This window comes from Seriola aureovittata, chromosome 3, assembly GCF_021018895.1.
Source record: "Seriola aureovittata isolate HTS-2021-v1 ecotype China chromosome 3, ASM2101889v1, whole genome shotgun sequence".
In the NCBI taxonomy this organism is placed as follows: Eukaryota; Metazoa; Chordata; class Actinopteri; order Carangiformes; family Carangidae; genus Seriola; species Seriola aureovittata.
The window spans coordinates 8,856,027-9,132,792 of NC_079366.1; the positions used below are offsets into that span (position 1 = coordinate 8,856,027).

Genomic DNA, 276,766 nt, shown 5'->3' on the forward strand with positions numbered 1-276,766 from the left:
CACAGGGAAATCTTAAAGTATGTAAATCCCACTGAACGGTACCTGCTAAGCACCAAACTTATTGGACATTTGTGTTAAATTGTGTCATAAATAGCGTGTGACCTCTTGAGTTATGGCCAAAAACATGTTTTGAGAGGTCACAGTGACCATGATCTTTGACCTTTGACCACCAAATTCGAATCAATTCATCTCTGAGTCCAAAAGATTGTTTGTGCCAAATTTGAAGAAATTCTCTGAAGGCATTACTGACATATCGCCCAAACAGCCGGACATTTGACAGACAGTCCATAAACATAATGCTTCCGGCCACAACTTAATGTTAATGTTGCTCCTCTTTGTGTAAGAAGAGGAGTGTATAAATGGGAGACTGTATTCTAATTTTAATATATCAACTCATAAGGTGATAATATGTCAGTGTTGTCTTCACAGCCCTCACACAAAAAACACAAAAACAAATCAGTTATTGTAGCTTTAAGTACAATTTTGAATGCAGAAGTTACTATTTTGTATTTTCACATTTTGGTACTGATGCTGGTATTGTGGCATCCATCCATCCATCACGTATTTCTAGGTTCGAGAAGTGCTGGAAACATTTGGGATAATGAAAGTACACAACTCAAAATATATATGACATAGTCTAGTCATTATTAGATATTTTAATGTGGAAAAGTTACATATCATAACTTTAAGTTTCCACTTATTCATGTTCATCACCCCAGAATCTCCTCCAGACTGCCCAACCCCTCTCCCTCCCTGTCTGGCCTCTCTCTCCCCCCTCTTTTCGCAGCAGCAACTACACAGGACAAATTAGGTTTTAGAGGGCACCCTGTTAGAGCCATTGCACTTCTAATTGTATGTCTCCAGATATTCTGCTCCACTTCCTTAATCCTTAAAGCTGTGTCAGGGTTTTTCTCCCTTGCGAACAACATTTAGCGCAGAGCCCTACCGGTGCACATCAGTGCTTCTGCAGGTGTTCACCTAAGTGGGAACGGTTTGGCTGGATTGTTCCCACTTAGTTTTATTAAGTACAGGTTCCCTATAGGCTTCGTTACCCCACTCACACTGCTTGAGTTTATTACATCTAAATAAAATATTCAAATCACTGCAGCTTTTTTTTTTTTACCCCTGCGATGTCAGTCCGGACCTCCTTGACATAAAAACAATGTGTTTCTTTTCTCATGTAGACATATTAAAAATGAACATGAATATAAAATATTTGCCAAGTGATGCACAGCATGTGTTTAATGTGCTACTCAGTGTAATTTGAGCTGCCACTGATGATTTAGCACCTATGCAGTCTCAGAGTGAACATGATGTACAACACTACACCCTGAGTGTGTGCAGGATATTGGGGGCATTTACATACAGTATTCTGCATCTCCTCATCGATGGACCATCATTGCCCGAGGGCATTGGGGAGGAAAGCAATAGGAAAAGGCAACAAAAATGCTCTGTCAGCAAACTGGATATTCACATCCACTGTAGGGTGGTACACAACCAGAATGTTTAGCGAGGTACAGTATAGCCGTCTGTACAGTAAATATGGTGCCAGCAGACAGTTAGCTTAGCATAAAAAAATCTTCTTTGTTTAAAGTGTAAAAATAACACACTGCATCTTACGCAGGGATTTGTCCAGGACAAGTTATTGGTGACTGTGAGGTTGCCAGGCAACCAATGAGGACTTGAGATGCTGGTAGGCAAGCTATCTGTTTCTCACTGTTTCCAGCCTTTATGACTAAACTAACTGGCTGCTGGCTTTAGCGTGTGCTTTGAGAATGCAGACCATTTTGAACCTTCAACGCAAATCCGTCAAAATTAAAACATGTCATACAGCTCCTTTTGCAGTACGGCATGCTTTATTCCACAAAAGTTCGATGTCTGAAACTGTTTCTGGTCTCCTTTTATAAAATACATGATTTGTCATGTACGAATGGATTTATCACCATAGATGCATGGTGGTATTTTCCCAAAATGTTGAATTGTTACTTCAAAAAAACCCCAAACTGTCACACTCTAATTTGAAAATGCTACACACGGACTGACTTAATGAATCTGAAGGACTACTAAGACTAGCTCTTCTGGTATTGACACAGTGGCCTCAGGGGGATCTGTTTTGAATTACATCAGTGTAAAGTCAATTTTAGTTACATCAGCACCTTTTTGTGTTCATAACAAAAATTGCGCAGGCTATAACAATCTCCAGTCACCTTGTTTGTGTGTGTGTGTGTGTGTGTGTGTGTGTGTGTGTGTGTGTGTGTGTGTCTGTGTTTGTGTGTGTGTGTGGTCCTTTCACAGCAGGCATATGGTGGCTTTCTCGACCTGTGCAAAAGGTTTGTTAAGGTGAAGCTACAGTAACTCAGGACATTCTGCCTCTACATATTAGTATTCTGTAAGTGGGGTCCAAATGGAAGAAATTAGATTTCAGAAAGTTGTCAGTGTGTGTGTGTGTGTGTGTGTGTGTGTGTGTGTGTGTGTGTCTTCATGTCTGAAAGTCTCCTCACACTTTGCTCAATCAGATTACGCTCCTTTGGTGTCGGCTTTTCTTGGGCTTGTCCAGTGTAGCAGCTCCTGTTGTACCTCCGCCCCGTCCAGAAGCCTACAGAAGCCCATTTCCTGCCCCTCCCATCCCGCCTGGGCGACTGTACTATATACACACACACACACACGCAAAGACACACACACACACACACACACCCTCCCCAACAAGTGTGCAGGAGTGTACTGTGGCCACAAACACTCAGGGTGCGTACTGTGGCTCGGACGGCACAGAGACCGACAGAGGCTGATTCAGCTGCTGAATGATAGATAGAAAAGAAAAGAGGGAAGACGCAAGTGACAGCATCTCTGTGTGTGCACTTGGCTCTAAGTCTGCGTGTGCGTGTGTGTGCATCAGTCTGTGTCTGTGCCCCAGCAGACAGCGGCGCACAGGTCATCAATGCAACTGTCAGATGATCCAAGGTCGAGGGGGCAAGACGGGGCTCCCCCAGCACTCCTGCCCTCTGTGTCCCACATGAAAAGCAGCAGCTTCAGCGCTGTCCAACAGCAGGGCTACTCTGCATCCATCTTCCTCCGACGCAAAGACAAGCTGGAACAGGTAAGTGTCTTTCAAACATCATGACATGATTTATTCGACTGTACGTCTGCCTTCTGGGAAGTGAGGAGGTGAAGTAAAAACTTGGAAAGGGTCAGCGACCACTTAATGATTGATCTGACATTATGTAATGTTCTAAGGTAGGGCTCAACAGTTAATTGAAATATTATCAAGCTCACAATATGGCCAAGAAGCCGCAGGAGCTGCAATATTTTTTGATAAAGGTCGAATGTGTCACAACATGCCGTTAAATGAAATATTTCCCACCATTTTGAGTCTGGGTTTTTAAAATTCTTCTTCCATGTTTAATTCGATCATCACTAATTCAGTACATAACATTAATGAATGAGCCCGAAAAAAGTTTTTTAATTGATTTTTTAAATGCCGCCCCATACACTTTTGTCAGGGTTATCGAGTTTGTCTATGTGAGGCCTGTTTGATAGGAACCGCCATAACTCTTAAATGCACTGGGCGATTACAGCTGAACCGAGATGGCACATCATGCATATATCTGTTCCCGCAAGATTTAATGCTATTTTAGTTTGCTATACTGAACTTTTATAGATGTGATTCATTTTACACAATTCATCCTTGTACAAAGTCCTGCCTAACAGACAGGACTCAGGTCTTCTCCAGCAGTCACAGCTGCCATCAGCAAATGAGATTACAAATTTGATTTTCTTTTTTTATTTTATTCAGTTAATACAATTAGAAGACCGTGCAGGACTGGTGAACGTATACATTCACTGAGTGCTTTTTATTTTTCTTTTTGTTTTAATCTTTCAAACAAACATACCACCATCAGATATGTGTGGGTTTGAACCACATATGAACAGCAGAGTGTGGTATCTGTGGTAATCTTCTGTTACTACAGTTAAAAAGAAAGGAGGTAGACTGTGGATTTCCACCACTGAGTACTTTCTGGGTTTTTTTCTTGTTTTTTGGTTTTTTTTACATCCAGTGCCTTTTCATTAAAACAATCTCCATCATCAAATGATAAACAGTTTATTTCTCCTCTCTTTAAACTATGTGACCTGTTAGTTATAGAGATTGAACCAGTGGCTACAGTGTTCTGCTCACTGACGGAGCTTTCTGAACAAAACAACTTAACAGGATCATTTTTCACTGCTGGATCCCCATCTGCACCCCAGCCACAGCCCCATTGGCGTGAGGCCCAGCTGTGTCCCGTGGCGTTGCGCCCAGTCAGCCTTCACTCAGCACATATCACCCTGACTATGGCTTTATGGCAACAGAAGAAAAAAAAAACACCCCATCCTGTTCACAAATGGAAACCTGTTTTTGAGCTTTTGGTGTGAAGGTGAAACACCTACTGTACATTGAGGCATCCTTCATAGGCGCTCACAGAGGTGTGTGTGGATGGGAGGAGATGGATGGTAATTCATGCGCATCTAAACAGCAACAAAACGTCATCCTGAATGATGATAAACGTGTGCCAGTAAGGAAAGTCTGCTAAGCAGGTTAATATTGAGCTAAACTGGGTTGAAGTTTTTGGGGTGCCTTGGTGATATATAGCAGCTGTTTCAGCAGCTTTTCACTGAGTATCTCTCCATTCTGAAATACCGTCAATGAAATACATCTGAAACAATCAAATCCCTGCTCCTCAAGTCTGCATAATTAGAGAAAACTAAAACAAGTAAAATAAGTCACTTGAAGAAATGGACTGATGAGCATTTCATTCATTAATATTCACTGTTGCGTCATTGCAGTGATTGTGCAGTCGGCAAATGGTTTATGTCAACAGTTTCCTGGCATGACCACCAGTCACCATCAGCTTAGGACCTTGTTCATGTTGTTGCTGAGCTAACAATTGTCCTGTGGTGTTGTCTAAGCTGAAAGTCTGTGCTCGTGATGGCCAAGGAAACAGTGAAAACCCACTCCTGTTTGTGACTTTGTCTCTCCCCCCTGTTTGAAAGTGTGTTTGTTTGACCCCATATTTGCAGCTTTGGGAATATTCACCTCTCCTGGGAAGTGACTCAAACATTTCTGTCCCCTCTGTCTCTCTTTTTTTTCTCTCACAGAGAAGGTGACCTGGGGCACCTGCCCCAGACAGACACAGCAGGTTTCACTGCTATGACTTTGTTTTGTCGCTAACAATATCTCTCTGACATCTCACACAGTGCCCCGCAAGTTTTATAATTAAAAATCACACTCTCTGTACTCTTATACTCTTTGGGAATTACCATATCCAATAAAAATAAAATTCTTAGTATATTCATTATTCAAACGTATAAAAATTTAAATTAAGACACATTAAGACATTGCATCGGACTGGGATCTTTTTACTGTGTAATTTAAATACTGAATATCGTCTACAGCCATGTTGGTGCGATGTTCTACTACAGCAACGCTTAAAGCTTAAAGTGCTACTGATAGCATGGTTACAATGGCAATGATGGCAATGCCAAAGTCCTGAGCATGTACACCAAATTAGTTGCCAATTTGGTTCTATGCTGATGTTAAGCAGGAATAGTGTTTGTTATGTTCTCCATCACAGTTTAGCTTGTTAGCATGCCGCATTGCTAAATAGCACTTAGCAGAAAGTACATCTGAGGGTGATGGTAATGTCATTTGTTTTGGTCATAATCTAAAGTATTGGACAAATTAACATTTGCTCCTGATGATGGTGCTTTATGAAATGTTAAAGGATTAAAAAAAACTAGCAATTGATGAGTTTTTATTAGTTTAGTTATAACAATTCTTCTTGAAGGGAGCATAAATATTTGTCCTAAATTTAATATCAATCCTTCCAATAAAGAAATTTCACTTAAACCTGCAGATGCCAACACCACTAGTGTGGCTAAAAATGACATCTTTATGCTTTTTTTTTTTTTTAAACACAATCTGGCAGACTGCTCCCTGTTGTGTTTGTTCCAACTACCGACTCCTACTCTAATGGTGTCAGACACAACAACCAAGTAAACTTTTTAGAAAGAAAACTCTTCCACCTTCCTTCTATCCTTCTCTCATTTCTCTCTCGTCCCCATATACAGCGCTGTACTCAGACAGCAGCAGCTTGCCTGCAGTTAGCAGCAGCATATGTTGTTTTCTGCTGCTAGGCGTCACGATATTCATTTGTGAGAAAAGGGTCGGGGCGAATGAAAGGGTGGAAGTACGAGAGTATGAAAGTATTTGCATATTTCATTTTTCCTCACCGAGGCCTTTTAATTCCGTGCAATGAGTGCAGAGCTTTGGATTTGAAGCTGTACACAGTGGGAGGGAAACATAAATGAGTGTATGTGCATGTAAATCTGGTGCTGCACTGAAAAGCACATTTATTACAATGATTTAAACACAGTGGGAATTAAAGCAGATGACACTGCTGACTTACAGTCATCAGTTGAAATTATGAATGGTAGCTATAGGGCTCTTTTAAATTATTTAGTTGTTTCTGGGGAGAATGATGTGCATATGTGTGTGTGTGTGTGTGTGTGTGTGTGTGTGTGTGTGTGTGTGTGTGTGTGTGTACATATCTGACCTAATGAGTTCAGAATAATTTGAGAGTTTTGCTGCAGCTGTCATACACAGTGGATAACCAATGGCATGTTTCAGCATCCCTCCCCTCTCAGCCAAGCCCTACCGCTTTCTGCTGGACGAGTTTTGTTCATCAAGCAGATAAAAGAGGAAGATGCAGAGGGAAGAGGATGAGGAGGGAGGAAGAGTGGGGGGGGGGGGGGGGGGTTGCCGGGGCTCTGAGCTACAGCTCTGTATTGGCCATTTCAACAAGAGGGGCTGGTCTTTCTCCATCTCTCCCAGCAGAGAGTGAGCAGCACACATACAGCTCACACAAACACAGACAGGACCACGTCAGATGGACCAGGAGCTGGGTGTGCACACACACATACCTCCCAGGACAGTGAGGAACCAGCAAGATGAAGACAGTAGCGGAGAGTGAAGACATCAGACAGTACTGCTGGGTAGTGAGGGGTGGCTGAGAAAGACAGAGAGAGAGACAGAGAGAGAGAGAGACAGAGAGAGACACAGAGAGAGAGATTATAAAGATGTGTGACTGAGCTGCTGTTTCCCAGCTGTCAGAGAAGTTTGAAGGAGCGCTGCTCTCATGGCGGGACCGACCACACAGGAGCCCGTGAAGGTGACGTTTACAACTACACTTGCTTCACTCTGCATAAATTTAATATGATGATGTTCTCACTTTGTCTGTCAGTTGAATTCTAGTGCATGTTAGTGCCTGAGGTTTTTCTTACTGGCTTCTGTAACATCACTGATCGATTTGGATGAAGCCTTAAATTAATTCAATGAATGCATTCTTCAGTATGTATAATAAACTCAGTTAGGATGTCAATTAACAATTATCATCATATCACTATATCATTATACATTCATTTATGATTTTTATTTCAATGAACTATCTATAAAATATCAAAAATAACTAGAACAAGACCAGATTCCAATGGGACATAAGCTCATGTTGTCAGTTATACCCCAGTGAGATTTAGTTTGATATATGACAGGCAAAAGAAGAAAGTGTTCACATTTTAGAAGCAGGAACCAGCTAATATTTTTTTTGCTTGATAACTGGCTTAGACAATTTTATTTTGTTGCCAATTACTTTTCAATTAATCTTTTGTCTATAAAATGTCAGAAAATAGTGAAAAACTGTCGAAATTTCCTAAAGCACAAGTTGTCGTCTTCAAATTAATTGTTTTGTCCAGACAACGGTACAAAACCATCAGAAATTGAATCCACTTTTATATAAAAGATTTGAGGAGCTTAAAACCAGCTAGTGTTTGTAATTTTTGCTTGATAAACAACTTTAATTTGGCTCGCCTTCAAATTGTATCTTTAGTCCAATCTTCAGTTCAAAACCCAAAGATATAAAACAGACAAACGAAGAAACCAGCTGATGTTTGTGAGTTTTGCTTGATAAATGACAATTATGATGATTATCAGCATTGTTGCAGATTGCTTGTCTTTCCACCAACTAATCAACTCACTGTTTCAGCCGCAGTTTCCGTTCTAACTGTGTCAGGTCACTTTCATTATTGTATCTCACTGCATCAGTAGCTCGTGCGCTCTAAAATCGACAGACCGGTCTCACTCTGTCAGTCTCGTTGAGGCTTCATTTCCTCGCGGCCATGTACACATCCACTAGTCGGGCCTGGTCCTTGACTCTGCTAAATGAAATGAAGAGCTCACTGGTGTAAGAGGGGTGTAAGGTGCATCCGGCTGGCACTAGTCTTTCAGCCTCATTGCCTGAGATGAACAACATAGAGAATACCCCCACACACACACACACACACACAATTTTTCTTTTGATTAATGGCGAAAAATTTCATCAAAAAGTTGTAGCTGGGAGTCATCTGTCTGAGAAAAGCTACTGCTTGCACAACCAAACTTCACAGCAGGATGCAAGTCATTTGATTGATCGAACACAAAAATATACGTAATGCGATGTTGACGGCTCACAAAACCGACAAAGCCAAACAGGGCAGGGAATGAGCGGAGAAAATCTGTAGTCGTAAGCAAAACAGAAGTGCCTAACTGCACTTTTAAAACAGTGGAAATCAAAACTCCTCCGGCTGGATCAAGGCTGCTGCATTATAACCTCTGACCACTCTGTCACTCCACCCTTATTACAACCAGTACAGACAATATACAGCACACGCATTGATGCACACAAATATAGCCTTTAATATTGCTTGTCATATATGCGCCGCTGGGTCTACCCGTCCTGGCACAGAGGTCATAAAATCCCTTTCAGCTGGGATTCGCCTGAACAACGAAGCAGGCGTTATACAGAAAAGCAGAAAAACAGAGCTTTCCAATATTTCTTATAGCTGGGTATCAATTTGCCTTCTGCTGGAGATCGTTCCACTTCACTTGTCCTCTGCTCCGTGGTGTAAAGTGGGATTTGTGAATGTGGGAGATTTTGGTTCCAGGGCTTTGAATTCTTCAGCAGCCTGACTGTCAAATTAAAGGTTTCCAATGTCTAAAGAAGACAGAGCTGTTGTATTGATCATGAATCCTAACCTCTAATCAATGGTATCAACTGAGGACATTAACATTTTAAGGACTGATAATTTCCTTTTGGACACCCAATACTATCTGCCATGTCAATGTCTTCACTGCAAGTTGTAAACCTGCAGTGCAACAACAGGAGAGGAGTCGAGCTCTGCAGTGCTGCTGATTAGCCATCTCACAAATACCATTATATATATATATGTGTGTGTGTGTGTGTGTGTGTGTGTGTGTGTGTGTGTGTGTGTGTCCACCTCACTCGTCTTCCAGACCCAGCAGAAGTGCATTGCCATCTTTGCCCTCCTCTGCTGCTTTGCCGTGCTGGTGGCGCTGATCTTCTCATCTGTGGACATTTGGGGGGACGATGAGGATGGTATCACAGAGGATAACTGCAGCAGAGACTGTGGGTAAGATGTTCTGCAAGAGCAAAATAAGAGCACAACAAGGCAAGAAAAAAATAGGGCTTGCATTCATGTATAGTGCAACAACCTATGAACAAATTGTAATTTTTTCGTAATCATTTAATCGTAATTTAGTGTCTCAAAGTCTGTTTTTGAGTAACTTATCATTAATTTCTATATAGTCTTCAAGTCAGAGTGAGCGACTTATAAATGATCAGATGACTGCTCAGGATTTTGCATACCTTATTGCACACCGTGTAGTATCATATTTCCACATGCTCTTACAGGAGTATGACTCATGCACTCATATGACAATGTTAGACTTATAATGAACAGTTTAAAAAAAAACAAAAAAACAAAAGGCTCCATGCACTAACACAAACATGTGTTGCTCTCAGCATCGTGCTTGTGGAGAATATTCCAGACGACCTCTTCCTCCCTGTGACTGGCAGAACCCACCTCCCTCTCTCTGCTGGCTTTCACACACTGTTGGACCAGGCAAAGCACTCGGTTGAGGTGGTGTCACCTGTCTGGGACTTAAACTCTTGGGACCTGGAAACAATGCCAAGCACTGCCAAACAGGTACAAAGCCACGGCAGACATTCTGAATATATCCCCCCCTACATTCCTACTGAACATGTACCGACTGCATTTCCCAGGTGTCCTGTGAGAGGAAATGCAATTATTTTCAAGTAAATCTGTATATAGCGTCTTAATGAGGTTAGTCTTGCTGAGATATAAGTATTGCCCTTTTAAGACACATCCGGAAGCACTGCTCAAATGCTCAACTACAGTAATACAGAACATCGCGCTCTTCCTCAGGGTCAGCTTTTGTTCCAGAGACTGCTCAACCTGAAATCTCGTGGGGTTAAACTGAAGATTGCCAGCAGTCTGACTAACTCTGCTGAACTGAAGACCTTGGCAGCACACAGTGAGTGGTTGTCACATTTTTATTTTATAAAGGCAATTTGTAAAACCACTGTAGCAAACCAGAATGAAGATTCATATCTCCTAACACCATCACACTGACAACATCTCTCGTGCACAAACCTTATTTTAAAGATTGTCCTGTATTTTACGACAAGATTAGTGAATCTTTTAGTAGCCTGTTATATGAGAGTAGTACCATATTGCATATATTGCATACAGCGAGGAAAACAGATACAGACCTCATTTACACCATGCAGCCTCATGCAGCAGCTCCACAGCACACGTCACACAACCTTCATGTCAGCCAAACTACACAACCAAGGTCAAAAAATCATAGATGTGCAAATGCACCTGACTGGTTTTCTGTCAAAGCCTATGCGCCTCAGGCTCCCTGCCCATTATACCCACTTGTCTGTCAGACAGTCCAAGGCCAGCTTCCACGATTCTCCCCGTTGTATTTTGTCTAACTTTTCATACTTTCACCACTCTCTGTTTCTCACGCTGTCTAGATGCAGAGGTTCATTTTGTTAATATGACAGCTCTTACCAGAGGAGGACTTCATTCCTCATTCATAATAGTGGATCGGAAGCACATTTACATCGGGAGCGCTGATATGGACTGGAGGTCACTCTCCAAGGTAACAACAAGCATTAACAACATGAGTCTGCAGAGTAATATCAGACGCAAGGATAAATGAGCCTCTGTAGTCAGCTGTGGTCAGCTCTGCAATTCATTTCCAACCTGCAGTATCTTCTGGTCTCTCAGAAATAAAAGCTAGACATACACACATTTAATTAAATGATAACCTTTACGCCCCACAGGGACTCAAAACATAACACAGAGTCTAGATTAGTTTCGCTGTACACCTGTACCTTTTCATGCAGCAACTCCTAATGGGCATCAGGGATGATTTAAGATTGCTGTCTGAGGCGAGTCAGGAAGACACGTAGCATTTCACTTTGCATTTAGCATGTAATTCACAATGGAGGAGGAACCAGGGGGCATTAGCATACTGTAACTTGAAGTGATTACCTGGCACTTTTCATGCTTCAGTGCTGGCTCGAGGTAGAACTACTGTTGAGTGTAATTAACTAAAGAGCCAGAGGAAAGGAAGGCATGGACACATATATGAATGTGTGTGTGGTGGGCACACACACACACAAACACACACACACACACACACACACACACACACACACAGACAAGTAGAGAGCATATGACAGGCAGGCAGGAAAGAAGAGACAAAACGGAGGCAAGGTAGAAATTGTCAGAAATTCATCTTCAATTCATCTGAGTTATTAGAGTAGACTGTTACTCCTTCCTTCTGTTACTCACTAAAATAGAATAAACACAAAACAATTTTTTTGCTGTGTGTAGTTAATGACCAGGCGAGAATATATTTAGAATGACTTTCTCCTGTTTACTTTTCATCTTGTTGTTTTTCAGCCATGCTGGTACTAGTTGCTGGGTCAGCCATGCTTGATCCCCTCACCTTTCATTCTGCTTCATCAAGCCAAACTTTCAATTTGTCCAATACTTTGATTTAGTTTATTACATTTATTTGTCAGGTGCTATTAAGTGTATTAACCTACAAATAGAAAAGATGTCGCTACCAGATTTAACCAGTAGCTAATTCCATCGGCAGCCCCTGCCTGCAAAACTAACATTTCCATCAGTCTCTGCTGTTGTGTTTGGTGCTAATTAGCAAATGCTAACATGCTAAAACACTAAAAACAACTAGAATATTTACCATGCTCACCAGCTTGTTAGCATTATCACAGTGAGCATTGTTATCACGCTGATGTCAGGATTTAGCTCAAAGCACCTCTGTGCCTCACAGAGCAACTAGCCTCACTGGAGACTCTTAGTTGCTTCACACTCCCCTCAGAAAAAAAATGATTCTATTATAGTCTTAAAATCACTACAACATCATCAAATTCTCTCACAGTGTGTTACTATTCTCACACTACAGTCAGCATAATTTAGACTTCCATTAAACTGTATCTTCTCTGTGTATAAAGCATGTCTATCCAGTGAACAAAGCTGCACTCACAACAAACTGCAACTTTTTTTGCTGCATCACCTTTTCCTGTGTGCTCCTTTCTGACACCCCACAGAGGAAAGAACTGGGGGTGGTGGTGTATAACTGCAGCTGTCTGGCTCTGGACTTCCACCGAGTCTTTTCATTTTACTGGCAGCTTCATGAGAGGGACTACATCCCCTCCATCTGGTCAAAGAGAGTTACAGCCCTCTACGGGAAGAATGACGCACTGGAGCTGCAACTCAACGCTAGCCATGCCACAGCTTATGTGTCTGTGAGGAACGACTTTTTACAGTTTTTACAGCATGTTAACACATAAATCCACTCTACACAAAAAATGTACAGACAAGAGGTTACATGTCTGCTACAACTGGTTCATATTCCTCTTAAGGCACCAGTTTCCTGCCTCTGGACTGATGGGTTAACATTTTTATAAAAGTTTCATTACAAACTAATAACAGACACACACAATGGGTGATTAATCATCTTAATATCACGCTGAGGAGCATCTTGAGTCTGACTATCTCAGTACCTCAGCCTAATTTGACAGTAATGAATCTTGCTACCCTCTAAGCGACATGATGCTTACCACTTGCATTTAAGGCATTTATCATCCTATAGGAATTAATGGGGCCATGCTGTCATTGGCTGCTGGCAACTCCAACCTGCTCTTCTGTCTCATTTCTTCTAGAAATGATACATGGCTGTGGAAATGCACCGTGTTGTTTTTCTCACCCTCTCTCAAAATGTAAACTGAGACTTTCAGACATTTTGGAAAATCATACACTGCTCCGAGTATATTGTCACTTTCAGTGTAAGATTTTTCATTGGGGAGTAAATGAACAGATACTGCTGTAAACTCTTGTCTGCTGAAGTGAAGCAAACTGAATATTAAAACTGTCTCGGCCTTTCAGTTTTTCGATTTCTGTGATTTTAATATAATTTTGGGTGTAAACGTGTGACGTATCCTTCCTGCAGACCTCCCCTGAAGTCCTCTGCCCAAAAGATCGCACCAGAGATGTAGAAGCCATTTATCAAGTCGTCCAGAGTGCAAAGACATTCATCTTCATATCTGTGACTGACTACCTCCCTCTGGTGAACAGGAGATTCAGAGGAACCTCAGTCACAAGGTACAGAGTTAAACACACAGACATTAAAACACTGTATGTGTAGGAGCTTTGACCCTCTGTGGCAATATTTAACAGATCACTACATGTTCATGTGTGTGTGCCTGGGCCAGAGGGCAACAAAATCTAGTATAAACTGTATTTCTGTTGGTCTGTGGAAGAAAAATATAATGTTTCATATTCCACTAACTTGAATTTAAGGGAGATATTGTATGTGTTTATCAGTGCCTTTAGATAAGCACTGCGTATACTAATAATGGTTACGTCACAAGGTACTGGTCACCTATCGATGAAGTGATCAGAGAGGCTGTGGTCCTGAGAGGAGTCCGAGTTCGCCTGCTGATAAGCTTCTGGAAGAAGACCCACCCCCTCACCTTTAACTTTGCCACCTCCCTCAAGTCACTCTGCATGCAGCTGCACAACTGCTCACTAGAGGTGGTACGGGAATTTTAACGGAGGTTGCAGTTTAGTATTTGCAGTGAACATCTTGAAATTCTTCTTCATTCATCATGCAAATATTAAATATTCAGTGGGTGTAGTATGTTTAGATAATTATATTTCTTCAATTTTTTGCAGAGGTTTTTCAGTCACAGAGAGCAAAACGATGACATTCAACATGGACTCAACCACAACAAGTACATGGTGACTGACAATGCTCTCTACATCGGTATGTGTTTGCAACAAATCAGTTTGCATTGAAACTATTTTTTTTGGGGGGGGGGGTGTCGTTTGCATTACACATTTTCAAGGTATTTCATTAGGTCTTGATTTTATTGTGAATTCTAATTTTAAAACATTCGACAGTTCTCTTAAATGAATAGTTTGACATTTTTCAAAATACACTGCTTAGATTTCTTGTGGATCGTTAGTTGCAAATATTAATACCACTCTGTCCATTAAATATGAAGCTACAGCCAGGAGACTGTTAGCTTAGCAGAAAAACAGGGCGAAGCAGCTATAGCCTCTGTCCAAAGTGAAAAACATATGCTTAACAACATCTTTAAAGCTCACTAATCAACATATTATAATATGTTTATTTTATCTGAACTTCTGGTTTTTGCTATTTATATCTAAAAAAAAAAAATGTAGAGAAGCAACAGGTTGCAGTTACAGGGGGCAGCGAATGTCCGTGAGACTCCAAGAAGTCCCAAGAAATAGTCAATCACATAACCCTTTGCAAAGTCACAACTTGCTGTTTTCATATATATATATATATATATATATGTTTGCTTTTTTAAGGATTAAATAAATAATAAGAGGTTCTGATAGGTGGATGGTTTTTACCTTTGGACAGAGCCAGTCTAGCTAACTTAAACTAACTTCTTCCTGGCTGTGGTGTCATTTTAAGTGACATTTATGAAGGTGCATTCATTTTCTCATCTAACTCTTTGTGAGAAAGCAAAGAAACATAATTTTCCAAATTTCAAGCTGTCAATGTAAAATGTTTGCTCACATGCACACACACAGACAGAGTTACACAAGCACCAAACTGCATCTATTGAACATGCACGTCAAGAAGAAAATCACAGAACTGAGAACTCATATCTAAGCTTTGCTCTATGTCCACAGGGAACCATGACTGGGTTGGTAGCGACTTTGCTGTTAATGCAGGAGTTGGGCTGGTGGTCCAAATGAATAATAGTCTCAAAGACAGGGGAGCGACAATCCTGGAGCACGTCAAGGCTGCTTTTGAAAGAGACTGGAGGTCGCGTTACGCTAAGAGCCTACAAGGAAGCAAAGATCATCAGGGCAAATACAGAAACCTGCAACAAGTGAAAATTCACACGGAGACTAAGGAGAACGAATGGAACAGCCCTTTGTCTTTATGAGCACAGAATGTCTTTTAAATCCTCAGAGATCATTGGCATACATACCAGAAATAGATTTTACCAACATGTATACAATATAAGAATGTAGAGCTGCACTATTAGACTTAGCTTTGATTTTGTGACATTATTTTTAATAGATTCAGTTAGAATCAACAAAGGTGACATTGAAGTAATGCTTTGACTACAGTAATAATATCTAACTGCTTAAATCACTGTCGACTGTTATATGAGCATGTACTGTTGCATGAATATTGAGAGCAATATTCAAATACAAACTATATACTTGGACAAGCAATATAATGATTATAAAATCAATATGGTCTGTATGTGTAATCTATAGAAATATCCCAACAAACTCACCAAAACAAATCATTTAATACTTCATGATGACACTCCGATTTTGTTTACAGTTTTAATTTGTATTTTATAAACTTTTTAATGCATAGCATTTAAGGGTTTTAATGTGACATGACATCGCCTGCACTTTCTTGAATGATGCGCACACAGGGTTAAGCTGTAGCTTCACAGATGCAAAGGCTGTTTATCATCGCATTGAACATTTTCATCCGTCTTTATAAAATTTACATTTTTGCCTAATTGTTGTTGTGTTTTTTTTTACTCTCACTAAGCTGGGAAGCAGCAAACTAACATTTATGGCCAACATTTATATGCAAAATCCAGTCCTAGAGTCCTAGAAAGAGCTGCTACACAGATAGACCAGAAATTGAACTCAGTTTGATTTGAAGTTTGTATGACACTATGATACTATGATACTTTGTATGAACTATTTTCTCTAATGAACTCACAGAGGCTGCATTAGTGAAATGTGTCCACTGGGGGGCAAAAAAACCTCTAAAACAAGCTGACAGACAAAAAAACTGTTAAGGTGTGTCAAAGTCCAGTATTTTAATCAACACATTAAAGGTGCCATATTATATAAAGTGAGATTTCCTTGTCTTCTTTAATTATAAAGCAGGTCTAGAACCTACATTAATAGATAAGAGGCTCAGAGCCTCTCTTCTGATTGGCTCAGCAACCCGTTGTTGCCAGAGCTCCAGAGAGAAACCGAGAGAGGAGATGTAAAACTACAATGAGATTGTATTTGGTACTTAAAACCACAAATATATCTTCTTATGGATATCAAACGTTCTAATAAAACATGACAAGTGTAAAATATTGGACCTTTAAAATGGAAAACTTCCATTTTATTTCCACATATAACAGTACCACAGTGGAGGAAATATTCAGGAGCTCCTGATGCTCAGGAGACAGAGTTAATTGACTTAGTTGCTTTCCACCACTGACAAGTTCAGAAAATGTACATCCTGTATATTTGGCTGTTGACTGAAGAGAAACATTTCACATTTAGCATTTAGATTTATCAAAACTGTTATCATTTATTATAGTTTTATCATTTTCCCAAAGACAACGTTTAAATCTGCTGTACTGTCACCGGCGTTTCACAGTATTTGTAACAAACAGCTGTGAGAGATTTAGTTCCAGTCTTCAACACAGGGTGGTGTTGTTACACCGTCACAGGCACCAAGTTTCTCATCATGAGTCTGGAGGTTTTGTATTCAGAGGGGGAGACCCTCATCACATTCATGGACATCTGAGGACAGGAGACATCCTTTAAAATTCATTTCAAATTTCTTTTTCTTGCTGTGACGTTTTTTGTTTTCTCGTTTCTTTCTATTTTTTAAGATGAACAAAATCTGTGTAAATTCATTAGGCTACATCATAAAATTGAGGAAATTGCTTTTGAAAGTAATTAAGAGAAATTGCATTGCCTGAATGTTTGTGGTTCTAACTTTAAAGAAGTTAGCTAGAGAATATAAAAAAGGCATTCAGAACGATACTAACAGTTGTCGTTACACATGGTCGTTTATCCTGTTTTTCAATACTTACAAATACAACAAAATGCACATCTACATCTAAGTAGCTGACGGTGCGTGTGTGTGTGTGTGTGTGTGTGTGTGTCAGCAGCAGTGCTGCTTTTGTTGCTGCTGCTGTTGCTGGGGAGGGGTGGGGGCGCCGTTGTCATGGTAACAGATTACAGGCAAAGATATTTTCAGATCACTCTATTAGCACTTTCTGCTGCAGTGGCTTCAAACTACGAATTCAAAGGGACGCAACATTTCATTTCATTATTTCTAGACTAGGTTTTATTAAGGAAGTAAAATATATATTTGGCTAAACCGTCACTTTTGGTTGTTTTATATTTTTTTTTAAATCACTTATACGCCTACATCAGAGCTAACTCTTTCTGTGACAAGCAGGGAAGCTGTGAGGAGGGGGAAGAGGAGGAGGAGGAGGGGTGACGGCTGATGCCTTTGCAGCAGAGGACCAAGGAGGATGTGAGTCAGTGTGTGTGTGGTTTTGTGGGACAAAATGCGGATTGGATTTTGTCTGGACGCTGACATGTCGCCGTTTAAACTGCCAGATCTCATGGATGCAGTTGTGAGCGGAGTCTGCGAGTGAAAACACGGACAGTCGAAGCCGCAGTGCCGGAAGAAAATTCTCAACTAGTTAAAATGAGATGGATGGGACGGCCTGAACGGTACGCTTCTGCAAGGCTGGCCCACTTCTGAGAAAACAGTAGTTCCCAGGTTGCTGTCAGTCTTTTCCTGATTGAGGCAGCTCGGATGTTCCTTTGAGATTTATCACCCATCAACCTTGGTAAGGATGGAAAGTGTAGTTTTCCTGCCCAGCCTGGATCAGTTCATGCTGAGCCCACTTGTCACTTGGGTAAGTGATGCAGAAAGCTTTGATTTCCTGCCAAACACCATGATATCATCTAATCATTCTGTATTCTCTGTGTAACGTAGGTGAAGACATTTGTCCCAAATGATGGAGGCATGCATTTGGACTTTTCTGAATTGCTGGATGGAGTCTTTTTGAATGACATAATGACCCAAATGTAAGTCCTTGCTTTGATGTTAATGAGTCGCTTCATGCCAGCTTTGTTCTTGCAGCTTATATTTCACTTGTCACATTTCCAATGGAGGTTATTGTGAGCAGTGTCCAGATGGATATTCAGATTAGTAGCCAGTGTTTTGGAGCTGCTGGCTGCTACAGACTTGACAGAGCATCTGTCATGAAGTTATGATTAACAGTGAGCTTTACAGGTACAAATGTGTTGTCAGTGGTTCAAACAGAAATCAGCATCATCAAACTGCGTCTTTCATTGATAATAAGGTAGCGTCCCTTCAAGATACAGTATCAAGTGTCTGCTAACATTCTTATCCAGGCACCAACAGTACTGGCTTTGTCACTCTGCAGTAATAAAGAGGATCTTTGTAGTCTGCATGCAGCAGTCTTTAAATGCAACTTCCTCATGAATTACAGGTTAGGATCTCTCAAGAAATGTTAGAATTAGCATATGAGTTATAGAAACACAGTCTGCACTGAGGAATGTCAGCTTGAGACAAACACAAACTCTGCCAAGACATGGGAGACATCATATATACCGTCAAGATGCTACTTAAGAGATTATGATTTGGTTGCCTTATGTTCTTGAGCTTCCCTCACCCTGAACAAAAACTAACGCATGGTCATCTGGCTGTTTCCAATTGTGTCAAAGACGTGAGCAGAAAGGTTGAGAGCCCCTGGCTTTAGCCCTCGTGTTAGGATGGAGTGACACTCGCCAGTAGAATCCAAACTAAAACTGAACAGTTGCAAAGAAGAGGTAAAAACAAGAACTGATGACCCAATGTACTTGTGGATAACACTGTCTAGCCACCCCAAGTCCACAGTATCCATTCATCCCACTTATCCCCCCCAGGGTCACAATAACCAGCTCTAAATGCAAAACAATGCTGCGCAGAGGGGAGGGGAAGAGGCGGGATAATCTCATGGATTGGGAGACCCTTTGGGATTAGGGCCTTGGTGCTGCTGTTTAGTGGCACTGGGACACAGATGGGAGGGAGGGAGGAGGAAGGACAGAAACAGGACAAACAGCGCAGAGATGGAGACAGGAAGGGCAGCTATGTAGCATATCTGTGTCTCCAGTCGTTTATTTCACATACTGTGAGTCTCCTTTCCTGAGCAACAAGGTGAAGTGTGACCTATATAACTGCACTGGGGCCCGTGAATGATAACATTTGAACTTCAGTATGTGACAGTTCGGTGCCAGACTACAGTAGGCTGGAGCCAACAGCCCAAAAATCCAGCTAAAAGATTTCTTTTGGGTGGAAAGTCTAAAGCCACCCAGTTTGGCTCAAAAACACCCCTGTTTGGTGTCTGAAAGGAATGACGTCGCTCAGCCTAAAGTTAGGAATGAATAGAGACCTCATACATGTTTTCATGGTGATCTTTGAGCCAAGGCTTCCACCAGCTTGCAGCTTCCTCTCACCCCATCCCACTGACAACCATTTGTGTGCTTGCGAATAGCAGAAATGTCAAGTAAAATGCCTTTGTGTTGTTTCCCATCCTCAGAAATCCCTCAGCTACACCTAAGGGTGCAAACAAAGTGAGCAGGGATCCAAGTCAGAGGATGCAGAACCTCAACGTTCTTGTCCAGCAAATCAAGACATATTATCTGGTGAGTTTTGGATGTTCCCTCTTCTGGTTTCTCCGACATATAATGTGTTGTATAATGATTCCAAGCTACAGGCTGCTAAGCTTTACATCTCGCTACATCGGATTATGAACGTTTCATTTAGATGTTTCAATTCTACCGCGACTGTGCATCACGCACACACTGCATCACACATGCGCACACACCAGATACTGTAGTTGTACGGTACTTGTGTCCCGGCAGATCAACTAGTTCTTCTTAAGATGTGTGGCCTAAATATCAGCCATGTAAACATCTGTGTAATCAGCACAGGAGCGAGGTTAGAGCACAGCCGAGAGACACAAGTTAAACCACACACACAGCTTTAGAGTGACACATTAAGTCACGGGATTCGTGGTTAGCCACCACAGCTGCTAAGCTTTCAGATCTGTGAAGATCACAAGAAAAGTAATTTCACTGAGGATGAGACAATCAAGTTCTATAGATTAGCACAGTCAAGGAATGATGGCTTTTCACTATTTTTGTTACCCCAGGTTAACTGATGCTATCAACAGCAGATCTAGTCAGTGTTCCTTCTGTAATTATTCTTGGCAATCACAAATGTCATGAATTTTCTCTGATCTCACTGAACACAACTCTGTGACCTGATTGCGTCTTGAAAAAAGAAAAAAGGCTCATCTTTGAGATGAACTGCAGCTCTTCATGCTTCTGCCCATATCAGAATGAATCTTATTCAAGTCTGTTGCAAGAAAAAGTACTGTAAAAATACTGTAGATGCTGGGCAGCTCGTTAACTGCTGTTGTATGTGAAAACCGCATCCATACCAATCCAGTTTTGCAGAATATGTTTAGTAGGTATAATGTTTACCATGTTCACCGTCTTAGTTTAGCACGCTATCATGCTAGCATTTGCTAATTAGCACTAAAAACATAGAATGACTGAGGATGATGAGATCAAATGACCTTCATATCATGTATGAAATAAATCAAAATTTATTAATAATAAATCAAACTAATGGAGCTCTTCAGATTTTGACCTGATGACGGTTCCAGATGAAAATTTAATCACCAAAATTATTCAATCTTAACTCGACTGCAAGACCATGTATCCTTGACATATTTAAATGTGTGTAGTGATTTCGCCGCCTAATCTGTATTTTCTTATACCTACAAAGACCAGAGACCGGCCCTCAGTTCCACACATAAGCCTGGGAAAGGAGAAGATGTTTGAAGCTCTGTGGACAGTTAAAATTTTCCTTATGGTCAGAGTGGCAAAAAAATGTGACTGTTGGTTTAGGATAACTGTACTGCATCAGAGGCATCCCCACTGAATGCACACGCTTTAACACCATGAGCCACCTAAAGCTTAAAACAGGGCTGCACCAAACAGTTTTGGTGGATTTCACCACGGCACCAAGGAAACTGGCCCCAATCAGAGCGCTTGTCCACTTGTTGGCTGTGTTTCTATACATGTGTTGAAGCAGCTGCTATGTGCTATACATACATACGCTCCTGTTCTTTCAGGCAGTTTGGCTCAACCCCAAGAAATGTTTTACTGAGTTCAGTTTGTGCTAAAATGTGCTAATCTTCCTTTTTCTCAACCCGTCTCCCTCGTCCCTTTCTGCCTCTCTTTTTTTTTTTTTTTTTGCAGGATAATCTGAGACAATTGATCATGATTCCGTTGCCAAATGTGTTGCTGCTTGGCAGAACTCCTTACTGTGGTATGCTCTTTTAAAGAAAACTCCTCTCTATTGGAGCTGCTAATTCAGTATATGTTTGGAAGCCTGATCCGTCTGTTTGCTGATACTCAATGCACCATGCATTGATTTCCCATAATTTGCCTATAATTAGGAGCTAAAGTGAAAATGATATATCCATAATTGGAAAAAATATGAAAACAACTTTGGTAGTGAAACAAAAGTCAGCCATTAGTATTCATGTAATTGTGTAGGAAACAGCAACAATGTATAACAATGTATTTTTGTTTCTAAATACAGAGCAATTGGTTTCCCAGCTATTTAAACTGAAAATGGTTTGACAAACTGCTTTAGCTCTTGCTGATACAGTTTTAATTCAATTGCACGCTATCAGTCTGATAACCACACTGGCTTGTGTTGAGGCTTTGGCAAGTGGTGACCCAAATTCACTAGACAGGGCTCCAGTCAATTTAAATCCATGCCAGCAGCTCTCGGTACTTCAATCTGATAAATTTGATTTCAGATAATGAACTTTTTTTTTTTTACTCCCCATAGAACAAAGTCTGGAAGAAATTAAGAAGCTTTTGCTGTTACTGCTGGGATGTGCAGTCCAGGTAAACACTAACTGACTTTCTGACGTATAAGATCAGTATATGAACATCTGCTTCTTATGCAAAGGACATGGTAGTTTGTTGTAGGATATTGTGCCGGATTTGTTTGCATGTTAACCTCTTTAGCCTGGATCAGGCTGCATGAGTTGATTTTCTGGAGATCGAAACATTTCCATAATTTTCCATGTTCATTTTCAGTGTGAGAAGAAAGAGGAGTACATCGAGAGGATCCAGACGCTTGACTTTGACACAAAAGCTGCAATAGCTGCACATATTCAGGAGGTATCAGACTGAATATGACATGAGCTTTGAACACCGCAGCACTGTGTGACAGTAAATCAGTTTGTGTGTAGTTGTGCTGGTGACAAATGAAGAACACTGTAGACCAGATGCTGGATGTACATTCATGTTGGATCGTTCTTTCCCCCATTGTGTTTACCAGTTGACCCACAGTCAGGAGAACGTTCTGGATCTGCAGTGGTTGGAGTCCAGTGAGATGAACCCAGATGAGGTGGAGGCCTCAGCGAGGAACATGGCCACGCACCTCCGACACCTGTTGGACCAGAGGGACACCCATCTGGAGGTAACTATATTTGCAAACAGATGTTTAGAGGAAACTGGGTATTGACTTAAATGTAATCTGTAACATGCTGTATTCCTCTTTCCCTTCCTTTCTGCAGACTATAGCAGAGCTAATGCAGGAAAAGGAGGGCGTAGTTAGCTTGCTCAATAGCCCTTCCAGCCCACAGTCCGGAAGCTACTCTCCCAGCATCCAGCAGCAGCAGCAGACCGGGTCCCAGCAACACCTGGCGGTGGAGTTGGCTGACTCCAAGGCCAAGATCAGACGCCTCAGGCAAGAACTGTGAGTACAAGTGGACAAAAAATAACAATAATTTAGTTTATTCACAAAAATGAAAACATACAATACAGTTAAAGAAGAAAGTGCAAGGGGGCAAAAAAACCTCTTAGGAGAACTAAAATACAATTTCAATGTTTTCAGTGTCATAAAAACATCTTACAGCAAACATGCCAGTGCATAGGAAAGCAATACTGACATCTAAGTACAATGCAAATGGCATGAGGTCAAAAATGCTGACAGTTATTTTAAGCCTAATAATTGCATGTAAAAATATGATGAATAAAAATGTAAACGTCCTTTTTAAGGATTTAGACTCATGTGGATGATTCACTTGAAAAAATATACCTGCACCTGAGGATCAAGGTAGCTCAAACTACTGTGCATCAAATCAATATACATGCAAACTATCAACCACTATAAAAGAATGGCAACGTTTATGTGGGTCAATTGATCAGCCTTTTCTAAAATGTGCTTGTGCCAATTTTTGTGTCAAATTGTGACATTTGGGATCGTCTAAAGTAAATTCACAGAAATTATGATAAATTCAAACTTTTTCAAAGACTGTGAATGAGGCAACAATGTTATGCTTCAAGTTTCATGTAAAAACCTGAATGATCCACCTCTCTGCAATTCACCTGCAATTTATTTTTTCCTCTGAAATGCATAATTTTGCCAACATAGAGTAAAACAAGCTCACTGATAAAAGTTGTCAAATCACACAATTAACTACTGTTGGGTGAAATGTTTTCTCTTAGTATGGCATGGGTTTCTCCTCCGGATGGTTAATGGTAGAGAGGTGGCCTGGCTCTACTGTGGAGCTGCCAGTAGGGAGTGAATGAGAGACAGAGAGTGAGAGAGTGAGTGAGAGAGAGAGCGAGAGAGAGAGAGCGAGCTAGAGATACTACAGGATAAGAGAAGCCCTGGGGAGTTTGGCCCACATTACTGCCAGCTTGGCAGGTTCCATGGCTATGCACTGCCATTGACCCACATTGGCTTTGCATTGCTGCAGATACCGCATGTACACACACACACACACACACACACACACACACACACACACACACAAACCCTGATCCGATCAAGATCTCAGTTCCATTTTTGCCCTCCATCCCCATCTTCTGTGCTGTATTGTCCTCTCTTGCTGGGATGCTCAGATTCACACTGTTGCCTCTGAGCAAACACAATATCACTAAAAGCATCAAGTATGACTTGACTTTGCCCTTTTGCATGACCCTGGACTTCAATAGCTCTATAAAATAATGTATTTTGTCATTAACATAATCTAGTATGTGTAGGTATGTGCAATACGAGTTTGTAGCAACAGCAGTAATGAGGGCCTACTTGTTTTGATTTAACCATTAAGCAATTGGAATATATATTTTGTTGTCTTGCAGGAGTCAAAGGAAATGTGAAATAGTTGTGTGCTTACCCCTGCAGTATTTAAATATATATAAAACAGTTATATATATTTAAATAGTTTCATTAAAGCTATTGCAGGAATGTAGTGCACACTAACCTACTTGCTTGCTTGTCTCTCTGCATCGCATACCTGACGCCACCAGAGAGGAAAAGAGTGAGCAGATGCTAGACTGCAGACATGAGCTGGAGAACATGGAGGCAGAGCTGAAGAGGATCCAGCAAGAGGTTTGAAGTCAGAGAAGACAAAGAATAAATTGCAGTTCATTCTGATGGTGACACACAGTAACCCCCTGACCGCTCTGCAGATTATACAGATTAATGCATACCATGCTTTGCTGCAGAGCAGTGCTTAAGGACAGCATATTTAAACCTCTGAACTCTGACTCAGAGATGCAACTAAAGCTTGTATGGATTTGTCTGAACAGGAGATCTCAGTATGTATTCTCTGTTTCAGCGTTTGTCTCAGGTTTTCTGCACTAGTTAGCACAGTTCATACCAAATATTTACTGGAATTTAAAGCAGCATTAATTGATCATTTGTGCCACCTGGGGAGCAGTGGAAGATTGATATAATATGAACTTTAAAGTTGACATCTCAAACATGTTAGCAAACAGCTGCCTAATTATACATCCAGCAGACACAGTAACATTAGCATTCATTTAGAGTCTTGTGTCTGGCCACCTGTCATTTGAGTGTTAATATAAAAATATTGACAAATGCAGCTTTAAATATAACAAAGTGACGTGACAAATGATGAAAGACACTTAATGAACGCCAGTTAGGTTGAATAAGCTTCCCACAGTAAAGACTACTTGAGATTAACATTGAAACATTTACTTTAGATTGAGGTGCTTGCTATGAATCATGCCTCTGTCCGAACCTTCACCAGAACTCCCAGCTGCTTGTGGACGCCCGCGCAGCCCGCACCTACCGAGACGAGCTGGACGCCCTGAGAGAGAGAGCCATCAAGGCAGACAAGCTGGAGAGTGAAGTGGGACGTTACAGAGAGCAACTGCACAAGATGGAGTTCTACAAGACCAAAGTGGAGGTAGGTGGATGTGGTATTATTAATGTTTTACCAGTAAACTTTGAGACATGAATGTGTGTGAAATCACTAAATACTCTGATGCAACAGTAACATTATTTATTGGATGATAAGACTAAGAAATAAGACATGTATTCATTGATCATTAGATATGGACATGAACAGTGAAGGATGGAAACTGAGACATTTTGAGTTTGTGGAAGGTAAAAAAAAACATATAAATCTGATTGGTGCTTTTGTGTGTATTTCAGGAGCTAAAGGAGGATAACAGAGTGCTACAGGAGACCAAAGAGGTGTTGGAAGATCAGTTGGAAGGCTGGAGGGCGCGATCAGATAAAGTCCACCAGCTGGAGAAGCACGGTCTGATGCTGAAGGCACAGATCCATGACATGGAACAGGTCAGACATCTGCAAGGAGATGTCTTCTTTGTTACCTTTTTTGTAGCCTCGTTTTAAGCCTCTTCCACAAACGGCATCAGAGATCGTTGGTAATATAATTCACAAAAAAACCTAGAGCTCAACTCTCAATCCCCAAGCCCTCACTCTTATCAGACTGGACAGAATCTGTGTTGATAACTTTGTGTCTTCACTTTAGGAGCGGGAGGCTGATCGGAGGCGTATTGAGGAGTTGCAGGAGGAGAACCTGAGGCTGTGTTTGGCTCAAAGGAGGAGCATGGAGGAGTCTCAACTCCTTGGCTGGGAGTTAGAGCAGCTCTCCAAGACCACGGAGAACACCCAGGGTAAGAACTGGTGTTAAGGTGAAGTGACGACACTCTATGTTAATGAATGGGACAGGTTGAGTAGATCAGAAGATGGGTATGTAAATTATGTAAGTTTGTACATGCATGATTGCTTCCATCAATTAGATATTTTTATCTACTTAATTAAAAGACCCAAGAACCTGGGTAAAAAAGTTACATTTGAATGTATTTGAATGCAGTTTGTACGTAAGGTGAGGCAGCCCAGCTTAGCTCCCACACAGAGCTGGTCTAATTTACAGAAAGTTAATTGTGTTTTTGTGTTTAAGGTTCACAGACTCTGAGTGAGGAGGTGAGTGAGCGGACATGCAGTCGGATGCTGAAGCTGGAGAAGGAGAACCAAAGTCTCCTGAGTACCATAGAGGAACTCAGAGCAGTGTCTATTAGCAACAGCACACAGCCCAAACACAGCCACCACCATGAGCGTGAAAGTGTCTGCCAGGTGGTCAGCAGCATCAACAACTGGACCTCATCAACAGGCGAGCCCTCAGGGTTACAAACCTCCTGCTCAAATATAGAAAACCACAGTAATGCATTCCCACTCAGTACAGTACCACAGCAGATGCTGAATGGAGATTTAAACTCCCATCGGCGACTGCACACAGAGCAGCCAAAGGGAGTCCAGAGTGAGATCCTCCTCACAGACAATCCAGACCTTCATATTCAAGAGAAAGGACAGCTAGAGGACGGAGACAAAAGCGAACATCTCAAAGAACTAATGTCGGATCTGGAAGTTTTAGAAAACGCTCACAATAGGCTCCATTGTTTTGTTGGATCATGTGATCACTCCCCTGGCTCGAACAGCATCTTCACAGGTCTGCCAGCACGTTCCTCCTATGCCAGCAAGCACACACATCGGCTGGAGGCCAAGTGCAAGGCCCTAGACACGGTTAATCAGCATCTACAGGCTTCTCTTGACAACTCCGGTAAGAACTGTTGATCAAAATAAAAGTTAAAGATTCGGACTTTGATTAAACAGTTACTAATGAATTTATTTTCTTCTACCACCCTCCATCTCGGTAGACCGGAAAATTCAGCGTCTGGAGGCGGAGGTTCAGGAGCTGGAGGCAGAGAACCAGAGTCTGCAGGCCAGTTTAGAGGAACTTCGGATCGCCGCGAGACGCCTGGAGCAGCTGGAAACAGAGAAGCAGAGCCTGGAGCAAGAGACTACAGCTCTGGAGAGAGACAAGAGGCAGCTCGAGAAGGAGAATCGACGACTCCGCCAGCAGGTTGTTTTCTAGGAACAAGGTGTCAGTTGCTAATCTAAGTTAGGATAATGTTTGTCAGACTCACATTGCCTTCGAATAAACTCACTACTTCCTCTGTCTCAGGCTGAAATCCAGGATGCCAACTTAGACAGCAGTAATGTCTGCATGGCCAGCCTGGAGAGGGAGATGCGTTTTCTAGTAAAGGAGGTGGAGGGGTTAAGAGAGACTGCTGAGAGAGTCAAAGGCTTGGAGAGAGACAACAGGGAACTGAGCAAGCAAGCTGCTATCGACCAGAGGACTCTGGCCACCCTCAGAGAGGTGAGGGGAGGACATCCGCTGCCATGCTCTGTTTGCCCTAGGAGTTTTACAGCCATAGCGTGCATGTGTTGCGCACACATACAAACACATTCACCTGTGTACTCCAACACAAGTATCTGACCATAAGCCGACTACAAACATTTATTTAAAGCAGGGTAAAACATAAATAATGGTTGTTTTTGCTCCTCCTAATCATTGACAGTAACCGTTGGAAAGCATTCTCCTGGTTTGAGTGACAGCTTTCATTCAGTTTATGTCGTAATATGAACATGAGCAAAAAAATCCTTCTCTTAAACAATCAAATGAAACTGGCTCTGTATGATTAAAATCCAAAAATGACAATAATGAAAATAAAATCCCATGAATAGTAAAAAATTATTGATAGCAAAGTACACTGTCCATCTTTAGGAGCTGGTGAGCGAGAAGCTGAAGATGCAGCAGAGAGACAACGAACTGGAGAGGCTGACACATGAGCTGGAGATGAAGGTCCTGAGTCAGGAAAGTGCAGAGCAGGCTGAACAAGAGACACCGGACGACAGGTGCTTACATTCTGCTCTGTATTTTATCCTTCCATCCTGTCGCCTTTGAAGCGAACATGATAACCAATGAGCAGTGTTATAATATTAGAATATTTCCTCCATGCAGCAGGTTCAAGATGCTGGAGTCAGAGTTGGAGTCGTCTCTCAAAAAGTCTCTGCAAATTAAAGAGGACAAGATGGCCGCTCTGGAGGCTCGTCTACAGGAGTCCTCCACCCTGAACCAGCAGCTACGCCAGAACCTCAAGACTGTGAGTCTTGAGGCCTGTTTAAAAAAAAAAAAATTTAAAAATATATATATATACTTTGTTACAGATCCAAGTGTTTTGACCCCTTTCCCACACACAGGTGAAGCTGAGCTACGAGGCTCTGCAGCAGAGGCAGGAGGAGGAGAGGACAGCATCAAGCCCCACCCCTCCGACTGAGACTGGCAAAGCAATGAGTGAATGGCTGCGTGAAAGCCAGGAGGCCACCAAGGAACTGCTGAAGCTCAAAGACCGTCTCATTGAAGTGGAGAGGAATGTAAGTTGAGGCCCTTCATTAAAGTAGATAACCAAAAGAGTGGCCTCTGTAAAACCAATAAAGGGTTGGTTAAAGGTCAAAGGTCTCCTCTCCTCTCCTCTCCTCTCCTTTCCTCTTCTTTCCTCTCCTCTCCTCTCCAGAATGCTACACTGGAGGCAGAGCGCCAGGCTATGCAGGCCCAGCTGAAGCAGTTGGAGAGTCAGTCTGACAGCCAGCAGGCTCAGATCCTCGCCCTGCAAAGGCAGGCTGCCTCACTGCAGGAGAACAACACAGCCCTGCAGACACACAACGCTAACCTGCAGGTACCATTACAATACATAGTATTCTCCATAGTATGCTTAACATAACAGCTCACAAATATTTCCAATATAGTCTTATAAATGACCTGCGAATCAACTTCTCCTCCTTCTCCAGGTGGAGAAATCTACGCTGAACTCACAGAGCGCCTCGCTCATGGCCCAGAATGCTCAGCTACAGCAGCAGCAGACAGGGACAGAAAGTGAGCGGGACAGCGCCTTACGGGAACGTGAAGACCTGCGCAGTGTCCACGAGCAGCTATTACGAGATCACGAGCGGCTGGCAGCTCTGCATGAGCGGCAAGCCATGGAGTATGAGGCCCTGATGGGCAAACATGGCTGTCTGAAAAACGCTCACCGCACACTGGAGCTGGAGCATCGCACCCTGCAGGACAGGTGGGGGAGAGGAGGCACTGTCGATGAATTGTCAACCCATGGGACACGAGAGTCCTGTATTTCATGTGTGTGTCTGTGTCTGTATTGGGGGCATATTCAGATACAATAGCCTGCTGCAGCAGAGGGCCAAGCTAGACGACCTGGAGAAAGCCCTGAGGGAGGAGCAGATGAGGATGGCTCTGGAGAAAGAACAGCACAAGACAACGGCGGCTGAATGTTGCAGGCTCCGTGATGAGAAGGACTGGTGAGGAGGCAAATCTAACACACCCATAATACATGGGCACTCATCAACACCTTACCTTATTGACTTTACAAGACGATATGCTCACTGTCTGTCACATCGCTCCCCTTCCCCTTCACAATAACAAAAGCACATGCATGCACTTTCTCACACTGACATCACCGTACTTTTTTTTTTTTTTTTTGAGGCTGAACCAGACTTACCATCAGCTTCTTAACGACAACGAGACGCTGACGGCAGATCACAAGCAACTCAAGAGCCAGCTGAATGAGGCCAAGCTGGAACACACCTGGCTGGAAGCCGACTTCTCCAAACTCAAGAAGGAGTTTCAGCAGCTGGACATCACCTCCACAAAACTCAACAACCAGTGTGAGGTATGGACGCGCAGCAGGTGACGCCGCGCTGGTGAACTGCCTCAATTCCTCAACCTATATTTGTGTGTGTTTTGTGTATATATTACATTTATGCGCGTTTGTCTATGTGATGTTTAGTTGCTGAGCCAGTTGAAGGGAAACCTGGAGGAAGAGAATCGCCACCTGCTCAGCCAGATCGAGACCCTGATGCTACAGAACCGAACGCTGTTGGAGCAGACTATGGAGAGCAAGGATCTGTTTCATCTTGAAGAGCGGCAGTATATGTAAGGAACATTGGGCCAACACCATGACAAGATAATGTAGCATTAAATAGGGTTTGATCTGTTGTTGTTACTTTCAGTGTTAGGCTACTTTGTTAATGAGCTAACACATTAAGGCCCAGTTTTTGATACGTGCAGACAGAAGAACTTACACTATTTATGACACCTAAAATACCACAGTACTCAACAGCAAGGCCAACTTTATAATTGATGATCTCATTTTTCTCTCTGCACGTCTCTGTTCAGTGACAAGCTTAATGATTTGAGGAGGCAGAAGGAGAAGCTGGAGGAAAAGATAATGGACCAGTACAAGTTTTATGAGCCCTTGCCTCTTCATAAGTAAGTCTGTTAAAGGGTTAACCACATTTTTTTACCAGGAGTAATGACTAACTACTTGCTAATGACTAACTATGACTGTGAATAACTGTGGCGGGTGAAATTTCTTTTTACACATTTAGCAGTTTCTACATTTTGATCTCTATGTCATACTTGGTTGATTGACAGCGTTGAGTCTCAAGTTATATAATTTCAGTTCACACATGATACACTTCATATACACCATTATTGAACAGTTAATACATTTTCTCCATCTTTGTATAGCAGGATGTGCTAACTGGCTAGCAGACTGCATTTTGAAACCACATTGTTAGCGAGCAGTTGTTTATTTACACATCGAGCAGAGGGAATCAGAACAGTAAAGTTACAGGGTGTAAAACCAATACAATGAGCTGTGAGATGCTAAAACCCCTCTAACATACAAATGATTATTTGCTATGTGTAGCAGTCCATTGCAGACCAGCCTGGCTCCTACTGTACCTGTTGTTCGTGTCTCACTCAGTATGGTTTGTCATTCCTCCACAGACGTGGAAACTGGATAACTCTGAAACTGAAGAAGTTGATGAAATCCAGCAGCCGTGAGCATGGACCGGAGCGACCCTCCACACCCAAGCACTCAGGTGTTACTGAGCCACACCTGTCCTCTCACGACAACGGCTCCTTTCTCAGCTCAGATGGTTCTGGAGGCTCAGCCTCCACCTCAGCAGGTGATGCCATCTCACCCCAGCGTAACAACAGTGAGTATAACCTTCATGAATTCACCAGATCATCTCCCATTGACTTGGCAGAACCGACCTCATCAGAGTACCAAAGTCCCCCCTTCACTGCTTCAGCAATAGACCACGAAGTAAGATCATCTGAGGCAGGGCACAAAGATCATTCAGGAGTGTGTTCATGTGAGGTCCAGCCTGCAGACAGAGGACAGAGAGACATGGGTGAACTGATAGACACGGCACTTTCATCCACATCTGTAGCTTCATTTGAAGGACAAACATCTTCCCAAAATTTGACAAAACTACCCCCTCCACCGCATTTTTCAAGGAGACGTGAAAGCTCAAATAAATGTATTTAAAGTAAACAAGTTTCAGCACTGTTGTCATAGTGGTAAGATCTTCACACAGTAAGTGTGTTAAGTTAACAAAAGCTGGAAATGAATAGCAAAAACTGTTAATTAAACCTTCTATAAACACTTAAATCTTAATAATAAACTTAGATCTTGATAATTCAACAGTTCCTAGTGAGGGTCAAGTCAGTCTGCAAATCATTATGTGAAATAATGGAAGTGTTGCATTGTAGTCAGTGTGTTTAAAATCAAACACATGTTGTGTGTGTCATGTCCAAACTGTCATTCTTCCTGATGCATGACGTGTGTAAACTTTCCTCAACAGTCCTTAATGTCTTCCCTGTGTCTTTCACTTGTCTGTGTGTATTTCTTCACGCCCTCCATACCTCCTGATTCCTCCCTTCCCTTGTCTTTTCCTTCCCTTCCTATCCTCATCCTCCCTCACTTTCCTCTCTTTCTGCTTGCATCCATCACCTCCCTCCCATCCTCTCCGTCGACCTCTCATGTGGCCGTACTTGCCGTGAAAAAGCCACACTGAAAATGTTTCCCCGTATGAGGAACAGGCTGAAGGACAGAGACAAAGTCAAGTCCATCTTTCGTCGATCCATGTGTAAGAAGGCCTGTGGTCCAGTGTCTGTAGCCTTTTATTTAACTCCTAACTTTATTATACTGGAGTGTCTATGCTTTTTTTTATCATCTATCACATGCCATGATACTAATGTAACACTGGCTTGAGTAGGAGTCATCATCAGCGTACATACAGTATGTTAGTAATGTGTCCATCCATGACAACCTCATTTCACCACATTAACTTATTATACAATATTTTTTATGATTTCACAGATTTAAATATCATCACATTACCTTTCTATGAGAGTGGTTTATTTTATTAGAACAATGGAGGTCAAAGAAATACTGCATTGCAGGAAGACAGTGATGCTGCATGAGCTCTGCCCCACCAGGAGCAAGCTGTACTATATATATATATATATATATATATATATATATATACAGTATAGATCAAGAATTTTAGAGTATTATATGGTCTGTGGAGAAAGCAAGACATCTACATCTCCATGTTGTCACCACCATAAAAGTAATACCTCATAACTTCCATTACCGGTTCACCTGTCTACCACCTCCCTCATCCAACCCCCATTTCTTCCATTCCTCGCTCCAACAATGCAGCCCTGGGCAGCTTGGCCTCTCCCTTGGCCCGGTGGGCAGACAGCTCAGAGCAGCTGGAAGGGTCAGAGGCTGATGTGGAGGAGGACAGGAAGGACGCACTGACATCATCCCTCACCACCTCCATCTTATCCATTCTCCACCTTCATCATCCCCCTACTCCACCATCAGGCCGTCTCCACATCGCTGCCACTGACACCACAGACAATGTTCCGGATGTTTCTGAGCTGTGGGTGACAGGTAGAGGCATCAACGCACCACTGTTTTTTTTTTGACGGCATCTTCATTAGTTAGGTGTTAGAGCAAAGTGTAGAGGAGAGGAGAGGAGAGCAAATGTGAAACTCGTGTGCTTTTCTCGTTTTAAGTGTTCGAACTGTTCAGTTATTTCACATTTTATGCTCCACAGACAAGGATTCAAATGACAACACTGTGCCATTTGGATATGAGGACAACAACGAGCTGCAAAATCACGGTAAAGCTCTGTTGATACTCATTTAGAGGATTCAGCAAGCATACAGATGTATTACCAGCTCAGGAATTAGGGTAAATCCATCAAATCGCAATCATGACCTTGTTTTATATTAATCTCTATGCTGAGTACAGAGGCCAACAACTGTTGCAAAAATTGACTCTGCTGCCCCCTGCTGGGGGTGAACAATATTATGCTGATGCAGCTGACTGATGTTTTCATGACAGAGGTGAAAATGTATGTGTGTGTGTGTGTGTGTGTGTATGTATATTGTACTGTAGCTCTTTCAAAAAACGTCATAATCTCCTTCCAGCTCTGAATGGCATCCAGAGTCGAGCCCACAGTGAGAGCAGCGGTGAGTTCAGCCTGAGTCTGGAGAATGAGCCGTGGTCAAATGGCAGCAGCCCCATCCAGCAGCCCCCATCACGCCGTTCCTCCTCCTCCTATCAGCCACCCAGCGATACTTCCACCCCCCAACACAAGGGGAAAGCTTCTACCATGCCCAATACCAACAGGCAGAATTCAGATCTCCAGTCTTTACCAAAACAGAAAGATCTAGGGCTCTCTCAGGATTTCTGGCTCACAAGGGGGACAAAGAGCATCCGAAGGGGGTCCCAAGGGAAAGTGGCACGTCGCTCATCAGATTCAGGGGGCACAGTCAAAATAAAGCCAGGGCTCACTGGGATGAATTCTAAATTGAGCTCAAGCAAAGCTGACACCACCCGAGCCTCAACTTGTTCACCGATTACAGTGTTGTATGTTCAGGGGAAGTCGTCCTCGATGTCTGGCTGCCTCAACTGCTTCTCCACCCCTCTGGGGAAAGAGGGGCGACTGAGAGAGCCTAGGTCCCCTAAAAGTCTCCCCCGTGCCAGCAGTGTCATTTCTACAGCGGAGGGCTCATCGCGGCGCTCCAGTGTCAACAGCGACTGCAGGGTAAATCTCAAGACTGACTCTCTCCAAGCCCAGGTTTCAGAAGATAGCAACAATCAGGAGGAAACAGTGAGTAAGAATCAACAACCAGACGCAGACACTAAAAACAGTGAGTCTGAGCCAGTTCCTCCAGTTAAACCTCCCAGAGACCCAGCAGTTGTTGTTCCTGCAGATCGCCCCAAGTCCCTCGTTCAGGAGTCACTTTGCGGCTCCTCGTTCACTTTCAGCTCGGTCTTCTCAAACACGATCTTCAGTGATTCTGTGGTCACGACCAAGACAAGTCTAGATGCGCTTGACAACAACCAGAGCTTCCTCTGTCTGAATCCATCTCTGGTGCAAAACTGTCCAGCTGAGAGCCAGGAGTCCTCTCATAACACAACACAGACACTGCTCAACATGGATGAGCAGAGTCAAAATGCAGAACATGCAGCTGGGCTGGAAGAGAAGGACAAGCCGCTCACAATTGCATGAAGGAAGCTGTCACATCATTGAACACAGCAAGTGGCAGCAAGGCCCCGTTTTATCACGTGAACCGAAGCACACAATTGAAGTCACTGTAATTGAATTGTATTCCACTGATTATCTGATTATACACTTATCCTAAAAGTTGTGTTGAATAAAAAGATGTTTAGGTGCTTTTGGTTCAGTTTTCTGTCACACTGCTTTAGTAACATTACCAGCTTTTACTTTATATACAGTATTCCTGAGTGAAAGACGTTTCAGAAATACACAGTATTGTGTTTCTGTTCAGATTTTACACAGGTTCTGTATAATATACTAAAATATGAAATATTCTGTTTTGCCCATCAATAAGTAGATTGGTGTTGTGACTCAAGCGTGTTTACCTTTATTTACCACACTGCCAATCCTGTGTTATGTGTAGCTGTGTTTGCCAAAACATTTTATTTATACCCTTTAACTTATTTTAAGTTGTTTTCTGTGTCCCTTAGATTTTGGATTGAAGTCTGCGGGGAAATGTTGATATGTGATAAAATGTGTAAATCTTGTAAAAAAAAAATAGGATGTGCTCCTGAATGCTATTTTTCCCTTAAATAAAGAAACCCTCTGTAAAATATGTATTTGCATTGTCATTCTTTTATAACCGTGCGTGTGCTTGTGCCCGCCCACTGATCCTATTGGACGTGAGATCAGTCACGTGAGCAAACGAGGAAGTTGACCATTTTCAGTGGAAAAACAAAACATTCGTGGGTGTCGTTGAGTTAGTCAATCTGGAGCAACGTTATTTAGGTCTGCTGCAGTGGTTGCATAAGCTGTACCGTACAAGTCGACAGTTATACCCGGGGTTTGGCAAGATGCTGAGCGCCGCCGCCGCGGAGAGGAACAAGGAGCCCATCCTGGTGGTGCTCCGGGAGACCGTGAACACCGGGAGACCCCTGCAGGCTCTGGAGATCTCCTCCGGTACCGGGCAGCACGTCACACACTTCGCTCAGGCCCTGCGGAATATAACCTGGCAGCCTTCAGAGTATGACCACCAGTCTCTAGACAGGTAAACGCAGGTTGTTTGAGTCAGTTAGCAACTGTTTATATTCCTAGTGTACCTGCTTACAAACTCGAGTATTTAAGATATTAATTCATTTCTGCGTAATAAACTTGACATTAGCCATTGGACTCGGGTATTACCGTATGAAATATTAAAGGAGGAAACTAAATGCCAAATATTACTTATAGCACTGATGCAGAACATCTGCAGGCAGACTGTGCTGGTAAATGTTTTGTTGGAGGGAGCGTGCATTAACAATAATGTCTTTTGTTTCCATTCTCAGTATAGAAGCGTACAGAGCTCGCTACCAGCTGAGCAATGTGAAGCCCGCCATCCACCTGGATGCTTCTCTGCCCCATCAATACTGGGGGGGGGTCCAGGCAGAGAGCCTCGACCTGGTAGTCAACATCAACATGATCCACATTTCTCCAATGGCTTGTACAGAGGTAGGAGGCCTGTGTGCACAAACTGCTGTGATTGGTCTTATCTAGGCCAAGACCTAACCTACCTGTTCGTTTGTGGTATTTTGATAAATTGCACATCTGTTTGGTTATAATGAATGCACCTAAAGCACAACATAAACTGAGGTGTTGAAAGCCTTTTCAACACCTGCATCATTATCTAATCTCAAACCCTACGTGGCCCTGAGGTTCCCTGACATCAGCTCTAGTTTAAGGATTTAAGTATCTTAGTGTATACTGCACCAAGATGGTGCATATTTCTAAACAAACTAAACAAGTTAAATCAACTTATTGCAAACCAATTATAAACAAGGGGCCCTCAGCTCATTTCTCCCCAAGAGCCCACACAGTGGGTTAACCCAGACTTCGCTTCTTAACTTAATGCACCTCTTTGTAACTTCTGCTGAACAGCGCCAACTGTGGCCACAAGTGGCAGGTACAAGTGAAAGGTTAATGTAGAAGACTCAAGAATCTCAGTTACGCAGCAATATCTAACTTAAATTAGCAAACGTCAGCCATTGTCAACTATTGCTCATACCAGGCCAAGTAAAGCTGTAGCAGCAAATCCTGAGTGTATTGATTTGAGCAGGAGTGTATTTAATTGCTTGTGAAATCAAATTTTCATTTGTAAGAGAAGAATTGTTATTTCTTTTTCAAAAATGTACATAGTGTAGCGTTAAGTTTTTCTATTGACTGGTCCTGGTGTTCAGGTTCCATAAAGTATAAATACTGTTGATTATGTGCCCCAGTGTTTATACTCTACAACCATTTCAACTCTTAACTCCTCAGACAAATTACTGTAAGCAATATCCCGTTTACAATATCTGCCTCAGGTCTTTCAATCTGTAGAAGAGACCAAGAACAAAAAGGCTTCAGTTGTTGCCCTTCCTGATGCGATGCTTGTGCCTGAAGCCGTTGCTATTTTCTTCTAGGGTTTATTCAAAGGGGCCGGGGCAGTGTTGAAGCCGCAAGGTCTTCTGTTCACATACGGGGTGAGTGAAAAGACATTTTGTGTCACAAAGATGCACTTACCACATTCATCACACGCTACTATGAGAAGTAAACATGCAAGTGTAACAATAAATGCTACATCACATATTTTGTTGTTGCTGTACCCTCAGCCCTATGCAGTGAATGGTCAGATCACCCCACAGAGCAATGTTGACTTTGACTACAGCCTACGGCAGAGGTAACCTACTCCATGTTTAATGAATCTTTAAAGGCTTTATGGAAATTAAAGATGATAAAGAAAATTGAAAGGAATCTTGAATACTTGGAACTATGAATTTTGTTCAGATGTTAATTCCTCATCAGATCAAACATGAAGTAGTATCTGTTTGCTTTGTATAAGAGACAGATACACTATATACCTACTGTGGGTATATTTAACAGCCGTATTATTATTTTTTTTAACCATGCAGGAATCCAAAGTGGGGACTCAGAGATATCTCCCTCCTGAGCACTTTAGCACAAAGAAACGGTTTATTCTTGGAGAAGATAGTAAGTAAACAGCTGATTGAAGCATCCAACACAGTTATTTTCTTTGATACGTAAAAGCTGAGAACATAAACAATGCAGTTATGGGATTGCTGGTTTACTAACATGATTTATATATTTTCTCTCCAAGGTGGACATGCCAGCAAACAACAAGTGTCTTCTGTTCAGGAAGGAGAGTTTGGTGTGAAGTATCCTGTTGTTCCGTTTTCTGAAAGGAGACCATGTTTGGAGCAGGATGGTCAAAGCGCCTTAACCTAGACTTGAAGTTCAGACACATTGACAGATTTTCCAGAGCTGTAAATGAATCATGTTTCTCCATGTTCTCATAAACACTGACTTTAGATAAAAATCATTTGATCTGAACTGTTACGATGATACACTATGATACACTATATTGCACACTTGAGTAAAATGAATAAGGCTCACAGATACATTGGTTGTGTACTACATTTAACTTAAGACAGCCACCTGACTACTTTTTCATTTCTTCATTCACTCTGCAGAGACTGTCAGTAAAACTAAGTTAGCAGAAGTGCTTTGCAGAGAGATGTAACAGAGAATGTGCTGCACATTAGATCTTGAAAGTATACATGACAACATGAGGGGATCTATATAAAACATCTATGTAAATAACTAATAGAAAGAGCCTGATACAAACAAATATAATACAATAAAACAGAAAAACACAATATAGATGTAATATACTGTAGGTGTCTATTTCTTTCATGTCACAAGCTAGCTGTTTCTGATCGATTTGTGTGGCTGCTATTCTGGCTACAGTCTTATTTTTCACAATACAAACATACAGAATACATGTCAAAAGAAAGAATATCTATATTTCAACTTATTTAAAAAAAAAAAGAGCATTTCAGCATTGGTGTAAATGGGCTCACAACACATCTGGAATGTAGTACAACCTGTGTTGTAATGAATATATATTGTACATACAAAAGGATCTCTCACAACTTCATTAACATACAGTATTTAACATATTTTTGTCTTTTGATTTAAAGGGTTGTTATTAAATATCAGCTTTTTCTTGTTGCATTTCTGATGCTTATCTTCAGTGCTAAAAGTAAAGGTGACCACAGCTACTCTGTGGGCAAACAAGTTTAAGTCTTGGGAGTTTTAGATGCCTCGCAGGTCTTCTTGTCCAGAACCTCACGGAGCTTCTTGAGTCTGCGTTCAGTTATGGCTCTGACATAGCTGTCTGATTGGATGATGGCCATGCCATCCTGCACCACACCCATCACCAGCAGAGGGTTTTCCTCCATGGTGATGTTGGGGCAGGGGCAGCTCCAGTCGATCTTGGCGATGGTCACTTCCAGATGTTTGGTGTTGAAGAAAGTCAGTCCCATCTTTTCATCTCTCAGGACCTCTTCCAAGCTAAAGCGGGCTAACCCAGAGTCCAGATCCTCCACCAGCTCCGTCAGCCTCCCCACAATGGCAAAATCACTGCGGCATAAACTGGGTACCATTTTCCCCTTCACCCGACAGGTCTTACAAGGTTTCCTTTTGGGTTGTGGGCAGTTTGCTTCACACTCCTTTTTGGTGTGGAAGCTGTTGGCGTTCCCATGGCAGCCACCATAGGCGAAGGCTTGGCACTGTTTCATGAGGGAGTTCCAGGCCCAACGCGCCTCCCAAGATTTGCAGGGGCCCTGAACAGCAGGCAGGGAGCAGATGCCCATCCCCTCTCTCTGACAGGAGGCCTTGCACTCCTCGTAAGTCTCAAACCGGTTGCGACTGTCGTCACACCCACCGTTGCTGAAGGCCATGCAGGTGCCCAGCTTGCTATCATAATACCAGTCCACGTGGCGCTCTCCGCTGCACACTCTGCTGTCCACCTCAGCCAGGCAGTCAGCTGGGGAGAACGGTCTCCCCATGGGCATCTCAGGATCTTCAGAGAAATCATCATCAGCTCGGCGGATGACAGACAGAGGGTATTCTGCATGAAGAACTCCTGCAGAATTGCGTGCGATGCAGGTGTAGATACCTGTGTCCCACACCTGGGCGTTGTAGATGACCAGCTGTCCGATGTTGGTGATGACAACGTTGCCATACATCTGGTCAGGCCTCATGACCAGCCGTTCTCGCCGCTCGCTCTGTTTCTCCCATGTTACATCAGGTCTCGGGACTCCAATGACGTCACAGTGGAAGCTGACTGTGCCTCCGACATAGATGGACTGATGGTGAGGGTTGGAGTACAGTGCGGGAGGCATGGGGTCCTCCTGGGAGGATGTCGGGGTGGGATTAGCGGTAGTGTCCTGAGGCAGTGGACTGGTGTGGGGCCCGGCGAGGTAGAAACGACAGGTGACCACAGTTAAACTCACCCCACGGATGCAGGCCTCTGCATCCATGTAGCAGCGGTTGAAATAGGTGAGGCCATCTGAAGCACAGGTGAAGTTGGGCTCTTTCTCACATCGGTCCTGGCACTTGCAGATGGGCTGTCCATCCCAAATGTCACAGGTTGCTCCTTGCTGGCTGCAGATAAAGCCCTCACAGGTAGCGGTGGAGATGGGGCCGTCGTCTCCTTCTCCACCCAGCCCACCTGGCTGTGCAAACGTGCCGTCAGAGAAACGTGCTGCCACACAGCTGTTGAGGCCACACACGTTGGTGCAGCATTTCTCAAAGTCTGCACAGTCCTGCACACACACAACGTAAAACAACAGCAGTTATGAAAGCAAATTAAAATAGACAAAACACACAATTACCTGAATAACACACACTTTTGATTATTCTGATCATTTTCTAACATAAATGACATCACCTCATCGACGTTGCATTCCCTCTCGCAGGTGCTTTGCGCATCAACCCAGAGGTTGGAATTCAGCTTGTTTGGACAAAGTCCTTCGTGTGCAACTTTGGATCCTGCCACACTTGCACACAAAGAAAGTCCGGGTAGTTTGCAAACCAGGAGCATCAACAAATACGCCCATATCCACCTTAATCCAACTTTATGTGAGTAGGGTGCATTGTGCCAATGTGTATCCTTTATACGTCTGTCCTCCAAGAACTGGGGAGGGATTTTATACATGGTTGCCCGTTTGCATGAGTCGAACACCGAGTAATTCCATTCCTCCTTTAGGTTTTTTTTAAAAAAGCAAGAAGACTATTGTTGATTTTCAAAGGTAGTCATCCGTTTTGTGCGTAAATATAAGAGTCAGTTCGCTGTGCGCAGAGAAAAAAGTTGCAGTATTCCCACTGGTCAGCGCGAGTTCCCATTAAGTGACCAAAATATATCTCGGGAATAAGTTTTTTAAAGCAACTGGGCAGCATAAAACATCCGCCTTGATCATCAAAACAAAACTTGTAACAATGGACAAAATCTCATTCAGGTCGATTCCCCAGAACAGCGAAATAAGCGAGTGAGGAACTGCACAATGAGAGAAAGACGCAACATCAGCCTTTCAGAGTGTGAATGGAGGTGGAAAGGGCAGCCCCTCTGACCGCCCCCATGGTCGCTCAGTGTCTGAAACTTTTATGAAGCAGCACCATGCGCTAAGCAACTGGACAAACATTGTAAAAAAAAAAAAAAAAAAAACATCAAAGAAATGTGGGGCAGTGGTGGCAAGCTGTCCCAACAACCGTGCGCACGGAGCCAAACATTCCGGTGAGAAATCCAACGTTAAATGTGTCCAGACAGAATTTATAGGGGTGACGTTCATAAATAAGGTAATGAGCAGTTTTCTTGCAGAGGGCTGTTGTTGTTGTTGTTGTTGTTGGTTATAATTCCATCTTCGGTTACAGTTAGATTCCTCCAGATGTTTTTTACGCAGTTAAGACTCATGTAAACACAGGTTTTCTTGCACAAAGCAAAGAGTAAATTGTAAAGTCGTCTGCAGCCCAAGCCGGGGAGAGTGAAAACCAAACACGAGGCGTGTCGCATCACGTCTTGCAAAACACGGTGTTTACGTCCTCCTTGTCTAGACATCGGTCAATTTACCACCGTCCCTCATTCACACGGAGCTCAGAGATGCCACGGTCAGGTGGGAAGACGTAAAGCGCCACATTTTCAATAGTGTGCAACTCATCTTTGTCCCAGCGCAGCTCCGAGGCGATGAGAAGCAGCTCCCCTCATCTTTTCATTGAGGGTGACCCTGCAACCTTTGGGTGACTTTTGACCGCGCTGCATTCATGTGCCGCAGCGATGTGCCGGTTATCCACAACTGGCCAATACCGAGGGAGCAGCTAATCAATTCAGCAGCCCCCCACGGCTTTATTGCACTTGAGCACCCGCGGCCCCGGACTGGACAAAGGGAACAAAAATATTCCCACAATTCGCACAATGACCTTGATAAATGTTTGAATGAAAAATCATTGCGACACAGCTCACAAGCTGATGAAAACACAAAGCAAACCTTGTAGTTGTACCCTTTATTGTGATGGGTGACTGTTTTCAATGAAGACAAAATGAATTCAGCCCGTATCCAAAACTTTGGACACACAGCTCTGATAGCAACGGTCGGTATCAAACGTTTCATATAGTGCTTTAAATGTTCACCCAAGAGTTTCTGTTTGCCTATTGTACTGGTCTCACACCATACACCACATAAAACAGGCGCCAGTAGGAAACATGCACCGATTTTTTTTATGCACTCATTGATCTTAATACATACATACAGCCATGACACTGGGAATGTTGAAGTGGAAATACAGCATGTGTTAATCAGAGGTGGAAAGAAGACTGAGAATTTATATTAGAACACATATATTTGTGTAGATTATTCAATTATTAAAACAAAAGTATCATTAGTTCGCTCTGATTTAAAAACGTGTCTTTAAGTTCCTTTGACATTACATGGCTCTTGCATTGTGTCCAGAAAAAGAAGTACTGTAAACAATCATTATAACCCCATTTATTATTATTTTACACACATTTGAAGAAGGTTGGGAAATAAGACTTAAGTAAGACTGTAAGTAGCAAAAGTACAAATACTCAGACAAGCAGCAATGTTCAATAAAAATATGACAGTAGCAGATACACTACTCAGTGACTTTCCACCTCTGATTCTTACAGTCCCACATATTACCACAGGGCCACTGAAAGGTAGCAGATGAATATTGTTTTACATTCATAAATACATAGCATATACATAAAATATCCAAAAATCAATCCAATTAAAATGTTCCTCACACCAGTGTCCTGTGAGTTTACACAGTCCTGTTAAGAACCAAGACATCACTGCAGAAGGTTCTGAAGGCAAAACGCCGTAATTGAGCAAACAAGCTGTACATCTGAGTTTGTACAAGGTTTCCTCATCAGCACCGAGCAATCTTTTAATTGCCCCAGGCGTTAACAGATTCATATTGATCATGCTGTTGATGGTTTAAACCATTTAAGGCAATAATACAACTAGGACCATTAGATGACTGATGGAGATGGAGGGTGAATTCATTTGGGCTAAAAATTCAGGGGCACCACAAAAAGTCTTGCAAACAAGACAACTTGGCTTGTCTTTGCTGGACAGTTTCACAGAATAAGTAGTGCTAGACTAAAGAGTGTTTTTCAGTGTTGTCAGAAGTACTCATCTGAATTTTTCTTAAGTCTAGAACTACTGTACCTGGGAAAGTATCCCTGCAAGCTCATGACATTCAATTTAAGCTGGTCTTATGTAAAACTGAACTAATCTGAGTTTTAAATAAGTAGCTCAGTATTCTTGAGGCTGTAAAGGGAATTTTCTACTGTAGGCAAAGGGCATAAGACACACAAATAAGTTGTACATCAAAGCATCAAAGCTCCCAAAACATTCAAGACAAAACAAGCGCAAGAAGCTCCTCCCCAAGAACAATCACTACACACAGACCAAAACGACAGCACATACAGGATATTTACAACTTCAAGTCAACTTTAAATACCAATAAACAATCCTGATCCACATAAAAGCTAGCTAATGTCTCTCCACTCATTTGTAGTGTTAACAGGTGAGTGATAATCCTTAAATTCACATCTGTTGGTCCCAGGGAAATCTTGTTCTACTTGATCACAGTGAGCTTCTGTAGTAAAGAGTACAAGTAAATGGACATCCACAAGATGGCACTGGCAAGCGCAAAGAAAACAGAAAACAACCCAGCCATCCATGTCAGTTCCCATAGGTCAATGTGAGTTTGCAGCTATATCCGTTTCTGATGAAGATAGCTGGCAGCTCTCCATGCTCCTCTCTGGCCTCGTGACCTCTCGGAGCAACAACACCTTTAATATTGGTCCTATGGAGGCAACCATTAGTCCACTTCTTCACTATGAAATCTTACAGTTCCCCTTTGAGGAAGACGACGAGTTCTTTGGAGGACTCTGTGGAGGCCTGAAGGACTTTGAGCGTTTGAGACTGTTGGCTTTGCTTCCACCGCCGCTGCCACCCGAGGCTGCACTGTTGGCCACCGAGTAGGAGCGTCCATGCATCATGACTGCATTCATACCATTGGCCATAGAGAAAGACTTGAGGTGGGACTTGATGGCGACAGGGAGGGGCAGTTTGTCAATGAGGTGCACCGGTGTGCAGGACACTATCGAACGGCAGCACAGATCTTGGAGGCTGAAGACTGTAGAACAAGACAAAATAAGAAAAAGGAAGATGGATGTTATGACTCAAAATCGCATAAAATACACTGTGACGTATGAACTGCAAATGAGAGATGCCTGCAATACTTTTCAGTATGTTCTTACACAGTACTATTACAGTACTGAAATTACAGCTAAGGGGAGACCAAGCAGACGCCCTGTGCCAGATAAGTACCTTGAAGCTGTAACCAAATAACAGATGTACACATTTCATTACTGAAAAGAGCAGTACGTCTTTCCAGAAACAATGTCCTGGTATTCAGTGCCAGTGAAAGGCGTTAACTTGCCGTTACATTCTACCAAAGAAATAGCACCAGCGAAGACTACTGAGAGTGTCCATAGTGACTTTTACACAGTTTCTAGGGATTCACAACGTTTTTGAGTTTTTCAAATTTAATTCTGAAATGTTCTGATGGGCACAAATAGAATTCCATTCATATCCGATGCACCGGATTGGCAGGAGAAATTTCAGTGTTGGATATCTCAATGTCACAACCTGGGATCCACACCTGGATTGAGTTAGGTGAAGTATATTTGTGGACCTTCTTCATCACATGCTGAACATTACCTGATGAAGATGTACAGTTGAATCCCATCTGTAATCAGTGAATCGCCTCTTTGGGAACATTTATTCAGTGTGTTTTCTGCTTTAGAGGTAAATATCTCAAAATATAAATATATAAATAATATAATCTATAAATAAATAAAACTTAAACTTTCCTCAGTTTTCTTTCTATCATTGGTGAGAACTGACGCCCCCCCACCCCTTTAAACAGTAGGAAAAAAACACATATTCCTTATCTGACAGAACTGGTAGGCAAAAAATTATTAACCAGCTCACCTCTGTTGGGTCGCCAAAATTTCTCCATCCCGTGTCTCATCAGCACGATGCGTGAAAGCTCTGTGAAGGATTCAATGACGTTGAAGTTGCAGAGCGGACTGACCTCGAAGAAAGTCATGCTGTTCTTCTCTGCATAAGCCCTTGCCTGCTCGGTTGGTACCTGCCGCTTGAAAGCCAGGTGAAGTCGGTTTCCCACCAGTATTCTGGGTACACCTGGGGCATGCTGATGGAAAAAAACAAATCTGTTGTAATAGTTGCAGAACTTTAATGTATTTCTTTATCACGTTTACAAAAAACCTATTCTACATATCCAACTCTTTGGTGCACAGACTGTGGCAGAGCTAGAAACAGACAATGAGCATTCTCAGCTGAAATAACAGTGGCACAGGATATGCCCTCATCTACAGGTGTTTCCTATAATTCTTTGTCCACCAGAAATGGGTTGGAGGAGATTACCTCGTCAATTTCCCGAATCCAACGGTCAATGCCATCAAATGACCAGCCGTTAGTGATGTCATACACGAGCAGGATGCCCTGTGGGGTGAAAGTGGAATATGTTCACAAGTGCACAGAATTAGATAATGAAGGAAAAACACCAAAATTGCTCTCCAAGTCCTCACCTGTGCTCCACGAGAGTAAGACCTGAAGATGGTGCAGAATCTGCCTTGCCCTGATGTGTCCCTGTTGAACAAACACATTAAAGCAAGTAGGTAGATCAATATGCTGTGGGTGTGTTTATTACTGCAGCCAGACACTACTTATATGATAATAAAAACACTTACCATAACTCTAATTTCACTCTTCTCCCATCCAGCAGAATCGTGGTGGTTTTATAATCAATCCCTGTGATTACACACAATCCACACACAGTTGGTTAATGTTGGTCGTTCTAGCCCCTATAAGTAATTTCTAAACAACTGAACAAAAGCAGAGATATTAACTCACCACTGCTGTAGGCGTAAGGAGACTCTACTGAGCCATCTTGCAAACTTTCCAATATTTCTCCCTTGCCGACATCGCTGTCTCCCACCAAAAGAAATTTTAGGAGATAATCGTAACTCTTTACAGGACTACTCTGGGTCCCCATCATCCCACGCATTGGATCCGATTCACAGAGAGCTTTTTCAGCTCGCCAGAAGTCCACTGTTCGGGGTAAGGGACGAACCAGAGGGTCCCCAGCAGAGATAGCGAAAGCTTGGTGACTGCCGTTTGACGTTAACGTTAGGTTACCAGCTAGCTGGTGTAAATCTCACGATTTACATCAACTGTATCCTTTACTTCGGAGACAAAAAATAATTTCGTCATTCCACTGGATTATACGGAAAAGATCTTTCGGCGGTTTGTATTAGCTCTGGACAACCGAGTCCAGACACCGTAGATGCAACGTTGGTGTTCACATTAATAATCAAAACAACCTTAGCTGTTAGCTGGCTTATTAGCTAGTCAGCTAACACAAACGACAATAACGTATTCTAGCACAAACAGAGGATATAAAGTAAAAACGAGGCTGTTTGGCTACATGAAACGATATTCCACTGAACACAATCAAACCATTTTGCTTTGTTTATGATGAAAAAAGCCAACAGGGATATTCCGCTTCCGAGCACAACGTCTAGCCAAGTGCGCTGAGTTACTGTGGTACTTCCTAGTACTGACATCATTAGCTGCGCAACATCCGGTTTTGATTTTAAAAAAATATAAAAGAAAAAATGTAATTATAGAACATAAAAATACTGTGAAAATAACAAGAACCAAAAAATACAGTTTATTGTTGATTCACTTATTTTATTTGTCAGATTTAATATTTATAGATTAACACTTTTATATCTTATCAGTAATAGGAAATGTGTTAATATAATTAATCCGCTTTGGGAAATATTACAATTATTTTCGTAACATAATTATGCCTTTTGCACTTTTTTATTTAAGCTTTATTATAAATTGATGTCTCACTTTATTTGATATTTATATTTAGAAAATAATGATAATTGATGTCTTGATTTGATTAGTGTAATCAAACTGCCTGAAAGTTCATGGACCTTGATTCTCTCACCCTTATTCTTTGTATGGTTGTTGGACTGAAATTTGGGAGGAAATGCCCTGTTGCTGCCTGACCAGGGAGAGAAAAAATAAATGTAAACTCTACCTATTGGTTAAATTGAAATGATTGATTTCATTTAAACATTATTTTCTATGTTACACTGAATTGGAGTAGATAAGGAAATGTCACATTATGATATACACCTACCTAAAACCAAAAAACTGAACATTTTAATCTTCAGGATTAAGGATTTTTTGCAAGATAGACTGCATTAGTTTTAGCTAGGTGTACCTAATAAACTGACAACTGAGTGTACTTTACAAAGCCAAAGTGGTGTACCTCAAATAAAGGGACAGATATAGCCTGTTTAGGTGATTATTCTTGGTCTCCTCTCATTGGTTGTCCTCAATTGGCATTTGCAGCAGCTGTGGGAAGTCTCTCTAGATTGCAGATCACAAAAGCCAAGTGAAACACCAGTATCATACTCAACCTGCTCAGGTGAAGGGTCGGCCTCAGTGAGAGACAGCTGCCAGAGTGAAAATGGGGTTTATGCACACTGGGCTTCTGTTACTGCTGTTTAGTTCTGCCTATAGTTATCAGTTTAGAAGTGGAGCTGGATCTGGCCTGTCTGTGCAAGATCCTGAATTAGAGTGGGCAAGAATGGAGACAGTTATAGATGAAGATATGAAGCCAGGACCTGCACTTAAAACCAAACTCTGGAGGAGTGGATCAGGTAGTGGCTCTTCAACTCCTGAAGCGAAGAAGCTTCCTGAGTATGTGAATGTCTTATCCTCTAAGTACCCGAAAGAGGCTTTCAAGCCAGAAAAAGGTGCCAGACCTCTCCCTGACTGGGTCAAGGAAATGTTACTTCGTCCTTCCACTGCTGCAAAACCAGCAGCAGGAGGAGCTGCAGCAGGCAGAGGAAAGTTGGTCGAAATCCTGTGTCATGTTGACAGAATGTATGTAAGAATTAGAAGACAGGTCTTTAAGACTAGGGATGCTTATAAAAACTTGAAACTAGGTACCTGTCCTGTTAACCAAGGTACCAAAGACCATTATTACCTTCTGTACCTCCTTAAAACTGACTGTGGATTCAAAAGAGAGGTTGGTAAAGGTGTCTTCTTTATCATTTTTTTTTTTTTTTTCTATTTTCAATACAATTTTCTGCTTCACTGTGAGAAACTAAAACCAGCAGAAATGTCTATGTTCCAGAGTAAAACAGATTATCTGTCCATCGGCAATGTGCTCCACTACAAGCCAGCTGGTGTCATTTTAAGGGAAATGCCATTCGATGTTTCTCTGCAGTGTAACTTTCCCAGGTAAGACTTTTTATTTATTTTCTTTCTATCTCTTTACTGTTGGTCAGCTTGAGTTTTAAGTCTAGGTCATAACTGTTTTTTAAATCACATTACCTACAAGTATTTATGTAATTTCAAAATTAAGGGTTTATATTTTAGCATACTCAAAGAAGTAATCATAGTTTTCACATGGCTGTTGCAGGTGGTTTCACTCCTATAAAGTTGGATTCCATCCCAAACTACAAGGAGGAACAGTTTTCAAAGCACTCCAACCAAAAAGTAACTTAATCCTCACTGCTCAAGATGGTATGTTACTTTTTTTTTTTTTTTTTTTTTTTTTCTTTAAAAATGTGACTTGATTACTCTTCATGCTTGTGGTCTTAGCATGCAAAGCTGTTGGCCAGTGTTTTCAGCACAAGGCCTTTGCTGCAAGGTGTTTGGATGCAAAGGAAAGATGTATGCTTAGATGAATGGTAAAAAGAGCAAGCCATTAAGTTGTACCTGCTTAAACTAAGACATGTACCTTGAGGATACAATTAGGAAAACACTAAATATTGGCCAATATCCTAAAAATATGTAACATGGTGGTCAAAATGACAGGAAAAACTAAGCTAGTACAAACTGGTTCACTTTAATAACATTAAAAAAAAAAAAAAAAAAAAAAAAAAGTTAGTGTTAAGTTAACACTAGCTTTTTTTTTTTTTTTTTTTTTTTTTTTTTTATTAAAGGAATTCTCAAATGTTTTCTCTTTCAAACCACAAATTATTTGCTGCATGAGGTGAAGACAAAACTATTATTTCATTTGAGCTAAACCTGGAACTAATGCCAAAAGAGAATTGCAGAGTTTATACAAGGCTGGAGACAAACTCTTTAGTTAATATCAATTTTTATTGAGTTTTTCATGTCACTATAGTAGGATTTGTTATCTATCTTAAGCATTTGAAGGTGTACTATATACAATAACACTAAAGCACATAAACATTTTCAGGGTTTCATCACAAAAAAGAGCTCTGATAGGGATCAAATATTTTCACTTTGGATTTTTGTAACCATCACCCCCCCTTTTTTTTTTTTTTTTTTTTTTTTTATATAAATTAAATGGTGAATATGTGGCAGCCCTCTTAATTTATCTAAAACAGCCCAGTGACTAACTTCTCTCTTTGCTTCAGCATCAGGGAATGAAATCACGGGTCCCAAAACATACACCTTGGGCCAGCCAATGTACTTTGAGGCCAAGCAACCTGACAACACTGCACATTCTGGAGATCAGAGGTTGTACATCAACAAGTGCTTCATGACTGCAAACCAAGACCCCAACTCCAGTCCTAAATATACCGCCATTGACAACCAAGGGTCAGATTTGAATTGGTTCAGAATTAAAATTGCCTCTTCACTTGGTTCAAAGTTAACATGCATATGCTCTTCAATTGCAGCTGCATGATTGATGGTAAGGTGACAGTACAGTCGAAGTTCCTCAGTGGTGCCTCAAAGATGGCCCAGAAGTTCAGTGTGGGTGCCCTCATTTTCAAGGACATGGTTTCCCCTTCTTCCTCATCACAGGTACTGAGAGTAAACTGAGAGCTGTGTACTGTCAAAGTGTCGAATCTGTTACACTGAAATCAAGTGTCTTTCAGCAACTCTACATGCACTGTGAGATCTCAAAGGGGAAACTTACTCCAACTCCGTCTTCAAAGGCTTGTAATTATGATCCAGCGACCAAAAAGTAAGTTGTCTCTAAAGGTGAACACCCACAGGTTGCAGTAGCTTGCTTTTTGAAGGTCTTGCAGGATGAAAGGTTTCATGTGGATTTGACAAAACAACTAAGCTTTTATCAACAGCTGGTGGTATTTTGAGTACTGTTGCCCGCGGTGTGTGTTTATTGCCATGCTTGCCAGCTGACATTTGAAGACCTAATAAAACTGTTAATGGTTTAGGTGGAAGGAGCTTTACGGTGACGACTCAGTGTGCACCTGCTGTGAATCGACTTGCCCCTCAGCACAGCCCAGGGGTAAGGATCCACCTTTTTTGTTTACACATTACAGAAAGTCACTACAAAAGCCATTGGTATGAAATGCAGTGGTTTTACACATGATTTTCTTGTTGCACATCAGTTAACTTGTGAAGCATTTTGCTGTCATGTACAGGCAGTATTACAAGTCCAAACTGCTTATCCATTATTTGACACTCCTGCAGTTTCTTCAGACAAAATGGCTCAAAGCTACTCTTCCTCAAATAAGATTTGTGATTTATCAACAGCTTCCAGTAATATCGTCTCTAGTCACTCTTGGAAGGTTGATGTGAGCGGCAGGGATGGATATGTGGATGTTCACCCTCAGATGAAATCGCTTGATGCTGACACATTCAGTTTGGAGGACTCCGACATGGCAGAGCACAGCGACTTTGTAAACTACTGGGAGCATGACTACTAAAATAAATCATGTGGAAATGCTTAGATTTTTTTTTTTTTTTTAAATAAATGGCTTTCTGATACTTGATGTTTCTATTGCTCAATGTCATAAAACACTCATTGCTGTAAGGGTAAAGAGATTAAAACCATAAGTTAAACTGTACACTTAAGACTTCAAAACTACATTTTCTCAAATGGCTGACACTTATCAACATAATCATGTATCAGCATGTGTGTGTTTCTGAGCATTTCCTGGAAATGCATCAGAGCATTTCTGCAGATACAGTCATGTACCACAAGGGGATGGAAGAGATTAACTGGCTTTGCTTGAGTAAACTCAGCAGGGAGTTGAATAATATTCTTGGTTAAAGGGTTCCCAATCAAAACATGGTGCAGGAGCTTTTTCTCCAGGCTTCTCTCCATGAAGTCCAGTAAGTCTCGTAGCCTCCAAGCCACATCATTTGGTTTCCACTGTGATGGGTCTTTGGTCAGAAGCAGATGCATTAGTGCAGTTTTGAAATGAAAATCCTTGAGCGCACTAATTCCAGACAGTGCTGTCTGTCTCTTGTGAAGGAAACGTGCAATTTCAAGAGTTTGAGTGTGGCAGGAGTTTAAAGGCAGCCGTTTAGAGAGGCCTTCTAAGAGCTGATCTTCGTAGATGGTCAGGGAGAGTGTCCAGAAAGTGTCCAAGTTGTTTGGGGAACAAGGTGTGATGTAGAAATGAGCAGCAGTGTTTAATTTAACTACAGGATTCATGCTGAAGCTAACCTTCTTCCCTGATCTGAATCGAACAACCAGAGCACCCGGAGCATCAACGTTACAAATGCTGAGGTCAAATTCATACTTGTATGAAATCAGTGCCCATGCTTGTTTGATAGTGCTCTGAAACCACCTGGTAACCTGAGATTTTGACAGGAAAGGCGTGTTCTTCAAGCAAAGCATACCATCGCAAACATCAGCAGCTTTTGTCTTTACTTTGTCATTCTCACAATGCAGCAGGCAAACCATATCATCATCTGCATCATAGGACTGGCAGGGGCAGCCATTTTGGATTTTCTTATTTTCCACCACTTTTATTTGACCACAGATTGGGATATCCGGCTGCAGGTCACTCGCATGGTTATTCCTGAGAAGGTACTGGAAACTATAAGGCTCAGGCGGGTTGATAGGAACAATTATATCACATGCATCCAACATCTGACAGTCCCCAATCACCATACCTCCATTTCTATCACAGATGGTCCTCATGGTCTCCACCATCTGAGTAGCAAACCCTTCCAAAAATTCATCCTCCCTCCACTTCTTATTGGATGAGGCTTGAACACATTTAGAATGAAAACTCTGCAGAGTGTCACTGTCGGGTAGTGGCACTTCACCAGCGATGCAGGTCCCTGAGAAAGAGGTCTTGGCTTCACCTTGTTTCATCTGGGAATTTTTTCTCAAGTATTTGTTGAAGAAGCGGATCATGGAAATAATGGAGAATGTATTCCATATGTACCAGAGGTAATCCTCCCCCGAGTCACTGATAACCTTCTCTGATGTTTCATTTTCTGACAACTTGATGTGGCCTTCTGACAGAGACGATGCTTCTTCTTTGGAGCTGAAGTCTTCCATCTCCTCTGGCTTTTGTTGTTGCCCCTGTGGTCTGATTGGTTCAGTCTGAATGTCTTCCCTCTGTTTACTCCTCGCGTCCAACCGTAAGCTTCCCTCTAGCTCATGGCCAGATTCGTTTCTGGACTCTGGACTTGCTATAAAATGTCCCCCTTCTGGTAATTTGTGACCATCATAGTCGTCATTATGTGTTATTTTCTGACGGACAGGTGCCATTTCCTGGTCTAGTTTCTTTTCCTCCCTCAGCAGCTTCTCGTCGTGCTTTTGCATTCCCACTGTGTTGATATCACCCAATTCTTCCTCCACCCCGGGGTCATCCCTCGGACACATAAGGAGACCCAGACCCACCCAGAACACTCGCAGCAGAGTATCTTGCATCGTCAATACTGTGTGTGAACAGATCAAACAGAATAAAGAATTGTTACAAATCATTTTTGGGGATTTTGAAAATGCATTTGTCATCCATTAAATATGTAAAAATAAAAGATGAAAATCCTGAAATCCTTATAATTATATTTAAAAATACTAATGAAAAATGTTCTTGACAGTAAATTTCACAATGATGCAAAGCTAGAAACTAATGAGCTACTTCCTCGACAGCCTGAAAACATCCACTTTACCCTAAGACTACATTTTACATGAAACACAATTAATCGCTGCAAGTAACATTAAAGGAGAATGAGAATCCACACCAGAGCAAACGATTACTTACCTCAATATTGCAGTGTTGCAGTACTGTGTGAATAGGTACAAAGCAGGAAGTAAAAGTAACCTTGCACAGCCACAGGCTCAGTGATCTCTTCCTATTTTAGATGTAGGTTGTCTTTCGTGACTTATTTCCTGCACACCCAGCCCAACTGCTCAGCTGTGACATTTTCCTGTGCAATAAACTGAAGAAAAACAGATAGCACTAACTTCCTGTAAGTTTCACTGCACGTTCAGAAAAGTCTGAAACGAACCATTGACTCTGAGTCAATGAATGAATCATAGACTGTTATATTATATATATATATATATATATATTATACTATGATATGAAGGACCAAGCATTAGGCTACATACTATGGTTCAAAATAAGACTAATGACGTGTAGAAAGTGCCTATGAATAGGAAAGTAAGCCCCTGCCTTTTATTCTCCTGTGGTCTTACAACTGGTTTGTCAAGCTTTGCCTCATTCAGTGGGAGCAGTTGAGTTCAAATGGCTATGTGAAATAAACTAACAAAAAGGTGTAATGGTTATTATATTTTGCATGCAACAGCCATTGTCCCTTGATTTATTTGGTTCTGATCAAGTGGAAACAGATTCACCCTTCACCTCTTAGTCAACAACCAAATTTTCCAGCCAAAGCCACAGATATTTGAATGTTTCGAGGCCGTTTTTGCATGTCTGGATCGTCACAGATGAGCAGCACTCTTTAGGTAACTTGAGGAAACACTACTACATACTATGTCCATCTAAGTCAATAACTAACAATATTAATATGAATATATTATATTATATATATAATATAAAAGAACTGACTGGAAAGTATGTCAGTGTTTTCTGAGCACTGTAGCAGCTTTACTTTAGAGAAAGTGTGGGTTGAATGTGAATCTTTGTTACATCACATGAAACACAGGTGCGTGTGAAGGGAGGGGCAAAATGACAGATGATGCGGTCAGCTTTGAAAATCACCACAGAGAGTTCGAGAGACACCTTTCAGTCAGTCAGAGCTTCAACACCTGATAAGGACTGCATGTTTTTTACTATGGACATTGTCATTATATGAAATTTTCCTTTCCTCTTATTTATCCACAAGAAAACAGGTAAGAGTGTTTGTGTTGCTACTTTCTGATCAATATCTGCACTTTGTTTTATTATCTCTAAATACACTCATAAAACCTGTGAGACTCTGGTACCCTCTAATAACAAACGTTATTAAATAGTTCATAAATTATAATTAATAAATAATTGCTTTTTTAATGGTTAATAGATTGTTTCTGAAGGTTTTATTGCTCAGTGACATGCCATTAATAAGATTTTTGGATTGCTGGATTGTGAAAAATCTGTGTGGCCTGTGAGCCGTCCATCTTCTGGAAAAGTGATGCGGCGTACAAAACAAATCTTTTAACAACTTATTTACATTCACAACTTGTAAGTATCGTTTATGAATGACTAACATTTATCATTACGCATGACTTACTAAGATGTGTTGTAGGCTAATTAGAAAATGAGAACACTTAATGACTCATTAACATTTCTAACCACAAGTTTATTAGCCTTTATTTTTGATTTATTAACATATATTACTATTGACCTAATGGTTTATTACTCCTTATCAATCAAAGTTAATAACTTGATCCAACCATGATGATAGATCTTTTATAATCTAGCAGTCAAACATTATTCTTATCAATGGCTTATAAAATATCTATAAAACATTATTATTATCATAATCCCTTTATAAAGAGGTTCTTATCAGACAGTGGTAAAGTGATTCCTACTAAATCTCAATGAATTTAACATTGATTTTCAAGTGATTTACAATAATGACACAAGAATCAGCATGCTGTGGTGCTGTTTCTACCACTTTTTACTGACTGATTTGAAACTTTCTACCACACTTCTTTTCACAGATTTAATTTCATCAGAAGCAAAGGTCCACCACATCTCCCAAGATGGATAAGTTTCGTATGATGTTCCAGTTCCTTCAGTCCAACCAGGAATCTTTTATGAATGGGATCTGTGGTATCATGGCACTAGCTAGTGCACAGATGTACTCTGCTTTTGAATTCAGCTGCCCCTGCATGCCAGAGTACAACTACACCTATGGGATCGGACTGCTTTTCATCCCACCTATATGGTTCTTTATGTTAGGTTTTGTTCTGAACAATAATGTGTCAGTGCTCGCCGAGGAGTGGAAAAGACCCACAGGCAGACGCAGGAAGGATCCTACAATCCTCCGCTACATGTTTTGTTCAATCACACAGAGATCCTTGATAGCACCTGCAGTTTGGGTGTCTGTCACTCTCATGGATGGGAAAAGTTTCCTGTGTGCTTTCAGCATCAACTTGGATATTGACAGGTTTGGGAATTACAGTCTTGTCAAGGGGATGTCAGAGACGGAGAAGATAAAACTGCTGGCAAGGATTCCATGCAAAGATCTGTTTGAGCATCAGGAAATAAGAGTGGCGGCATCACGATACATCAAGTGTATATCACAGGTAGCCTGGTGATTTCTTGTCTCTCAGTTTTTCTGTAAATGGTTTGAAACTAACAGGTCATGACGACTTGTTGACCAAGGCAGATCTGGAAACAAGTGAGACAAATGATTTCTCCGACCTAAACGTGTCAAACGGCATAGTTGAGTCAAACTGAGAATACATACATCTGAGTACAATTGGCTATTGCTTTTAGCTTATAGCCTAACATAAGCTATTGTTGTTGTGTGGGAATTTGGGGTCAGCAAAGCTAGCCAGCTAATACTGACAACATGACTAGATTGTATTTTCAGACAGTAAGGCACTTAATGTAGTTAAATATGTTCTCATACGCATCATAGCTATCACAGGCTTTGTTCACGGCAGACATTTTGGTATGTCACAGTGTGAAAAGCTCTGGTGTAAGCAATAAAATTGTTGATGGCTGAATCCAAATTGAGGGTTTTGACAAACAAGGGGTAGTTTAGCTGATTCCAGAATTTCACTCTCACCACAATACAACAAAATTAATTAATTAATGAAGAAACAACTGTATAGCTAAATTGATCAAATCTGAATTGGAATTGGAGGGGATACAGTTAGTGGACTCATGACCTCAGTATCTTTATTTCTATATACACATATTGTATAGGCTATGTGTACAGTAAGGGTTTGGCAAAAAGTTGGGGGCACATTCAGAAGAAGGTTTTCAACTTTTATCACTGAAAAGTGTGACTCAGCAAAATCTAATTGTTCTTGCTTTATTCTTAAAAAAAACTGTGTTTAACATAAATCCCCCCGCCAGACTCGAACTCACTTTGCACTTTGAGTCCGCTAGAGCTTTCCGGTTCGCTTAGTAGAGGGATAGATAAGCCTCTAAATTTATCATTCAAGGCACTGGGACCTATTTCATCCGTCCAAAAACACCCACACTGTTATTTAGGTCTTTGATCAGCTGAAGGGCAATTATACAGGCTTAAAAGTAACCTCTCTAAAAAGTCTATTGATATACAGATTCTGTTAATGAGCTATGAAACTGATGGGAAACTGCTAGATAGGCCTTTTCCATCACATATTCGACTATTTGCCTATATCCTAATATTTACAAGAACAACACTAAACACTGTTGCATGTCCTGTTCAGCCAGACTGAAGGAGTCAAGATTAACCAGATAGTACGTTCACTCTCAAGACACATTTCCCGATTGTCTATATTCTGACCACAGAGTATTATTATGAGGGCTCAAAATAATGCCCAGCTTGCTATACCAATAATACATGTCTATATTTCACAGGCATGTGGATGGATGTTTTTGCTGATGATGACCTTCACGGCCTTCCTGATCCGGGCTATTCGACCATGCTTTACCCAGGCCGCTTTCCTCAAGACCAAGTACTGGTCTCATTACATTGACATCGAGCGCAAGATGTTCGACGAGACCTGTAAGGAGCACGCCAAGAGCTTTGCCAAGGTTTGCATCCATCAGTACTTTGAGAACATCAGTGGGGAGATGCGCAGCTTCCACCGCCATCGCTCCTGCAACGACGACAGTGACGATGATGACGAAGACAACAAGAAAAGTGATGAAGACAAGCTTCTGGGTATCAGAGCCCAGGATGATATGAATAAAGTTTTGTGGAACTGGCACACCTGTAAGCCAGCACTGGCTCTGAGAAAGGACCAAATAGATGGCGAAAACAATGGCAGACTGAATGGAGAAGCCAATGGAGCACTTAATGGGTTTGTAAAGGGACACACCCATGATGTGGGAAAAAAGGAATGGGCAGTGTATTACAGTAAGGTCTGATCCAGCTGGATCTTATTTAGCTTTCAGTCAGTCACATTGTTTCAGAGTTTCAGGAATAACAACTTTATTTTTAGAATTTGTAAAATTTTGTTAGAAATATACATATACACGTTTGTATGTATTTGTAACATTTTATGAATGGATATAAAGAGGAATGTATAGTTTGACTGATGGAGCATGATAAGCACAAAGTGTAAAAACTGTCATCATATTTCTGGTTCACACACAGTTAATTTCTCTCAAAAGATGTCTAGTACTGGGTGTAGTCCAAAACTTGTTTGTACTGTTGTCACCACTGTTTTATCTATAGGGCATGATATACTAATGAAAACACAATCTGGCACTTCTCTCTGAGGAACTGAGCTTGGCAAAAAACCTTGTCTTTAAATTGTAGGCTGCAGAAGTAAAGCTGCTGCATCGGGCCGATAGTAAAGCATTATTACAGCACACTGGAGAATTCTCATTGATAACAACACTAATGAATGTTTGTGTTGCTCACAAGTGTGGGGCCACCATAAATATTCCCAGGGCACAAAACTGAAAGTGTCGACGTGGGTCTTATGAGCTGCATGCACTTCAACTCCCTGTTGCTCCTTGCTTTAAGGCAAAACTACGCAACGTCTCAAAGAAGAAATAAGAAAATCTTTCTCTTGCAAATGAAAAGCTGAATGCATAAGAAATAAAAAAAACATTCATTCTCAATTCAATACACTCAGATATGAATGTAATTCAGACAAATACTTGATCTGTATTGGCCCATGTAACAAGGGTTTCACAGAATCCTTAAAAAATATCAACCTAGCCATTCAAGAATGGAAATGTCTCCATTAACACAGTATAATCTTGGTTTATTATGTTTTGCAAACATTATCTCTGGTTTGAACCGTGTGAGAGCAGATAACCCTACAGTGCTACTGTATTTCCAGTCAGGCAATCCTATGATTTATGCAAAAAAACAAAAGGTTGTGTCAGCCAAAACAATTTACATGCCATTAAGAAAACAAGGTCAGCATTCGTATCTCTCTCTCTCTCGCTCTCTCCCGCTCACTTTTGCACTCAGTTTTGTCAGTCACCTCTTGTTAAAACCTTTTTTCATCGAAGTGTTGACTGTTCTATCTTGTAAAAAGCCTTGTGAATGTATTTTTGCAGGGATTTCATTACAGCTGAACATTTTAATTTTTACTGCACATCTTCAGGAAACTGTTGATACAATGGTGTTTTCACCACATTTCACAAGAGGGCGTGCTTTTGCCAAAACCACCAGCCTTCACATGCCAACAACACAACCCTGTAGCTACAACACACACAATCTTTGAAACCTGTAAACACCCCACAATGCGCGCAGTGTATTAAGCACTGTATTTATGCCCATGCATCTGTGCAGTCCATCCAGCTGTTCCTCGGTACTCAACAGTAACATCATTACTAGAGCAGGAGGGTAGGAGGAGGAGGAGGAGGGTAGGGTGAATGAAAATGGCATGGATCCCATTGAAGCCCCCCCCCGGGGATTAGTGGAGCAGCACTCCCCTTGACCGTCTCACAGCTCGTCCAGTAGCCCAGCAGCTGTTCTCTCTCTCAGCGAATTGGCAGCCAGGGTCGCTGGTGTGGGGGTGGACGTGTATGAAACGTCTTTGTCCAGGCTGTAATTTTTCTATGTGTCTCCCTCTTTTCCTCTTGGTATTACTTTCCTTCATATCTCCCCATATGCAGAGATGCCTCCTCCTCTCATCCCTGCTCTTTCTATTTGTTCCTTCGCTCTAAAGGAGTGACATGATGTTTATATATAGATCAAACAAAGCGAACATGAAAAATAAAGTGCTGTAGCTCAAAATACAATCTGCGTATGTGTGAAGGAAGGAAGTGGAAGGAGACAAGGTTGCATCTTCTCTTCTTTTGCTGACTTCCACTTCACACAAATGGCTTTGTTTTGGTTGTCAGGACATCAGCCATGCGCATGTTACTGACCGGGGCCTCCCTTGACTTTGCTGCAAGTGTCTCTCTTGTCTCCCTCTCACATATACATGCACAGGGGTGTGCGCATACAGACACATACACATCAGCATGCTTGCAGGCGTCCTATTCGTCAGTGTCTGGCTCATTCTGCCTTGCTTCTGCCTACAGATTGGAGGACAGAGGTAGCGAGGGAGGGCTGAGGGAGAGGAGAGTTGCGAGGCAAAACGGCTGGTCACATGAGCAGAGATCTGTTTACAAACCCAAGGCAGAGCAGAGCAAGAGCAAGGGGAGGAAGGGAAAGGCGAGTTGCAGGCTCTCTCTGAGCACCATTATGGATTGAATGAGGAAGAGGGGAAGCCTGCCATGACAAAGCCAGCTGGAGGTGGGAGAGACTGAACACGACACACGCAGACACACTTGTGCACACACATCGCCTTTGTCTCAGATTTTTTTTTTTCTCAATTGAAGGAGCAGATGGTTAGAGGGAGAGTAGGATCCCCCCCTACGCACACACACACACACACACACACATGCACTGACTGACACACAAACACACACTCACCAGCAAAACACCAAACCCAGCTAGAGGACTGTTGTTGACTGCATGGAGCTGTCCTCACTTTGTTTGGGCTTTGAGAGAAGTACATTTCTGCCTTCTGTACTGAGGAGGAATACCCACTGCAAGATCAGAGGACTGGAGGAGGAGACAACAGACAAGAAGAGAGGGGGATGAGACTTGTGAAAATCCTCTGTTAAAAAAGCAGCTTTGGGAGGAAGACAAAGCACAGATTAATGCCAGATAATTACCTTCATTGGACGAGGACTGTCATTTTGAACGGTGGATATCACTGAAATTGGTGAAGGCACGATACTGCAGAGATAAAGTGAAGTCAAAGAGGCTCTTTTCTACTGGAAACGTGAGTATTTCCTGTAACCAAGAAGCCTGTGTTGTTTATGACATTGTGATTGAGTGAGATGCAGCTTTTCACAATAACAACTCCTGAATAACACATGTTATGAGGCATCTGAACAACAATCGTTTCTTGTCAACAAGATTTCTTTGTCTCTTCTTCTCTCTCCCGTGATGACATCATTCTCGCTGGGATCCAGAAGCACATGAGGTCTCAAGTCCTGGTCCAAACTCCAGTCCCAAATCTCCCAATCTTTACACGGAGTGGTTAATCCAGATTTGGGAATGCTGGGCAGCACAGACTGCTGAGCCAACATAACCACACCTCCTGAGGATTTGTGGAATCTGAGCAAATCTGAAAATCTTGATGGTTGTTTTTTGAGGAGGTAAAACAACCCAACAAAAGAGCGATCCAGCTCAGAGTGACTGAATCCAGGCTCCAAACAGATTCAGTGTCCGGAGCTCCAGCCCACGAGCTTGGCTCTCATCCAACCTACTCCTGACAAGGCCTGAATTTACTGCTGCTGCCCTGGGAGTCAAATTTCATGCAACCATTCCAATGGTGTAACGGTAAGTGAGTGGATTTTTCTGCCGTCTGCCAAATACATGAGAGGTGGTAGCACATGTACTTACTTGTATCTCATAAACTCAGTTACTTAGTTGCTGACTGCAAACTAATGGGATCCACATAATGGATGTGGCAAATCACAGAGAGAGCGGAGGCCTCAGTTTGTGTTTTGGGGAGGGTGAGGCACTGGAAATAAGCCGCATTCAAGGTCATGTTTATTTGACAGCTATGACAATTGAACCTGAAGATATTTTATCCTCTGACCTTATGCCATTTTATTGTTTTGTTTCTGCTGAGTGCATCCATGCCAGGTTCATATAATTGTATCTCTCATTATGCTGCCCTAGGTCTTCCCTAGACTACAAGCCCCCCACCCCATAAATCCCCCAACCCCCAGCCATGTCAAATTATCGAACCCATGCCCCCCACAGTGTGCAAGCTGTACCCATTCATTCACTCTAAAGAGAGACACATGGACACTTAGAGGCTGGCAAAGAGCATCCTCGCCGCAAATTAATAGGAACACATGTGGCCTGTGGAAGTGGGGCTTCCTCTGCTATTGTTTTACCAAATGGTCCTTTAGTCCCCAGAGTTCATCCTGTTTAATATTCCCCACCCCCCACCCCCTGCCACCTGCAACCCACACACACACTTGTGTCTTACAAATACATGCAGACAGACGCAGCACACCCCTACCCTTCCATCCCCCAGTGCTGTCACTCACACAAACACACACACACACGCACGCACGCACGCACACACGCACACACACACACACCACCAGTCACCTCTATGGAGTCTGTGGAACAGATGGTGGTGTGGCGGAAGTGGTGTCTGTCCTCCATGTTTGTCTTGTTCGCAGACAATTAACGTGCAGTTCAGTTTCAGCTTCAGTTGCCACCGCAGTGCCAGTCACAGCTCCATGCACACACCTGTACCCAAACAAACACAAACTATTACCTTGAACTCCTCACTAAATATTTTAGCCAGAGTGCCACATACCCTAAGACTACTGTCGAGCAAATATATGTTCGAGTTTCATATCTGTACTCACCCCGAGGCTCAAGGCCTGATGGCAATATAGCTCCATGTTCTAGTTAATTATCAACAAACACAGATCTCATGAGCTTAAGTGCTTTCTAGATTCACAACAGTACAATAGCCTGTACAAATAACAGTTAACGTCTAATGTTTATGCTACCATTTTAGACTGAAACGGTGGATCTAAAGGGGAGATTACAACAGGTGATTATAATGGGAGACCAAACTATGAAGTTGCAAGAAAAGGCTTTAGCAGCTCTCTATGAAAATTAAGTTTAAAAACCAAAGTTTTCTGTCATGGGCATCCAAACAAAGAATGAAAGTTACTCCTCTAAAAAAATAACCACATAAGAAATGAGACAGGCTTAAGATTTCTTAAATGTATTTAAGCTAACTTGTAGCTTTGGACTCTTAACCCTAACAGTTAAAGGCAAGAGTTAAATGTGTGTCAAGTATGTAATTTGTATTCTTCTTGACAGGATGCCTGTGTGGTTTGGGTTCTCAGCGCTCTGAACACTACTGCAGCATGACGTCTGACATCTACCACCTCCCACTCAATGTGTATGTCATTGTGCTGGGCATCGGCCTCTTCGTCTTCATGCTCAGCCTCATCTTCTGCTGCTACCTTTTCAGGTAGGTACATGGGTGACTGTGAAAATCTGGGTAATAAGTGAGAGAGTTACAGAAGTACAAAAGAAGACATGACATTTCATCCAGTTAACTATCCAGAGAAAGATTTTTTTTGAACAAGCATTGCAACACAGTGTACCACAGCAGGTTAAAATTCAGATCTACCTTGGTAATAAGATTTTAATATGTGATAATAGAAGCAATCATGATGCAAATTTATGGAGGGTTGACTTGCAGAGCTGCCAAAGTTGCCACAATATAGTCTATGATTGTTAGAATAGGAAACAAAACACATAAGTCTATGCTAGTGTTTATGTAGCTATGTATATATAAATAATGTAATTTCTTAGTTTTAAAACGGGAGACAAATGACTATGTCTAATGTCAAAATGGTTGCTCGTATTAATGAACCCAAGAATTATAACCAACTCTGCTGTTCCCCTCACTGTTTCAACCTTACTCTTTTGGTTCACTCTCGCGGCACTCATCAGTGTCGGTTTGAATTGCAGCAGGCAGCTGTTGTCAGTGAAAGGCTCTAAAACCCACTGTTCGCTACCTGCCCAGCACCAAACTGCAGACAGACAAAGTTAGCAACTAATAAGCTCACTAGCTAAGTAGATAAACAGTCTGGAGCATCTAACAGCTAAATAGCCAAATATTTCCCTCAGGAGTTGGTGGAGAACAAAGCAGAGCTAAAAAGACAGTGAATATTGGACTTGGATTAATCAGGTGTACACAAACACGACTCAAAATTATTGATAGTGTTGCTCTGTGTCTGCTGGATGTTTAAATGACACCTGTTCGCTAATTCATTCATCATACAGTGATGATTGATTTTTGTAATCTCAATTAGCAACTGTTAGCTAACATGGTTGCCATATCAGCTTCATATGGTGATATTATGTCATCATTTAATGCAGGTTTAACAATATATAAATATATGTGTGTGTGTGTGTGTGTGTGTGTGTGTGTGTGTGTGTGTGTGTGTGTATACATATATGTGTGTGTGTGTGTGTGTATACATATATGTGTGTGTATGTATATATGCATCACCTGTGTTTTTCACAGTTTCTTAATATGTTGGTAGAAAATTTATTGTAAAACAATATATATCACTACTCGGCTATAAAATGAACTATATCTGGATGAAGGATTTTATCCATAACTCCTATTGCAGTAGTAGGAAATGGGAGTATTGATTAATAGCATGCCTGACTGTAGTTACAGTACAGTCATTTCTACTGTACAGATGTTTTTCTCTCTCTGTCCCTGTTAGGCTGAAACAACAAGGAACAAGGGAGCAGTTCAGCTACAATGAGGTATGTCTCTGAAATTTCTGTCGCTGTTAGTTAACATGTAACACCAGCTTTCGAAGCAGGTTCTAAATACTACTATAGCATTTCACACTGTCTTTGTCAATTGTGAAATCTAACACCACTGTTTATAGATGATCTCCACTCCATCCATGTGTCTCTACCTACGCTCTGATTTTAAAGCATTAATCCAGCTGCAGTGTGAAAAGGCCTGATGGTGATAGGCAGGTAGCAGGGAGTGACAGTGTGCTGTGGTAGGTGTGGTGACAGTTAGTGTTGTTTTGTTTTAAGCTTCGGGGAAGGCTGAGCTACAGCTGTGTGTTTTATCTGTATTCAGGATGTTTTTTTTAAACTATGCAACTAAAGCAACAACAACAAAAACTGTTGCAAATATTTTTAGGCTGTCACATCAGGACATTGAACACATCTGAAGTTTGTTTTACACCATGGCTTTTCTGCCAACATAATAGTGCTGACACATCATTCACATGACCCAATGCTTCGGTCTTACCTCCCCCTTTTCCCACTGTAGGTGGTGCTGAAGGGAGCAAGCAAGAAACTGAGCCTTCTCGGAGTAAGTCACACTCTTTGACATGCATGTAAATGTCACTTGGGTCTTTTAACATGTATGTTAAACCCTAACAGCTGTACACATTTCGTGTTACCCACACTGTTTCCGTGCCAGCTCAGATGATCCATTATGAGCTGGGAGGGTTCGGTTGGTTAACTCAATCAATTTCTCCTCTCCGATGTGATTAACATGCTGAACTCACTCACAGTGGAGATGTCCTGAAAATATCTTGTATCTCGAATGCAGCTATTTAAAAATGTCAGAGTGCCTGCTTGACTCTCTGCTTGTAGCAGAATTTAGGACTCCAGGAATAACTGCACTCATTCAAAATGTATCATAAAAAAAGATTTCTTCCTGTCTCTTGTGATTCCTAAGCGACTGCTTTCTTTCTTTCTTTTCTTTTTGTCAAGGCAGCTGTGGTGGTTAGGGGTAATTTTGGTTTTCAGTTCAATGTGCAATCTGTTTTTGGGAAAAGGGAAGGGTGAGATAGTCCTGTTACTGAAACATAAGTTAAAAATACTATTTAAAAACAAGGAGTTATATTTGTGTCATGCTCTGAATCTAGGTCACATGAAAGTAATTTACCTCTCAAATTTACTTAATTTAGCTACAAATGGTAATGTTATTGGCTGTGGTGAGATACAACCCCTTTACTGAATTAAGATGGAGGCAACACATAACACACATACACTGACCTTGTTTTGTTGTTTTTTTGTTGTTGTTGTTGTTGTTGTTGTTGTTGTTGTTGTAGCAAACCTGCGCGGTGTGTCTGGAAGAGTTCAGGACCAGAGATGAACTGGGAGTGTGCCCATGCTCACATGCATTTCACAAGAAGTGAGTGTTAATAAACTGGAAATTATAAAGCTTTAATACCACTCTCATACCTGTATGGTAAATATATAGCTAGCTATAGTCGAGTTAGCTTAACTTAGTTTATCTTGGTATAAAGAAAGGAAACAGGGCCAGGTTTCCTGAAGTCTCCGCTGGTTGCTAGGTAACCTAAAGACACGTAGACGCCATTGTATTATTATAATGCCAACTGCCCGGCAAATAACCCTGCATAAAACTACATGTTATATTATACAAAACAAACAAGATATAAAGTGTTCATTAGTGAGTTTTAGAGGCGAAGTTAGGTTGATTTACTTACCTTAAGACAGAACCAGGCTAACACTAGCTGTTTGCAGTCTTTTTGCTAAGATAAGCTCATTGGCTGGTGCTAAATCTCATCTAACTTAATGAACAGTTTCTGAAAGTGTTGACTGAACTCCTTTTATATTAACTGCTGCAAATCAGTATCCACCCAATGGCTAATTTGCATTGTTTTATCTCATTTTACCAGTCCAAGGCCCAAAGTGTATTGGAAAGGAGAAGCTAAATGACTAAACAAATTGAATAGCTAGTAGGAAAAGAAAAAGCAGCAAAGAAATGGACATGCAAATGGGACAGGAAATTGCCCTTTTTAATTCCTGATTAAAATCTGTAGGCCTATTCTTAATTCAATTTCTTTGATCGAGTTATTTTTCTTTTGAAACAGCATTTTCAAATCGATTTGATTTCATTATTTTCTATGGATTCATCGATATATTTTTAAATTATGTACTTATTGACTGTTTTATGTTATTTTGCAAACCCGTTTTTAATTATTTTTTTTAAGTATTTTAAGTATTTATTGACGATTCATAATTCAGTTGTAAATGATTTTATTAAATTACTTTTTATTCCAATCAAAATATTAAATAATAGCTTTGTAATTTATACAATGTATTTATAGATTAATAAATTAATTTGCAAACAAATTTATTAAAGCCTATTTTTATTGTGAAATTGGTTATTAATTAAATGCTACTATTTCAGTGACATGTGGTCCTCCATTCTTCCTGACCACTAAGTAAATGTAATAGATTTGTTTTTTTTAAATTTGATTTTTAGAGGTAGTGTTGAAATGCCTTTTCAAGCTCATTTTTATTTAAGGTTAATACATTACACTTGTGAGGATATTACTTCCAAATGTCATGTTTATCCAAAAACACAAGAGCAAAACTGTAATTAACCAGCCACGAGACTCATATTCTGAACCGAACCAGCATAAAATTAGTAATAGCTTCTTTATTATTAGTACTTACTAATGATTCCAGGTGTTAAACATAGTGTGGAGTTTATTGTTATATACCAGTATTATCCAAGATGCTTCTGGAAAACCAAATTGTTGTCATGCAATGTTTAAGCTGACTGTTACTGTCTGTGTTCCGTCAGGTGCCTGCTTAAGTGGCTGGAGATCCGCAGTGTGTGCCCCATGTGTAACAAACCCATCCTCCGGCTCCACACAGACGCTCCCCAGGGTGCTGAGGGTCCCATGGACCCAGAGGAGGTGTGAGGGATTTGGGGAAGAGGAAACTGAACTCCCCTTACAGAAAACACACATATTAAATACACCAGGGATGATGGACAGCGTGCATCTTTAAGACATCTCACAGGAAATGTTGATAATGAACCCAAGTGGCCACCTTGCTGCTGACCTTTGAGCAATATGCCTTGGTGGAATTGGATATTGACAGCACCAAATTCATTTGGTCAGATCAGTCAGGGAGAGGGTGGATGAATAGGATCTTTTCATAAAAATGCTCCTAGATCTACTTCCATATTGCACTGTTCACCAAAAACATGACAGGAAAAGGAGCCACTTTAGAGAGCAGGATATCATTGCGGCTGTCACTGGATGACTAGTGCAGCACTGCCAGAGACAAACAACACAACAGGCATTCAGCGGGACATCAGAGTACAGGATTAGAATGGATACCTCTAATATCTCAGGGGTGTTACCAATACAGCCAGCACAAACCATGTCAGTCACCCTATAACCCTGTGCCACACATGCATCTTCAATACTGCCAGTGTAGGTGAAATGCTCCAGGTAGCCACAACCTCCGGCTGAAACCACGACCAGCGGGATTACAACCATGACGATTTACGTAGACAATATTGTTACCGATTGTGTCCCAGGCCCTTTCCTTTTAAAAAGAGACTGATAGAAAACTAGTCTTGCTTGTATGTATTGTATGTAAACGTGTCCCTATATATATTGTTATTTTGTATTTGTTGCTTTTAAATAAAACGTCACGTAATGTATTGCAATGGTGCTGGATTTATTGAAAGGTCAGTCACACAATTTCCAATGAGTCTGATAAGGAACTTAAAGTCCATTTAAAAACAGTAAACTAATAGTCATGAAATCCACTATTCTCTCCTTAGCTCACACTCATTTACATACAAAATGGATTAAAATGTAAGTTGATGACATATTGAATAACAGTTTGTTTGTTTTGTTTTAACATTTATAGATGATTTACAAAGGTTTGTTGTGTTTTGCAACATTAGAGCATCAAACCCTAACTTCAGGTTCAACAGTCCATGACACTTAAAAAAAAAAAAAAAAAAAAGCTTAATTACAAGCTACCAAGGTGATTATTTTGATTCAGAAACTATGCAGCCACAAACTTTTTTCCAAATAGGTATGGAGAGCTGGCTGAGTCCACATGTGTGTATTTGGTCTTTAATTTGAAGCCTCGGTGCCTTTAGCTTCCACAAATTCCATGGCTTTCTCCTTGACTGCCTGGATGCTCTGCGGGGTGCCGTGCTTCTTTTCGTACTCCAGGTAGCGCTTGAAAAAGAACTTGATCTTTTTCACTGAAACACTCAGGTGGATCACACGATCAAAGAGCGCCCTGCAGGACACAGGAAGTTGGAAAACACCATGAAAGACTTTGTATGTTTGATTATACACGTAACCAGCTCACAGATCTCAGTGTTATACACCAATAAGGCTTGGAAAATGATCATTTGCTCACCTGACTTCCTTCTGTGATCCATGTTTGACCATGAGGTCGATAAAAACAGACCAGAGATCGGTGCGTTTCGGATAGCTTGTCAGGACTTTGTCAAACATGGTGCGACCTTTCTCTACATCACCATAACGGAACTCCAGCTGAGCGAACTTGGCAATCACATCCACACCTGAGAGGAAGGATGACAACACATAAAGGTTAAAACCTGTGGAGAGACGCAGCTGGGGCAGGGAAACAGAATCTAACTAGTTACATACACTGAACTCTGACATAGACTGCACAGTCGAACGGGGGAGGGGATGACTAACTGGTTTCAGTCAATAGTGGGTGTAAAAAAATATCATCATCATCATACTCTTTTGTGGTAGGCTATATCTTGAGCTTTCAGCCAGGCTATCTTACTTTCTTTGGAGGGCAGACTCTTCAGTGCCCTCTGCAGGAGAGCACTGGCAGAATCGCTCTGACCCTGCTGGAGCAGGAAGGTCCCGTAACTCAGCCACACTGCCTTATTCTGACGGAAACGCTTCGTCATCGTCTTGTACAAGCTCTCTGCCTCCTGGATACAGCCACAAAACAGCCCACAACACAGAGTAAGAGAAACACGTCGATTTTAAAGGCTACAGAACACAGCATTTGAGCATTGAAAGGGTAAAATGTCAAACTAAGGAAAAACTCAATAGACTGCACCTTGGTCTTGTTGGACTTGGCGTAGATGTCGGCCAGCTGCTGATAAACGAGCATAGGCTCACAGAACTGCAGCGCCCGCTCAAATACTTTCTTTAAAGTCTCCTCTGTGCCATACATGTTCTCCAGGTTCAGCAGGGCCACCCACACATTCAGCTTCTCCTGCTCCTCCCTGGACCAACACAGGATAGTATTATCTAACACCAGTATGTGCTGTTAAAAGTGGTCTTGGACGTTAACAATGAACCTTTGGGTTGCAAGTTTAAAGACTGACCCAATATGAGTGACATAAATCCATTATTTTATGAATCACCTGAAGGAAATAGTTTTGAGAGCCCTCTCAGCCACAGCGCGGGCCTGCTCGATCTGTGTGGCCTGCAGGTGATGTGCCATGTACTGGAGCCAAAGCAGAGAGCTGTTGGGTGAGGCGAGGAGCAGGCGCTCGAAGGCAGCCGCATCTTCGGGGCGCAGGTTCGGATCCATGAGCTCGGTTTCCCGCTGTACCAGCGCTTTCTCTGCTGCCTTCTTCTCCTGTTCCACCTCATGACGAGACTTCTTCTGGGGCTGAGGAGAGAAGTTTCAAGACGAAAGACAGGATGGTCAAGAAGATGAGTGATGAAGAGGAGCGGAGAGAGAAATAAATCCAAAATAAAAGACTTCTAAGAGATTATCTTTGAGCAGGATACAGAAAACGATGATAGTAAGTTGTATGTTTAGGTTTGTCTCACCTTGCTGCTTCTGTCTTGGTCCTCTCCATCACTGGAGTCCCCGTGCTGAGCTGCAGAGGCAGGCTTCAGAGAGTTCAGTCCCACGTCCCAGGAGAAACCTGCCGCCACCTGCAGTCGGGCTGGACCCGCAGAGCTGGGTGACACCTGCTGAGGGAGGGGAGGTAGGGAGAATTTATTTTTCTGGCTATTAGATAATATCACTGCACATTCTGAGCAGCATTATATTCACTTACTTTTGCAGGATCAGGTTTGGGTTCTTCTTCATCTTCCTTATCATCATCTTCCCTGAAGTACACCTCAACTCCGCTGTCATTATCCTCTGTCTTAGCTTTCTTAGTTTTTTTCTTCTTATTTGGGACCTGGGACTCTGCTTGTTTCTGGCAAACAAAACAACATAAAGATCATCAAGGTTTAAATAAACCACAACACATGCACGCAATTGCTTCAGTGGCCATCTGGTTGTAATTAAAGCTGTAGGGTTTGCAGAGGGACTGGGGCAAAGATCAATGCAGCAATTATTGCTGTCAGACCAAAGGATAATGAGTGCATGATAAATGAAGATGGCACAGATCTATGTGCAGGTGGTTCCCCATATTGGGTACTGCTCACTTTCAAACACCTCAGCAACTCCGAAGACTGACTAGCGAGTCATGTACACTGGAAAGGGGGAGTGAGGAAGGAAAGAAAGTCTGACGTCAGCACGCCAAGGAAACCCAGGCCGTTTGTTACCTGTTCACTCTCAGACAGTGTGCGCTTCTTCTTCTTCTTAGAATCATATTTCTTCTTCTCCTCTCCGATAAGACGCAGCGGCAAACCGAGAGATTCTGGAAGGACATCTGGCTTCCCGGTGTCCATGGGGAGCAGAGAGAGGTCGACCAACTCCTCCTCTTCGTCAATACTGAGGACGAGAATAGAAAAGAGCTGCAGACTAAAAATGACACGATGACAGTATTGATTCTGTAACCAAAGCTGCGGTGGACAAGAGCTCATGCAAAGACACACGAGAGGCATTACGCTGCTAAATTCTTCCCATTTGCCCTTATCAGTTTCTGATGTCTGGTATGACGACGGCTTCTTGTCTTTCATTCTACATTCATGCGTCACAAGACATTTAACTCATTAAACTGCTAGTTACACTGGATCAGTGTAACCTTAGTGACAATAAAGTTCTCTTGGACATATGTTCATTATTACAAACCCAGAGCTGAGATGTGTTTTTGTTTTTTTTTGTACCTGAGGATCTTAGTGGTGAGCAGAGTGTTGGGAGGCAAGTGCTCAGAGAGGACCTTGTGGTTGTTAACAAAGAACTTGGTGGACTGCTGAAGCTGGGCTCTTCCAGTTAAACCTCGAGACAACCTGGAAGACAAGTGAACACTCTGTCATTTTTAACAAGATCACAAAGCAGTGAGAAGAAATAATGAGCAGGGCAGAGGATATGTCATGATACCGGCTGAAATAACTAGAATGAAACAAGGGGCGTGTTGTTCCTGTCGGAAGTTCATATGTTTCTGTGGAGTTTAGATATGAATGCACTTTCTGTCCTGTCTGGCGCTAAAGAAAGTTAAAGCTAAATTAGTTAAAGTTAAGTTTCAGTGCTGGGTGAATTTCTCAGTTACCTGATGAAGATGCCCTGCTCTCGCACAGCCTTGACGTAGCCTCGGATGATCTGGCCTGCCTTCAGTTTGTCTACAGACAAAACCTCTGGGTCCTTCACTGGCTTGGCCTGCTCCGGGTTCAGCCTGAGGGAGAAGGGTTTCAATCAGCCACGCAACCTAATAAGATTTACTGTTGTCCTAAGCTGTGTAAACTCATGCATTAGACTTTTACAGTGACACGTCATACCTCGATGGACGTAGAGATAACTGCCACTTGCCATTTTCACACCCGAGGAGGAAACACCTGAGGCAAAAGAGGACATTAAAAAGTTAAAGTCTTAATCTGCGCTTTGAGATGGTCAAGACTGACGATGGTGGATTGTAGCTGCTGATTCTTGGTATTCTGTCTGAGCAATTTCCCATGAATGTATTCTGGGCAGTGGAAGATCAACATTTGCAACCATGATATTAGGCTCTTATAATTCCAGCAGTTCGTTTTGTTTAGCCTGACCCACTGCCAGAAAGTTAACTTATCTTTCATTTAGGTTCATGCAAAACAAACAAAAAAAAAAAACAAGTTATCCACAGTTTGTAAATGAAATAGAACATTACAAGGCAACAACTGAACTGGTCTATCAAACAGGCTTTGTGCAACATGATGAATGTTTCCCTGTATCCCTGTTTTTAAACGATATCATCTCTCCTTCTTTACGCCTGCCAGCTTTTCACTCTGCCTTCCAGTGTGGCTGTTCAGGAACAACAACTACAACCACTTTTGATTTTCAACATGTTTTGTCTTACAAACTAGTTCTGCGAGACCACAAACTGACCCTTAGTCTCAGACTATGTGCAATACATAAATAAAGGATCTTTATACAAAGGTCGCTGCTTCATGTACCGACCTGATTAGCTGATCCTTGCTATACCCATCCAGGGGGTTTGGCCTGTAGGCATCAGCAAGGTCAGTGACAGCAACAGTCCCCATGCCGCCGAAGGGAAGCTTGACCATGAGTCCAACTTGTGGCTGAATATTAGTCACGATCCCCAAAGTAACGCTGCCTTTCTCCAATTTATGGAGACCTGGAAAGCAAAGGGAACCCAGGAATCAAATTGTGTTTTAGCATTCAGCATTCACAATCTGAAATCAATATGGAGAAGTGATACAGAATGCAAAAATAGAACAGCCAACAAGACACAGTCTGAGGTGCTCCTACCTGTGAGTGAGAGCACAAAGCGATGAGGTTTGGAGCTCACTTCTACCACTTTAGCACGGACTGCTTGGCCCAGCTTGTATAGTTTCTCCGGGTGTCTGGCGTCCTGAGGATAAGCACAATTTTACTGAGATTTAAATGAAAGGTTCATCGAATCTTACTTTCTCTCCAGCTGTAAAAAGCCTTCGACTTCAGTCATTCTCAGCACTTGAATGTTAAAGATGACAAGACGTGCTCATCCGATACATATGAAACGACATAATGCAGACACAGCTTTAAACTTACTTTAGGATCAGTGATCATGGCCAAAAGCTCAACCGTCCCAGTCACACACGGATCAGTGGTGACTTCCAAAGACTTCTTCTCTGGATTGAACTGGGGGCAGAGCACAAGCACGTTAAAAAACACGGCTGCACGTGTGTTCCTTAAAAGCTGTTGTCCATTTGTCAACTTATGACCAAAAAGTAAAATTTTGTGGAAACCCAGGCAGTTATAGTATGCCTTTACAATTTTCAAAACTTACCTTTGATACAAAGCATGTCAATTCATCCCCGACCTTATAGCTTTTAAGTTTCTCTTTTGCTGGAACTGGTTTGCAATCTACGCTCTTATCCAGTTTGCTGTAGAGAGAAAAAGAAAAAGACATAACATGTGAACAGCTATGACAACACAACAGGTTTATATAATGGTAATATTTACTGGTTGAAAAATGAGAACACTGTAAATCTACTAATTTACTTTAGGATTACACAATAACATTCAGGATATCATGCGGCATATTATGTAATGTTGGACATGGTAATTGCACAATGAACTGTACTATACAATTACCTTGGTATAAGTGTGAGCTCAGGAATGGTGTATGTATATCTGGGATGGGAAAACGGCAAGAATCTGAAAAAAGACATAAAATTAACTTTAAGTTCAATACACTTTAACAAATAATAAATATAAAATCATCACATTCACTTTTATACTTTTACAGGGATTTTAAGGTTAAGAATGGACTAAAGTACACTAGGAAAGTAGGAACTAAAGTAGGAAAAAAAAAAGGGTCTATTCCAACATGTAAAATGAGGCATGACATGAGTGTTTACCTGTGACTGGAGGCTTCTCGCCCTCCAATGACCCTGACGTTGACCACACTGCCCACTTTCACCGAGGACGTCGGGAAGGATCCCAAACACACTTTTGTGTTCTCCACCACCTCAGACACGTGCACGCTGCCTGTGCTTCCATCGTCCAGTGCTACCTGAATGCAGGTGGGCTTCACTGTCCGTACTTTCCCCTGCAGGATTTCACCGAAGCAGTGACCCTTGGAGCTCGACTGGTTCTCCGAGGTTATGCGCTGTCTTTTTGATGCAGTGCGTTGCCAAGACACTAGAGGGAGCCCTTGTAGTTCCTGACAGTTGCGTTCCATCACCTCGACGGCCAAACTCATCCCGGCCTTCAGCTTCTCTGACTCAAACAGCAATATCTCATTCAGGTGGCTGCTAGTTTGGATCACGGTCAACTGGGCCGTATCACCCAATGAGATGACGGCAAAATCTTTGTCTGTGTACTGCACCATCGCTGTGTATTTTGATCCTTCATTTAACTGCAAAAATACAGAAACACCGCAGTCAGTTAATTATTTATACCTTTCAGCCTCCGTCCAACCACAGTGATTTCCATACAGTCCCCTACATAAAAATCACTAAGACAATATTGTCTCACGCTGTCTGACTCTTTAGAAAAACACCACCTACAGCACGTTAAAGGGAAAACGTGTTCATCCTAACTTTCTTTACTTTGAAAACAGGTCAGTAAATGGCATTAGGAAGAGTGACACTCACAGATTTCTTGTTTCCCACCAGCTTAGAAAGGATGGACACATGCACACAAGTGGAGAGGATGTCAACGTGAAGGATGACCGCAGTAGCTTTCTGTCCTGAGGTCAAGTTAACTCCTGAAAAGCACATCATGTATTTTATGTGAAACAAAAAATGTAACGTGTTAAAGGTAATCATGCAACATGTAGCAGACAACACAGAGAGAAGGCAGGAATATCTTCACTGCAGTGTCCTGACATTACTGGAGAGGACATTTGTGTTATATGTATGTATGTTTGTATGTAAGGAGCTCAACAGACACCAGCCAATCAATAATGCAGTATTTCATTATTTACCACATCATTTTGGTTGGATGCAATGATACCATGAAAACCCGGTACCAGCTCATGTTGCTATATGCATTCCAAGAGACTGCAGGAAATGTGAATGATATTTAACCTCCTAAGACCCGAACTCTTGCATGACGTGCATTTTTAATTTCTCTTTGCTTTTTAGGCTGATTGGGACCTGAGAAAAATGATGTCCACATATGAGGACATTAGTTTTAAATTTCGATTACTGAGTGGCAGTATAATATCCTCATATGTGGTCACCAGGCCCTTGTTAAGAAAAAGTTAGTATTGTGGTCTAGAGAACCCAAAATGTGAGGTCCACATATATGGACGCCAGGTCCTAGGAGGTTAAAAAGGAGTAAAACATTTAGGAATTTCAAACCAAAAACACTAAAACATTAATTATTAAATGTTTCTAATACATACCCATGACATGGTTCTTGCTGGCCAGTATGGAAACACCGACCAAATCATCAGACGTAAATGTCGCTCCATTGTCACTCACAGTATCCGTGGTCAGCTTCAGCTTCTGACCAACAGAGAGAGCAGCCAGCTGCTGGCGAAGATCGCTGTTATCTGAGAGAGACAACGAGATAGACACCATAAGGCCTGACTTATAACATCTGATTTATGTTGAGCCCGTTTATATCCAAATCTAAAGTGACTTCAGAGACAACACATGCATACCTTTCATAGCCAACATTTCATTCACGGATCTTCTCTCCTGCAGACCATTAATGAGTCTGGTCTGGGCGTCACCCTCTGAAGCTGTGACCTCTGACATCTTCAGTGTGATCAGGAAACGCCGCTTTTCCTCGTCCAGGTTGGTCACTTTAGCGATGACTGTCTGGCCCAGCTGAAAGGTGGCTGTGGCATCACTGATGAACTTGTCAGACATGGCCTGGGAAGCAGAGCAGAGAAAGAATCTTAGAAGGAGAAATAAACAACTTGTAAATACAGATTTTCAGGTGTGAAGACACACAACAGCCCTTTACTCACCGACTTTGGTGCAAGACCCACGAGGCCATATGGGAACTCCACAAAGACGCCATAGGACATGATGTTCTTGACCCAGCCAATCAGCTGCATCCCAACTGTGATCTCTGAGAAGTCCTTGGCAACCACTCCCTCCTCCAGTGACCACCTCACGGTCGGTTTCTTGGTGAGAGTCTTTAAAAGAGGAACAGCTAAGGAAAACACAACGATCCTGCTTTTCATATTTAGAAAATGTGAGAATGAACTTCCCGATAAGCATCGAAGGCCAATAAAATATTTCATACTGTGCAAAATCAATCTAAGCAGGGCAAATTTCGGTAGACCGTATAAAGAAAGGATACAATATTCTGTTTGTTCTTGCCGAAACACATGAGGTTTGAGATGTTGTCTCCCTCCTGCAGGCTCTCCCACAGCAGAGGGCAGTTGGACATGTGATCAGAGAGGTGCATGGTGGGTAGTATGGCTTTTATCTCATCAGGGAGGATCGCCACCTCCAGGCCGAAGAGCAACTTTTTCAGCACCTTGGCCTCCAGCCTCTACATCACATACAGAGTGCAGATGTTACATTAGTGAAATGCAGAGGTCATGATTTGGCCCATTATGATAAAAGAGAGACAAAACCAAAGCTTGAGGTCTTTAACTTACCTTCCCCACCTCACAGTCAAACTGGGGCTTGGCAGGTTCCTCAGTTTCTCCCTTCGCTGCAGCCTTGAAGGACAGCACCATCTTCGCCTTGTCGGGGTCACACTGAAGAACTTTAGTCTTTAACACCTGGATGGTCAACCAAAATGAACAAATCAGATGTCAAATCAAGGGCTTGTGGTGGTTCCCAAACATCTCGAACAAAGACAACAAAAACCTTACACCGGATCACTCCTAAATTTTATTTGATTTCCTCACCTGCCCGACATAGAAGACCTCCTCAGGATTGATGATGGGCTCAGAGCTGAGCTCACTGAGTGGCACTAGACCCTTGACGTTATTGTAGAAACGAACAATGCAGCCAAAGTTTTTGATGCAGACAATGTAGCCATGGGACAAGCTGCCGGGACGAGCGTCAGTAAAGCTGAGGAACAACGGCAGGGAGCTTTCAACCAGGGCCTTCTTTCTGGTCAGGTACAGCTTCTTATTCTCTGCATCTACTGACAGCACCTGCAGGAATACATCCCCACACAAACACAGAGGAATAAGACACATATCTGCCAAAGAGTTGAAACTGTGCATTCTACAGATTTTATTCTCAGTGGCTTAAAACAAAGTAGAGTAAACTGCACTGACCCGACATTTGACTTTCATGCCCTCTATGTACTTCTTCTCTGGGTTTTTGAGGATAATGTCAGAGAGGTGGGTCCGAGGCACCAGACCTTTAATGTGGTCAGACAGATGCACCACCATCCCGTGATTCAGCAGGACTGACACTGTGCCCTTGGAGGAAAAGACACATGGAAGAAAGAGGATGTGAGACAGATAACAGAATCAGGGAGAGAGACAGGAACGTATACAAAGGAAAGAATAATATATGTAGAAAGGGTCATTGAATGAATGTTTAAACATAATAAAAACAAAGATTTCTAGATTTCATTTTTTGTTCATTAACTCAATTTTTTAATCAATCTACACAGATGTTAGCCAAAAAGTTTGATTTCCTCATGAAGAATCCTTAAAGTTACATCTATACCTACTCCCTCATTGAAAAATCCCAAATCTATGAATGTGCCGATATGTTTTCTTGCAAAGGTTTAACTACTAGATACAAGATTTCTCCTACTTGACTGAAAAGTCCATCTGAAGTGCGCGTGACCTGAAGGCCTCATGTTTCCACATCACACTTGTATAACTCGCGTATTGTACCATGACTGGCTTCCAAAGTTGCGATGCTTTAAAAGAAAATTTTTGCATTGCCTTTGCCACTGACTGAAACATTGCATTTCTGATGTTAAGTATGTTCTCACTGCTGCTTCCTCTTAGGTCCGACTGTCAACCTTGCTGATGTGACGCTGCGCGACTTAAATGTAAACACTTTGGGCTTTTAAAGTGAGACGTCGCCATGTGTTGCCTAACAGATTTTTAGAAATGTCAACATGAGCAAAGTTTACAATTACCTCCACAACTTGACCAGCCTGGATATCATGATATCTATAAAAAGGCCTCTCAATCACACTCCTGCAAATAAGACGAGAAACATTTTTGTCAGAATTTCAAAATGGATTTTTGAGTTCAATGCTCAGTACGGGGGAAGTTCAGAGCCACACACCTGCGCAGACTAACAAAATGAATTTGGTCAATGGGGCTGTAGTCCAGGATCCTGCAGGTGTGCTCAGGCATCGCCAGCGCTCTGTTCTCATTCGCTGTCTCATTTGACTCTTTTAGGTGGTTCCTCTGTCGGGAAAGACAATAAAATGATTTTAACCCAAGGCTGTGGTGGCAGCATATCAGCAGACAGCATTTATTCTTTGTTACAACTAAAATTGGATAAAAGCATCAAAGCATCAAACTGACTCACGTGTACAAATGCCAATGTTTTGCCAGGCAATTCCAACATGGCTCCAGACATGTGGTGTATAGTCGTTATTTTGCAGCACTTCACCACCTCACCAATGCGGTCACCCCCCGCAGGGGTGGGGTCAATAGTTTTCCCAGGCTGAATGAGGAAGCTGCGCAGACTCAAACCCACCAGACGTGTGGACGGCTCCACGTAGAGCACACAAGCTTGCACCTGGGTGGATGGATGCAAAAGCGCAAAAGAGGGTTAGGATGCCAAATTTATAATCAAGTACGAGCATGTGAGACAGAAAGACTGAGTGGTAACATGTAATGCTTTCATCTGAGACCTTTAATAGGGTGTATTTTAATTGAAAACATCCATTAGATGCCAAAAGCATCCCTGTGCTGAGTCAGGTTTACCTCAGTTCCCTCTGTGTAGTCGGACGCCTGTTCTGGCTCCATGTGGAGAAAGTCCACCTGGCCACTAAAGGAGGACAGGAAGTCCAGGATCAGACCATGTTTGGTCACCTGCAATAAAGAAATTTCAACATTATCAAAATGAATTTATAACAGTAAATAAACAGGAGATCATTCACTGAACAAAAGACAATTGACTTTAACCAATGAATTTTCATCCTATATTTGGACTCATATTATAATAATAAACTAAACATAATAAATGTCACTGTCTTCTTATCTTTACCTTCTTGATTGTAGATTTGAGCAGAAGACCAGGCAGAAGGTTGGTGAGGTTCCATCCCTGCGTGGATTCAGCACAGGCCTGGGAGATGGTCAGGGGGTTGACAGAGAGCTGGATCACACGCCCTTCGTTCTTTACTTCGTCCACATGAGAGGTCACATACTGACCCACTTTCAGCTCTGTAGACATGAGAACGCAGAGTAAGATGTAAACTCCTGAGATATTTTGATCTCTGCAATTATTTTCTCTGAATGAATTTCCTCATTTAATGAAAAGCAAATTTAAAATGCTTTGTAATACCTTCTGGGTTGTTGTGTTTGTCTTTTACTGTTTTCATAGGCAGGAAGGCTTTGGACCCACTGATGCCAATGTCAACTATGCAGCCATGATCCTCCACACTTTCCACACATCCACTCAAGACCTACATCAATACACAGTGACAACATATCAATACATTTTTGGTTTAAAAAAAAAAAAAAATCAAACTGAATATTTGTTTGACTGATTATGTGCATTAATGACTCACCATGCCAGCTTTCAGAGAGCTTGAGGTGAGACCCTTGTTGACCAGCTTTGGATTGACAGACAGCTGGATGCTCAGAGAGCCTCCTCTAGCTACGTCTAACTTGGCAACCACACATCTCAACACCATGCCGGGGTAGAAGAGGTGTGGCAGAGAGCAGATCTCCTGTGAAGTACAGGAACCAGATATTAGAAATATATTACAACATATCCTGGAATGTGTACCAACTTCTTTATTAGCAGTATATTCAAATAATCGCTCCACAGGCCTACCTCTGTGTCAGCTGATTCCAGCTGCTCATTGAGCAGCTTGGTGTACGAGTCGCTGATGTTCTTGATGCTGAGGAAACCTCTTAGACCACAAGGCAGACTGACTGTCACCTCAAAGTCTGCGACCTCCTTCACACAGCCGAGCATCAGCATACCTTCCTTCACATTCTGGGGGAAAAGAAACCACACCCACTCAAGTCAGATACTATGCTGAATACCCTGACTAACCTTTTGATTCACAGAAATGCCACACTAAATATAATTTTACTGAGAAAAACAGTCTACCTGACACGTTTAACAAATTCCAATTATGCGTTGGGTCTTTCCAAATATATTACCTTTATATGTAGGATTTCCACACACTTGGCTGCTGCATTGAGTGTCAGACCATCTCCTTTTTCTTTGCTCGTCTTTTGCTTCTTGAGTTTCTTGCCATCATCTTTGCCCGCCCCCTTTCTTTTCTTAGTTTCTGCTTGTTCGTTTGACTGCAAGAAAGACGCAACCATCATTAACTGGGGAAGACATTTTACTGATATGTTCTAGTGTGAGACTCAGTATATGGTGCACTATCAACATTTACCTACACATTTTGTGAAAACGATGGAATATGAAGGGAGAATGAGAAGAGCAAACATGAAAGAAGGGCTTCCACTTCAGTAATGTATGGGTGTGAATTAGAAGAATACACTGTGTAGTATTGTGTGACAATCCAGTGAGTTGTCCAGATAAAGTATGTCTTTGCATATATATGTGGACACAAAGACAAAAAAAAGAGTTGAACTCTACCTGGAACAGGTTGTCCACTTCGGTCCGCTGCGCCACTATTTTACTCTCAGTGGGCTTCTTTGCTGTCCCTCCTCGAGGGAAGTCTTCCTCCACTGATGCCATGTTTGATGTTGATTCAGACGTCTGGGAAAATTAAAGGTACTGTGAATAAATTGCTTGTTTCAAGGATTTTAAACTGATGATGACACACCACAACCTAGAGAGTGGACATGGTCAGGCTCTAGTGCAATTTTGACTTCTTTGATGTAACTGTTGATTTTACATTTGAAACGTTTACATTCATGATGAACGTTATCGACGTCATCGTCTCAAATGTAAAAACACAAAACCACATACTGTTTGACCACTCTAATACAAGCGTAACTATTTAGAAAAGCAGAAAGAAGTCAAGTGAATCAGTAGCATTCCTGTATCCCCCTTTGAACTGAAAACATGCATGGGATAATCGTTAGCTGAAGGTAACATGTTTTGATATTCGTCCTAAATACGTAGCAAGCCTCTATACAAACCCCTGTTTTCGAATTAAAGACATTCTATAATATAGTCTCCGTATTTACAATGAAATATTCCTTACGTTAAATCTCCAGCTTTCTGGATAGCCAAACTCACATGTTGTTCAGCAACACGCCATGATCTCAACCCGGAAGAAAAACTCATATGGGCGTTTCATTCTTTGTCCAATCACAGAGGAGAAACAATGATTGACAGTATCTTCAGCCATTTAGCGATCGTGTTGGACTCCAACTTTGAGTAACATTATTTCGGACCAATAGTTCACACTTTTAGACTACTCTGAGTAGGCGGGACTTCCTTGCGAATTTAGCATTGCGGCCTCTCCTGAAGGACACCTGTCTCATACTGTTTTTGCAGGGGTCGTGTGTTAAAGGTAAGAAGTAGAACATTTAGGAATAAATGAGCCGATTCACATTGGATGTAACAATGCTTAACAGTACCCGTGTTGTCTTTAAACCGTCTCTGTGACGATGCACTATTTAACTAACGTTCTGAAAGTTAAGTTAGCTAGCAAGCTAACGTAGCAAGCTACTTTAATTTAGCGCAGTGTGCTAGCTAACGACTTAAACAGTTCCACTGCCTGATGAAAGTCAGTCTGAATGAAATACATGCGCTAAGTTTATTTATCAACCACACGGTTAATGAGTTTAAGTGGGTTAATTTGTCAGGAGTCTGTCATATCCTGGATTACTATGAGAGGGCTCGTTGTTGGCGTCCTGGTGTCAGTTCTTGTCATAGCACGTATAAACAGCTACCGTTTAAATTGCAATCTTATGTAATCGCGCTTGTAACTATAGTAGCGAGTTTACATTAGAAAGACAGTTGTTTTGCCCAAATTAAATGCTGAATTTATTAAGGGTTTCTTGAATCATTTTTGAACGTGCTTGAGTTTTGCTACATCCGTTGTTGCTGAAACGGTCGAGATTACCGTGCAATAATTATATCAAGCATTGCGTGACAAAATACCGATTTAAGACAGCACCAGAGATTATTATAGGTCTGCAACTAAAGACAGTTTTCATCATTGATTCGGACTTTAAAATATCAGAAAATGGTGACTATCCATTAGTTTCTCAAAGCTCAAGGTTACGTCTTCAAGTGTCATGTATTTTCAAGCAGTAATGAGGGATTCGGATTGTTAAAATAGCCTTATGAATAGCGTTTTAAATTGTGACCATTTTTGCAGATACATTTTAGGACAATATATTAATCGCCTCAGCTCCAGACTATTTTGTCAGAGGTGCTGCTGCCAAGGTCAAGAACAAAATGCTCAATTACTATCATATGAATCAATTATTCACCTGTTAATTCTTTGTGGTAGGACCATAAACTATCCATCATGGGAGGACATGACGCCGGAACCCAGCACCAGTTCACTGGGTTTGCCAAGTACTTCAATTCATACACAATCACAGGAAGGAGGAATGTGAGTTGTTTGCAACTTTCCTGTAATACACTGCATGTCACACTTGACAGTTAAACTGTCTAACAGCCTAACCCCCCTGCCTAATATTGCACTGCTAAAATGCATCAATAAGCTTCTTGTTTTTTTTTTTCCTGTAGTGTGTTTTGGCCACATATGCCAGTCTAGTTGCCATTGCCCTTTTCTTCAAATTGAAGCCCAAGAAACAGGCCGCTGTCACACAAAAGTGATAATGTAAGTACATTTAAGTCTTTCCATCTTATTAGTTTCCAAATCCATTCTACTTAAGTGAAGTGTTGATCTATTCAATTCATTTAAGGCTCTTGTTATCTCCTTTACAGGTGTCCATTTGACCATCAGTTCTAGCAGCTGGGAGTGGAGAGAGCTGTATGTGCTTGTAATAAATATGAGTGTTTGATTTCCTTGTGTTAACAATAAAGAACATTTATGCCCAAACATAAAAACACTTTGTTTTATTTACAGTGTACACCAGTATAAAAGACTATCATACAGACATGTCAGCCATGTGTTTTGTACTCATGGCAGTGATTTTTAGAAACGGCCCTCAATCAACAATGGCACTTTTTTCAGGCAAAGGAATATCTGCAATACATGAGCTTGATTTGGACCCTGAATCTTTCAGACTGAGGGCCAGGACAGGAGTGGGCTAACCTAATTATTATCCTCATTCACAGCTAGATTTTCACCAGAGGTGAACTGACAATACAGTCTTGTTGTACTCTCCTTTCCCCACAAACCTCAATTGTTTGAGGAGCTCTGGGACCAAACATTTGCATCATTTCAAGCTTCCATTGATTATTAATATAATGACTGAGTAATGTCTTATGGATTGTAGGCCCCTGCGGCCAGCAGCAGGTTTCTCCGGGTGAAGTGAAGGTGTATCACAGGTGTGGATTTAGTCATGTAGGTGCCCAACAGAAGCTCCTGGGAGTTATCTTGTAGATGAATGTGTCCTGTGGCTGCTGTGAAGTCATCAGTCTCTAAATCATCAAATGCTTTCATTGCATCCCACAGACGAACTGTGTTGTCCATGGAGCCTAGAGAAAGGAGGATACTGTAAATGTTGATTCACTCAATAGAAACATGGTCATTGCAGCTATAATTGCAGAAACTCAAAATGAAAAGTAGGCTTCATCAGGCTCTTAATTAAACGTAGTTGATTAAAAGTATTACGAGAGGTTGTGGAACACCCACCGGAGGCAAGGATCTCGCCATCCCTGCTGAACCTGAGGGAATAGATGGTATCTGTGTGGCCTTTGAGCTCTCCAATCATCAGACCATGACCGATGTCCCACAGAAGAACTCTGCCGTCAGTGGCTCCAGAAGCCAAGAACTTCCCATTGGGAGAGAAAGCCAGCGCATGGATAGGACCCTGAGAGATAAAGTTGAAAGAGTGGCTCAGTAGTTGTCTCTACATCACTCGACTCTGCTAGCTGTGCTGCTGTATAGGTATGTGAATATTTAGCATCTTTAAATCAGGGGATGTGAAGAACATTTTCTGAGTAATCAAACAACTATGAAGGTAAGGGTGCCTCAATTTTTTCATTGCCCTTATCAGTACTCTTAATAGTATCAAATCTTGTACTTGAAATCTTGTTAAACTATGAAACCTGGGGCGCCTCACCTGGTAGAGCACGTACCATTAAGGCTTAGTCCTAACCGCAGCGGCCATGGGTTTGAGTCCAACCCGCGGCATGTCACCCCCCCATGAATTTACTGTCTATCTCTCACTGTACTGTCCGAATAAAGGCAAAAATGCCCAAAAATATAACTTTAAAAAAAAGTTTATAAATATACCACAACAGATCCGGTTATCATGCTATTAAACCATCATGATAACCCTTGTTAAACTGCTCTGGTGACTCATCTGACCTTATGACCGGTGAATATGCGGACACAGTTGCCATTCAGGACGTCCCAGAGGCGGATGGTGCGGTCAGACGACCCTGTGGCCACATAGTTGGAGTTGGGGTGGAAACGGGTGCAAGTGACGTCAGCTAGATGACCAGAAAACATCCGTAGAGGCTGGTAGTGATCTGTCGCCCACAGACTGTTGGAGACAGCGCAACACAGACCAATGAAAGATATCTGTTAACAGTGCTTCTGTTCATCTAGAGTATATATTTCTCTGTGGAGAACAGGACTGTGTGTAGGAGTATTATTTCACATGCTAACCAAAGCAGTTCTTCAGTTTCTTACCGGGCAACTCTGTCATGTCCCCCGGAGATAAAATAATAGCCATGGGGGGAAAACTGGGTGTCCCACACAGGGTAATTATGGCCTTTGTAACCCACTAGACAAGTAAATGTTTGGAGACTCCACAGCCTGACGGTACCATCTTCAGAACTTGACAACAGGTAGTTTCTATGAAGCAGAACAGGCAGTAATTACCTTATGTTTGAATCAATAATGAAAAGATCCAGTTCCTGCAGAAGGTGTGTTTCATGTAACACCAGGTGCATCAGAGCTGTTTTACCTGTCTGGGCTAAAGCTGATGCCATACACCGGGCCGCTGTGTCCGTAGAGGATCTTTGACTCACTGGCTGTCTTCTCGTCCATGATCCTCTCAAGCACATCATCTGACTCTTTGTCAATCAGATTCAAGTCTTGAGAGAAAGTGGGACAAGATGAAAGCAATAAAAGTTTTAGATCAATTATTTTCCAACAATAAAAGAAGTAAAGGTAACTTCACACAGTGTCAATCATATTGTACCTGCTGCAGACTTGACCTTGCGGAGCTTTTTCGGTGTGACGCTCCATACCCGTACTGTGGAGTCAGCGAAGCCTCCTGCAATGAGGCTGGAGTCATCTGTGAAGTCCACTGCAGTCAAACCCTGAAGGGTAAAAGGGTGATAATAATTAGAAATGACTTCTACCCTAGTTTGAATTTGTATTTAACTGTTCAGACTCAGTTGCTTAAATGTTTAAACACCAGTGAATTATGGTGGTAATGCGCTTTTACCTGGTACGCATTTAGAAAAGAGTAGAAGCAGATAGAGGGGAGGTTATCTGGTCCCAGGCGGATCTTCTTGGTGGCCTCTTTCATGTACATGATCTTGTCCAGCTTGTCTGAATCCTTCAGTTCTGGCAAAGGTATCCTAAGCAATGGCAAACAAGAAAATTGTCATCAGTCACCCGGCTTGGGCCAATATATTGCAATATTTCCTGCCATATGCATTATTTTTCATAATATTGAAAAAATATATATTTTGGTTTTTCACATATCACGTTAGTCTCTATTAAACATTGTCACATGTAGAGACGTTGGCAAGTGCAACACCCTAAGTGGAAGAGAAATAGGCCTCTGACAAAATTATATGAGAGAATATTTTCCAATCAACTTTCTTGTACTGTGTGTGGATAATACTTTCCTTCAAATTAAAAGTTTTAATTCATGAGCAGTATGTTATGAAATTAGTGATTGGAGTAGTGGTGCTTGGTTACATGTAATAAAAGTCAGTCCCCATTCATTTACAAGATAAATGACAATTCAACAAACACAAGTTGCTATGATAGAATGTATTGAGTATCCCAGTGCTGCAGAACAACCTTCACAGTGTTATACTGTTTTGGCCTTGCACAGTAAGTTGATGAGACAACAGTACTAGCGGTGCAGATGCAGAATTGTACAGTATACTTCAGTGTAAAGAAAATCCTACCTATTCTGTGAAGGTGCATTAGGATCCTGCTTCTTGCTTTTGGAGCCCATGCTGTCCTTTTTGGGTTTCTTCTTCTTGGGTTTACCCTCCTCATTTTCTGCTTCCTCATCTTCATCATCAAGAGGCAGCTCAATTTCTGGTTCCTTCAGCAATCCGTAGTAAACCTACGGCAGTTTGAAAGACAGTGAAACAAGAACATGTCATGAGTTACACAATGTTGTATAAGAAAAGTGTCAGGAGACAATGAAAACACAAATCTTATTGTAAAAACCAACCTTCGCCTTATTGGCCTCTCTCTTGGCCTCTCCAGCCAAGCTGCCAGACATGGCATCGATCTGGCTCTTGCTGCGTGGCATGCCATCGAAGATATCAATGTAGAGGTGCTCTTGGATGATATTCCAGATCTGGTTGTTCTGACGCTCCTGCAGGTGTCTCTTCAGCAGCTGGTAAGAATCACGGGAGATGCGCAGGACAAATTTGCTGGTGCGGAAGTCAAGGAGAGTCTCGTTGCCTCTCATGTGTTCTTTCTTTGACAGGCTGGACAAAACACGCAGGTCATCTTCATAATAGCACTCCTGGTCCCCACTGAACCTGAGATGGAGGACAGAACAGGGAAGAATTTTAGAGGTGTGAGATGATTAAATATTACCTATATGAAAATCAAGTAACCCATGCTTTAAGTTTGGGAAAAGGAAACTCACTTTTCAAAGAAAGCCTTGGCCTCACTTTCGTGATTGTTGTACACCAACTCCAGATACATGTGGACAAACAGCGGGTAAAAGACCTGGGACAGCTCTGCTCTGTGACAATCCAAAACCGTCTCTATGAACCTCTTCAGGCCGCTGTAGTAAACCTGATACAGAGCCGGGTCTCCCTGCTGGCTGTAAGCGGACAGCACCACATTCACATCTGGCTGATCCTCCCCAGCCGTTGCTGAAAAAGAAGTTCAAGTGAGACGTGCAGTTATACCTTCATTCTACTGGTGCTGGCTGTGTGGAATTGAACTTTTTTTTTCAATTACCTCATCTGTTAATTAAGATACAGAATAAAAGCAACATTGCCTTTTTCACAATACTTTTTAACTTGAGAGGTTATGTGATTACACTTCATGACAAGCTCCTTCCACTGATGAAGACCATGAGATGTGGTTAAAAGCTTTGTAAAAACCTAGTTAACTTTGGAGTACTTTGTCTAACCTTCTTGACATTGTTTTATCTGTGTCAAGTGAAATGAAATAGAAAGTATTTATTAATGGTATCAAATAAAAAAAACTCAAAGAAAATTACTGAGTACACCAGGAACTGTTCATTCAGTGACCAGAAAATATAACACATCGTACAATGTAACAAAACCCAAGCAGCCCTACCATAAATACTAACTTTGTTAAGCACTGCTTCTTAACTTTTCTACCTCCTTGAGAGGTATAATATAGTAGTTTGGATTTGACAGTGAATGTAGCCTATAACTTAGCTATAACATCTCTATTTTCATAATACTTTGTCATCAGTGGAGGATTATACTTATGTTAAAGTCGTAGGTGATGTTTGAATGAACAGGAAACGTTTGTGTTAACCGTGCAACAGTGTTTCAGTAGCCAGTGACTGTATCGGACCTTTTGTTGGCGCCTGAGCTCCGGCGGAGGATGAAATGGTCACCCGGCTGAGAAGAGAGCTCGCATCCCCGCCTTCTAAATCCACACTGCCCGCAGCACCTCCCGAACCTGCCCCTGAGGAATCAGTGCCCTTCAGCTCCAGTGAATCCTCAGGTAATCCCGCTTCACGACGCAAAATTTCGACGGACTCGGTCAGCTTGTTCTTCCTGAGGAACTGCAGGACTGCCAGCAGCGTCTGCTGGTCCTCCGGAGCTCCCGCCACAGTTTTGTTGCTTCCAGCCGAAGAACTGGAGCCTGGCGACGGAGAGAGCAGTCTTCCGTCGTTTGCATTATTATTTCCCCAGCCATCGCTTGATGGTTCTGTTTTTATGTCTTTATCTTCATCAGCGTCGACCAAACCACCCTGTACGGCCGCCATTTTCAAAATGAAATGCGCATGTGCGAGGTTGAAAAAAAGGAAAACGTGAACAATGCAAGATCCGGTCACCTGATTGGTGCTTTCTCATGCTGCATCATCCAGGGCAGCGCAGAAGTCCCGCCTACCTCACTACCAATGGAAACTGTCGTGTTGGTGCGTTTATACAGCAATGCCACATTTGAAACCGTAATTTTATGATCAATAAGTTACATTTTGCTATAAGAACCCAGATATAAAGTATTTGATTTAAGAGTTTTGTTGATAAAATGACAATGAAAATAATGAAACATTGCCAGTTATATTTTGCCAGAACTTAAAGAGACATCTTCACATGTTCTGTTTCGTGTGACCAACAGTCCAAAACCCAAAGAAATTAAGTGTACTATCTATGACCACGAAGAGAGTCAAATCCTCACATTTGAAAAGCTGGAAACAGCACAAGTTTGGTGTTTTTGCTTGGACAATGAACAAAACAATCATTTGAATGTGAAAATAGTTACATTTCCTGTGGATCGACCAATCAGGTAATAAATAAATCAGGTCTTACTTTCAATTATAAGAAGTGAAGGACTCCTACCTATTCAAATCTTTGTGTGTACTCTAAAGTGGATTGCACAATTTTCATTTATAATCAGATGTGTACCATTTTGTACCAGGTGGTGGCACTTTGCTTCCACACATCCCCTGCCCAGTCTTGAGTGTCCAAACCCAATGATATCCTTGGACAAGGTATTGCCAGGGTAACAAATGAAGTGTAAAGAAAATTGGAGCTGTGACAATAATTTTTCTTATAGATAAATCTAGGCCTACTTTTTATTTTCTCAATTTCTCAATTACTTGTTTTGTCTATGAAAGGTCAATTTTGGGAAATACCCTTCACAAGTTGCAAGAGGCCATAGTGACACCCTCAGATGTCTTGTTTTGTTTGATCAATAGTCAAATCCTAAAGATATTCAGTTTACTATCATGGAAGAATGAGAAAAAAATAAAATATTAATTTGTGAGAAGCAGTTTTGCTTTGAAAAAAACATTCTAAACTGCTTGATTATCAAAAAGTATTCTATTGATCAGCTAATTGAAGGAGCTTTAACAATAAACAAGTGCCACACATGCATCTTACTCCCATATTGGTAGTGACAGTAGAAACGTATGGAGCTACAGAGGAAGAAAACAAGGTTGTAGGCTGGAATTGAACCTATGACGTGGAGGTTACTGTATATGTAATGCACTGTGACCATTCATTTTCAAGGACACCCCAGAGGCAAACATTTTATAGAGACAAAGGACACATTCCTCTTCCTCCTCTATGTTACTGAGGGTGTCACAGTCTAATATGATGATGATTATTTATAAGATTATTATATGAAAACAATGCACTTCTTCTTTATTTGGTATACAAATACTTTATATCAGATAATGTGTGATGCAAAAAGGTGAGGAACATACAGGTCTTACTATGGTTGTAATAATTACATGATGGATTGATTAAATGTAGTATGTACAAAGTTTTTTATGCAACTTGTAGCAGAGAGGATAAACACAAGAGGGACAGAAACTACTTACAAGGATCAGCAGTATCCACTTTACATTCTGCTGAGGCTGGATTTCTGCCTTCTTCCCTCTCTGAACACCCTGAACGCCCTGTCACAGACACTCATATAGCGCTGAGTGTGCATCTTTCAGGTCAGCACAGCATCTGTTTTCATTTATAGGACACAGTCAGTAGAAAATCAGATCTTAATAGTATTTCATTTGATTTTCAGTTTCGAACATTGCAAGAAGCCATGTTTAGTCTAGCGGCATTTCTTATGAAATTCCCCTGCACAGTATGTTGCTCAGGCTTTGTCTCTTGCTTTACTATTACACCTTATACACTGTAATGCAAGTACAATAATATAATATGATGAATTTTATTATTTCATTATTTTCTTACAAAACCACTCCAGGCTGAAAGAACCTCATATGGAATGAATTTGCATATTTTCAACCTATTATTAACGCACTCCTTTTCAGGTATACATGCACTTGTAGCAGAACCTGACCGGGTTCATCCCCTCTGGACATCTTGGGAGTGACAACTCAGCAGCAGGTTTAATATGCAGACTAAGGCCCACAGTACGGGGGTGGGATGAAAGAAGGGTTCACAGCAGAAGCAGCAGGGCGTTGTGTAACATTGCGGCTGTTATGCTCCGTGTGGAGGAGAGGTGGGGGTGGGGTTGGCTGGTGGGTGGGTGGGTGGGTGTAGGAGATAGACATGTAAACATCAGCAGTTCAGGGCGTGGTCATCTGTGCAGGTTCATTGTACAGCTGTTAATTAGGGAGCGATGACTTTCTTCTGTTTTCAACTGAATGACAGTGCCAATGTATGTGGTATGGAGAATACTAAGATCAGCAATATTACTGCACATGGTCGCCATAGCTCATGTTGCGTTCACCTTCTCTGTGACCTAATAAATATGCAGGTGGCTGAAACACATGTGTCAGGCTAAAGGTTATTGATTTAAGATCTATAAGTGTCCCCTTCATATAGCTGTTTAAAAGCACCCGCTGTGCAGCGCCAGATGACTGCAATGTCCAGCACCTGCACCACCGTGGCACCATCTGCCTCTACAATTCTGCCTATATAATCCCTTCACTTTATTATTGTGCTGAAGTGCTTTTATTTTGAAATGATAAAAAATAATGAAAGATAAAAGGAGCTCTCCACTACAGGTGTTTCAAAGGCAGAAATATGTGATTCAATGCAAAGGCATGAGAAGAGACTATGAGAATTCATTCAGTACTGTACTATGAATATTGTACTTTTTACTCCACTACATTTATCTGATGGCTGTAGCTGCTAGCTACATAGGTCATTAAGATCATAAATTATTATGCAGTGATTCAGTACCTAGATTAAATTCACATTAAATAATTACCATGAACATTATAATACTGCTGACATAATAAAACACAATAATTTTACATTCTGAACGGGCCCATTCTTCACTTCAGACTAAATATCTGTTATTTTTGCTGAAAAATAATTTCTTCAAATATTGTAAAGCATTCCCTCTTTCTGCCCCACCCTTATTCACGCTAATATTGTATATCTAGAGGATTCCCCCCCGCTGCTGCAGTACCTGACATCCAGGTTGTGTTTCTCATTTCTCTTGTCAACTTTACCCAGATGCTTTGGGGATTCAAACTGACCATCCGGCACCATTATAAAAACCAGGCTCTGTAACCTTTTGTTCCCCACTACCCTCAGTTTAGTGTGTGCGTGGTCTTCACAGTCATCAAGAAATGGGCGAGTGATGTGGGGAGTGAAGCATGTTCATTCGTAACCTCCTTTCACACGTCAGTGATGACTTTGCCCAGTTCCTCGCTGTGTGTCTTTCTCTGCTTCTCTCGCTTGGTGTCAGGAGACAGCAGGGTGTGGCTTCACCCAACAGAGAAAGCTTTGTAGGAGCGCGCACACACACACACACACACACACACACACACACACACACACACACACACCTCAAAGAAAAAGAAACTGCTTTACACTTGAATGCCTGAAATTCATATGACTGTAGATCCACAACACACTGTCTTAGAGCAGTAGAATATTATACAATAACAAACAAAAGTAGAAAAGCACTGTTATGTTTTTAGTATTTAATACAATGTTCATGCTTATGTATTGTTTGCTATTGTTTTCTGTACTTGTAATAGGAGTTTACATTCTTATGGTACTGGCCAGTAGAGTGCTGATACCACTGACATGCATCACTGGTTTAATTTAAAAGGCTATTGCAGTGTGTTTACACGGTTAATGCATATCAGGAAAAGACGTGCTGTTATGGTTTTTTTCCCTCAAGCTGTTACGCTTATGTGCCAGTAAAAACGTCCTCTGATGAAATTGCTGCGGAGGTTTATGGCAAATGTTCTAATTGGCATCGGTGGCACCACCCCAAGTCCTGTTCCTCGGCACTGTGAGGCGCTCAACCACTTGAACATTTCTGGGAGCCTGGACGGATATCAGGTTGATATTACTTCTACCTTTGAATTAAAATCCTGTCAAAAAGATTTAAGGCCAAGGCTGTTATTAAAAGGAGATTCACTTTGTATCAAGGTGTGTACGTCCATGTTTGTGTGTGAGGCAGCAGAGAGTGATGTAGTCCTGGGAGTGCAGTCTGGGGCGTGGCAGTTTTCTAGTCGCTCACAATGTTTTTTTTAGGATTTTTTATGTTTGCATGTGTTGTGGCTACAAGAAATGTTGCAGATGTTGTTTTCTTTTGAGGGCCCTAATATTATAAAAAAAATAAATCTTTTAGGACATTATCACACATGCACATAAATGCCATAAATTGTCCAAAAGGATGAGACACCTTGGATGTCCTTATTTTCTTCTTTTTAGGCTATATTTATCACTGAAATGATGCCTCTCTGGCTTGCTGTGTTTGTCTTTCCTCAGATGGTTATGATGGCGCTATTGACTGTCGTCCATGTAGGAATACTCAGCAGTCCGCCAGAGAGTGACTGCGTGAATGAGAAGATCTGTTATGCTGACCTTCACATTTAAATGAGAGATGAATTTTTGCGTTTGTCAGGAAAACACTGGCTGCCTGTCTTTGAGCAGTAAACGATGCAGCAAAAATCTCCCACTGAGATAAGTAAATAATTCATGAAGTGTGACTCCCAGAAAAGGTAGAAAAAAGCCCTAAGAGAAGGAAAGATAGAGGGAGAGAGTGCAGAAAAGAACAGGAAAGGAGGGTGGAGAGGGAAGGCAGCATGAGGGGGCGGCAGGAAGGGGAGTGGGTCGGCGGGGAATAGCAGGGGTGGGGCAGCGCATGGGGAGCGGTAACAAGACAGAAAGGATGGTATCTTGAACTCTGAGGATGTCTGGATGAGAGAGAGGCAAAAGGAAAAGCTTAAATGAGGTTGTGCATGTGAGAGGTGACATATAATGGGGGGAGGCAGGTGTAAAGAAAGGCGTGAAACATGTGAATGAGAAAGTGAAACGGCAAATGAAGAGAGAGCTGACAGTAGAGATGATGTCTTCCCATGATGTAAGAGGTGAGCAAGGAAGGAGGGATGAGGATTTTTCTTACAGTAGCCATTAGCAACAGAGAAGAGTCACATCTTCATCCAGTTTAATCACACTGGGGTGAAGCAATAAAAAAGAGCCACAGTGTTTTTGATGGACTTAATAAAAGGCTCCTGAATATAGCTCTCTGAACTTGGAAATAAAAATGTGTATTCAAGGTTAGGTTGCCACCATTTGCCCTAAAATCCTTCTTCATGTTCCCATAACTAACCGAAGTTATTTCTATTTAGTTTTCTTTCCTGTCAGTCCTAGTCTTGCACAGGGTGCTCTTACTTCCTTTAGCCTATGGGAGGTGGTGCAAGAGTATGTGCGTCTCTGTGTGCGTGCATGAATTCATCTCAGAGCCTTTTCGCCATCCAAGTGGAATAATGGGTGTGAAGGCACTAGAGATCTCCATTTTGAGGGATGAAATGTGGGGAGCCTGCATTATTCAATACTGACCTAACTGTGGAGCTGGATCCTGCACGCAGTTGTCTGTTCTGCTGGCCTTCTGCTGGTGGCAGCCGCACAGAGGCAAGCTTGATCAAACCCTCAGAATGGATGGGCAAAATCCAGGATGAGTAAATGAAATATACTTTTTCGTTTGTTATAGTCTCCTTAAACAAGCAAGGCATTTAAAGGTAATATATGTAAGACTGGGAGGCAAATTAAAAGGTTTTTCTATTGTCAGTGTCAGTGAGACCTTTCTCTGACTTTCTCGGTTGCCTATAACAGCCTGTGGATGTAAAGGACACAGAATGAATTCTCTGGCAAAATCCTAAAAATGTGACATTTATACTTGCTCCCAAGTGCCGTGCCTCAATGCCTTTCTTCCTAACAAACAACTGACTCTCAGCTCAACACAGACTGCAGCACAAACTCAATGTAAGCACAAAAAAAAAAAAAAACAACGAAAAGTTTAATCTAGTGAAGCCCCATCTGGCCAAACGGGAATGTGACCAACATTGGGGGAAAGCTAGGGCCAACATTGGCAGGTCATTCAATTCATGGAAAGACCTCATCACATAACATCACCACATAACATTACATTTACGTCAAACTATAATCTCGCAAAGTCAGACCTATCTCCACACTTTCATTTTAGCACCGTGCCGGCGCTGGAGAGTCAAATATCCCTCTATAATAACAGTATAACTTTAAATGACCTCATCTATCAACATTATGGTTTCAGCCGATGCTCAGGATGCTACTTGTGCCGAGTGTGAGCATGCATGCGACCAACAAGATGCTGACTGCAGTTCTCTTAACAGCCACAGGTGTCATTAATAACAAGGGTTTTTCTGATTATTACATACGGAACCTTTAATCCCTGTTTGCTCAAAGGCTGCTGCTGCAGTGCCTATCAGTATAAGTTTGTGGTGGTTCTGAGTCGTTAGACAGAAAAATAAATAAAAGTTTTCCATAAATTAACTTCTAATTCCTCCTAATAAAACTTTTAATCAAACTTTTTAATTTTAGGCAATGCTGATAAAGGAAGGTGAACAACCATTTTATTTGGAAGTCAGTGTACCTGAAATGTTGGTGTTGAACAAACTCAAAATGATTAACAGTGTATGTGCTGTATGTATAACTAATATATTGATTATACATTATATATATGTGTATTAAATATACATATACAGCTTGTGAAGAAGGACATTTTTACCAGTGTACCAGGATGTGTGTGTGTGTGTGTGTGTGTGTGTGTGTGTGTGTGTGTGTGTGTGCATGAGTACATCTGTTACCAAACATGTGTATGTGATCTTAAATGATCTTATTTTATAACTATCATTTCATATTAAGAAGTTGTTTCAGTCTCAGTGCTGCCTCTCCTCTCCTCTCTTTCCGCTCACCGTTTCTCTCTGTTCCCTCCCACGCATTTTTTGTCAGTGGCAATATAACCAGGCACTTAAGCAGCCTTCCCCACTGCAGGTCCTTCACAAAACAATGTTGTGCACCACATTTTCTCTATCACTATAAATAATGCAGGCCCCATCTAAAACTAATAAGGCAGCACGGCACAGAGAGGCTCGGGCCACATAACAACCTCAAACCAAGAAACACGCACAGGCCATTGAATTATTTTGATTCAACTCATTATTTCACACACCCAACACTGTGTGTCCTCATATCACATGTTACATCATCATTATTATTGCTGTTATTATAATTCACTGCTGTTTGTTGTTGAACCACATGCTGTTGTTACACAGTGAAGCTTTATTTAAGAGACAATTCACTGCATGAGTGTCCTTTGTTCCCTGCAATCCAAACCTCTTTAGATAGCTTCCTTACCAAATTAGCCCTGTCTGCAGTTCACTGAGCATGTCTAAAGATTATCACACACACACACACACACACACACACGCATGCACGCACACACACACTGACTGACAGCTGCTGGGAGGGTAAGATAAAGGGGTGGCCACCAATTTTGCAAAAGGTCAGAGCCGTGGTACTTAAAGTCCATCCAGAGGATAATCCTAAATCATTAATTACAATTGGTAACCAGTGGCAACGAAAACATTTTGACATAATTATATGATTTACAGTATATAGTATTTGCAGTTATCAATATAGACACCATGTTGACAATAAAGGTATAGTAGCAGCTCAGGACGTTTCTTTTCAGTGTGTGTGGGATACAAAAGTGAAATAACAAAAAATATGATGAAAGAGAAATGGTTGTATTACTATCTCCTGCCACCCATTTTACATTTTTCCAAGAGAGACATTTAGTGTCCCATCATAAATTAGAATAAATTATTGAGGGATATCACAGCTCTCCCACCTAGTGTGTGTCACATTGGCAGGAAATCTTCTCCTAGGACATTCAGGACAATAGACTGGCTGATAAAGATCCCTTTCTCACACATGGTGAGCTTTGGTAAATTCCTGAGATGGATCAATGGGATTTGAACTAAATCCTTATCAGTTCTGTAAGCCACAGTGTCCAGGAGCACCTTTTTATTGTAAGTTATCAATTTATTTGTTTGTCATTCAGTTGCTTGTCATTGCACTGTGAGGTCAGAATGTGCCCATTCTCTGTCTACAACAAGAAAACATATATTTAAAAACAGACATGACAAACAGGCAAGTGCACAAACCTGCTCACTGTAAAGCAATACTCTTTGTTCTTTTTGAAGTGTGTGTGTGTGTTAGACCCAAAATAGAGGATGGGGTGGACCAGGTTTTTCCTTTGTTGCCACTATTTGATGTCACCAAGGGGGAGGGTGGACAGGACGATGGGAATGTCCTTGGGGACGACCGACCTGTGCAAAGAGAACGACAGACGGACATGTGGTGGCACACACACACACGCACACGCACACGCACACACACACACACACACACACACTCACACAGAAGGGTACACACATGAAAAGACAGAAACGCACAGATTTCACACACAAATATGCAGATAAATTCATACATGTAGAGACTGAAACTCCAATACGCTGATCAATTCAGTCTGGCCAAAGTTTTAAATTCTTTTAATTCTTTTAGAATTTTTTTTTTTTTGAAAAATTGTATGTGATGCTGAAAAGCATTCTCAGTGGACATTAAATTCACTATCGGGAATTAAAAGAAATATTTATACAATAGAACTTTTTAGCAAAATCTAAAACTGCCATCAGTATAAAGCAGAGGAACCTGTCTAATAGAATCTGAATCTACTGAGTCTAATGTTCATTTATATACTGTACAGGGAGAGAGCTCATATTTAGCCAGCAAATTATTAAGTTTAATTAACATGACATTTCCATCTCCCTGAGTAATAATGGGGTGTCATCACCTTCACAGAGCCTTTAATTATGCTATTTGATGAAAAAAGACAAGCTGAGTCTACATCAGTTTAAGAGTCGATTAGATAACAGTTTCATCTGTACATATGTGGAGGTCAGATCCTCCTTCTCACAGCACAAAGTGACATCACGTTGAACAACAGTTACTTTTACTTAAATTACTGCAACACAGAAAAGAGAGAAGACAACGGAGGAGATGGCGTGTACGCCCATTGAACCGACTGAGGCAGAAGCAGGGTGAATTTTCTGTGCTGATCTGATCACAAGAGTGAGCAGCTGGAAAATGTGTTGGAGGAAATGTGATGCTTACCAAGCCAACCAATCACAGGTGTTGTGATCTGTGCTGCCACAGTGTGTAGTTATATTTCTGGGGAGGTGCATGTCAGTCTATGGCATACAGCATAGGGCCCAGGGCTATGCCGTGCCTATAATCACTTATGCCATACCGACACTGTCCCTACGCTGTTCCTATGTTGTTCCTATGCCGTTCCTACACTGTACCCACGGCGCACCTAAGTTGTGCTTAAGCCATATGTAAGCCGTACCTATGCTGTCCGTGCGCTGTCCCCATGCTGTTCTTATGCCATTCCTATGCCATACCTACACCGTACCTATGCCGTACCTACACCGTACCTACGCCGTACCTATGCCGTACCTATGCCGTACCCATGACGTACCCATGCCGTACCTATGCCGTACCCATGCCGTACCCATGCCGTACCCATGCCGTACCCATGCCGTACCTACGCCGTACCTATATCATCATTCTACTCAGAAGTATAAATTGGCCTTTACACTCGTAGCTCTCTGTGCTTCTAAAGACATAGCTGAAGCAAGATGTGAAAAGTGCGTAAATCTTGGATTTCATGATGAACACAGAAATTGAAACCCTCACAGATAGACTGAGTTGTAGACAGGCCTAAAGAGAGTCACATACGTATATAGACAAGTGATATACGACCTCTGGTTAAAAGCTGACCGTACGAGGCTCTAAACTGCTTTTTAATTAATAGCTGATCCTGTTCCATCGATCCGCTCTCTAATTATGGGCCGTTAGCTTGCTGCAGATCAGCTGCACTTGTTATATACCCACACAACCGCATCCATATGCATCCATACCAGGAGGCTATTTTAACAGTTTACCATTCAGAAACATTGCCTGAACGAGTCTTTGGCCTCAAGTCCCACAGGCTCTGAATGTTGATATGTTTAATCACGGCCTTGCCAAGCTAATGGGATGCTTTTGGTGTTTTCTACCCAATCAATAGCTGTTTATGTGTGTATGGTGACACAGTATATCAGCCTCTGGGCAGACTGCCAGCAGGTGGGGAATGGCTCCAATCAGCACTTTGGGAGATGGAAGAGGTGGGGAGGAGGAGATGAGGAAGGGAGGGGAAAATACACACACTTGCATTCTGTAGGCCTGGAGATGGGATGTGTTGGGATTGTGTGTATATGCTGTGTTGATGTAGGGTGAGGCCATGGGTGCACCAGATGCATCAAGGATTTGTCTCTGGTGGGTCTGCAGCACCAATGTGAGACAGACCAGGGAAGAAGAACTTAGACAGAGACAGAAGGAAACCAGAAAAACTGATCAACATTGATGAATTCTGGATAATAACAGTGTTGTGTAAGTGTTTTGGCAAAATGAAATAAGTCTGTGCTTATGTGTTTTTCTTTTTCTTGCAGAGGAGGCCACCAGTCGGTTCTCTGTCAGGCTTTATCTGCACGGCCCCGGCTTCTGATAGAGACACTCATGGCTCCTCAGTGATGGATGTTCAAAGCCTCCATCACACATAGTGCAGATAGTGTGTCAAGCTTGTGACACTGCACATGAGATAAGTCCAATAAATGGGATGTGCTCACATAATAATAAAGAAAAACTTTTCTACAGTTTGTTGTCATCCTGTCAAGTGCACATTTCTTTCCTTTATGACATCTGTAACAGCACATCCATGCAGCACTGCCAAAAACTAAATGACTCAACTAGCTAACATCTGTCTGAAGGTTTCTCTCACTCAGCTGCCTTCACTCGGGCAACACATCTGATCTATGATGACATTTGATTCATGAAAACAGGCATTAGTGTGATATGTTCCCATAACTGTCTCCACATTTATTTAGAGGGCAAGCGCTCTGTTAACCTCAGCCACCCGTTTCCTCTCCATGGGACGACAATCTTAGAAAATCAAAACGCCATTGTAATCATTCTTCGCTGCCTTAATATTTTGAATGATATCTTGTAATTACCCTGCACTCACCCATGACTAGCAGGTTAGATTGAATGACTCGCTTCCAGGGAAACGCTCTCCAGCAGTCTATCGCTATTCTTAATGTCAATCCCTCAAGCTTCAGGGTTAAAATAGATAGTGCTACTCAAATGGGCGTATGGGGAGTAAGGTGATGATGGCACTGCTGAATACTTAAACACCACCCACGTACCCACACACCACGCATCACATACAGGCATTGTCACCTCCAGTGGGTGGAAGCTGAAAGAGAGTGTGCAGCAGTAAAGAGGCAATAAAACCTTTGTAGCCACATATTGGCAGGCGTATTTTGCTAAATTTGGACAGAGCCAGGCTAGCTGTTTCCCTCTGTTTCCAGTCTTTATGCTAAGCTAAGTTAGCCTGCTTCTGGCTCTAGCTTCATATTTACTGTACAGACATGAGAGTTGTAGCCATCTCTTCATCTAAGTCTCTCCAAGAAAGTAAATAAGCATTTCCCAAAATCTAAAGTATTCTTTAATGAATGGATTTTGGTAGGGATGCTCTGCAGCGCCTTGTCCATCAGCGGGGTGTTACTGATGCATTAAGACAGGAAAAGCAACTGCAATTCAATGCTACAGTTGTTCTTTTTAATGTTTTTTTTTTTTACCATAATGGATTAAAAAAAAACCTTAGGAATGCCTAAGCTGAGGGTTGTTTTCTGTCATTTCATTTCCAATGAGGAACCCAAAACAAAGGGATACCCTCCTCTCATTTGTTATTTTCAGACCTTACTCAGTCTGGTACTCGCATATACAATTTTTCAACTTCTTCAAAAGTAATTTTCTATTTCTCATTTTCTTCACAGAGACGACATGCTCAAACATGAATGACCTTCAAGCCTTTTACAGCAGTGTGTAAGTGTGCTTTGCATTTTGATGGACTGCCAAGAGAGATGTTCTAATTCCTGAACAGACCTGATGCAGGGTTTCTCTATAGGATGATGAACAAAATAAAGAATTGAAAGAATAAGCTGTTTTAGCCATGTGCAAAATGTGAAAAAACGTCTTCCCTAAATTATCCCTCAAATCTGTGTACATGCAAGTGCATTAATCAAACACTGTCAGTGATTGATCAGTGCTGAAAGGTAATCACTTGTAGGTTTGGTTGCTGTATAAGAGAATAAAACATCCCACCTTTATGTCTCATTAGGTGAATGTGTCACTATTGTTACTGCAGAGGATGGATGGATGGTGAAAGACAGAGGAGGCAGGGGGCTATGGACAGCACCTCCCCCCTTCAAACAGCAGCAAGCCAGCCTTAACCCCCCCCCCCCCCCCCCCCCGCTGTCCTTGTGCACGTCTGGATGTTTGAAGACTATATACTGTGTTGAGCATGGGAGATTTGTCAATAAGTTGGCCTCTGGAGGCAGGTAATCTTTATTCCTGCAGCCTGACAGCCCGCAGTGCTTTGTGTGGGGAAGGGAGTGTCCCTCTGTGTCCTTTTCTAGTTTTTTACATCCTCTGCTGCACAGTGATGAGGCACTACTGAGGCAGTGGAAGGATTAATGTATATCTGGGACAGTAATCTCACTCTCAGTGTGAAACTGGACAAGAGGGCAACTTTAAAGTTGATGTTCTTTGTAATGTGGAATGTATCCATGTCCTGTGGTAAAGGGAAATTAATATAAAATACCTGCTGGTTGTTTTGATGGAAAATAATCACAGGACGATGAGAAGCAAAAACTTCATTAATCCAGTCAAGGATACGGTAAGTGTTGTAGATATTAAATCCAACATGTACAAACCAACAAGTCTGTGAGAAAATAACAATGATATAGGCCTACTGAAGATTAACACACTCAAAATAACCACAAAATAATGAAGGGCTTTCCAAGATTAGGCACTAATCCTCTTGAAGATAAAGATGAGAACTTTACATAAAGTAGTAAGAGGAGCTGGGGACAGCATGGAAGATTTCTTTAAAACTACTGTAATCAATATTTTTATATTAACGACGGGTCAAATGACTATGTGTAATGTGGAAGGTGTCTCTCTCACTGATAAACCCGCAGGGAATTAAGAAGAAGAGTGTGTTCTCGGGTTCATCTTTCCAGCACTTCTGCCCCAAAGGAAGAACCAGGAGAACTTGACCATTAACCTACACAGGTACATACAGTACTGGCAACTTCTTATCGCAAAGTTACTGCTACTTTGTTATTGATGACCATGATAATATAGCCATTAGTGTATCTTTAAAGGCGCGTTGCCTACATTCATATCCTCAGGGCCTGAAGATTAATGATAGGAGAAATTGCTCTGTCTGACTTCTCCCAGTTTCACACCTGTTCAGCTGCAAAGGAAATTAATGCTCACCGATGTGACCTAATTATGCTAAACAAAAGCCATTAATAAAATATTAGACTAATGAATGAATGTTTGGAACATGATGTAGATACTTAATGAACCATCCTAGCATTTCTGCAAATCTCTGCACCAACTCCAACTGCAGCAGATATTTAACAGCAAGACAGTAATAAAGTATTTTAAATATTTTATCAGAGGGGAACAAGAACAAAAAAAGAAGCAGCCCCGGATAAATTCCTTATTAAGAAGCTTGTCTTTCATGTAATCTTTCAATTGATCAGGCTAGCCCTAACATAAGTAAGAGAGGGAATTCTTAACACTGATCGTTGAAACAGAATCATCAAAAACTGATCAGAGGCATCACCCTCTCTCTAAGCTTTGAGCTCCTGATCGTTAACTATTCCATTTGATAAACTCATTACACTTTCTGGCCTTACTTCGTGGTTTTACTCCCTCGCGACACCTTGAGAAACGGTCTTTTCGACAGTAGGCTGAGTTTCCTTTTGTTCTATCTCTCAAAATGCTGTGTCATAGTGTTCACGCTAGCTGTTGAACAGAAAGCCCTGGATGGGCTCAGCTGCTCTATTATGGATTTGACAGTGGCAGCACACACCTCTCTCTCCCTAAAGAGTTGAAGGAACATTTCAGAATGCGATGGTACCATGTGGTCTTTAGCTACACACGTTTTTTCCAAAAAAAGAAAAAAGAATTGTGTCGTATTGAATATAAACTTCTGTATTATCCACTTCTGTATCAAGCACGCCTTTGACATGATAGGAGATGATAAGGATACAAATTATTGATGATGTTTTTTTTCCCTCAGTTAGTGCCCTTTTCTTGTTGAAGATTAGGATGATGTCATAAAAGCAGCCCAGAGCTGACACTGTCAACATGAAGGATATTTTTGGAATTGTCTGGTGTTTTATGAAGATATTTCCTTGTTATAGACTTATAAACCACAATGTCATCATCAAAATGGATATTTTAATGTGAGTGTGATTCCAAACTGCATCTGTTAATACTGTCAGTGGTTGCACACTGCAGCACAACATTACTTTACGGACACATCCCTGTAGGTTGAACTTGTTTTCCTGCACTCCTGTGCTCTCCCTGGTCTCCTCTGAAATAATTAGTCCCATCTGAATAGGGTCTAAACGGCACTTCTTCTTCTTCTTCAAGTCAGTGACTGTTTTACACAGATACAGTTTATATGTATCTGATAAGTACCAGTAATATGGACTAATTTCAATCAATTATTTAAACTGAAAGTCATCACATGTTGGAGAAAAAGACATATTTTTCAGGAATGCTTTAATGCCAATTTGTCAATAGAGCAATTTAAGTTTTTTATTTAGGACTGTCATTATTTCTAATGTAAAATATAAAAATTATAGCTGTATAAAAAATGATTCCAGTTTTATCTACAGACTGAAGGCCTGAGGACAAAAGTCAACAAAACACAGATTTTCCAAAATATTCTCAAGTGGTTTGAAATGTCCAAAGGGCATGTGCATTCTTTCTCACCAGATCTATCTGCACAGCAACACTGTGCCTCCAGTGCATGCAGTGCAGCATCAACAGCAGACTGCAGTCTCTATTCTGCAGCTTATAACGTACCTGTCAGTTTCTCTGTGTACCTTTCTCCTTCTCCACCTTTTGATATCTGAAACCTAAAAATACCTACCTTTTAACGTTTCATCAGACGTTTCCCTGTATGACAGTGGGTTTAATCACTGGAGGAAGTGATGAATCACTCTTTTCCACACCCACGGAAGGAATAAGATTTCACCCAAGATTGAAAAAAGAAAAGAGTGCTGGTGTGATGTGTTTTAAATATAGTGTGTATAACTTCTCTGTCAGTATGCTAATTGTAATGTGAAACCCTGTAGTTAAACTTATGCATGGTTTTGTGAAGGCTTTGAATTCCCCACACGTGGTACTTTTGTATTATAATTATTGCATAATCTGTATCTGTATTTATCTTTGTACCTACTGAAATCTTAAAATCTTGGTGGAGTGTTTTAGTTGATTTTTTTGTTTTGTGAGTTTTGTGAAAGCACAAGTAAGTAATCATTTCCCATTACCATCCATAAAAAGATGCAAAATCTTTGCTGGAGTTACATTTATGAACAAACGTCTACATGCACAGATATCGACATCAGCACCTGGTCTATATAAATGGTGTCTGCATGTATATGTTTAAGTGACTATTCTGACATGCAATTCCAAAAAACAGTGGTGTGCTGGAAGGGTAAAACCTGGGGATGTACTCAACAAACAAACACGGGTGCTCTTGAAGCAAGGGTGGAAATCTTAAAATGCTTGTACAAGCAAGTACTCCTTTTCCACTACAATCCCATGAAAGATGCAAAGGCTTGGCTCTGCCTTCACTCGTGTGTCAGACTATTCAGAATTCAAGAACTGTGCAAACTGGATACAAATAGAGTATTTGCATTAACCACTTTGCATTCATCAAATCAGCAAACATTTCAGGAATCTGTCAAAATTAAATGTAAAATAGAAAATCCTAGATCCTAAAGAACAAAGATAAAGAAAAACATGCAGCAAACCTAAACTGGATTTAAGCTGGTTAACCTTTGCTCTATAAATCTTAACACTAAATCAATTTCTCTTCAATACTGCAAATATTAGAAGAATAACAGTGACCATAGGCCTCTCCATTTTCTCATCAGTGAGATGGACTTTCTAGCTAATGTAATTGTGTTTCTCAGGTTGAATTACCCCTAATACCCCTCCATCCTCAGAGCTTAGACGCTGGTCAAAAAGAAGGATGCGATCTTCCTCTTTGTTCAATGAAAAACACCCTGCCTCAGTCTGTCTGTCTGCATGTCTGGCTCTGCTGGCTGTGTCTCTGCTATTATTAGCAACAAGAAAAAAACACAGTAATGGCTTGGTTAACAGAGAGACGGCTACGTCACACATGGGGCCTACCTCAAAATGATTCAGCATTTCCTACCAGGCAAGGAAACTGTTTCAATGGGTAATGTCATCGCAAATACAGAACTTCATTAAATGCAATTTTCTCACCACAGGACTCTAAGGTGCTTGTCACCAAATTCTTTTTTTTTTGCTGCTGCTGCCACAGGTTTTTTAGACTAATCCAATTTACACTTTCATATTTAAGTGTCTGTAAATGCTTTCTTTATTTTTAATCTCTGTCTCCCAGCCTCTGTGTCTGTATGCCTCTCTTCAGACCTCTTTGTCTGCCTGTCTGGACAAGAGCGAACTCTCTGTGAGTGGTCATTCCCAGAGGCTGCTGCAGCACAGCAGGATGCTAGCAACAGATTCCAAGGCAACAGCAGCAGCAACTCTCAAATTAACGCTTTGATTCCTGGCACAGTTACTGAGATTTGTATAACTACCTGCCATTGAGTGAAATGGTAGAATCAGTCCTACCAACAATGCATTGAGAAAATCTTTGCCTGTGTGTCAGTGCAGTTAAAAACATTTTCTGGCATTTTGGGAAATTTCTTCTCTCTACATTCAAGTTCGAGCTCAGTGACATGTTAAGCCTAGCTTACCATAAGAGTGGAAGCAGGGGAGAACAGCTTTGTTAAAGTGCTTCCAAAACTCAAAAGCAAAAACTTATATTTACATGTTTTGTCTTTTGAAATGTGTAGAATAGAAAACAAGATGTTGGTTAAATGACACATTTTTGCACTATTTTCCATCTGTAAAGAACCCCCAGTTAATGAATGCTAGTTTGCTTGCTAGAAACATACAACATATAAAAAGATAATTGTGGTTGTTGGAATGTTTTTTTTCCATCTTATGGTAGAGACTGGCTGTTTTTTCTGTAAACAGTGTTTTTGATGAGCTAATCTAAACATGTCCCGCACAAAGAGGATCTTCTCATGTGATTCCCAGTAAGCAACAAACAAATGTACTTCCCACATTGTCATAGGATTCATTTATATGTGCTCAGACAGAGAGCAAAATGCATATTTGCATGAAGTCAGTGTTTTTTCAGTCCAGTTCTTCTTTTTCCCCACACCTCTGTATGTTTATGAAGTCAATTCATAAAGGGATTAGCAGAATTATTTCAATCAATTTGAAACAGTTTCTATACCTGCAGGTGCTTCACTTCAGTTCATGACCTGGTTAACTTCAAGTCTTTCTATTGACTTTACGTGCAATCATGCTGCGTCTAAAAGTCACCTTGTGTTCTGTCTGAACACATCTGAAGACTCGAGGAAGCTTTGATGAAGATTAAAGGTGAATGTGACTATCTCCTTTATTCAGGGAATCACATCTTCCTAACCTTTTTGGTTTCTATTAGTATGGTATGGGTCTTTGTGTGTGTGTGTGTGTGTGTGTGTGTGTGTGTGTGTGTGTGTGTATGCAAGGTCACACACATTCATACTTTAATATGTCTGCAGAGCCAACACCTCAGTCCTGTAAGGAGGAATGGCTTTGATCCGCAGACGCTGACAAACAGATGAAATTTACAACCTCGACCTGCTCGCTCCACAGCCTGACCACCATCACAGCCCCACACAGACACTTATCACCAGACAGAACATAAAACATGGCTCTGCCTCAACAAAGTCTCCCTTATCCCTCCAGATAGCAAAGGGGAAGACATGGAAAGGAAGGATTGCCACAGTCAGTGAGGAGTGTACATGTACAGATTATATTTATTAACCACCCAATTGCACTGACCGGCCAGTCAGTATAAACTACTCCTGTCTATCCAAACATTGTTAAAACCCACAAGAGATTATTTTAAATTTTGTGTAAAATGATGCAGGAAACATCTAGAATATTTCCCTTTGATGAAGTGGGGTTGCCATAAAAATCATGGACTGAGCGTTGAATATTTCACTTAATAAACGTTTTAGACCTTCAATGAAGAGTTGAACGCAATGTGTGATGATGTCAGTGAAATACTAACAGATGGCTTTTCCAAGCTTAAAGCTGCATAAGGAGAAAATAGTTTGACTTAAAAGGCAGTTTGTTCTTAGGTCTTTTTATTACTGCACGTTTTACACAACACTGTGAGTGTTGTGTGCCATAATTACAGAACAACACACTTGAGGAATCAGCCAACTGCAATGTACGCTGATTGCATTGGGACTGAAGACTAAACACGCTCTGATAGCGTTCAGCTGCTATAAATTTCAAATTAATCCCAGATTGGACAGAGTTTCTTATACGAGGCGATGTTTTGTACATGTAGTAGTCAGTGCTATTGTTCGTATGTTTTTATGGCCACATAATATTTCTTGTAGTTATGAACAAGGCGCAGGGTGGCTAAGGTGAGACTTAAAATAGAAAGTTGAAGCACTTTTCGAGTTTGGACTCGGGGGGGGGGGGTGTTTCATAACAGCGCTTTTACAGGGACATTTCACTGAATGGCTCCCACCGCACATTCAACTTAGCAGCATTGCAGGGGTATAAATCTTTGAAGAACTGCAACCTGCGTCACGCATGCACACCCAGCACCGAGGCTGTCCCACCCCGTTGGTGGGCAAGAGGGGAGATGGGCTAATCACAGGCAATCCACGAGGCCCAAGGTCTCAAGGTCTGGGGCTGTGTGTGTGTTTAAGTGTATGGAGCAGCAGCAGCCGGGGTAAAAAGGTCAACACACAGTACAGCAGCAGGTCATCCATCATATCTCTGTAATGCACATCTGCACTGTGGCCCAGAGAAGCAAAACATCTCCAAGAAAGAGGTCAAGGTGGCATTGCTTTTCCACCCATATTGGTCCAATGCAATATTAACTTTTAGTGATAAATCAAAGCAACTCAAACATTTTCCTCATCTCGTGTCTGAAAACATGACATATTGGCTGTTGAGCATTGAACCTCACAGATGAACTGATTTGTTGACTTTTCTTTAGCTGCAGACTTTCCTGCATTTTCTGCATCATTTCAAGCCTACAAGAAAAAGAAAACTCCACTCTTCGAAATTAAAATGATTATCATCGCAGTTACTACAGGTTGATATCCCAGTCATGCTACAGAAGAATAGCATGATAAAATGATGTACTCATGTACTGTGTACATGCTTTATTCATCCTTTTACAAATCCTATTGACTGATCATCATTAATCAGTGGTGGAAGAAAGACAAAATAAAAATACTTACATTAAATCAAACAATAAAAGTTAATACAAGTAAAAGTAATTCATCAGAATATACTATACTGCAGAATAATATTATTTTTGGATTATAATTATTAATGCATCCATGTGTACATGTCTTCAATGTTGCATTGCATTTTTATTACTTTATCTACTGCTGGGTAAGAATGTACTGCCAGGATCAATAAATGATCATCTTTTCTTAATTTACAATAATACATCAAAATGTATTTGTTGATTATATGTTGTTTATTAATCTGAATCTGCAAAGCAACAGTATAAGTATATAGTAGCAAAATAAAAAAAACAACCCAGAAATACTCACGTAAAGTAACTCAATGTTGTGTAAGTACAGTGTCATTAATCATTAGTTACAGAGGTAATGGGATTAATGAACTCATAGATGAACTGTTGCGGGTAATGTGTGTCGATCACATAGACTGTATGATACAGAATATTAGGCTATCTCTTACTTTCCAGTAGGGCACCCTTTCCTTTAAGGTGTGTGATGAATATAAGAAAAGAATCCACAATGAAATCATGTGCACCTCAGTAATGTCAAGTCTTTATTGATATGGTGTCATACAGCAATACATAAGTAGTAATAACAATGAAGAGAATAAGCATGTCATCTACATTCAATCCCTATGCTTTTGTAGTCATGGCAGCTCTAATAAACGCTAATAAAGAGATAATAATGATTAAACACCCCACTGAACAGAATCATACACATCACACACATGGCCAGAAAAAAAGCTGCTGGTGTTTTAAGGCATTTTATATCCTACAGTATTTGTTCTATGGCTAAATCTTGCTTCTCGGTTTTGGATGGGTGACATACTTTACCGTATTTTCAGAAGTTGCTTGCTTTTGCATGAAGTGGTGCTGCATGTGTGCTTAGAAAAGTTTGGCAGTGCTTTAAAAGTAGTAGTGACATTTTTCCTCAGACACCCATGAAAACTCTTTTGGTTTACATTGGAAAGATAAAGGCTTGACATTTGCAACCAAGAACCATTCATCCATTGTTATAGCTGTTTACTATAAAATGCCGCGTTTATTCATAAGTTCTTGTACTTCCCAGATTTTTATTCTGCTTGACACTGGAATTCAGTATTTCACAAAACAAAATACCCAACTTTCAGATTTGCTGCCCCCCCACCCAAAAAAAAAATTGCAGTTATGATAGGCCACTGTGTAGAGATACAAACACATTTACTACAGTACTAAGATACTTGTCACAAGCCTCAGTTAAACAGCGGTAACCCAATCCACGACAGTCTGACATACAATCAGTAGTTTTTTTGTTTTCGTAATGTGAGTGCAGTTCGTCAGGGCACAGCTCGCCATGACCAACAGCAAGAGAACAAGATAGCTGTGCTAGAATTGGCAGTGCGCAAGCAGAAAAAACAAGCTACAAGTCTTTCATACTGAAGGTTTTCTACTGGTGAGGTCGTACTACAACAGACGTTTTATCCAGTCATGGCCACAGTTAAAACGAAAGAGGTCAAGTTGTTTCAAACACACCTTAGCCTGGCAGATTCTCACAGAACTTTTGACGTATTTGAGTTTTGTAGGCGTGGTTTTCTTCAGGCTGAGTGATATGGTATGGATTCTGGGGCTTAAATTTGCTTCAAGCATCATCAATGGCACATGGGAAATGGAGTTAAATATGCATACAATTCATCCCACCCAGATGGATCATACAGAATCTCATGCATTTGCGCTAAAGCCCAACTTACAATTCAGTCTTTAATTGACTGGATCAGGAGAAAAAACTTCCTCTTTCTTATCATCTGAGCTGCATTTTGCCTCCTTCACAGTATGTTTGCTTAACTTCTCCTTTTCCCTGTATCCTTCATAGCACATTGTGCAAACTGTTCATCAGTACCAAATTTCTCTATAAGTGCCTTACAGAGGACCTTGTCTCCTTAACTTCACATGCATCACGTATCTACAGCAGAGATCTGTAGCCCATCTCACTCCTAAGATTTATAACAGTAGTCTCAAATCTGGCCTACAGGCTATAGCAAGCACATGTCTATGACAGCTATTAATGAGTGTGCATGATGATGCTCAGCATGGTCAATGATGAAAAGGAAGCCACTGGCCAACCTTTTGAACTTTTACCGACGGGCTGATGGATTCCATGCAAGCATGACATCTACATACTCCATGCAAATTATGCTCGATTAATACATTTGTTTTCTTGTTCGCTTAGAGTCTTCATGTCATTTAAAAAGCTACAGTAATCCGCATTTGTTAATTGAACATCATCGCAAAGTTAAAAAGGGTCAGTGCTGGCCTGAGGATCTCCATCCTCTGTTATACCATTGTCATGCAGAGCTGAATGAACCACAGTCAAACCACTGATGCACTGACTGTGATTAGACTTATTGTGTAAGAAGAGATCTAAGCAGATGCTTGTGCTTTCTCTGCACTAAGGACTATCATGTAAGGAGACTTTTATTTGTATCATATAAGTGGCTGTAGAGAGAGTATCTGATACCAGCTGAAGTGCTTTGAATGTTTCAAGTGCACACAGTAACGCTTGCACACACATGCTTCCATTGGAATGTGTTGACAGTATCTCACAGCTTGTGGTAGTAGTAGTAGTGCATGACCAGAGTTATTATCTACCATGTGTTGGTATTACATACTGTTGCTGCTACCTAAGTGCTTGATATTGTTTGATGTTCAGTTTGTGAAAGAGAACAAGAGACAACAGAAGTATTGTGGTTTTGTATAGAGTGATGGTTATAGTAGAGTTATAATGGATTTCCTTTGTGGAACACATGTGGAGGGGTTAAAGGTACAAGGAAGAATAAACCAACATAAAACAAACCCATAAACCCTGCACTCTCTTTCAGATTTCAGAAACCTTGACAATCTTACTATGCTAATAATAAGAAGGCAAAGCAGGGCTGTCATCTTAGATCCCCATGACTGCCTCAAGTGTTAAGGCTCAAGGTTTGTTTTAGGGTGGGAGGGAGGAGAGGATTTGCAGGATAAATGGAAGGTTTAGGGGTCAAGAACAGGCTTACAGTATGCGCTTAGTTTTTCTGATTGGTGGGAACATCGTTGGAGTCTTGCTGCTTCTCCATCTTCTTAGTGGTGACCACTGTCTCCTCGTAAACTTGCTGGGACACCTTGGCTCCAGATTTGCTCTGCTGCTGGTCCTCTTCCTTGCCCTCCTTCTTAGAGCTCTTGCCAGAGGTGGTGTAGATGCGGGACTGGTAGTTGTAGCCTTGCCCGATGGAGGGGCTGGGATAGGAGATGCCGGTCCCGATCCGGGTCTCCTCCCCTTCCAGGAGTTTCCTGCACACAGGATGAAATAGGGAGGATTTAGAAAGAATAATGAGGTACAGGGGTGGAGATAACATAAAAAGAACAAGGGAGAGAGTGAATTTTTCCTGAGCAGAAATATGTACTGTATAATAGTGTTTTTAAATCAGATTCTTTCACCTCCACCCTATAGATGTTATTGTAATGAACAATATGTGAGTTGTGTTTGAAAAAAGAACCTACCTGTAAGCAGCAATTTCAATATCCAGTGCCATCTTGACATTCAGCAGATCCTGGTACTCCCTCAGGTGGCGAGCCATCTCGCTCTTAGTGGTCCTCAGCTCATTCTCCAGCTCTGCCATGTTTTCCTAAGGACAGGGCTAGAGGTCAACATTTCCTAACAAATATTTTGGTTTATTTACAGAGGTGAAAAGCATAAAAAGGTCAGGCCGTCCACAGTGCAGGGGAAGAACTGCAGCACCACAAACACCTCCTCTTATTTACCTGTGCACTGTGTGCTGCGGATTAGAGTCGTTTATGAGAAAAATGGATTGAAATATTTGTCATATAAATAATTTCTATCGGGAACGATGAATCACAAGCAGCACTTGTGTAAATGTACCCATTTAGGGTTCATACACTCAGTGGGCGTTGTCAGATGCAGCTGTTGAGCGGGCTGTCCCGGGGGAATGAGTTTCAGCACCACGGACAGAGCCCGAGCCACAGCAGCTGCTCCTGGTTTTACTATTGCTCTGACATTTATATTTACTCATAAAAAATAGGCTATTCAGTGTATTAATTTCAATGTAAATAAACTTTTATGATACTGATTATAAATGTTGGGTTTCCGTATTAGAATCCTGTTGATATGCGCTTAATAGGTGATTAAAATGTGTTTTACCTGGTAGTTTCCAATCTCCATATTGTGCCTATCCTCCATCTCCCGGAGCTGCTTTTCCAGAGAGTCGTTGGTTCCCCTCAGACTCTCGATCTCGATGGTCTTGGACTGTAGCTGCCTCCTGAACTCGTTCGCTTCCTCCCTGCTGGCGCGGATGGCCTCGTTACTCCGGTTAGCCTGCTCCGACAGGTCCGCAAACTTGGTCTTGTACCACTCCTCGGCGGACTGCAGGTTCTTGGACGCCATGGACTCGTACTGGCCACGGATCTCTTTGAGGGCGGAGGTGAGATCCGGCTTGGACACCTCCATCTCCACAGACACTTGGGCAGCCTGGATCATGTCCGTCAGCTCGACCACCTCCTCTTCATGCACCTTCCTGAGGAAGTTGATCTCATCCAGGAGAGATTCCACCTTCTTCTCCAGGTCCAGGCGCACCATGGTCGCATCATCCACATCTTTCTTAAAAGCCTTGAGGGTGGCCTCCGCCTCCTCGCGGGCATGGAACTCCTCTTCGTATTTTCCCCTGACTTTCTGCAGGTCGTCTTCAATATTATCCCTCTCTATAATCAGCTGGGACTTCTCACCGTTCAGCTCGTCGAGCTGGGAGCGCAGTTCGCGGATCTCTTGTTGGTAAAGCTCGGCCAGGCGGGACGGCTCGGTCTGCTTCTGGCGCAGAGCGATCAACTCCGTCTCCAGCACTTTGTTGTGCTGCTCCAAGTTGCGCACTTTCTCTATGAACATTGCAAAGCGGTCATTAAGACCTTGCATTTGTTCCTTTTCGTTGGTGCGGATGATTTTGAACTCATTGTTGAGGACGCTGCTCTGTGTCAGGTCGAAGGTCTCCACTGGCATAGGCGAGAAGGAGCGGCCGGACTTTCTGCTGTATGAGCCCAGGGATGAAATGTTGCTCCGGGAGAGAGAAGAGGACCGGTAACCTCCCCGTGAGGACACGTTCATCGTTGTCCGCGATGGAGAGGACGCGTACCGGGGAGAATCGCCGAAAATCCTCCGGTAGGAAGAAGCGGAAAAGACTTCAGATCCGTAGCTCATCTTGGCTTGTATGGAGACAGAGCAGAGCAGTGGGCGCGTCCCCTTTTTATAGGGGGACCAACCCAATCACTAATTAATGCCCGCTGGTAACATCCGGACCGATCCGCTCCAGATGGGCCAGGTAGTCCACTCTTTATGCAAATATATGACAGATTAATATCGAGCTGGAGATCGATTTCAGTTGGTAACAATTAGTCTACATTAATTCTGTCATAACTCCAGATGTGCGGAGTTGGCACTGGTCTTTGTGTGGGGCAGATGGAACTGTCCTTTTTGGCGCAGTGCTGATGCGTCAGTGTTTGGTCGCTTGTTGCACATGTAGACGTCAAACAAAGAAATAATAGCCGACTGAAATCAAACCTTTACGGTAATCCTGAGCCTCGGATCCAGTGTTACTATAACTGAGAAAACTATTGAAGAACCAGATGCTCCCCTAATAGTTCTAAACCTATTGCATAAACAGTGCCCAGTGGTCATTTTAAGCAATATGATGGTGCACTTTACATCAAAACTTTTTATTTTAGCCACATAGGCTGTTTGCAACTGATAACTGGAAATAGTATCTTTATTTATGTTCTCTAAAAAACTGCAGCGACACTAACCAACAAGACTTCTATCTGCAGTTTTTATGGTGACATTGGTGGACATGGCGAACTTTAAATGTCCAACAATCGTCTGCACATATTATATATATACATACAGCAACAAACTGCATCCCATGCACTGTGGTGGGCCTACATTTTATGAACGAGTTACTCTTAATGAGTTTACAGTAAGGGAAAGTGTAAGATCTTAAATTATGTTCAAAGTTACTCCTAGTGGTTGATAATTGGTTTTGTTTGTTGTTTGAAGAACCTTTGGAGAAACGACATCCCGCTGACGGGCCTTTGCTGCCCTCTGTTGTCTGATCACTGCACACTGCAGGCAAACATGAATATTTCAGGCCTACTTGGTACTAGATTGTTGAAGTACTTGAACTATATGAAATTATCCTAAAGTTTATGAAGATTTCTGGAGGTTTGGATGAATGTATGGATGAGCCTCTGTACACATCTGCCCACGGATGTATGGGTCAATTTCCCATGAAAGAAGCGTGTATGGGGCAACATAAAAAAATGATGTGTCATCCCTCTCAGAACATTCTGCAATACATTCAACCTTCAGTATGTCCTATTTCAGGCACACATGAGTATCATAGTTTAGTTGAGGAGCTTCAAACGAAGAGTCCTATAATTAGTCCAAACCTTATAATTATACAGAAATTTCAGGCTGAGCCACTTGGATGCCTTTAAAAATCTATGCTGCTATCAAGAAATGTCTTAAAGTCTGTGAAAAAATAAAATGATGCTAACCCTGCAAGCCAAAGTCAACAAAGTTGTGGCAGAGCTGGCACGTAGTTTTATGAGGCCATTGTCAGTAGGAAACACTGTACTGTATATCCAAACCCTTCAAATGCATTTTTGACTTTATACTGTGGAAAATTAAAAACTGTTGCTGCTAAGTATTCTGAACTGAGAACCCTTTATTTCATTTTATGTTTCATTTTATGTTATTGTATCCTGCACTACCATTATTCAGCCAAATCTTATCAAAACAGGATGTTACATTTTTTGGTGAAGTAAAAAGTTTGGCAATCCCTGTCCTAACCAAAAGTATGTCATGAATGGAAGTAAAACACATTTAGTTTTTTAGTATCTTTAATCCCTTATTTGACTTACAGTGAAATCCTTTTTGACAGTGATATATTTTTTGCCGCTTTTGAACTCTACTCCAGCAGATTTTGCCTGTAATGAAACAATGACTGAGGTTAAAGCAGTGACTTTTAGCACTGAGGATGGCTGTTGTAAGTCGTGTTGTACTTTTCCTTTTGGTTGCTGTTTACAGACAATGTGTGCACTGACACTATTTACTGAATAAAGCCTCAAATTAAAATTGAAAGTCAAAGTCAAAATCAAAGTCATTGGTTCATTCCAGACCTACAACAAAGACTATGTTATTGTCCAAACACCTGGGCTGCACTGTAAACACTAGGGCTGCACGATATGCAAAAAAAATCATATTGCGATTATTTTGGCAGATATTGAGATTGCGATATGTGATTGCGATTTCAGTTGGAATGGTTGTTTTAGCATTTCATTTTCACTGAGAACAAAAACTGTTCGTCCATTTTTGAAAATCCAGAATCTATGAATATTGGACACGTAATGTGTATGTGTATTAGATACTTCAAGTTTCCAGATTACATTTGTGTAAGTTGCATGTTGGACCATACTAGTTGTAATGTCACTAAACCATCTGTTTTAAACTTTAAGAAGAGCACAAAATACTTCCCTCATCAGCAGAAAAAAAGCACATTTTTGATTGTAGTGGTCTTTATTCAACAGTTGCAAATGCATGTAAGCATCAGTGGCTAACTTTGTGCAATTAGACCTGTTATCTCAGCCTTTTGAAGTTGTACAGTATTTTTTTTTCCTTGTTGTTTACTTGCAGCAATAAATCCCAGTAATGTAACAGCATCTCAACATCGCTGCAGTAGGTACTCATCTCACTGCTGCAGCTAATTCATTCTTGCAACAAAATAAAAGGATGCAATTCATTTAGATATTGTCTTGGACTTTGATGTACAGATGCGAGTCACGTGTGTGTGTGCCACGACGACAGATAGTCCCGCCTCCTCATGACAGACAGGAGGAAACACCGCCCCCTGAATGTCTCATAACAACAGCTGGTAGCAGAGAGAGAGAGAGAGAGAGAGAGAGAGAGAGAGAGAGAGAGAGAGAGAGAGAGAGAGAGAGAGAGAGAGAGAGAGAGAGAGAGAGAGAGAGAGAGAGAGAGAGAGAGAGAGAGAGAGAGAGAGAGAGAGAGAGAGAGAGAGAGAGAGAGAGAGAGAGAGATCGCTAAGCAGGGACACTCATCTGCTGCCTGGCTTTAGAGTGTGTACACATCCCCGCTTTGACTGCAGCTTTCTCTAAGAAAATCCTCAGTAGACGTTTTTGTCAGACTTTTTAACTGCTCAAGGCGCATGCTCAGACTAACAGACGGTGCAGTTGTTGTATTCAGGAACTCAGAGGTGAGTACAGTAATGCCAGTCACAGCTAAACGCAGTGAAATCTGCCCCGGCTGTTTGTGGCTTTTGTTTTTGCATCAAAGCCAGCTAAGGCGTTAGCTTTCTTTGCCCGCACCACTTTAGGCTGTCCTTCTCGTCAATGTCAGACAAAAAGAGCAGGAAATAGGCTGTTTGAGCGGACTGTTAGCTAGCTTTTACAGTTCAGCGCATTACGGGACGTTGTTTGTTTGGTAACCCCACGAACAAGGATTTTCTTTGCTGTTAGCTTGTAAAGATACTTTTACAGTAGCTTAAGCTAGGCGCTCACGGTCACGTTGAATAGCCATTTATATTTACACAGCTAAAGATAATACGTAAACAGAAACGACGTCTTAAAAATGAGTGACACTTAATGCTACGTGTAGTGTTGTTGCAACAAACATCGACCCGCTCTCTCCCAAGACTGACAAAGCCTGCTGTAGAGGATGTTGGACTTCTTCTTTCGGTTGTTCTTTGCAGAGCAGTTGTGCAGGTTTTCTGAGTGTTTAGCTGTGAATCTTTCCAAGCCACAGCTGCCCTTGGTCCCCACTGGACCCAGTTCACCCCGTGGGCCAAGATGTCACAAAGGCATAAGCTAAAAAAATAAAAATAAAACCAATAATAAACATGCAGCAGAATGGCTGAAAATAGGTCCCCATGCTGCTAGTTGTCTCACACAAGTCAAAGAGGGGATGTTTTTGTACCAGGCTGTGCTGGCATTACGCTGTACATCAGACAGACAAGGGTGGATCTCAGTCATTTGCATTAAATGATCCCACTGGTCTGTTGTATATGTTACCCATGCCTGATCCTCTCTGAGGATGTTCACGCTGTTAATATCTGTTGTGTTGTGACAGTTAATATGTCATCACTGTCAGTGTTTGGCACAGCAGAGACATGTTTAATTAATTAAATTAATGAGTCAATAAACCATGGCAGTTTATACAAGTTCAAAGTTGTTTTGTCATCCAGGTAATCTTGTTCCTTCAATCCAAAATATTCCCATTAAAACTGATTTGAATTAAACTTCCATTTCACACTATATTAGCCACTTTTTACTGTTGTATACATTTATGTTGAGAATTGAGCCCCTCCATATGTGTTGCTTCCCTTCCCCAGACACTGAAAGTTTTTAAAGATGACCACTTCATGGAGTGACCGACTGCAGAACTATGCAGACTTGCCTGCCAACATGGACGGCCTGACAATGAAAAAGTACAGGAGAGAGCCCTACCACAGGTAAGAAACACAAGTGAAGGTTGGTAGGGAAGGACTGACACATTTCTGGTAATACTTCCTCTGTCTGTGTGTTTTTTTAAATTTCGACCACCAATCTCACCATCACTGGGCAATTAAAAATGGGAAAAGGATCTTTCTCTTTACTTCCGCTATGTAGAGCTGAGTAATACAGAGCAAAAAGTGTGTCCAATTATTTTTCTAAACAGTAATTCAAACTTAATGTGCCTATATTTAAAGTGTCACCATTACTGCTTTCCTAGAATATTTGATCCATACTGCGGTTGGGTCATGCAAAATGTAAAATCCTTAACTCTTTAGTTTTTCCACCAAGTCTCACTTCCTTAATGTCAATATAACAGTGAAATGTCACTGACCAACCTGATAACTTCATTGTAATATATTGTAGTTTATAGTTCTACTGGCATTTACTGCTTTACAATCTCTATTCCCTTTCATTAAGTGATACAAAGCATTCAATGGCCATTTGCCAGAGGTGTATGAAATTGAATTGGGCTATAAAAGTAGATTTTTTCACATAAGTGCAATCGTGTCTTGGGTGTGGTTTTTCTGACTCCTCTCAGTCTCATGGCAAAATGTCACCAGACAGTTAAAGTGAGGGAGTACATGAACTTGAAGCCTGTTAAGATTTTTAAGCTTTAATATTTGCGTAAAACTGTTTTGACACTACTTCTTTATTACCTGGAAAATTGATTGGAAACTCCTTTTAGGCATTCTGGCTGATGTAAGAAGGCATTTATTTCTTCTTTGAGTAATAACACATATGTTGTTGTTCGATGTTTAACTCTCCCCAAGTCATATGTGTCCACTGGGTACTGCTGTTCTTCCACACCATTATATGATATGCTGTGCTCAGAGGCTTTTATGAAACTGTCACTCATCTGTTAGCTCTGCGTGTGCTGTGCTGACATAGGTCAGAAACACACACGTGCGAAGATAACACAGATAGAAAGATGGTGTTGGCCTTGCATTAACGAAACATTTGTGACAGCAGTTTAAATTCACTGCGGCTTCTTGGTCCATTTTATTGATTTTTTTTCAAAAAGTACAAGAATGTTAATGTGACCTTTTGTTCATCTCACAGACAAGGACCATTCCTTCAGAGTAAGAGCTCAGCTGAAGCAATGCAGCCTGATAGAGTCCTGATAGTGGTGTATCACATAGCAGAGGGCTGGCGGCTCTTCCCGGCACAGATAAACTTTGAATCACAGGGAGTCGAGTCACTGTCTACAGGAGATTAGAGTGCAGTGGAAAAAATCTGGCAAATTGTTGCACAGCTGCACTCGTAGTAAAAGTCATGAGGGATTCTCTCGAAGGTGTGGCGTGGTCCATGTGGGCTATTTGAGGCATTACTGTTATCTGTGGGACTAAAGTCGAGCCTGACTACAAGTCATCCCCACCCACCCCCGCCCACTGTCAATATGGGTGAGCTTAGGAGAGGCACAGTCTTACTTATCATTTCTGGCTGTCCTTTATTTCATCTCCCACAGGCATCAAATCCTAAGGTCGCATTTTAAATGACAACAGCACAACAAAATTGAAAAGATTTAGATTGAAATCCCTCACTGGAGAAGGACGATGCCCGCTCACTACTGATAAATGTTGACAGTAAAGAAGTACATTTGTTTTGTCATTATCTATGGAAGCAAAATTATGTCAGAATAATTTGAATTTTAGAAGCAATATTTAAATAAATAATCTGTACTGAATACTTCACGTTGAAATTTAAATACCGCTGAAATGATAGCAATGAAATATTTAAATTTTCTAGTTTTGCAAAAACTAGACTTTTATTCCTGAGTTCATGAATTTCCATGTATTTGTATGACTGACAAATGTCACTTTCTTTAAGGCCTGACTTTGACTGCTTGTATCTGGTAGCCTGAATGTTTCAGATTGAGGTTTTCATCTTAATATTTGGTGTCTGAATTTAATCAACTTGAGTAACTTGATCAGAAAGAGTTGACCTGAGTTGAATTTTTGGATCAGAATTTGAGCAAAGTGAAAATGCTTTTTGAATACTGGGCAGTTTTACTTTCTTTTTGAATTTGTGCACCCTTAAATAAAGCAAAATATGTCATTGCTATAAGTGCTATTTAAATTTCTTAACTATTTCATAGTTATTAAATTTCCCAGTCAGATATTAAATTTTCCTTTGTTGCATCCCTGAAAAATATTCATGTAAAATAAAAGATGAAATGACAAAACCTGCTGCCCCAATGAAATTCATCCAAAAAAAGTTAAATGAAAAGTAATCGCCTAATCGATACTGAAAATAATCAGTAGTTGCAGCACTGCTGGTAGTGTTTAGTGATATGAGCAGCTGTCGCTTGGGGCAGGGGCTTGCTTGATTCTACCTGACTTGTGATTGTTCTGGATGTCTTTGAGGGCCCACAAACATCACGCTGTACAACAACAGCCCTGACTGACAGCACACAACAACAGAGAATGACGCGGAATGGCCACAATCATTTTTGCAACAAGTCAGAAAATTTCTGAATGGCAAGAAAGCAAAGAGAGAGAGGGAGGGGGCGCATTGTTTGTGGGCCAGAGCTACCCTGTGTTGCTGGAGCAGTTCAGACCAACGGAGAGTCAAACTGAGATTTAATTTCGCACAGAATGCATCGCCAGTCGTCTGCTGGACAAAGATCTAAATGGGAACTAGTTCACTATGGATCTGCTGCCAGGTATTTCACAACTGACATAGAGATTGGTAAAGATGAGAAGGTCATTGTCACAGATTAATGATAAATTGCCTTGCTGAGTCAGTCAGTGTCAGACATTTGAGTTATGAGCTCATGTACCAGATTATTGTGCTGGTTGCGAGTGATGTAACTTCTTTTTTTATTTCAGTGTGACATTTTTGATTTCACTTTAGTTGATTTACATCTTATTTGTAGCACGACTAAATATTGACTCGTGTGGAAATATTTAGGAACACAGCCGCACATTCAGCTCAGTCACAGATGTTGAAGATAAGGTGCGTAGATCTGTGCCAGCAGTTGAAGTTAAGCTAGCAGTGTGTGTCTGTCTTTTCTGTGGAAGCCGTGTCAGCCGGGGTATGTAAACACTGTCTATCACTGTGGCCTCTCTGGACCCCCAGTCTCCTGGCAGATTTATGAGGACAGTAGAGCTGTTTCCTGGAAGATTGTCAAGCTCAGGTTAAGTTTGTAGGGTTTCACCATCCCCAGGTATAGAGCTTTGTTAACTCCCTGTAGTTTTACCCACCACCAGACCAAAGGCCTGAAGGTGTTGAATTACTCAGATTTTAAGTTCTTGTTACCTAAGTTCATGATGCACAGTTGTGTAATCATATGGTGCCATTTAAGTTACAGTTCTCACTTAGTGACACATGATTAATTGAAACATTTTATCTAGAAGGTTGTTAGTACTGTAGGTTAAGACCATAAATTGTTAAGTACAGATGTGGTAATCAGTGTTTCACATTCACTTTATGTTCCAGTATTTTCAGATATTGTCACGACTGATGATATTTGCCACAGTATCTTATCAGTTTGCTTTTCCTAAGCTACTGTAGGTTTGCTAGTCACTGAGAAGTACCACCCAAATAGTTACACATCTTTAAAAAGAAAATGCCATCATGCCAGAAGAAAAAACTTTCTAAAATACATTTTACTAGATAAAAAAAGCTCTCACCTCATCTGCATCTTCCAGTAATGTATGAATGTGTAGAAAGTTCTATACAAATAGCCCCCAAAATGGCAAAATATGTTGCTTTGCATTGGCCTGATATTGTTCAACAACATGCCAAGTGCCCTTGTAAGATAGCAGTTTCAGAAATATCTACTGGGTATTTTATTGGCGTTCAGTTCTAATTTAGATTCCACAAGCTAACCTTGTGTTAGGTATTAGTGAACACATGTCAGTGTTCTCTGAAATAGGCTCCACGTTTACCTCATGATCAGCTTGTTCTTCTTGTGTCTTGATACGTCGTGGAGTTGTCTTTTTCTCTAACAGTAAGACTAAAGTTAACCGGGGTCTTTATTTCTCAGATGGTTGATGTTTATGTTAGAATTCTCACAATGTAAAACTACTTTGTGCTTCAGCAACAACAAAATAGAGAATATCTTTGTCATATATTTGTTTTCTTTATTTAAAAGAAAACTCTGGTGTAGCGAGAACATTGGTGAAAATTAAGCTGTTCTTTAATTTGATGTAAATAATGAGACATAACTTAAATCTAGCATGAATTATTGTTCAATCATTGCTTTACATGGCTTCTATGTTTTTCTCATTGTCGGGTTCATACGGGTTCAACTTGCATTTTCATCAGCTCTCTGACACAGTGTGCAGTCAAACACGACATTTAATGCAGTGGTGAGCTGAAAGTGAGGTCCAGGGATCCCCAGGAGTCCCTAGAGGGGGTCCTCAGCAAAAAGGGGAATAATTTATTTTCACTATATTTCCATCCATAAGTAACACAATGACAGAATGTATGACTATGAAGCAAAAAGTCTGAACAAAGTTTTCACATTTCTTTGTGTGCTTAATTCACCTGCTGAACAGCAATATTGTGGTTCATTTTCACCTGTTTCTTCAGGCTACTGAGTAACAATACTATAACAAAGTCAATGTTATAATAGGTCTACTCAGTATGTGAACCAGCTCAAGTAAATATTTTCTTCAGAGAATAATTCCTCCTCTCGATTCTGCTAAAATAAATGCTAATCCAATTCTTGAAGATTGTATAGAAACTAAAACATTTATTTTTTGTTTTCTCTAGAGTGTTTGTCAACAGAAGCTTGGCAATGGAGAAGATTAAGTGCTTTGGCTTTGACATGGATTACACTTTAGCAGGTAAGTTGATACACATCATCTGACTTATCACCACTCGTGCTAAAAACAAAACTGTTTCTTTATCATTGAATGTCTTTGGGGTTTCTAACTTATGACATTAACATCACTTTGGGCTCTGCACAATTTGACAGACATTTCATTGGCTAAACAATTTATAAATTCAAGACACTCAATACGTTCAATAATTGTTATTTCAGCCATATTTTCACTATGAGGGTTACATAGCAGCTCCTCAGTTTACATGGATTGTTCCTCCTGTTGTCATATTAATAATGCAGACTTATCAAAATTAGCATGTGTCACTTAAAGGAGCATTTTGTAAGTTTTGCTATTGCTACATAGCCAGCATTAGCATTAACATCTTTTTACTTACCAGTCTTGCCAAGAGCCAAGAGCTTCAGTCATCGCTGCATTTACAATACAAGAGGTTATGATACACTTTCTAGGCAGTGCGACTTCTTCAGTGATTCAGTATTAGAAAGTAACAAGCTGAGCTGACCAGGCCGGAGCTAGCTGATTAGCATGCTAATGTCAGTAGAAGAAAAGAAGTAATAGAAATAGAAGCAAAACAAGAGGGTTGCTTCCCACGGTTAGAGACAACTCTTGCTGAGAAAAGTAACGTTTGAAGCTGAACTCACAACATTTCTTCTAGACTGGTAGGTAAACAGCTGTTAATGCTAACGCTGGCTATGCAGCAATAACAAAACTCACAAATAGCTCCTATAATAAATTCAGGCTTACTGCGCTCAGAGATAAATTATGAATGCATCCATGGAGGTGCATTGAAATGGAAAATCTGATGCGTTAATTGGAAAGAGGGGGGAAAAAAGCCTTTTGTGAATGTCAGGGTGAATTTAAATATCCAAGGAATTTATTTTCTAATTCGTCACCTGTTGGAGTCTGAACAAGAAATCCTTAATTGTTGAATTTCCTTTGACCTTGTGAGTTTCATGTAGATGTTAAAGTCATATCCCATCAGCTCTATATTTACCCCCCCTCCTCCGAACTGCAGCTTGTTGTCCACAAAATATTATTTAGGTCAATGCTGGTGGCACATTGAGCACACTATAATACTCAGATAACAAAATGTTAAGCATAGCTCCCTGGTACACACAGTCAGTTGCAGAGAGATCCTCTTTTTCCTTCTGACCAGTAACTAGGCCAAAAATTTCCAGATTTTTCGTGCCACTTTGTTCTGTGACTCAGCTCCAGTTTTTGGTCTCTCCATCTCTATAAATAAATCTACCCTCACTTTGAAAAGCAGGTCACGTTTGTTTGTTGAGTTCACCAGTGATGGCTCTCTTGAGAACGGGGATCACTCTTAGTCCCTCTCTGGCTCCGTACTCCTATCCTCGTTGGGAGGGCAGGAGATTTTACAGACGCTCAGCTGTTGACATGGTTCTCTTTATGGGCGCTCATAACCAAGTGTTAATGTTTGCTAGAAGCGTGGCTATCATGTATCGTTGGAGGGTGTTCAGCTTTTCACCACAGAAATGCTACATCAACTCCAGAGAGCAGGAAGATTCACAGAATTGCTGCTGCTTTACCACAGCACTGTGGCCGACTGCAGTCTTTGTTTTTAGAGGGTGTTGAAGACGTGCAAAATTCCTAATGCATCTGCTTTTTCAAAAATGTTCTTCCCTAGACTTAATTTCTGGTCTAAACTTCGTGTGGGGAAAAATATACCGTAGTTTCTAATTGACTGGCAGGAGTCCATTTAAGTCGTATATTGGGACACCTCAAACATAGTCCCTGTCAACAGTTGTCAGTCAATGCTAATGCTTTACACTGTGTCAGTGTTTATACCCAGCATGTAGCAGTTTAACTGATGTTGAGACCAACGATACCCACCATGTTACTCAAAAGAAGTTAAGGAAAAAAAAGTTTTTCATTAATTGTTTTGTTACAGGAAAATATTTGATGTCTTATTGCATCTGTCAATTTTCTGCAGTATATCTGGACATATGTAGTTTGGTTAGGTTTGGCAATATGACGATGAATATTATAAGATGATATCCAACCATCAGGGATCCCTCCATACTGTTTATAATGAGGCAGCTTTCCCGTTAAAGTTCCTAAAAACGTGATTTAAGATCCTATATAACAGTTGTAAATTTACCTTACCTTTAAAGCCCCTTAAACTTCAGATTTTCTTCTGTTAGCTTAAATATTTATGACTACATGAGCAACAATTACATTTAAATATTTGTAAAAAAAAATCCTTAGGTATGATTGAGCTTGAAAACGCTAGATAATGTGGGTGTTGTTGCTTGACGTCTGTGTGTGATGGAAGGAAGAATGTGGCCCAAGATACTGATAGTTTACTCTTCTTTTTTATTGTGCTGTTATGCATATCTTAGGAAATTATTGATCTAAATTATTATTATTATTATTATTATTATTATTATTATTATTATTATTTTTGCTCTTATCAATTTAAAGTCCAGGGTTTAGGCTTCTCAATTGTAAATCCCTTATGCTTAAACGCTTTCAGCAATTTCATTCACAAACGTCATACGTTAGATTTTTTAAACTAAATCAACATTGCATGAGACAACATTCTTTGTACTCCTACTGGGAGCACATAATCGCCAGTAGAAAATGTTGCTCCGACACACATTTAGGCCGAGATTGCATTGAGAGCAACACATAGTTTTGTCCTAGTTTTCCAACAGCCTTTTGGCTGGAATGTAGGTCCCCGAGGCTGTGCATTAGTTCTCCCGTTTTTCCACAATGTGCTTGATAGCGTCATAAATCTGTGACAAAGGCCTATATTTGCATATTAGTGGCCTCAGAAAAATTAAAACAGTCGAGGTGGTAGTTTTAATATAGGTGTTTTATGTGACATGGTTCAGATAAATTCTCTGCCTGGCACAATTTCTGTGGTTTGGATTCAGTGGTCTATTAGTAGAAGGGTGGGGGTTGTTTACCTTGTGTGTGAGGGTGTATGTTACACATAGGCCTGGGGTGAGCCGGCCTATAAACTCTGGAGAGACACCACACACCTTAGCAATTGGAGCAGTGGGAGTATAATTATCTGGCAACAATCTCATCAGGGACACAAGGTAACGTATGCCTGAAGCTAAGGCTGTACCTTGCCTCAGTTGTAAGTAGATAACCGCGCGTGTGTGTGTGTCTGCGTGTACATCCGCATACTGACAGCGTGAGAAATATGAGAAAAGGACTTACAGCAGGGGAGCAAGGACCCCTATAAAACAGAAATGCAGGAGAGTCAAGGAAACAGCAAGCAACAATAACACAACATCTGATGTGCACACAAATGTTGTAAATGTGAGTTTTCATGAACATCTGTTGATAATAATTGCTTTGATGTCTTATTTACTTAAACATGGGACTTTCCGTGACTGTAGCCTCTAGTGTGGCTCTCATGGAAAAACAGATCTACAAATCACTCCACTACTGCTCAAGCAGTCCGACATCTGAAATAGTGAGCGACGATCAAGATTCACGGATACACTGTAGGCTCTGGTGTCATGTGTCTGTGTGGAGGTTTTAAGGTTCTCAATAAAGTGGTTTTAGAGTAATTAAAGTCACTTCTCTGAGAAAAAGAAAAGTGAGTAAGTAAAAAAAAAAAGTTATTTGAAGTTATGGTCAGTGTTAGATTCATCAGTGTTTGAATGGGCTGTCATTGTATGGACAGTTTGGTTATATCACATCACAGATAATCTCTATTTTGAAGAGGATGGAGCTCCGTTGGATTAAGTTAATGTCACACCTTTCTGTGCAGCACTGTCGATCAAATCTGATCAACAACACCAACATAGTTTCGATGAAGCATATTAAGTTTTTGAGTTTGAAAGTCTCAATAAACAATGATTTTTACTTATTTATTGTTAGGGTCATGAATATTAAATGCATATTAAAGATTATAGTAGAATAATTAAGGTGTGATACCAAGTTTTGAGGGGCTTTCAAGGCATGTTAATAAGATCATTTTAGTTTAATTTCTGACCATTGAACTGTTAATAAGCAAATCCTTACAATGTCTTTCTTAAACTTTCTTAAACTACCTTTAATTGTTGCTTATTCAGACATGAGTTGAGTAGTGTAGCAGAGTAGTTAGTCTCTTAACTGTTGCCAATAAAGCCTTACAATAGTCTTATTATAATGTAACAAAAGAACTTCCTGCTTGTGAATGACCAGTCTGACTCACTTTTATATAACCTAGAGGGAGACTTGATTTTATATCTCCTAAGCTGTATGTGTAGGTGGGAGCGCCACACCAGGGTCCCAAGGTCACTCATGAAAAAAAGCCACAGAGTGAACTAAAGAAAGAGAGAGTGATGATAGCAAAGGTGACAGAGCAGCTCTTAAAATAGGTTTCTTTGTAGTGCCTCAGAACTTCAAGAGGAAAATGACAAGTGAGCGAGAAGTAGGAGGAGGAGGAGGAGGAGGAGGAGGAGGAAAGGCATTTTAGTTGGTGTATGCTACTGCTCTGGGCACAGGGCCCAAACCGTCAGTTTGCTGGGAGACCACAGCCGGGGGGTGGGAGGGCGGGGGTTTGGGCAAGCTTACGTGATTATAATGTAGAAACAAGCTCAATCTTACAGAGGAGGGGTGTCAACGACAGGAGAGAGCTTTACTGAACCTGAGATGTTCCTGTAACTTGGAGCGTATTCATTATGCTCCTGTGTATAACCCAGCATTCAACTAACAACCCAGCAAGTGCACGTTCACATTTTGCAGAGTAGGACACAGATGTTTTCCTGTTTGTCCTGCAGTACTGTTCCCTCACTAGCTGTCCTCTATCCAAGCATCATCAGCCAATTTTTCTTCCCCTCCAGGGGCCTCCCACCACCCCACTGGGAGTGTAGAAAGCAGGCAACAACACAAGTGCATTCTTTGTTTCGTATTTATAACATCTGACATATTCTTTTCCCAGTGTCAAGTAGCATTTTAATCCTCTGCTAGCCTTTTCTTAGCCAAGCATCAGTCTGTGTTTTTATTTTCATAGCCCACCCTTGCCTTGGTTTTTGTTTGGCTCTGGGGTGGCAACAGGGTGGGGGGGTGGGGTGGGGGGTGGCGGTGTCATCAGTGCTCATTAGAGCCGCTGCTGAAAGTTGAGCGATTTTTCATTTTCACGCCTGATCTTATTTCTGTGTGGATTTGCGTGCAGAACATAGAGGCCCTTGTTGATTGTGAGGACAGAGAAGGGCTGTGTGTGTGTGTGTGTGTGTGTGGTGTGTGTGTGTGTGTGTGTGTGTGTGTGTGTGTGTGTGTGCGCGTGCGTGCGTGCGTGCGTGCGTGCGTGCATGACAACGCCACAGAGTCTGAAGTAGATGAGATACCCTTAGAAAAGTCACATGTACATGTTGTGTAACACGAGTAAGGTCCACTGACTGTCAGATGTGTAATCACACAGAGGTTATTATCAGTTCATTGTTTTGTCTATAAAATGTCACAAATAGTGGAAGATGTCCATCACAAGTTCCCAGAGCCAAAGGTGAGGACCGAGCAACAGTGAAAAACCCAAAGATATTCAAACTGCAGAAACGTAAACCAGAGAAAAGCAGAAAAACACTCACATTTGAAAGACTGAAATCATAGACTTTATGGCATTTTTGCTTGATGAATGACTACGTAATTATTTGATGATGAAAAATAGATTCATTGTTTGATGATCAGCTAGTTGTGACTAATGGCAATTAACAGAATTGTTATTGTTTTATTTTCTGTCAATCAAGTGATCTATTCTTTGTTTCATTGCTGTGTAGAAGCTAGATAATTAACAAACATGAACTTACCAGGCTTATAATGCCAGGACTAAAACTTCTGCACAATTGTTTTAAATGTCGAAACCAAAATCTGTGTCTTTTTTTTTTTTTTTAGGAGATTAGACACCAAACTTCCCTGCAGCAACAAGTGTTTGTGTGTGATCTTTATATGATCTTATATTGGGTAAAATTTAGAACTATGTTTTTCACTTTCAGTGTACAAGTCACCAGAGTACGAGTCACTCGGCTTTGAGCTCACAGTGGAGCGTCTGGTTTCCATTGGCTACCCCCAGGAGCTGCTCAGCTTCGTATACGACCCATCCTTTCCCACCAGGTCAGACCAATCACTCCCCAGCACAGGGACACCATGATGGCCGTCAGGTTAATGGCAAACTGCTGCCTCATCTCTTCTCATTTCAAACCCTTTAACCCCCTAACCTCAGTGGATATAGCGAGTATGAGTGACTGGGTGAACGAAAACACATCACCTGTTGAAAGTTCAGTTCCACTCTGAATTTATTTGGTGGGGAAAAACCTCTCTGTCCATCCTGATAAGAACTGTAATCATATCACAAATGATAGCAGTTAAAATACCAGATGTTATGATCAACAGTGAGGTTGGAAAAGTTTGTTTCATTCTGTTTTGTGCACTCAAACAATCACTTCTTTCCTCCTACTTTCAGGGGCCTTGTGTTTGATACCATGTATGGAAACCTGTTGAAGGTTGATGCCTATGGTAATATTCTGGTCTGTGTCCATGGATTCAACTTCCTCCGAGGGTGAGCGATAGTAAATAGCAAATAGTGTTTGTCAACTTTCAGCTAACTTGTCTCTTTCTGACAGTGTCTACATTAAGATTTTGTCTTGTTTGTTATCTTTTCTCAGCCCCGAGATCCGTGAACGGTACCCAAACAAGTTTATCCAGAGAGATGATACAGAGCGTTTTTATATCCTTAACACACTCTTCAACCTGCCAGGTAAGGTCTCTGCACACACAGGCGAACTCCATGGGACTGTTACGGAGAAATTAAATAAATAAGAAGGGTATTTTAATATGTTTCATCAAGCCACAATATCACTTGACAGCTTGTTTGTTTTTCTTCACAGAGACCTACCTCTTTGCCTGCCTAGTGGATTTCTTCTCCAACTGTGACAGATACACAAGGTAAAATCTCTTAGTTGCATTATCTGTCATACAACAAGTTTCTGGACACCGCATGGTGACACAAAGACAGTTGCAAGCCAAACTGGGTCAAGAGCAAGCCCTACAGCATGGAAGGGCACAGGTGTCTCAGCTGCTAATCTCAGCTAATCTTTTTTAAAATGGAAATTAAATGGCAGTTCAGTTGGAGAACCTGTCTGAACCTGTTTTCATTTTCTGTAACAATTATTAATTCATCTCTGCCACTACTAATTGTAGAAAAGCATGGATTCTTATTTACTACTATTTACAGAGAATGAAATCTTGATATAACTAAGAAATAAGAAATAATCTTTTAAATGTAAATGTAAGGAGATATAATAATGGCCTGTAAATTTGTTGAGAATGTAATCTGGAATGGCTGCATGTCCTTTGTCCTCTGAAACCTGGTTGTTGGTCTTTTAGGGGGAGAATGCTTTCCTGTTTGGCTGGGGACCCCTCCAACAAGGGAAGGCTATCCCATTTAAAAGCAAACAAAAAACAAATGTCATGTTTTTGAAAACCTTCTGTAAAGATGTGGCCTGTGCGACGGCTGTGTACGTGTGTGTCTTTGCTCCTCTCCTCCAGCTGTGAAACTGGCTTCAAAGATGGCGACCTCTTCATGTCCTATAAGAGCATGTTCCAGGATGTTCGCGACGCTGTTGACTGGGTCCACTTCAAGGTAAGACACTTTTGATGGTGTCGGCTGTTAAACTGACGTTTCATGTGCCTCACGTGGGCGCCGCTCAATATGATCACAGTCGGTTTGTGCTCTTCCTGGATGTGATTAGGATCTGTGCTCATGGAAATCTGCTCTGAAGTTTGTTTTTTTTTTTCTGATATTTCTCGTACAAGTAGAAGTTGTTAAGGTCGCTTTCACACCTGTAGTTTGGTTCACTTAGTCCATATCAAGGAAAAATTATACATCTCAATTCTGGTTTGGTTTATGTTCACACTGACTTTTAACAAACTAACCAAGAGTAAACTAATGTTGTTTATATGCACTGACAGGTAACTCATAGATTTTTGCGTCCTGCATCATCAGCGCTACATGAACCCACAGAAATATTTGATCATTAACCTTATTAGTAAAGACTGCATCAGAGCTCATATCATAGTATATCTTAAATAGTGATGAACAGATTGTAATATAATGAGAACAGTTACTATGTTTCACTCATTCTTTGCCCCTTTTTTTGTGAAACTGCTAAAATACAAAGAGTAGGACACAGGCTCAGCACGCCTCTGGTTCAACACCTTCTCACTTTCTGATACATCCCGGAAATCCCCACACTCATGTGTTGATGAGTGTTACTATGGTGCTCAAAGGATTGTGTATATGAAGTTATACAGTACATTGCTTAAAGCCTTCAGATCAGGAGATCGCTTTCTGAAAGGTTGATGATCAGGAGATGTGTCTATAATAATAATTAATGTGATTAAAAATCACATCTACTACTATAGAAAACTTTTGGAAGCATTTTTCATCTGAACCAGAGTTTGACTGAAAGCTCTCCCATGATCAAAACAAATTCAACTAAGTGGGCAAACACACCAGACACCAGACAAACCAAACAGAGAAAACACACAAGGATTTATATCCTTGAACAATGGGTGATCACGGCTTACCAAGATAATATCAAGACTGCTTGTCATGTTACATGGATCAGAGGAGAAGCTAACCGGATGTTGACAACAGAGCAAAGGTCAGGGAGCCACTGAGATTATAAACAGTTGTCCTCTGGGGTGAATAATATCCATCATACTCAAAACATCTGTGGTGGCGTACGTTTTTGCTGTCAGGCCCATAGAATCAAAGAGCAGGAGTTTGGGGACGTCCTGCTGGACTAGTGGTTGGGATACTAAAACTACTGTTGGCAAGACATTCCCAGTTTGAGTCTGTACAGGGACTTTTTTTGGCAATGCATAAAAAGATGTGTTTAGAGTTTTGTTTTTATATCAACTGAAAAAGATGTCGGTTTGATATCACTGCTGTTATCACTACTGCCGTCTCATTTTGCACATCCTGTGGAAACCTCAACTAAATGCCACAAGTTCCCATCTGTTGTGTGGGGGTGGTTGCTGGTAGTTGCTCCCTTAACTGTTCCTGAATGGATGGATTTGTTTTTATGCCTCTATGTGCCTCTAATGTAATATTTTTATGTAAACATTTAAAGGTGGATTTTCACTGTTAAGTCTGACTCCTGCATCTCACATTGCAGGGTACCCTGAAGGAGAAGACGGTTGAGAACTTGGAGAAGTATGTAGTGAAAGATGTAAGTTGTTAGTATTCATCAAGAACGGCACAAGTGTACTCTGTTAGAGAATACACACACACACACACACACACACACACACACACACATGCACACACACAGTATCACATTCTTGTACTCTGTGAAGAGGCTGGTTTTGAAAAGATGCCTTGAGCTTCGGTCTTTTCTTCTTCTCCGTTCCCACCAGGGGAAGCTGCCTCTTCTCCTCAGCCGAATGAATGAGGTGGCCAAGGTTTTCTTGGCTACTAACAGTGACTACAAATACACTGATGTGAGTATACAGTATGTGTGTAGTTGCAGTAGAAACTTCACTCTTTAGGGACAAACACTAATTAGGTGTTTCAAAAACTGCAGTGGTAAGTCAGATGATCATGAGTTCATCCTGAGATCCATTTTGTAGATTTTCTCGCAGACTGTTGGCAGCACTAACAGCTGTTATTTAAAACACTGCTGCGTTTGAACTGTCAGTCTGTGTGCTGTGTTCCCACAGAAAATCATGACCTACCTGTTTGACTTTCCCCATGGCCCCAAGGTAAAATATTACTTTTTTACCCCTTCCCTTTGATCACACTTTAAAATTGGGTTGAATATGTAGGTGAAGGTGAAAGACATGTTTCATATGTATAACTTTATGCTTGTGTGTGTGTGTGTGTGTGTGTGTGTGTGTGTGTGTGTGTGTGTGTGTGTGTGTGTGTGTGTGTGTGTGTGTGTGTGTGTGTGTGTGTGTGTGTGCGCGCGCACACACCCACCACAGCCTGGTACCTCCCACAGACCCTGGCAGTCCTACTTTGATCTGATCCTGGTGGATGCCAGGAAGCCGCTGTTCTTCGGGGAGGGTACAGTGCTCAGACAAGTCGACACGGTGAGCACAGGCAGAACACACAGCTGGGACAGGGAGGTTTTCACTAATAGCTGCAAACACTGACTGACATATCCAGACATGTTGCAGCCCAGTTGTGTGTTCGCTTTTTAACCTGATGACATATGCAAGCATACAGAAGAATCAATTAGTACATGTGCAGAAGGTGACAAAATGTGACAAATTCAGTAATGTCAGATCAGGATTGGCCATTGACTCCTGAATTACATGGTCTGTAACTTTTTTGTTCATATTTTCTTCATGTTTTAAGATACCTTTTGTAATAAATTGACTGGTTTTTGCTGCATAGTCTGACAAAGTAGTCGTGGACATAGATTTTGAGAACATCCACTTCTGATTCATTTCAGAGTGAAAACGTTTACATTAACTCATTTGGCACACAACAATTTTATCCCGAGCAACTTACAAGTGAGGGACATCACTAAAGCTTCAGTGCAGTAGGAAACCTTGATGTGAGCACTAAGTACTACATCTATTCAATGAGTGCAAAGAGATCAGGTAAAGCAGTGCACCGAAAGTGCGTAGTAAGTGATAGTTTCACATGTTAGGGTGTTAGAGGTGTGAGGAGAGGAGGTGCTGTTGGAAGAGATGAGTCCTCAAGAGATTCTTGAAGACAGAGAGGGACGCCTCTGCTCTGACAGCATTCAGTAGCTTGTTCCACCGTCGGGGAACCACAAAAGATTTGCAAAAAGTTTTTTTTGGTGTAGTCGTTCCTCCTTTTCAAACTGGCCCTGAAGACATACTCTCCCAAATGAATTTAACTGTAAGTGATTGGAGACAAAACACACAGAACATTGCAAAGTTCATGAAGTTACAACGAGGCTTCAGAAGTTTGTGTGTGACAAATCAAGTTAAAGATTATGTTCTAGCATATGGCTTCATTCATGTTCATAAAACTGACCCTGTTAGTGCTTCTGCCAAGAATCCTCTCACTAATTTGTCATATGATTTCTTCATTTCAGACAACAGGGCGTCTAAAGATAGGAACCTACACAGGACCTCTGCAGCATGGGATAGTGTACTCAGGAGGTAGGACTACATTTTCTTTCAGTCGCTCAGTCTAGTAGTGATCAGTTGTCTGTAGCAGTTGTGCTTGTTGTTTAGGTTCGTCAGACATCGTGTGCGACCTGCTGGGGGCCAAGGGGAAGGACATAGTGTACATAGGGGATCATATCTTTGGAGACATCCTCAAGTCCAAGAAACGTCAAGGCTGGAGGACGTTCCTGGTCATACCTGAGCTGGCCCAGGAGCTGCACGTGTGGACCGACAAGAGCTGTGAGACAAACACATAAACACAGACCCACACACACCCTCACATGGAAATACCAGTTTGACTGTATGTACATTTCATTTCTCGTATATATGTAGTCACATTCAGATTTTTTCCAAGTATTGCAGTGCATTAGAAAACAGTCTCAGCAGGGACTTGACCTAGAACAGCAGCTGTAGTGTCAAACTTGCAAGTTTCAGAAAAAACAAGTGAGTTCTACATAAGCTACATTTGATAAAGATCATATAATCAGCAGGTACAAAGTCTAAACTCAGACTATGGGTAGTCACATTCTCACTCACTCTGCACATATTCACAGAATCATGCTCATTGATACTGGAGCTAACTAAAGCTGGAAGACATGCACGATAAATCTTGCACATAAGTAATAGTTGTAGTAAGACTTACCCTCTTCTCTTGTTTTCCAGCATTATTCGAAGAACTGCAGGGTTTGGACATTTTCTTGGCTGAACTCTACAAGTAAGAACTGTGACCTTTAGCCTCTTTTTTTTCCCGTCCCTTCACCATATCCGACCCCCTTACTCATCAGCACCTCTTACACCAGTTCTGCTACTGTTTGCTCGCTGCAGTAACAGCTTCTGCTTGCACGCATGTGAGCGCATGTCTGAGAGAGGACAACGGGGTCAATGGGGTAAAGTCTAAAGGGACTGCTGATAACCGGATTCACTGATGTTATTTATAGCCTGGCACTATTCACCGTTGCACCACCTCTTTGACACATTACCTTTCAGCGGACTGATATCAATTCCATCCCCCTCCCCCACCCTCTCTCTTGACTTCATCTTTCTCTCCCGTCCTTCCTCAGACATCTGGACAGCAGCAGTAATGAGAGGCCAGACATCAGCACTATTCAGAGAAGAGTCAAGGTACGGCCTTAATCCCCTCTGTTTCTATGACGACAGGGGACCTGACATGCTTTTAACACTGGCTGTCAAAGATGGCCGAGCTATCAATGCCCACATTTGCATTGTGTCTACTATAGTCAAGATATACTGTGATTGTTCTCTCGGTTGCAATGAACAACTACACCAACGGCCCTGATAAAGGTTCCATAATGTTCAGGGTGAAGCTGGTAAATCCTTTTAAATGTGGGTAAACATGCGTCATCTCCTCTTTTGGTCACGGTGTTGCAGGCTCATCAGTGTCTTCTCTTCTCCCTGTTGCCCTTTAGAAAGTGACACATGACATGGACATGTGCTACGGCATGATGGGTAGCCTTTTCCGCAGCGGCTCCAGACAGACCCTGTTTGCCTCCCAAGTGATGCGTTACGCCGACCTGTACGCAGCCTCCTTCATAAACCTGCTGTACTACCCCTTCAGCTACCTCTTCAGAGCTGCACACGTACTGGTGAGTATCCGAGTGTAAAGCGAAGTCGTTAAATGAAACCACGCACTCTCAAAGGTTAGCGCTAATACCACGACTTCACTTTACTGATATAGATACGAAAGTCTTGTCTTGTACCATTTAAGATTCTGAATCTTTATTAATTTAAGTTCCTCTGCGTTTTGTTATTGTGTGATGATGTTAACATTTTGTTGCAAAACATATTTATATGTTGGAGGTGTAGCATCCATTAGAGGCCGGCCATCTGTCTCTAGTTCTCTTGGATAACTGACCAACATGGATATGTTGTTCTCTGACTAAATCTCTGTTTCAAAACGTTCTGCTTGAATAAAAAGCAGGCTCTTCCAGTAAGGCGGTTAGCATTGCCAAGTTGTAGTTTTCTCACGTTTAGTCTTTTTTTCTGCCGCAGATGCCCCATGAGTCGACCGTTGAACACACCCACGTGGACATCGACACAGAGTCACCGCTGGCGACGCGCAACCGCACCCAATGCAGCGACTGCAAAGACCTGGAGTGTAAACGCAACCAGCTGACCCGCTCCTTCAGCGAGATCAAACCTCCCAACCTGTTCCCCCAGACTCCCCAAGAGATCACTCACTGCCATGATGAGGATGATGATGAGGAGGAGGAGGAGGAGGAAGAGGAGGAGGAGGAAGAGGAGGAGGAGGAGGAGGAGGAGGAGGAGGAGGAGGAGTAAGGTGGACATGGAGAGGAGAGCCACGTTCCTGCTCCTGCTTTCTTATGTTTCCCAGTAGAGTTGGGTAGTGATCTCTCTCAACGTGAGGCAGGGAGGAAAAACATCTCCAGTGTGTGTGTGTATATATATATCAATTCTGTATGCACACAAACACACACACACACATGTACTGGAGATTTCTGAGGAAAGTTTAAAGGACCAGTAGCGAGACAGATCATGTGACTGTCAGAAGACTGAGGGTCCTCAAAATCCAACCTTTCCTAGCTTCATTATTAAAAAAAAAAAAAGAAAAAAAAACACTTAATAGTTTTAATTGATTTGATTTCTGTATTATTTTTCCCATCAGACGGACAGATCACACACTCGAGTAAACATCACACATTATTTTTCATTATGTTTTATAAGCTGTTTTTTAAGACCTGCTGGTGGAGTAAACATGTCAGATATGGTCAGTAAACTGTGGTTTAAATCATAACACACTAGCCTTGCTGACACAGTATGCACATTGTAATGAAACAAGAAAACAGTTTTCAGTTATGGTGTTGAAAAAAGATGCACATCCTGTATCAAAACAGACTTTTTTTTTTTTTTTTTATGCAACATGGGAACAACATTCAGTTTTTCTTCTGTTTTGTTTCTTTTTGTCGTCACTTTTTAGAGGAGTTATTTGCTCTCACTTGTGTGTAAGGGTGTGCGTGTGTCTGTGTGTATCTGCCAAAGTAGACTCACTCCGACTGTAGCATCCTGAGTGACAGCAGGCTAAGGATCCATTGTACTAAACTGAAGCACAGGAGCACTGAAGCACAAGCTGGCGTTAAAGCGATTGATAACCAGATGCAGTTTTTGTTTGAAGTTTGTTTGAGAGAACATGTGGTACACAAGTGGCTGTTGGAGTGATATTTTGTTACCAAGCAACAATGATGACAGAGTACTGTAACCATGTTTTATACCAATAGTCTCTATGACAACCCTGAGTTACAGTCGTGTTTCTGTAAATAGCCATCAGGTGAATGTTTTTCGCCATGTGACTAGTTCACGGTTTAAGCCACGAGCAGCTAACATGCAGTATTTTCTCAGCTTGGTTATTTAGGAAGGTGAAACTTGAGCATTGTATTTGACCTTTACAGAGGGTTTTATTATGATAGGGGGATATAAAATGCGAGACAGTTTTAACTAGTTGGAGCAACTTAAAGATGTGTGATGTGATTTTTTTTTTTTTTTTTTTGTCAAGTGTGCAACAGGAACGTGAGAGTGGCCTCTGTATGCAAGGGAGGGAGGATTAAGATGTACAGTATGAAGCTCAGTTCAGTCGGTCTACCTGGCTTCAGACTGTTATTAGCTTGCTTTGTGTATCTCATTGGTTTAGGGGCTTTGTTGGGCCTTTTCTTTTGTTTTTCCTTAATCCGCTGACCCACAACTGTAGGTGTCTTCCTCGGGGGTGGGTGGCATGTTGATGCAGAGTGTGGGGCTGAGTGCATACTGTAATGTTCTGTTGCACCTCTAAACACTGTCATATGACCATTTCATAGTAGTGTTTGTTCTAGTTTGTTACTAGTTGAGACCTGGATGAAAATCTCTGACTTCAAGCACTTGTCTTTTCATTTTCTCTGAACTTTACAACAAAGGATGAGCTAAGCTTATGGAACTTAAAGGCCTTAAAAACTTCAAATGTTAAGTATTTTTTCATAACATCAAATATTCATGAATAAAAAAAAAGCAACAACAAAGTAAAAGAAAAGAAAGGTTAGGCATTATTTATTAAAAGTTTAACTTTTAACAACTCATTGTATCTGCCCCATCAGCACTGTGTGGCTGTGGTTTGATTTCACTGACAGTAAGTGCATTTCCACCCATGTGTTTTCATGCACATTTTCAATATGCACAAAAAAAATTTGAGTGGAAACACCAGAAATTTAAAAAAAAAAGTCCAAATATCCTAAAAAGGTTTTGCACTTAGCTGTAGTAACATAGTTGGTACACTGATAACAAAAACAAGTGCAAGAAAGTGTCATTAAATAAATTATGAAGAACATGAAACAAGTGACTTAAACAAAGTGTTAATAAGACAAAGACTTACGTGTGGAGCAATGAGGAGACTGTAACCTTCCTCACGTTAATACACAAAACAGACACAAACTATCCACTATTCCAATAGTCTTCCACATCATTTTATTAATTTCAGACTCACCCTGTCCGCAGTGCGACTGTAGAAGAAGTTCTGCTGAGGTTTAACGGCACCGACTGTTCTCAATCTCAATGAGCCAACTCCCTGAGAGTCACGACAGTAGTGGATGGAAAATGCACTGAAAGTTTATTTTGGAACTTTGTTGAAATTTGTGCTAAATTTAGATGAAAACTTGGTATGTGACCAAACAACCCAGCGACTGTCACCAGTTTTGCATTCAAATGTTGCTAAATTCCTGATCCTGGTGCAAGAAAATATGTGACATCACCTTCTTTTTCAACTGAGCCCCGCCCACTTCAAACTGGTGAGAGTAGAGAAGTAGAGAAAAGAAACTCCATCACCTCTCATGTGAAATAACCAGAGGTGGTGCTCATGTAGGAGTCTATCACTCATGGTGAGAAGCTGATGGAGACAGTAGGTTTTCGGGGCAGTTAACCCAGACACAGCATGACTGGTGAGTCCATGTGTCCAAATGCTTCAGAGTTAGTATTTCAAACAAGGTGACTTTTTTCCTCTTCTTTTGTCTATTCAAACACCCGGTGTATCCTGTACGTTAACTTTCCTCATCTTTTATATTAAGTCTCGACATGTCTCAGCCATGTAAGAGCTGGCCTGTCCATTAAGGCCTCAAAAGGGGAAGAACGTGCTGTCTACTTGTTGGTTTGGCTTGATATGGAGTGGTGAGAGGTGAATGTGTTTAACTGCAACTTTATGTGACGGTTCAGTGGATAAAACCTTGTAGGACAATAAGAAACATATTACAGCTGTTTATCTTTTTTTTCCCCCACTTTTTTTTTTTTTTTTTTTTTTTTTTTACAAATGAAATATTTGTATTCTCAGTTTTGACTTTTGTTCCTTGAACATGGAATAACTCGATATGCTACATGAGGCAGCTGCATTGCTAATAAGACGTAGTCGACTGTCTTTCTTTGCATAATTTGCATATGCATGTGAAAATAAGAAACATATCCGTTCTGACACGGTGGTTATGGTAGCATTGGTTTTACTTCTATGTGGTTTTTAAGACAAGCTTTTTTTTGGCATTTATCATTGTAGTTTTACACAGGGAGAAAAAAAAACTGTAAACCTGTATAAAATACAATGAAGGGAAATGTGAATAGCATGTTAAGTACCATAACTGAAATGTTACTTGTAATCAACACCATGGGGTTATTTTTATTTTTCTAAGCTAGTGTTTTTAAATGGTCTTGGTTTACAGAAGTGTAAATAGACCTTTCCATTTCCTTTTCTTACCATATTTTCTTTTTCCAAATAACATTTTTTTTTGTTTATTTTTATACTGTACCACAGGAGGCTGTTGCTCAGACTTTGAACTAACTAAAGCCTTGTGAACAGTTACAGTGCTTTAGAAGATTTTTATCCATTGTTGTGATGCGCAGAATGCATCCACATTAAAAGCAGGTGCCAAAACAGACACCTTTCATTTTCTAATCTATAGTAATCCTCTGTTTTTATGCATATCAGTTTATGTTCTCCTGAGCAGTGTTTTGTTGTTTGTTTCCAGAAATTACCCTACAGACTGTACATTGAGGTAAAATACATAAAAATGTAGAATAAAGATAGTTTTTCATAATTTTGTTGTACTTCTTTTGTTCATATTTTGCTATCGTGGATCAAGGAACATGTGCGATATGCTGAAGTTATCTTGACCGGACAAAAAGTCAAAGACAGAGACACTGTGATACTTGCGTGATAAAGGTATTGTTTTCATTGTCCTGACACTAATGTAATGTCTGGCCGCAGACACCAGCATCTCATGGTGGTTCACAGACATGCCATGTTCAAGGACGGTGATGATAAATCATTATAACTTACCTACCAGCGGGCAAGTCGTTAGCACAGGACATTTATCATACAAGTGGAGATCCCAAAGTTTCAAAGACACCAAATCAAGCTGTTGTAGTACTTACACCAAGGTCTCCTGCTGCACTGACGCTTCAGTGTTCTCCCTCACTTGTAGGTTATTTTGGGTAAACATATACTGTACCCTCAATGAAGAGATGGAACAATGCGACTTTGTTTACAAAAACCCCTGAGTGTACTGAATCGAATATGCTTGTTTTCTATTTCGAGGTACAATGTGTTATTTCGTCTTTCTAAAGTTACATCGGGCCACTGTAGAGTTTAAGTGCTACAACACTATGGACTGCAGTTTTAAAAAGTTAAGTAAACATCCTCCTGGGCTCCTACTGGGTCTATCATAACAGCAACAATAATAATAATAATAATAATATAGTAATGATGTTATTATGTAATTATTTGTGACACACATGGCACACTACCAGGAGGGTGAGTGTGCTGCAGCAACATTTCCTGAATCAGCATTTTTCCTGGTATGCAGTGATTTTTATATTGTTAAAATATGTGGTGGATTAAAATATGTTATTATGCAATAATAATAACACAAAAATATTTTATTTAAAAAGTGACAATTATGGGAAAACATAGTGTAATGGATGCACAAGTAGAGTCAAAAAGTCACCGTAACACTAATCCAACATGGACTAACATTAGTAGCCATTAGCTGCTGGTCATAACAGACCAAGTAATGCTGTAGCAATAAAACCCCTGAGTGTATTGAACTGAGTGAGGCAGTTTTCTGTTTTCTTATGAACTCAGCTTTGAATTTGTAAAAGGAAGATTGTGTTATTTCTTCATTGAAAAGTTACACATTGTCACTTTAATTACTGTATTTAGTAACTGTATATTTTTATCAAAGCGTAGGAAGAGCCTCATTAGAAAGCATGAAGAAGCAGAAGAGCTTTAGATTGAGTACACTGAGCCACCACCTGTCTTGTCTGTTAATCATTCACTTTTTTATTAAACCACCAGCTGGAGGAGGCAATGGGAATGTTGTCTTCAGGTAGAAGAAGCATTATGGACAGCACACAGGTACAGTAGCAGCATCAGGGTTGACAAAAGACCAGTTAAACACAGGCTTGCAAAGCATTCACATAATTGAATCGTTCAGCAGATGATGGAGTGTGTGTGTGTGTGAGAGAGAAAGACAGGATGTGTGTGTTCTGTATCACAGAATATTAAAATAATTCAGTCACAGCTGATGCTTCCCCCAGTGTTTTCTATTGTGCGTTTAGACTTTTGAATTGTCGCCTTGCTTCTTGCTCTCCTGTCAGGCACTGAGATCTACTGGCTTGTGAAGCATAGAGTATGAATGTCACAAGCACAGTCTTACAATCTGATCATCATCATTCATTGCTTCATCTCTGGAGTGATTGTCCCTGCAGAGCAGAGCGGGGCCAGCTGCATAGGAGCACTTTCAAGTAAACAATAAACAACAGCAAACACAGCTGCAAACAATGCAGACGTACTCTACGTCTGTTATACAACAGGGACGCCCCTCGTGGCTGAACAGATGCTGAACAGGGCTGTGTGTCCGTGTGTGTTTCCAGAGACCGTCACACACACAGAGACAGTGAGTTACATGAGGAAACAGCGACCACCAGTGGTTACAAACTGCAACTGAATGTTAACAGAAAGATTCAGCTTTAGGACACTTTTATGTTGCCTGTAAAGTGGCAAACTGCCAGCATACAGTACATATCATGTTAATGAACAGGCCTGGAAGTGGAATCAAAATAACTTTATAGTTAGAGAGTTAAAATCTACACCCCCAATAGGAATGAAGTAAACAGAAATATTCTAGTCTAAGACTCATGTAGCTTTAGGAAAAATTTCAAGCACACATACAGTATCGTAAAACTCATTCCTGTCTTTATGAGGTAAAATAATAAAATAATAAGGTTAAGAAAGTACTAGAGAAAAATCCAAAGAATAGTTCAACATTTTGGGAAATAAGCTTACCCTTTTTTTTTTTTTTTTTTCCTTTTTTCTTTTTTTTGTTTTGCTGAGAGTTAGATCGATACCACTGTCACGTCTGTACGCTAAATATGAAGCTGGAGCCAGGAGACGTTATCTTAGCTTAGCATTAAGACTGGAAAAACAGGGAAAACAGCTAGCCAGGCTCAGTCCAAAGTTTAAAAAAAGACACAAAAAAAACAACTTAACAATTGGTAAAGAAATAGTCCAGCATTAAACCAACTGTAAAAATCACAACTTGACTTTTTTACACTTTGAATTTGTATGAAATAAAAAAAAACAAGATGAAACATGCTAATTAATGTACATGCAAAAACGCTAGGTTGTAGTTTTACAGGGGTTCATGTTCTGGACTTATTCTTTGAGAAGAATAGTTTAGTCGATCTGTACTAACTCAAGAATTATTAAACACAGGTTACAGTCTACATTATGTGGGAAGCCAAAACAAGTAAAGTCTAGTCTCTTTAATATTCACTGCTGTCAGAAAATAGCCTTTAAGAACTGAGCGACCCGGCTATGCTCTGAAGACACACACATGCAAGTAACAAACATGAAAAAAAAACAAAAAAACAAAACAAAACAAAACACATTCACACACATAAACAGTGGAAAAGCATAGCTGTGTATCATTCATGGACATGTTTAATGTCGAGGTTGCTTTTTGTGACGTTGATGATGCTCAACATGTTAGATGAGGTCATTAATACTGTGCAATTATCAAGTTTGATTATGCGTAAAATTGGCAAAAAAACAAACAAACAAACAAAAAAACATAACCTCCACATGCATAGGTGCTGTGTTGGCACTTTTACACAATAACCCCCCCCCCCCCCCCCCCCCCCCCCCACCCCACCCCCACACACTGTTAGGCATCATAACTCCCATATGAACATATACTAGTTTGAGGTCAAAGGATGCAAAAAAACATGAAAGAGACAAAGAGAAAACAGAGACTGACTAAAGACAATTTTGCTTGTGGATGGCTGCAGTTAAGCATTTTTTCAAAAACAAATATACATATACATACAGTACTTACATACAAATATATCTGTCAATTTATAATACAGTGATTTTTTTTATTCATAATCATCTCTTAAATAAATTGCTCTCATTGCACTTTGTTAAAATAATTAATTATATGATTTCTCTTAAAGGCAATAGTGTGATTTTTTTAAAGGTGAAAAAGATAGTGTACCATAAGCCTGATTTAGGATAATAGTAAAAATAAGAAGATCTGTAATATACATACTGTATCTGTAAAAGACCCTCACCTCCTCATATACATGAATGGATGTTCATCTCCATATATGTAGCATGTCCTTTTTGATATGACACGTGTGCCACACGCACACCTCTGTGTTTATGCTCGTGCATGCTCGTATGCCAGTTTATGTCATATCATGTCTCCACGCATACATATATACATACAATATTATAAAATAAATAAATACAGGAAAACATTCTTGGTTCGTGGTTTAACGGTTTATTTCAAAGCGGTTTTTGGTGCAGTCTTTGACTAACCGTTGCTCTCTGCGTGTTTGGGTTTGAGTCCTCTCTGATGGGATCAACAGTCGACTGAGCCTCCCTGAAAGATGCACAGGTGGGTAAGTTGCATTTCTATGTGTGTGTGTGTGTGTGTGTGTGTACGGGAATGTGAGCGTGTTCGAGTATGTGTGCAAAAACAGTCTGTGTCCAGTGTAAGAAAGGTTGGGACCAAAGTCTTTGGCCTGAGGAGAAAGTACAGCGAATGTTGTGTTATGTTGTGAGTGTGTGTGTGTGTGTGTGTGTGTGTGTGTGTGTGTGTGTGTGTGTGTTTGTAGGGTAAAGGGGCGGGGTTTGCATGACTCTGTTGTCCTCTCGTCCAAGTCACCGCTATGAAAGTGTCAGATTGTCCCAAAAAAGAAGCTCAGTCACAGGTTCTGTCCGAGTGCAGCCTCTGTAAGAGGATGTAGTACAGCAGGGATTCTGACAGCGTTCAGGTGGGGGGGCATTCAGGGTGACACAGCACCCGTCTTCCCCACTGCCCCTTCATGAAAGGGTCTCACTTACTGACTGACTGGGGGCTACTGGTCGGAGCAGAACCCTCACTCCACCCGCCTCCACTTCCCCACTTTCCCTCATCTCCATCTATGCCACCGCTCCGTGTGTGTCCACGAGACAGGGTGGAGGGTCTGGGTCTCCACCGGGCTCGGTGGGGGCTAGATGGGTCCCTCGTTGTGGGCGCTGTGGTTGCTCCTGCTGAGGCCCACACAGTTCTGCTGCTGGTTGAGCAGGTGGGACGTCTCGTTGGCCACAGCTATGGCCACGGCAGGGGTGGTGCTAGTGGTGCTGGCTGTGGTGGTGACGACTGCTGGGGTCTCCACTCCGTCGTGGAGCTCCGTCAGCGTGAGCTCGATCTTAGTGAACTCACTGTCTGTGGATTGGGGTGTCTTGTCCATCCGTGACGCCATCACGGCGTTCTGGTACTGTTGACGTGTTACCTAGGAAACAGTGAAGATGGTGTCATCTGTAACTGATTGTGTTGTTATGTACAGTATAGAGTGGAGACAGAGCTGGTAGGTAAACGTAAGACTGTAAACAGTGGTTTGATGTACTGATTTGCCAATAAGTAAAGAGGAAATTGGTTTTAATTAGTCCATCACAATGACTGTTACTCCTTGAACACAACTGTAATCATTTTCTAATTAATTTAATGATCTTTTACAGTCAGTAGAGTCTCTCGACCACCACTAAACTTAAAGTATCTGAGTTTCAGAATAGAGTTTTAGTGTCTAATGAAAGGTTTTGTGAGAATTGTGTATTTCTTCTTGTCAAATGTGAAGGCACTGTCTTTTGAATGGTCATGATGCAATTACATAATTGATATTTTATTGGATAGTAAAAAAGGAATTAATAATATAAATCAATAAACTCTGACGAATAACGAATAAAGTAATAAATCAATGCATAAATAAATCCAATCAAAATCAGAGCAATTCATTCAACAATAAAAAGCAGCATTGAATGATTCTCACATGATTCATTTCCTCAGAGTTTCAGGGGAATGCGCTAACCCTGACCCTAACACTGCTCACAGCTCTAATTGTGCCACAACAAGGCTCCAGAGGTTCACAGCTGTATCTGTGAGCAACAAGTTGCTTAAAACAAGCTGTCTTTTAAATGTCTTTGTTAACTGTATTTTGGCCTTTTTGGCAGCAGCTGAACAAATGCAAGATCAACTTTTTTTCTTATTCACACATCTGGCAGAAATGAGGGTAATCATTGATTTGGAGCCATGTGCGTGTATTCCTAATGAATGTAAGTCCACACTGACGAGAGCTGATGGAGTCAACCAACAAAATTAAAGAAAAACATGAAAAATGAAAGAAACTAAAACGCTCCAGAGCTGAGGGGAACTGTGGAGTCACATTTTGTAAATAAAAATATTGATTGGTGCAGTAGCAAATTTATCTGCGAATTTTATCATATTTCCTTTAATAGTCTATATAGTTAATAATCTGCTTATCAATAAATCAATTGAATGTGTCTATTATCAGGTTTTTTATAGTCATAATCATCCCTGTCTCTACTGTCCAAACGATTAAGACTGTTGATATGAAACATAAACGTTGGTCAAACCTTTAATCATACGTATACAAACATCAGCCTCCGTGTGAGTTACTCTCTGCTCACTAGTTGTTGTTGTGTTCTCACCTTTATGTACTGCAGGTCTGAGCGCGCTCTGACTGAGTAGTCCGGTACGTAGATCTGCAGGAAGGAGTTGAGCTGGTTGTTGCTGTTGCCCAGCGTCGGAGTGATGGCGTCGATGCGATCACTCCTGTTCAGAGAGTCGGAGTGGTTGAGTCCAAACGGCCGTGGAGGAGATTTATTTTCTGTAAGGAGGTGAAAGAGCGGGAAAAGATGTTTAAAAGACAGAAGTCTAATTGATCCAAGTCTAGCTTTTCTGAGTTGTTTCTTTAAGGGAAGACTAGGAGAAAAATAATATAAATAATTGAGACCTAAGGCCCTATAATATTGAGATTTCACTGATGTATTTTACACAAATGATTTCTCATTAGAATTGGTAGCGAGCTCCTCAGGGGCCATGGTGGGAATTTCTTTCCTTCACAAAGCTTTTGCCAGAGGCACAACTTACTTTAGCTTTCCCTCTCAACCTCTGCATGTTCCCAGGAAATGTGTTGAAATGCAAGTGATGCAATGCACATTCCCGAAAACCTGTGGCCTTTTAGGCATCGTAATTAGGTTCAGCTGGTTTGTCTTTCTTCCTATAGACTGTGCTGCTGTTGCACCAGAGCTGTCATATCCACAAAAAAAAAAACACATGGCAAATGAGACAAATTAGATGTGTGTCATTATGTCACACTGGCTGGAGAAACAGAGTTTGATAACACTCGTTCTTCCCAAGAACAAGAACAAGAGCAAGACAGTGTGTGATGATTTCTTATTTGACATCTCTATTGCTCTAATCATTTACATCTTCAAGTTTATATGAAGCTTGGTACAGATACACATTGTTGTTTAGTCCTGTCAGATGCTAATCATCACAGTAACGAGTGCAGTACATTATCCATCTGGCCACGTTCTTCAGATTTAAAACTCTATCATGTACCTGTTCTAACCTTCTCACAGCTGGCTCTGAAATGAGTGGAGCTGAACAACAGCTCCGGCAGCACTTAGGAACCTGTGTATTGATGACATTTTTTCCAGGTCAAGTGTTAGATATAAGCACAGAAGCTCGCTGTGATGGAAATCTCATTACTGTATAAGGCTTTAGGTGAGGGACGTTTCATACTGTAGGTAACGAGTCGGTGGTCTCCAATGATGTGGCTTCCTTCTATGAGCCACCACACAGAAAACGTGCTCTGTTTTTGCGTGTGTGTGTATGTGTGTATGTGTGTGTGTGTGTGTGTGTGTGTTTTGTCATTTTTTAATTAAAGACAGATTATGTTTTCCACTTCTTAAAGAAGCCTAGTGAAAATCACACACAACAAAGTGGAAACGGCTTGGCCGAGCCTAATGCTACTACGCTGACTGGAATGTATGTAATCCCATGTTGGAATATGTGCGTGATAGGGAGCGAGACGCACAAACAGCATGTGTGTGTGTGTGTGTGTGTGTGTATGTGTGTGTGGACTGAGCGCAGTGGGCCAAAGACCTGGCATGTGAACTCTTGCGGATTAGTACTCCACTTTCTAGGGGCCACAGGGGCCAGGTCAGTACAAAAAAATGGCGGTGTGTGTCAAGGATACACACATAATGCCTTTACCTACACGCAGATACACACTCAACTGTGTGCGCAGCATCAGACTGGATGAAAAAAAAAAAAAACACGTTAAGAGGTGCAGAACACGAGCGTATTTGTTCAACTGCATTTCCGGAGACATGTGGGTGTGTTTGTGTTCCTGGCAGCATGTCCATAGTTATGTGTGGAGTGTGTGCGCTCTGTGTACATGTGCCTGCGCATGTGAACATATGTGTGCATGTGTGTCTTTGTATGTGCGCTCAGTGGTGTCCGGCAGGGGGCTGTAGCTGTAGGTCTTGTTTATGTAGTCGGAGGGTTAAAGGTTAGGGGCGAGCGGGGTGGAGCCTGGGTCCGCTCTGGGGCCTCCAGTCTCCAACACCATTCAGCCACTTGACTAATGGCTCAGGGAATGAGGGTGTAAAGTCTCAATCCGAATCTGTTTTCCTCTCTCCCTCTTTCTTTCACTTATACACACATGAATATACAGAGCATGTTGCATTCAAGTACAAACAGACTTTCAGGCATGCACACACCAACACTGTCTTTGCCACAAAGTAGCAAAAAAAGATGCACATGCAGGCAGTGAGGATCAAAATGATAAAACACTCTCATGTACGTCAACACAAACCGTGCAGGTTAAACTTTGCAGACAATCATCTATGCAACATTTTGAATTCAACAACACATTATTTTTCAAACTGTCTAATTGGTTGACAGGAGGATGTGTGTGGTATTAGATATGAAGACATATATACACATAGAGAGAAGAGGCCACTGTACCTGGAGATCCTGCTAATGATTCAGCCCTACTGACCACAAACGTACGAGACAGCGACAGAGGAACTTGGGGAAGAGAAGAGAGAAAGAGCAAAGAGGGAAAAACAGAGGAGAAACGTCTGTTAAAGGTGGAAATGAATCAATGCATGTCCACAAACTGTAAACGTTCTGGGGTCAAAAGGCAGAGGAGCACCAGCACAAGGTCTACGGATTAAAGCCGCACACTTTTCTCCTTCAGTCTTAACTGCTGTTGAACTTGTACTGAAAGGTTCAATTAAAGAAAATGCACCATCACGTAGAATCATCAAGTACTTGATTTGTGCGTTTTCTTTTATGCTGAGAACCTACGCACACACACAGAGGAAGGTTATTCTACTTTTCCACCAGTAGGTGTCTCTCAGATCCCACCACCCAAGTGACTCAGAACAGTTGAGAAATGCTGAGAATAGTATTGTAGTTTATGAATGAACTGTGGAGACAGAGCGGATCACTGGGTGACGCTTTCTCATGATGTCACTGCAGGACGGCCTTTTCAGTCTCACATCTGTTGTTCATAAACATTCACCAAAGGAAATTTAGGCTTTTGATCAGAGAGGATCATAAAGTGATCTGTTCTTTGCCGGCTTGGCAGCACAACCTGGTTACTAGCACAAAGAAAGGGAGGGCAGGTCCATTTCTACACGATTTAGGAGAAAGTTAAAACTGTTTTTTACAATGTATTTGGCTTTTACTTTGGCTTTCAATTTCATGTGCATCTCTGCTGAAAGCTTCACCAAGCAAGAAATAGGTAATACTGCAGGTACTTAGTAAGTACAATGGGACTAGAACTGGATGATTATAAATAATTTAGATTTATTCTTATGCTGATATGATACCTGACTTTTACAACTGATACAAAAACAATACTTTTTCAACACTTTATTTGAGGGATATTAAAGTATTTCCTATAAAATCCTTAATTCATTTGATAAAATAATATTTTATTTTTTTTTTAAATGTTAAGTTTTTTACAGAAACAAAATAAAGTAAAGTTAAAATTATCATCTAAATCAGGAACTGTCTGATCAAAGAATACATGAAAAAACAGTATGAAGCTAAGCGAGCATTTGATGCTAGGTTTTTGGTTCTTTACAGTTTTCAATTCCCGCTGCTACAGACACAAGAAACTGCATTTTAATCATTTATTCAAAAATGAAATAAAGCATTTCAAACTTCAGACAAAGACAGGAAGTGTCAGTCAGAGGTCTTACCTGGAGAAGCTGTCAGAGCCATCATCCCATAGAAGGAAAACGGCCCCGCTTCAAACTTCATCCCCTCTTTTCCTGCCTCCACCTCCACTTTCCCCTGTGACAGTAACAACCAACTGTTATCTGCAAAAACTGCACAACACAACAAGGTGGAGTACTCAGCTTACTTTTCAAAGTGTCTGCATTTTATGATTTCTTTTTTTTTTAATTCATCCAAATGCATGTGTGGTTGTTGTGTGTGGAGCATTAGTGCTTCATTGTGTCAGTTACAGTATATTTCGCTCAGCCTTTCTATCTAGGATTTCCGCTACAGCTTTGTGCTTTGCAATTCCGCTTTCACCCTTTTCAAAATCTTTTGATTCTTTTCCTGCTCAAATACATTTATTCACCCTGCCCGTGAGTTTAGAACAAATCCACCCGCTCCTTCCCTCCCTCTTTCCTCTCCTTTTTACTACTTGTAGAAAATCCGTACTCTGTTTAATAGCTCCCAATCTGCTCCTAAGCCTGGTCTCAAGGGCAGTGACCTCACACTTGTCCAACCTGGACCTCATTTGATCCGCAGCTACTACGCATATTGACTTAGTGGACTGATAGGGTGGAAATATACAAAGTATGTGAATGTCATAATTATATTTGTAAATGTTCTGTGTAGTGTTTTCACTGTGGAAAAACCACCAAGACTTTCAACTCCACTTTAGTGCCTATAATTTGGGACTTCCCTTGATCTCAAGCCTCATGAAATACTTGATACTCTCTTTAACACCAACGGGGAAGACTCTGAGTTGGCACCAGCAGCGTATTCAGAGACAGAGCAGACGCTCAGACCAGTTTTCAAACTGTAAGGCTACATGAAGGTCAGCAGCACTTGTTTTGATCTGCTTTTGAATAAATAATGGAAACTCTATAGCAGGATATCTTTTAGGTGTCTGCAAAGGCAGAGAGAAAGGAGAGGGATGTGTACACCACTACTAATATTCTGTTAATGCTTCCATTTTTAAATAAACTTACATTAGAGGATAAATGCATTATGATTTGTTAAGAAACCTTGGAAATACACATTTCACATGTTATGTATGATGCTTTTCACTTTCTTGTGCACTAAAAACGATGTAAGTGGACTTTCAAGTGGTGTATCTCTTAGATCAGACATTTGTATTCATGACGAGTTGTGTATCTATGGCATTGTTGCATGTTTTAATCCAAACTGCAGTACAATCATACCATGCATACCTATTAAGGATGCATGACCCCTGCAGCACAACTCTGTTAGATCAATGGCTACACTATGGAAACAGCTTGTAGTACTGACAGTAATGTGTCAGTACACTAAAATGTGTTTAGTGTAATATATAGTGTAGTATAGTTGTGCGTAGCTGCAGTGATAACACAGAATTGAAATTGTAAAAGAGGAAAGATCAAATATTAATACAGATGAGGTAAAAAAAAAAAAAAAAAAAAAACCCTAACTGCATGAGCTACAAAACACACTGTCTATCTATTTTAGGAGAAAAAGGTACAAATACTCTTATTACTGTCTGAATGCTAATGAATGTTTGTGCTGTACGTCATTTTAAATGCAGTCCAGTAGCATGGCCGATGTTGGACATGTTTGGTTTGGAACAAATCTGCTGATGCACCTCATCGTGTCCACACACCTGCAGAATGAGGATGAAATAATCCACGGGCTTGTTCCTGTGGAAGAGGTAGTGTTCTACCGCCCGCTTGTTCTTGTCGTCGTATTTCAGCTCCTGGATGACGTTTGGATGCTTCAACAAGCGCAGCAGAATCTTTTCTGACATTTGCACAGGAGCGAATGGCTCAACCTCTGAGGAGAGAGAGAGAGAGAGAGAGAGAGAGAGAGTCAAACATTAAGTGTATTCCAACAGATACTGGGGTTTGAGGCTGGTACCAATAATCAATATCAGTTTCCTATTGGCTGGTTTTTTATCATTAAAAATTAAAAATGTTTATGTTTTGGAGTGTTGGTTGGACAAAACGAGCAATTTGCAGATGTCACCTTTTGTTCCACAATAACGGTGACAAACATTTTTCACACATTTTCTGACATTTTATAGACCAAACATCTAATCAAACCATTTGCACCAACACATTCGTTTTAAAGTGTCACGTATGAGCAGTATGAAGAAAACTTATGAGTGGGTCAAACCTGTGGTACAAGTTATGTGTAATATCTGTCTCTCTGCACAAGAGAAAAACACTTGTTTTACTTCAGAATTATAATGACTTAATGTGAATTACATTGGGAGTTTAAATATGTTACAGAAATAAACACAAGCAGAGTAAACCTTTGCTAAATTATTATTATGCTCACCATATCATCAACATCATAGTTTGCCAGTTTACTGGGAGGTTTGACATTTTTCATTTTAATTTGTTTTTCTTAAAAATATTTTTTCATTTTATTGGCATATTCTGTTTTTGGCAACTTATAAGCTACAGTTCAGTTGTTAGGATAATCCTCCCACTCTTCTCACTAAATCATTTGATTATACCTCCCATCTCAGCCATGCACCACTTTGCATTAGCAAGATTTTTCATTGCATCTGATTTTATATTAAATTCACTCCTTATTTCTGTCACTGCTCTGATGACACAATGTTGGCAGCTGTAGTTTACAATTAACATCCTCTGTTTCAGGTCCCGTCATACCACCACTGACACCGCTGCCAACGCAGGACTATAATTCTTCTACTCTGACTTTGTGTGAATGAAACTTGCTCACAAACGGTGGAACCAAAAGAAGAATGAGGTGTCAATTAGTCTCATCATAAAATTTCACAAAAAACACCACCTCCTCAGGAACAGGTAGCATTCATCAGGTTGAAACAAACCTTCATACAAGCAAAACCTCAAAGATAAAAGTATCACAAGTTTAGGGTAGGAATACAAGTTCCTCCATACTAAAACTTCACTATTGTTATTTCTGTCTACTCTTTTTATCTATATATATATATATATATATATATATATATATATATATAGACCTACTGCTGGCCTGTCTGTCCTGGAAGAGTGATCCCTCCTCTGGTGCTCTTCTTTTCTATGCCATGACAGGGTTTTTATTTGTGGAGTTTTTCCTTACCCATAGTTGCAGCCATAGTTTCCTCTCTGTTCCTGCACACAAACCTCTCTACACATTCAGACCTGACCAAAAACTCATTTAAAACTTGTAAAAGATGTATCCTAAACATGACTGGTCTGCTTCAACCACCTAATTGGCCAATCAGCTCCTTCAACTCAGCGGCGGTGATATGTGTCAGCTGGCTGCTGGCTCCACCACCAGGAACTAAACTCCCTAATAGTCTTTAGAGGAACTAAATCAACGCTTAGCTGCTAGGTCAAAGTTCTAAAGCAAATCCAACCTCAGTGAGGCATGGTCAACTGCTGCTGCTGCTGCTGCTGCTGCTGCTGCTGCTGTTGTAGCAGAACTTGGATATTCTTCTGTCTGTTCAGAAATCCATTTCCCAAGGGAAAGTGGGTTGAAATATTTCACATTTTACACTAAATATGTCGACTTGTGTGAGAACCCCGATCATAGGCCAAAAATGCTGGGTGTGATGTCACTCAGGAACGAGTGTAAGCAAACAGGGTGGTGTTTTTAAAGCTGTGACTCAACATGTAACCTTCAGTGCATGACATGCAAGCAAATAGACGCCTGCTTTTTTTTTTTTGGAGCCGCGCACAGTCTGCACAGACATCCCGTGCCGCGCTCCCGAAAGGCCTTCCACCTCTTCACAAACACACACACATGCATACCAACACGCTTGTTGTGAGTCCTCACACAACTCACTCCCTCACACACACACACACACACACACACACACACACACACACACCAGATACTCATTCTACACACATACTCACTCCCCCCTACACCCACTTGCCCAAAAATTCAAAGCCCATACGGGCACATGCACACACAAACAGCTCACACACACACACTTTCCCCACAGTGAGGGGCTGAGGGCACACTGGGGGAAGTCAAGCAGCAACGCAGCCCACTTGCCTGTTGCTAGGAAACGCAGGGTAGCCAGCAGAAGCTGAGGTGATATTTTAACCTTCATTTCATTGTCGGTAGGCTTGAAGGCCGAGAAATCCTGCTTCCTTTCCCGATGGGTGATTTTCTTCTTCGTCTTGTTGTCAGCTGAGGAGGGAAAATTAAAAGTCGGGGGTAAGACACAAACTGAGACCTTTTCTGCAACAGAAAAAGGTCAATCCATACCACTGCACAGATACTGAGCTAGTCGTCCCGGGTCATAGGGTGACTAAACTTGAGTTACCCAAAGCTTATTGCTTTTTCCAGAAACGTAGCTGTGGCGTCCTTCTCAGAACTAAAGGAGAGCTATAGGGGGCTACACTGTTAGCTTACCACATTCTTAGCATTACTTAAAGCCATATGTATTAGGGCAACAAATAGACTGGCACGTACTCCATGTCTGCGGGCCTTCACTGATACCACTAGGGTTGTAACAGTACAGCCAGTTCAAGGTTTCTCATTAAAATCATTATTTATTCATGCTCGGATGTAAAATGTTTCACCATAGAGAATCTTAAGTGTAAAATTACACAATAAATTTTTATTTTTTAAATGTAAATAAACTGATAATAAAAAATGTCTTAATGCAAAAGTCCTCCTCAAGAGTCTGAACTTAGCTGCAGTAACATTTTCCAAACCCTAATTGAGACATCTTCACACAAACTGATGCAAGGAAGGACGAGGACATTTTTTTAAGCTTGTCAACATTTTCAGGCAGCGGTTCATCTTTGACAGTTCATGTGTCTCTGCGTTAACTGTCACTTTTTCTGTACTTATATATATCAGTATCCCTCTTATTTCTCTTCCTGTAAAACATTTCTGATGACTCACCCTGCATCATACATAAGTATATCTAGTTAAATTTAAGTTGGGGTGACTAGCTAATCCCTCCCCCATCAAATAAGACCACTCTTGACTGTTAGCTTGTTAGTCATATTAGCTAACAGAACAATATCATGGTAGGAAAGTGTGTGTTTGTTGGATCAGTGGAAAAACACTGACACTTTAATGGTCATAAATAGCTCTACAGCTCTGGTCCAATCAAATCTGAACTCTTTGGTCAAATCCCTCTTGAAATGAAAACTCCACTCACATATTCCATTTCACCCAGAAATAAGTCAAATTAAACTAGAATTAAAACACTGAGGCAAATTGTTAGCAAACACTAGCTCATTGCAATATTAGCATTCATTTGGAGTCATATTTCTGATCACCTGATGAATATACATTCACTCACTCTCTTTTGTTTTGTTCTCCACCAACTCTTTAGGGGAATATCTGGATCTTTAGCCACTAAATGCTCCACCATATTTGGTGATAAGCAGGTAGACTACAGCTGAATGCAGCACTGAGTTGTGCCATAATTCCCAGTGGGTTCATTACTATACAAACAACCCCTTTTTACTTTACACATTGTTGAGACAAAACGACTGATCAGCGCAGCTTTAGTTGTGCCTTTTAACTGGCATTTAAACATTTGTGTCTTTCAAGATTCACAACTCGTCAGATTCTGCACATATAACAGTTATCAGCTCCAAATTGCCTTTTGTCAGATTTTGGTATCATGCTATATTGTGCTATACTATACTAGCATACTACACTATGCTATACTGTGCAATATTATAGCTACAGCCTTGATACCAAAAACATTGCAGAATAAAGAATATGATGTGACTCATTCACTAATGCTTATTTGAGAGCCCCTGCAAGTTTACAAATGTATATTTAAGTAATTATGCAGCATGAATTAGACCCACATTAGATTGCTTTAAAGTCACTGTGATGTAAGAGAGCTGTTAAATTGAGCCCAACCGCTGGGCTTGGATCAGTTTATAACAAGCCATGGATTTAAGTCTGGGGCTCTTACTTTGACAGGCTGGTGACGCCTTGAAGTCTTAAACTCTAAGAAGTCTGAGCTTCAAGAGAACTTACTGTACAAGTCAGTCTCGTCCAGGATCTCTGACTTGATGATTTCTTCAATAACGTCCTCCAGGGTGACAATACCCAGAACCTCATAGAAAGGGTCTCCCTCACCCTCATTGTTCACCCTCTGAACTATGGCCAGGTGGGATTTTCCTAACAAAACATACACACACACAGACACACACACACACACACACACACACACACACACACACACACACACACACACACATGCCAATACACAAACACAGGTGATAAAGTTAGGGTCATATAATGATAAGAGAGTTAAATGTACATCAGGCAGTGATGGGGGTTCAAGGGAAGAAACAGGCAGGGACACACACAGGTATTTCCATCTATAATCTGTATCACAGAAAAATACTTTACATACTTTACATTGTATTTGATACTATGAAAAAGGGAAAGAATCACTCATGTCAGATAGAGCTGTGGCTGTTATGAATTGCAATTCAAATCACACACATAGCAGGAGACACACAGTGATCTGATCTCCTTATCAGTTAAATGAGCAGGGATGCAGAACATGGTAGTTCAACTGTTCAAGTGTTAATAGTGCCAGCAGAAACTCAGACAGTGAGAGAGAGACAGACAGACAGACTGACAGTCAAAAAGCATTACATTTCATCATATGAGCCCCCATAGCCCTCCCTCCCTCCTTCCCTCCCTCTACATCTGTGTTCCCAGGACCCTCCTGTGTGCTGTACCATCTGAAAAAAAAAAAAAAAGAAACAAACTGCCGTGTATGCAGAGAATACTGTCAGGCAAAACACTAAACAAATTCTTTGCCTTTTCTCAGCTTGTGATCATTTAAAAGGAATTTTCCAGAGGCCCAGGCTAATATTAGCCCCTGCAAAATGAAGTTTCCATTCCGCCCCGGCGATATTCTCACCGAGCGAAGGAACAGACCGGGCGAAGCCTCCGCTGTGTGATCAGATTGTCTCGAAATGGGCCGTTTGCATGCAGATACACCTGGCTGTAAATAATGGAGGACATCAGTGTGCTTGTGTGTACGTGTGCATGTTCGTGTGTCAGAGTGCATGGGTGTATGGGTGCATGAGTGTGTGTGTGGTTATTTTTGGAGAACACAGGTACATCACAGAGTCGGTGCTCAGATGCTGTTTCAGCTAACGTAGGCTGCTTTGGTGCAGGCGAGCAGAGGCTGAAAGGACCTCTGGGCTGATCACCAAGAGTGTTTTATTGCACTGCAGCTCACTGCTTCCTCACAACACTATGACAGCACACTGATGTGCATTGAACAGAGCCTGAGAGTCTGAATGTAAGAATGTTGTGAGTGTTAGATGCAGAATTGATGCTTTCAATAAATATGCTCAGGTTACAGATAACAGGCTGGAAGGGGAAGATCCCTAAATGGAGGTGTTAATAAGGTAAACACAGAAATCCACAAACGCAAGGAGTCTGCAAATCGAACGCAGTGTACAAGTCTTATTTTCAAAGTGTCCAACAAGAGTAGAATCTGCTTATTTCTATTAATATTTCGCCATCTTTAGCATATTGCTTTATCACTGCGGGATGGGGTTTAACTAGGACAAACACAAATGGAGCCATGGTGGGTTAAAGCAATCAGGCCTCTGAAGTCCTTGAGCAAGCAATTACTCTAAACTGCCCTGGGAGGGAATGGCAAATGGAGTGGCCAGCACAGCACAGTGAAACAGATCAATGCTCACTTCCCTCTCTTTAATGGCATCCACTCCACTCACATCTGGTTTATGAACACAGCTCCCGAATAAAGGTTTGTAGGCAAAGAGCGTTGAACTAAATGTCACCTTGACCTTCAAAGTGGGAGCTGAAATCAACTGAACATGAAAATCAAGAAGATACGCAAATATGTGAAGGGATTTCATTTCTGTTAGAATGAATTTTTTTTCAGCACAAATCAACTTGTTTCAAGATCTTTTTACATCCAGTAACATTACAGTCACTCGTATTTGTTCCTTGTCATTTAAAGAGGCTATTGTGAAGTTTTATCTGCCGCCAAAACATGTTTTCTTGCCAGGAACAGGTCGTGGTGATCGGTTGTGGCTTGACAAGAGCTTCAGCCACCGTTGTCTTTATAACAGAGCAGGATATAATCCACCCTCTGTGCAGCACTACCTCTCAGGGCAGATTGGAAGCTACAGTGAGTTGTTATTGGAAAGTGATGGAATGGGTTGGGGCTAGCTGGTTAGCATGCTAAATTCAGTAGAAGAAAAGAAGTGATAGAGACAAGTGCTAACATCAGCGTTGCTTTCCAATGCTGGAGACACCTTTTGGCGAGTAAAGGAATAAGGTTTGCTGCTGAACTCACAGTGTTTCCTCTAGACTGGTAAGTAAACATCTGCTCATGCTAACGCTGACTATGTAGCAATAGCAAAAATTACAGCTCCTTTAAAAGGAGTCGTGTGTAATTTTTGGAAATCATGTATCATATTCTCTTTCTTGCCAAGAGTTAGATGAGATCATGAAGACCACTTGTCTGATTGAAGTTAGTTGAGGTCAGTAGCTGGTGAGCTTAGCATAGAGCCAGAAAACAGGGGGAAACAGCTAGTCTGGCTTTGTCCAGAGGCAACAAAGCCCCCTAATTATTATATTTTGTTAAACCTGTAAAAAAGAAAAAAAAAAAGAAAGGAAGAAGAAAAAGAGATAGAAACAACAAAGTTCTGTCTCCTCTGCTTTCAGTCCATGCTAACAGGCTGCTAGCTGTAGTTTCATTTATCAAACTGACATGAAAGTGCTATCAACGCAGATAAACAAATTTCCCTAAATTTCTAACTATTTCTTTACGAAATCTTCTAAAAAGTAACAATAAAATTAAAGGTTTGAACAAATAGTCTTAAAACATGGCAAACTTATTAGCTTATAATTATTAATATTCAAGAGAGACATCTGAAATGAATATGAAACATTTCCTGTACAACATGTGCATGTAGTCCAGCAACACCAAAGGCTACAACCTCCACACCTCTCTGACATAGCCTCAACAAAAAGTGAGCGTTGCACTGATTTATTTTTACTTCTGTGGGGATTTAGTATGTTTATACTGCATATAGTGTAGTGTCAAACTGTTCTTATTGTGTCCACCTTGCAGATATAGGAATGTCAGGTTTGGTTTCATCAGAGGAAGCAGAACAACCAATCAGAATCTGTGTCAACATGACCTCACCTTTCTGACAGAAAACAAGGGCGACCTCTGACCTGTATGTAAGCCAGCTGATAGGAGGTGGAGGAGATCACACACAATCTGTTCTGCTCTTCAAGTGGCCATGTGCACACATACGCTGAACACACAATCGTAACAGCACAAGGCACTTGTTTGACAAGTTAAACTAATCCCATCGGGATGTTTGTCCACATAAAGACCACTTTCCAACACTTCCTTCTATGGAGGAGATTACTTGGGGAACTATTAAAGGTGACCCATCGTAAGAGCTTTATTAACAGAGGCCGCATAGGTCACCAGTTTAAAAAAAAAGAATGACACACAGGAAAAAACTGAATGGGAAACTATTGCGATGAAAGAGAAAAGCATGTTTATGCAAAGTTTAGTTGGTGTTTATTCTAGAGTCTGTCCCATGGGCTGCAATGTAAGGAGACAGAAATTTCACAAATTCCATGGAACTGACGGCAAAGGGAAAGTCATACACAAGCCTTTCACTTCATACTACTCTGTATATTTTAAGTGGAAATCATTAGACATGTTTTGAGAGAATATTTTGCCACGCTAGAGCTGTGGCTCCAGCGCGGACAATATCGGTCAGTTGGTTGACCTTTGTTCCCAAGTGAAATTTCTCAATTATTGATTGGATTGCCATTCAGTTTTGTGGCCAATCCTAATGACTTTGAGGATCCCGTGGTTTTTCATCTAGTGCCACCAGCAGGTCAAATTTATTACCTATCCTGTGAAATATATTCACATCTTCTGCGCGGATTGGCACAAAGTTTGGTACAGTCATTCATGGCTACCAGATGATGAATCCTAATTACTTTGGTGATCCCCTGACTTTTCCATTGGCACCACCATGAGGTTGGTGTTTTTAGTTCAGAGTAAAATGTCCAGAGAACTATTGGATGTATCACCATGAAATTTACGATCAACCCTGTTCCTTTGGTGATCCCTTTAATTTTTTATCTTTGCCATCAAGTCAAAATTTTAATCAGTCCTGTACTTTGGTTCATGACTAAATAGCAGCAAAACCTGCTAACATGCTAAACTAAGATGGTGAGCTGGTTAATGTTAGTTGGTAAACACCATCATATTAGCATTGTCATTGTGAGTATGTTAGCAAGCTGATGTTAGCATTTAGATCAAAGCATTGTCATACCTAAGTACAGCCTCACATAGTCTTGTAGTGGTATCGTCTATGGACCATGAATGTCTGCACAAAACTAAATAACAAAACAATTGGACCAAGGTGGTGGAGGAACCAACATTTCACTAGAAAGGTGTCATGCTGTTAGCATGTCTAAACACATGCAGACAGACAGGCATACAGCCGGATACTGTACATACACAAATACTATTTTGTCATTTATTTTTCCACTTGTTTGTGCCCAGGATATTATTCTTTTGTTTACTTTAGGATGTTGGTCAGTGTTATGTAAAGTGTAATATGTGCAAGTGTCAGCTAGCGTCTGGAGCATATCAGACTATAGCATATATTACAGATATTAGTTTTTATAAGGAGAAGTGCAGACATCAGTTGAGTTATGAGTCATACAGTAATATTTGACTTTTGATTCAACTCACAAATGTTTCATGGTTGTTAAGATAGATTTGGATACTTGATGTCTTGATGTCATTACACTACATCTATTTGTTTTTGTCGGAAGCAACATGACAAAGTAAGTCCAAAACTCAGTCTCTGAAACACCAGCTGCTAAAATGATGTTAGTTTCATGTGCGGCTATTTTATGTAAATGAAGATCTAAAAGTTGCCAATTTACGAGTTCTGTACTCATGTAAACTTCCCCTCTGGAGTTGTTGTTTATCTACTCTAGCTCTGTCTTTCTCAATATTACACACACACAAACATACATGCGCGCACACACACACACACACACACACACACACACACACACACACACACACACACACACACACACTCATCTTTCACACAGTAGCTCCGCTTCAAATCGTTTTGTCTCACTGTCCCACAAGATGAGTGCATACTTTCCAGTTTCCCACAAAGACAAAATACCACACAAGCGACAGAAAAAAATGCAGCTTCTGTCTTCCATAAATATAGTACGAGACAATGACAGCCTGTTTATTCAAAACTTCTTAGCTGCTGTTATGGCAGTGGTTTTTGTGAGGGGGGGACTGGAGGTAGAGTGGGGAGGCTGACCCTCTGGACCCTCTGGAGCCTGGAACTTGGCAGTGGGCCTCGGGGAGAGCGTGTCCTTGTGAAGACCAGTCGTCTGGGGTCCTATAAGCCACCACTGCTGCCTGACATCTGGGGCTGTCTAGCTGGGCTGAGACTGAATGCATGCTGGGTAGTCCAGCACACAGGCACACTGCACAGATCAGGGTTGGGGGTCAATTCACTTTCAATTTCATCCATTAAAGCAGCATGTTTTTTTTGGTCAAGAACTGGAACACTTCAGTCATTAAATGGCTCTTGTATGCATTTCTAAAACATTTCTGAGGATAATGGTTGTGTCATTAGCGACTGTAAATGGCTGTTTCAGTTTACATTTATAATTGAGTGAAGTCAAGAGGCACACACACACACACACACACAGGATTATTTTGTTTCCCTTAACAACAAAGCAGCAGATGACTAAGGTACCAGGAAGTGCTTAATCACACTGAAGAGACAGTCAGGGACCACGACACGTTTGTTTAGTTAATGTGTTTCAGTGTTTCATTAAAACACTGGCTGTGAAAAGATGAAGATACTTAGCAAACAAGATTTGATGCTATTGTATTTATTCATTTATGTATTTATACATTTTTCTTGGGCTGAAAATATTCAAATTAAAAAATGCCAAGTTTAAACAACACTAACAGTCTACAGCCATGCTAGCAGCTCTGTAAGGCTGAGAGTGGTGGACTGACCCACAGACCAACAAAACATATTGGTATTGTCTAGACCTTTACTAATCCCACTATGTGCAACTTTAAATTATATAAAAATGAAAACTTCAGGCCTACATAATACCACATAAAAACACCAGAGTGGAAATGACCAAAAGAAAAGTTGAAATATTGCAAAAAAATGTTTATGCTTGGCTGAGGTGGAAAGGTTGGTGTGTTGATAACAGATACACACAAAAGACAATGAAGCATGTGACTTCAACATTCATGAAGCTTTCACTGAAGAGACTAAAAGTGATGAGGAGAATGTGATGTTCCTCAAATTAAACACATAGTATGTAACTTCTGGCTAGGGGTCTCTCAATCAAAACAATAGCAAAAGTCGGCGTTGGGTGACGTCATGAAGTAGCGTGGGATCACAGGAGTTGTTGTCTTCACCATCAATGCTATAAATTTATCCCCAGTTTGGATTCCTTCAGTGCAGTCATTTAGCAGGTTTTACTGGGAGCCAGATTATCCGACTCCTCCTCCATAACAAACGGACCCGGTGATTATAACCAGTAAAAATAAATAAAGCAGTTTTACATTTAAAGTCAGAGTTTGGCCGACACTTTACAGGGAAATGAGACATCGGTGAAGGGTGAAGAGCTTAGACTGCCGGTGACCTTTGCTTCGAATGTTTCTCTGATAGCTTATGATTCAGACATCCAGGAGGTGTTCACTGGAAGCCAAATTATCAACAGAGGTGTTCTCCTCTCCATAACAAACACAGAAACACAGAATGAAGCAGTTTCAAATCAGTGATCCACCGAAGCAGGTTCAGTGGACGCAGACGTCTCGAAGAGGCTGGGAGCTCTACAACATTTGCTTGGCTTTTTTCTCTGGTAACTTAAGATCTAAATGTTGGATAAGATTAAATCCTTCATCCAGTTAAATACATAATTGAAAACGACCAAGGTGTTCAAAGTGTGTCTTAAAAATAAGGCTTCAAATTGGATAAAAGTATATTTTGACATCTTCTGTCCGGCAACCACAACGCTGACGCATGCGCATAGGGGATATGACGTCATTGACAGGCGACCAAATGATACGTAGGCTACCATTACCATGATTAAAATCACATTTTTCTCAAGGTATGAGAGTTACTGGAAACATTTGGGATGATGTAAGTACATGACTCAAAAAATATATAACATAGATCTCCTAATTTTTAGACATTTTAATGTGGAAAAGTTACATATTATAACTTTAATACATGAAATAAACATTATTTATATTGTTGTTTTTTCCTTAAATATTTATTTTAATGGCATCAGACTAGCAAACTGGTGCCACCAACTGTTATTGATGAACCAACTGCTAATATCCACATAAAGGCTGGATGGAAACGCCTATTAATTTGGCTTTTCTTCTGCCGAGTTTCTGGAAATTCAGTTAAAATTTGTACCACATTTGGACAGAAACCTGGCTAATGGTAGCTGCAGCCCTGCTACTCCGGCGTGTGGAGGCTCCAAAGCCAAGCCTGAGAACCACCACTCAGGCCTTCAGAGACTAAGCCGTGTGCTCTTTTCCACCATTCCCAGCTTATTTATGGAATGCAGCTTTGTCATATTTTTCCATAGCGCAATTTTCCCCTATAAATAGGCACGTAAGGCTCGGAGAGTTGGGGTGGGAGTATGAGGGGTCAGTATCTGTTCTGGACACTCATCATTGCCCCCCTCCCTGTCTTGCTCTCCTCCTATTTTTCCAAATATTTGAGCACTGACAAATATAGTGCAATGTTAGGGTGATGGGAACCCATTGGACGGTCTTTCTTCTAAATCTACCTCTTGTGAAAAAAAAGTTTCCAGGCATTTTGACCCATTTTTCCATTGACATGGACAAAAACTTCACCCTGATGCTGGTAACATGTCGACTGTTTAGAGCTTCTTAATTTACATAAACATTTAGTCTGAATACACATGCAGTAAAACAACATAATTCAGTGTCTTGGCCTGTATTATCTGGAGACATAAGTGGAATGCGTGTCTGTATGTTTGTGTGTATAAGTGTTTATATTTCCTCCACAAGTATTGTAAAAAGATAAATGAAACTCCTAATGAGACATTTATAACATTAATATAAATACAGGAACAAATTAACATTAATCCATCACTTAAAAGGGAAGTGCAGCTGCTGCTCTAGAGACGCTATGTAAACTTCTGAGGAAATCCTACGAGTGACGTCATATGTGTGGTCAAACAGGCAACACAAGGGTTCCCTCAGTTATAATTTTTTGACCTTACACTCAATAAGTCAATAAGTCGGTATGATGTGCAAGAACTTTGCTGAAATATCTGGAGACAACAAGATTGAAAAGAACGTTTGAAAAGAGAGCAGCGCTTAGGAGTAGCTGGTGTTTACCTGAACAACTGCCCTGAGTCCTCATTAAGACACTGGTATCTAATGTTTGACTAATACTAGCATTTGTTTAGAAACTAGCTGTGTCCCAATTCAGGGGCCGCATCCTTCAGGGGCTACATCGGAAGACAGATTGCATCAGAGCAGCGCAACTAGGCTGTACCATTTCCAAGGCTGCTTCAAATGCATCAGAGAAATGCGGCCTTCTTTTCCTGGGCAACAAATGATCCAACAGGTGGATCCTTCGTAGCCCAACCTAACCCAAGATTCATTGCACGCCAGTAATGGAAATAATAGGGCAGCAAACAACACTGACAGAGCCAGGAAATGACACTTTTAAAGGAGCAGTTCAACAGCTAATGGTAGGGTTAACCTTTAAAACCAAGGGTCTTACAACCTCAAGTTTTTGTGAAAAAAAGTGACATTATTAAGATTGCTAGATGACAGGAGCCATGCTTTTTTTTTTTTTCTTGGGGGGGGGGGGGGGGGGGGGGGCACAGCTGGTGACGGAAAGCAGAAATCCTCCGTAGGCCAGACCATCTCATTTCAGCTCAGCCTTCACAATCTACGACAGCGAAGGATGCCGCCCCTGAATTGGGACACAGCTACTCTGACTCAGCCTTACCTGGAATTTTTACAAAGCATTTTTCAAACTCATACTTCTATCAGCTCCTCTGTGTGTCTCTTTGAAATATGGTTACTCATGAAACCCTTGACGTTTACATGCATCTTTGCAGAACTATCACACCTGTCTCTATGTTGATATCCTTCAAGAATCCTGTGAAGAGCAAGAACACTTTGAGAGTAGCTACACGGCGGTGTCCATTAACTGCAGTTCAGCAGCAACAAATTTCATTATTCTGCCAGCACTGCAAAGAGGAAATAAAAATACTGTAAGCCACTTTCTCTCTGCTTGCATTAGAAAGAATGCACAGACAACCATCACTGTACAATGTGACTGAAGATCCAAGATAACCAGACGTTTGAGGGGAGGAAAAATACAGGTGAGCTGTGTGTTCCATGAATCTTTTTGCTGCTTTGCTTTGTTTTTTTTAATGATAATGTTCCTCAATAGAGGAACACAGGAGTCTCCTGGATAATTTACAAATGCTATAGTGTTATGTTTCTCATTGGTTGCATTAAGCTCTTCTGAATACTACAAGTGTTGCTGGTGCTTTGAAAATTCAAGACCCATCCCATCTTCATGCGCCTTGGTGAGACTGTGAGAAACATTTGTGTCAGAAAGTTTGAGCTTTTTCCTGCACAACACTCACTAATTCCTCTGGAGCTTAGATCGTATTAATAATAATTATTTCCTATCACATACAGAGTAATTGTCAACTTGATGAGGAAAGACCACAGCACCTCACTTTCCTGCTGACACATGGACAGGCAGGGTCCCCTTGACAGAGATGGACACTGGCCACTACCTTGAGTTATGGGCTCTGGTCTGTAATTCACTGGTCATCCAGCCAGACAGCTGGGAAACACAGACATACAGACATTCATTCATGATTCATTTGCGCGCTTATACACACAAACACGATTGACCGAGCTAAACAGTTCTTGATGAGCAATGAAATTACAGAGGACAAATTCAGCTGTTGCGATTCACAGCATAAAGGGAGTCTGTTTTACAGCACAGAAGTAAGAATTGTTCTTTTAAAGGGGTTCGTGGGAAATATAGTCACCCACATGTGAGACAAGGTGGGCCTGTGGCTACAGACACAGTCATACGCTTTATACACTCAGTGACAACAGAAATCACCAAGTTCATTGTGCCTGAAAGGAGACAGTAGATGTGCACCTGCTCACTTATTTGAAAAAACTTTATTCAAACTCTAGGCAGCTGAAATGCACCCTAAAGCAGACTTATTTCTGTGTGACATCAACCAGCCTGGTGTTTGTGTTCAGTCACTGATGCTTTGGTGGCCTCGGACGGCCTTTGGGTCAAACAATTCAGTTAGCATGATATGGACTAATCAGGGTAAGGCAGAGACGTTAAGTCTGCTCACAGCTCCTAACCATCATTAAGAGGCCTTGGTCACAAGATCACTCTGCTGCTACTAGCCAGTGGTGTTTCACTACACACACACACACACACACACACATACAGTACAGCCACACACACGCACACTGCTGGAATGACATTGTTGTTCATTCAGAGAAGCAGCTTGCTGTCGTAGCTGGCTGCGTTTGTTGTTGAAAGGTCCCCTGGGTGGAGATTCCTTTGGGCCTCAGTCATAAGGAGAGGCATCAATGGGAAACCAGTGGGAATAAATGAATGGGCCTGTGGTCAGGTGCTGCTCTGTTATGTGAGTGTTGCAACTGCTGAATAGTGAGCACATCATACAATGATGACAAGAACTGGGGGTGTTTTTAAAGCAGCAAAAACACATGAAAGTAGAATTATGTTTGTGTAAGTTTGAACTTTTACATTTCTGAGTGTGAAATTGTCTCCACACAGCTACTCTTTTGGCACGGTTAACATAAGGACATGATGATTACTTGTCTATCAGAGAACTAAATAATTCTTTACTGCTGGCAATACATGTGCTGATAAAGTTTGACCACTAGTCTCATATTGATTTCTGATTTCTATCTTTATAGTTTGGAGGTAGTTGTAGGTTAGTATTAGTTAAAAGGACTGTGCATTTCAACAGAAAGTATACACAGTCTATCAGTGACAGACATACATACTCTTTAAAGCTCTATGTGGAAACTTGATGCAATAGTGACACCCAGGACAGAAGGTCAGAATGCAGAAACTGCAGTTTGTTGCACTTTGGATTAAGTGTGCTATCTAGTGCTTGCAGATCACATAACATCAAGAAACGATAATAACTTTCATTTCTATTCATTATTGTTGCAAAAACAAAGCACTTCCTGTGAGGCAAGAAAATTGAAAGAAATCTCATGTCTGTGCATTAAATATGGAGCTAGAGTCGGGAGGTGTTTAGCCTAGCTTAGCATAAAGACTTGAAGCAGGGGGAAATAACTCACCTAGCTCTGCCAAAAGTCAAACAAAGTTCCAACCAACACTTTTAAAGTTCAATAACTATATATCTTGATGGTCTAATATGTATACAAAAGATATGTAAAAACCACAATATGTGTGCATATCTCAAAGTCTTGTCGTCACAGTGAGGCTGGCAGGTTTGGTACCACTGTTCCTGTAAAGAGATCAAAACCCACATTCACTGATCTTGTCTGGCAACTTGGGCTATAGCTGAAGAAGCTGCACAGAATTACTGGATGGAAGGGTAAACTGTTGTTTTTATCAAGAAACAGTCATAGCATGTAAATCCCCCTAAAATATTTTTTATATACAAATGAGATATATTTTAATTTGTGATCATAAAAAGGTGTTGATAAGCATATATCTTGTTACTTTGGCTTATGTTTCTAGTCTTTATGCTAAGCTAGGCAAAACATTTTGACAGCGCTGCAGTTATAAGTAAGACCATGTAACATTTCTAAGACGAAATAATAAAATATTCCTCTTAAAAGTTGAACTCATGAGCAATAAAACAACCTTACTCATTTCAATACACACAGGGGTTCTGCTGCTACCCTGTTATTTGGTCTCGTATGACCAGTAGCTTATGGTGGCTAATGTTAGCTAACGTTAGATATTTTTTGTGCAATTGATGTTACCATGGGGGTTATGGGTTACTGCCACACTGTGTTTTCATATATTACCAATGTTATTATCACAAACATAAAAGAAACAACTGATTCAGGAGAATCTTGGAAAATGAAGTGTAATTCAGTGAGTCATTAATTTGGAAATTTCTACTAGTGGCCTCAGTGGCTGCTGATTAGTGAATGTTACATATAGTCTTGCTTTAACACACATTACACACTGATACCAGTACTCTCATCTTATTCACAGAATGACGAATATAAACTATTCTGTCATTTCTGTGAAGACATAGTAAAATAAAAACATATATTTTTCAATATCTAATCATGTGTCCTTATGTTTATTGTTCTTTGTTTATTTATTTGTTATTGTTTTATTTCTTCATACATGCATAATATATTTAGCCTAAAAAAATATTAATATAGTCTAATAGTCTAATATATAACATAACTGTGGCTATATGATGGGGGAGGTTAGCTGGTGAGCTGGGCAGTTAACTAACCTTCCCATCATTTAAACCCACGCTTGACCGTTAGCTTGTGGGTCGTAGTAGCTCGGAGAGCAATATAAAGTAGGAGGTGTGTGTTTCGATGTCAGCTGCCAAAAACTTTGTTCACATTTCCAAAAGAGCAAGGTTGAAGTCTAATTTTCGTCATTTCTGCCTCATCCTCTGCCTCTTGATCCAACAACGCAGGACAGCAAAGTGTGGGTGGAGGCGAACAGTCCTGTGTAGCTACATGTGTCTGTAAAGGGCTGTACAGAGACATGGAGATGTTGTGTTTGAATCCATACATTACATTATGGAAGCTAAAGATGCTTTAACTGCTGTTTCACTGTAACTTTAAGCTAAACGTTTCATCACATCCTCTATAGTCAACTACAGCTAGTTACTTAGTAAATATTTTACTATGAAAATGTTACTCTAGAGAAAAGAGGTGTATTTTCTTTTATATATGGCACCTTTAAAGTTGAATAAAACACAAGATTTAGCTTATCTACCAGGTTGCTGGTAGAAGCAAATTTTGTTTCCAATAAATACTCATTAATTAATTAATTCACTTCATATTGTTTTTAATCCTTTACAAGCTCATATGGTAAAATGTCATACTGTATGAAAACAAGGGTGCAATAATGAGATGTGTAAAACGGAGACATACACTACACATTTTGTGGAGTGGAATTACTTGCTTGCAACAACAAACTTTACGAGGGAATCAAGCAATGATGTCACATAAGACCCTCACTACTGCAGCTGGATCATTTGATGCACTCGTCACTTGTGACACAGAAAGAGGAAGCTCATTTAACACCTGAAAACACGCATTTTTGGCACAGAGCACTTGGAGCTTTAAAACTCATAATTAATACCTCAATAAAAACAATTAGCCGGGGCGAAATCCTTAAAGCTAGAATGAGCTAAGTACTCAATAAAAAAAGCTCCCGTGCTTTGTGCAATAAGCTTTGAGAATGTGGGTTGTTGAGGAAAACATGAAACCTGCAAGAATGTCCTGCATCCTTGTGTTGTTTTTATTACATTACTCGTCCACACAGAATCATCAAGTTGCTACCGACAGTGATTAGACTTACTTATTTTTTAATTCTCAAACTTGGCTAAATAAATGCTCGAGATAAGAATATTATCATCATGTTTTTTTAATATAAATATGCACTCCAATCAAACACTCGATTTCATCCAGCTAGACAGCTGACTGGTTGTCACTACCACTTTAAATGATGACTTAGTAATGGTAGTTCATAGGGTATGAGTGGCTGCAGACTTACTGATGCGAAACTGAAACTAGTCTTCATCTTCAACTGTAGCTTAAAGGCTTGTTAGTTAGCATGTTAATATATTAACTTTTAATGAAAGTATCATAATAAGTTAGTGGTTAACATTTCAGTCAAAAAATACTAAACATTGTAGTGATGATTAATTATAATTATTACAAGTCTTTTGCCCATCAGTTGTTGTGTTAATTAAAATACTGCAACCCTGCCACAGTGGAAGTATGTGAACAGCCTTGAGCAAGGAGTGTCAATGAACACCACACAGTGTTTCCTGGTAATGATGTGAAATAATTCTTCACAAACAATGGAGGTCTTGACCCCGTAACGCTCAAATGGCCATAAACACTGTTTCTCTTAACACCCTTCTGATGACTAATTAACCACTACTCATTAAATCACACCTTGCTTTAAACCTGTTACAAGTCTTTCCCTAAAGGGAAAAGCCACCCTAAAACAGAAGTGCTATTTCAATGATTTTAAAAAGTAAAGTCATCAACAGTCACAGACAGCTGTCTCCGGAAGCACAAGAACAAAACATCAAGACTTGAATTGACTAAAAAACTAAACTAAAAACAACTAAAATCCTATATAAGCACAGCAAAGTTGCACAGCAAAATCACCATCTGCAATAGAAGCAAACAGGACAGGAATAATAATTCAAGCTGGAGGGTCAGCTGCGGATGGGGTTAAGACTTGGAGGCTGGATCTGGGTCTGGAGGGTCAGCTGGAGCAGTGGCAGGGGCCTGCAGCCCATAGTGGGGCTCTACTAGCAGTTTCCCCCCTTGCTGTTAGTTGGGAGACACCAGAGAGGGAAAAAGGGCAGGCATACCAAGAGAACTGAATGACCTAAAAATGAATCTGTGCATTTAGAGTAGAACCACATAAAGAGATATCTGGATCCTACCTGGCTTATATGTGCGTATGGATGTGGCACAAACAAAATCTAAAAGTGCATTCAATCTGATGTTTTCCTGTTTACACTTACATAACACCTGTGACAAAAGAATCTGAAGTGAGTCTCTTTTTTTTAACCAGGCAGTATAAGAGAAGCTACTAAAAGAGCTACATGTGGACCTAAGTGGCTACTTCAGATATTGATATATTCTTTCTTTGCTCTGTCATTTTGTAAAAAAAAAAAAAAAAGATAGCAATTAACTGAAAGCTGTGACGCAGGGTAATTAATCTTAAAATAAATTGTTTTTTGTTGTGAATTGAAGTCTATTTTAGGTGGATTTTCCCTTTGATATCACTTTGGCAGTGAGAGGGCACGAAATGGTCACATGCACTTTTGAGAATGACACTTCATGGCCCATTGGCTTATGCTAATAAATGCTTAGGGGTAGCTGGTGCCAATTTCTCAGAACCAAAACGGTGGTGTGAGAATTTTCCAAATGTGCCCAAAAATGACTTTCATTAGTTTCCCACAGACTTCTAACATCCATAGACCTTCATTAATAATTGAATCATAAGACATCCTATAAGAGTAAGTATAAAGTTGTGACGCACAATCCTTTTTGTTGTTTTACTTATTATTTATGTGCTTTACAGGACCAGCTGAACTGAAACAGTACCACTGCTGAAGTCTCAGAAAAGTAGGCTCCATCAGCTGATTGTAAAAAGTGCTGGTGTCTTTCGGGCCTGTGAAGGGCCCGTCTTGGGCTTTTCCTCCTGCCAGTAAATGGAGAGACGGACAGTGTGCCTGGTGTTATCAATGAAGCCAGCCTCTTGGCTCTCCAAAAAGTGCAGCTTGGAAGGCGTCCATGGCAGGGCATTAGGCCTGGAGGTTTGTGTCGTTTGTAATTTATAACACTGAGGGAAATGGGCAAGAGGACAATATGGAGAGAAGAGGGAGAGAGGGAATGTGGGAGGAGGGGGATGGGACTTGCTGCACAAGCAAGTGGCTCTGCTTCCCTGAGTGTGCTGCACAGAGCCTGGTTACCAGGCTGACCAAGCTGGAGGGCTTTCTGTCCCTCTGTGAGGCACAGCCTGAATGGGCCTCCTTTTTCCTTTTGCTCAAGTCAGAGTGAGACATAAACTAGATAAAGATATAGTTGTATATACATACATGTACGTGCAAATGCAGAGTAAACTAACGGACAGAGGAAAGGAGTGCTTGATTTAATTATTTATTTATTTATTTTAATCGACTGTACTCACTGTACATGTTTGATAGAAGATGGTAGCAGCTTTCTGTGAATCAGAGACAACGTTCTTGTTTTGTTATAATACTCTACCACTTAACCAGTGTGACAGACTTTTACTGTGTGAAAAATGGGCCTGATTTTAACCTTGTATTTAGATGGATTTTCACAGATTTGCACATTTCAGCCTCTGCTAATAAGACATAATAATCACTGCAGCACTGTGACCATCATCATTATTCCTCTCTCCTCCTCCTAATCATCATACAGGGACACTAATTGCTGCAATTTCCCTTCATTTCATAAGAATGACATAATGCACAACACCCAAATTACCATGATAATATCTTAAAGACATAACTACAGTGAAAACAAACATATCTTTGACATTTTCCTCTCGCCAGAGACATGAAGAATATGGCTTTGAGCTAAAACACTACATTCACAGATTTTTTAAAATGTGAATTAAACTTTATTTGAGAGATGAGATCTGTCACTGAAAGCAAAACAAGCATTTTAAGTTCTCTCAACTTGATGACATTACAGATAAAGTTCTTGGTTTTGTGGTTTTTTAGCTTTGGGAGAGAAGTTGATGTTCACAATGTTGGCTGAATTGTCCCGAATTAACTTTGGTTACATTTCTAATTGTACTTCACTTTAGACTGATGAGATTTGCCATTAAATTCACAAATGCCTTGGACCATTCCATCAACACTGTACATATCAACAAGTCTTCCATAATGCCTGACACTAGAAACTCATAAAGTGATGCATCACTACACAAAAAAACAAAATATGCTCATTTTGGCATTTATTTTATTTTTAAAATAATTGATTAAAGAATAGCATACACTGTATTTTAAAAACCAATAAAGTTTCTGCTCAGTCTGTACCTCAGAAGTCAAATCCAGGCCTTTGCTCTAACTGAGCAAGTCCTATGTAACCTGTGTTACACACATCACTCTTCAGCTGTTATGGTAACAGTGCTTCTATCATGTCAATTATAAAGCCTAAATACCCTGTTAACACCTTGGTCCTTCATAAACAGGTCCAGTGTGATCTCTGTTTTGGGAAACAGCTTATTAAAAGGAACGTGGGGGTGGCTGCATTCTCGATTGCATAATAACGAATTTTGCCCAGTAGTGCATGGCTACAGATCCTAGGCAACATGTGCTGGAAGCAGACTCAGCTCCATAACTACATCCACAACACAAAACTATCAAAGCCTTTCCGCAGGAACAGCCATCATCAGAGGTTACCAGAAATGAAACGAGTCACGAGTAAGTCTAAGGTTTTTAAGAAGAAAGGATGTGGCATGTACAGCTGGGCCAAAGAAAAAAAGCAGCCTTTGAAATATGTACAATATAGATATTTTTATCACTTGACTCAATAGAGTTCCCTGTTACTTTTTCCTTGGAAGATATTCAAACCAAAGCAGACCTAAGAAATACAGTAACACCACTATACCTGTTCCAATGAGTGCCTCAGATTTATCCTTTCATAGAAGTACATTCATAAAAGCCCATTGTCACTCCACTATAAGCAGCCTTTAGATACATCACTGTTTCATACAAATACATCTGCCACACAGAGGCAAGAGGGCAGGATCACAGAGGATTAGATCAAAAGAAATTTGCTCTTCAAAGTGGTATTTCATAACAAGCCATCTTCAATGGACTTTTTGTCACAGGTTTGCCAAGTGAGACAATTTTGGAGGCTGAAGTAATTTCCAACTATTGCCAAATATAGCAAGCTGACTCTCACACAGTTGTTTGTATGGTGAACAACAAAAGCAAGAGTTGCGGGGCAGTACTGCACAATGAAATAGCCTACCTGAAAACATACTGGGCGGCACACAGAGCAAACGTTTTACCTTTTCACAACACTGGATGGTCAATCAGGACCACTGCAGACAGACTGCTCGGATGTCTGTGAGTTAAATTTGTGTTGTGGGTTGCCGGGAAGAAAATAAATGTAAAGAAAAGTCATAATGCCAGATCAGACAGGCTTTGGGAATGCACTGCTCCTAGATTCACACTCCTCAACTGTTGTACTAATCTGGTCTTAAAAGCCTACTCCATGTTGTACCAGAATCTGAAGAATGTAGGCCAATTCAAAAGCCAGTCTTTTAACACAACAAACACAAGAGTTCAATCCAGAAAATATCTATATCACCAAAAGTCAATCAATCATATTCATTCGTTTATATTTTACATTACATTTAACTGAAATTTTGAATAGTTGTGATATTTAAATGTGAAATAAATTACATCACATGTAGAAGTTCGATAATAAAAAGACATAATGTCGCTATGTTCAACACAAGCATCCTATATTCCTACTTCCTACTATTAATGGATTTATTCCTTTACACAGTGAACAACAAATAACATTTGATTTTACAGTACTGCTAAGGGTTTCCTAAATAACACTAAACAGTGTTTTGGAACCACTTCTTTTCATTCATCTGTAAGAAAATCAACTTATAGAGACTTTGAACCCACTTGACAAAATCCATTAACATTTCATCACCTTCATTTCTTTGTCAACATTATGCTGTTTTGCCACTGACAGTTACTAGAAGGGAGCGTTTTGAAAACTACCTTTGGTGGTGAATTCAAGGACAATCTGAGGTAGATTTTGCAAAAATAAATAAATAAATAAACCCCAGAAGCCAAACAATGAGCAAACTTAAGTGGTAGGTTGTTTTTAAGCTTAAACTGAAACTGAAATTCTGAAAATGTTAAATGTTAAAACATCTTTAAAGCTGTACTAATCAATATAAACAATCAATCAAATTACTATATTTAATGTGTGAGGAGTCGCTTGTAGTGGTGAACCTGTCAAGAATTATCAAACAAATCTGCAGTTCTACAGAGCGTTTTAGCATTTTGGAGCATGTTTTGGCTTCTGAACAATGAACTCTGCTTTAAGCCTCGTTTGCATCAGGCAGCTGTGAACACACCTGCCCAGCACCAAACAGCAGACATACAGTGAGCAACTAGCTGGTGATATTTCTCCAGGTTTAAAGGGGCTTACATTTGCCAGGAGGCTGGATAAATGATTCCAAATAAATTCTAATGTTGCTACATATCTGTTGGATTTGTAAATAGGAAATGATTTGCTAATACATTCAACACAACAACTTTGAACTTTAATATGTTCACCTTGTTTTCAGCCAAGTGGTGGAAAAAAAATTGAGAAAAAAGCTTTAAACTCACCAACAGAATTTTTAAGACTGTCCTCTGAGCAAACACATTACCATATATCATAAGCCCAACTGTGACAAAAAGCAGAGAGAATGACATTTGGATCAACTGGTGAGTATTTCAAGTCTCTGCAAAATAATGCCTTGGAAAAACTGTTGGTAGTGATTTTGGGTAAATAGGCTAAAACATGCAAAACAGTTTGTGTGGTTCTTTAAATTGAGAGTCAATAGTACAATAGAGAAAGAGCTACCATACAACAGGTTGCTACAACAGCAGTTTTTGGTTTCTTTCATAAAGCGCTGCCAAATGGGGTTTGCATATAAATAAAACACAAAATACAGGTGCTAATAAATAGAGTAAATATTTGTTTTCATAACTTAAGTATGTAGTTGGGCTTCAGTGCCAAGAGGCAGGACAGGTTCCTGAATTAATGAGCACAAAACACAACTGATGTGATTTTTTTAAAAAGTCTTTAAATAACATTTTTTAAATGAACAACACTATGCTACACTGTTTGTAACATCTACTTGCTACATGTAAATACTTTTGTATCAAAAAACATTCCCAACAAGAGAAAATCTACTACTAATACCATCTCCTGTAACACAAAGTATAGTGAAAAGCAGACAACCTTTGATTCGAGGTAATTAGTTCTGATAAAGTGAGCGGCTGGCAGGAGAAGTCTTGCTGAGTTCAAAGGGGTGTCCCTCATCAGGAAACATTAAGTGTTCTTACCAACATGATGCCATTTAATCCCAACACTTGTTGCAGCGTTAGCACCAAGGGTTACCAGGCAAACACTCCAACACGCTTTCTAGACATTTGCTATGATACGCTCCACACAAACACCCAGAAAGAATAAAACCATCTGAAGCAAAACACAAAACTGCTGGAAGTATTTCAATAAGGCCATTAGAGAGAAAAATGAGTTTCACTTTAAGACAAAGTACTGAGCAAAGAGACCGTGAAGGCTGTTGAATCTGAATTAAGCATAGATTGGCCTATATTGCAGCAATCGGGAAACTAGTTCAAGACGTGCCAGGCCTCATGTAGGCTCTTTCACACTTGGGACCTTACTCTCAAACAGTGAAGCTTACATACGCTGGGCTATTTCGGTAATTTACCATTAGGATATTCTACAGGTTTTCAGATGAGTGAGGAGTACTGCTAATGTGAATGAAACCCCCCCCCCCCCCCCCCCCCCCCCAAAAAAAAAAAAACCCAAATTGGCAGCTTTAAAATGAGCGCTGTGTCATATTTGCACAATGGCTCGTAGACCTGTCATAACAGTGCAAATATGAAACACTACGCCAACAACAAGTGGTGCATAAACTAAATAAATGTATACACATAGTTTACGATTTGCAGATAAGAAGGAGTGAGTGTTTGAGTCTGTGACCTGTTTTTAGCAAGGCAGAAAGACAACTGAGGGGAAAAAAGTTCTCTTTGCTTCTGCTGGGTCAAGTCCCAGTTCCGCTCTGGACTCCCATATACAAGTTAGGCAAGTGGTCTGTCTTCCCCAGGGGCAGAAAACACAGTGTGGTGGAGAAGAATACCTGTGCATAACCTGATTTGAGGTCTCCAAACCCCCTCACAGTTGATGCCTTCCTCCTCTCCAAGGCTAGTTACCCTGCATGTGAGTGAGCGAATAACTTTCACTTTCAGAAATATCACACATAACTTGAAGTCAGAAGGGCAGCTAAATTCATGTTTCTGACTCAACTACTTGGTTGGCTCCCAAATGGCACACATTGACCCACTCATTAACTGGTAAACCTGCAGCTTGACAAGCAGCCCCTGGATGACAGTAATTGTTGCAATCGCAGACAGAGAGCAATTAATGAAGGGGTCAGAAGTTTCCAGAAGGGTGTCTGCCTGAATTAAAAAGCTCCCACATGAAGCTAACTGTAACCCCTGACCTAGGGCCTGGGTCGAGCCATGTAAAACTTAAGAATAGGCACGGAGCGAGGATCAAGATCTGAATTTTGAATAGCTTTCTTTGATATTTCTACTTTCTTTTGGGCAACATTAATTTAGTGTCATTTCTGGGTAGATTAGAAGTCTAAATGAATGGAAGAATGAGTATCATATGAGTATTATATGAGTATTGCAAGTTATGTAATGTTATAAAGTTCAGAATGTCAGCATAAAAGAATCCCCTACAAAATCCCAACTGTACAGAGAAAACACCTTGTCACAAAGTTCAGATCCAATGCAAAGCAACGCCAGCTGCTCCAACACAGTCTGTAATATGAGCAACATGTTGTGGGTTTTTCGTTTTTGTAACAGACTTCAGACGACTATGCAGCTCTGCAAGCGGCATTAAATTAATTAACAATGACTTACAATACAAAGCACTTTGTACTGAGTGTGCGCTGCGAACAGAGCCAGATTGACAGGAAACTTTGACCCTGCAGCCCTCCCTACAACAGTTGCTTATGACTTCCATGAGAAGCTGAAAGGCGAATTCCCTCTGGCGCAGGGCCAGCCGCAGAAACACTCTGCCTCAGCCACTACTCACCAGAACTGGACCTAAAAGATGAAGTATGTTGGCAATAAATGGTGTGAACATGTCACGTGTTTGCCTTTTAGTGGCAGGAAACAGAATTCACAAAATGCCACTAAGTTGAGTAAACAAGACAGATGCCTAAGCACAAACAATTAAACTGCCAGTTGATTTTAACCTCAGTCAGAGATGCACTTACTACACGTTTTATTCGTCACCTTCCTAAAATAATGGCCTAAGTCATGTTTTGACAAAAATGTTTTTTTTGCCTAAATCACCCCCTCATGATGCTGGCCACCTCTGGTAAAATCGCCTGAATCCTCAGTTGAGGGGAACATGCAATTCTACCCCCGGTTGTATAATGGCCTATGTCAAAAGTGTGACTCTTTTGTTGAGTTTTTTGTGTTTCCTGAAAAACCTGAAAAAATGACTTAGGCCATTATTTTAAGAGGGTGTCGATATAAAGCTTGTGCAGACGTGACATGTTGAGCGTGACTTCATTTATGTTTCAGGTTGTTATTCAACAACTATCAGCTAGGGCTACATTATTGGACTAATTAATATTATGGTAATCATAACAAAAACCTGTTTTATAGTAGCTAACATACCTGCTAGCATGCAGGATAATGATAAAGATATACTTCTTTGTGTGTAGTAAAAACATTTAAAAAACATTTCCACCCATGCTCACAGTTTCAAACACAAAGTGTGCACGAAGTTGTACGACTGACAACATTAACTCTAATTTAGACGTGGTAGACGTGTTTAGATGTGTTACACAGACTCCAGCATGTACCAGGACCCAGATGAAGGTCATGTACATAGTTAGCAGGTATGTAATTAGTGTTTGGGTTAAACAAAAGATGAGAAGTGACCTGATGCACTGGGGTATGTGGTGAGGGCAGCAGAAGCACACACACATGCCCCAAACCAAAACAACACCTTGGATGGAAACTTAAGATTTTGTGAATAAAGTTCATTACATAGATGTGCTAATACTATTAATCTACCACACAGTCTATAACTCTATTTCCAAATATTCCTCCAGACTACATGACTGACTACACTTTACTTAATAGCTCATTTAGTTTAACTTTAGCATTAATGATTTAGACAACAAAATAACGGGTCATGACAACTTCTTCAAGTCAAAACAACTGATAACAAAGTAGAGCAGCAGTCTGTTGCCGGTCACTGATCCTGCACCAGCACAGCAAACTTTGTTGTCACACTTCAGTAATAAACACTTATTCCAAGCTTTCGCAGCTATCGACAAATTATTTTCTCAATTCATTTACCTAATTGTTTTGTCTATAAGATGTCAAACAATAGTGCGATATGCGCATTATAATTTCCCTGTGTCCACGGTGTCGTCTTCATGTTACTTGTTTTGTCTGACCAGCAGTCAAAGCCCTAAGATATTTAATTCACACAAACATAGACACGCAGGGGCACACAAGCACAGAGCACCTTGACCATCAGCTGTTCAACTTTAACATATATACATATACATAAAATAAAATGTAACAACAATGAGGTAAGACATACTGCATGGGGTCATGTTCTGTAATATTATTATTGTAATAATATAACATGAGACAATGCAGTACAATAACTGTTACTTTACTCAGAAAACTAGTGCATGTCTGTAAATAGTTAGCTGTGATGAAAACAAACAAACCCCCACAACTAGTATATTATGTAATACTAATTTGGCATGGAGAACTACACCTAATTTCTGGTAATGGAGCTCAATGATTTGTTCTGCCCCCAATTAATCCTCTTAAAGTAAAGTGAATATTCTAATGAGCATGCAATGCCTCAATCATGCTTTTTTCACATTTTAAGTATTAATAAATCAGCTGCTGAACAGGTATGCCTGTGTGACACTCTTATAGCTGAATATTTGGCCATAAAAAGAGAAGAGACTTGTACCAAATCTACAAACACTGCCAGGAATAACTAAGTCAGAGGCAACAACAGAGAGGGGGGGGGGGTGGCTATGCAAAACATCAGGTAAACCATGGGTGAGGTAAACATCTTTCTCAAACACTATGCGCATACACACACACAACACATGGGGGGCTCGAGGGTGTTAGAGGCTGTTATTCATTATCCACACGACTGCATTCCAGGGCTGGGCAAAAGGAGTTATCGCCACCATCACTCAGAGGCAAGCACAAGAGAGGTAGAGAGGGATTTAAGCAGGTTCTCAAACAAGATGCCCCCACCTGATAACCTTAGCATTGCCGTTGCACCATTCCCACATGTCCTAATGCATTCACAAATCAGAGAGAGATGGAGGGAGGGGGAAAGAGTAAAAAAAAAGGTGAATGAATGAGAGGAGGTCAAGGTAAGAGGAGGAAAGCAAGACAGAGAGCATGAGGAGAGAGAGAGAGAGAGAGAGAGAGAGAGAAAGAGAAAGAGACCGTGTGAACATTAACACTGAATGGAAGCGATGGAGAAAGATAAGGACACCTCCTCCTCCCCTTCACAGGAAGTGGCCAGTGAAGCTGTGGCAAGTGCACCTCACTACTGATGTGGCTGCTTCAGTGCTTTGTGAGGCAGGCCTGATAAGAAGTGCCTAAACAACCCCATCCTCCTCCCCTCTCTCTTTATCCTTCACTACCTGGAATTTCTTGTGAAATCTTGTAGGGGACAAGAATTCCTCATCCTCCTCCTTTTATTCCTGAAAATCAGGTTTTAGACATTTTGGATTCACTAAACACAGCTTGACCTATAGATGGACAGAGCAGCACAGGCATTCAGTGCATACTGAAGGAAAGAGCTGTGGCTCCTAGTATTATAATACCTGATGTAATATTACATAACTCTGTCTGTCCTGCCAATTCGAAGGAGAGGGTGGACAGGTGAACGGCTAACCTGTTTGTGCAATTAACTTTATCACTTGAGGATCAAGAGGGCTCTCTGGCCCTTTTATATAGTGAGCTTTTCAATTGGCATTAGAACAATAGATATAATGTCATATTTAGGTGTCAAGGTTTGATGTGAGTCAACTGAAAACTTTTCACACTCACAGTTTTAATAAAGGAGAAAATATGGCTGGTGTAACTAGCTGTCTCACCTTTTTTAAACTCCTCCAGCATTGCATCCAGCTTGGTGTCATTGAACACAAAATGCAACGGGTGGCTGTAAAACTTAGTGATGGTTTTGAGTGGGGTGCAATCATCCGGGTCCACAAAGGCCAGGTCCTTGACGAAGAGCAGATCCACTATGTTGGACCTCTCGCCCTCGAAGACCGGGATGCGCGTGTAGCCGCTCTTCATGATCTCGGACATGGTGTTAAAGTCGAGGGTGGCATCCCCAGGGATCATGAAGCAATCTCTCAGCGGCGTCATCACGTCCTCCACGGTCTTAGTCCTGAGCTCCAGCGCACCCTGGATGATGTTCAGCTCCTCCTTCACCAGGTCGTTGTAGGGGTCCGTGACGCGCAGCATCTCCAGAAGCTTCTCACGGTTGTACACGGTTCCTATCTCCTGTCCGAGCAGGTAGTCCAGAAGCTTGCTCACAGGGTAAGAAGCGGGGAAGGTGAGCAGCATGAAGAACTTAGTGAGGAATATGGTGTTGGCACCGACCGCGAGGCCATGTCTGGAGCAGATGGCCTGGGGCACGATTTCTCCAAAAATTACAATTCCAATGGTGGACATGACCACCGCAATCAAACCCGAACCGGCGATATCATCCAGCAGGATTGTCAGCGTGGTGTTCACCAACACGTTCCCGAGCAAGAGCGAGCAAAGCAAGTAATTCCCTTGGCTCCTGACCGGCTCTATTTTTTTGGCGTAATTCTTCTCCCTTTCCGTGCCGCAGTTCTGGACTATCTGGAGCTCCATGGGGTCCAGAGCCATGAGCCCCAGGTTCAACCCGCTGAACATACCCGACAGGCAAAGCAACATGGAGATGAAGATAACCTGGAGCCAGAAAGGCAGCAGAAACTTTTTCTCCTCCACCACTATCACTTTGGTGTCATCCCCATCGTGGTAGATCCAAGTGTTCTCCGTCCACGGGTCGTGCATCCCAGCCACAGCCGGTGTGGAGGTGGCGATGCAAAGGTAATACGCTTTACTCCTCTCCGTCTTTCGCAGAGGTTTGACCTCAATTTCAACTATTCCGGACGTCTTTCGATTCAGGATGATGTTGGGCAATATAATTATATCCGAAGTCCTAATGCCGCAGGGATGCAAGCCGGACGGGTCCTCTTGGCTCTGGTTATCCCCCGAGGAGCTGTCAACGCTCCCTACTGCCCGGCTCCGCTCATGTTCCGTGAAAGCAATTTTGGACCAGGTCTCGTTGTTGATGTTCTGCCCATACACCCTTAATTTCACCCGAGACCGCTCACTCACCCGCAGGTAGCCCTTATCCATGAAGGAAATGTCGTCCGTGTCCTCCAGTCGGAGCCCTATGATGACGGTCTCCTCGGACCCTTCCTTGCCACTTGTCGGGGCGACACAACAGCCAGTGACAGTTAAGAAAATCATCGCCAAAGCTCGGACCCGGTTAAGTGACGCCATTTTTGTAGCAGTGGGTGCTTGGGATAACGGCTCTGCCATATTGATAACCATTGGCAACCAACCTCCTGAATGAAAAGGGCTGTTAAAAATCAAAGCCAGTCGGAGTCCGCCTTCATCTCCGCCGAGGGTTGCCGTGACTTGTGCATCGGGACCTGCTCGTTCCCACTACGTGTCCGACACTGATGACTCGCGAGCGCAGGCTTATGGGCCAACTCGTGCCTCCCCTGATGTCCCCGAGACAGGCGACGGCGGCGACCAATCAGAAGGGTCCGCTGGCCAGGGGGCGGGGTGTTCGCAGCCTCCTTGGCGAATCAAATTCCAAAACAAGTGCACCTCATGTTAGGAGACAGACAGGACTCTACTCGTGACTTTTTTAACATATACCCTACTACAGGAGATAACCACTGTACATGACTAAAATATACTTGTCAGTTTGACATACCACTTAGGATGGATGCAACCACTTTTACAATAAAATGCAATTCAGTACTCAAAAATACAACCACATAATGCTGCATTTATCTACAGGCTGTCAGATGGTAATGTTTGTTTTTCATTTATTTATTTTTTACATTGCATTACACATTTTATTTTATGGCATGCTGATGCTCTTTTGTCCTACTGCAGTAACCCAAATCTCCCCTTTCACTCATTGTTCCAAAACTTTGTGACCTGTGACCCCTTAAAATGAAGTACCATCTACTTGTTATCCCTCCCGGCTGGTTAATATAGGTCTTTAATTTGGATGTGGGTGAGTTATAAGCAGTTCAACCAAAGAATAATTTTTCGTTGTCAGATTGTTTAAATTGAAAGATTTGAGGAGAAATCTGAAGATGTGAAAATATTCAGATGTTCACAATGAAAAGCAAAAGCAGATTACAGTTTTTTAAAAACACAATTTTAAAATAATAATTACTCATGTAATCTTATATAATAATTTCTTATCCTCTTAACCATATTTGATCTGTCAGTCTTGACACCCAGGTTGTGAACTATTGCCATTACAGTATATAGTTACAGTGTCTATACACCAGTGGCCAACTTTCTGTATCTACAGGCCTATTTCAAATACAAATTGCATTATTCCTGGCTTAAAAGCTCTTTATGCAGTATTCATATTAAACCCAAAAAAAGATATGTGCAAAAATGAAAATAGGATATTCAACTGATTGAAAATATTTATTTTCCCTTATTAGAAATAACCACATAATAATTAACATATTTTATATATAATATAAAAATCAATAATAATAGTAATTAGAAAAAATCGTTAAATTTAGAGGTATTGAAACTGAACTAGTCATTTGTTGGCAAAGATGGAACAATCATCATGAAGGTGTGACTAGCACAGATTCAGATGTTCAAGACAACAGATAAATGGGGAAAATAATGAGCTTTAAAGAGAAGACAACAAAGTATTTTGAAGTGTCCTATGTTCACTGCCAAAGTCATTTTGTTTAAGCAACATTGTTATCTGAATAAATCAAATTCTGTTTTTTCAGTTTTTTCCACCAGAGGAGACTGAGTGGGAAGTGTGCACAGAACAACCACAATACATGTTTATTTGTAAGTAAGGATTCATTTAAATTGCTGCAACTGAATATTAATGCAAATAATAATTATCAATTAAATAAATATTATTTCAGTCATGTTAATTATCAAATTCAAGTTAACATATTGACACTGCACAAGGCACAATTGATTTAGTACATAGTCAACCATCATCAAGGTGCTGGTGCTGGGGTGCTCTGTGCTCTTCCAACCATCACTTGCAGCAGGCAGCAGACTGTGTGCTGCAGCACCCCCCTGTGGCTGAACCTGGACTCTGTTTCTCCAGCTGAAGGACCAGCTCGAAAGGATCCACAATGTCAGCCTGTATTAATAGGTCAACAAGGTAGAAATCATTAGGAGATTACAACCTGTGTTCGGTTTCCTTTGAAGTGTTACATAATACCTGCATTTCATCTCAATTGTAAGAAATGTAGAAAAGTTTCTTATTTTCCAGCATTCATCATCAGTTAATATGATGAACATTGTGTATAACAGCAGAATAAAATGTTGTTGTACACTTAGCTTTTAAATGAATGTTTACTGCTGGTGTACAACTCAGTGTCTCTGTTATCAGACACTGGTTGTTCATTATATCAGCATTTCACAGTAGCTGTGCTTTTTAGAACAAGACCAAAGGCTTTTTATTGCTATTATCACCAACTGGCCGCGTTGATTGAAATAAAGCATCTCGGTCCACATTTCACTTCAGAGGGGCAGTCCAAAGGTTAAACCAAGGGACAGATTTTGATAAATCACTGAGATTTCTAGTTTACTTCATTGCTCCACAAAAACAAAATGAAAACCCATCAATAGCAGAATGGAATTGTCATGAGTGATTAAAGGATTAGGGTAGTCACTGAAAAATGTATAGTGGTGGGTGTGTGTGTGTGTGTGTGTGTGTGTGTGTGTGTGTGTGTGTGTGTGTGCAGAATGACCATGAGAGCTGATAAGATGGTATTCTATTAGTTGAGAAGGGAACATTCCTTCCTGTTCAAGGTTCCCCAGCATGACTCCACAGTCTGGTTATGACTCCAAGACAGCTGCTTGACCTTGTGCGTGTGGATGTGTGTGTACGTATGTTTGAGTGGGTATGTGAGTGAGTGAGTGAGTGAGTGAGTGTGTGTGTGTGTGTGTGTGTGTGTGTGTGTGTGTGTGTGTGTGTGTGTGTGTGTGTGTGTGTGTGTGTGTGTGTGTGTGTGTGTAAGAATTTGCAGCATGCGTCCTGGTGCACACATGCATGTGTGACTGTGTGCACTCTGGGCTCTCTGGGTGTGTCACACACTTCAAACTAATACTACAAACATACTGACCTCTAGCGCTCAAAGACAAATTCGACAAACACATTTCACATGTAAGAATTTAGTTGTGACACTGACCTTAGGTTTGACTCCACAGGGCCCACAGGGGCCTCCAGGTGGCTGGAAAGTGAAGTCCTCCGCAAATCTAGAATGGGTCAGGATGCTGGCCATCTCTCCATCCACCTCCACCACTTCACTGACCTGTGAAATACATATTTGACACCATTTAACATACAGTACATGTGACATTTAACAGCTTCACCTGTACTGCAGGATCTACAGACCTTGAAAGTGTACTGACAGTCAAACTGGAAGCTGTCCTCCACTCCAGTAATGTTCCCATTATATATAACCTGACAGGGCTTGGTGTTGCCTTTGGGGACCTTAAACAGGCGGTACGTGGCAGAGACAAACTTGAAGTCACCTGTATTGCCAGAATCGGTAAGAGAGAATTAAATGAAATGCAAAAATCTATGTCATGTGCACTACAAATACTGAACTGTTAACCCTTAGGCTGTGTTGCACAAACAGTGATAGCCAGAGTTAAGTAGAAGTCACCTTTATCATACATGAACCCGAATTAATCATTACACAGAGCTGTGCTGTGTAAATTAAATCTAACCCTTGCTTTATAAGTCTAAATGAGTCATAATCATATGTAATTATGAAAATCTAAAACTAAAGACAAGTTTCAGTGAATAATGAAGACACCATTCACATTAGCAAAAAATTACAAAATGACACCTTCTTAAAAATAATAGCATAGATATTAAAATTACACAATTTGGTACCTAATGTTTAATATACCTGCTACGTATATATAAAACACTGCAAAAACTGAAAATGTTAATTTCAGAATTCACATTAAAAATTTTGGTAGAAGTGTTTTAATGTCTTGGATTATTTCCTGTTATATACAAAAACAGTTCTGTACAATTATTTCTTGTATACTAACTGCCATGGTCCACTGTCAAAATTCCTACAGAGTGTATATTTCATTCCATAAACATGAAACTCCTCTGAGAAAACTTGTGGCCCAGTAGGTATTTAGTGACCAGTAAAACATTGCTATCAAGAAAAAATATGATGTATGGCTTTATTTGTCCCTTAGGAGTGAGGGAAACGGTAAATGTGTTGTTACTCATAAAATTAAACCAAATGACCTATCACTTAACCTGCACAAACCTTACCGGGAGTACACACCAATGGTACATTAACACAGGGGATTCCACTTATTAGGGCTAATTAGACCTCTTCCAAGGACTGCGTGGTCGTGTGCAAACTGTGCTTGGTTGCAATCTCTGTCACTCCCTCGTTAGCTTTGTTGCATCTGTTACTGTGAGACAGTATTGGTTTACCTCCCATAATTCTGCACCCTCTTCAAAGTGAGCAGAAGTCTAATTAGCAAGAATAAGTGGAAACAACTGTGTTGGTGGACAAGAATTTTAGTTTTTGCTTCAATCTAAGGTGAAAATAAACAGTAATGCATAATTAGAAAAGGCTTCAATTGACTTGGATATAATCATAAAATGTGTTGAACAAAAAGCAGTTTGATCTACTTTTATACTATTATTGCTCATTAGTGCAACCCACCCTGAGCCAAGCAGATACAGAAACAGGCAAATACACAAAAAGAAATAAATATGTCTCAGAGAGAGGAAATAGCATCAAACCCAGGACATCCTCCAGCTCTTTGTTGTCGACAGTGATGACACTGGCTGTAACCAGCCGTGGGGGACTGAAGCCCACTTCCTCAGCCAATCGTAGCAGATCCTTCCACCAGAGCGCACCGCCAAGGCACTCTCCTGCCAAGACAAACCACACTCTCATATTCTGTCAGGTGACTGTGATCCTTTATGGCAGTAGCATTAATCCGACATACCCCACAGCACTTTGTGATTTTTAATTTCCTCTGTTAGTCTTCCACTGCTGTAGACGTCACTGAAGTACAGCTCGCCACCGTTCTAATGATCAACAGAGGGAAAGTGTATGCAGTGAGTATAAATGCAAATAGATTTAATGTCTCATAATTAAAGCTTTTTTTTTGCCATAGTTTAGGGCATTGTTGTCATGTTATGTGAGATTTGATTAAAAAGTCTAAAGCAGCGTACCTTTAGTACACTGTAGGCTTCAGCCAGGACTTGCTTCTTGTCTGGAGACAGATTCACCACACAGTTGGAACTAAGGGATGGCAGAGAATCAACATTTCAGCACAATATCTCAAGAATTACACAGTATTAAAATATGATACTGAGGTAACAAAGACATCTTACATGATGATATCAAATGAGCTCTTTTCCAGACCCGCCTTCGTTAGGGCCTCAATGTAGCCCTGGACAAAACTTACATTGGGTTTCTTGTAGCCAAACTCTTGCATGTGGTGGTCCACATATGTCCTGGCCACTTCAAGCTAGAAGAGACCACAGGCTATGAAGTCTCTGTTGGGGGTATGTTAGATTTTTAACAGTCTTGTGGTTCTGATTGTCTAGGAGGCTACGCTTGGCTGCATTTGAAGCTTAGCGCACAGCAGTAAATTACAAGCTATTTGATCAGAGAATGAGTCTTGAACAGTACATAAATACAGAGGAGCAGACTTTTGTCTTCCAGCTTACAAGCCAGTGACAGCCTTCAATAATGTTCATTAGGACTATTTTTTAGGTTGACCATACATCATTTAACCACAAGCGACATGTATGCATCAAGATGCTACTGCAACCAATCAGTGAGACATACTGTGAAGCTAATGTACAGTACCTGGCCCTCAGTCATATCAATGCCAGTGACATGGCCCTTCTCGCCCACCAGCTGACTCAGCATGTAGCAGTCCCTCCCACTTCCACTGCCCAGGTCCAGTATCCTGCAACCCTCCAGACACTCTGGCACCACCAGACCACAGCCATAATACCTGAAGTAGAAATAAACACAATGTAAGTATCTGTGTTTCTTCCCCTGAGCCATCAGAACTCTGACTCTGACTCCACAAACTTGCACTCACAACCATCATCTGCTAACCTATTTTAAATCACCACCATCTTAATATTCACTGTAAATATAATTACCCAAAGCACTTTTCTTCTTTCTTCTTTTAAGTGCAATATCTTTATTGTTGTCCTTTTGTCTCTATTCTTGTGTTTCTTTTTCTGTACTGATCAGGAGTAGCTCTCCGAATTCCGTTGTATATCTGTACAATGAAAATAAAGGCTTTCTATTCTATTTCTATTCTTGCAGTGTGAATACAAGAGGAGACAGTGCAACAGCAGCCCTACAAACCTGGCAGTCACTTCATGGTGCACTTTGTTCAGAGCCTGGCGGATGAAGGCAGGTATGGGCGTAGCTGGAGCCACACAGGCGTTGCTCTGCAGGTCTGAGCTTTTCTGCAGCCTCTTGCCATAATAATCCTGTTTGAGCACAGACATGTCAGCAACAGTGTCTCCTCTTCATACAGCGGGTTGTCATCAGTTAGTACATAACAGGTAGTTTGGCAGTGCAGAACTGACCAATAACACACCGTTTCAAAGCAGTATTTACGTTTTCGTTACAGAACACAATTGAACTACAAAAATATGATTTGATGCACGTTAAATCACCTTGACATCCACGTGAACGGTGCTATCGATGAAACCTTTGGCACGTGCACTTGAAGAAGAAATTATTAGTTAGCCACACGTTAACTTCGAATTACATGCTTAGTTAACTGTGCACCAACTAAGTTGCACTCCACAAGTTTTAAGTATAATAGTGTAATACCGTGATATTATGTCACTCAACTAACTTTATCTCTCTCGTGAACTTTATGGGTGAAGGTTCAAATCTGTCACATGCCACTCGTTCAACTTAAAGTGCTGCATGAAAATGAGACGATGTACGAGGCAGTTCTTACCTGTGTTCTTCGGCCATTGACTCGGAGGGAGTACAGCAGACTTCGACAAAGAGAGGGGAACGTTGGATTAGACGTAGACTGTGCGTTTGACAAGGGAAGTCAATGCGGAAGTGCCTCAACGTGCAATACCACTGAGGGCCGCTAGGGGCGGGCTCTTAACAGGCTCCATAAAAATGTGTTTGAGTGGTTTAAATTGTCTCCTTCTGATCAGTGTGCTGTAGTCATTTTGAGAATTATTCCATAACTAATTAGTTATTAGGGCCTCAAAGAGAGGTAGCCTATGGATGGTTTGATTGACATGCCTGGTCTGGAAGGACTGACAACAAGAAACCAAGTCTGAAAAGAAAACCTGGGGGCACTAAAGAGAAAGGAAAGCACTGAGGATGAACAAAATGTCAAATTTTTAGCATGGGAGAACGAAGAAAGGCACTAAAACTGGGTGGACTGCCCCAGGGAAAGATGATGCTACATTCTGCTGAAACATTTAAGTATGTAGTGGCTGAAGAAGTTGTTAATGTTATTCAATCAAATGTGGGAAGAGGGAAGAGTCCCAGGGAGCTGGAAGGAAACAATAATTATTGCACCAAGTAAACCTGGTAAGGATGCCAGTAATCCAACAAAATACAGGCTTATTGCCTTGACATCGCATGTTTGTAAATTGATGTGGTGGATGGTCAATGGAGAAAAGAGGTATGATGGCTACATACCAAAGTGAAGAAGAAGGGGCACTATGGATCGAGTTGTGTCTGGACTGGAGGATGAAGTAAGAAAAGCTCAAGTAAACAAAGAGTCAGTGGCCACAGTGTTTTTTTGTGTTGAAAAAGCACATGACATGTTATGGTGAGAGAGGCTGTTGATCAAATTACGTTATGGGAGTCAGAGGGAGCGTTTTCATCGGGATAAAGGACTGTCTGAGCGGTATATCCATCCATGTGAAAATAGGGTCAGACCTTTCAAGCGAACATGTTGTAGAGAATGGAAGGAAGCACACCTCAGGGAAGTGTTTAAGTCCCATCTTATTGTGATGATAAATGATACTAAGAGGGAGAATTGTGGATCATGTAGTTACATTACAGAAAATACAAGACAGGATTCGTGAGATTACAATGTGCATGATTAATTTTCAGTGGAGAAGACAAAAATTATGCTCTTCACAATAAAGAAACTGAGGAAAGGTGATAACCTGAAATTATATGGAAGTGGCTTGGAGAGAGTAGAAAGTTTTCATTTTCTGGGAGTGCATAAACGTGGAGAGAGCATATATCAGATATGTGGAGGAAAAGAGTAAAACAGTGATAAATATTATGAGATGTCGAGCTGATACTACATCACTGATACTGATGTATATATATCTTAGTAATGAAAGGGCATTGTATGGAAAGAAATGAATAAAGAGTGGCAGCAGCACTGAGACAAGACGAAGAAATTTGCATTTCATTCAACATAGAGTTGATATTGTGAGAAAACAGAGAAGAGGAGCGTCATGAGTAGTTTAAGACTAGGACACAATAATCTGAACAGTGCACTTCACATTACAGGGAAGTATCCAACTGTTTTTTATGATCACTGCAAGGTATCTGAAACTGTAGAGTACGTACTTGTTAACTGCAGGAAAATGTAGCAGAGAAAGGACATGCCGGACGAAATGAAAAGATTAGGGCTAACAGAGTGTACTGGAGTGTGAAGTTAGGGGACAAGGCAGAAGATGCTTGGTCAGCTTCCAAATGAGAACAGAGGAAAATCGGACATCCTCGACACTGTAGGAGTTAACTAACTCCAGAAGATGGCAGTAGTTCAACATTTAACATGCAAGCTGCCCTTAAAACCCAAAGAAGAAGAAAAAGCTTGCCAACAAGCCGACTGGACGAGGCAGGCAGGGTCATTCACCAGAGAAGAGCTTGTGTGGTGTACACATCATCCTGACTCAGTTGTGTCACAATTACTGCTATTTTCTCGTTATTTGTCGTGGACTAGGCATTTTTCACTGACAGTGTTGCTGTTGGTTTGTTTGTAAGTTTTTTTAGTTTTGTTGATGCTGTTATACTGATGTCTTACCTCCACTTTGTTGAGTCTGATATTCAGCCTGAGGACCTTCTGTTAACACACAAGACACACACACACAGAGTGAGAGAGAGAGAGGGAGAGAATCTCTATGTAATGATCATATCACAAACAAGTTAGAAGTGTTATCTTATCCCGCGTAGTGCCAATGCAGCTTGCACATAGAAACCAAGGACATGAATATGCAAGAAACTTACAGTATGTGGTTCCTACAATACACAGTGTACAGAAGAGTGTATAGAACAACGTTGCTATGTTGGAATTTGTTCATGTAATACTGTAAGATAACGCACAATAGTCCTCAACTGAAGCACACATTCATGCACATATATGATTGATCAACTAAAGTGTTTTTCTTTTACTGTAATTTGAAAGGTATCCACACAGTGAAAACTGAATGAGCGGTGCCGGCAGAAGGAGGACCTCATGGAGCGATGTGATTTGGTGGCATTCATCAAGTTGTGGAGAAAAGGAGACATGGATGACATATTGAGTTGTCAAATGGGTTGTGATGATGATGATCATGATGATGATGATGCCAGAAAACTTCCAGTTCAGCTTCCTCTGATGAAAGGACAGAACAACTGTTTAGGAATGTGTTTATTCATCTCTGTTCTTGGTTCAATGTCTCGCTGTCTTGCATTTCTGCTGTTGATAGAACTTTGATTTTTAAAAAAAAATGTTTTAAGTATAGTCAATAGTTTTCCAGGCAGTTTAGAAACATTATATACCCATTACAAACTTTAAGCCACCCACTTAAATTATGTTATGTAAGGATGTATCCAGAAGTTTTAGAAAATCTGCCAAATTCATGTTTGAAAAATGTTTTTACAAGTATGAAACATTTTCCACCACGTTAAGTATTAGCTCATGTAAGCTTAATGCCTCATTTATGCTTCTTTTACGTATGAAAATAGATGCGTATGTTTTAATGGTTATAACCGTCACTGACCACATACTCCCACACGTCCTTTCACGTTGGGATGGAAGTTAAACAATGCATCCACTAGAGGGTGCCAACTCATATCCAGTTCCTCCATCCAGCTGCAGTAGTTGTCTGACTGCCATTTACTTGCATTTGTTTACAGGCCTGTCTTGCCTGGTCCTACATGGTGGACATGTGAAGTATGCAGCAATGGTCAAATCGCTAATTACTGATTTAGTTGGCAATGGCGTTAAACTCAACCAATGGAATCTATCAAGTGGGCGTCACATGAAGTGGGCGTGTCTCGTAGTGAGGCTTACATACAGTTGGAGTGTCTTGCAGTAGGCGTTACTTGTCGTGGGCATCTTGCATCTTGCAGATGGATACATTCACAGTCCCACAGTAGAGTTCACAGTTGACTTCTTGCTCAACAGCACACCCTGTCCCTCACTGCCTGAAATCACACCTGACACAGTCAAAGTCCAAAGAAAATGTTGTGTTATGTATATATTTTTAATTTAGTCTAAGTATTGAGAAATGCAAGTACAGTTCTTTGCACAGAACTTCAGTCAGTTATGATAACAACACTCTGTAATGAAAAAGCCAGAACGACACAAAAATCTGCCTGAATTTAAGAGTATGTTTATTTAACATACATCCATCTTGGTAGTTGTAATAAATGGCTTATGATCAGAACATTCAAAAAATATGTGCAAAACCACCTTACACACACTAGTGAAGAAATAAAAAGTGTCTTTGGCAAGATGCCCCTGATCTTGTTAACAAATTAACTACTGTATTGTTAGTCAAATGTACCCTTCACACATCTTCAGGATAAGAAGTTAAATCTTTTTTCAACAGAAAAAATAATAATACCCATAATGACAAAAAGTAAATCTGTCCATAACAATTAAGCTAATGATTTCATAAAAAAATTATGAGAGTAACTATTTGGTTCACAAACATGTTACAGAATATTGTACTCAATTTGCAAATATAAAGTGGTTTTGAAATTTTATACAGTTTGAGTAATTTTTAAAGGATTCAGCTGATATGAAAAATAGCTCATCTCTGTACTACATGTACCACAATTACATTTTCTAGTTCACAAAAAGCATTAACATACAAAGCACTTTAGAGTGTGTTCAGGTTTCAATCACCTTACCGTTAATACATAAAGTTCACATGTTACAGTTTAACTTGTGCTACAAACGTTTGGGAGACATCTTCTGTTAGATTGTTTCAGGGTATGTAGATCAATCTGAGAGACCGATGGCTAAAACAGTTGTGCTCAGCAGACATTGCAATGTGTGCGTTTTTGAGTGTGCTCCGAGAAAAGGTCTGGAAAAAATATATTTCCATGACACAATGGCATTTTAGAGAGTGGGCTAACAAAAATTTTACTTAAAAAGTTTCACACATCATGTTCATTATATGACCTGAGGCCAATCAATTTTCCATCATCAATCAACACTTCTGTATTACAGCATTACAGCTCCTGGAGGTTTTGGTTTGGGAGGTTTAATTTAAAAACATTCAAGCTCTTTAAGTTATTTCAAACTGATGAGTTTAAACATTAATGGATTTGATTACTTTGATTATTCAGTGCTTTTTCTAAATGGTCTTTGTTTTATGTCCATGATGTAGAATTGCACAAGTTGCTCATTAATCACATCTTGTGCCAAAACTCTTTTGGTAATCATAAAAAAAAAACATGCTTATCAGGAAAATCCCTGTTGTGTGAAAACTTAAGATATTCACATATTACAAAACAACCACAGAAAACTATCAGACTGTTATTTTATTACCTAATCTGATTCTTTGTTTCCTCATTTATTCTTTATCTAAGATAATTAATTTCAATCTGTTCTCATGCCTCACCCCCACAAAGAAGTATTTTTCCGCTCAACACGCTGCAGCTGTCAGTGAAATAATGTTCTGAAATACCCTGTGGGGTTAAGTGCTTCATATTACACGTATTGTGTGCACAAACTACAAGGAGAATTTCTCAGATTAAATAGCACAAATGCAGGAGAAAAATCAGTTAATCAAAATCTTCTTTAATGGACTCTTTAGGAGGCTGTTAGAAATGTTTAATCAGAGAATACCAAAACTAAAGTATGGTAAAAAATTGTGCTGATATGAAAATCCAACATAAAGAGTAATCTTTAGTAAATCTTTGTTTTTCATACTGTACAGCTGGTGAAGGTGGTAAGATACTGAAGTGACTAACAAAAGTTTCACATCTGATGTCGCCCGTCTCAGTTGTAACCTCTAAGAAGCTTAGTATTGTTTTCTTGGTTTTAGTACTTGCTTTCTGATGGTCTCTCAGTTTCACTGAGGCTTATTGTTGTTCATCAACATTCTGCATTTTTTGGGTAGGCACATACTAGAAACATTCATTAAATTAAGTTTAAAAATGATTGTATACAAAGAGAATGTGTTGCATTCCCCACTAACAATTCACAGAGGTCCATTTTTTTTTACAGATGTTGCAACAAAACCATAAGAAACTAATCATGTACTGCAATGTAAGACTGAATTTATGAACAAGAAAAACTTTTGTTTTGATTTTCTAGCCAAAAGCTTCATTTATGAGGATAAATACATTTTGTGCAAAATAGGAACTGCTCATACGAAGATCTGTTAATGCACTTATACTCATCTATCACTGGCGGGGCAGATAGAGAGCAACAAAAACAGACACAAGGCAGAGCGGTTTTTAATCGCTGAAAAAGCACTTGAGAAGCAAGAGTCTAACAGGATGTCCCACACAGTCTTGTTCTGGTGTCCCTGTACAGTATCAGCTTGCATAAACACACACTGTGGCAATTCCACATTGCACTCATTCAAAATGTTCCTGCTGTGTGTGTGTGTGTGTGTGTGTGTTTAGAGAGCTGCAATAATCCTAGGCAGTGAACGTCCTGTTCTGACATAACAGCTTCAGCTATCAAGTCTTTGACTATGTCAGTAGCTTCCATTGTAAATGAGGGACATCTGACAGACTATGTGTGTGTATTCAGTATGTGTGTGCGCATGTGTGCATGCGTGTGTGCAGTGTGAGAAGTCTGAATTGCCACAGGCTGTTAAAGGGCTTGCACTGCCCCAGTATAACCCAAAATACACAGGTTAAGGCCACTGTTCCAGTGTGGGGAGGACCAGGCTTTCTAAACCTTTGGATCTCACTCTTATTTAGTTGAGAATCCCCTTCCTGCGCCCACATCTGTTTTATCTAAGATGCACACATTCATAAAAATACTCACTTAGAAAGCATTTAGACATAAATACTTGCTCAAATACGAAAGCAATGTCTCCATGTCCTGTCCTAAGTGTTCTCCTTCCCTCGATGACAATGGTGTGTCAGCTGTGTTTCAGCCCTGCGGCTCAGTGCTGGTGTTGTGGTGCGGCCCCTCCTGCTCATTGATGGTGTGGAGGAGGAGACACACAGGAGGGTGGAGCGAGCCGCTGCCTATCTGCTGAGCCGGCTGAGGAGATCCTGAAGGCCCACGTGCGGCCCGCCTCTCCAGCCCACCCAGCACCTGCTCCTCCTCCACGCTGAAGGAGGCCCGATGACCGCAGCTGTCGCAGAAGTCACCCGCCTCCTCCCCCTCCTCCTCCTCCTCCTCGTCGTCGACGTCTCCCTCGCGCCCCAGGAGACTCTCTAGCTCCCTCAACTCCTTGCCTTCCTGGCCTGTCTCTCCTGCTCCACTACAACTGCTGCCTCCACGTGTGCCGCACACACACACCTCAATCCCAGAGTCCCCTGTAAATCGCCTCCTCCTTCCATTGGGGAGTCGATCTTTGTCCTCAGCGCAACCCTCTGACAGGTCCTTCAGCAACGGGTCCTTGCAGGACTCTTCCCCACTTCCGCTTCTTTTTTCCTGGCTGGTGAGTCCCTCCCTATTGAGCCCATCTGACAACAGTATCATGCCTGAATCTTGTGCTGTCTGCATGGGCTTGTTGTCAGGCTTTGGCCTAAAGTCTAAAGTGGGAGGTTGCGGCTCCTCTATGCTGGGTCTGCAACACAGACTGTCAGAGACTTGGGGCACTGGAGTGGGCTGGATGGTTGGACAGTGTCCCTCCTGCTGCTCCGAGGCAAGTGGACTCGAAGCCACTGAGGATGGGCCTGTGTGTAAGGCACTGTAGGGAGGGGGAGGGGTCGGTGGCCGGTTGACCACCTCTTCATAGTCAGGCAGGAGGTAGTTTGGCAGAAACCCTGAAGACAAGAAGATGGAAAAACAGCTGAGTAAGAAAAGCATAAATCTACATATGCACAGATAAAAATCTACAAGATACGTTTTGCAAGGCAAGTAACAATTAGATGGGATAGTCTTTCTTAAATAAACACCACTGTCTGAGTCGCACAAATTTCAGTGTGACCTCACTGAACTTCCAACACCACTATTCAAGCATTCCCAACGCAATAGGGGGAAAATGTGACAAAACAAGCTCATTTCTGGGTCAATTCTGTGCTGAGGGCCGTTGCAGGACTGGGTGAGATGATGTTGCAACACTGGCAAGGTACCAAGAGAGCAATGCTGGCCGTTTCCTGAAAACTGGGGCATGCAAACAGGAAAGGTTCTGACACTGTGTGAAACCAGGGATGGATCTCAGTGCAAACATTACATTTGAGCCAGGCACCACCACCTTTGAGTCAGGAGCCACTGCTTTGCCTGTCACTTGTGTTATATACTTCAGTTTGATGTAGCTGAATAATTGCTGATGAGACATTATACTTTAAACAAACAACCAACAAAGAAAAAGCAGACAAACAAGCGTCCCAACAGTTTACATACACATTATGAGCAGACGTGCACTGGTTTGAAATCAGGGTGCAATCAGTGTATCAATATATGCTTTTGCATACATGTTTACCGGGGTAAGAATAGTGTGTTCTCTGTGGCAATTCCAGCAAAGAGTTGCCTTTTTACACATCCAACAGACATGGAGGGGGATTCATTTAGAGTCGGGTTTCTGGCCACCCCGTAAATGTACAAGTCCAATATTCACTCTCCTTAATGTTTTGGTCTCCACCAACCCCTGAGGGTGATATTTGACTCTTTAGCACTCCCGTTTTCCACCTAGTTGTTAACTTTTTCTGTCTGCTGCTGATGCTGAGCTTTAAATACTCAAATCTGAATAATTGCCGTCAGCATTCATAAAGAGAGTTCATATAGGTGTATAATTGCATACAACACAAAAAATGATCAACATCAGGTTTTGTCATGTGCCAGTGGTAGCTCTTACTGAAGTAGAAGGGCACAGAGGGGTAGTTGTGTGCTTCACGGTAAGCTATGAGGTTGATCTCGTGCTGCCGTTGTTGCTGCTGCAGCCGGTGTTTGGTGCGGCGATGGTGGCAAACGCAGCAGCAGCTCAAAATGAAGATGATTGCCCACACCAACCAAAACCCTGCGGAGCGAAGAACCAACACAGACATGTTGTATTTACAGTGGAGCTCCTACAAAATAGGTAAAATGTCTTGTTTGATGGTTTAAAATGTTTACACAGGAGAAACTGTTCTCTACGATATCCATAATATTTAACTGCGCTAATGTGGTGATGTAACATGAAGCTCCTGCTGCTAACACACACATAACACTGCAGATCAAATACTGCCAACATCTGGTTCTAACATAGTGAAACATTCACATGCCTGCATACTGTATCTACTGTATTATGCAATTTAAGACAGAATTTAATTTTATGCTGTTTACATTTTTTCATTTGAACCATCATTGGATTTGTATATTAATGACAAAGCACTGACAGATTTACAGTCTTTCCCACTAATGAACATCCCCCTTATTTGACAGCTGTATCACATGCTGAACTCTTGAGTTCTCCAGTTTCTCCCTTTGGAAGACATTTTCTCATATTTATAAATGTTGGCTGGATTGTTTTAGTGCAACTTAGCAGGAAAATAAATGCCAAAAGATAATGGGAGCCATTCATTTCTAAAATGTTGAAATCTTGGGAGGACAACAATAATAATAAAACACATTAAGAGAAAACTCATCTGTAGATGGAGTTCTTCATGACATGAACATCCCATCACAATGTGATTGTTTAAGAACATTTTGTACTTTTTTAAATAAGGCATGAAGTCCTAATTTTCTTCAAAGGAATTATTTGTGAAACTGTGCTATCCAGTCCAGTCTAAACAGCAGCAGAGAACCAAAACTGAGTGAGACTTCAAAAACTACCCAGTTTGTGTTCACTGTGTGTCTGAAATACACACGCCACTACGTCGACAAAATGTGGAGAACGTCACTACAAGGACGAGAGGGCAAGGGCAGCCTTCGTCTCTGAGAAATAAGAATGTAAACTATACAATATGATACTACAGTGGCTCTTTTCTTGTGATGCACTGTACTGATATCCCAAGATATACCGATTCCACGTGAGTTTCAAGAAACGTTAGTAATGTCTGCCATACCTCATTATCAACTTCTTTCCCACTGTGCACATTCTGGAGAAGCAAGGTTATATCCAATCCAGAAATCATCAGGTCATCGATAAATAGTTAATGTCATAATATGAATCCTTCTGAAGTCAGGTCAAGTGTTGCTTATTTCTAAAAACCTAAACCGACTCCCAGACCCAGTCTTTGTCCTTGGGCCGACCTTTCCAGCAAGACTGGACAAGAGCTGAGTAACAGACATTTTGAATCTCTTATATAAATATCTATATACATTTAATGGTTAAATTAATCTTAATATTTCTTAACATTTCAGTTGCACCTATCATCTTACACCTATAGGATGCTCCTCTAAAATACTCTGACCTGTTAACCACTATCTATCCAAACCACCTTATCTTGTCATGTATGCAGCCCTTTTGCTGGCCGTTACATAATTCTTGACAGTTTGTCCTCGCCATGAGAACAAGTCGAACGACAGCTCTGAGGATGACGCAATATTTCAGGGAATGAAACTTTTTCCCTAATTTTTTTGGACCAGGATTCCTGTCAACCGTTTTCGGCATCACACAATGTGTGTAACATCCTCTGGACTCAGTCCTTATACAAGTAATTCAGAAAGATGCATCTCTGTATTTCAACCCTTATGATCTATCCTATTCTACTTTCTCTTTTTCTTAGATCTAAGGTGAATCACAAAGTAGATCATCACAGACCAGTTCTGTCAAATCCAGTGTACTAGTGCCTATATGGAGAGAGAGGGCAAGGGGTAAAGAAAAACAGGATACTTACACCAGAGCTCATAGTAGTAGCTGCAGCACTGAGACTCTCCACAGCAGTGTCCAGACTCACAGACGTAGCTCTGGTTGTTAACACCTTCACAGTGCAGTAGGCTCTATAAGACAAGCAGGAGAAACACTGCCACTTTAAAAGGAATGTATTGTCAACATCTCAACTTTAAAAAAAAATGAACCATTTTGAGGAGTCCAGTTACAATGTGCAGTGCCAAAAATGTGTGTTTTTCCAATAATCAATAGATAAATTGCTTATTGCCAAAGTAAAAATTGTCCTCTAAATTGAGCTACATCAAGTCAGACTAAAAAGTACATTGGTAAAAAGCTAAATATATGTAGCCCTTTTATCCAAAGCACTTTACACCTTGCCTCTCATTCACCATTCACACACACTGATGGCAGCGAGCTACTAAGGAAGGTACTGGACCAACAGCTGGGTGGGAGCAGTTTGGGCGTCAGTGTGGGCAGGAGGAGCTGAGGATTGAACCACAACCCCTGGGATTAGCAGAGGACTGACTCTACTTCCTGACACAGGGCTGCCAAAGCATGATTTATTTGTGAAATATTTGGCGCCTTTATGATGGCACAACCTAAACCATCGCTGGTTCAGCTTCAGCTGTTTTCTGACGCTACGTGACAAGTGAAGTTGAGATGATCAGTGTGTAATAAAAGAGTGAAAAGTGATTTTAATAGAAATAGAAACACATTACAAGCATTATGTTACTCTCAGCCAGTAACTACACAGCACAGCCGAGTGTTCACTGAGCTGTGAGCAATGATGAATAAAATGGTAACCTGAGGCCTTAATATTGATTATCAATTTTTGTGTGTGTTTTTGCAGCGCTGCTATCAGCATTTACATGTTTTTCTCACTCTAGCAGAGAATCCGCTTCACTCAGAAAATGCACATGTAGTGACCATCGGAATTATGAACATTTACAATATGCATTATATTTACCCTGTTCAGTTGTCATGTTTAAATCAGTTTTATTTGGTTTCAGACCATTTCCAGGTTGACTTATTCTAGTCCTTACATTTTTGGGAGTATACGTTTCATTCAAGCTATGGCTGTCACGATATCAGCTTTTCACTTCACGATTATCGTGGCCAAAACAATCCACGATATATTAAATGTAAATAAATTTTGAAAATAATAATAATAATAATTATAATACTATCAGTGAAATTCATCTCTAACTTTGTTTATTGTGTTTTGTCTCTTTTTTGGCAAATGAATTAGACTCAAGAGAAGCAGGGAGCTGGAGAGAGTCTGAAACCATGGCAACGAGATATACAAAAGATAAACTAAAGATCCAAAAGGCTTATCATCTGCCATCACAATATTATCATGTGTATTATTAGCACAATATCAATATTTCATTTTTTAAATATCACAGGTGTCATCAGTACTGCCATAATTCAAGCTTAATTTATATTTATTTTGGCAATGTGATTTGCTCATTCGGGTCATTTTGTGGTCTACTGATAAACACGAGATAACAACATGTCAACTACTAAAACCCATGTTGTTCCTCACAGCCCACACGACCCAAGTGGCTCGAACAGACAAACCAACTAACTGTCATCGCTGGAGCGCCATGTTCCCCTGATGTGGCTCAAAGTGCTACTACCATCATGTTAAAGTTTCTTACAACTGATGGTGCTTGTTGGTCACTTGTAGAGTGACCACTCTATTGCTTTCATTTCGAATCAACTGTAAAATAAAAATAAAAACAACAGGCTATTTTCACAGCAGACATTTTGACTTGTCATAGCAGAAACACGACAGGTGTTGCTAATAATCTTCACAATGGCACTGTTCTATTTAATCGTCCCACTGAGCCAGCATGCACCGAATGAAACCATAGTACCGACATGGAATTCGGCCATTGTTCTTATTATTTACACCTGTACTTTTCCTACTGTATAAGAGGTCTAGACTTTGTTTAGGGAGTTTTTGAGTTCGATCATTCACTCTTTTCTTCAGTCCACTGAAACATGCACTGTGGCCCAGTTCCACATGTAACATTTCTAAACAGGTTTTAAGAAGTATGGTACGCACTAAGTACACACTAGAGAAACAAAAACATAGTGCACTCAAAGATGGTCAGTATGCCCACTTAAATTAACCCTTTTTTTCTTTTTTTGGAGAGTGCTGTTGATATACTACACTGTCTCACAATGCAATGCACATAGGAAATGGAGGCACTACTCCACACTGCAAAAACTGAAAATAAGGAGATCTGAGGAGACGAAAAAGGAGTTGATCATAGCAAACAGACCTTCTAAAGTATTTTGATTTCTTATATACCAACTACAAAAAACAGTAAAACTACAAAGATTAGCATGTAGTACATCTTATGTACAGTTAGTATGTAGTACAGAATTAGGACGCTGCATTTTTTAATTTTTTTTTACATGGCGAGCCCTGGTCTTTGATTTAGAATAATAATGATTACACTGCAGATATCTAGTAGCCAACATTTATACTTAGCTATGGATCTGGAGTAAACAAGTCCTAGCCACTTGTGCTGGTAAGCTGCTAGAATTTCATCAGTGTTTAAGACCCATATCAAGTGCAAATTTTTGAATTGCAGCCAGCACCAAACCACTCAGTATGTTGCCCGAGATCTAAAACACGATTTCAACTTAAAAGTTTGGCTGAGAACTAATCAGAACTTGGAAAATGTCAGATTGCATCTGGCCCAACAGTCGATTTCCCTCCAAAATCGATAAGGCTTCTGTCTCTACTCCAATGTTACAGTTAACTGTCAAAAAACCAAACTAGCAGCTTTGCCTGGTCAAACGTTACCATTTCAAGCACATTGCTAATATCATAGCTGTGAAAAGTTAAGTTGTGAAAGGACACGGGCTACATGATAATCAGACCACATAGATCCATAGAGCCAAAAGACAAGGGAGCACTGTTATCCAAATCCTCTCACGAGAAAGGTCTGTGGATCCTTCAGATGTTTTCTCATAGATTAGCTTAATGATTAGCTACCCATCGTTCGATGCAGTTTTTTCTCTCTATAGATTACCAGTGCAGGTCCAAGATTGAGAGGCATGATGATCCAGGGTCCAAAAATCTCAGACAAGTCCCCTCCACCTCATGGGTCATTATCCCATAGAAGAGAAAAGTCAAACAGCTCTCAAACATACTCTCACTCTCTCCCTCCTTGCCCCCCCCTTCTCTCTCTCTCTCTCTCTGTCCACCCTACCCACCCACCCACCCACCCACCCACACACACACACCCACACACCCACACAAACACACTCCCTCACCCCACTCCAATCCGGATCCGAACAGTGGACAAGGATTGCTCTACGGAAATTTCCAAGCAGCAGTGGAGAGCGAGCTCCTAGCCGAGCCCTAGCTGCTAATAAGGCGTACACAGGCGGTGTAAAGTGTGAGGCAGGGAGAGAAGGGCAAGAAATCCAGACCTGAGAGACCCAGACACAGAGCAGTAACACAGGAATGATTAGTCACACGCGACGCACTGGAACAGCACAAACCAAACTGCCGACATTAAATGTGGCCACAACTACAAACCTGACAGATTAATCATTGCTCATCAGTTGTTTAATCTTTATCAACATGACATGTTTTTAAAACCCTTGTCCAACACAGAGGGATTTCACTCTCTGTAATAAACACATGATGTTCTGTTCCTCCACTTTGTCTCTGATAACTTAAGCTGTTTTCACTGGCTCACTAACTATTCCTCACCACATGCTCTCCACTGGGCAGGCTGGACCCTTTTTGCAATTTGATACAGATAACCCTCCAGTTTGTTTGGGTCTTCGGTCTGTGCTGCAAAAGGACAACCATGTACTGAAGGGGGTCGGGATTTCACAAACAGTCCTTCATACAGAAAAAAGTTCTCCCTCTAATCTTTAACATGATTGCAGTGACAGTCAATCAATATAAACAGCTGAATCTGAAAAAATCCAGGTCATTTTAGAACGTTTCTAGCTGTTCGTATTTACTCCTCCTGACAGACAGTGGCCGAGTGAAGAATCTGGACAGACTAGATTCCTCTGTCTCCGGCCCAAACAGGCAACAATGAAAAAATCCACCTCTCTCATGCTGTACGACCAGATTAAAAGCGGATTTGGTTACCGTCCCAGAAATGAGTGGTGCATTAGAAAATAATCAGCCTTAATAATGAGAAGCTGTTGAAATGAGCAGACAATGAGAACAGTTTAATAATCCCCCAGTGACTATCGAATGCTGCTCCTGAAGATAAGTGGCTACAGTTCTTAGTTAATTCTTGACTGCACGGTCAGAGCTGATCCACTTAGCACGGGCCTGTAGGACTTGGCAAGTTAGCCGATGCAAGCAAAGACCTCGGTGACCCCTTCTTTATTATCCTGTCCTGTAACAAAGAAAGGCGCTCTTACATAGTCATTAAGGTTATGTGGAAGAAAACACTGCTGAAGTATTAGTAGCAACCGTTAAACTGCACATTCCTTCAGAGAGTGTCTTCTAAATTTCAACAGCTGAGGAGGATAGTTTAACAAACTTGTGAACTGATGAATTTTATCTCAAAGTTAGAACATACAGTATGTTGGCCAGCAGCTAACGCTTCACTTAAGGATACAAGACTCAGACAAACTCCAGCTGTCACTATTAAATAACCATAATTTAGCTTTGACAGAGAACCGCTGTTGCTCAGTAATGCCAACATTACCAGTGTCCTGAAACCAGATACTGGCAGGGTCAAGCAGAACATTGGATGGATGGACTTCACATCTACACCCTACCGAAACAAGCTCAGCCACTCAGTGCATGATTATCATTGCCTTCCAGCTGCTTTTTTTTTTTTGGGCTGCAACAAACAATTATTACCACGTGGTTGGTATTGTTTTCACCTTGTTAGTCTGTGTGTGTGTGTGTGTGTGTGTGTGTGTGTGTGTGTGTGTGTGTGTGTGTGTGTGTGTGTGTGTGTGTGTATCATCATGGAAAAAATGTGGCCCTGGGGACACCTACTGTAGCAGGAACTACGGCAGAGGCAGCTTTGAGTACTTTGGCAGGTGTTTATGTCTGTGGACAGATTTTATCACTCTGAAAGCATCACAACTTTTCAAGATGCAGCTTTTGTTGTTGAGATCAAAATGAAGGCCGAGTTCGAAGATGGGTGTGGTCTGACCCATAAGTATAATGAAGTAATAATGCAGTAATGACTGCTGAGTACTCATGAGTCGAAACGCCAGCATGTTGACGGGCGTCGTAGCTGGTGTGATCCCATCGTAAGATGGTCCCTTGTTATCATTATCGATGAATGTTCCCATTATTTTCTTGATTAATAAATTTTTTGGTCTATAAAACGCCCAGAGGCAGTGACAATATTCTAAAGCAAAAGATGATGTCTTTAAATGTCATTAAACCCCAAAATATTCACTTTCCTGTTGTTTAAGATAAAGAAAGGCAACAAATTATCTCATTTGAGAAGTTTGAACCCGAAAAATTCTGTAATGTTATCTCTCACACTATTTTGCTTGAAAAATTTACCAATTTATTGATTATCAAAATAGTTGCAGAATAGTTTTATTTCAATCCACTAATCAACTGATGGTTGAAGCTCTAATGGCTGTAATGTATCAAATGACAATGTCAAAACAGTACAACAATATGAAAGAGTTTGCTCCTAGTGAGTTTGCTGCATTCATTAGGTTTTGCATCTTTGCCACACAGACGACTTCTCATGGCTGTGATTTTGTTCTGAGGCTTGAAGTCGTGCTCTGCTGCCACAATGGACACTGGAATTAACAGCGCTACTTTTGGTAGTCGGGGAAAGTTTCTCCCAGGGAAGAGATCAGAAGTCAGCAAGTCTTTCTGAAGGTAGGATTTCATGATCCTGCAAGCACTCGCTTCACTGGGAGGAAATCCCACAGCATATGCTCCTTTTGCACCTAGAGCGTCGCTGAACCCCTCCGTGATCCATAGTGGTCACAGATGTGCTCCAAGGCCCCCAGTGTGTAGCTCTTCAACGCCTTGTCAGCATGCAGATAGCGAGACGTGTTGCTCCAAGGGGAGTTAATTACTCTGTGTACTTTGTGCGCAAAACGGAAAAGGTCTACACCACTGCCTATGTGAGCATGATGCCACAGAACCTGTCGTCTAACGCTGCTCTGATCTGTCAAAATAAGTGACAGCCTTCAGATTTTTCCATCATTGTTTGAAACCAAAGTCAGTCAATGACAGGAAAATATTTGGTTAATGTGTCCCTTGCAAATCACCTTTAACATTATTTTAGTTTTAGAGAGTGAATGTCACCTTTCTCAAATGTTAGACTGTACGAGTGTTCATAAGGTGGACTGCAGATGAGAAATATTAATCATAATGTCTGAATGCAAATAGCGGATATTACTCAGGGCCATGTGATGTGACTTTTGTCTCCCAGTAACCAGGAGCTATCAGGCTTACATGCACCATCAAATGACATACTTTCTGATCCCCGGCATCATTTTACTACTTGTTCTTCAAAATAATGATAATTGTCTACAAATAAGCGTTGTTTAATAACTCTATGGTTTAAGCACACGAGTGTGCACTGATAACAAACAGATGATACTGCATGTGATAATCATAGTAACTGAAACTCTTTGCCTATAGAGAAAAAAAAGAAGAAATCCAACTTAGTCTATTAGACTTTGACCCTTGTGCCCTGATGTCTTCAGGGGTTCGGGAGCAGGGTTCTTCAAGAGCAGAGGAACTTTAAACTTTAGCACGTATGTGAACCTTCAGAGATATTTTAGCACATTAGTTACTGATAAAACAAAGAGGGTGTTATCTTGTATGAAAGAACTGGTCAGGTTCTGATATGGGTGATAACTGAAATGTTTTCTCAGGACAAATAGCTAATATTTACATTAATGGCAACACAACTCCCTGCAAAGCTTTGGTTGATACGCTTTGGACCCAGAAAATTGACATCTGTACGTTTTTGTAGTTAACAGCAGTGCAGTGGATGATAATGTATTAAATCTGGGTCATTAAGAAAATCTTTTGAACTGTGTATCGGATGATAATTTATTCTTCTTCACAGTCTAGCTCATGGAGAAGTTGTTATGATGCATCCTTGAGTCTGTGAACCACAAGAATGCTTTGAGTGTTTTTACCGCATCTTTTATGCTACAGAAATTCTTGATCGAATACAAAACGAATATGCTGTGCTTCCGCATTCAGTTATGAAGTGGTCTTATTTAGTAGAATAGAGGTTTGTGGTTTCATATTCATCACTTCCTCAACACACTGGTGAAGTCACTCAATATCCGCTTTGTCTGGTTTTCAAACAGATCCTTAGCATATCAAAAATACATGAAATGCCTAGATTTTAAATCAGTGTGCATGCCCTTTACATTCTCTACACTGAGCAGTCATATGATCTAGAATAATTCCTGACTAAATATACTCTGTATTACATGAAATTCAAATACTGATTAGAAACAGTACCGGATGCTGACTAAAAACATTTACCCACCCACTCAAATTATACATGGGTATGTGTAGTCATGACAAACAAAACAATATTTAATATTGCAGCCACTGCATGTCTCCAAATATGCAGCAGAAGAGAGAATATTAAAAAACTATTTTCAAGCTCTCTCTCTTGGCTGGTGCAATAAATTTTGCGAATGGAATATGATTTTAAGCTGATTACTTTCTTTTAACTACTAGAGGTGTTAATTTAGAAGTAGCCACCTATACATCATCATCACACTTCAAGCACCCAATCATCATCTGTGAATCATCAGTGTCTTGTTATTGCAAAGATCAATGACTGGAGACTGTTGTACATAAGAAGATAACTCAATGCATGGTAATACAGCAATAATTCCCTTTGAAAAATAGTAATTTCTATAAAATATAAAACTGCAAGATATTGCTAGATTATAACTTAATCAATTTCAACACACCAATATTAACATCTTGACGCAGATTAATTTATATGTTAAGACACTAAGATAATAAAAGACATTTTCTGTTTTGCTGGCAAAGATAATTAGAGAAGTCATTGTATGTCTGTATTCATACCTGAAGAACTGCTTTTGTTGTTTATGCAACTCACTTCTAGCTAAAATGTCAACCCTCAACCATAAACACAACAGAGCAAGGCCCTGACTGAAAGTCCCTTTACTTCAGCTGTGCTAGGTACATTAGCTATAGCAGCTAGCAGCCGAACTTAGCAAGCGTGCTCGGCTGCTTGACAGCACAGTATGAGTCAAAGCTAAACATATCTAACGATAACAGATATAACATGCTGCAATAATGGACTGGACTTACTAAGCTACATTTCTAGTTGGACAGTTTGCTAACGCGTAACTAGCTAGCTAACAGCCCTGTGAGAGAGCCTTGTTTTTGACTGCTCAACCTTACCCTGTCTACTGCGGACTCGGTGGGGGTGACAGAGCCAACGGCGTGCAAAAACAATCCCATTTTTAGAGCCGAACATAGGCCTCTCATTCCTCCAAGAAGTGGCTACAGCTGCGGTAAAAACACAAGCATGTAAACAGGGTTGTTCACAAACTGTGTCCGAATATCCTCTACTAGTTATCGGCCCCTGTCGCGCTGAGAGGCCGCTGCATGCGCCGCCTCCTCTGCGTACTGGACATTTCAACAAGGCACGGTGCTGGCGCAACTGGTTGCTTTCGGTGCGACTGGCTGATACAGCTGTTACACAAGCCGTTCCTCCAGCACAGGCACTCTGCCTCGGTCTGCTGGGTGTGGCGTGGTCTCCTCGACCCGATCCATGTGCGCAACGTGATATGCGTACAGTTGCGTTAATCGCTACTGGTTTTGCGGACTGACCCGCGATTGGACAGTCCGGGCCAACTGGGAAGAGGCTGACCAATCACTGATCGGTGCGTCTCTATTGCATGGCCTTGTTATCTTCCTGGCTTCGCCTTCTTCCTCTTCACCGTTCAAGTCAGTCTTGTCCTTCTGTATGATCTAGCTTCAAAACCTTTTCAGTTTATCCACTGTTACTAAACTGTACTCAGAATAAAAAGTGATAAAAGTCAAAGGCCAGTCAAATTTATACCCAGTATGTCAAATTGATGTCGTTCTGAAAAGTGACACAGGAAGAGATCTGCTATTACCTTTCAACATGTTTTATTATCATTATTTGTCTGTCATAAAATATACTATATCAAGCACTTCCTATATTAAGCCTGTGTATATTCTCATTTGTCCAGGTCATAGTATCCTAAAGGAGTTTTTTTAAATCGAAAACAACTGGACTAGGTTATTTGTCTGTGAAGACGTTTCACCTCTCATCCAAGAGGCTTCATCAGTTCGTGTACGCATCTGACCAGGCTAGGACTGGTCCTACTTTCTGGTGTGGAGACCCAGGTATTTAACCTCTTGTGGGCGTTCACAAGGATGATGATGTCACTTCCTATATTAAAATGTCTTTAAGGGGTGAGTTCACTCGACTTGCCAAACCATATTTTTTCACTTTCCTCTGATGGTATCTAGTCCTGCAGATAGTTTTAGATTTACCTGCTGAGCTTTGGAGATATCCATCTTTGAAACTTTTGCTGCATACTTTGTATGACTGATAATGATGAAATTTATTATTTATTTATCACAAAACTGATATTTATAATATATCTTTTTACAATGTTCCTAGTTACTCAGCTTAATCCATAAACCGACCATAAAAAATAAAAGTCAAAGGCTCCGGAAACGACAACAAAATTACATTAATTGTTTTATATTGTGTAATATATATTGCAGTAAAAGTTTCAGAGGTGGATAACTTGAAAACCTCAGCATGTACAGCTTAAAAAAGCTGGAGGAACAGACACTGCTAAGAGAAAGTAAGAAGATATACTGTTTTTGAGATTTGAGTTAACCCAACATTTTATCTGTATAATAAAAATAGCATTCAAGTCAAACAGGTTTCTTATGTGATCAGTGGAGCAGTAACACATCCTTAAAATTAGTTATTTGAGCATAATTGCTTTTTCCCCATTTCATCATTCATCATCATGATTTTTCTATAAAGCCAGGCATGGCATTGTGATTGATAAATCTTCACCAGTCCCTTTCATGAGGCTTCCTGTATGGTACGCCTAAAAGACTAAAAACATCCTCCTCTCTTAGTGTAGTAAGTGGAGTGCCGCCATATACCTTCAAGTTTCCCTGACGCACCACAGCTTCGTTTAGCGAGTGCTCTGATAAACTCATGTTTTTTGTCTTTGCCAGTGCTCTCATTGAGCGGTTAAAGTGTGCTGACCCGGTGAAATACATGAGAGCACAGGCAAACTCGTTGTAGGGCACTACGATGATGTCCAGCCTGCGATGGCGTTGGCCGGGTCCTGGCAAGCGGCACACACCCATGTATTTCTTCTGTTCTCCATTCTCCTCGTGGCTCACCAGGTCATCTGTCAGAAACCCTTTGATAAAAAACAGTTGTTTTTTTCTCCAGTTTCTCTCAGGGAAAACAAACCTAGTAAGACATGAGAAAATCTGTTCCACCTAAAAAAGATGGAGCTTACCACTGTCATGGAGGATCTCTAACACTTTGCGGAAGATGCCCTTGTGGGACCTGCCGTCAGGGTGAGATATAAGTACATCAACATCTCCACATGTGGCTTTTCCCCGACGGTAGGAGCCACACGTCATAGCCACCAGGCCTGGGTCTATAGCCTGGGTGGCATCCCTCACCTGCACATACCCAGAAAAAAAAGACACAAAATAGAAGCTGTAATCTATCTATTTAATCTTTGGACTCTCAATAACAGTGTTTAAATTGAATGTTCTCTCTTTTTTACTGTGTCCCTTCCACTGGCGAACAAGTAAGCTTTTACCTGTTCCCAGCCAAATACTGGGAGGTAGGCTCACTAAAGCATCACATTTTATTTTGACAAGCCTGAGGGAGTACACATGCTTTAGTCATCTGTCTCCTGTGCACTTTCTATTTGGCAGCTTTGAAGGAAAAAGAAAATCCAAGTAATACTATCTGAAAACAACTAGCGTTGTATGCAACGCTCTGGAGCGAACAGGTATCTGGCTAACTTAAGATGCAGCAAGTTTAAGAGTTAGTTTTCCCCTTTGGGATGCTCCACTTTGTGAGGATACAGTCTGGTTTTCCCATTATCAAGCAGTCAAGGAAAGCTGACACAAACTTTTTCCTACTTTAAGCCTACTGCTTCCAAATTTCTGAGGGTTAGAGGCAGAATCTTTTTCAGAGATATCTCACCTCTATGTGTATGAGTAAACATTTTGAAGTGTTGAACGAAGTAAACATATTTCAGTCATCATCACAAAATGTTACATGTAGATATTGTGACAAATGAAGATGCATTACCACTTTCTCTATGGCTGCTGCTTCTTCTCTGGGCATACGGTCTAGAAAGTCATCGTAGTGCTTCAGTCCTATTTTCTGAGTGTTGCTCAGGTGGGCTTTCGTGCGGATGTCCTCCAAAGTGCGAAATCCCTGGTATACAAATAACATTTTTCTTTAAAAAAAAAAACCAAAAAAACCTTTAAAAAAATACATGATGTTATATATTATACATTTGCTTCCCATCTCCTTCTTGCCTTAGTTATTCATTTAATTGCAATTAAATTATATATGTTTTTTTTATTGTAATCTTTTGATAAGGCATTGTTTTACAGAAGCCTCAGATGAAAAAGCTCCAAAATACATGAAAACAAAAGCTCGACTGATTCTGGATTTGTGAGAGTGATATTTCAATATTTGAGAATTCAGAAAATCAAATCCAATAACAACCATATAACCATATATATTTTCAAACACATAATATAAACAAACCCTTTTAATTAACATTTTCTTAAATTTGGTTTTTAAAGAGCTGTGAGTAAGTACTGAGCAAGACATTTTGAGGTTGAAAATAAACTTATCAGTGCTGTCTGGTGTGCAAATTACGTCATGGAGACATTGTTTCTTAATTACCTCTTTGGCATTTCTGCACTGAAATTTCTTGCTCCTTAATCATGCGACACACACCAGTTTACAGTGAATAAGCTAATATCAGCACTATATCGGCCCAGCAGATTTATCAGACAAGAGTAGTCAAGAGCTGGCTACAAGATATTATGTCACTGTGTTGTAAGTTGTGATTTGATGTGAATACCCTTTGAGAACAGTCTTTTTTATGTGTGTGTGTGTGTGTGTGTGTGTGTGTGTGCGTGCGTGTATTTGCCTTACCTGTTGGTACCACAGTTGTGCAGTTTTAGCTCCTGCACCCCAAATGTTAGTGAAAAGCTCCAGTACTGGCACAGCCTCCCCGATGTGATCTAGCTTCCGGAGATGACCGCTCTCCATGATCTCATCAATTTTGTCAGCCATTCGTTTTCCGATCCCTGGAATCTGACAAGCCTCCTGAAACAAATGGAAAAAAGGTTTTCATTGAAAATGGAATATAAACAAAATAATTCCAATAGTGTACACTAAAACAATCTGTGTGCTTGAGTGTTATCCGTCATTCAACAAAAAGTACTTGCTACAGTATATCCAACAACAATTCAAATTACTGACAGTACCAACAACATAATATTAAAAGCATCTGCACGACATAACTTGATATGATGTAACAGGCTTGTGGTAACTCTTCAGTGCGTTGACAGCCTTGGAGTAGCCCAGCGCCCTCCACTTGTCCCCCTGGTGGGTGTAGGCCTTGGCCAGCACTTCAAGTTTGTCTGTGATGTGCTTGTTGAAGTTATTACTTTTGGATTGAGAGGACTGGGCACAGACCCACTTCCCTAAGACTGCCTTCTGATCGGAAGAGGCTGGACTGGGGGTGAGGCTGGGGCTAGGAGTCTCCTCTTTGGGGTGCTGGCCAGTGATGAGCGCTTCCAGGTCACTCTGAGAGACACCATCTTCTTCTCCTCGCAGTTCCTCTTTGGTAACTGGCACTGTCTATGAGTAGGATTAAAATAAAACTATAATAACGATCCAACACACACAGACTTGTTGTTTTCATGTGTTCATCTGTTAACTTTTGTCCCCAGTTGCACCAAATGATTACTTACTGAAAGACTGGTAAACCTGATAAATGACAAATTCAGTTTGTCTTTTCTTCACAAGACCTGGCAACCTACCATGTCTATGGTCTCTCCTTCCTTAGTTTGATGTGACACTGGCTCTACAATAGTTTCTGCTGCAGGCTTGACATCCGGCAACTCTTCTTTAATATTTGCATGTTGTGTCTCAGATTCCCTAAATGGACAGAAAATAAAAAGATGCATTAATATTGATGAATCATTCAGTCTTCTAATATATAGCCAGTCTCTGTGCAGTAGAAGTAGTGCAAGTCTATGTGACAACCTGGAAAAGATCATGAGATACAGATGCAATTAAGAAAGGCTTTCAGACATAAGCAGACTTTTCAACAAAATAACCAGAAGCTCATTAACCTCTTTGGTAAAAGAAGGCTGTAGTTGGCTACGTCCAGCAGTTGTTTTTCACTGATGCACAAGCTCAACCAAGTGCATTTCACCAGTTGGACTCCAGAGGGCATACAATCCACTTTCAGTAGGCGCAGAGCCCTGTCACTGTCCATGTTGTCATCTACAACAACATGAGTGACACTGGGACACAGTGAATTCTCCGTCTGTCCTCCATTCTGCTGAATTTGTCTTTGAAAGATCTGGCATCTGGCATTTCCTATTCCAGCAGGCAGGATGTACACTGTGACACCATTAAAAGTGTTTCCTGAGGCAGAGGAGAGGGGCAGATTACTATGAGCAAATGTGTTTCATTGCCTTGCTTCTACTTTGGTGTTAACATTATTTATCTCTGGCTATAAGTACATCTTAATCTGTTTTCTTCAACTCAGTGTCACACATGCACACGCAATAACAACCTGTGTCATCACATTCATCCGGTTTCTTCTTTCGTGGGGGTGCATCCTTTCCCTGCAGTACTCTGGCCCTTTTAACTTTAGGGAAAGCTTTCATGATGCCATGACGAGGCTCCATCTTGCCTGTTAAAGGGGGGCACCAGTGGCCTGTGGCACGAAGCACAATTATAAAGTTATTCATAAGTTTAAAGGGTAAAAGCCACCTGCAAATCTAGAACATTTGCTGTGTACTACCAAATGTGCATTGCATACTAATATGTAGTGAGTTCACACTGGAAAACTGACTCATTTTAAATATTACACCCCCCCCCCAAGTAGAAAAACACTTTTTGCTTGCTAATTCTTTCTTTTTATACTCCTTTTGATTCTGTAAAGTTCACAGTAACAATATTGCGTTGTAAAAATACTCAAAGGTTGTGCATTCAAAATCTTACTTAAGTGAAAGTTTGGAAGTATTATCATTGTAATGTACTTAAATATCAAATACAAAAGTACACATCATGCAGACAGAGTTCTCCCTGGGAATGGTATAATATCGATATGCTATATTATAATCGATATTATAATTTACAATAAAAATAAACATACATATATATACAATATATATAATATACAACTACTCGTTTACAACACATTGTAATTGATAACATAATCATGTGTTGTGATAGTACGTTATTAATGTGCATAGTAACAAGTGACTGTAGCCGTCACATCGATGTAGTGCAGAAAAAAGTACAATATTACGAATTCTAAAATGTAGGGGTGTGGGAGTAACGTGGCATTTAGTGGGAGTACTCAAGTAAAGTGCAAAGACCTCAAAACTGTCCTGCAGTACTTCAGTAAACGTACTTCGGGACTGCCACGACTGAGCAAGATGTTTTATATCTGCCATACTGAATGTTTTGTATTAATTTACAGGTAGTACAGAACACTAGTACACTTCTCGTACAGATACAGCTTTCTCCAGCAATTTGGACACTGGAATAGCCAAACGTGGGAGCTGTTTCGGGTTGTAACTGTGACAGAACAGTTCATTCTGCTTCATAAAACATCTGTATTCTCAAGTTATTTAGTCTTAACTAGCTACCTTTAGCTTATGCTAATGCTAACGATAGAAACATCAAACAGTCGGTGTTTTGACTGTTTCGATTATTCTTTTCACTTAATATATACACTACACTTTAACTCATTACCCCACATTCGAATATTATTGCATATTTAAGCATAAAACGTATTAATCTGTAATGTTATGGGTCTTACCTCTGTTTAGATGGAACCATACGTAGAGAAATCACAACAGACGGACAACATTCAAACGTTTCACTTCCGGGTCAATTGTTCGGTTTAGTTTTGCTTAAAATTGCAGCTAACTAATACAACAACTACAAAGTCTACGTTCGAGATCATGTATGTGATACGTTTTAAAAAGATAAAGGGTATGTATATATACATATATTTAAATATACGTCCTCTTATTGGGGTTGATTTTGGTTGCTATGGTTACGGAAGTGGTCCTATGCAACAGAAACATCTGTAGAGACATGGCTGTGCAGAGCTGGAGTAATATCTTAAAATCATCAAAGAAAACAGCTTTGATACACGACGGTGAGTACAACGAAGAAAAACTAGCCTTAATGATCAAAACAAACTGTTTTCCAGAATCAGTATTTGCCTAACTTTAACAGCTAGTTCTTTTCAGACTGTTTGCTAATGTTAGCTAACATTAATGTTATTAGGCAACAAACAGGTGGTGATCTCTCATCTATAGCACAATGTCTGAAAAATTGTGCACTCAAAAAAGAGCTAAAGAAGGTAAAGAAGGTAAAGAAGAGGTAAAGAAACTAAACATCCGTTTAATTGTGAGATCTCTGATCGACAAGTCTGGTCTGACCTCCCCTGTTAGCATCTCTGCTCACTTGATGCTAATCCTTGAATCACTATCCTTTATCCATACGTGCTCGTTTCTATTTACAGCAATTGCATCTGATTTGATTTGACCAATATTTCATTAAATATTGTATGTTGCAAAATAAAAGAAATTCTTAATATACTCCTTAATATCCTAAGAAAGGTAAGACGTCAGGCTGGGTTAGTACTGAAACCATATGGCTTGTTTGTGCTACATTAAATACATTCCAGTATTTTTTTTTTCTGTTCTAATTTATATGCAAATATGTTTATGAATTCCACCTCCAGGGAAAAGGAAGATTCACTACCTCTTCACAGATGGAAAAGAAATGGCAGAAGAGTATGACTTAAAAACAGATGAGCTCATTGGTAAGCAACAAGTTTTGCTGTGTGGGGCTACTAGTTTATGAATATCAGTCAATGCATGGAATGAGTTTTTCTGTGTTTCTGTGAAACATTTGGTACATTTCAGTACGAAAGTGGCGTCATAAAAGCACACTTGGAGCTCAAGGCCAATGGCAGGTAGAGGTCGGGGAGCCACTTGCAAGCCCTGTCGCATCTTTGGACTCCGATGTGATCAAGGAGAACTACTCCAATGTTGGTTTTCTTCTCAGTTTTTTCTCATTTTGACTCTAGAATTACAGTTTAACCTCCACATATTCTCATGTGAACTTTGGTTTGTTTAAGTTCTTTTTGATTCCTTTGAGAGAAAACAATGATTTTGTTTCCACAGCCTGTGTTCATGCGTAAAGATATAAAGAGCAGCTTTCAGTGGAGAATCCGCAACCTTCCCTATCCCAAAGATGTCTTCAATGTTTCTGTGGAGCCATCTGAGAGATGCATCATCATAAAAACCTCAAACAAAAAGTAAATATGCATGAGAACACTCGTTTTCCCTGGCCATCTCATCTTTCCTGTGCAGTACACTTGTTGCATGTAATCCTTATGTCCTCCCTATAGATGGCACTGTGTACAATACTTTTGTCTACGGTGGTGAGACAAACCTATCACATCTTCTCCTTGTCTTCCCAGGTATTATAAGAAGTTCAATATTCCTGACCTCGATCGCAGTCAGCTGCCATTCGACTGCTCTGCCCTCAGCTTTACTCACGCCAACAACACTTTGATTGTCAGCGTAAGTCCTACACTACAATGAAAAAAAAAAAATATAAACCTATGTTATGAAACCGTATACTTTCAATATAAAGGTGCAAGTATTAAAGATTGATTCCTAGTGTTCTTACCTAAAATGTTGAATTCAGGTTCCTGAACAGTATCATCTTTGCAATATTAATTAAGCAAAAGTAGCTGAAAAATTAATTTACAAAACCAAAGAAAATGTCCAAGAAACCATCCTCCTCACTTGCATAAGATACTTTTTAAACTGTGACAGTGCATAAAAGTGTAACTTTGTTCAGTGTTCAAGTATTTCATGCAAATCATGAGGGCAAGATGTATGTGTTTTTTTTCTTGATTTTGTACTCAAGTTTTTCCTCTGTGCACCTGTCAAGCTTTTTTTTAACATTACAATAATAATAATTTTTGCCCAAAATAATTGCACTTTTAGTTTTATATGCTTTGTATTTTGTATGGTCTTTCAGTATGACTACAGTGAAGGATTTACCGGAGGGAGACGGGGAGAATGTTGAAGTAATTATTTTTCTTCTCTCTTGTCCAGTACAAAAAACCCAAAGAGATCTTAACCCTTGAGCAGGAGCTACTGAAGGAGCTGAAGACAGTGAAGGACACTGCAGGACGGGACGGTGACTGCAAAAGTCAGTGAATTGTGAATGTGGGAGCGAGAGAATAATTCTGCGTTGCATTTAAAGCAGATCCTCACACCGTCATTTTCCAGTCACATGTGAGCTCTCATTTATCTGAATCCCTTATTCAAAAGACCTTTTCTTAGTGCCTTGTCCATGGCTTAATGCTTCTTATTATGTTTACTAATTGGGGTCCATTTCTTGGAGTTGATACTGTTGAAATTTGTCCTATTATTTATGTTTGATATTTAACTTTTTTGACATTTTCAGTCAAATATATTCCAAGTTTCTCAGTTTCACAGGCAGATATATTAACTTTGTGGTTGGACCATGAGTGTTTTCCCAAATTATTTTTCATAGAAAAATCATTTCACAACTCACATAAAGTATTTGTATGGAAATTATAATTGTATCGCAACAACATCTATTTTTTTGCTCCTTGTTACCAAACCTACCAGGGAGCCTGTTGATGGGGGTCACATAACCTACCATCCTCCTTTCATTGATGTCCTTGTAAAACACTCAAAACATACAATGCCTCATCCCTGTTCGTTCCGGGGTCACTGTTACAAGCACGTCCCATTTGTGTTAACTGAATACCCTTATGTTCCATGCATGTAGTGGGCCACCCTGAAAGCCATTACTGAAACTAGTGTTACCGTTTCCCATTACAACAGAGGGTCACTGTGACTTTGTGGTCTCCAGCTAAAACTCCATAGACACAAGTTAGAAATAGGAGCAACTGTTCCAGAGGTGTCTTCCAAATTGTTTTGATATTCTTGTCTAAGAGGGACAAATATAAAATTTCACATCTTTAGCATACGGAATTATATGTGTACATAGGATTCTTGGCAAAATCTGAGGCACTCAAGAGGGTGATGATTTAAAAAGCCTTTATTTTCTCATTGCATGTGTATATATATGACATGTACAAAATAATTGTATGTATGGACCCTTGCTTCAGAATGTGACATTTGTCTACTTTTTCACAAAGTTCAGTTAAAAAAAGAAAAAGTCCTGTCAGAAATACTTAGACAGTGGATAAAAAAAGAATGGTGTTGTTTAAAAGAGACAATGGCATTTAAATATAGATTGTTTCAACCTTGTGATTCCTTGCATTTTTTACCACTTGTCCAAACCCAGAGAGCAAGTGCAAAAAGCAGAGACAAAACCACAGGTCTCTCTCACTATTGTGCTTTGTCTTCTTCCAGATGGAAAGAACAGGAATACAAGAAAACATTTTAAAAGCAGTCTGTCCTGTTGTTTTGCAAATTCCTGTGAGGGTCTTGATGGAACATGAATTCTTAAAAATGAACGCAAAAATGCATTCATACATACTTGATTAGGTAGTGTTTGTCTGTTTGTTTTCTTAAGACGTGTGGTGATTCTAAATGGATATAACATGAAAAAAGTTTCTGCTGTTTAGCAGATGCATTAAACACCAAGCGTTTATATGAAGTCTTAATTTTGCTAATTTTCCTTAATGCTTTACAGTCTTTAGAGCTTGAGCTGCTGTCAAAACAAATTCCTGTGGCAGCAAACACCAACTAACAAATTGGACATCCAGCTCATGCATTGTGAGAGCAGCCGGGTCTTCTTCCTCCCCTGTCGTTTGGCCTCTGATGGTCATGCTCAACTGCTTCTGGGAAGAGGGTTTCTTTTCTGCCTCCCTTTCATTCCCGAATGCCTCTTCCCAGCCATTCCCACTCTTTCAGCCGATGCCACATTTTGCCACACAGGCCCTGACACTTTTTCTGCAACCCCTCAACTCCCTCTCTGCACCCCTCCCCCCCATCCCTCTTACCCCTCCCTGTGTGACTGGCTTCTTTTTGATAACTGACCCCTCCTCGTGTTATTATTCGAACCCACTATTGTATAACATGCCCTTTTATATGAGGTTTCACAAAGGGCCCATTTGATCAGAGAGTTACGGTGTGCGATCGTGAGAAATGCAACTACATGGTGGTAACCTTTGTTTGGGCCAAAATGGTGGGCTGACCTCATCGCTTTTAATGCATAGCTCAGGCCATTCAGGCCCGAGTCTCACTTGCTGAGCACATTGAATTCAGTAGCCTGTCACAGATATTGCCCCTCAGTTATCTGGGTCTCCAGCTTGAGGAAGAAGAAGGAAAAAAAAAACAACTGTTTTTTTGAGGGCAACCAACATTGTACGCTAGCTTTCCATCCCAAAACAACCACACAAGAGAAAAGCCGAGCACCATGTGAACTGATTCTTTAGTGGTTTTAATATACACTCTACAATAAATATTTCCATCATTTGACGTAATTTACATTTTTACAGTAAAAATATATTCATATATGTAGAAAAAACAGGTTAAAATTCTCCAAAATGGCCCCCTAAAGGCAAGATAGCGTGTCAACTGAGATGCTGTAGCCACAAGAAAATCCACAGATAGCTGCCGTGTCTAGCTTCATTGTACTCACTTCTCTTTTAAACATTCTTTGTTGCTGAGCTGGCTAACTTCTAACCAAAGTCACTGTAGTTGAGTTCTTCAGTCCTTTAATTGCCCCCTGATTTAATAAGAGAAAAAAATATTTCTTAAAGTCTGTCTGAATTGGAAATAACTAGCAGATTAGATAGTCAATGTTTACATACAATCCAGTACAAAGAATTACATAATAAGTCCACAAAATGAGGCAAAAAGTGTATGGGAACTTGACTGTAAAAGTTGATTTCGCTTGGAGCATTTGCTTTCTCTTGTAGTGGTTCTTCTGTGCTGGTTCATCCACAGTTCTCCCTCAGTGGTTTCAGTCCTCAGCGGCCCCCTGAGCGCTGGTGATGGGAATGTTTAGTCCGCTTGCTGAAAGGGTGCGCGGGGACAGGGAGAGGAAGAACATCAAACGGTCTCCTCTCACTCAGCAAGTGCCCCCTGGGTAGACGCTTCATGAAGTGGGCCTCCCTCTGATGCTGCTTGGTCTTGGAGGCCTTCCTCGGACGGCCCTTGCGTGTGAAAGCCATATACCAGCCCTCGTACTTGGCGTTCTGAAGCGCCGTGTAGTTGTTTTCCAGAACAATCTCAGTGAAGATGCAGTCTTTGCCTCGTCCTTTCCGCTGCGAAAGAATGAAAGGGGGAGAAGCTGAAATACTTTGGACAATTTCCAAGGAGCAGAAACATTGTCTTTCTTTCCATTTAATCAAATACCCTTTGAAACCTTGAGAAGCCTGCTCAGACAAATCTAAAAATCTAATTTGTTCTGGCTTCAAATGTGTCTCAACAATGTGTCACCATAAGCTGCAAAGCTGGACTAACATTTCCAAGAAACAGACAAACTTCAAGATGTTGCTGTAGTCTTAGGCAGCCACAAAACTATGAATTCCAGATTACCTTGCCGATCAGCTTCCCCCTCTTGTTCATGCATATGTAGTATCCTGTCTTCACCCCTCTAATACGAACACGACTTCCAAAAGAGTCCGTCTCCACTTCCAGTTTAGCTGCACAGACAAAACAAATCACAAATAATGAGATGACACAGTTCTGACATGGTGCAGACATGCAGATTATTATGTTACAGTGTGTGAGACAAATGAGCTTCTTTCCTCTGAATGTATTCCTTATGTGCAGCCGAGACTGTAATAAACTGGAGTTACATCATGTCATCATTAAATGGCATTAAATCGCTTTGAGGAGATCATGACCAGGGAACCAGAATCATGAAGATAGCAAATAAATTTAATGACCCGGCAGCCACCTTTAACAAAGCACGCAAGCCTTCCAAAATAGCATCAAATGATAGTGATTTCACACGGCGTGATTGTTGTTGAATGTCTGTAAATGCTGTGCTGTGATGCAGTTCAGTCTGGGGATAAAGGAGAGTGAGAATACTGCGGTCAGGGACACAGCCACAAGAACAGAGCAGTGGTCAGATTTGGGCCGGTTACAAGAGTGACACCCACTTAGGATGTGAAGCCAGTGTGTGCATGACTTACTGACTGAATCTATGTGTGTGTATGTGTGTGTGTGTGTGTGTGTGAGAATGTGGGTGTAAGCAGAGAAATTTAAAAGACAAAAGAGCACACAGGAGAGGCAAGGAGAGGAAAAGGTATAAAGTGAAGATGCTGACTTCACCGCTCCTTATAAATTGAGTCATACATTGAGTTGTAAAGCAATGAAAATTCCTCATAAAATCAGCCTCCAAAAAGCAGGCAGCAGGCATAGAGCAGTGGATGGATGGTGGTGGCTGTGGTGGAAAGATGGCTAGACACACCAAAATCCTTTGGTGACAGGAATTCTGCTGCCTTTAAGACAATTTTTTCCTGCTCGAAGTAAAGACAAAAAAAAGAGAGTCCCTACTGAAGTCCATCATAACAGGTGTCAAGGACTTTCTAGACCACCAACACACTACAGAAATAAATTACCTTCATAAGGCCATAAATGATGGTAACACCGATGCCACTAACTTTGTTTACAATTTCTACTACTGTTTCTCCTGGCTCAAATAATTTTCCAACAGGCTGCCAAAAACGACATAATTTATGCTGCTTTTCAACACCGCACTGCGCACCATTGAATTCAAACTATTCCCGTGTATGTAAGGTGAACATGTTTCGTATTTTACTGTTTTCCTGAGGTTTAAAGCCATTGAAATGTAAGAAACGATGGCCTTTAGCTGTCATCGCTTTTTGATGGATCTGGCCACAGCACACGGACTTTAAGAAGTAAACTTGCTTCATAGTTTCAGAGACAATAAAAAGTGCTTTCCCTGAATGGAATAACATATGTGAACTTTTGCTCAGCTATTTTATTCTATCTTAAACTGTATTTAAATATGTAATTATATATGTCACCTCAAGGAAGGTTAAGCTAGGCCATTTACCAAAATGCTCAAAAGTTAATTTCGTGACATATTCTCGCGATATTCAGCATATTTTATTGCTCACGTGCTGCCGCTTCGTATTGTACTGTGCTTTAATTGATACTTAATTATGTTATTTGTCATTATAACACACAGTCCTATCTGTTGGCTTTATTCTTCTGGCATTTGCGTCTTACCGTGTACTGCTCCGTCGTCTCCGTTGGCGTTGACCCTCTTGTTGGCCAGGACCTGGACGTGTTTCCCGCTGGTGCGGCTGTACAGCTGGTAGGTTCGGGTCAACCTGCGGCTCATCCGGTCCGACAGCCGGCTCTGCTCGGTGACATGGTGCTTGAAATTAGGAGGAGACTGCACAGAGTTCTGTCGGACAATATAGGAAACACATGTCATGAAATATGAAATCACTTTTTAATGTCGCAGAATTTTACTTTGCAACTTAGTAAAGCCTGAAAATATTAATGTCAACTGTGAAGCTTGCCAGTCAAACGGCCAGGGCCCTGCCCTGCTGTCCCACACTTCATTATGTCATTCATCATATTTAAATAATTCATCCTGCTTTTTTTTTCTTCTTCTTTTACCATCGATGATCTTTCGCCCCTTCTTGACTTCTTTTTTTTTTCTCATTTCAGCATTTCTCCATCCACATGTGTTTTAACAATTACTTTTTAGGCTAGACCTTACCTCTTTTCAAGATGTTTGAATTGATGCCAATTGCCATAGCACTCATAATAAAATGTTTTCATTGTTATTGCAGCCCATTGCAGATGTAGAGACGGTGGACTATGAGCTGCTAAGCACGGCGCCTGAATAACTGTTAAGTTTTACTTAGTTAGTTACAGAACTTTACGCAACATTAGTGATTTTTATTGAAGTGAAAATGTGAGTTACCTGTGCATAAAAGCAAAGCGCCGTGAACTGAAGTAACCTGAGGGAAAAAGGGAAAAAATGAATAGCTCTAACCTGTTGCTGGAATTCAATGAGTAACACAAGCAACTATATTACCCTGACACCTCTTTACTTACAGATATCCTAACCTCGATGTTCTCAGCCTCATCTTGTAATAGTTCAAATATTGCTTCATGAATACTCCACTGATTCGGTGCTGGAAGCTCTTGGAAATAAAGTTCCTCCTGGTAGGGATTTCAGCCCAGTTTTATGCCCCTCTTGTTACACATAGAAGGTGATAGCCGTGACAATTAAGAGATCCGAAACTGTCAGGGTCCCATGCGGGTAAAGGATCCACTCTCCACTCTACTGATACATGAGAAAGTCCAGAGGGTTTAAAGGCGCTGCGGTGCCAATCCAAACTGAAAGTCCGGAGAAAGTGTCGCTGTCACCAAACCACCTCCACCAAATCCGCTTCGTGTCAATCACCCACTCAGCAATGAAAGTCTTGATTAACGTTTCAAGTCGAAATAAATCCTCTCTGACTTTCTGTCACACGGCAGTGGCACTGATTTAGATTTTTACGCACGGATCTTTACGCAGGATGCGCACTAGGGATTTCCTAAGAATAAGTTATTACATTAAAAAGAAATGTTGAATGAATTCCATGAGTGACAGCACGGATTTATTTGTTTTCTGTGCAGTTAAAGCAATGGTGGCACGGCTGTCTCTCTATAAGATGCGCAGATAGTAAAGCTCCAACATCAACCTTCCTCCCACACGTGTATTTCTTGTGGTTGCCTCCAGTCCGCATACAGCATCTGTCTCCCTCTACATTTAAATACTTTAACTTGCGGGAAAGTCAATATCCTCGGCGAGAGCAGGCGGAGCGTTCAGGCTGGAGCCAATTTGAAACTGAATACTTGTTAAAACACTTTGCCTATTGCTTTGCAACTATTTGCTTGCAAATCCATAAACACAACATTCATCATTTAAATGCACATAATTATCCAACCTATGAAAATAGCCACATGAAGAAGACAGGAGCTTATTTGTGGGTTAATATTCAAGTTAGATTAAAACAACATAATATATAATACATAATATGTCTTCCAAAATGTTTTACTAAGCATTTATTCGCAGTCATAAACATTAATCTCATTCAGCACATGTCATTGTATTACAGTATCTTCATACATGTAAAATCACAGTGCACTTGTTTTTCTATAAGCACAGGCATCCACATGGAAAAATTCCCTGGCATGTACTTAAGAAAATCTACAGTTACATTAACTTATTCCCTGGCTGCAGGTTAGAGGTTGGTTGGTGGTCCCTCAGGACAGACCTTGATGTACTTTTTCATCCTACATATGTAAGTAATATGTATTCCATGTGAACACATGACACAAAATGGTTTTCACATAACATCTAAAGCCTTTGCCTTGGATACAAATGCTCTCTCGCTCACAATCACTCTTCCATAACTTTTCACAATCCTGGTTTGATTTTCGAAAAGTGTGTCCTGGGCCTGGTGTGCTACTTTCACAGCATGGTTTCATACACTATATCATGCAATTATATTGTAATTATTCTTTGTGACAACAAAGCGGCAGGGTTTCCTTCAGGGGAACATGACTGTTACACATTCATCTGATAGGGAAGAAAGGGGATGGTTGTAACATGAAATACCTTGAACACTGCCTGTCAGGAACAAACTCTAAATGTGATCAGTTGCTGTTTGTGTCCAACATGTGAAGACAATGGCTGTGAATAAAGATTATCTTTTTTTTTCTCTATAACCTAAATGCCATCATCCACACACCCTCACAGTTAATAAGATACATTTATGCAGTAGGCTTATGGTTGTAAAACTTTTGTAACAGAGTCATGACAGATGTTTGCAGCAGATTTTGAAGTTAAATTCAGTTTAAGTATCTGAAATGAGTGAGGAGATATGGATGGAAACGTGAAACAAATCTTACATTTAACCCCGCTCTCCCTTACTTTCACTGTTCCTGCATGTACAGATGAAATAAACATTAGGAGTGTCATTCACAACTTGAGAGTGTGACTTAATAGGCTCAACCTGAACACACAAAAGGGTGTAAAAACATCAGGGACTGCCTTCTAAATCTCTTCTGTATATCTGAGTCCTCATGACACCATGAATGAGACTGATTTTAGGTGACATCAGTGCCTGGATACTCAGACTTGAAGTGCAAATCGACAGAATAGGTTTACTGACTCCAAACCTCAAATCTGATTACCGTCCTAATGAGCCGAAACCGATTTTTGGACTTCAACTCTTACCTGCGAGGCTTCATAAACGCAGGCCCACGTTCTCTGTGTGAACAGTATGGGAAACTTTTGCACCCTTCACACAGAACAGCTGTAAAAGAGTAAAATATAATATATATGTAATTATGTGAGTTTGGTCAATGTCTTAGCTGTAAATCAGTCATTTTAGCCAGTGCAGGGGATTTAGGGGGTGAAAATGGACCTGCCTTATTAGTTCCAGTGGGACACGGCAACAAGTGATTTTGCCACCTGGAACAATTCAGCACTTTGTATTTTCATATTTTGACCCCTGTGAAGCAACGGTCGCACATCCTGATATGAAATCCACATGCATTATAATTAAAGCTGTTGAGTGTGTGTGTGTGTGTGTGTGTGTGTGTGTGTTTATGAAGACCACACAATGACTCATCAAAAGTGCCTCTTTAACTGTCTGAACCCACAAATTAGTCCACTCATGAGTCATTTAAAATAAATTCGATTAAGAAGCAGAGGAAACCTGGACTCCTCTGCATGGTTAGGCTCCATGTATTCAAAACCCACTGTAATAGTCTACATGACTCAAATTTCTCTTTTAGGTTTGGTAATCTAATACACACATTATTCTAGAGCAGAAACTTTTATTTGTATTCTCTGAAGTCACATAGCATACTGTAGCTCATGTCAGATTAGAATTGGATGAATGACGTTCCTGTGATACTGCTGACTGGCGTTGGTTATCAGTACAGGGATTTGATGGAAATCATCAATATTTATTTTTGTTGTCTACCTTTTAGAGGACATGAATATATAAATCGGTACCAGACTCCCATATTTCTGTTTGATTCAAAATAGATAAAGTCACCCAAACCCATCCACTAAAATGTTGATCTGTTGACAGGCAGATCAGTCTCTTAATTTATTAAGAACAACACTATTTTACTGCAAGGTGGCTTTTTTTTCTGTGACATACTCGCCAGCTTGCATCTTTGTCTACTCTTGTCATGGCCTTGGGTCATGTCAGCCAAGACAGGACAATGACAGAAGTCATGTGTCTTTATTGCTAGGAAAGCTACATTTGGATACACAGGATACATTTGAGGAATATTTGTAAAAATGTTAAGATTTGTAAATATGTATGTTGATAAAAAACTGTTTCAGGTCTTTTATTTTAGGCAAAATGTGCACAAAAAAAAGTCTGTTTCTGAGAAAGTGACTTGACTTGTTTATTTGTGATTCTATGCAATTCGTGTTTTTTTTATTTTTATTGATTAATATACATTGTTTGTCTGGCAGTCAGTCGTGTGAAGAAAGAGATGTTTCTGATAGAAGAGTAATATTGATTTTATTGACAAGTGCCACTTGTACAGATATAGAAAATCCACTGGTATCTTTACTGAATCTGATCTGTGTTATTAAAGGAATACATTGGTCCACTCAGTATAAGTCTATGCTGTTTGCCTGGGGAAGTCATGACTCCAGGAGATCACTGCACCCACTCAAGAAATAGTCCTTTGCATAACCCTGAGTGAAACCACAACATGTCATTTTAAGTCTCAGTTTTTTTTTTTTTGCCATAATTAAAGCGGCTATTTGTAAAGTTTTCTCTGCTGCCAAACATGGTTTCTTGCTGGGAGCAGGTGGTGGTGTCTGTAGCTTGAAAAGAGCTTCGGCCATTGTTGCATTTACAAGACAAGAGGTTATAATACGCAATCTGAGCAGCACTACGTCTTCAAGGCAGATTGGAAGCTACAGTGAGGGATGGGCCGGGCCTAGCTGGTTAGCATGCTAACTTCAGTAGAGGAAAAAACATAATAGAGACAAGAGTTAACATTGGTGTTGCTTTCCACCACCGGAGACTTGGAGACTCTTGGTGAGCAAGGGAATGAACTTCTTCTAGACTGGTAAGTAAACAGCTGTTAATGCTGATGCTGGCTATGTAGCAATAGCAAAACTTACAAATATCTCCTTTAAACAAATATATGATACGTCAATTAGTGAGCATTAGAGGTGACATTAGGACACAGCCAGGGGTTTCCCCTTGTTTCCAGTCCTTATGCTAAGCTAAGCTAATCGGCTGCTGATTGTAGTTTTGTATTGAATTTACAGACATGAGAGTGGTATCAGTGTCCTCATCTAAGCGAGCAAATAAGTGTATTTCCCTAAATGTTGAACTGTTCCTTTACACAACATCTTAGTCTTAGCTACGTCATCCCACATACGGTATCTCCCTCACAGTCTTTGCTGCTTTAGAAGACTTGACAGAGAACATTTGGCTCAGTGATATAAAGTTGATACATCTCTTTTACTTCACTACAGTCTACAACAGCCACTTACAATTTAGAAACAATTCCATCTCTGTAAACTTAAATGACATTTGGTTAAGGTGACCTGTCGGACAGGTTTGGCTAAAATTCTCCAGACTGTACATGAAAGGTTCCTTCTGAAACATGATCAAAAGCTATCATTTTTTATTCAAGTTTTTTACATACCTAACTGTCTGCTGCCCCACTCCTGAGATTCTCTAGTGACCAGCCTCTCTGGCCTCCTAATGAGTTTGAGAAAAGTTGACACAGGTCCAAGTTTCGCCCCAGTTCCCCACTCTTTTGCCTTTTCTCTTAGTCTCCCAATGCTGCTTTTCTCATTTGGATCACAGTTTGCTAATACAAAGCCTCAGTATCAGAGAGTGAGGTACAAAAACAGCAATCACAGGACGCTGTGAAAAAAGAAATCGGAGAGAGGAACTTTTTGGCAAAGATGCACATTGGTTATTCTTAGAAGAGGAGTGACTGAATGTCTGAAAAGGCCCCAGAGCAGACTACCATTCAGTGAGAGGTATTATTCCCCCTAGCTAATGCGAGACATAAAAATACACACTCTTGCATAAGACAGAGCCAATGGAAAGGCAGACACCATAGAGGAAGAGAAAAAACAGAGCCAGAGAGGAAGACGCACATAATATGAGACAGTGTGTGTGTGTGTGTGTGTGTGTGTGTGTACACATGAGTGTGTGTTTGGGTGGAAAGAAAATGTGGGATGTTGTGATTCTCAGTGTCATCTGGTAACAGTGTCGCTCACTGCCCAAACCTCAGCGGTTTTTTAGAAGAAAAACTCTTCAACCACCTGTCGTAATTATGCACTGCTGCTTTGTTGCAACAACGTGAACCACATAATGTGCCTGTAACCACATCACCACACCAGTAACTTACCTTGTGCTGGCTCACAACTACATCACTGGAAGTTACAATTTGTTCCTGGTGTGTTTGCAGGATGACATGGAGGATGAAAGGCATACATTGTACTGATGCAATGAAAACACTCACATTCTTTACTGACATTATTTAAATTTTGATGTAAATTTAACTGACAATGACAACTGATAGGAAAATGGATACCGCCCTTAATAAGTCACCCTTTGTATGGACCCTTTGACCCTGGACCCTTTCTGGTGTGAGATCTAGAACAAAATGGATTTGTTAGCAACTTATTCAAATTTATAATTATAGACGTGGCTTTTTGTAGAAAATCCTTCATTATAGACATTTTACCATTGAAACTTACTTCTGCTGCAGGCTTATTAGAAAATTAAAAACCCTTGACCCTTTCTTAATAACTTCTGGAACATGTTTAATGGCATACTTATTACCATTTAGAAACGACTTACTCACATGGCTGGATTAACCTATGGGGTCACAAGGCAGGTAGGCTAGCTGTTGGGCCGTTACTGACGCCCCACCTGCCAGTTTCTGTGCAATGTGTATGCACCGTGTTTCCTCTAGATTCCTATTAGCGCAACCACTACTCCTATGCCGGAGTAATACTAAATTTCACTGCACACAATTTACTGTGTTTTGTGTATAAAACAATAAAACTCAGACAACAAAGGGCCACATTTTTACCTATAATGGATCCATCATAGTTGGTATTGTATTTTAGTGGTGCATAACTAATTTATAATTAATCAGATTGCTAAAACCAGTTGACAAACAGTGACCTGGGGCTTTTATGACCCCTCAGGGTATGGGGCTGCGGGGTAGCTGCTTGCTTTGCCTAGTTGGTAATCTAACCTTATTAACATTTATAAAAGCATACCTAATCATTTATTAACATTAATAACAGCATACTTGATGCTTAATTGCACTTCACTGATGGCTTTTTAACATTTGCAAGTGAGAAATGACTGACACTTTATTAACAACTTGACTTTATTGATGATTAATCAGCCAGATAGATTTTCTTTACAATCTGGCAACCCATTAATAGATTATAGCTGATTTATAATACAATAACTAATAAACCAATCAGTTACAGCATATAACACCTTATAAATGGTATTATTGAAAGGTTATTTCTCTGAGTGGGGAAACCTTCTGGAGTCATATCAATCATAGAGGTAGACATGTTCTTGACTGAGTGAATTTGAATACAGTCATTTGCATAACTTACTAGGGGGTAGACAGGAGGATATTGCCTCTCATCCACTGTAAAGAAGCAATAAAGTACCCAAATGTACCGCCATGAATTTCTTTTCATTTTTAATCTGCTCTCATCTTAGAAATGAATTTGGACTGATGGAAAGACAGCGTGAGAGGGACAGTAATTGTTCTTCACTGTGCCATTAAAATGAGGTAATCAGGGTGGGGTGGGGTGGGGGTGGGGTGTCTGTCTACCTTTCACTCCCCTTGGAGCAACCCAGTCACGCGGTGATGATTTGATGAGTGTGTATGTGGTGGTGTCATAACGCCAGCGCCTGAGAACATTGTTACAGTGAGAAAATTTGGAAAATCAAGTCAAAGTTCTCGCCACTGAATGACGTTGGAAGTGCTTACTCGTGTTTGAGCCGAGTGGAGAGCTTGAATGACTTTTTAACTAGATGAAATGACTGTCTGGGAATGACCCCGGTGTGTAGAAGTGATTAAGGGAACCCAATTTTGCCATAACCGAAATGTGTTTGCATAACGACTTTGAGTGGTGCTCTGAGTGATATTAAATAAAGCTTTCTGCTGAAGCTTTTAACAACAGTTGAGTATGGCAGTTCTGCTTTGCTATTTCTCATGGTAGGCTTGTTTTCAAGTATCTCAACAACAACTTTATCATTCAGTAAGTCTTAAATTTCTCATTTGCCCTTGTCAGAACAGATGAAAATGAAAGCGATGAAGACAAAGGGCCCCACCGTGGCATCACCATCAATTCCCTGTGAGGAAAGGTGCGTGTTTGGCGTGAAGCGTTCGCAGTGAGGTAGAAAGCTGCAAAGTTGTCGTTGGCTCAGTCGAAGCGCTCTTTGTTCCCACCGACTTGGATGTTTCCCCCATATTTCACCCCATAACCCCCCACCCCGAATGGAGCGTGATTTACTGTCTTGTAAACACATAGGAAGTAGCATTGAAAACGGTTTAACAAAGTCAATAAAAGCAGACATCATTCCTGGTATCAGGGGGTGGTGAGGGGGAGGTCTGGGGTGGCTGAGGGCAGGTATCCTCCCCTCCTTCCCTGGCTTCCCCCTCGCTCATCCATCTCTCCATCTCCATCTTTTCTCCTTGTCTGTCATCTGTGTCCTCTATTCCTTCTCTCCCTCTTCTTTACATTTCTCTTTATCCCTGTTTTCATATCATCTTCTTTTCCCTCCTCACCCCCCTCCAAACCCCCTGCTCTTTCTCTCCCTCGCTCTTTCTCTTTCTGCCTTTTTTATTTCATGCGTTGGGCAGTGGACAGCCAGAGCAATGGCTTTAACAGACCTACCTGCAGGGCTGCTTAGGGCGGCTCTTTCATCTGGGCTCTGGAGAAAGAAGCCCCCGGCCCTGAAACAGCTGTGCGGACCTGGGAGTGAGAGGACCATGAAAAACGCAGAGAAGAAAGAAAGGAAATTCAATGGTCCTCTGGGAATAGTACCTCCCGTGCCTCTCTCTTGCTCTTTTTCTCCTTCCCTCTTTCTCTTTACCTTTATCCTCCTCTCTTTTTCTTTATCTCTCTTTCTTGCTAGCTCACTATCTATGAAAGATAAAGTGATACCATTTTGATACTCCTTCTTCCTCTCAGTCTTTTGTTCAGTCCTCTTAGTTAGTTATTGTCCTAAAAGTTTTCTCCCAGTTACAGCCCTCAAACCTGAAACAGCCCTGGTTTAGATTCACATCACTTTCTGCCACAGTTGCTCTATTTCACCACTAAATCATCGAATTGCATGAAAAGGAACTGAGATGCAGGAAGAAATCCTGGCCATCAGTGAGGGTCAGTGATGGACTGAGAACAGGCCAGAAGCAGGCCCAAAACCAGCTGTGAGAAATGTAATTCAGGAAATTAAACTGTAATAGTCTCATAATAACCTGCCAAAAATGAAAAAGAGTGTACGTTTTTTATTTCATGATTAGTTTAAAAAACAATTACGTTTCTTAATCATAAAAGGTTCAGACTGAGTGTGGCCGTGGAAGATTTCCATCTATAGATTGAAGTAAAAAGGTTAGGATATTAGAATTAGAGATACTAATCAACACCATTCTCCATCAGTGCTGTATCTGTACAGCACATCAGGAGTTTACCTGTGGACTCTGAGGACATGCAACACGTGCATCTGATATCACAAAATTCTGCCAGACTTCATACAATTCTAACATTTAATCAAAACTCTTCAAACAATTAAAAACAATGAAATCTTCCACATTTGCTGCTCGGAGAGCTGCACTCACCGGGGTCTTTTTATTTTCAAAGCTTGTTGTCAAGTACGAAAGTTGCCAGAGTTTAAAATACAATCAGGTCATATAGCGTGAAGAATATGACAGACACCACCACCACAAGAAGCCAGAGAAATACTGTACATCTTTGAAGTGAACTTAGTTTCATTGCCAATGTTTAAGGTAAAGTTGGTGCTTGCTATTTTTGACCTTATTCAGTGGATTTAAATCCTAAATATTGTCTATGTAAAGCCATATTAATTAATATCTATATTTATGTCATTATACTGTTATGAGATTGAAACAAGCATTTTTGAATTAATCTGTGACCACTAGGGGTCAAAATGTGATAAACCTTCGGCTGGGAAATATCTGACTCTTTAGCTTCATAGCTCATATCTAGGAACTTGATTTTCTTCACCAGCCTCTAGTTTTCTTCATCCGTCTGACATTTTGTCCTGGACATTGACACTGAACACCAAATTACCCCCAGTGTGTATATATGGGAACATTTTTAAAAGATCAATTAGCTGAACAAGGCTGAAGCTGAGCAGAGCTGCAAAGTTGGTGTTGATTCTCAGCGGAGTCAGCAGTATGAGCAACCATATCACAATACACATTTTACTCAGAGTCAATCAGAATTATAAATGCAGGCATAAGGCTTGTTAATAAAAAAAACATCCTCCATCCATTAGCTATACCGCTCATCCTTTTGAAGGTCTCAGGGGGGCTGACTCCAATCCCAGCTCCAAACCCTGTGTGATTGTTGATGTAAATCACAAACTATCATGTTAGTGTAGCAACACTGACACAATACTAACCCTGGTTTCGGGCTCTATCCTTAAAAGTGGCATGAAACAAAGACTAACGGACACTTTTCTCATCTCCAGCATTAATGTATTTCAGCCTCAGCTTCTGTAAAATAAGAAAGAAGAGCTGGAGTTTTGGAGCTGAACGTAATGTCCCTCATGCATCATCACCATCAGTCCCCTCTGCGGTGAGATCACCGTCCTGGTTTTAAAATTCCTCACACTCCTCCAAGAGGTGGGATATAATAAAAAAAAATGACCAATTGGTGAGAATCTGTACCATCCTCATGGGTGCTGCTCAAATATCTCCTCTGTTTTATAGCTGCTAGGCTTTCTAATCTTATTGTTGCCCCTCTGAACATACCAGTCACACTGTGCGCTGCCTGTAGTTGATTTGTTTGTGTTGGACAGTCTTATGCTTGCTGGGATCTATCAGTGTAGTGACTTGGGTTCATGATTGCTTTAGATTGCCATAAGTGTGCAGTTATGGCAATCTAAAGTTGTAGGATATGTATCTTTAACTGGTGTGCGTGTGGGAATAAGGGTGGTCATGTGCACAGACACTGAATTTGGTGTAATTGACTTGCCTCAGTGTGTTGAACCTCCTCGCTAACAAGCGCCATGTGTGGTTTTTGTGGTCACATCAATGATGGACATTTATTCCAGTCAATATAATATGTGAACCATGGTTGTTTTCCTTACACGCACAATATGTTTCACTGTTAACAGTCACAGTCACTTGTTGAACAGCTAACTTAGGCTAGCATTAATACAGGAAGCCAGGAAACCGATAGTTATATATAAACCTCAAAATCACAAATAACTGCACAGCGTCCGACACCCTTTATCCTTTTCTATGCTGCAAAAAACTCTTTTAACGCGGAAGAAAAGGAAGAAACCTCAAGAAGAGCAACAGAGGAGAAGCCCTCTTCCAAGGAGCTAGCTAACAAGTGTTTTCTTAGAGCCATGCTAGCTATCTCCCTTTGTTTCCAGTCCTTATGCTAAGCTATCTTACATGCTGCTGGCGGTAGCTTTATTCTTACTGTCCAAATGTGAGAGTAGCATTGATCTTCTTATCTAACTCTTGGCAAGAAAGCTGACAAGTGTATTTCCCAAAATGTCAAACTATTCCTTTAACATCTGGTTTGCTTATGTGGGTGGTTTTAACTCTTTAAACCTTTTCCTGAAATGGCAAAATATTCTTTTAAATTAGTTCTGTGAGTATTGAGTATTCTTGTTAATAGTTTTGCTTTGTTCATAGTATCCTGAATAAGACAGCACACATATCTCAAATGTCTTTTCATCATCATCATCATCATCATCATCATGTTAAATACATGACAGAATATCATAAGAAATGACCATACAATAGCAATATTCAGCTTTTTCATGTCACGAATGCAAAAAGTACAAAAACACTCTGTGAAGACAGATCATTTCCCGTTCTGACGTATTGAAACAACATCGGCAGAACTTAAAATACCAATAAGAAGCAAATCACACGTTTTCCATTCCCTTACTGTCAAGTGTTTTAAAGGCCACTTAACAGAGAGGACTTTAATAGTATCATAACACTTATGGATTAGTAGTTAAGTATTCCAGCAGCACCGTTTCCCCCCTCAGTTTAAAGCCAACTTTAGAAGATGTAAAAAACTGACCTGTGAATCACCTGGTCCTTCTCTCTCTCCCTCTCTCCTTCCTACTCCCCACCCTTCATCCCCAGGAGAAACTGCACAGAGAGCGAGACCGCAAAATGTAAAATGAAAGAGGAAGATGAAGGGATGAGAAATATGGGTGAGGGTGGGGGTGGCTGGTTAACACAAGGGGCTGAGTATGGCAGATAACAGAGTGAGAAAGCAGAGAAGGAAAGTCCACTTTAAAGCAGGGAGGAAAAAAAGTAAAGAGTGGACGGGGCTGGTGTTGAGTGCTGTTGTGTTTGTTTAGTCCCCTTCAAAGGCAAGCTTAATTATTTTACCATGCTGTGCCTGCAGAGACTGCAGGATTCATGGGCTGCTCTCAGCCCCTATCTCTTCCAACCAACTGAGGGCTTAACCCTTCGTCTCCCAGAAAACACTTCGAATGTTCACATTCAAGAGCACAATAAGGTTTAGATGATTAACACAAACAATGACGATATTCTTGAAATAGCCCATTAAAGTATCACCTTTTGTTTAATTTGTATGTTTTCCACCTCTGGGATCCACTGGTGACTGATAAAATGTCTCATCGCATCAGACACCAAAAGTCAACTGATGACCGTGCACACACTCCCTGTCCAGCCCAGCAAAACATCTACAAAAATATGAAATATCTGTCTTAGGCTTGACTGACTTTCACCATGGGTGCAACAAATTTGAACAAGAAACAGACCAGTAAGTGTCAGAGTATGTAATTCTGTCACCGTGCCCAAACAAGATAAACAAACAGGATATAACGTGTTCATTAGTGAGCTATAGGTGCTGGTAGGTGGATTTTGTTACTTGGACAGAGCCATGCTACCTGTTTCAATCTTTATGCTAAGCTAAGCTAACTCCTGGTTGTACATGCATGGAAGAAGCATCAATCTTCTCACACACAGACAGACGCTGCACATCCTTTCCCTTCCATCCCCCAGCGTTGTCACACACACACACACACACACACACACACACACACACACACACACACACACACACACACACACACACACACACACACACACACACATAGAGACCAGCCTACACACTAATGTTTAAAGCTGTGATCACTAGGCTTTGCTTCTGCTAAAGTTAACAGTCCCAGTGTGTAGCTGTAGCTGTAGCTGTCCTGCTAGCCAGCCTATAGTTGCAGTGTTGCTCTCATTAATTTGTTGAATCACTGGATGGGTTTGGGCTCTATAAATATGTCGGGATACAGTCCAATAACTTGTTTAAAGTCCTGACACATAGTCGAGAAACCAGATTTTACATTATTTCAAGTTCTTTTTAATTTAAAAGATGTGGTAAAGACTTACATTTACTAGATATTTGACACATTCATAACACATCTATGAACGCGCCAGTTAACATCTGTAATACATACTCCTCAGTACATCTGGGCCATAATAGTTTAGACCTGACTGCAGCTGTACTATCACTTGGCTGAAGGTGCGTACATTAGGAAAACAGCCCATTGTGAGATAACAAAAATAAAAAGAAGCTCTAATAGGTCGTCTGGTGATGTGGTGTGTTAGTGAATAAAACCTTGGGATGAGGAGCTTCATAGAGGCTTTTATGTTTGAATGGCATCGGTAGATTTCACTCCATTTTTACAGGTGCAGTATCATGTACAAAAGCACAAGGATTTAGAACATTAAAACTTAGTGACTCTTTCAAATAAATCGTATAACAGGAATAGTGTCAGTGATCTTGTTCACTCGATCCTGGCAAGCACACAGCAGATCACTTTACATCAAATGGGAATGCCACTCACTTTAGGAATTTATATGTATTATTACTATGGTCTAGACAGTCTAGGACAGATGTCATGGAGATGTAAAACTGGACCTGCTTTATAAAAGGGTGAACTAAGATGGTGAAGCTGGCTACAATTTAAAAAAAAAAAAAAGTATATTAATAAGGAAATCCTATTTTTTCAGAAACGTGAAATTGAGAGTCCGGTAATCCCACTTATTCCCACCTTAGTATTACTGTCTCTGAAATTGAGTTGAAATAAGAAACTGTATTTTAGTATAAACCAAGGCACATTGCTCCGATCGTATCAAAGAAATTAACATTTCAAGAAATTTTGAGCGTTTTTAAACAGTTTTTGCAACGGAAATATGTCAAATTACCACTGGCAGAATTTTTCAACCTCATTTTTAAGAAAAATAATATTTAAAGAGTCCTAACTAGATTCAATGACTTGTAAGATTTCCTACAGTGTGACAGTACCCAGGGTGATTTTTCTGGGAATACCATTTTCTGCTTCATAACTACCAATAATACAGACTAAAGCTTGTCGGGGTATAAAAAGAAATAAATACTCCGAGGACTCACAAAGTCTCTCCTTCATCTGCTGAACAGTTCCAGATTTTATTTCTTCGCAATAGCATCACAGCTTTCAGGCGTTTTGCTGTGGTTTTCATAGCCATAGCTGACTTATCCATTGTCACATAGAGTGCATAACAAATGATATCAAGCTATCAGAGAAAACGCCATCACAACAAAATGCAAGCTCATAAATCAGCCTCACCATAGAGACCTTTTATTGTTTGCTCTGTGAGATTATTAATGCCTCACAGCTAACAACCTTAATACGAACGTGATCAGAACTTCACTTTGAGTAAGCAGAAACCCACATATGTCAAAAGTTCAATTAGGCTAAATTAATACGCAGACAGCGTCACTTTTAATCCCAAAGGCCCATATTTAAGCGTCCCTGAATAAGAAGTATAATAATATTTGTCCAAACCAAGTTTGTGAACACAGTAAACAGAGTGCCGCAGGAATGGCATATTTTTGTAGCTCAACTTGGAAGTTAGCATCATCCTGGTTCCCTCCACCAAAAGTCTATGGGATTTTTAAATTGTTTTTTGCCAGAAAATGAGGTCTGTGGCAAATAAAAGTTTATGATACGTGAACGTTTTGTTCAGCATGATAATCCTCATGAATGTACACTACTTTTAAGATTTTTGAAACCTAAACACAATCACCAGAAGCACAAAATTGATGTAAGGCTATAAACGAATGAAAAGCCTTTCCTCTTACAAAGTGGATAGTAGTTCACAGAAGTGCAAGTATAAACACAACAAGGCTGTAAAGGCGGACTGGTGAGTAGATTGGTTTTCGTGTTCGGCGTGATGATGTTGAACGTCCTTGATAACCTCTGTAGTTTCATTAAGCTACTTGTTAGCAACTTTTTGACCCTGGGGTAGCTTGAGTTAACCACAGACCTTATTTCAGCAGCGCTCTATTACATGTGCTAAACATCAGCATGTCTATCTATCTATCTATCTATCTATCTATCTATCTATCTATCTATCTATCTATCTATCTATCTATCTATCTATCTATCTATCTATCTATCTATCTATCTATCTATCTATCTATCTATCTCTATGTATCCATCTATTATGTGATGGTACTTGGAACTGAAAGCTGACATCTTATTCCACCAGCTCTCCCTGATAAAACCAGTCTCAGTCCTGCAGTAAAAGTCACTCAAACCCAACAGTTGCATCATGGAAACAGGATTCCTCCGTTCCTCTCTTTGTCTTCCTATTTCATCTCCCTATCTTTCCTTCTCTTCCTTATTTTGTCTCTTTCCTGTCTTTTACATCTCTGATCTCATATTCTATCTGTCTTCTACACCCCCCCCTCCCCCACCCCATCTGATCCCTCCTTCCTGTACCCTCCTCTCTTCCTTACTCTCTCTTCTCCTACCATTTATCTGTCTCTCACTCCCTGCTGTTACTCTCCCCTCTCTCCCCCTCCCACTCTTCCCTGTTCCCCTCTTTCCTCTGTAGTCTGCAACCTGTGGAACCAATTAGACCTTGTAAGCTGGGGCCTTTTGCCCCTGTCGTGTGGTCGGTTTAACCTGCCGCTCCAAAAGGACCTTGCCTCATAGAGCGACCACCACCACCACCACCACCTTGCCTGCCTCAGTGGGTGGGTTTGGGACGGTGGGGTGGGGTTGGGGGGGGTGTAGTTATGTGACCACAGGAGCTCAGGGACCACCAGGCCTCTTTTGAACCCCTGTCCTCAGTTAAAATGCAGAATGTGGGCTTGACTTGTTTTAAAAGAGAAAAGATAGGAGCTAATGGAAGCTAGTGATTTTTGTGATTTTTGAAATGTCAGTAACATGATATACTGTGAAAATAGGCTGGAAACTTTTCATCAAATTCATCTACTTCCAGTTGTCCATCTTTATCTTTCCTAGGTTATTATGTTGCAGGGGCAGTTAGGATACGGTTCATCCTCTTTAGGGGTAAACAAACTCCTCTTTTAGCACCAGACCGTCTCCTTTCACCCTCTTTTCACCCTCACCCCAACTGCCAGGAATGCTTTTAACAATTCACTGTCGGACACAGAGCAACATGGGACGCTGGGAGATTGTCGCATTCCAAAGGGGAGCGTTTTTTAGTTGCTCTTCACGTGTCAATCAGCGACACTATCTCCTTGTCACCCCTTTAAACCCCCCTGCTCTAAGACACACAAACACCAAGTCTGTGAGGCTGCAGCCCGCTTTGCTGCGTCTCAGTTTAAGGACACAGTCGTCGATGTGTTAAGAACCTAAGAATGCAGGCCTTATGGCGGGGACACACAAACATAGTTTTCTCAGACTTCACACAAAGGACTTTTCCACCTCCAACATCTGTGATGTGGGTCACTGAGGAGCACCTCTCCTCTGGTGACATACGGAGAGTAGCAGGTCTCTTTTAACAACCGAAGTCTCCGATCCCCCCCCCCCCCCCCCCCCCCGAAACTATAGGTTTCCAGGCTCATAACCTATCTCAGCTGGTTAGTCTCTTCCACATATGATGAATTCATGCAGGTTTGTGTCCCAACTCTTAACTTCCTGACATTTTTGTCCATAGAAAATATATGAAATACTGTGTGTAAATATGCAGTGGATTTTTTATTTTTTTAGCCAGATATGAAATGATGAGCAGAAAATAGGGTCAGAATGGGCACACACACACACACACACACACACACACGCACACACACACACACACACACACACACAAACACAAGAAACAGAACAACTTTCAGCAGCTCCCCTCCTAACACACACATCCTCCCCCGTACAGTTGGGCCAACAGTCCTGGTGAAATTCCTTGGCACATTATCAGTGTGTTGAAAGCACCTGACTGGTATGTGACAGTGGCAGTTAGTGACAGTTCTCCTTTAAAGTGGGGGGGGTGGGCGAGAGGTGGTGCTGTGTGTGTGTGTGTGTGTGTGTGTGTGTGTGTGGGGGGGGGGGGGGGGGTAAAGGCTTGATCCATTTGATACGAGTCCTGCTGAACACTTGACGGGAGCTGTCAGTGAGCCGAGGGGTTAGGTGGTGCTTATCGATCAAACACCCCTCCTATCTTCCATGCTGACCTTCACGTCCCAGGGAGGGGTGTTTGGGTGGGGAGATTGTAATGAAATATAGACAGCGGTTGCTGGGGGTTTGTCTTGTGATGGTGAAAGTAAATTCATTACAATACCAGAGTTTCTGTGCACAGAAATTTGTCATCAGTGTATTTTTGTGAATGTGTTGCTACTTTTCAAAAGTACTTTATTATCCAACCTACAACTCAATTCAATTCAAACTGATTAATTTAAACCTAAAATAGAAAATACTCTCAACATATTATAGAGTTTGACTTTTTAGTTTAGCGAAAAAATAGAAGACAATGAAGTGAAGTCCTGTATTGTAAAAAATAGCAATGAATAAAATATTAACACAATCCAAGTATAAGATCTATGGTAAACTGTACTACATTGTAAAAAGTATCATGAAGAAATTCTTTTGTCTCTTTGAAAATGCAACATTATTGTGACTGATAATTGTAATGTGTGTTTAACTATACAACACATACTGATGGTGCTGTAGCTTTTTTAAGGGAAGTAATAACGTAAAAGGAGATTGTGGGCTTGGTGTCTGTGGAAATCCAAGACATTACTAAGCTGTGATAAAAAGTCCCTACTAGGGACTGCACCTATTGATTATTTTGATTATTGATTAACATCCCAATTACTTTATTTTTTTCAATGAATCAATACAGTTTTTGGTCAGTAAAGTGATTGAAAACAAATAACCTGTTACAATTTCCCAGAGCCCAAGTCGGCATCTGCAAACTGCTTCTTGTGTTTGTCAGTCCAAAATTACAGGTTACAAAGTTACAATGCAGCAAAGTAAAAACACAAATCGTCACATTAAGGAGCTAAAACCAACAAATATTTGGCATTTTTTCAAAATTTCCATTATTGAAACTAAACCTAAGTTTCAGCACTAATCACAACAAACTGATTTACTGACTTTGTCTCCAGGTAGTGGACAGAAAACAGCTTTTGAATCTAAAATAACTCAGCCAACAGTTTGGTGTTTGTAGCACTGACGTGTTAAACTCTGCTGGAGTCAGTCACATATGAGCTAATGATAAATTTTATTTGGTAAACCTTACTTACTCTGAAAAGTTACTACAGCTGTCAAATACATGTAGTCGAGTCAAAAACACAATATCACCTTCTGAAATCTAGACTCTAGTAAAAGTTTAAAAGTATCTCAGAATGTAATAAAGAAAATAAAATACATACTCACTATTTACTTACATAAATAAGTAAGTATTGTGCAGTACCTCAGTAAATGTGCTGAGTTACTCTCCACATCTTTACCAATGCCAGCAAATTTGGATTTGAACCAATCACAAACCTGCTTTACTGACCTCCAGGCGACTGCCGCTCCTGTTCACACACACACACACACACACACACACACACACACACACTCACTCCCACTGCACATGAAAATATTCACAATTAATACAATTATTGCACATATTCAGAGTGAATTTAGAAAACTAACATTCAAATCACCATCATACGACATGCAGTATATGAGCCCTGACAGGATCTACAGCGATCCTGAAAACCACCTTTTTAAGTTATTCTTTCTTCAAAATCTGGCGCAGCGCCACAGTTTATTTTTGATGCAGAGGTGGACGCCGTGCATCATACCAGCAGCATGCAAAGGGCTGAGGAGGAAAAAAAAAAAAAGTGCGACAGAGGGACACCCAGTCATCTTGTGGTTGACCATAACCAGCGTTTAGCCTGGACAATCTTTGGCCACTGGTCATTACAGCACCATGCTGGGCCTGCTGTACTGCTGTCAAAACACTGTGCTTGGCGGGGACTGAGCATAACAGACTGTGACTGGAGAAAACACGTGTGAGTTTAAAATTGTGGATTTAATTTGAAAGTTTTGAACTCCTGATCGTTTTGGATGAACCATTAACTTGGCAATTTGGGTTTTTGCAATCAAGTCGAAGTGTATGAGTGTGAGGGAAACAGCTTAGTGAACATATGGGGTCTGATGTGTGGTTAACTGGCTCCCCCTACTGTCTCCTAGGTTCTTCTCAGCTCTGTGAGGCCTCTGTGCTCAATGACTTTACATTCCTCCAGAGGAACGGTTAAGTTCATCTGTTCAAGCTAAACTTTCAATCATCAAGTGGAGTTGAAGGAATTTACATTAATATTTTTCCATCAGATCTGTATGTGTGTGCACACGCTTCTTTACACGCCACAGAGACACACATCCTGCCTCTTCCGTCCTCACACTTTTCCCTCCCTCTCTCCTTCCTGATCTATAAATACTCTCTCATCAGCAGAGGTTGGCTGCAAGAGGCGTCGACCCCGGCCTCTCTCCGTCCAGCAGAGCAGTGATTTATGGGGGCTCAGGCTGGCGCTAACCTTGCACTTGGGCCCTGGCAGTATAAATGATGGCAGGTCAGTGGCACCGTGGATGGAGGGGAGAGACTCTCTTTCTCCACCTCCATCTCTCTCTCTCTCTCTCTCTCTCTCTCTTCACTCTGTCCTGTAATCATCAGTGTGATGGAGACATCATCATCATCTCCTGGGAGTATAAATTGTGCTGGATCAGGTGACAGTGCCAGCCCTGGCCTTTGATGGGAGCTTTAATTTCATGCCTAATTTCTCTCGACACAGATAGGATCGATGCTGCCCTGCTTGTGCTCCCCATCCCTCTGCTTCCCTCTGCTGCAAAGACAGAGAGCAAAGAAGGACGAATGTTCACCGCTGACTGATGTGCACGCACCAAGAAATTTAGCTTACCTGTAAACACACGTATGTGCGGACATCCTTCACAGGGCGCAAACATGCTGACAAGTATAGACAAATGCCAGGTCGAGAAACACATGGTGAGATCCTTTTCTGAACCCACAGATGACTCAAACAATCAATACAGCTGGAACAGATAGCTTTGGAAATAAGAGCAACAAGCAAAATATAGCTACCCACCTGTGTGTTGTGTGTGTTACACATTGCCATGGTGATAAATATAAGCCCTCTGTCCTCACTTGCAGCCCCAGGGAGGCATTGAACTCTAGCCCCTCCATAATGACTTTGTCTACCTATCGATCCGGCTATGATCCATGTACTGTAATTCTTATATCATCAGCCCTGGCCCCAGCAATAACTCCAAGTCATATTTCGGGGGCCTCCCGTCCACTTGACAACTTAATGATGCCGAGTTTGGACTTTTACCCCCTCCTCTCTCTTCTCCTATACTGTTCCTTCCCCTACAGGGTTCTCATTTCTCCTTGTTCTTTCAGACTAATATCAGCAAAGGCACAGAGAGGCTGCTCTCTCTAAGGACTTCCCACTCTGAGCCACATATCTTCTCCTTTTCACCTCTGTGTGCTTGCAGTATAGCACAGGGTTAGTGTCTAGGACTGTTGTGCATCTGTCTCCGATTTGGAGCACAGCCCCTGCAGGCTCCCGAGGAGACTCAGGCATCCCTCTTTAGATCCTGTTCTTTTTCTCCCTTTGAGCCGGGCCCATATTTCATTGTCATTTCAACCCTCTCTTCCTAGCCTCGATGTAATAGCGGGAGATATATGGGCCCTTGCTTCTGCAGCCTTCCGAGCTTCCTCAGCCTTTTATAAAACACTGTCAGAGTGACAAAACAGCAGCCCTTGGGTATTCAGGCACAGATGCCCCCACATCCAGAGGCAATTTCTCAATATCCTGCGCTGATCCTTTTAGCAAAGAGATAACATCTGGGTCCTTGGACAGGATGAGTTGGAACAGTCATCCTGGAAAGAGTCGTAGCTCATCTCTATAGCTCTGTCTGCCTATAAGCTATAGGCTGTCTGTCAGCTCTGTTTTTATAAGAGCTGATTTAGGGAGCAGCCCTTTAATCCTGGGCCAACAGAAAACCACAGGAGCATGCAGGACCGATCCATATTGATACTGCTAATCAAGGAGCTTCAACCTGTCGGAGCAGGAATTTGCCCAGACATTTCATAAGGGGTAAAGAGAGACGGGGATGGGGGGGGGTTTGTTCATGACTCTAATGATGTTCCACCTGGCCGCAGAGACACATAACAACCCCTATACCTCTGAGACAAGGCCCTGATTGAGATGTGAGTAAAAGAGAGGAGGAGAGGGTGGGAGCAGATGGGCTCTGCAATTAAAGTTGCATGTTCTGTTGTGGTTCCTCCACTTTGTTCCTGTCACTCGCTTCATCCTTAGTGACATCTGTCCTATTTTTTATATGCCTCTGCAACTACCTCAGTTTTCCTTCCGGCTTTCACAATTCAATCTTCTTCTCATCTCCATCTCGGTCTCTCCTCTCAGCTCTGCTCCTTCCTGTCGCACTCAGAAGACACACAATCTCTATCTCCTCTCTCCTGCACTCCACATCTCTCTCTCTCTCTCACCCCCCCCCCCCCTTCCCCCACCCCTCACCCCCCACCCCCCAGCCTTAATTGGGAGTCAGGGAGAGCAGTGGAAATCGCATTAACGCGGGCCCTGCCTGGGTGTGCCATCCATCTTCTTTTTTATTACGCCGCGCCGGGGCTGCCTGGGCGCTGCCGTTCGATTTGTCACCGGCCTCGTTCGCTGATAACAGGCATTTGTCATCGCCTTGCCTCCCTGTTAATGTTATCATCTCCTCCCTGACAGCCGCCCTCCGCCGGGGAGCGCCGGCGACAAAGCACATCCGTCAAGCGAATATTTCCACGGCTAAGGGGACCGCACACTGCAATAAGCCACATTAAAGCACTTATGAAGGGTGCAGGCCCGTGCGCGCGCGCACGCGTGTGTGTATATCTGCTATGTGTACACACCGGTGCCACCATGCGCACTGGCTTGTCCTCTGCGTGCGCATACACATCCGCCAACACGCGCGCGCAGGAGCGTGTAGTGCGCTTGTCGAGGCGAGGTGGGGGCCGACAGGGAGAGGAAGAGGTAATTTGTTGCAATTAATTACGCAGTGAGTGTGGCTTTGTTGTGTGGGAGAGCATTTTATCTGTTGGAATGCTTCCTTCGCCAGACTGTGATGCTATTTGTTTGATTTATCGCCTCTGCCTGCCCGAGGCGGAGTGAGCCTGCGTGTGAGTGTGTGTTTTCACATGTGCACAATACTGTGGCATTATCCACACAAATATACTGTAGTCTCAGTGACTGGGAGCCCTTTGTTTGGGAGTGACGTTACATATGAACAGCCACACAGTCCCTGTTTGTGGCCGTCTCTCAGGACTGAAACTCTTCCGTCCATTTGTCATTCAGCAGCAAATCAACAACTCCAGCTGACCTTCCATCACCCAGTTTGCCTGAAAGCTGTGACACCCAGATTTACTGCACCACACCCCAAAACAACCCAGATGTGATATGCTGATGATTCTAACACTGGCCTGGTCACCCTCTTCTCTTTCCCTCTCTCTCCTCTGTGGTATCAGGACAAGCAGGGATGTGACAACATTTATCCATTCTGCCTCAGTTGGGGGTTTGCTGGGGCATCCTGCAGGGGGCTGACAGATGGATCAGCCAGCCTAAAGGCAGTGGGAAGGGATGAGAAAGAGCGGAGCGCCACTTCCCCATCCTTCAACATACTGTATGACTCCCAGATTTGCCATACAACATAACATGGTAAGGCAAATTTGCAAACCTGGAAGAGAACTGCAGCCCTGATGAGGCCACTGTCATCCACTAACACATCAGTGCTGTTTCTAAGACTCTTCACATTGTGAAAACAAAACACACTTTGAGCTAGATGACAAAACATCTCTTGGAAATTCTTTTTTTAATTTAAACGTCAACTGCTGAATTGCAGTTCTTCAGTAAGTGAGCATGTTGTAGTCTTATTCGCCATGGGAACCAGAGACAGAAAACCAGATTATGTTTAATAAACAATATCACAGATCGATATACTGAAGAGTTCCAAGTGTGCTGATTGGTTGTTTCTTAACAACACAGGTGTAAGACATTTGAAGATGTCTTTCCTCCTTTAGGCTCTCAAAATGTTGTTGTCTGTTGCTGAGATTTCAGCTTCCAATCAGTCATATCCAGAACATAAAAGTCTTTCTGAAGTTGGTTTTATTCATTTTTACCAAACCCTCAGCACAAGAGAAAAGATCTCTGCAATGGACAGTTTTACCACTTACCTTCTGCATAACAGCTGCAGAGCATCTGCACCAAGATCCATGTGCAGTATTAACATGTATACCTGCAGACCGGATGACTCATTAGAAAGTGAGAAACCCAGGAGCATTTAATAATAGATAACCATAATTTATCAATGCTTTGTTATCAATAGGAGAGGTAAATATCAGCCAAATTGCTTTTTCACAACTTAAAGCTTATTAATATCTTATACCGGCTCTATAAAAACACAATCTCACCACAAGGTGCATTTAGTAGCTATTCTGGATCTTTCAATCATTTATGATCTTCATCAGTGGATGGAATTGTTGGAACTTTGAGACGTCGTGTTCATGTTGGACAATCAACGTGAACAGGAAGTGAGCAAACTCTATCTGCTGATGAAGGTCATGTAATATGAGTGAAAGCCCCAGAGCAGCTACTAAACCGACCTTGTGGTGAGACTTGTTTTCTGAACTGCTGTTTCCAGCGAGAACGAACTTTGCATCTTACAAGTATGTGATTTATTAACCCTTAATAAAGCTATTAGTTACAACTCATAAACCCTCCATAGAGTCATGAGAGCAGAATTAGACGGTGGTACTTTTATTTGTTTTGCCTTTCAGTCTACAGTTTTAGTTCAGTCGGAATAAACAGCTTCTTCAGACTTTCAGTGTTTCTTCTACAATTTTCTTTTATTACATCAGTACTGGGAATCATTGTAGTTGTGACTGTCTAAAGCCCACATTTTACTTGGGTATTTGTTTCTTGATATATGGTTGTCTGTGCTGTAATTGCAAGTGTTACTTTGTAATGTTTATGGTTGTTTTTGGTGAGAGGCAATAATGTCAGATAATGATATTTCTCTGTTTTAATTTTCTATGTTTGGGTCCAACTTCCAGTTATTGGCATCACAGCTAAATGAATGAGAAGCAAAGGCTGGCCCCCCTTTGTATTTGTGGAGTTAACTTAGAATATAGCTTACAGTATATGAATATTATTATTTTTAGTTTTTGCTCTTACCTTTGTGTTTTCTTACGATTACAAGGGCCAATCCAAAAGGACTTTATAGCTCAATACAGCAGAATAAGAAAGACGGGACAGATTTTCATGTTCAAACATCTTAATTTTATGTTACATTTCTCATTGTCACTCCACCATATATTACACAGAGTGGTCTAAAACACACAGCAGTTAAAAACACCTGGACAATCTCGTACAGCTGCTTTGGTATACTGATAAATTATAACTCTTTAACAAGCTTTACATACACGTATATGCATATATTTGGACAAGAAATATGAAATGACTACCACAGTAGCCACAATATCCAGCTCTCTTATGTAAAAAAGAGACACAAACATCACTGAAAGACAAAACAAACACAAGCTCAAGTTCTCGGTCAAGACATTCACCTTGAGCTCAACAGTGTAAACATGCAATAACTGTAAATATTTTATTATTCACATGATGTCTCGTGACCTTAAACCACTGTGGGAAACGTTGGAGAAATGGTTTTCATACCTTCCCTCGATATACGCTGATGGAAGCACTGCCTCAAGAGTTATTGTTGTGTCACTGAATACGTATATTCACTCTGTATCGGGTAACAAAAGGAAGTCACTCATCACCGAATATGAACCATAGAGTGATCATGGGATGTGTTGCGGAAGAAGTGAAAACTAATACAGAGATTAAAACTTCTGAGAGCGCTGTGAGAAACCAACTCAGCTCATATAAAAACTCAGTAAGATGCAGAGAAATTGATTAAAATGTCCTTGATGGTTGATTTGAAACGCACGACCGTGTGACTTCTACCTCACATAATGTACAGGAGCTACACTTTGACTAGAGATTAATTGTTAAACAACAGCATTTATGGTGTGTGTAGCAAGTGATGACTGTTAAGAATAAGCCCATCTTTCATTTTGTGTGTTTGTTTGATACCTCCATATGTGTGCACTGGTCTTTGTAGTTTTCTCGTGACGCAGCAGATCTCCCTGTGGCCACAGTTCCTCCTTTTACCTTTGTCTTACTACGAGAAGAAACCATCACGAACATGCAGGTCCACCTCCCGCTTGGGCTCTCACTTTTCGTCATGTTGGCCAACGGTACCGTAGCCGTTCATCATTGCCAATTTCAAATGACCGTTGGGAGTCAACTCCTCTTCAAGTATCTTGTTCTTGGCGGCGAACATCTGGCTGATCTCCATAAAGGTTTTGTTTTTGGTCTCAGGAATGATGAAGATGGTGTAGAGAGCCACACCAAAGCAGATCACGCAGAAGATCAGGTAACAGTAGGGACCTGTAGCCATCTGTAGTGGGAGGACACACAGTGGCAACTGTGATTAAAACTATGATACAATTACTTGATCAAATAAAATAATTGCTCTTCTGACTCTCTTTACAAAGTGTCCAAGAGAAACAAAAGGAGACAAATATGGAGCCATTGTGCTAAAGTTAGTTGATCGTTTCCACCTCAAAACAATTGATGCTTAGGAGACAAAAATAAGATCCATAGACGTTGACAGGCAACGCTGAGGCTAATAGAAGCAAATAGAAGCAGATTAACATGAATTTGAGAACATGAAAAGTAGGCTAATGTTAGTTTTATACAAACAACAGATTAATAAATTAATTTAATGGATTATATTCGAGGGGCTCAGCAATGTAAAGCTAATTGATTTCTTTTGGCCACTTGGCGAAGAAGCTGTAAACACAACATTAACATTTTACTTCCTTATCAAGTCGGTATACCTCACGTGTTAGCAAACACGCCTTTCTTCACACCCAACAGAGGCGGCTCAACAGCTACCATTCATGTGAAGGCATGTTAAAAAACAAACAAAACCATCTGCCTGCCTTTTCATTACAAGTGTCACCTTCCACATTACACATAGATGTTTGAGCCATTGCTAAAACCATTGATTGATTGAATATTATAAGGATCTGTTTCATGGGTCCCCACTAGAGACAGTGCCCCTAGATTTGATAACCACTAGTTTATTGACAAAAGTTAGCTAAGCAACCCCTGACTACTGTGCCTGAGGACGTCATCTCTGGCAACATTAAGAGCCATCCCTAACATTATCAGTAACAGCTGCGTCCTTCCTACTATGACGAATGAAAGATGAAAGGTCTGCTGTGAAAAAGGCCTATGGAATGAAAAAGTCGGATCCGATGTATGAACTTTCTACAAAAAGTCCCACAATGTTTCCTCTCACATCCAATAGGAACAGGAACAAACCAGCAGACAGCAACTTTCCTCCTATGCTGGTGAATGACATATTTCATATATGGTGTGGAGGCCCTGATTGTTATATAAATTACTCTAAATATCGAAGGTCTTCGTCTCTCAGGTTTACTGTTCTTTGACCTTGATGAACTCTTGCTACAAGTTTTCAAGGCCACGTATTTCCATTCGTTACACAGGAGCTCTGTGCGCACACACACCCTGACCTCAGCTCCACGTGGTCTGGGCTTAGCCACAGACAATGATCAACTCCTAGAAACGCCGCTGGTTAGACTTACACAATGTAAAAACATAACACAAGAACAAGGCTTTTTTTACTCTTGCTATCAAAGCCACAGTCAGGTGTGCGAATTGTTATCAGTTTCAGTACAGAGATGGTCCAGGACAGGATGTTTAGCCGAGCTTCACACAGAGACCAGAGGCTAGGGGAAACTGTGAGCCTGTGACAGCTCTGAAGCTCTTCTTTTTTTTTTTTTTTTTTTTACATATTTTCTGTGACATTAAAACAGAAAGATTAAGGACCACATGATCTCATAGCAAACCCACGTGTTTTTAAGCTCTGTGGTCATACGTGGTACATTGTCACTTCCCACAGGACAGATCATTGTCCTTTTCGTTTGTTCGCCTGGAACAACACTGAGGACAGCGAAGGACAGCAAGGTTGCGATTTTAATTGGTAATTTTATTGGTATTTGGGGAGTCACCTCGATTCAGACTAAACCAGACAGCCCGTATCATTATTGCCCTGTGTCTGACACCGCAAGTGGAGCCACAACAGACCCTGGATCCAAAATCACATGAAGCGAAAAGCCGGCAAGGCTAAAGACTGAAACAAACTAAATCTTTGTTTTTAAAATCATATGCCAAAGTTCATATGCATTAACGTAAAATGCCTTCTGAGAAAAATAATTTGACTTTCACTGTTAGTGAACGGAACTGAAGGTAGAATACAAGTTTGCTCTGACCTCGAGGAAGGGAAAGACGAAGCCGATGGTGAAGTTAGACAACCAGTTGAGGCAACCGGCCACAGTGTAGGCAGCCGGTCTGTGCGACTGCTTAAACAGCTCTGCAGTGATCAGGAATGGCACACCAGCTATGCAGAGGAGACAAAAACGTATTATTTTAAAATTATTATTTTGACAACAGCAACATTCTCAACCGGTTCATCCATTGGTTTGATCTAACTAGGCATCCTATCAAGCCGTCACGATACAAATCACATTTAATCACTCAGCACAGTTGTATGAATCTATTGGGTGTTGTGAAATTAACATCAGCGTCTTCATTCATCAATTAGTTTATCAATATTCCCACTCAGGACTATTCTTTGGCAGTCATTCAAAATAAACAGAACACGAACAGAAATGATAAACATTCCTCAAGCCCCAGTGCTATTATATTACACTCCTTTTTCTGCATGTACTTCATTATGTGTTCATTATTACTCAGCGATCACAGATTGACAAGAGAGGGAAGATGTTTGTTAAACTGGCAAAACTCCAACTATGTACCACAAGAAACAGAATAGCTTAGCCCGGACTCGTGCAATTCATTAGTTTGATATATAGGATCTATGAGATGTTGTCTTAGCTTTAAACACACAATTCTTCATTGTTAGACGTAAAAGCTATGAAGGAGAAATATACATTAGTAAAAGCTCTAATGATGAGCTTTCTGAATGATATCCTCATTATCTGTGCATGATAATTGCATAGAGGAAGGTTTAATATCATCAAGCCAATAACTAGGCCATAATTTGTCAACATCTGTGGTATGTATGGGGGGGTGTCATTGTGCATGCACGGTTTTGTGTGAAGCAAATCATATTCATCACGGCTAGCTTACGAACAATGAGCCATTAAAAGTCTAATTGCAGCAACAGAAATCCTCGTCCGTGTGCCGAAGTATAGATTTTGCCGGCTTGACGGATGATGCTATGTAAACCAGATTCGTTCTAATTCATCTTCCTCGCAGGTCCACTCAACGTAGCTCCCGATGTTGTAAACTATTGCCTCTTAATTCACTTCACTCAACTCATCCAGAGTACAAATGGCTGTGGGAATGGATGTAGTGTGGCAGTTATAATTTCCTAATTTACAAGACTAATGAAATACAATATCTCTTCACAGTCAGGAGGAGGAGAGAGGAGGGAGGAGATGCTGGGATTAAGGTTCGGCGCCTGCTATTGTGCGAGCGTCCACCAGGGAGCAGTGTTACCTTACACACAGGACCACCCAAATGTACTGTCGTGTGTGGTTTTGAAAGAGTTTTCAGGTGAGATTCACTAAGATGTTTACCTGGACCTATGCAGAAGCCAGCGATGATCCCAACTACGCAGCCCACACTGATGTAGCGCATGATGTCCAACTGCGCCTGTAATTGGTTAAAACATGAGTCATGAGTCTGAAGTCATGAGTTGTAAACAGTAGTAAACAATTTGTAGTTTTCTTTTTTAATTATTAATTTGACTAAACTTGATTATTCTGACTATAATGTAACATATGAGTGGCATGATTAGTACCATGTGGGGCTTCTCACATTTACCTAATTACATAATTACTTTCTTGTCTGTACTGTTATTTATAAGTCAAGAGGGGTTTCCCAATGTCACTCAGCTGTTTACTGAAGAGATGGTATTTGGTAAATGTCTGCCATTTTATTTTTGAAGATGTTTTAATGCTAAATAAATAAAATTAAAAGCACAAATTGAGTAAACAAAAATGTTGAGTGAGTGTGTTTTAAGGGAAACCATTCATAAATTAGACACAGATTTTAGTTTCTGGAAATTATGTAAATTTGTTAATGTCCTTAGCCCCATTAAAAAACATTGTACTCTGTGCCCTGCGCCACAATCTGCAAGCTAATATAATATATTCCTTCACCAGCAGGACATTGGATGACACTGTACCTGGAAGAGGACGGACATAGTGATCCCAACACAGCAGAGTCCCATGAAGAGGAAGCCGCCAATCATCAGAGGTCTTCTGCCCACGCGCTCGATAGTGAAACACTGAAAGACCGACAAAGAGGCAGGACCTGTTGTGATTGGCTGACAGTATTAGACATCATCCAAAAAGAAGAGACAGTCTTATCCTCTGAGCATTTTGTTTTCAGCCTGTTTCATGTTTACTAGTACACAGATACACACACCTGAAGTCCTGTGTGCAACATACAGGTCAATCATTAGCTTTTTGCCTAAATCTGGCTGATTTATATTACAATGATATTAATGTGATAAATAAATAAAGTTAAAAAAAAAAAGAGAAATTAAAATCTTATTAAGTCAATGATATTACATATCACATCATTATAACTTTTATTTATTTAATGTTGACCAGGTGCCACATACTACAGAATTAATAATCTAATCTATCTTGCAACGCACTACTTTATATGAGCCTTTATACAAATGTACACAACACAATAGAAAACATCTAAAGAACAATCAAAACCATAAACAAATATACAATAAAATACCATAAAAACGTAATCAATCAGTATCTGATTGCTCATGACTACATGACTGATCCGTCTTAAAATGGCATTGTCAAATGTTTTGGTTTTTTTCTGATCAAAGCTCTAAAACCTGAAGATCTTCAATGCACAGTTAAAAAAAAAACTTAGAAGAAGCAAATTCTCACATTTCAGAAAGTTTGGCGATTAAATACTTGAATCTTTCTATGATACACACGACAATTTTCTGTAAATCAACTAATCCGTTAATTGATTAGCTGTTGAAGCACTATATAAAATACATATATACAGATATAATAATGTCATTCTTGGTGTGTGTAAAGTGTAATAATATCTCCTCACCCCCAGCACCCCAGAGATGACCTCAATGGCACCAGTTCCCACTGTTGTGTACTGGATGTAAGGGTCCGGGATTCCTGCGTTCCTAAATATGTCATTTGTGTAAAACCAGATCTGAAATTGACAGTGACATGAATTATATTAATAAGATGAAAACATCGGACCGCTGACAGATACACAAACACACAGACTCAGACAGATGCTTTCATACTTAAAGTTTGTCTTTTTTTTTTTCCTTTTTCTCAAGGAGCCACAAAGTCGCTCTGCTTGTTTGGTGTTTCCATGTGATTCATCATAGTGATCATTATCATCAGGCCAACCATCACTCATGCATTTGAGATACAGCGTTTCATCAGTATGGACTCCTGACAAGTGCTCCCCTTGAAATTAATTTGTGTATTCTCATTAATCACACTTTGCTGATGCAACATCCATCATTGATGAGGTGTGGACAAGATCATGATCGGTGCAGTTAAATGCTGTCTCGTTGATTTAGTAACCATACATAGATATTTCATCACCATTGCAGCACATATGCAAACACAGACCTATCAAAAACTAGACACATACACAAACAATTAGAAAAAGTTAAAAGAGCTGGGACCCGTTGGACTGTTCTGAACATGTGAAATGTCTTAAAAGACTATGAGTATATATACCACAGGGTTAGTCCTCACTAAATTGAAATCCCATGTTGTTTCTATAAAACAGGCATTTTGCATTTATACAAACAGTTCTTGCACAAAAGCATCAAAGGCTCAACCAATAAAGCACTGGTAACTCTAAGGACTTATCTGACTGCTGTTTGACTGACTATACTGTCCTCTTCATCCATCCAGAGGCTTATTCTAGATAAGTTTTGTTGTGGCAGCAAGGTAAGCAGAGCAGGTCTGGCATATTTTCTTCTGAGACTTCCTCAGCTTCCATCAGCTGACTGGTGTAGTCCCTTTTGTCCATCTGTGTCTACATCAAAGTCTTTTCCAAATTACATGGGGAGGAACCTTAAAGGCACTCTGCACCCGTCTGGATGAATCCTCTAAATTCAAAGAATCAGCAACTCAACTCTAAGGTCGTCCAGGATGACTTATGCTCCTCACCCTGTCTGAGAGACTGGCCTGCAAAACAAGTACCCTGCTTTGTTTTCCCACTTTTTCATTGCAGAATCTAACTGCAATTAGCACCATTGCCTTTATGTGTGATACTTGACTTAACTCCTTCATTTCCCACCAGCTTCCCATTTTCTGCCTGAAAGAAACAGATGGAGAGGGAGGAGAGAACCACCTTATCTTTGACAGTGTCTCATTTCACCAGACTATTTAAATTGTATCACAGACAATTTAAGAACAAAAGGACAAAATCCTCTGCAGAAGTGCAGATATACCGCTCTCATGTCAGCAAACGTGACAGGAGAGGGGACCAAGTGCAAATGTATTAGTTCAAAGCCAACTTGAATAAGCTTCACTTCATGCCAAGAGCACAACAAATCCTGAAACACTGAAAATGATTTCAATGTTTTGGAATCAAAGGGCCTGTAGCATCTGTGTCAGCACCCTGCGCTTCCACAGTGCCTCCTTCTCCTGCTAGCAATAACAAACAAGTAAAAACAGGTCAACTCCTCCAGGACCAGGAGAAAATTCACAGTGGTCTAACTACTCAGTCAGCTTCCTAAACAGACATACAAGTTCTTCTCTTTTGAATTGAGAATTGACTTTCACTTTATGAAGTTAAATATACGACACCCTCCACTTCTTAATATTGTTTGGCTGGCAAACAAAAGGAAAAATATGTTATAATGTTGTATGTACTCTGTTTAAGTGTTGTCTGTTAATTTAAAAAATCTTGCTGGAAAACAGACATTGATGGACAGGCAAACGGAGGTGTAATAGTTCTTTCAAGATTCTGTCTTAGGTTGAGTAGTTCCAGCTTTGCAGGCCCCAAAAATAATGAAAAAAATAGGTGATACAAATATTTTGAAAGAATCTTTTTTTGTTGTTGCTTGTTTTTTTGCAAACGCCATCCAGTAACATGGTTGTCTTATTTCTTTTTGAAATGGTTTGTACAAAATAAAGTTATAAATACCCAAGGTTGTAAGAAAAGCATACATTTATACCTTAAGTTGTCCTGAAATATCTAATGTTGCATGTGCCATGTACAGATCTATCGCACACATGGGTTCTTCTGCACGTTTGAAGCCTTCCAGTGTTCCTGTCTGGAACAGCTGGGATCGTGAGACTCCGCAGGGTGTAGACCCGCTGGGAAATGATACTAGCATGTGAGCCAGCACGCCTAGAGCTTCCATCCACTTGGAGCAATGAGTATAAAGATGTGTTTGACTTTGTGTGTGAATGGGTGGACCTTCTTATGTGGGGTAACACTGAGAGAGAGGACCAGGAGATAATGAAGCGTGGTGCTGTTGCCCCCTGCTTAGTCACTCAGTGGCTGCATGTGGGACTGTGATGTATGAACAGGAGGAGGTGCAGATGGGAGGAGCACAGCTGGGAACTGTAGCAATAGGGGCTCTCACTCTCTTATGATAACTCCACAGTCTTTGCACATCAAAAACATGAGCACTGACACACTCACACACAAACACACACACACACACACACACACACACACACACACACACACACACACACACACACACACACACACACACACACACACACACACACACACACAGAAAAGGCAACAGGCCCACAATGCTTCTTCCACGTACCGCATCAATTCCAGACAGCTGCATGCCAATGTTGACCACCATAATGGTGATGACCTGCCAGCGGACACAGCGGTCCATGAGCAGGCCCCGGACAGAGATGGTCTGGATAGAGGACAATGATCGTTGCTCTTCCTGCATCTCCTCAACTTCTGCCTGGATGTTTCCTTTAGGACGGTACCATTTTAGGGCTAGAGAAAGAAAGAACTGCTTTTAAGATGTGACAATAAAGACGACAATAACAATCAACATGTAACTTTATGTCATAATCTTTGGTGATCATTTTAAAGAATAGAGAGAAACCCGAATATTGTTAAGACACAGTATAACACTTTACTCTTTACTCATTTACTCCACCGGGCCCATTCTTACTTGGATGAACCAGGTGGTTACATGAGGATTATGTTCTTTGATTTTTCAAGTGCATTTAACACCATCCAACCCCCCATTCTTGAGGACAAGCTGGAAGGGATGGGGGTGGATCCCTACTTCACGTCTTAGATTGTGGATTACCTGACAAGATGACCACAGTACATCAGGCTGGGTAACTATGTCTCAGGGACAGTGATGAGCAGCACAGGGGCTCCACAGGGAACTGTTCTGGCTTAGTTTCTGTTCACCCTGTGTACAGTGGACTTTAAATACAACTCTGAGTCCTGCCACATCCAGAAATACTCGGATGACACAGCTATTGTGGTGCGTATCAGGAACGGACAGGAAGAGGAGTACAGGGATCTGATGATGGCCTTCAGTGAATGGCAATGAAGGACATTGAGGTGGTGCACACTTATAAACACCTAGGTGTGCACCTGGACAGTAAACTGGACTGGTCCCTGAACACGGATGCCATCTACCTGAAGGGGCAGAGCCGGCTCTTTTTCCTCAGGAGGCTCAGATCCTTTGACGTCTGCAGTGAAATGCTGCACATGTTTTATTAGTCAGTTGTGGCCAGTGTACTTCTTTATGCTGCAGTCTGACATGAACACAAAGAGACTGGACAAGCTGGTCAAAAATGCTGGGTCTGTGCTTGGCAGGAGTCTGGACTCACTCAGGACTGTTGTGGAGAGACGCATGCAATGTAAGATGGAGGCCATCTTGGAAAATACCAACCATCCTCTCCACAACATTCTGGCAGGACAGAGAAGCAGCTACAGCAAACGTCTCATCTCACTGCGCTGCAGAACAGAGAGGTTCAGGAGATCCTTTGTTCCCACTGCCATCAGGCTGTAGAACACCTCAGCCACAGGAAGTGGACTCATCTAATTATTATTGTTTATTTATTGTCAACTGTTATTATTATTATCAACAATGAGCTAATGGATGCATGACTTTCCCCTAGGAGACATCTATCTATCTATCTATCTATCTATCTATCTATCTATCTATCTATCTATCTATCTATCTATCTATCTATGTAATCAAAAATAAAAAAAACTAATTTATGAAAAGAAGAAGAATCCATTTTCTAACCTGCAATAGTGGCGTGCACATTTCCCTTCTCTATCAACAGGTACCGTGGACTCTCTGGAAACCACGGCAACAGCATCAGCTGGACCATTGTAGGAAACACCACCAGGGACAGGAGCAGAGGCCAGTGCTCTTCCTGTATGGAAAGAAAACACAACACCTTTAAAAAGTGAAAAAGTAACAAAGTAACAACAAGCAGCTTTGACTATTCCACTTATCATCTCTATAACGTAAAAAAAAAAAAAGGTCTAAAAGTCTCTCCAAGTGGGATGAACCAAGGAGCAGGGAGTGGCAGAAAAGTCCTTGTCTGTTTTTGCTTTATTTTTCTGTGCAGCTGGTCCACACATTGGCACTCCTCCTTCCTCTCTATCTGACCCATTGTAAGTGGGCAAATGGAAAGAGCATCACCTGATCAAGTTCCACAACATACTGTTAAAAAAAACAAAAAATGAAAGTGAGCAGGGTAAAGCTGGAGGGCCAGCTGGTCACGTTACATTAATAATCGCTCTATTAATCTAACTGTAGAACAGGCCTTTCACATATTGTATGATGCAACTTACGCATACACATCAGATGTTTCTCTTGTCTTATAGTGCTTTGTTTGTAGCCCTCGCGCTGCTGCTCATATCTGGATCCCAATCTCTCGGCTTGAGGCAAGAACAGGACGAGATTGAACTATCTTTGACTATCTGCCTGAGCTCATGTCTGAGCCTCAAAATCACGAGCAGAGGTCAAACTCCATGATTTCAGTACCTTTCCCAGCAGTTCATGGAGCCCCAGGACCTGAGCGATGAAGACCCCGAGACAGATGTGGATGCTGGGAACGAGGCCCAGGAAGCCTCGCAGGTTCTTGGGAGCGATCTCACCGAGATACATCGGCACCACACTGAGAGAGATACCTGTTGAAGGGAAGTGTGATTAACAGGCAAATATAAGCAGCACTCACGTGTATCTTTCCTTTGATGAAAATACAACTTTATCTACAATGAACGTTGCTTAAATTGCTTCAAGTTTCTGTTTCATTGTCTGGATGAATACCTGAGTGTACTCCCGTGATGAAGCGCCCAAAGATGACCATCGCAGGCATCTTGCACCATCTACTGAAGCCCATCAAAGCTCCTCCTATAAACACCAGCGCACTGGATCTCACCAGCGTCCCTTTCCTGTTTGGACACACAGTGATCCCTCTGCACTCAACTTCCTTAATCAATAAGATGCTTAGAAATGCCAGAGGTACAGGCTGGTGGTATTTTACAAACACAAGCATGCATTGGGCATGATTTATATACACAAAAATTATCCACACACACACTAACCGTCCAAATCTGGTAACAAGTTTGCCCACCAGCAGGGCCCCCGTCATCCCACCAATAGCAAAGATCGACACAGTGAGGGAGTACAAGACGGTGAGGTGCTCCTCATCTGGAGCCCAGTCGTAGATTTCTACCATCGTCTCATTGTAGAAGTCTTTGATGAACTGGTGAAAGAAAGAATACATGAATTAAGTTATTTTTTTACATTGTCCATCAGGAGAATAGATCACTACATTTATAATAATATACACATGGAATTGCAAGATATTATTCTCTCTCCCAACTATCCTTTTATGTTTTTCTGAAAAATCCTATTTTGCCTTTACAAAAGACAGACATATAAAAACAAATAATCAAACAAAAAAAAAAATTTTAATTATTTAATTCTAACCCATAGCCATTGCAGTATGTCCATCACTCCAATAGACCTGGAGCACACAGTAAAAATAATAATAGTAACCAATGCAATTTTAAACGACCACATCATTAATTATTTCCCACAGTGTCACACATCTAAATGTCATCATTAGTCTTGCCATTTCCACAGCACTGGGTGGAAGCTGCACTGGGGGATGGGATGAAGAGATGCAGACATCTTCATGCGACAGGAAGTTGATCAAGCCCCCACCGTCAAAGTCAAATCAAATTTGATGAGAAAGAGGTCATAAACTGCATGCTTGATAAAAATGAAAGTGGTTATCCCTATGGTGTGACAAAAATGTATTGTAAGGGCCAACAACAATATCCATCAGATTTCCTTCAGGTTTATCTGACAGTGAAGACTCCACTGAGATCAGACTGGGTTGGAGAATCCATTACATTAAATCTAATTTATCTCAAGAGACACAATTCATTCATACTCTGTGAGGGAAACATCAAAAAAGTGAAACGAGAGAAAAATAAAGGTTGGTTTTAGTATTAATACTCATTAATATATTTGTATTGGTTTCTAAAACAGTGGGGAAATATGACTGAACAGGTTAATATTTATAAATATTATCTTGCCAGAACAAGACTTAATCATGTTAACCAGTGGATCTGGTGGCTGTGATCTACAGAATGTACACATACCGGCTGTTTTAAAGGAAGACCATCATCTTTACTCAGCCTTGACGGCCTTATTGCCAAATATTTCCATTTAGATGGGTTTACTGATTGAAGAATGTATCAAAGTGAAACTCATGAGCATAACATACATAAAAGAGGTTAAAGAAGCCTATGATATGTATGACCTTGTTCAGTTAGATCAGCAGTGTATGATGCAAAACACAGTTGCAGTGTGCTGCTGGATTTGGGGAAGCACAGATCCAATAGGCTGGATAGCGGTATTGGCAGGAATATCAATCTTAATACACTGATCAGGTATCAGCCAGACATAATCAATCCACGTAAAAAATGTTTCTTAGTCACTGTTCAACTACCAACTGAATTTTGAGCGATCTCTTGTGCATAATCTTGCCTTCTTAATCAATATTTGCCATTTCCTCTTACTCAAGTGGTATTCTCACAGTGGGAGCCCCATTGTTTTCTCCTCTGCTCTGTGCATTTATTGCAGTATCACTTTATGTCAGTGCAGAAATAGTAGCTCATCGCCATGGTTCAGAAGTGATGTGCAGTTATATTTTATCTTCACCCTTCCACATTTTTGCCAGTCATTCAGTTTCATACGGTGAGATATGCAGATTTTTGATTGTGGGGAAAGAAGAGCACTGGTGTCAAGTTTAGTTATCAGAACCAGTGTCAAGAGAGAAAAGGTCGATCTGGTGCATCCCTCGCTGGATTGTCAGTGTACCTATCCCTCATGGCAGAGAAAAGAGCAGGAGAGGTGGTGCAACCCTGCACTTTATGCAATGTTCCTGCACAAAAATAGAGCCCTGGGGTCTAGAGACATCACTGGCACACATGTGACACAGCAACAAAAATCGAGAAGAGTTCATAACAACAAGGAGAAATTCACATATGATCATCTGACTTCCACTGAATGTTTGCAACGACCCCCTTTACTTTCTTTGTACTTTGAGATCATATGAGCTTTATCGAAGTTTGTTGAAACAATAGCCCGAGTGATAAGTCATGATATCAATTCATATTAAAGATTTTCTCAGAAGAAGAAAGGGACAGAGAAGTGGAAACTATAAAACTTCTTATGACCTGGCTTTGACTTTCGCTTATCTGCTTTTTGCCGAACACAAATCCAGCATCAACCTTTAAGCCAAAATTAAATTACAAGGCCAATAAATTTCAATTGCGGTTTATTGAACAATGATTTCAAAGATTGAAAAGCACATTGTTGTATTGGCACTCAAACCCTAAATTGCTCCTCTTTTGCCATGGCCATAATCTAAAATAAACAGTTGAGGAAAGTTTAGCACTCTGAAAATGTAATCTGATTACTATGACACACAAAGCCACATCATTAGGTTTTGAGGTATCCAATGAAAAACTATTTTCACTCACCTCCCCACTAACTGACTCTTATGCCAGACCTAAGATTTGATTTGGAGCACACAGCACAGCACGCAGTGAACCCTACAAAGAGCACGGAAGTCACACGGACCATGGTTAAAGATTTGATCTCCCCATATCAGCAGTAGATTATTCGGATTATGTGTGACACAAAGCAATTGTCTCAATTTTAACTACGATATGGTTTTTCAGCCGCAGCTATTTCTGATGGCTACACTGCTGGGGGGGATAAGCCTAGCTTTATGAAAGGAACAGTCAAACATTTAGGGAAATACGCTTATTCATGTGCAGAAAATAAACTGAGAAGATCAATACCACTGATATGTGTGTGCGTCAAAAATGGAGCTGGAGCTTGGAGGCGGTTATCTTAATTTGGCTTAGAAGGAGTGAGAAAGAGTTAGCTGTGTCATCTGACATTAGCCATGCCAATTAATAGTTACAGCAAATAACTCAAAAACCTAAAATGGTCATTTTTACATTTTTGTTTGTGTAAAGATTAAACAGTTAACAAATGAGTTTTAAAGATGTTTTACTTCGGACAGAGACAGGCTAGCTGCTACCCCTTGCTTTCAGTCTTCATGCTAATCTGAACTAAGATAATCACCTCATGACTCTAGCTCAGTTGTTACACACAGATATGAAAGTGGTATCAGTCTTTTAATCTAACTCTTGGAAAACTCTTGTCTTATTATTTTCTTTACAGCCACTGTGTGTAAAGTATAAATGTTCCTGTATTTTGGGTGCCACACGACGCACACACGGCATGAAAAATGACACCATGGCAGTCAACAATGCCTGACCTACGGCAACCTGGGGATAGTGAATGGGTTGAAAGCAACACACAGTGCACCAGGGTTCTCCACATTTTTGAACAAACAGAAGTGCAGAAATATTTCAAAGATCCTCCAATCAGATGAAGACAGGCCGTGAAAAAGAGAGTGTGAAATGAGTGTAAGTTTGAACGTGACAAATCATGTGCCAACCAGACCCAAAGCAGCCGATGCAGTTCTTTCCATGTAACTGCCTCCTCAGAGCATTACACACTCCAGCAGAAGATGTGACACTGAAGCTCACATGGTTCAGTGTGGGACCATCCATGGCCAAACAGGAATGGTTCAGAGTTTAGCCACTGCACTGCGACAAATCTAACATCAGAGGTGCAGCAAAAGAGCACATGATGGGTAAAAACGACAGAACATCGATGACACGGCGAGGTCCGCATGACTCCACATGACAATGAAATACAATCTGATCTTTACTTTGTCCACTAACGTTTAAAAGGGCAGATTAAACTTTGACCCCAGTGTTCATGCATACTCGGTCAATGATGACGACAGCAATGAGAATGATGATTATGATGATGATGATGATGTTGATGATGTTTTAGTGACACAAACCTGTGCAGGAGAGTTGACCACTGCCAAATTGTAGCCGTAGAGCATGGAGCTGCCGAGGGAGGCCAGCAAGGCCACCGCCAGCAGTGACTTTGTGAGATGCTGAGGAAAAGATGAGGAGAGAAACAAGAAGCAATAAGTACAACAATGTCCTGTGGCCTCAAAGCAACATTTAAAGCAATGGAAAAAGTAACCCTGAGTTTTAATTTAAAATGAGATCACATCAACTGATTCAGATCTCAGGTATTAAGTTCAAATGTGTGTAGGCCTATATTTAACCTGGTCAGTGGATTTTCACATACAAACTGAACAAAAAGGAGTTCTATGGAAAAGAGCTGTTATGGCACAGTTTAATGCTAAAGAAAAAATGTCATGTACTTTCTCATTTTCTAGACTTGTGTTTAGCCTCTGCAGGGATTAGCTCGTTCTGTTTGAGTATTTAACAGCATTATATAATGGTATATGTTGCATATAAGTCTGTAAGCTTTGGACTTTGCAGCAGAGCTGTACAGGCACCGAGAGACATGTGACTGAATCAGAAGAAGTGAAACAAACCCAAAGCTGGACACAGGCCAGATCCCATTAGTCTGCTCCTGGTTTTTATCATAAACACATTTAGTTCTGAGAGAAGCACTTTGAATGAGCTGAGACCAATCAAATGACCAGATTTACTATTCAAGCCCTAAATGAGCTTCAACACGGCAGGGGGGGGAGGGGGGGCATACAAATCTTAAACATCACATAAATATCCAAAGTCATATGAGCCCTGCTCAGAGGAGGTCTACTGTATTTTCATTAGGAATGGCCTGGAGCTACCCTCTTGGCTGCCATCCTAAATTCCAGCACATTGAGCTTAGCTGACCTCCAAGGCAAAAGGTCGGCGTCAGGATTATAGCATGTTTCTGAACGTCCATACCTTCAGACTGACAGAAATGACCACATAATATCCCCACCCGTAACAGCGTCTCTCACTGTGATGGAATAAAGGTTTACAAAACCAAAGATCTTTACATACTCGTGCTTATTTTGAGTCAAATGAATGATACGAACATGTCGGATGTTAAAGAGTCATACAGAGCAGGAAGCCTCTGCTCTAACTGAACAATGACAGCACAGATGCCTTAAAGAAACCTAATTTAGCCTGATGGAGAGAGTTAGACGACTACACGTGAAAATAGCCCATGGCAGACAATGCTGCCCAGTCAACATCAATTTAGCCTTATTATCTGTCAGATGTGCAGCTCTTCACATGTTACATCACTTTGGTCAAAGCTCTGACTAACAATGTTCAAGAGTTTTACTGCAAGTCTTCAGTCATTTTAGTTCATCGTTTTGCTGGCTTGTTTTTTAATAGGTTAACTGCAAGGCTGTTTTGGATGTGTGACTTTTGGACATCCTCTCAAACTTTTCCATGCCACAGAGTCCAAGGCAGCATCTTCTACAAACAATGAACCTGAACCACTGTGATTGGTTCAAATACACTGTGTATATTGATATGAAATGTCAAAGTTGGATAATTTAAAACTATGTGACTAAAAAAGTGCTAAAAAAAAAGATGTCATATAGTGTGACCATTTGAAAACAACAACTGATTATGCATCTTTGTCACATTTCCATAAAGTCTATAGACATTTCCTACGGAGTGTTAACTGAACACTCACCGCGCTGTTTTTTGCATTGTTTTCCAGAAGCAGTTCCTCCGCCATTTAAGTCATAAATAATTCCTCCTCGCGTGTGATCTGCTCGTTTGAGATGAGAAACAGCCGCAACTTTTTTTTTTTAAAAACTCTTCACCCTGCATCCCTCATTTGTAGCTCTCGGCCATGCTCCTGTGTCACAGAGGAGGCGTGTCGTGTTGAAGGGCGGAATTAACAAGCTTGTCAAACTCCCAATCTCCAATCACCAGAGCGCGTCGCGGAGCTGGCCCATCCCAGCCGTGGATCGTTTTCCCCGCTCCATCAGCGATCACATGAGCCAAGAGGTGCATCCTGCGCCCCAAAGTGCACGCAGTTGTCATCAAATAGCTTATGACTAACAGTATTCAGGGGTGTTTCCAAGACTAGTAAACATCAGGGGCATGGCTGAGACCCAGGGCCACCTTCACCAAGGAGAAGGATCTCAACTTAGGGCACCAATTTTATACGTTTTAAGATGATCTTTCAGATCAAAAAGTTACTGGGCTGAATGAGACAAGACTCCAATTGAAGTCAAAATATTCACTGAAATTAAGAAGATATTCTTTCATTTTTGTTTGTGTCTGTTTTAATAATAATGTGTCTTTTCTATGTTATAAAGAGAATTTGACATAATCTCTCCCAACTGTTTAAAAAAACACCCTCCAGTACTTTCTAATGTCTAATAACAATCAGTTTGAACCGTTCCAGTCTTCCTTCAGGGCCTGTCCCTCCGCTGAGACAGCGCTCACTAAAGTAGTAAATGATCCACTGATCTCCATGGGTTCGGACTCCACCTCTGTGCTCCTCTTACCGGATCTCAGTGCATCTTATGATACTACAGATCTTTGTATTCTCTTAGACCGACTTGAAAGCAAATTCTGTGTTTCTGGCCTGGACCTCACCTGGTTAAAGTCCTACTTATCTGACAGAACACAGCGCATTTCCTATAATAACACTATATCGACATACTCTGCTGTGAAATATGGAGTACAAATTTAGAGGTCTGTTTGTCTGCTGTGAAAAGCTGCATGGCTCATAAATTTTTGCTCCTAAATTCAGACAAAAACGAGATGCTGGTCGTTGGCCCGACCTGACAGAGACACCAGTTTGATCAGTTGACATTAACTCTTGATAACTGTGTTATTTATCATAGTCTGACAGTCAATCAAGACTTGATTATTGTCACATTTTGTTTTCTGGCCTGCCACGTGCTTGTATTAAAACCCTTCAAATGGTTCAGAATACTGCAGCTGGAATTGTTACTAAATCCAGAATATTTGACCATATTACACAGATTATATCTTCCCTTCATTGGCTTCCTGTTCATATCAGATTAGGCTTTAAGGTGCTTTTGATGGCATATAAGGTATTAAACGGACTTCATTTAGAACCTTATACATGTCTGATCTTCCTAAACCTTAGAATCCATCTTGTGCTCTCTGTTTTCCAGAATTTAGGAATTTTTAGAGTTGAAAAAGACGTCTGCTGTCTGCAGAGCCTTTTCCCATCGGGCCCCTTGGGAACAACCTCCCTGCTGACATCAGACTGTCTGACTCTGTTCAGATTTCAAATCTAAACTTAAAACGTATTTTTATGTCTTAACTTTCAGTTAGCTTCCTATTCTTTTACAAACTCAGGCTTTGTACCTGTTGCCATCCTACCACTGGCGGGTGGGCCTCAGTCTCAATGAACCAGTAAACTCAATATAGTATAGTCCAAGTTGTTCTGCCGACGAGATCACTGTAAACTTTCTGAATCTGCATCATTCTAACCGTTTGCTTTTTCCCTCAAGCACATGAAGCGCCCAGGCTGTTAGCCTCTTTCTCTCCCTTCTCCTTCTCCTTCTCCTTCTCCATCTCCTCCCTGTTCCTCTCTGCAGGTCCTCTCGCCTCCAGAGCTGTAGAGTCTGGACCTGCAACTGCAAACCACCTACTGCCCCCATGATCCTGTTTAACACCTGCTGCTGAACCTGCTAAAAATGTACTATAATTAAGAATGATTCTTATTAATGTTATTAGTTGTCATTACTATTTTTATCAATATGAGCACTACAGTTGCCACTGCATTACTATTGCTGTTACTGCCATTATACTGTCGCTATTATTAATATTTTTATCTCTCTCTCTCTCTCTCCAACCCTACCGGCCGAGGCAGATGGCCGCCCACCCTGATTCTGGTTCTGCTCGAGGTTTCTGCCTCTTAAAAGGAAGTTTTTCCTTGCCACTGTCGCCTAGCGCTTGCTCTTGGTCGGAATTGTTGGGTCTGTGTAAATAATACTATAAGAGAAGGTCTAGACCTGCTCTATATGGAAAGTGCCTTGAGATAACGTATGTTGTGAATTGGCGCTATACAAATAAAAATTTACTTGACTTGAATTGACTTGACCCTCACTAACATTTAAACAGATAGCAATAGCATCAAGACTAATTACATATTAGATAGAGAGGACATGTTGAAGTAGGTCGTTGTAGCCAATGAGAGCAAATTTGGAGATATATGGTACACCTACAATTTACTGTTCATTCAACTAGTTTAAAACTGTAAAGCTTTACCTCCTCAACACTCTGAGCAGAGAAATCACTTTTTGATTGAACTGCTCAGAAAGTCTCAACCTGTGACGGGTCACATGTAGACATGGATTTGTATAGAGGGGTCAAAAAGCAAAAAAGGTTGGGAACAACTGCAGTGTCATGACCAGATCTAATAGAGACCACCCAGCTTCAACCTCCTCTTCAAGACAAATAAGCGCCATGATTGAGTTATTGCTTGATGGACAGCCTGTGATGCCAAAAGTAAGGATAAGGTTAGGATATGAAAGGGCTTTTCATTCTCCTCTTGAAATGAGTGAGAAGAAAAAACATTGGAGGGAGAAAACACATTTCACCTGTAAATGTTCCATGTTTCTACTTGTATTTACATCTACAATAACTTCAGTTTGGTTTTACTTTGGAGCACATCAAACATTGAGATTAAAGTTTAAAATTCAAGATTTTTATTTAACTTTGTTTAAGGTCACTTTGTGTTCCTGTTTTGTCATTCCTGATTGCATTGTAAAAATATCATGGCATCCATATAGCACCCTTTGACCAGAAATATCTTTTACAGAATTTAAGGTTCACTCTGTATTTTTTGTCTCATTAGTTGTGTTACGTATTCTAGCACTGTGTTTCAAGTGTTTCTTATTTGGCTTTTAATTTGAAATATTGTCTATGAATAATTCAACTCATGGAATTTAAACTTATGTAAACAAAGAGAAAGACAAAACCTCCACATTAACAAGATCTTCATATCCCTCATTAGGAGCAGGTTTTGTCTTGAGCTCACAAAGATGCATAATATGAAAACTGATATGATCTGCATCACTTCCGTACGCATGACTTTCTTGCATGTGCTCCAGTCTGGGCATCTTTTAATGGTCACACTGTCTCCTGCTTCACATATGACTCTTGCACTGCAACTCTTTGGTGATTTCATGGTAGACTGAGTTTTTGTTTTCTCTAAAGCAACCGCATGACCGCTTGAAGGAAGAAACATTCCACCAGAGAAATACATAACGTGAAAAGAGAGTTTCAAAGTTGCCCTCCGCTCTGCATCTCTATAAAGCTGTTGGTGCCAGTGATGCACTGACACCAGAGCCTAAAGTCTGTACAAGAGACACATGCAGAAAGCTGCTCCCAAAGAATCAGCAGAGGTTTAATAGCGTCGCTTTCGAAGGGACCGAGTGTCGATTTCAATTTTGACGCCAAGTGCTCACAGAAAACGATGAAGTTTAAAGATGTAAGTTTGTAAGTAAGATGTAAGTAAAAGATGTAGTTTATCATAGGAATGAATTAATAAAATGATGTAAGGATGAGATGTAGGACAAACAAACAATACAAGATGATGTCTTTTGTATTATTTCACCTGTCTGATGCTGCCTCCATCACACTTCTCCTCCCTGCTGCTGTTACCTGCCATTGTAAAGATTACTACACGGTGGCCTACTGTATATTACACAGCCAATGAACCTTGTGATCCTATAACTTTAACCCAACGAGCCAAGTTGAGACTAGCATGCAAATGACAAATGGCTTGTGTCATATGACTTCCAGCACTGTGAAATGTCAGTGGCATCATGCTGCTTATGGGTAAAAAATCAATTATGCTGAGAAGAGGGACACAACTTGCAGGGCCGACACCACACAGGAAGAGGAGTAGACAAACACTTTGGCCCAACAAAACAAAATATTCTGAGGACTGGATGAGTGAATACAGTGGAAAGATGTGTTTTTTCTCTTACAGATCATGACAAAGTAATCGATTTATTAGGTAAATCTGAACCTGAATCTGAGTCTGAAGTGTTTTGCAGTAATACACAGGGGCTAAAAATTAGAAACACCTCTCACCACCACTAACTATGACCTCAGAAATGACCAGAGGTTAATCAACCTTGTAGACAATCACCGAACATTGTGAGCTTCACTGAAAAGACTTTATAGGTTTATTGTGCTGGTACAAGTGTATGTCATAGCTTCATTAATAAAATAAACAAATCATTTTATGTATTTGTTTTAATTCAAGATTATGTGTTTTATATTACAGTCTATCATTTGTATTACATTTATTCTGATTCTTTTCCTGTAGTCTTACACAACAAAATATTTGCATTCTGTGAGTCCTCTTCTTTCTTTCCTATGGAAATAGTTTGTGGGATGTCAGCAACTGAGTTCCTGCCGCTTTGTTTATTTTTGATGATTTTTTCTACTATTTCATTTGAGTCTTACTAAACCTACCCGTTACAGCGTCCACAAAAAATAAAAGCTGAAAGTGTGGGGGATGTTTTAGCTTAGTTTGTTCTCTAAACAGAGTCACAACCTTCTCTCATTTAATTCACAACACAACTGATTTCTGTTCCTCACCTAAAACTGCATTTTCTTTTGGCCACTTGGGGGCAGCACAACAAGATGTAAACACAAAGCTGACATATTGTCACCATATATAGTTGGTGCGGTGACAAAGCTCTTATACCTCTCCAGGCTGCATGTACAGGTCCACAAAATGAGTTGATGAGCTTTGGGAGGTGTGTATGTCAGTTCCTCTGCAACCAATGGTTACCCCCCTTTTCGCGAAGATCTGCGTATCTCTGGAAAAAAATCACTCTATTTTTAGCTTTCTTTTTGATGTCCACCAACTCCTGAGGGAAATATCTGCTCTTTAAGCTGCTCAATGCTTTGAGTTACTGAACAGCTGGTGTATCTGAGTTTTTTGGCTAAAAGGCGTCTGCCTGTTCCCAGAAAATTGCATTGATGAGAGCGGTGAGAGTGAAACCAAAGCATTAAAGTTGTGCGACATAAAACCAAAACAATGAGTTGAAAGATGCTGTAAAGCTTTACAGAGCTGAGGGGAACTGCAGTTGGGTGATCAAGTCCCTGTGACTTTATCACTACAAGCGACACATTTCACATTACACACAGTCATCTGACCCATTGTTTATATAAAAATATTGATTAGTGCAGCTTTACACGTTTACTGTTGTTGCTGGTCAGGTGGTTGCATGCAGGATGGCTGCCATGTGCAACTGTTACAAAATGTCACAGCTTTTAGAGCTCGAGAAAAAGCTGCAGAGCCTCTGCAACAAAATGAACAGTAGTTTCAAATAAATATAAAAGAAGTGATAATGTACATATAAAAGTATTTAGGCAATAAATCATAGAAATTATTTCTGCTTTTTTTTCAGGGTATGAAAGTGAACTGCTCATCATTACAGTAATCAATGACAACCAGTCATTATAATTTTATTTTTAATCAGATCATCAGAAAATAATGTAGTCAAGTCAACAAATATTCCTCTTACTGTAATACATCAGACAGAAAGGAGCAGGTTCACCAGTTAAGCTGAGTTGTTGAAAGTGAATGAGGCTCCTGATGGAGACACAGAGCTTAATCAATGTCAGGTCTACACTCATTTGTTGCTCACAGGTTTCTTGGATCAAGGCCAAGATTTGAGGTTGTAACATACATTCACAATCAGCCACCAATTGCAATAACACAGTTACAGCATTCACTATGCATATTTTTAACAGTATATTATCATTATAATCCTCAGTGATACAGACGCCCCTTCTCAGAAGACACAGTGGGGCTCATGTGACTTCGGGGTTTTTGCGTGGTCATTTCTTTGCACAAGAGATGAAAAAAATAAATGAATAGCATAACTAATTTCTTTCCCACAGCAATCTAAAGTGTTGACCTTTTCTTCACAATGGCATAAAACCAGCTTTCCCTGCCTCTGTTACCATCCTCAGTATCTAGTTGTATCAGTTCATTAACACAAGGACTGAGTGAAAAGTCAAAGAGAGACTTAAATGCTGGCAAAAAAAAAAAAAAAGCTGAAAAGAAATAAACATGTCACTGACATAATTTACAAGAGGTACATCTGATGATCCTAATCAGGATCTGGAACTATGTGATTTAATTTCCTCTCAACAGAGAATGAGATGTCATTTGATAAATTACCCATCAATACAATAACAGCAGGGAACGCCGTGCTGGGAAACATGGTGTACGTGTATGCGCATGTGTGAAATTAGACCATGTGCGTTTGTCTGTCAGTCGGTTCTGTGTGGGCACACACACTGGAAAGGCATTTTGCTACAGTGGGTATCTTCACAAGCATATGTGTGTGTGTGTGTGTGCAGCAAGTGCAGAATAACCTCACATTAGCAGCCCATTATTTCAATAAACCTCTTCTTGCATCCCGTTGACAGATCATCTGCCTAGAAAAGCAGATATTGTGGCCTTTAATCAGTCAGCCCCCTCCGAGCCGCCGTAGTCTCTTGTGCAGTATTTAAATTCCTCATTTACTCTGTTGCAGGCGGGACGTGCCTGTCCCCCATTGTTCGCTCTGAATAAACTGGGGAGCTGATCGTGTTAAGTGCGGCCATGATTGATGGCAGCTGATGAAATCTAATATACTCGCCCCATGCCATCGTTTAGCAGAAATAGGATTAGAGAGAAAGACTCCAACACGAGCTGATAAAAGGTGGAAATACACTTAATGTTGCTTTCTCAGATTTTTAAAATTGACCAGTTTTGGCTGTGGTCGAGCTGCTCCAACAGGAGTCTAGGACATTAACTGCTGAGTGATGGCTGTGTTTCTTGGTGTGTGTGATGAACACGAGTTAGGGAAATGAAGTGTGCATTTGTGTGAGAGTGGGTGAGGTCACTCGGCACAGTTTATACATTTAAAAAGCATGAAATGGAGTGACTGTCATTAACCAAGCCTCAATTCCGTGCTAGTTGTTTTCACAATTGTTACCTCAGCTGTGATAATCTCCCTGTGCTTGCTGTAAGGTCAGCTGTTCATGGCAGAAAATTTTTAATCTGGTATTTCACATGCATATTTAGGTTGTGTTTTTTATGCAAAAAAAAAAACACATGATACTGTGACATAACTGCTTTATTGTGCTGATGAACATTTAAGACACTGTTAGGAAGTGAGATTTTAGTGACCTCTTGTGGGACGTGAGCCTCAGTTCATGACGGTAGCGTGACTGCGATTGAGGACTGAAACAAAGGACAAAATGCTGTGTAAGGTTTGGTTCAGACTAGTGGTGATTCTTGCTGAAGGATGCCCGGACACACTGGCAGACAGACAAATGTGCCACACACACTCAAGAGCCCACTTGAACCAGTCATAAGTCTCAGCGACACCCTGTCATCCGCTCTCTCCTCTCTTTCTTCCTCTGCTCTGTGTTTTACCCACTTCACAGCTACATTAGCGCTTGATTTGGGTGTAATGGATCTCCCTCCTCCCCTCTTGCCAGTTCCCATTGGCTGCGGCTGGCCTCCAGCCCAGCCCACCTGCTCCTCGGTGCTCTCCTTAATGTGACTGGCAGAGGATGATGGATCACCCCCTGTCACTTCCACCTCCTCCTCCAATCAACAACCAGCCATGGAAATTGATTGTTCTAATTTGCTCTCATTATTATTATGATATTAAGCACAATATACAGACACAGCTCACTGTCAGATCTGGGCAACGCCGTCATTAGTTACAGGGGCTGGAGAATACGCCTCGGCGGGGTTTTCTCCCACAGACGCCAAGATGTAAAGGAATCAGTGAGCGTTGGAGAAACACACTGCTTTTTCTTAATAAGATTTGCCATGCAGCCCCTCACTGAGGTGATGTAGCATCTAATTAAGTTCAATTCGGTGCATCTGGGGAAAGAAAAAAAAAGAAGATATGATTAAGTTCCTCTGTGTCAGATGCAGAGTGTTCACATGCAGCTGCTGGATCAGAGGAAATGGGAAGTGCCAGCGTGAGAAAAAAAAAAAGAAACAACTCATCTTTACATCTGCAGTGACTGCAAATGGTAGAAACCTACAGTAAAATGCAATTAAGATGCACGACTGTACAGTCCGAGAGTGAATGGGGCTGAATAAGAATGAGAGGAAGCAAGCAAGGAACCTTACATGCATCCTCATTTAGAAAACACTGATAATATATACAATACACTGAAGTATGTGGTAAACAGGTTTGGTCAGTGACTTTGTGGATGACCTCTCTCATTCTTCATCCACTAAATCTGTTTTGTCTTCGTCATCAGGCATGAAGAAGAACAACCAAAGGTCAGCAGTATTATCATTCTGAGAGCTATAGGCCCTCTCCCCCCTCTGCTGTATTCACAAGCCTGGTTTGAGATGGTACAAATGAGACTCCAAAAGGCCAAAGCAAATACCATGGAAATCTGCTGATCCTAATATTACCACAGCAGCCCCTCCAGCTGTATACGACTCCTATGTTCCGCAGACCAAAGTGTATCCCCAGCCATGCTGTTACCAGCCCAGAGTATATTGGATAGTGCTTACATTAACACACAGTGTCTAACAAACCGCTTACGCTCCTTTAATTGGATTACAAGGAGTGCTGCATTCCCATTGGTGAGATTAGGAGGATCCGGGCATGGAGCCGACTCCCCCTCCTCTGCGTGAGCGAGGGATCTGATTCGTCGTCATCCCTAACGACCTGCAGATGCCAGGTGTTTGATTGGTGGATTGGCGCTGGCACGGGTGTTTATTGGTTCATGACAGTGTAATAAGGGGGGGGTGCCAAGTCAACTGTCAGGGTGTTAAAGTGTCTACTCTGATCTAGAGGTGATTAATGAGGCTATTTATTTATTTGCTGTCCTTAAATACAGTTTGTGGAGATACTTTTCTCTAACTAGATTCAAAGGTCAGCCTGGAAATACAGAAGGTGGTGTGCTCCTTTTCTGGTTTAGCTTGTAAAGGTGACACAGGGTGTATAAAAATCTTTGTAGTTAATAACAAAATAATTTTTCTCTTTAATTTTGCTGGTATCTAGCCATGCAGCTAGCAGGGCTGTAGCTACCACTGAGGACACTGTTCTCTGTGTTTGTTTTGGAAATTTGGTGAATTTTAGAAACCTCAGGAAAGTCTATATCCCACATTCAAAACCTAGCACATGTTTCAGCTGATCCCAGCCTTTCAGCACACACTGACAAAATAAAGCACTGTTGTAGGATTTTTATTTTTTTTTACACCAGAAAAACAGGGAGAAAAACACTATCAGCTGCTCTCGTATTCTGGAGGGAGTTCAGGATACAAACGCTACATTTAAATAAAACTTGCAGAAAATATGATTGAGCAGGAAATAAAAAATAAAATAAGAAAAATCCAATTCATTAAAAATGTCTAGAAACTTAAAAAAAGAAATGATCTGCAGTTAGATACCACTACAGGTAAATAAGAAATATTCTACATGTGTGTTTCAGTGAACTGGGACAAAAAGTGAACCAAATGCATTACAGCATTATTCAGCATTAGCTTTCAGAAGTGCTCCTGTTTGTTTGAATGTGAATGTGTGAGTATGTGTGTGTGTGTGTGTGTGTGTGTGTGTGTGAGAGAGAGAGAGTGCACCCTCTGACCCTCTACAGTTTGACCCCCGACCTCCAACCTCTGCTGTAAATCTTGTGTTTTCCAGGCCTTTTCGTCGCACATTACCCAAACCTCTGACCACTAACTTATGTGGAGTCCTCGGCACAAGCTGCTGAAAACCTGGCAGCTGCTGGCCTCCTGTGAAGGAGGACCCTCTCCATCATGACGGTGACACCTTAACTGTCCTGCTCTCGCTCAGTGAGGAAGGCCCCCTGCCACCACACACACACATGCACGCATGCACGCACGCACGCACACACACACACACACAGACACACACACACACACACACACACACACACTTTCTCTTCTGCTGGTGAAAGGACAAACACAATGACACAAACTGTGTGCAGTCACTTTCTTTTCTTACACAGGTGCAAATGTAAATGCACTCACTTCACAAACTCAACTAACACACACTCACGAACCCATGCCCGCACAGACACACACACACACACACACACACACACACAAACTGTCTTTGAAACACAGTTCCCACACAGCACACACTCTCTACATGATCAACAGAAACAATTCTCCTTTTGATACCCTCTTTCACACACACACACATGAATACACACACACTGGAGCTCGGCTACTATGCCTTAATGTACTCTGGCCTGTCCCTGCAGGTGACCTGACCCTTACTGTCCTGTTTGTCAGGGAGAGAGGAGCCAATTCAGCCAGATGGCAGCGGAGCCGAATGGCTGCGAACAACAGGCCGAGTTAATATGTAGCTTTAACCATTGTCTCCTCTGCCTGACAATGGAGCGAGCTGGGAGGGAGGAGCTTTCCCTGGAACTGCGGCTAAAGATGGACTCGGCGTGTATTCTTGGAGGAGTTCATAAAAACAGAACTAAAACCCACTTGATTCATCACTGTCTCATTTGGGCAGGAAAGCAAATGGACAGCAGGGGGGATACACTGTGCTAGTGTTGTACCTCTATGGGGAGGTTTGAGGATGTTGTCAGCGGTGAAAAGCACAAAGGCACCTCAGTTTATTTGCCTTGATAAAACCTATTAAATCCATTTATTGCAGCCGTAATGTGAGAAGAAGTTTGTTGTTTGTATTCAAGAGTAAATGTCATGAAATATATTACAATCAGTGTTCTAATTATGTTCCTACGTTCAACTTAAATACAAAAACAGAGATCAAAGTACTTTCTTTCCTCAATAACTGCTGCAACAACGCCCGCTAACATCCCCATTGTCAGCCTCTGTTCCTTGGCGCTATCACTTTCCTAAAGATGAGGGTAATTTTCTATGCAAATGGGCCGCTGTCATTGTCCCCGCCTCGTTAATCTGGGCCTGGGCTCCTTTGACAAACCCCTCTCTGATTGATGAGGCCCTGACAGCTCCAATGTGTGCGTGCATTTTCACAGATTGACATCATCATTAAGGAGCGAGAGCAGGGCCTGAATCACTGCAGATTTACTCCCCACCACCGCCTCCCCTCCCACACACACACACACACACACACACACACCTCGTCTTTTAGCATGCACACGCAAATGTACAAGGGTTGATGCTTGTGTGCATGCAGGAAGACACACAAAAGCAGCTCACCATCCGTCTCCCAGCTGAGGTTTCCCTTCTGTACCCACAGAGTCGGGCAGGCGGCAGAATGCAAAGCGCTCACTCATTGGCTGCCTGAATCTGTCATGTTGAAGTTAATTGGTGTAGGCTTTAAGCAAATTTCCAGCAGCACCCCCAGTCACCGCGCCACTTGATGGGTGAGCCACTGTCATATGGCACCTATTGATTCACCCAGGGGATGAGATGACTCCCATAATGCTCGCTATGTCAGTGTCACCCTCTCAGAGAGCGGCCGATAGCCTCTCTCCTCCCTGTCTGCTGATGTAGATCCGAGACAAAAGTATTTTAAATCATGCTTTATTCATATTCATTAAATCTGGAGGGGATCCACAGGCTGGATTTTTAGTGTTTCAATCGGCTAAAGTCCATTTTGGAGTTCATTTGAAAATGGAAAAATCGTTACCTAATCCTATTCTCTCTCTCTCCCTGGCCCCGAGCTACAACACAAGAAACATGGCGTGTGCTGGCAGAGCAGAAAAAAAAAAAGACAAGAGACACAAACACTAACTGAGCGGAGGCAGCTGCAGATGAGCAAATAAAGCATTCAATATTTATGACTGAAATTAAAACCAGATAAAGATGTCACATATTACCGCGTCCCCGCCCTCCTCTCCTCCCTCCCAGGCCTCTGGCCCTGACTCCGGTGCTCACAACTCTCTACTCTCTCTCAGTGCGAGTGAAAGGGAAGCATTATTCCTTCCCAGGCCAATGTCTTCAAAGACAGTAATGAATGCAATGCAGTGACCCAGAAAATGGACTTTAGAGAAGGAGAGGGAGAAAAAAAAGCAATCTTGCGTTTGTGGCGGAGCATTATCACTTTACTCCCCTCCCCTCTCGTCCTCTCCCCTCCCGGGCTGGTGTGTGTGTGTGTGTGTGTGTGTGTGTGTGTGTGTGTGTTTGTGTGTGTGTGTGTGCACCTGCCATTACGCGTGTCTCCAAGGGCCTATGTGCCTGTGTGTGTTCATGTGAATTTGTATGAGTGTGCACACTTGTCTCTGATTGTGTGTGTGTTGCATGCATGTGTGTGTGTGTGTGTGTGTGTGTGTGTGTGTGTGTGTTGTGTGTGTGTGTGTGTGTGTGAGCTGAAGTCTTCATCAAAAGGGAATGGGCACAGGCTGACAGGCAGGCCCATTGTGGGGTTAATTAAACACTTCAGGTTTAACACCCCGTCCCTGTCGTTAACCCAAACACTGGCTCATCACTCATTCCCGCCACACTTCAGTTAGAGAGCAGGGGGAGAGAGGGGGGTGGGGGGGGGCAGGAAGGGAGGGGGACAATGGAGATGTCACTGTGGGTGGGTGGGGGTGTGGTGGTGGTGGTTTGGGTGATGTGAGGGTACTAGAGGTAGCGGAAGTGGTTAGTTTGTATTAGAAAGAATCTCTGTGAGTGTTACGACAGGACTGATGAAATGATCCATTACAAACATGGTGTCATCTAACTAATCATAACTGCCAGTGAATCTGTCATCAGTGTTTGATTAAAGAGTGAGTAATGTGGAATGAGTGAAGTTACATCATCACGGATCGAGCTTCATCAAACAAAGCCTACAACACTGTGATAGAAAATGCAGATGGTTGCAGGTAAAGAGTTGTAAAAAGGTTTTGAGCTGCCAAAAGTCTCCAGAAACAGTCGTCCTTGGCGTGGCTTTTGCAAGTATCTGAAATCTGCTGGAGGGATGAACAGCCTTCTTCCAAAAAAAATATTGCCTGGTTTGGTGTTTTGATGACGATGGAGAGTGCTGACTTAAGGCCCCTTTACAATGTGCGATTTTAGGCTGTCTGAGAAGAAAGTTGACAATCGTGAGAGAAACATGGTCAACCCTAAACCTTTTGTCGAAGAAAATAACAGTCTTAGATTGTATTATGAGACACACCTAGTGACGAATAAATTCTACTTTAAATTCACCTTAATTCTGACTATGCCACAGATTTAGCACCAAATACAATGTGGCTTCTGGGTTAGGGTTAGCGGGTTACGAGATAACATGAGGTTGACGATACACTGGTTAGTGCAATATTTGGTACGACGCTTTTTTCACAACATTTTTGAATAAAGTTTAGGATGCAGAAAAAACACCTGACTGATGGTGGTAATACACAAAAAAATCAGAAGACCTTGTAGAACTCCACTTTCAAAATATAAAAGAGATGGATGATGCAAGCCTCTGCTCTCATATACTTTTTATATTTACCATGTATCCATTACACAAGAATCTGACAAGCCTCAAATTGTCTGACACACATTGATTGAGACCAGGATTTTATTAGACCCATCTCACAAATGATATGATCTTTAGTGTTGCACAGTCTAAAGGCACCTTGACACATTAGTCCAATATCTCCTATTGGTGTTCAACTAAGTTGAACTCTAGTGACTGTGGAGGCCATGGCATATGAGTATGGGAATACTATAAAAAACTATTGTGAGCCCTTGTGTCCTGCACATAAATATCCTCATTCATCAGAGGTCCTGAAAACCTATTTTCTCAGGCAGCTTCTTACAAGAAGTAACTGAGTCCTACGTGAACACAAAAAAATTTGAGTTTGAATAACTTTGGTTATTTCACTTGACGGATTTCTGTATTTGTGACCTTGCTCTTCTCACTCGTTTGAAGCTCAGACGGAAAAAGATAATGTGACACATTTCCTTGCACCAATCAGGATTGGTCTTTACAACATTTGGATCAAAACATGATGACAGCCGTGGGGTTGTTTGTGTGTGTTGCCAAAACTGTTAATCACATCTGATGAAACCACATTCACACAGTCCTGATGAAGCAAATCAGCTCAGTATTTAACTGGTAAACTCTGAATGAGTATAATCCAAGCATGTCTGAAACTTGACTTGTACTTCTTTAGTCATAAATATTTAATCTTTGTTGACTGAAATTTTCAGGCACGTTATTGTTTATTTATCCAAGTTTTAGTTTTTCCCCTGTCTGTATATGATAT

General features: G+C 41.0%; 21 protein-coding genes across 32 annotated transcripts; 9 read left to right on the forward strand and 12 right to left on the reverse strand.

Moving 5' to 3' along the window:
* Positions 1-2,764: 2,764 nt before the first annotated feature.
* On the forward strand, positions 2,765-16,351 carry pld5 (phospholipase D family, member 5). 3 transcript variants are annotated; one of them, XM_056372194.1, is made up of 10 exons: positions 2,765-3,094; positions 9,359-9,495; positions 9,888-10,071; positions 10,312-10,420; positions 10,929-11,056; positions 12,537-12,734; positions 13,439-13,590; positions 13,860-14,025; positions 14,164-14,254; positions 15,157-16,351. In XM_056372194.1, the coding sequence occupies exons 1-10, from the start codon at positions 2,936-2,938 to the stop codon at positions 15,414-15,416; spliced, it is 1,584 nt and encodes a 527-aa protein (XP_056228169.1). In that variant the 5' UTR covers positions 2,765-2,935; the 3' UTR covers positions 15,417-16,351. The 3 variants fall into 3 exon arrangements, with proteins under 3 accessions (XP_056228169.1, XP_056228170.1, XP_056228171.1); XM_056372195.1 differs by having other exon boundaries at positions 13,860-14,022; XM_056372196.1 differs by lacking the exon at positions 2,765-3,094 and adding an exon at positions 6,915-7,202.
* Positions 16,352-17,712: 1,361 nt separating this feature from the next.
* On the forward strand, positions 17,713-35,531 carry LOC130166514 (girdin-like). Of its 3 annotated transcripts, XM_056372166.1 has the most exons (30): positions 17,713-17,773; positions 17,860-18,164; positions 18,245-18,336; positions 19,854-19,959; positions 21,586-21,655; positions 22,187-22,245; positions 22,441-22,524; positions 22,685-22,825; positions 22,923-23,104; positions 24,664-24,745; positions 25,410-25,568; positions 25,817-25,963; positions 26,160-26,304; positions 26,592-27,248; positions 27,346-27,551; positions 27,654-27,848; positions 28,257-28,387; positions 28,494-28,635; positions 28,733-28,906; positions 29,047-29,208; positions 29,321-29,598; positions 29,699-29,842; positions 30,027-30,213; positions 30,331-30,476; positions 30,720-30,812; positions 31,335-31,546; positions 32,402-32,482; positions 33,061-33,297; positions 33,464-33,529; positions 33,840-35,531. In XM_056372166.1, exons 2-30 carry the CDS (start codon positions 18,102-18,104, stop codon positions 34,925-34,927), a joined length of 5,529 nt encoding a protein of 1,842 aa, XP_056228141.1. In that variant the 5' UTR covers positions 17,713-17,773; positions 17,860-18,101; the 3' UTR covers positions 34,928-35,531. The 3 variants fall into 3 exon arrangements, with proteins under 3 accessions (XP_056228141.1, XP_056228142.1, XP_056228143.1); XM_056372167.1 differs by lacking the exon at positions 33,061-33,297 and having other exon boundaries at positions 17,738-18,164; XM_056372168.1 differs by lacking the exons at positions 32,402-32,482; positions 33,061-33,297 and having other exon boundaries at positions 17,739-18,164.
* Positions 35,532-35,620: 89 nt separating this feature from the next.
* On the forward strand, positions 35,621-38,962 carry mettl26 (methyltransferase like 26). The gene is made up of 6 exons (XM_056372206.1): positions 35,621-35,963; positions 36,241-36,403; positions 37,351-37,410; positions 37,540-37,607; positions 37,840-37,918; positions 38,046-38,962. Exons 1-6 carry the CDS (start codon positions 35,770-35,772, stop codon positions 38,100-38,102), a joined length of 621 nt encoding a protein of 206 aa, XP_056228181.1. The 5' UTR covers positions 35,621-35,769; the 3' UTR covers positions 38,103-38,962.
* Positions 38,963-39,026: 64 nt separating this feature from the next.
* Positions 39,027-41,796, reverse strand: wfikkn1 (WAP, follistatin/kazal, immunoglobulin, kunitz and netrin domain containing 1). Its single transcript, XM_056372191.1, has 2 exons — positions 40,683-41,796; positions 39,027-40,557 (listed from the first exon to the last, which is right to left on the reverse strand). The coding sequence occupies exons 1-2, from the start codon at positions 40,947-40,949 to the stop codon at positions 39,028-39,030; spliced, it is 1,797 nt and encodes a 598-aa protein (XP_056228166.1). The 5' UTR covers positions 40,950-41,796; the 3' UTR covers position 39,027.
* A 478-nt stretch (positions 41,797-42,274) lies between these two features.
* LOC130166528 (ras-related protein Rab-40C-like) lies at positions 42,275-46,932 on the reverse strand. The gene is made up of 6 exons (XM_056372203.1): positions 46,258-46,932; positions 46,095-46,155; positions 45,933-45,993; positions 45,769-45,846; positions 45,313-45,535; positions 42,275-44,452 (listed from the first exon to the last, which is right to left on the reverse strand). The coding sequence occupies exons 1-6, from the start codon at positions 46,409-46,411 to the stop codon at positions 44,151-44,153; spliced, it is 879 nt and encodes a 292-aa protein (XP_056228178.1). The 5' UTR covers positions 46,412-46,932; the 3' UTR covers positions 42,275-44,150.
* A 128-nt stretch (positions 46,933-47,060) lies between these two features.
* Positions 47,061-51,118, forward strand: zp3c (zona pellucida glycoprotein 3c). 2 transcript variants are annotated; one of them, XM_056372198.1, is made up of 8 exons: positions 47,061-48,457; positions 48,566-48,672; positions 48,854-48,957; positions 49,821-50,004; positions 50,085-50,211; positions 50,286-50,374; positions 50,586-50,659; positions 50,908-51,118. In XM_056372198.1, exons 1-8 carry the CDS (start codon positions 47,894-47,896, stop codon positions 51,078-51,080), a joined length of 1,422 nt encoding a protein of 473 aa, XP_056228173.1. In that variant the 5' UTR covers positions 47,061-47,893; the 3' UTR covers positions 51,081-51,118. The 2 variants fall into 2 exon arrangements, with proteins under 2 accessions (XP_056228173.1, XP_056228172.1); XM_056372197.1 differs by having other exon boundaries at positions 47,061-48,672.
* A 115-nt stretch (positions 51,119-51,233) lies between these two features.
* LOC130166520 (inositol 1,4,5-trisphosphate receptor-interacting protein) lies at positions 51,234-53,662 on the reverse strand. The gene is made up of 2 exons (XM_056372189.1): positions 53,382-53,662; positions 51,234-53,055 (listed from the first exon to the last, which is right to left on the reverse strand). Exon 2 carries the CDS (start codon positions 53,045-53,047, stop codon positions 51,239-51,241), a length of 1,809 nt encoding a protein of 602 aa, XP_056228164.1. The 5' UTR covers positions 53,048-53,055; positions 53,382-53,662; the 3' UTR covers positions 51,234-51,238.
* A 1,508-nt stretch (positions 53,663-55,170) lies between these two features.
* LOC130166527 (calcium homeostasis modulator protein 1) lies at positions 55,171-59,658 on the forward strand. The gene is made up of 2 exons (XM_056372202.1): positions 55,171-55,873; positions 57,144-59,658. Exons 1-2 carry the CDS (start codon positions 55,328-55,330, stop codon positions 57,654-57,656), a joined length of 1,059 nt encoding a protein of 352 aa, XP_056228177.1. The 5' UTR covers positions 55,171-55,327; the 3' UTR covers positions 57,657-59,658.
* Positions 59,659-60,949: 1,291 nt separating this feature from the next.
* zgc:175214 (uncharacterized protein LOC557610 homolog) lies at positions 60,950-67,771 on the forward strand. The gene is made up of 6 exons (XM_056372204.1): positions 60,950-61,089; positions 62,608-62,761; positions 64,035-64,077; positions 64,604-64,645; positions 65,394-65,476; positions 66,899-67,771. The coding sequence occupies exons 1-6, from the start codon at positions 61,065-61,067 to the stop codon at positions 67,017-67,019; spliced, it is 468 nt and encodes a 155-aa protein (XP_056228179.1). The 5' UTR covers positions 60,950-61,064; the 3' UTR covers positions 67,020-67,771.
* On the reverse strand, positions 67,768-81,342 carry pdcd11 (programmed cell death 11). Of its 3 annotated transcripts, none has more exons than XM_056372171.1 (36): positions 81,237-81,342; positions 80,628-80,750; positions 80,180-80,326; positions 79,845-80,009; positions 79,576-79,737; positions 79,350-79,470; positions 79,053-79,228; positions 78,770-78,877; positions 78,369-78,581; positions 78,120-78,244; positions 77,968-78,028; positions 77,144-77,290; positions 76,766-77,017; positions 76,511-76,636; positions 76,207-76,401; positions 75,869-76,039; positions 75,557-75,770; positions 75,296-75,445; positions 74,541-74,653; positions 73,803-74,302; positions 73,537-73,599; positions 73,229-73,325; positions 72,991-73,080; positions 72,709-72,811; positions 72,397-72,574; positions 71,742-71,798; positions 71,516-71,638; positions 71,133-71,255; positions 70,629-70,797; positions 70,133-70,276; positions 69,900-70,043; positions 69,485-69,735; positions 69,175-69,343; positions 68,890-69,043; positions 68,491-68,656; positions 67,768-68,367 (listed from the first exon to the last, which is right to left on the reverse strand). In XM_056372171.1, exons 1-36 carry the CDS (start codon positions 81,282-81,284, stop codon positions 68,196-68,198), a joined length of 5,520 nt encoding a protein of 1,839 aa, XP_056228146.1. In that variant the 5' UTR covers positions 81,285-81,342; the 3' UTR covers positions 67,768-68,195. The 3 variants fall into 3 exon arrangements, with proteins under 3 accessions (XP_056228146.1, XP_056228144.1, XP_056228147.1); XM_056372169.1 differs by having other exon boundaries at positions 69,900-70,046; XM_056372172.1 differs by having other exon boundaries at positions 69,900-70,046; positions 81,202-81,261.
* A 41-nt stretch (positions 81,343-81,383) lies between these two features.
* atp5md (ATP synthase membrane subunit k) lies at positions 81,384-83,027 on the forward strand. Its single transcript, XM_056372205.1, has 4 exons — positions 81,384-81,513; positions 82,462-82,566; positions 82,704-82,797; positions 82,905-83,027. Exons 2-3 carry the CDS (start codon positions 82,480-82,482, stop codon positions 82,791-82,793), a joined length of 177 nt encoding a protein of 58 aa, XP_056228180.1. The 5' UTR covers positions 81,384-81,513; positions 82,462-82,479; the 3' UTR covers positions 82,794-82,797; positions 82,905-83,027.
* Positions 83,022-89,006, reverse strand: taf5 (TAF5 RNA polymerase II, TATA box binding protein (TBP)-associated factor). The gene is made up of 11 exons (XM_056372188.1): positions 87,856-89,006; positions 86,945-87,176; positions 86,519-86,834; positions 86,244-86,407; positions 85,547-85,682; positions 85,298-85,418; positions 85,061-85,190; positions 84,784-84,948; positions 84,457-84,634; positions 83,779-83,956; positions 83,022-83,621 (listed from the first exon to the last, which is right to left on the reverse strand). Exons 1-11 carry the CDS (start codon positions 88,271-88,273, stop codon positions 83,407-83,409), a joined length of 2,253 nt encoding a protein of 750 aa, XP_056228163.1. The 5' UTR covers positions 88,274-89,006; the 3' UTR covers positions 83,022-83,406.
* Positions 89,007-108,354: 19,348 nt separating this feature from the next.
* Positions 108,355-113,462, reverse strand: inab (internexin neuronal intermediate filament protein, alpha b). Its single transcript, XM_056372200.1, has 3 exons — positions 111,995-113,462; positions 111,337-111,461; positions 108,355-111,126 (listed from the first exon to the last, which is right to left on the reverse strand). The coding sequence occupies exons 1-3, from the start codon at positions 113,039-113,041 to the stop codon at positions 110,862-110,864; spliced, it is 1,437 nt and encodes a 478-aa protein (XP_056228175.1). The 5' UTR covers positions 113,042-113,462; the 3' UTR covers positions 108,355-110,861.
* Positions 113,463-115,915: 2,453 nt separating this feature from the next.
* nt5c2b (5'-nucleotidase, cytosolic IIb) lies at positions 115,916-139,384 on the forward strand. 2 transcript variants are annotated; one of them, XM_056372192.1, is made up of 18 exons: positions 115,916-116,111; positions 117,246-117,365; positions 122,128-122,201; positions 128,153-128,270; positions 128,620-128,715; positions 128,822-128,913; positions 129,044-129,101; positions 129,705-129,798; positions 131,339-131,392; positions 131,580-131,663; positions 131,883-131,924; positions 132,147-132,254; positions 133,235-133,301; positions 133,377-133,547; positions 133,971-134,022; positions 134,369-134,429; positions 134,735-134,911; positions 135,318-139,384. In XM_056372192.1, the coding sequence occupies exons 2-18, from the start codon at positions 117,265-117,267 to the stop codon at positions 135,603-135,605; spliced, it is 1,737 nt and encodes a 578-aa protein (XP_056228167.1). In that variant the 5' UTR covers positions 115,916-116,111; positions 117,246-117,264; the 3' UTR covers positions 135,606-139,384. The 2 variants fall into 2 exon arrangements, with proteins under 2 accessions (XP_056228167.1, XP_056228168.1); XM_056372193.1 differs by lacking the exon at positions 115,916-116,111 and adding an exon at positions 129,543-129,590 and having other exon boundaries at positions 117,262-117,365.
* A 4,030-nt stretch (positions 139,385-143,414) lies between these two features.
* cnnm2b (cyclin and CBS domain divalent metal cation transport mediator 2b) lies at positions 143,415-182,184 on the reverse strand. Its single transcript, XM_056372186.1, has 8 exons — positions 179,725-182,184; positions 154,904-155,047; positions 152,942-153,079; positions 150,570-150,739; positions 148,918-149,011; positions 147,671-147,733; positions 145,342-145,520; positions 143,415-144,128 (listed from the first exon to the last, which is right to left on the reverse strand). Exons 1-8 carry the CDS (start codon positions 181,220-181,222, stop codon positions 143,847-143,849), a joined length of 2,568 nt encoding a protein of 855 aa, XP_056228161.1. The 5' UTR covers positions 181,223-182,184; the 3' UTR covers positions 143,415-143,846.
* A 147-nt stretch (positions 182,185-182,331) lies between these two features.
* as3mt (arsenite methyltransferase) lies at positions 182,332-188,019 on the reverse strand. The gene is made up of 11 exons (XM_056372201.1): positions 187,901-188,019; positions 187,608-187,656; positions 187,291-187,418; positions 186,775-186,925; positions 186,294-186,430; positions 186,132-186,201; positions 185,903-185,984; positions 185,694-185,825; positions 184,305-184,444; positions 184,099-184,221; positions 182,332-183,044 (listed from the first exon to the last, which is right to left on the reverse strand). Exons 1-11 carry the CDS (start codon positions 187,915-187,917, stop codon positions 182,937-182,939), a joined length of 1,137 nt encoding a protein of 378 aa, XP_056228176.1. The 5' UTR covers positions 187,918-188,019; the 3' UTR covers positions 182,332-182,936.
* A 3,492-nt stretch (positions 188,020-191,511) lies between these two features.
* wbp1lb (WW domain binding protein 1-like b) lies at positions 191,512-207,011 on the reverse strand. Of its 3 annotated transcripts, none has more exons than XM_056371327.1 (4): positions 206,482-207,006; positions 198,097-198,199; positions 196,134-196,295; positions 191,512-195,102 (listed from the first exon to the last, which is right to left on the reverse strand). In XM_056371327.1, the coding sequence occupies exons 1-4, from the start codon at positions 206,566-206,568 to the stop codon at positions 194,258-194,260; spliced, it is 1,197 nt and encodes a 398-aa protein (XP_056227302.1). In that variant the 5' UTR covers positions 206,569-207,006; the 3' UTR covers positions 191,512-194,257. The 3 variants fall into 3 exon arrangements, with proteins under 3 accessions (XP_056227302.1, XP_056227303.1, XP_056227304.1); XM_056371328.1 differs by lacking the exon at positions 206,482-207,006 and adding an exon at positions 201,140-201,272; XM_056371329.1 differs by lacking the exon at positions 198,097-198,199 and having other exon boundaries at positions 206,482-207,011.
* A 188-nt stretch (positions 207,012-207,199) lies between these two features.
* On the reverse strand, positions 207,200-213,280 carry poll (polymerase (DNA directed), lambda). The gene is made up of 9 exons (XM_056371325.1): positions 213,198-213,280; positions 211,941-212,084; positions 211,492-211,789; positions 211,177-211,294; positions 210,656-210,994; positions 210,284-210,457; positions 209,420-209,548; positions 208,608-208,776; positions 207,200-208,505 (listed from the first exon to the last, which is right to left on the reverse strand). Exons 2-9 carry the CDS (start codon positions 212,053-212,055, stop codon positions 208,144-208,146), a joined length of 1,704 nt encoding a protein of 567 aa, XP_056227300.1. The 5' UTR covers positions 212,056-212,084; positions 213,198-213,280; the 3' UTR covers positions 207,200-208,143.
* Positions 213,281-213,298: 18 nt separating this feature from the next.
* Positions 213,299-216,714, forward strand: dpcd (deleted in primary ciliary dyskinesia homolog (mouse)). 2 transcript variants are annotated; one of them, XM_056371330.1, is made up of 6 exons: positions 213,299-213,542; positions 214,134-214,214; positions 214,318-214,442; positions 214,579-214,712; positions 214,878-214,980; positions 215,524-216,714. In XM_056371330.1, exons 1-6 carry the CDS (start codon positions 213,434-213,436, stop codon positions 215,626-215,628), a joined length of 657 nt encoding a protein of 218 aa, XP_056227305.1. In that variant the 5' UTR covers positions 213,299-213,433; the 3' UTR covers positions 215,629-216,714. The 2 variants fall into 2 exon arrangements, with proteins under 2 accessions (XP_056227305.1, XP_056227306.1); XM_056371331.1 differs by lacking the exon at positions 213,299-213,542 and adding an exon at positions 213,870-214,008.
* A 1,128-nt stretch (positions 216,715-217,842) lies between these two features.
* fgf8b (fibroblast growth factor 8b) lies at positions 217,843-222,168 on the reverse strand. The gene is made up of 5 exons (XM_056372084.1): positions 221,464-222,168; positions 221,330-221,366; positions 220,621-220,801; positions 218,956-219,062; positions 217,843-218,681 (listed from the first exon to the last, which is right to left on the reverse strand). Exons 1-5 carry the CDS (start codon positions 221,520-221,522, stop codon positions 218,385-218,387), a joined length of 681 nt encoding a protein of 226 aa, XP_056228059.1. The 5' UTR covers positions 221,523-222,168; the 3' UTR covers positions 217,843-218,384.
* Positions 222,169-245,308: 23,140 nt separating this feature from the next.
* On the reverse strand, positions 245,309-261,438 carry slc2a15b (solute carrier family 2 member 15b). The gene is made up of 12 exons (XM_056373043.1): positions 261,424-261,438; positions 260,611-260,709; positions 256,751-256,911; positions 256,473-256,597; positions 256,188-256,333; positions 255,438-255,570; positions 253,971-254,158; positions 251,255-251,365; positions 250,347-250,448; positions 249,736-249,811; positions 248,404-248,531; positions 245,309-246,500 (listed from the first exon to the last, which is right to left on the reverse strand). The coding sequence occupies exons 1-12, from the start codon at positions 261,436-261,438 to the stop codon at positions 246,273-246,275; spliced, it is 1,512 nt and encodes a 503-aa protein (XP_056229018.1). The 3' UTR covers positions 245,309-246,272.
* Between the last annotated feature and the right edge of the window lie 15,328 nt (positions 261,439-276,766).

Coding starts and splice junctions, on each gene's coding strand:
- pld5 (XM_056372194.1), top strand. CDS start 2,936: ATGCAACTGTCAGATGATCCAAGGTCGAGGGGGCAAGACGGGGCTCCC. Junction 11,057..12,536: donor ACTGGAGGTCACTCTCCAAG/GTAACAACAAGC, acceptor GACACCCCACAG/AGGAAAGAACTGGGGGTGGT. Junction 12,735..13,438: donor ATGCCACAGCTTATGTGTCT/GTGAGGAACGAC, acceptor TCCTTCCTGCAG/ACCTCCCCTGAAGTCCTCTG.
- LOC130166514 (XM_056372166.1), top strand. CDS start 18,102: ATGGAAAGTGTAGTTTTCCTGCCCAGCCTGGATCAGTTCATGCTGAGC. Junction 22,826..22,922: donor AGAGGGACACCCATCTGGAG/GTAACTATATTT, acceptor TCCTTTCTGCAG/ACTATAGCAGAGCTAATGCA. Junction 33,298..33,463: donor TTCTGAGCTGTGGGTGACAG/GTAGAGGCATCA, acceptor TATGCTCCACAG/ACAAGGATTCAAATGACAAC.
- mettl26 (XM_056372206.1), top strand. CDS start 35,770: ATGCTGAGCGCCGCCGCCGCGGAGAGGAACAAGGAGCCCATCCTGGTG. Junction 37,411..37,539: donor GTCTTCTGTTCACATACGGG/GTGAGTGAAAAG, acceptor CTGTACCCTCAG/CCCTATGCAGTGAATGGTCA. Junction 37,919..38,045: donor GTTTATTCTTGGAGAAGATA/GTAAGTAAACAG, acceptor TTTCTCTCCAAG/GTGGACATGCCAGCAAACAA.
- wfikkn1 (XM_056372191.1), bottom strand. CDS start 40,949: ATGTATAAAATCCCTCCCCAGTTCTTGGAGGACAGACGTATAAAGGAT. Junction 40,558..40,682: donor GGGAATGCAACGTCGATGAG/GTGATGTCATTT, acceptor GTGTGTGTGCAG/GACTGTGCAGACTTTGAGAA.
- LOC130166528 (XM_056372203.1), bottom strand. CDS start 46,411: ATGCGTGGGATGATGGGGACCCAGAGTAGTCCTGTAAAGAGTTACGAT. Junction 45,994..46,094: donor AGAGTGAAATTAGAGTTATG/GTAAGTGTTTTT, acceptor TTTGTTCAACAG/GGACACATCAGGGCAAGGCA. Junction 44,453..45,312: donor ATTTTGGCGACCCAACAGAG/GTGAGCTGGTTA, acceptor CTTGTTCTACAG/TCTTCAGCCTCCAAGATCTG.
- zp3c (XM_056372197.1), top strand. CDS start 47,894: ATGGGGTTTATGCACACTGGGCTTCTGTTACTGCTGTTTAGTTCTGCC. Junction 48,958..49,820: donor AATCCTCACTGCTCAAGATG/GTATGTTACTTT, acceptor TCTTTGCTTCAG/CATCAGGGAATGAAATCACG. Junction 50,660..50,907: donor CCCCTCAGCACAGCCCAGGG/GTAAGGATCCAC, acceptor ATTTATCAACAG/CTTCCAGTAATATCGTCTCT.
- LOC130166520 (XM_056372189.1), bottom strand. CDS start 53,047: ATGCAAGATACTCTGCTGCGAGTGTTCTGGGTGGGTCTGGGTCTCCTT.
- LOC130166527 (XM_056372202.1), top strand. CDS start 55,328: ATGGATAAGTTTCGTATGATGTTCCAGTTCCTTCAGTCCAACCAGGAA. Junction 55,874..57,143: donor ACATCAAGTGTATATCACAG/GTAGCCTGGTGA, acceptor TATATTTCACAG/GCATGTGGATGGATGTTTTT.
- zgc:175214 (XM_056372204.1), top strand. CDS start 61,065: ATGCAACCATTCCAATGGTGTAACG. Junction 61,090..62,607: donor ACCATTCCAATGGTGTAACG/GTAAGTGAGTGG, acceptor TCTTCTTGACAG/GATGCCTGTGTGGTTTGGGT. Junction 64,646..65,393: donor AGAAACTGAGCCTTCTCGGA/GTAAGTCACACT, acceptor TTGTTGTTGTAG/CAAACCTGCGCGGTGTGTCT.
- pdcd11 (XM_056372169.1), bottom strand. CDS start 81,284: ATGAGTTTTTCTTCCGGGTTGAGATCATGGCGTGTTGCTGAACAACAT. Junction 79,471..79,575: donor GCTCTCTGAAAGCTGGCATG/GTGAGTCATTAA, acceptor GTATTGATGTAG/GTCTTGAGTGGATGTGTGGA. Junction 76,402..76,510: donor TTGACTGTGAGGTGGGGAAG/GTAAGTTAAAGA, acceptor TATGTGATGTAG/AGGCTGGAGGCCAAGGTGCT.
- atp5md (XM_056372205.1), top strand. CDS start 82,480: ATGGGAGGACATGACGCCGGAACCCAGCACCAGTTCACTGGGTTTGCC. Junction 82,567..82,703: donor CAATCACAGGAAGGAGGAAT/GTGAGTTGTTTG, acceptor TTTTTCCTGTAG/TGTGTTTTGGCCACATATGC.
- taf5 (XM_056372188.1), bottom strand. CDS start 88,273: ATGGCGGCCGTACAGGGTGGTTTGGTCGACGCTGATGAAGATAAAGAC. Junction 84,949..85,060: donor ATCAGCTTTAGCCCAGACAG/GTAAAACAGCTC, acceptor TCTGCTTCATAG/AAACTACCTGTTGTCAAGTT. Junction 83,957..84,456: donor GCATATTCACCGGTCATAAG/GTCAGATGAGTC, acceptor TTTATCTCTCAG/GGTCCTATCCATGCGCTGGC.
- inab (XM_056372200.1), bottom strand. CDS start 113,041: ATGAGCTACGGATCTGAAGTCTTTTCCGCTTCTTCCTACCGGAGGATT. Junction 111,462..111,994: donor TGGAGATTGGAAACTACCAG/GTAAAACACATT, acceptor CCCTGTCCTTAG/GAAAACATGGCAGAGCTGGA. Junction 111,127..111,336: donor ATTGAAATTGCTGCTTACAG/GTAGGTTCTTTT, acceptor TCCTGTGTGCAG/GAAACTCCTGGAAGGGGAGG.
- nt5c2b (XM_056372193.1), top strand. CDS start 117,265: ATGACCACTTCATGGAGTGACCGACTGCAGAACTATGCAGACTTGCCT. Junction 128,716..128,821: donor GGATTCAACTTCCTCCGAGG/GTGAGCGATAGT, acceptor ATCTTTTCTCAG/CCCCGAGATCCGTGAACGGT. Junction 134,912..135,317: donor TCAGAGCTGCACACGTACTG/GTGAGTATCCGA, acceptor TTTCTGCCGCAG/ATGCCCCATGAGTCGACCGT.
- cnnm2b (XM_056372186.1), bottom strand. CDS start 181,222: ATGGTTATCAATATGGCAGAGCCGTTATCCCAAGCACCCACTGCTACA. Junction 153,080..154,903: donor GGACGAGACTGACTTGTACA/GTAAGTTCTCTT, acceptor TTCCCTCCTCAG/CTGACAACAAGACGAAGAAG. Junction 144,129..145,341: donor CAGACCTGCAGTACATAAAG/GTGAGAACACAA, acceptor ACTGTTTCCTAG/GTAACACGTCAACAGTACCA.
- as3mt (XM_056372201.1), bottom strand. Junction 186,431..186,774: donor TTGATATGACTGAGGGCCAG/GTACTGTACATT, acceptor GGTCTCTTCTAG/CTTGAAGTGGCCAGGACATA. Junction 185,985..186,131: donor AAGCCTACAGTGTACTAAAG/GTACGCTGCTTT, acceptor GTTGATCATTAG/AACGGTGGCGAGCTGTACTT.
- wbp1lb (XM_056371327.1), bottom strand. CDS start 206,568: ATGAGAGGCCTATGTTCGGCTCTAAAAATGGGATTGTTTTTGCACGCC. Junction 198,200..206,481: donor CCGAGTCCGCAGTAGACAGG/GTAAGGTTGAGC, acceptor CTTGTCTTATAG/AGCCTACTGCACTGTGAAGG. Junction 195,103..196,133: donor CTCTGTGCCCTTCTACTTCA/GTAAGAGCTACC, acceptor TCTTGTCTTCAG/GGTTTCTGCCAAACTACCTC.
- poll (XM_056371325.1), bottom strand. CDS start 212,055: ATGGAGCCTCGTCATGGCATCATGAAAGCTTTCCCTAAAGTTAAAAGG. Junction 211,295..211,491: donor AGCCTTCTTTTACCAAAGAG/GTTAATGAGCTT, acceptor CTGTCCATTTAG/GGAATCTGAGACACAACATG. Junction 208,506..208,607: donor AGAGATCCTCCATGACAGTG/GTAAGCTCCATC, acceptor TTTTTATCAAAG/GGTTTCTGACAGATGACCTG.
- dpcd (XM_056371330.1), top strand. CDS start 213,434: ATGGTTACGGAAGTGGTCCTATGCAACAGAAACATCTGTAGAGACATG. Junction 214,215..214,317: donor AAAAACAGATGAGCTCATTG/GTAAGCAACAAG, acceptor GGTACATTTCAG/TACGAAAGTGGCGTCATAAA. Junction 214,713..214,877: donor ATAAAAACCTCAAACAAAAA/GTAAATATGCAT, acceptor TTGTCTTCCCAG/GTATTATAAGAAGTTCAATA.
- fgf8b (XM_056372084.1), bottom strand. CDS start 221,522: ATGAAGCAATATTTGAACTATTACAAGATGAGGCTGAGAACATCGAGG. Junction 221,367..221,463: donor ACATCGAGGTTAGGATATCT/GTAAGTAAAGAG, acceptor TTTTTCCCTCAG/GTTACTTCAGTTCACGGCGC. Junction 218,682..218,955: donor GGGGGAAGCTGATCGGCAAG/GTAATCTGGAAT, acceptor ATTCTTTCGCAG/CGGAAAGGACGAGGCAAAGA.
- slc2a15b (XM_056373043.1), bottom strand. Junction 255,571..256,187: donor TCCATGAACTGCTGGGAAAG/GTACTGAAATCA, acceptor CTTTCCATACAG/GAAGAGCACTGGCCTCTGCT. Junction 250,449..251,254: donor TCATCTCTGGGGTGCTGGGG/GTGAGGAGATAT, acceptor TCGGTCTTTCAG/TGTTTCACTATCGAGCGCGT.